Source organism: Arvicanthis niloticus, chromosome 14 (genome assembly GCF_011762505.2).
Source record: "Arvicanthis niloticus isolate mArvNil1 chromosome 14, mArvNil1.pat.X, whole genome shotgun sequence".
Classification (NCBI taxonomy): domain Eukaryota; kingdom Metazoa; phylum Chordata; class Mammalia; order Rodentia; family Muridae; genus Arvicanthis; species Arvicanthis niloticus.
Window position 1 is genome coordinate 26,999,369 of NC_047671.1, and position 260,381 is coordinate 27,259,749.

General features: G+C 46.2%; 5 protein-coding genes across 13 annotated transcripts; 4 read left to right on the plus strand and 1 right to left on the minus strand.

The window, feature by feature from the left end:
- Positions 1–16,651: 16,651 nt before the first annotated feature.
- Positions 16,652–135,904, plus strand: Ablim3 (actin binding LIM protein family member 3). Of its 5 annotated transcripts, none has more exons than XR_013103662.1 (23): positions 16,652–16,815; positions 17,160–17,259; positions 59,369–59,506; positions 74,374–74,557; positions 76,237–76,349; positions 82,279–82,405; positions 86,680–86,773; positions 93,155–93,242; positions 108,346–108,404; positions 110,695–110,766; positions 112,805–112,960; positions 114,494–114,523; positions 115,024–115,153; positions 115,860–115,958; positions 117,998–118,045; positions 120,602–120,736; positions 121,314–121,378; positions 123,515–123,662; positions 126,142–126,171; positions 126,672–126,730; positions 128,700–128,760; positions 129,528–130,113; positions 133,961–135,904. XR_013103662.1 is itself a non-coding variant. In XM_034518077.2 (23 exons), exons 1-23 carry the CDS (start codon positions 17,247–17,249, stop codon positions 134,072–134,074), a joined length of 2,052 nt encoding a protein of 683 aa, XP_034373968.1. In that variant the 5' UTR covers positions 16,833–17,246; the 3' UTR covers positions 134,075–135,904. The 5 variants fall into 5 exon arrangements, 1 of the variants encoding a protein (XP_034373968.1); XM_034518077.2 differs by lacking the exon at positions 16,652–16,815 and having other exon boundaries at positions 16,833–17,259; positions 129,528–129,535; positions 130,033–130,113; XR_013103663.1 differs by lacking the exons at positions 16,652–16,815; positions 117,998–118,045 and having other exon boundaries at positions 16,834–17,259.
- An 11,447-nt stretch (positions 135,905–147,351) lies between these two features.
- On the plus strand, positions 147,352–207,286 carry Afap1l1 (actin filament associated protein 1 like 1). Its single transcript, XM_034518693.2, has 19 exons — positions 147,352–147,496; positions 176,350–176,478; positions 177,371–177,454; positions 178,203–178,297; positions 179,437–179,545; positions 182,453–182,551; positions 183,158–183,369; positions 185,858–186,037; positions 188,043–188,135; positions 190,822–190,915; positions 191,152–191,304; positions 192,721–192,932; positions 195,281–195,426; positions 195,824–195,896; positions 197,441–197,552; positions 200,605–200,769; positions 201,447–201,625; positions 203,360–203,488; positions 206,223–207,286. The coding sequence occupies exons 1-19, from the start codon at positions 147,481–147,483 to the stop codon at positions 206,244–206,246; spliced, it is 2,304 nt and encodes a 767-aa protein (XP_034374584.1). The 5' UTR covers positions 147,352–147,480; the 3' UTR covers positions 206,247–207,286.
- A 3,747-nt stretch (positions 207,287–211,033) lies between these two features.
- On the plus strand, positions 211,034–225,474 carry Grpel2 (GrpE like 2, mitochondrial). 3 transcript variants are annotated; one of them, XM_076912568.1, is made up of 5 exons: positions 211,061–211,181; positions 211,467–211,658; positions 217,735–217,888; positions 218,769–218,850; positions 221,547–221,931. In XM_076912568.1, exons 1-5 carry the CDS (start codon positions 211,108–211,110, stop codon positions 221,909–221,911), a joined length of 867 nt encoding a protein of 288 aa, XP_076768683.1. In that variant the 5' UTR covers positions 211,061–211,107; the 3' UTR covers positions 221,912–221,931. The 3 variants fall into 3 exon arrangements, with proteins under 3 accessions (XP_034374106.1, XP_076768683.1, XP_034374108.1); XM_034518217.2 differs by lacking the exon at positions 211,467–211,658 and adding an exon at positions 214,563–214,687 and having other exon boundaries at positions 211,071–211,181; positions 221,547–225,474; XM_034518215.2 differs by lacking the exon at positions 211,467–211,658 and having other exon boundaries at positions 211,034–211,181; positions 221,547–225,474.
- Positions 225,475–229,421: 3,947 nt separating this feature from the next.
- Positions 229,422–239,378, plus strand: Pcyox1l (prenylcysteine oxidase 1 like). 3 transcript variants are annotated; one of them, XM_034518389.2, is made up of 6 exons: positions 229,422–229,633; positions 233,569–233,775; positions 234,898–235,072; positions 237,457–237,668; positions 237,913–238,053; positions 238,478–239,378. In XM_034518389.2, exons 1-6 carry the CDS (start codon positions 229,546–229,548, stop codon positions 239,137–239,139), a joined length of 1,485 nt encoding a protein of 494 aa, XP_034374280.1. In that variant the 5' UTR covers positions 229,422–229,545; the 3' UTR covers positions 239,140–239,378. The 3 variants fall into 3 exon arrangements, with proteins under 3 accessions (XP_034374280.1, XP_076768684.1, XP_076768685.1); XM_076912569.1 differs by lacking the exon at positions 229,422–229,633 and adding an exon at positions 233,874–233,956 and having other exon boundaries at positions 233,637–233,775; XM_076912570.1 differs by lacking the exon at positions 229,422–229,633 and adding an exon at positions 233,874–233,915 and having other exon boundaries at positions 233,637–233,775.
- A 5,724-nt stretch (positions 239,379–245,102) lies between these two features.
- On the minus strand, positions 245,103–251,245 carry Il17b (interleukin 17B). The gene is made up of 3 exons (XM_076913051.1): positions 251,168–251,245; positions 247,780–248,069; positions 245,103–245,582 (listed from the first exon to the last, which is right to left on the minus strand). The coding sequence occupies exons 1-3, from the start codon at positions 251,243–251,245 to the stop codon at positions 245,351–245,353; spliced, it is 600 nt and encodes a 199-aa protein (XP_076769166.1). The 3' UTR covers positions 245,103–245,350.
- Between the last annotated feature and the right edge of the window lie 9,136 nt (positions 251,246–260,381).

A 260,381-nucleotide genomic window follows, 5' to 3' on the forward strand; every position in this document is an offset into this window, starting at 1 on the left:
CTTCTTGTCAGGTATTTTGTCTCATGATGAGACAAAGTAGCCAATACAGACAGGGTTAGGGAAAGAAACATTGTCTTTTTTTTAAGCACTCTGTATCATCTGAAGCTTTTGTAAAATGATTTATTCATGACTGTGTCACTACAGACATGTATGTAAGAGAATGAGAGGGAGGGGTATCACTGGCTAAGGGCCAAGGGTCACAGGAGCTCTTAAAAGGAAGACCAGTATCTCCTAGGCCATTGCAAGTCAGCAAGCAAACACTATCCCTCATCCTAGGCACAATATCCAGTGTCTGAGAAAGAAGAAGTAAATGATATTGTGTCTTCCATAGCAAATTGGCTCCAGGAACTGAAGAGTCTATGTTCTTCCTATACTTCTTATTGCTATGATAAATGCCATGGCCAAAAGCAATTTATAGAAGAGTTGGGGGGGGGGGGTTATGATTCCATAATGGAAGAGTCCATAATGGAAGGAGAGGCATGGCCCCGGGCAGCTGGAGCAGGCGGCTGAGAGAGTACATCTCCACCCACAGGCAAGAAGAAGAAAGCAAACTGGAAATGGAGAGAGGTCATAAGGGTAGTGGTGGTACACGCCTTTAATCCCAGCACTTGGAAGGCAGAGACAGGCAGATTTCTGAGTTTGAGGCCAGCCTGGTCTACAGAGTGAGTTCCAGGAGAGCCAGGACTACACAGAGAAACCCTGTCTCGAAAAACCAAAAAGAGAGAGAGAGAGAGAGAGAAGTCATAAACTCAAAGCCCACTCCCAGTGATGTACTTCCTCCAGCAAGGCTCCACCCCCTAAATGTTCCATAACCATCCCAAACAGTGCCACCAACTTGGGACCAAGTATTCCAATACCTGAGCCTGGGGTGGGAAACATTCTTCATTCACATCCTTGCACACCCTGTAGTCTCCTGCAGGCTGACGTAGACTCCAACCTCAGGGAAATACCTCCATCTTCCTCTGTGAATGTCGATCGATGAGGTCATACTATCATCTCTCAGACCACAGACCTCCTTTCAGCCTTATTCTCTGCATGGCAGGGCTTTTTACAGCATCTTGCTCCATTCTTCTCCAAGGTACACTTCCCCAAGACAGACTACCCAAGAGCAGATGAGAAAAAAGTAACAAAGTTATACAGAGGAACACATCCTTCCAACCTAACCCCCACCCTGAGCTTTTCTGTGCAGTCTTCTGGCCTGCAGAGAAAAAAAAAACAACAACAAGATCAGTCACTGGCCAATAGAATAGTGAACATTTTATCCCTCATTCCATATGCTCTAAATACTAGGATACACTGATCATTAAATCTGAGGTCAAAGGTCCCCATCCTAACCCTGGCTCTGTCAGTTTTAAGCTATATTCCTCTTCAGGGAAATATAACCATATAAAATATGCGTTATTATTATTATTATTATTATTATTATTATTATTATTATTATTATTATTATATGGGATAATTAAAAGGTTTGTCTTACAGAATAGTTGTGAGGAATTAAAAAGGTTCACAGTGTTTGAGTTTTGTTACTCAAAGTTTGTACCCACGTGTGTTATGGGAAGGTGGCACATTCTGCAGGTTTCAGGTATTGCCCATGCATTTAGAATGTGCAGGGGGTGAGGAGGAAGAGGTCCCCAGGTATGCAGAATGTGCCTGCAGCTAGGATGGAGATAAAATCTCTTTCAACAGGAAAGGTTACTTGAAAGTGCAACCACTTCAAACCGGGTCTGCCTGTCCTTGGAGAAGCAGAAAGATTCCTTCCCCTTGTTTCAAACTTGGGTCTACTTACCTGCTTCTCTCCGTGTGCTCTTGAATTGCTTGTTATTTTCCACAGATGGATTTTACAAGTTATTTACCTCATAAGCAGAAGACGGGGAAGGGAAAGGGGAAGATGAAGAAGAGGAGGAAGAAGAGGAGGAAGAAGAGGAGGAAGAAGAGGAAGAGAAGGAATTGGTAGAGGAGGAGAAGGTAAAAGAGGAAGAAGGAGGAGGAGGAGAAGGTGGAGGAGGAGAAGAGGAAGGCTTTTGGCCAACCCCTTTTGGAAGCTGTGTGCCCACATTCTCACCCAGGAGTTCAGGTGTCTGATACACAGCTTAAAGGCCCAGTGCTTCCACTGTCTCCTGCACTGACCTTCTGGTGTAGCATCTATCAGCCATGGTCCCAACAACAGGCTTTAAGCAGCACTCAGGGACTGGACTCAGGTCATTTGGACAGATTTAACAACACTTGGATCCCCAGAACTGACTCTATGTGAAGAATTAGAACCCCTAAACACAAAGTCCTTGGGAATTTTAGACGCTTCTTAGGGAATTCTGATTAGTGTATATTTTGGGAAGTATTGTCACGGTGGTTCTTTTTACAAATGTGAGAGGGCAAGGTACTTGGATTTGTTTCTGGCTCTCCTAATCCACACTGGTTAATTAAAGAGTTCCCCAACAGGGGGCAGCACAGACAGAGCAATTGGGCTTCAGGGAATTCATTGTGAGCTTTTTTAATTTCTGCTAGCAATGGTTATCACAAGAATTACCCTACCATAGATTGCACAGAGCTGCCTGTCTATGAAGCTTCTCCAAAGTCACAATTCATGACGTCCTTGACCAAGCCCTCAAAGCAGGCAGTCCACCTTGGTGTCTGCAAGGCAATCTGTGGTCCGAGAGATGTCTGCTGTCTTCTCTAAGGCTTTATGGCTCATAAATGGCAGAGACCGACTTCACAAAGACTCACAAAGAAATAGGAGCCATACCTCATCATGTAAAACTTAGAAGACAGAAGACTGGAGAGCTAGCTCCAGCTGGTAAAGCATTTATTTGCCTTAGAAATAGGAGAATTTGACTTTGCTTCCCAGAACCCACAGGAGATAAAAACAGGCACAATGGCCGTGCACTTGTAACCCCTAACGTGGAGGTTATGTATGTGGTATCTGGAGCTCACTGACCAGCCAACCTCAACTACTGGGATAGTTCAGGCCAGTGAGAGAACTTATCTCAATCAATCAATCAATCATCAATCAATCAATCAATCAATCAAGAAGGCAAAATGAAAACACAGCCCCCACCCACTTTAGGAGTTTGGCTCACTGAGAAAGCACAGCTAGGCACATTTAGCCTGCACAGAGCCACATTCCCATGGAGATCAGGCAAACAAGTGACACTGGACAGTGGACATGTAAGAGAGCTGGTGAGAGGGAACCAGTTCAGAACCACAGACGGCCTCTCTGTTCTTAAAGGACATTTGTATAGTTTTGACTACTTTGTCCCAAGCCTTAAAGTGAAAACAAAGTACCTAGAATCTTATCAAAATGCAGACTGCATCTGCAGGGACGAGGCAGGGTCCTCTGCACTTTCTAGCTAGCCCCTCTATGATAATCTAGCAGTGGGACCACAACCTATACGGGCTTCCAGCCTCTGTTATCTTCTTCATGAGTGGAGGCCCTCAGTCAGCACGGTATGAACAGAGGAGCTGTGGACCCCAGGGTTCTATCCACCTCTCCCCGCTGAGGGTAGCTCTAACACTTAGCGACATACTGCTCTTTTTGTCGCTTTATAATCATCTGAAGAACCTGTGATAATGCCGGAAGTTGCAGGCTCCTAAATTCAGAGTCATTAATCCCTAATGTGGTGGAAATGTAAATTAAGCAGCCTTTGCTAGGCGCAAAGGAGAGGTTCTATGTTTGTTTGGGTTTTCTGCAGGTTTTATCGCGGGAGATTTTTGTCTCCCTGAGGACACCTTTGCCGGAGTCTTTTTGGTTGTCACGACCCGCTGCTAGCTTCCCATTTGTCCATGAGACAGGAATACATGAACTGCCAAACACGGCCAACAAACAGCACAGCACCCACAGAGAATGCCCAGCCCACACTGGCAGTGGTGCAGCTGTAGAGAAAGCCTGCAGCATTCTGTGTGACTCACGCTCGGCAACATTTTTGGCAACTCACTGAGTGATATCTTAAAATATTGCCCCAGATCCCAGACAAGAGAAAGATCACAGGCTAGCGAGCCGAAACAGGAACCATAGAGGCCGCACGCTTTCCACAAGGCAGGAGAGTTGAGTGCCTGAGAGGGCGAAGTAACTAAACGTGAGTGAGTGCCACTTGAGCCGCCAATGACCTGGATGGAGCCAAATGTGTTCCGCACCAACCTCTTGGCCTTTATTTTCCTCAGACATCAAACACTGAGTCTCTGAGCAAGAGCTCTTTCAGGAAGCCAAACTCACAGATTTGGCTGGTTTGTCTTGTAAGGGCTGCTCGCTCACCGCTCACCGGGGAAAAGAGAGGTGCCTGCGCACAGCATAATTTTTGTAATGTTTTAGAATCTACTCGTTGACAATTGTGTACGTGTACGTGATGTATTTTGATCATACCCCACACACGTACACAATGAACCCTTCCCACTCTACTCCTGCTGAACTTCCAAAGTTTTATAATTCCTTTTAAAATCTGATGCAGACTCTGGGGGGTTTTTTGTTTGTTTGTCTTTTTTGTTGTTGTTTTTTCGAGACAGGGTTTCTCTGTATAGCTGGCTGTCCTGGATCTCACTCTATAGACCAGGCTGGTCTCGAACTCAGAACTCCACCTGCCTCTGTCTCCCAAGTGCTGGGATTAAAGGCATGTGCCACCACTGCCTGGCATGCAAACTCTGGGTTTTAAATGTTGGTTGTTGACGAGGAAGATGACTCAGTAGAGTGCTGTGAAATCTGAGTTTGGATCCTCAAATGCAAGTAAAAGCTGGTCCTCATCCTGGCGCTGGGAAGATGGGGATAAATGGGTTTATTACAGGTGCTCTTTGGCCAGCCAGTCATGGCTGTAGCAAATACATGAGTTCCAGGTTTCTATAACTATGGCGCAAAACAATCAAGGAAGATACCTATGTTAACCCCTGCCCTCCGTACGGCTGTGTACACACATAAATAGATACAAACACACAAGTGTTGATTCAGGGATCAATGCTACTAGGTGCATCTTGTGGCATAACCAGACTTGCATGGATCTAGTTTATTTTGCATCATTTTTGGAGAGGGCGCCGTGATGTTGAGCTAAGACATTTGATTTTCCATCTCCAAGGGTTGGTTCCTTCACACGAAGAATGACAGTAATAATTTCTATCTCACAAGCCTCCCGGGAAAATTAAAATTAAATGAGACAATGAGTGAAAACTCTTCAGTTGATGCCTGGCTCTGTGTAAAAGGCCGCTTTTATGCTCCCAGCCTCCAGCTCCAGATCAACACCTGATCAGTTACCTCTCTAAAGAAGAGATGTACTGAAATCGGAACCTGTTGGTACTGAAATCAGAACCTCATCCAGCTTCTTTCTGCTGGAAGGGAATTCAGGGCTTCAGCCGTCTCCGTCTCTGCTCCACGTGCAGGAACAAGGGGGTTGGAAATGAATATTGCACGTTCTTCAGCACACCAGCACACCCCAGTGACTGGGTACCCAGTGGTTTTGTGCCACTACCAGACCAAAGGCACTAATAAAGATGTCAAAGCTGAAGTTTTTCTGAAGAGCAAATAATGACAGGGCTAAAGAAAACCACAGCCTTCGACCAAATAAATTTTGCAAAGAGGACTCCGTGTTACTGTGCCAGAGACGCATGCTACCATGGGCTTCACATCCTAGTTTTTTATAAGAAAGGGGAAAAAAAAAAAAGAAACAGAAAACATCCAAATGATTATCTGGGCGGTATTGGAGAAGGTAAGTTCAAGCATATAACCATTTATACTTTATGGCACGGGGAAAGCCTGGGGCAGAGGAGAGGCATCTCGTCCCATTCCTTTATCTTCCAGATGAGCAAACTGGGGTATCTGGGGACTAAGTAACAGATCGCATCCTTCTTCAGCCTGCAGTGACCAACCTGGGAATCTAGACTTAGATTGCTCATTCCTGCCTGACTCAGAGGTTACACTCTCAGCCTTGGCTAGACAGAAACTCAGAGTCCTATTCTAAGCTGTGACAGCTGGCCCTTGCTGTGAGCTAGGCATTATCCTTAGCACTTGGGTTGAAGGGAGGTGTGGCAGGTGCTTACTCCTTTTATGTTTGAGTGTATAACCCAGTCCATAAACAGATACAAATAAATCGTACAAGATGGCTTCCCAGAGCTAAGGCTGAGAGGGAAAGACAAGTTAGAGAAGGTCTCCAGGCGGCAATATTTCCTAGCCGTGAGACTTGATGGATAAGAAGGCCCTGGTCTTGGAGCTTTCACATGGAGAATGATCTGGGCTGGGAAGGGGTGGCAACTACAAAGGCCACATAGGCAGGCGATGGATGCAGCATTAGCAGAAGAGCGGGTGAGGTAAGGATTGAGGAAGGGTAGGTCAGACAGGTGGGCAGAGACAGGATGCAGGGGATGCAGAGACTTGCCCCAGGTCCTCCTGGATTATCAGGTAGTAGCAGGGCTGAGACAGGAACAGGAACCTCTGAGCTTGCTGGTTTGATGATGATGTCCACACAGGCCTTTGCATCATTGTGGGGACCGTACGATAACTCACCAAATCAACTCAATGGGTGACACTGACCCTCAGTCATATGATGCTCACATTTAGGGCCTAGCAAGGGATGAGGCTGCAGAGGTCCAAGAAGCCCCAGGAGCAGAGTGACCAGGCTGGAGAATGCCGCCCCGCCTCCCCACTTCTCTTTAGTCACCGTGAGTCACAATCACAGATCAACCCCACAGGTCTAGGGAAAGGGCGTCACTATCATCACAAATCTTTGGGATTTTGTTTTTGCTTGGTTTGATTTGCTCTTTTTGTTTAAACGGGGCCTCTCAGGGCTGGAGAGATGGCTCAGGGGTTAAGAGCACTGACTACTCTGCCAAAGGTCATGTGTTCAATTCCCAGCAACCACATGGTGGCTCACAACCATCCGTATGTAACTGGATCCAATGCCCAATTTATCTTCACATAAAATAAATAAATAAATCTTTTAAAAAAATCTTTAAACAGGGCCTCTCTTTGTAGTTCTGGTTTCCCTAAAACTCTCTCTATATAAAGTAGGGGAACCTTGAAATCACAGGGACCAGCCTGTCTCTGTTTCCCCAGTGCTGCGATCAAAGGGATGAACCACCGTACAGCAGAATTAATTCTTAATCACATGAGAACTCACAGATACATGTTCCTTGTTTTAAAGGGGGGACTTAAAATAAAATATGACCTTGCAGCTAGTGTCCCCTGAGACTCTTCCCCTCTGAACTTGGTCCCTTGTCAGTCTCTGCCTCTTTCACACCAAGAACTAAGCATTTCCTCAGCTCAGCAAATGCCGTTCTAGATCCTATCTTATGTCTTAAAATGTACATGCTGTATCATGTGATATTTTGTAAGTTTGTTTTAGTGCATTCAAACAAATTATACATAAATCCTTACTATTTGATTTTGCCCCGTCTGTACACTAGGTGTTAACTAGCTTATTCAGGTTGTTGAGTCTGTATCCACCTCATTTTTCTAGTTGCTGTGTAATAGTTCTTGATGTGGGATGTATGAATTATAGTTTAGAATGCTTCCATTTTTTTATGTGTAGAGGTATTTTGCCTGAATGGATGTCTGTGCACCATTTTTATACCTGCAAAAGCCAAAAGAAAGAATTAGATCACCTGAAACTGGAATAACAGGCAGTTGTCAGCCACCAAGAAGATTCTGAGAACCTGGGTTCTCTGGGACAGCCAGTGCTCTTAAGCACCCATCCACCTGTGCTAGCTAATTTTATGTCAACTTCATACAAGCTAGAGTCATTTTGGAGGAGGAACATCAATTGAGAAGACTTCCCTACTACATTTGGCCTTTGGGAAAGCTTGTGGTACGTTTTCTTAATGACTGATGTGGCAAGGCCCAGCTTATGGTGCATGGTGCCTCCCCTGAGCTGGTCTAGGTCCTGGGCTTTCTAAGAAATTGGGCTGAACAAGCCTCAAAAAGCAAGCCAGTAAGCAGCCCTCCTCCATGGGCTCTGCAGATTCCTGTCTGACTTGAGTTCCTGTCTTAACTTCCTTCAGTAACTGATTGCTACCTGAAAGTGTAAGATACAGTAGACTCTTCCTTTACATGTGATAGTGTTTTATGACAGTGTTGTAAAGACTCTTCCTTTACATGTGATAGTGTTTTATGACAGACAGATATCTGATCACACTGTAAACCCAGAGATTGTACTGTTTACTGGAAAAAAGAGCTATTTCTAGTTGTGGTTTGGCCCAGCCTTAGCACACACCTTTGATCCCTCTGGCTGGAATACAGACACACCTTTAGTACACACCTTTAATTCAAAACAATGAAGGTAAGGTTCATGGAAGGAAGCAGCCATGTTTGAAAGTGATGTCTAATTCAGGGACAGACAAAATGATGAATCAGAAGAAGATTTGACAGTATAGGTTATGCCCAACTCTCATGAGAGCACAGAGAAAAGAGAGGCTACTTTAGAGATGAGAGAGAGAGAGAGAGAGAGAGAGAGAGAGAGAGAGAGAGAGAGAGAAGTTTTTACTGGGACAGTTGTACAGAGACAGGAGAGACAGGGTGCAGAGAAAGAACAAGCTAGAAAGCTAGACACAGGTGAAGACAGAAGGAGCCAGGAGATCAGATTGCTAGAGTTAGTTTGAGGCCAAACAGGACAAAAAGTCAGAGGCCAAGAGAGAAGCCAGATTGAATCAGTCAGCTTGGAGAAGAGTTTGAGTCAGAACTGCTGAGTTGATCAACCAGCCAAAGTCCAGAAAGAACTATGAAGGGGTGAGCTTATTCAACAGTAAGTCTCAGAGGCTAAAAAAACACTCTAAGCCTAGAGGTTAGAAACTTCCAGGACTCAGCCTACATTAGCAGACGAAGGTAGTAAGCCTTGGAAATGACATACAACAGGTGAATAAAAGATACGTTTACATGGCAGCAATAGAAACCTGCGACATCATCCCTTCAGCCCCTTCCAATTCTTTTTATATTGCAACAAATGCTGCAGTGAAATTTCTCTGTACTTTTTGTGAGGGTTCCGTGCCAAGGACCAGCCTCGGCATGGAGAAGGGTTCTGAGAGAAGAGGTGTCTGGGGGCGGTGAAAAGAACGTCTCGAAGTCAAATTGTGGATCCAAGTCTGCTTCTCTCTATGTTCTGCTTTCTCTCTGGAGATTTCTCTGTCTATATTCTGCTTGCTTGCTATTCTAATAGGACTCTCTGTCCATGTCCTGCTTCCGTGTGTGTGTGTGTGTGTGTGTGTGTGTGTGTGTGTGTGTGTGTGTGTGTGTGTGTGTGTGTGTCACAGTTCTCCATCCTAAAAAAATTCTTTGGATAGCTCAACTCCTGCAGAACACAGGTCTAGTTGGTTTTTTTTTTTGTTGTTTTTTGTTTTTTTTTTACACATAATCCGGTCATTTGCTCCAGGCTTCCTTTTGATTATCTTATGAATCAGCATCCCATGACCCCATCCCTTTGATTCTGAACAGACAGCAAGCAGAAATTTTTTCTTAACATTGTAAAAGAATTCAGAGATCTGTCTGCTTTTGTTAAGTACAAAGGATGAGCTAGTTGGGTGGGATCCTGCCCTGAAATTACCAATTCTACCACACCTGGGCCTAACCTGTCTCTGTCCTAGGCTGACCTCGAACTCAGGAATCTGCCTGCCTTTGTTTCTTTCTGACAAGCTGGTTCATAGTGTAGCTGCCTTTGTTCCTTTAGATTTATGAACCCCCTCATAATTCACATTGCACCCTTATATTTTTCATAGTTGAGAAATTATATATATTGAGCTCATGTATTTGGTGCTCTTTCCAATAGCCTTAAGGGCTGTCCCAAAGGTCCCAGAGTTCACCATTTTGCTGAGACATTAGCCACAACTTTGACTCCTGGACTTTTGCTGTCTCAGAGAATCATGGAGTCATTAACATTAACAGAGAGAACATTCCTCAGAGGATGTGAAAATATGTACATTATTACACAAACAAGCCTTCCGCCCACAGCAGCCATTGACACTCATGGAGGCTCACACAGGAGCCCTGTCCCAAGGGCAGGGAGCATGTCATTCTGTCCCCACCAGGGCCACACTGGGCTCAGCAGTTCCTCTCAGAAAGATGAAAGATGCAACTCTCGTTGCAGTTATCCACAGAGAGCTGAGTCAGGTGCAGACATCTCTCAGCACCTAGTGGTGACCTCGCCTTGGAAGATCCATCCTTCTCACTGATTCCATCAAGGCCCCAGTGCAATACAAGCCCTCCTCCCTTTGAGACCCTATATGAGGAGTGCTCACTGGATGACCTCCTGAGCTTCTACAGCTCCTACATCCTGAATCCCTGGGGAGAAGTAAACCTGTGCTGTGCTCTCACAGACAAGGGTTCGATCTCCTTGCAGAGATTATAGGGCACGCCACCATGTGTCACTGCACACCAAGATCACAAGGAGCCGCTCCACTCAGAGGAATGCATGTTCAAGGTCTTCCTAGGAATAAAACTAGTATGTGAATAGCACTGACTTCTGTGTTCCTTTTTTCCATGCCTGGGATCTTATCATTTATAATTCTGTGTTGATTCCAAGCTGGAAACATTAGTCTACACTGATATAAGGGAAAAGGGACTACAACCAACTTTGCATATACTTTAACTTGCGAGACAGGGTTTTCACTTTACCCCTGTATCAACTCTGAGACATACGCAGAAAAGAGACAACTCCACCACCATGAAATAAGTTCTGTTATTCATTATACTTGAATGGACCAAGACAAAGAGAATCCTCTGGTTTCCCAGGGTTAAATAGCTAGGAAACAAAGGGAAACCCACAACTCATATGTTCTTCATCCTAATTTCTTTGTCTTATACAGGACAATATTATGCTGCCCTTCGGGGTAGGTGTGGAGACCCATTTGGGTTTGTTTTTTTTGTTGTTGTTGTTGTTTTGTTTTTTGTTTGTTTGTTTGTTTTGTTTTGTTTGTTTGTTTGTTTGGGGTTTTTTGTTTTGTTTTTGTTTTGGTTTTTTGGTTTTTTTTTTTTTTTTTTTTTTTCGAGACAGGGTTTCTCTGTGTAGTTCTTGCTGTCCTGGAACTCACTCTGTAGACCAGGCTGGCCTCGAACTCAGAAATCCACCTGCCTCTGCCTCCCAAGTGCTGGGATTAAAGGCATGCGCCACCACTGCCCAGCGTGGAGACCCATTTGTAACCCTAAAGTGACAAGGGCAGATGTGCATCCCCAGCAGACTAAAGGTTTCAGTGGAAGCCCTTATCTTCCACTTCCAGAGACAGGACTTAGATGCTAAAGATCACCTGAGTGCGTGAAGAAGAATACGGTAAACTCGGGGTAGAGGGTATAAGAACTAACTTACACTGAACTCTAAGGAGCAACGGACAAGTCTTCGTAGTGTGGAAAATGTTGATCTCTTTAACAGAAGACACTTCAGGCTGCCTACTTCAATCCCTTGAACCAGGGCAAAGAGAATGAGGAGGCGCTAGCTTTGTTGACACAGAAGGCGAACAAACCAGAACGAGAGGAGTGGGCACGAAGCTCCCAAGATGGAGACACCCACTGGAAGCCCTGGGTGGTCAATGCTAAAGGTGTTGCAAGGTGGGGTTCAAGAAAAACATGGGACTTGAGAAGATCCTGAGGACATGACCGCCACTATCCAAGCTAAGCACAGTGGCAGTGGGCTCTGCCAGCAGCAGAGCTAGAGGCAGGAGAGATGCTGAGTGAAAAGTAAGACTACTCAATCTGTAACCTGGAAGGGTGGGGCAGGATGTTCCCTGATGTCCCCTCAGAGTCTACTATGGGGAAGCTGAGCCACAGGCAGACAAGGGAGCAACAGGTCTGTGTTCCATGTTCGGTTCTCCCTAGTGTTTATCCCCCAGTTGGCTGTACCCCAGCTCCTTCCTTCTGCTAGAAGACTGAGCATCAGGAAGGAGCCCTGGGCCATGGATGGACATACCCACAAGACTTTAGCAGAATCCTGCAGTGGGGTTTCTGACTGAAGGCCATGTGGTCGCCCTTAATTCTCCGAGGAAGCCCTTTGTTCCGCCTAGCAGCCTTGCAGACATCTTGGAAACTACTTTGATTTTGTTTTGTTTTGTTTTGTTTTGTTTTGTTTTGTTTTTTTCCTACAAAGCTCCACAAAACAATGTGAGGAACCAGAGGAAAGGCATAGCTGTTCCAGCCAGAACAACAGAGCCAAGTCCTGCCAATTCCACAGAGGTTTAGGGATCTGCTGGGGTGGGAAAGAGGACAGGACTGGGGGAGGAGAGAACTGACTTGGGGCTAGAGAGCAGTAGGCAAAGTGTTGTCTCCTGAAGAACTTGATATGCCCAGGGCCTGGGTCTCAGCACAGACCATGTGGGAGATTAAAGATCCCCACATGGCCATGGAAAACAGTCACATCTGTCCGACTCCAAGTAAGGACTCTCCACTAAGTACCCACTAACAGCTCAGAGCCAAGATCAGGCCTCAGGAAGTCTCTGGTACAATCCTCCTGTTATAAAAAAGATTGAAGATTTGGGCCAATGTAACAAGTCAACGAGGTTGCTTCAAGGCTATTAACAGTTGAAAGTAGTGGGCAGACAATTGTGAGTAGCTCTGGACCAAACTGTCTCTGTTACTGCTGTGGTTGCTCCAGTGAGGTGAGTCTTGATGAATCTTCATTTTACGTGTGAGGAACCTATGGGTTTGAGAGGTTTGGCCTAAAGCCACACAGCTGGAGTAGCAGCCAGAACATCTTATCCCACCGTCTCTGCCTTTTTACCGCCTTCACCATGAAGACTGAACATCCGTGATCTTTGCCCTCCCACACCAACAGAACAACTTGGACCTCAGGCCCCTTAGTTCTGAGAGTGTGGCTTGTCATGACCATCTGTATCCTTGTCAGCTCTTCCATATGAAGCCATTAGGCCCATCAGTGATGTCCAGCTATGCCTTCCCTCTGGTCTGTGGCCTTTGGCTCTGCAGTAGTTTGAATGAGAATGGCTCCCATAAGTCCATAGGGAGTGGCACTATTAGGAGGTGTGGCCTTGTTGGAGAAGTGTCTCACTGTGGAGGCGGGCTTTGAGGTCTTATATGTTCAAGTTACTCCCAGCATAGCACATAGTCTCCTTCTGCTGTCTGCAGATCAAGATGTAGAACTCTCAGTTTCTTCTCCAGCATCATGTCTGCCTGCACACTGCCATGTTTCCCCGCCGTGGTGATAATGGACTGAACCTCTGGAACTGTAAGCCAGCCCCAATTAAATGTTTTTCTTCATGAGAGTTGCCTTGGTCATGATGTCTCTTCAGAGCTATAAAACCCAAACTAAGACATAATTTGATCCCTTCATGTGATATATTATGTGTATTCTATATCTCATTACATGGCACAGACAACATGTATATCCACATGTATGCATTGCTGCAAAGAACATTCCAGATACATTGTTCTGTAACTTTCATTTCTCATTTAATCACATACTTCCAAGCCAAGGCCACTTTGCTCCATATGTTACTACACATTATATTTCAAAAGTAAGAATAGAATTCCTCCCTCTTAGCAAGGTGCTCTGGTATGTAGAAGTGGCAGCCACTAAATTATGAACATTTCTTCCTTGTTTCTATACTTGTGTCAAGGTGAAGGTGAATGAGCACATTCACCATAAACAAGAATGGTAAGGAATGGGCAGATATGGCGGAGAGGAGTCTAGAATGCAATAGGATGGTGTGCTTGTGTGTGTGGGGGGGTAGGTACAAAGGAAAGGTAGGAGTTTGGGACTGTGTTGTCTAAATAATAATAACACATGGGGAGAGGGTGTGGGCAGAAGGTGAAGAGGAGAGACAGACATGGCTCTGATTAGAACCCAAGAGGTCGATAAGGATGAGCACCCGTGAGGAGGAGACACATCATGGGCAGGCCCACAACAGTCTCAGAGATCAAGGCAACGGCATGGGTGAAGCTTGCCCCAACTGGCATCCTCCTCCCTGTAATGATTTTGTCGCCCGGCTTTTCAACAGGCGGAAACCTGTTTCCAAGTGGGACTTGTTTGTGTCCATCTGGAGCTTCAAAGTTCAAAACAAACTTCCAAACAAAGGGCTGCCTGCTCTACAGCTGTCAACCCTGGGCTCTGGACCAGAGGGAGCCACGACTCTGCTCCTCTGATGACTTCCACAGACACAGCCACAGATCGCCACACCCACTTCCTCCTGTCTGTCCTGCTACCTTAGATTGCTGTCGACATCCTCTTAGGGACAGCTTTGGGGGTCTTTTTAAAAAAAAAAAAAAAAAAAAAAAAAAAAAACCCTTTCTTCCTACCTTTAAAACCATGAAGATAAAATAATATTGTTTCTCACACGGAAGCTTCTTGGATCTTTTATAGGAGTTAACTGCCCAATAGTCTCTCCTAAGGACAGAATTCTTTAGCCACCTTTTGGTTCTGTTGTTGAAAGAATCCTAGAGTAGAAGAACCAGTTAGCTAAGCTCACTGAGTGTCACTGAACAGTTCTAAGGCATGAAGAGGTTCGACAGGGGCTGTCTAGGAGATAACAAGATTGTCACCGAGCACAGGTGAGGGTGAAGAGTGTCACGAAGGATCAGTCTACACCGCACCAAGCACAGGTGAGGGTGAGGAGTGTCACGAAGGATCAGTCTACACCGCACTTTCATGCATCCCATTATTTGATAGATAGCTACAGTCACTGTACCCATTTTACAGACGAAGAAGTTGACATTCACAGAGACTATCTCGTCTGAGGTCACACAGCTAGGAAATGTGCATCTGGGAGAGCCAATCATCTGGGCTAAAAAAACAGTTCCTGAATTCCTAGCCAGGCCACCAGCAATCAGGTTTACCTGATTTATGCTTTACATCATTAACTGTCATCTTCCTTCTTGTCCCCAAGCTGGGCTGATGCTCTGTGAGTGTAGAGGACCTGTCTGTCCTCCTGACTACTGTGTTCCTCCAAGACTGGCTAGAAGGCTGGCACAGTGATAAACAGTCCATATTATGAGTGACTGGAGAAAAGGATGTAGACCATTCTTTTATTTGAGTTTGCTCTATAGTATGATATTTTTTTTAATTCAAGTTTTGAGTGATGATAAATGGAAGTAGTTTGGTAATTTTTTATACATCTTGTTTATCAGAACTTTCTCCTGGGGGTGTAGGGGAATATAACTTTTCTCTAAGAATTAAAACCTGATAAAAAAAATAATTTGAGATTAAATAAAGAATCCTGGTCTAAATCTGGTAGTGGTCTCCAGAGAAATCTATCTTAGAGAAGAACTTAATAGTTTTTATTAATCACTTACTATGATTTCAAAGCTATTCCAGGCCTCTGCCCTTTTCAACACAATGATATATCTTAAATGCTTCTGGTATACCTTTTGAAGTGCTTAATAAGGGAACCAACCCAGATCAGAGACATCCATACTTCTGCCCGTATTTGAAAATCTGTTACACACATAAATGATTCTATGAGCCACTGTGAGAAGGCTGGAACTATCTTCACCCCACCTCAGAAGAAAAGACAATCATGACACACCATCAAAGTGAGTTTGGGATCCATTGATACTTCAGTCTATCTAAAGAGCCTTCAGCCACTATCATGCCTCACATTTAGGGCATATCAACAGTATCGGCTGTATCAGGTACAGACATTATATTTATCTATAAGGTGTCTTCTCTCCAGTGTTAAGAAGGCAGTCTCTTCACCTTAACCAGAAACCCCAGACTCAAGTGCATTCGGTTATTCTCACACAAGACTTCTAGTTAACCTAGAGGGGTCAGGTCTGCCAACAAAATGCTGTGCCCTAGAACTAAGAACTCTGAGCATGTGAATACTCAGTTTTCTGAGTCCATACATGCCCCCTTCCAGAGTCACTGTATGGACTGGAATGGTATATATGGTCTTCTAATCTGGTTATTCATTACATTTTGATAAGCATAATAAATTCGGCTGAGAAGGTGCCAGAGTTAGCAGTCATAGGAATGTGAAGGAATTGGCCTTATTTTGGCCAATTGTCACAAAAAAAAAAATCCAGAAAATAGCCACAACAACTAGTTGCTATGGCAATAATAATAATAATAACAATAATAAATCACCTGAGGTAAGTTGGCTGTACAAAAGCTGAAGTGACCCAGCATCATAAGGCTCAGGTGAGAGAGAACAACAGGGAGAAGATACTTAGACCTTCCATAATTAGGATTGTGGCATATTAGGGTCACATAACACAAGGGTCATTTTTGTCAGCAACACTTACTGACACCTACTGTGCCAGGCCCTGATGGAGTAGGCCTGAGAAGACCCATTTTTTTTTTTTCAGTGAACATTTCTAGTGAGACAGGGGAGGTAGGCTATTAGAGCAAATCAATCTAGCGATCCCAGGAATCAAAAGAGTAAGTAGGGGAATGGGGACCCGAGTGGAAAGGATAAAGGCATCCTAAGCATCTCATTCACTGACTCAGCTGCCACAGGCTCCAGTTCAGTAGGGACCTGCCCAAAGCTAGTCTGCACCCAGCTTGTCAACCCTGGGCTGAGGTGGGAGCTCATCTCCCACAAACCAGTCGCTCCTTCTAAGTCCTCCCAGAGATAACTTTCCTTATATCGGCTCACCCCCTAGGACTCAGGTCCACCTTCCCCCATACCCTCTCCCCCCCCCTCCCCCCTTCCTTATTTTTTTGCCTACCACCCCCCAGCACCCAGGCAGAAAGCCCTGCAGGGCGGAGCCTCAGACACGCGCCGGCGCGTCCAGCAGGTGGCAGCAGTGAGCAGCCGCGCCCCCCGCGCTGCCAAGCTGCGAGCCCACATCATGGATGGCGAGCTCTCAGGTTTCGCCTGGCTCGCCCTGGCATCCCAGACCCCAGACGATCAGCGGGATTCATGAGCCGCTTGCAGGGGCCGGGGCAGGGGCCTCTGGCTCCCAAAACTGGCCAAGAGGTGGGTCCTGGGGCGGGTCGCTGCTCCCGAGGCCGGGCGGGGACGCGCTGCCTCCGCCCTGCCTCCCTGTGGTCCACACCCCCTTCGGGCTCCGCAGCCTGCCGGCTGGGATAACGCGGGGTGCGCAGGAGCCGGCGCTGCCAGCCTCGCTATTGCCTGGGGTTCGGGTCCCAGGTGCTGAGGACGAGGCACCTGAGTCCTCCTCGCCTGCTCCTCCTTGTTCACCTGCCCTGTTCGTCCACTCGCCTTAAAGGCCAGCGGCTTCAGCCCAGACGGAGGGGCCAGCAGGGGGAGAGCGCACCTGAGGATACACAGCTGGCCCTGCTCTGCCTTTTCACCTCTAGGTGATGAGTGAGGCCAGGAAAACACAAGATTTAAAAAGCAACCGGGGCCTCCGTATTGAATGAACGACCCAGAGCAAAGGCATCACCATGAACACGAGCAGTAAGTGGATCCTCCTCTCCTTTGCCATGGGAACAGGGGTGGGGGCGGGAGGTTCAGGAGCCTGCGCCCCGGCTGCCTGGAAAGAGGAAGGAAGGTATCTGCGGGGACACCTGACCCCGGACTCCCTCCTTCGGGTGCTTTCGGAGCTCCCTGGCACAGGGAGAGCTTTGAGGTCTGCCTTTTCCTGATGATTTTGCTAATGTTTAATCAGCGGCGCCAGTTGCCTCTGTCGGGAAAACTGCTGTCTCCTTGCTAAGCCTGGAAAGGCCTAAGAAGCAGTAATGTGGCCATTGTCTGACTGTGGGGGGCTCCCAGGAGACCTCCATGCCCACATCTGGAAATCCATAGAGGCCCTGCTTGTCCCGGGAAGGCCGTGGGCGGGCCTGGGTTAGCAAAGAGCAATTTGATAAACAAATCCTCATGAAGCTTCCTTTGGGTCCGGGAGAAAGATCCAGCTTCTGTTCCCTCAGTGGTCCAGGCTGATTCCCCACCTACCTGGAGGCTGCTTAGCCTACAGGAGAATGAGAGGAAGTGGCAAACCCGTTGGCAACAGCTCTGGAACGGCAGAGGCAATAACTGCCCTGCAGAGCTTGGGCCAGACATTTAGGGCCCTGGCTACCATGAAATGCACCCAAGAAACCCAGGAAGGTCCTGGTTGGGTTGATGTGACCCAGGCAATACCCTAGGAGGGCATAATTGAGTTCAAACGTCACTGTCTGGCTCTGTTTTCAACTTGCTTGCTGGGGTCATCTCAGCACCAAATATGACTGTTGAATCAGAGGAGTCTTGCAAGCATTCCCAGTTGGGGGTTCAGACTTTTGGGCTTAGTCCCAACTTTGCATCTCAGATTGCTCAGCTATAAGATTTGGAGGGATAAACCAGAGACCTTTCTGATCAAGAATTGACAAGGTCTTTCTACAAAAGCTAAAGCTTGGCAGTAAGGGCGGGGTGAAGGGGGGTGGTCAGCACCTGAGTTAGTCTACATCCAGGCTAGCCCCGCTACTTCCTGACCCTCCCTTCATTTCAAGGCCTTGGCACAGAAACTGCAGATCCGCTGGGATGGAAACGAAATGTATTTATTTACTACGTATTTGTGTGACTCACGTCTCTGCCGTCTTCCTTTGTGTATCACAGAGCTATGTTAAGCAAACGAGTGAGACTGAACTCCTTTTCCCTCTTAAAGCCAAAGAATTTTTCCTCTTAGCTGACAGTCTGAAATGATGTTCTGGCTTCATACCAGACTTGGGGAGGGCGTTTGGGGCAAGCCTTGTCAACCCTGTCACTGGAAGGCTGTATGTTTGCATCTGTGTGCTTCAGAAAAATTAAGGTGTGGATTGCCTGCCATTCCGTACTATATCTAGGGGAAATTTTTGTTTATGGGAGTCTTTCCCAGTAACTGTTAGACGAGAAGGAACTAAGAAAGGCAGCAAGCAACTGACTGCCTTTTCGCTGTTCTAGAATCTTAAGAAATGTTTGTTCTATTAGCAACACTAAGTATTTCAGACTGAAAAAAAAAAAACCCCAAAAATACAAAACCAGGTTTTCCTTCGTTCTGTCTTTTCTTTCTTCCTTTGAAATAATGACCAATGTAATAATGTAATTCAATGTTGTAGATGATACAGACTGAAAAAAAAATCCACTTTTCTAATTAGAGGATGTTAAGTTTGCAGTACTGCTGGGAAATGATCAATATAATGACCAGGACAACCTTGGGAGTCCCCAAGCACCCTGTAGAGACTAACACCCAGTAGCTGGAGCACCCTATGGGGAGTTTCAGGGCCTAAAAACTGGGCTTTATCTTTGAGGTTCATCTGAACAAGGAGACTTGCCAATGGAGAGAGTCTAAGCCAGACCTCATAGGAGTAACAAGGCCATAGGGCCACAGAGCAGAATATTGGCAGGAGGCCCTTAGCTAGTCTGATGTGATCAAAACTGTTTCTCTTTTAGATGTGAAATGACCCAATTCACATGACTCTTGGTGTTTATTCCACTACCAGTTAAGGGGCCCTCATGTCAGTTACCAAGCTGGGCACTGCTAGCCCCACACAGAAACTCCCTCTGAAGCTGTGAGATGGCTCCAGGTTTGTGGATGAGACATTACTGTTGGTATTTGGTCATTTCAAACCATTTATTTAATTGTTGGATTGCGAAAGGTTCTGGAATGTGAACTGTATTTGACAGTAGGCACTGTTCCTAATCAGTGATTCAGGCACCAGCATCAAAGTTTGGGCAAACCATAACTTATTGCTCAGTTCCTAATCGGGTCATCTGGAGAGCACAGGGCTGTGGTTTCGAGGTAACTGTAAGAGCAGCTACAGCCAGGTGTTGTGGCACATGGCCTGTTATCCCAGATATGTGGTGGCTGAGGCAGGAGGACTTCCCTGAGTTCAAAGTCAGTCTGGGCTACCTGGTAACTTCTAGGCCAGCATGAATTACAAAGTGAGAGTCTGCTGAGGAAGATAGAAAGAAAGAAAGAAAGAAAGAAAGAAAGAAAGACAGAAAGAGAAAGAGAGAGAGAAAGAGAAGAAAGGAAGGAAGGAAGAGAAAGGAAGAGAAGAAAGGAGAGCAGGAAGAAGGGAGAGAGGGAGGGAGGAAGAAAGAGAGAGAGAGAGAGAGAGAGAGCGAGAGAGAGAGAGAAGCTTACTCTGCATCTCCCCAGTTCAGTAACTCTCTTAGTAACCGTGTGGTCTTCAGCATGTCGCTTCATCTGCAGAAAAACAGAATTGAATGGAATCTGGAATCTACATGTTACACTTCTGTGTAAAATACTTAGTGAAGTTCTTGTCTGTGGGCACAGCTGCTGTGTCAGCGACAGGTGATCATCGGCCATCTTTAGTCTGGCCCTCATGGGCCACCACTAAATTAACTTTGTGACCTCTCGGGTGCCACACCTTCACCACGAATTGAGCAGCATACCTGGAGGAGGATTAGATGGAATGACAAGGGCAGGCTTCATAAACATTTATAAATTATGTTTATTAACAAGAAAGTTGCTTCCCACATGACCAAACAGGACGGCGCTCGGCCAGTCATCGCTCCACGTGGATTTTAGCATCATCTGGATCTTTGCTTCTCATGTCCTGATGAGCTTTGGCAAGGCATTTGGAAGAAGTGATTCTGAGGCTGGGGAGTGGACCAAAGGGGTGCACCAGGTGGGCTTGCCCCTCAGAACTGATGAGTAAAGTGGGAGGGATCACCCTAGCTCAGGATTTCCTAAAACTTTACACTTGCCCTCCCTTTTTGCCCAGTAAATATTTACTCAGCTCCAGGTGTGTAGCTTTATAAAAAGGTGCAGAAATCAAACATTTGGGGCTGAAGAAATGGCTCAGCACCCACATAGCAGCTCACAGCTGTCTGTAATTCCAGTTCCAGAGAGTCTGATCTCCTCTTCAAGCCTCTGTGGCACGAGTCATGTATGTGGTGCACACACACACACATGCAGGCAAAACACTCATACACATAATAAATAAACCAGAAAATAATGTCCCAGAGAAATGAAATATTTGCTGATAATAAATTATAAAGAAATTTATTTTGAAACAATTCCTTGATATATCAAGTACTGTAAATTGACTACATATTGATAACTGAAGCAAATTTGCATATTGCCATGATATGATCATTTATTTTTACGTAATTAATTAAGATCTTGGTTGACTGATACAGCAAGACATAGGATATCTTTGGCATTTTCAGAGTCTAACCAGTGTTTTGGTTTTAATAATCATCAATTCTGAAAACACTATCTCGGGTAAATACACAGTACAAAATGGCAGAAATACGTTTAGGGCCGCCTGAGAAATTGTTGGAAATCTTGTCCTAATCCCAACCCAAAAATTCATTGAACAGTTTTCTATGAAAGTAAAGCCAACAACGCCAAGAGCAGTTCTTAAAAGCAAATGTTCTAACAGAATACAATCCCCCAAAATATACTAATTTAGCATTTACCTGCTGAAGAATGACAGTTAAACAGCAGAAAAGCTTTGTTCTCCATGATTAAACTATTACTCTGTAAGAGCAAGAACACTATTAGTAAGTACGGTGAAAACACTACTATTCCTAACATGTGGTAGCTTTGAGTCTGTGCCCATGTGTTTGGGACAGTGTTTGCTGGCACCACGTGGTGCACTGGCACTCTCAGCCCAGAGACAGGGCACAGTGAGGTCATGTGACACAGCCTAGCGGAGACCTGCCAGAAACACCAAGTTCATTACCTTTTTCACTTTGAATTAATCTTTGTCCATGAGCTCTCAGAAACCTTTCACCATTGCCCAATCGTTCATAACCCCTGCGCTGCTACACAGCCCCATAGAAGTTGTAACCCAGTGTTTAAAAGGAGAGGAGAGACTGGGCTTCAAGGCTCTGGCTATACCTGGGTGGTCTAATTCCAGGGATCATTTGTGTCCTGCCCCACTGAAGCGTCTCCTAACTGGTCTGTCCCACCCCTCAGTTGTTCCCCCATAGTCACTTTCTGTGTCGCCCTCTGCAGCATTTCATGTGACCCAGCCCCATCCCTTCTCTGTATCCTTACGTTTGCCTCTTTCATCCCACTGAGAGCTTGCTCCTATTACCTTTGCTGTCCAGTAAGTCCTCTCCATATGACACCAGCCCCTCTCCCCACTCCCATGCTTCACCTGGTGGCCTCTCCTCCCTCCAAAGCTGCTAGGCACTCCGAAGATCCCTACTCCAGCTTATATCTCCACGGTGGATGTTCACAGGCTCAGAGACTGTTCTCTGTCATTCTATACTCAGGCATGTGGTCCCTGCATGGGGCCCATCTCTGCAAATATCCAATTCCCCGTGGGCTGTGGCAACGACACACTCTGGGATTTTCACGAATCCGGAGCAGTTGCTGTCACAGTCTAGAGTCATGGATACCACCCATCAACTGTACACACTCAAGCAGCAATAACATTTTCTTGTTTGTTGGAGTTCTTGTGTTGATACCAGGAGTTCCAACAATGGAAGAGACAGAGTTGACCCCAGTGTGCTTGAGGACCTGAACACTAGAGTCAGTTCCATGTCCTATAAAGTACCATATTGCTTACTAGATCAGAACTTCCACAGCTCCTAAATGCTATGCTTTCTTATGTGGAAAACTTAGGGATGGGTGGGATGAGCACCCGCCACGCTACAGACCACGCCCCCCACAGACCACGCCCCCACAGACCACGCCCTCCACAGACCACGCCCTCCACAGACCACGCCCTCCACAGACCACGCCCTCCACAGACCACACCCTCTTGCTCTTTCTCGTGGCCTGGCATGCTAACAAAATTACTTTTTCTTTTGATGGAAAGGGTATTCAGAAATTATTTAACCCCACAAGAGTGTTACTGGCAGGAAGAAACTGCACTTTGAAGTATGGATTTCTAGGTTCCAATTCAGGATCTTGATGCTCTCAGACATAACAGATTATATCTAAAATGTAGGATGCAGAAGGTCAGAGTTCTTGAGAGAACCGAGTGAAATGCTCGTGGGTGTTAGCCATCAGTGAACAGGGGTGAATCTGAAGTTGACCATTGAGTAAAGCAAGGCCCTCAACTGACGGTGTCATAGAAGCCACACTCTCAGATTGATGGTCATCTCAGAATGATGGTTTCATCATTACAATAGCCAATATGTGGTTTTGTATATAAATTAAGGCATATTATTCAGGAAAATTTTTAACCCAGCGTTGTATTTGGCTAAAGCTATAAAGGGCAGATAGAAAGTAAGAATCCTATGTGGTTGACACACATTGTCTTGGTTCAGAAAAGGCACATGGCCAGGGTTTGTTGAGGTTATAAGACAGAAATAAGGGGAAAGATCCTTTAGAAAATAGACCATGTGACATGCCACCTACCTGTGGTGTGGAGCTAAAACAGAGGAAGATTCTCACAGCTGGGCTTCTGGCAGGGGCTAGAAGGGCACTGTATAGGGAGATGAGAGAAAGCTTTTTTCCAGATGTGTGGGAAACATACAGAAAAATAAGAATCAGCCCAGGAGTGGGAGGCTAGTTATAGCACCCACTCCCCAGCCTGGTCATGATGGCCCCTGGCCTGAAGGACAGAAGGAAGGAACTAGAAGGTGCTAGGTAGGAACTAGAAGGAACTAGGTGCTGGGTAGGCACTACCTATCACAGCCTGCCATTCTTGACTCCTAGAGAACAACCAACCCAACCTACTTCTAGGGAAGTAGCCAGGGGAAGGAACATCGTTATCTCCTCTCAGGTTCACCACAGTGGCCAACTCCTGCCAGAAGCCATAGGATAGAAGAAAGGCAGTTGACAGGCTATGACAGCCGTTCTCCTACAGCCCACACAGGGCTTACAGCAGGATAGGAAGAGAAGTGGAAGACAAAGGAAGTCAGTGTGGATACCAGCACAGGTAGCAATGTCTCTGCTAATGCCATTGCCTGCATCCAGTGTCCTCAGCCTTCCTTAAGAGGAGTCATTTACAACACAGACAGCCGAACAACCAACCAACAACCAACAGTTGCTTCCCATACAATGAAACAGTTGTTGATGATGATTACGTGAGAGGACCCAGAGGAATAATGTAAGTAGCCATTTTTTTAAATCATCCAAAATTAACAGCACACATATCTGAGAAATCACAGTGTGATTTCAAGAGCACTTGGATTGTAGAAAGGAAGTGATATCAGTTCTGAATTTTGACTTCCCTGTCTGGCAAATGCTTCATCTGGCTGAGATAGCGTCTGTTGTAGTGAATGGTCAGCCCCTGGCTCGCACCCAACATGCACCAGATTCCATTGTAAATGAACAGAAAACAACCAGAAGTGTGTGAGCACCTCCAACTCTGGGTAGTTGGCTGATTAAATGGTCATCCTGTAGTTCTTAAGGGGGCACTGGACTGAAATTACTGAATTTAAATCCATCCCTGTCCCCTGCTTACTGTATACCTTAAATAAAATGCCTGCTTTCTGCACCAGCCTCCCTTCTTTGATGATAATCAGGCAGGCATGGAGTATTAATAGAGTCTCATAGAGTCGTTGTGAATAAATAAGTCTGGGTGCTAGAGAGATGGCTCAGTGATTAAGAGCATTTGTTGCTCTCACCGAGGGTCTTGGTTCCATTCCTAGCATCCACATGGTAGTTTACAACCATCCATAACTCCAGTTCCAGAGGATCTATGGTTTCTTCTGACCTCTGAGGGCACCAGGCACTCACACTGTGCATATACATGTACACAGGCAAAATACGCATATCAATGAAATAAATATTTTTTTAAAGTAATAAATAAGTCTGTAGTTGCCTAAAGGGATATCCAGCACATACCAAGTGATTATAAAATGGGTAAATTATTTCAGTAGGGTTTCCATATAGCCAAGTACTACGTGCTGAGTGTTTTGAACAACAGAGATGTATTGTTTTATAGCTCTCGAGGCTACAAGTCCAAAGTCAAGGATTTACCTCAATGAGTTCCCTTTGATGGTCTGAGGTTCCAGACAGCTCCTGGCCTATACCTAGACATCTTGTTTCTCTTCAGATCTTCCAATTCTCTGTGTGTGTCCAGATCGCTCCTCTGGTAAAGACATCAATCACACTGGGTGAGGACCACACTCTTGATCTCATTTTAACTTGATATCTACACAAAGGCCATCTGCAAACAAGGTCATGTTCTGATAAACCAGGTCTTGAAATCTCTGGGTATGAATCAGGAGAGAAGACACAAGTCAACCCCCAGGACCATGTCTGCTAGGGGAAAGCCCTCCAAAGGAAGCACTCCCTGTAGGCAGGTTTCTCCAAATATCAGCCAGCCCCCAGAGCACAGGTGATATGAAAGACTAGTGTCACCTACGTTCTCTCTCCAGGGTTGATGTTTAAACACTTCCTTTGCCACTTGTAACCAGAAACAGCCTCTGGGCTGGAGGTAGAGCTCAGTCAGCAGAGTGCTTGGCTATATCCAGCCCAAGAGGCTCTGGGTTGGATAAATTGGGGTGGAGGCAGCACCTGTAATCACAGCACTCATGAGGTAGAGGAAGGGGGATCAATTGTTCAAGGTCATCCTCAACTACATAGCCAAGAAGGCCAGCCTAGGCTACTTGTGATTTTGTCTGGGAAAGAAAAGAAGGAAGAGAGGAAAAAATAGGGGTGGGGGAGAAAAGGAGGGAAAGAAAGGGAAGGGGGGGGCTAGGGAACCTCACACAGGGGAAGACCACTGGTGTCTTAGCATATTCACGCTTAGTTTGCTGAACACGCAACACATACCCACTCAGAGCATCATGCAACTTTGGTATTCAGTAATGTAAAGGAATTTACAGGCATTGTCTTCTTGGTTTCTAGTTTTCCTAGTTCCTGGTCATGTCCAAAGGGGTAATCAAAACTGAATGATGTACTCACTCAAGACTTATTTGCCAAAAACTAGGCTGGCACCAAGCATGAGTCTGGTAACAGACAATAGACGTAACCAGTATGGTCCACTTTCATGGACCATACAAGTAAGTACAATGAGCCCCTGGTGGCCAGCATGCTGGGTTTGCCCTATTCTGAATTTTTAATAAATTTGAATTATTACTCAACTCAAAATTGGGGTTTTTAGATTATCTTACAAACAAAACTGGTGCCATTGAGTGGTAGCTGCACACGCCTTTAATCCCAACACCCAGGAGGCAGAGGCAGGTAGATCTCTGAGTTTGAGGCCAGTTTGGTGAATTACCAAACAGCCAGGGTTGTACAGAGAAACCCTGTCTGAAAAAAAAAAAAAAAAAAAAAAAAAAAAAAAAAAAAACAAGAAAAGAAAGCAAAACAGCCTTGAAGATTTCAAAGCACTGCCCACCTCCACTCCCCAACATATTTAGGGATCTCTCTAAGTTCCTAGATTCTGCCTAGAGTTAGTAGGTGAATACCCTACCTCACACCAGGTATTAAAGTCCCCTTGAAGGGAGCAGGCCCCACTGTGAGCCCTACTTTCTTAGCTGACCTACACCCAGAGGTGGATATCTTATCCTGTTACATGCATTTGTGCAAAGGCAGGGTGCACTGTGCCTCCTGGAGGTCAGCTTTTGCTTCCAGGGAAAGTAGGGCCAAGAGCAAAAAAGACTATTTTGGATCAATGGTTCCTAGAGCCTGGAAAGCATCCTTGGGGTCTTCTTTGATGGTTGTTCCATTTTTGTCATGACATAGAAAACATACCTAGTCCAGCTGAGGACTTCCAGTCACCGTGTGAGCTCTGTGTCAGTTCAGGAAGATACCTGCCAGGAGTAAGTCCTGCGAGGCCACAACAGGGATCTCACAGAGCTACCTGAGGCCTTTCTAGAATTAAAATTTTTTCCCACTCCCCTGGGGAAGTTTGAAGAAGGCAAAGCATAGTGCTGGTTACACAGCGACTGCTCAGAAGACATCTGATGAATGAATTGGTTAATGAAAAGCCCACGCGCTCTGCTAAGCTTTTTGATAAAGACAGATGATTATGCCCCGGCCTTGATCATAATTCCCCTATCAAGGAAAGAGAGGCCGCTGAGGTGGGCTCATCTCAGACTCAGGAGGGGACACAGCATTGTGAGCCGCTGGCCTACGTGATTCAGGCTATGTGGACTTCAGGGGATCAGAGCACTGCTCTGCAGAACCTGCTTAGGGCTCTGTCTGCAGAAGCATCATGTGCTGAAAGGACAGCAGTCTCTTGTGTGCTCAGGAAGAAGTGGCCAGAACAGTGGAGGAGGTGAGACCTTCTAGGGAGCAGGAAGACACCAGACTCAACAGCACACATTGGTCCATGTCTGCCTGAGAGCACAATTAACCCCTCAGAAATTGCAGGGGTGCACAAGCCAGACAAGGGGTGCATAGAGGCAGGCTCCCCACTGCTCCTGCACTGGTGGCCAGCCCCACCCCTCAGGGCCAACTCCCCCTTCACCCTGGCAGAATCTTCTAGAGCTGCTTCCCTGCATCTGCTTAATTTTGTGCAAAGCAAAGGTCTTTCTCCACAGGCTGCCGTCACTTGCCCTCACCAGCCGAGCCAATGAGATGACTGCTTTGAGTAGTCTAATGACACAGTTGATCTATTTTAAGCACCTGAAGCGTACTCCACCAAGTGCCAATCTTCCTGCTGAGAGCCACTCGCAGCACTCAGGAGCAGGGGCTGCCTGAGGTCTGCTCCTGCATTTTAAGATCCAGGAAACCTCCCAGGAATCCTGGTCCTGCTGTCCAAAGGTAGACTAAAGCATCCATTGAATTATGTTATTTTCACAGTCAGCATGGATGCACTGCCTCTGATGTTAGGATTATGTGACCTCAGGTAACCATAAATCCCCCTTTCAAAGGGCACACACAGAGCTGAGACTGTCACACACATAAAAAGAGGAGACCTGGGAGGCAGCATTTATGGAACAATGAGAAGCCCAACCTCCATCAAAGATTCCTCCTCCCTCTCCTCCCCCTCCTCCCCTTCTTCCCCTCTCTCTCCCACCTCCTTCCCATCTTCCTCCTCTTCCTGCTGTCTTCCTCTCCCTCTTCTTTCCCCTTTTCTTCCCCCTCCTCCCTTTCCTCCTCCCCTTCCTCTTTCCCCTTTTCTTCCCCCTCCTCCCTTTCTTTTTCCCCTCCTCCCTTTCCTCCCCCTCCTCCCTTTCCTCCTCTTCCTCCTACTCCACCTTCCTCCCCCTCCTCCCACCATTCTTCCTCTCCCCCTTCCTCTCCCCCTCCCCCTCCTCCCAATGAAGAAACATTCTTTTCTAACTGTAGCCTGAGTGTTTTCTATGTGTTACTTTACAGACTCCTTACAACACTCCCCCGAGTTCCATATCTAACAAAGCCCCCACACACACACATGATGCTGAGTTCTCACCACTCATCACAGGCAGACCTAGCACAGTCCATAACGATTACATTCGTTAGCTCATTGACTTCCTTTCTCTCTTGTCCCCTTTGAAAGCTCCCATGTTGGCAATGTGGCGGCAGACTGTTTTGTGTGGCTCTATCCCATGCTCCTAAATCAGTGTTAGATGCATCCTCCTTGTGCCTGCATAGATAGAACAGAGGTTCAAAGCTTCCCATGCACTAACCCACTGAGCCCTCGCAAGACTCCTGCATGGCACACACTGTATATTCTACTTAATTCAGAGAAAAAGGAAGTGGCCCAGAGAAGGCACAGCTGGCTCCAAACCACGGATCTGAAATAGGTGACGGAGCCTTGAGTCAATAAATATATGAACAGATACATCTAATGTCATTCTTCTGCATAAAAAGAAGCTGACATTCACAAGCAAATCACCTGGACAAGGTCCCACAGCTGGGAAGCAGCTGCGCAGGTGTCAAACCGTGTCTTCAGCTGAGGCCACCCTTCCTGCCTTCCTGCTCCTCTTTTGTGTGCTTTCCCCTGTTTTCTGTGAGGGGAGCCCCAGGGAACACATGGACTGGATGTTAGTCTTGCAGTTGGATATCCCCGTATGATTTGCTCATTCACTCAGGCAATAAACAAATCTCCGGTCTATATGGCAATGATGTTCCAGAGATGCACAGGACAGAGACCTCAAGCTAAGACCATGTCTATCCAGAGTCACCAAAGGACAGGCACTGGGAACTTACTGTGAGGAAAGCCTTCAGGTGTGGAGAGAGAAGGCAAGATTTGATGAAGGCAAGCCAAAGTCCTTTGAAAGGCCCAGGAATGTACCACTCAATCTAGACCTCAAGAAGATGAACAAATCTGTGTTAGGTCAAGTAGAAGGGACAGCATAACTTATTTAGTTATTCTGATTGGCAAGCATCTTACAGCCCCTTATTGTACAGCTCCAAGGCCTGGGCCTTTGCCTGGGAACTGGGATGTAGAACATCACAGAAGGACATGAGCATGCGGTGAAGGGTCAGGAACACCAGCTGTTGTGCACATGCACTGTGAAATGTGGGTTGATACACGGTGTGACGTAAGCTGGAGGAGGGCTGGGGAGGTTCAGGTCTTTGAGAGTTTCAGGTACCAGCTAAGGAGTGTGTGTTACGGTCTGTAGTTGATGAGGAGACACGGGAGGTTTTGAGCGGAGTGACCTGACAAGGTTTGTGCATTATTTAAGAAGAGCACATGGTAACACCCAGCTGATACACTGCAGAGCCTGGGGAGAGGGGGGGAGGTTGGCAACAGGTAGCTGTACATGTGACTTATGAGAGAGGGAGACCCTGGGGCTACAAAGAGGTTGTGGCGTTGTTGTTCACCAGACATAATGGCCTACATCACTACTCTTAGGCCCACTGGTGGGTCTGCTATCTGATTCAGCTTTTTGACACGATGCAAACTGAAAAACTTGAAAAACTAGGTCGTGCTAAGTGCTTGAGCTACAGAATCAAACAGGTAGGCTGGGTTCAGATTCCAGCCAGGAACTCTGCTTGCTGGCCGCATCACCTGCAGGGACTTATCTCTCCCCACCCACTCCTCTCTAGATACGAGTGAGAGGGGGTGAAAGGCTGGCTGGGAAATGCTTAGCCCAGTACCCAACACACAGAAAACACCCACAAAGGCAGTGAGAGAGGGATGGATACAGTCGAATGTGTTGGGAGAGGTCCCTTAAATATGTGAATAATCCTTGAACTGTGCTGTCTGACACTGGCACGCCTTCATCATCCATTCCCATGTGTATTGATGACATAGGACTTAATTGTTAGCTAATAAACTTTATTACATGTTACACCCCATTCTGAACACTCCCCATAAAATAGTCCCTCCCCCATTTTTTTTTTTTTTACTTCAGCCATGAGTCAGAGGTAACATTGATTTTTAAGGTAAATTGTTCACTTCATTGAGGTTACCGAATTGAGATGGTCATAGAGGGGTGCCAGTGGCCGGCCATGTTATCTAACAAACGTGGGAAAAATAAAACCGTAGCCGTGACCATGTAGGAAACTCCCATGAGTCCATTCATACCTGAAGCAAAGCTGCCTCCTACCCCAGACCTCCCTGTTGTTAGAACCAACAAATTCTATTTTTGCGTCAAGTACTTTCAGCTGGGTTTCTGTAAACCACACCTGAGCAGGTTCCCAACAAGGAAAAGGTATGCGCCATGTGTTGCACTCATAACTATTCCCATTCTACCATCTTTAGCATAACATTCTCTTCCATAAAAGTCCTGTTCATTCCCCTCTGCAGTGACTTTATCCCCTCTGCTAAAGTCCATTTCATTTGAATATTTTGATTCCAACATTTTTCTGGCTACAACTCATTGTCTGTAGGTTGGTGTGGTTTGCTAGTGCATTCCTTAGTTCCCGTCTTACACCCCAAGCTCTTGGAGGACAGGAGTCCTGAGTCAGTCAGCTGTGCATATGCCTGCTCTTTGTCTGCAGTCCCAGACTGTGGGACCTGTGCATAGCACAGGCTTTCAAAACCTCAAAGTCCACACCTATTACAACAAGGCCATACCTCCTAATCCTTCTATTCCTATGAAAAAGTTCCACTCTGTGATGACTAAGCATTCAAAGATATGAGCCTATGAGGTGTGTGTGGTGGGGGAGGGGGAGCATTCTTATTCATACTATCACACCCATTTATCTCAAGATAAATGTTAAAAATAAAATTAACACATATGAACAAGACCCAAGTCAGATCTATATCTGCTTCCTGATCTCTGTGAGCCCACTTGAGTTCAGGTCAGTTGAATCTGTTTGGGTCATGTTCTTGTGTTCTTGTGGTGTCCTTGATCCCTCTGGCTCCTCCAATTCCTCTTCCTCCTCTTCCTCCTCTTCCTCCTCTTCCTCCTCTTCCTCCTCTTCCTCCTCTTCCTCCTCTTCCTCCTCTTCCTCCTCCTCTTCCTCCTCTTCCTCGTCCTCATCCTCTTCCTCTTCTTCCTCCTCTTCTTCCTCCTCCTCTTCTTCCTCCTCCTCTTCTTCCTCTTTCTCTTCTTCCTCCTCCTCTTCTTCCTCCTCCTCCTCCTCCTCCTCTTCCTCCTCCTCCATTTGCTCCTTCCCCTGCTCCTTCACCTAATATTAGCTTGATCTTCTGGAATCCCTAACAGTGGGTGTGGGGACAATCTCTGACTCTTTGGGACTTTGCTTTGGGACTCTTCCTCCTACTGCCTTGCTTCATCCAGCCTTTATGTTAGAACATATGCCTGTCCTTATTGTAACTTGCTGTACCATATTTTATTGATGTCCCTCAAAGACTGCTTTTTTCTGAGGGGAGTCAAAGGGGAGGTTGGATCTGGAGGGAGGGAAGGTGTGGAAAGAGACTGGAAGGAGGGAAAGGAGGGGAAATTGCAATCAGGATGTAGTATGTGAGGGAAGAATGAGTGTAAAATAAATTAAGAGGTGTCCTTATAGTTGACAATCCGATCCATCCCTGCTCTTATTGCAAGACCTCTGTTCAACCATATGTAAAAACTGATTCAAAATATATCACAGACCTAAAGAAAACAAAAGTGAAGAATCATGAGATTTTTTTTACAAGAAAATATTGGTAAGTATGCTATGACCCTGAGGTAGGCCATGACTTCCTTGATCACTAAAATAAATTGAAAAAAAACAAGTAATAACCCAAACCAACACATCCCCAAAAAATGAAGATAGGTGGCCAACAGACGTCTAAAAAGGAACTCACCATCTTTAGTTGTTGGTGAAACACAGTTCAAAACACTTGCATATGCCCACCTGGGTAGCTAGCATTTCTCGTATATTGCTGGTAGAAACCCAAAGGGCACAGCTTTGGGAAACTACATGAGAGTGTCATAAAAACTCAGAACACACCTACCTATGATCCAGCAACACCTCTCTTAGCTGTGAACGCATGAAAGATGAAAACATATATCTACAGGAAGATTTATGCAAGAATGTTCCTGGCATCTCCATTCATAATAGCCCAGAGCTAAAAGCAACCCAAATGTTTTTCTGCACACAGCTAGATAAGCAGATTGGGATCCATTTATACAATGGATTATTACTTGCTAAGAAAAAGTCACAACCTGGTAATACAAGCCACAACATGAATTAGTGATAGAAGCTTGTGAATAGGGAATTTAGACGTAAAAGTATAAACTGTCTGATTCCATTTATATTAAGTTCAAGAGCAGAAAAACCTGATCATGGTAGGTGGAAATTATAACAGAGACCAGGCAAGATTAATCAACATAGGCAGAAGTCATAACAGAGATGTCACAATCAGTAACATGCTTGCCACGCAAGCCTAAGACTTGAATTTAAATATCAGCGCTTGTGTTTTGTTTTTTAAAAGAAGATTGAATAAAGCCAGGCACAACTTCACACATCTGCAACCCCCACCTTGACGAGGCAGAGACAGGAGGATCCCTGGGGCTCAGTGAACAGCTAGTCTAACAAAATTAGTTCTGTGAGAGAAGACTGTCTAACACTAAGGTGAACAGCAGCAGAGAAAGACACCAGCGTTGGCCTCCACACTCACGTGTACACACATGCACATATTTACCTAGGTGCCTGTGCATCAGAAAACACAGGCACACATAACGACACACACATAAAGATGTCATAACAGAGTTTGCTCTTGACCAGGAGAAAAAATGACTGCAAAAAGTCACAGCCGATTATCCAGAGACATGGAAATGTCCCTTATGTTGGTTAGGACCTTGTTCGTGTACTTACCAAAACTCTTTGTGAGATCTCTGTGTTAGTGATAATAAATTGTGCACAGTTCCAGCATGGCCCATGACTATCCCTTTAGAATCTGATCTTTAAAACAGAACTGACTTCCAGTATCAGCTGCCCTTAAGTCTGTAGTCGCTGAGGCTGGTTTTTCATCAGACCCATCCTGTTTCGTCAAGCCGTCCTGTCTTAAAGGGCTAGTTCAACACAACACCTGTAAACATATTATTTGTTGATAAGCAAGCCTTTAAGAATTATGTATTTTAAGAGCCACCTCTCCAACATATTTGTACTGCTCCCCGTGGCTCTGATATCCTAACCACACTGGCCTCCTGGAAGTGACCATGTCACCTCGTCCCTAGCCTTGGATCCCTTGCATGTGCCTTTCCTCCAGCAGGCTTGTTTCATCCCCGGTCCACAGCTGATTCCTTCCCAACTTTATAGGATTGCTGGAATACTTCCCCTCCCCCATCCTTCAATTCCTTCATTCTGCCCACCCCATTTTGTAAATGTCTCTTTAATTACTTATTGTAGCTCTCTCCCATGTAATTATCAACTCCCATTGCCCAGGAAACACAACTGTTTCCCCAGTCCCCAGCACATAGAAATTACCCAGGAAATATTGGTAAATAATGACTTTTGTCAGTGTGTTTGAGTTATAGACTTCGCAATCTAGTTGTGCTCAGAACTTCCTGCTTGAGGCCAGGTCCTCATTGGGGTTTGGTAGGTGCCAGAAAAGTGACACCAAAATAATTCCCACTTGAGAAAAGCCCTATGTATCACGGGACTCAGAGAAGTCATTAGGACACCTTGATCTTAGGAAGACTGAGACACTTTCCAAGTATGACTGTGCTGTATGACTCCACCATTGGCCTATGGCCTGGGAGTCCTATATACGTGCACAGGTGGGAAAGAATCTGAAGCACAAAAAGACTAACAATGTGTGACCTAGGAGCTGTCCCCACCTCCAGTCCCTTCTCATCCTGAACCTGGCAATGGGCCACGAGTAAATGGAAGGAGTCCATGACCCTCCTCCTCTTTTTACCGAGAATCACCCCTCTGCTTAATCTCTCCACTCTCTGTAGCTATTAACCAGACCGCCTTTTTTTTCTTGTGTTGTCTGGATCCGATGCCACTGCCTTCCCTGAAACCATTTCTCCCCTTGAGCTAAATCCAGGCCAGAGATTACCTTCAGACCCAGAGCAGCTCCCAACTCACCCACCCAGGAAGCCCTCAGATGCCTTCAGTCCTGCTACTAGAATGAGTGTTTTTGTTTGTTTGTTTGTTTGTTTTTTGTTTTTTGGATTACCTCAGCATCTGTGACGTCAGCACTCTGGGGAAAATACTCCTTAGCTGGTAGCAAAGTCCACTGCTGGGTGTAAACATGGAGGATGCTTTGGAGAGCCTCTGAGGGCTTTGAACTTGAGGAGAAACCTGCTGTCGTGCTACCCTGTAACCACAGTTACCCTTGCTGTCTCTCTTGAAATGTGTATTCTTTTCAACACGTATTGTCAGCACATCCTTTATGTGAGTGCAATTTAGAGCTCTGTTACTCGTCTGAGAATCTGTCCAGTGCCAGGGCCTCTGGCCTACATGTTAATTATTGTACCAGAATTCCTTGAGTTGACTGGAGACAGGATGAGTCTTGAGCTAGAAGGAGAGCATCTCGGGAATGGGGCTTGTTTTGCCCATTAATCTAGCTTAGAGAGGCTGAGCAAGTGAACATATTTGTGTGCTTTAATGACATTTTTCCTTTCTTCTCTAAACAACTCACATACCTGGGGCTTGAGAACCAAGTGGCAATGAATTTCTTGGTTTTTTTTTTTTTTTTTTTTTACCTTAATATTGCCAGTAATCAGCTTTGCTACCAATAGTGCCAGGAGAACTCTCAGCTTTGCTACCAATAGTGCCAGGAGAACTAACTCTCTCTCTCTCTCTCTCTCTCTCTCTCTCTCTCTCTCTCTCTCTCTCTCTTTTAACAAGGCAGAATGACAGGAAGAAGTCTACCTAAATGTACATTTTATGTAGGAAGGTAGCTGGCTAAATGCACAAGGACCGAGCTGGCATCAGGCACATGGCTTCAGTACCCCACATCTCAATCTGCTCAGCCACGGAGCAAGTGGAGTGATCCTCTCCTTACCCGCTTCATTGGGCCAGCGATGATCACATGGCACAAACCATAAAGCCTTGTATTGACTTCCGTCTGCTAGATATTTAGCAGGTATCTTCTTCTCTTGGCTACTTAAGAGAAAGAGAAGCCAGCAAAGATCTGATCTGACTTGATTTCTTTTCTTTTTCTTTTTTTTTTTTTTTTTTTTTTTTTTTTTTTTTTTTTTTTGTTATTATTTCTGGTTATTGGTAGTGTTTCTCTTACCCATTAAAGCCTCAAACGAGTCTGCCCCAAAACTGAGCACAAAGCAAACCCGACTTGATTTGGGTTACAGGTGAATGGACCAAGTGGAGAAGAGTCAGTTCACTGTGGGTCTAATGTAATTACATACCACTGCCCTCGTTTCAAGTATTTTGTAGGATTGCTGGGCCATGTCCCCGCTCACACATCCCCATGCCTCGATCAGAAAGCATTAGTGTCTCTAGCCAAATGATACTAAAACGGATGGTATCCATGGGGTAGCATCTTAGCTGCCTCTCTGTGTCTGGAAGGGCAGTGAGCAAGCCAGACCAGAAAGAAAGAGCCCTTTCATCATGTCTGACAGAGCAGGTGACTTGTCTTGGCTGACAGGCTCAGACTGTCACCCTTCAGCTCCTTTTACAGCTCCCAGGTGAATGATGCTGTCACCAGCATTTGCATTGGGAAGAACGTGCTGTGACCCTCTTGGGAGGACTCAGGAGTTTTAGCTTCCCCTCTCCTCTTGCTTATGCTCTTGATTCTTGGCAGCTGTTCTGAGACCATTGTCTGCTGATGGCTCACCCGACACAGTCAGTAGAGAGGGTTAGAGATGACCTCTCCCTGCTGAAAGCCACTGGTGCTGTGTGTTTTCCTAAGGGTAGAGCCAGGTAACCAGGAGTGCCTCAGACACTCCTCTTTGGGAGAGAGGATCTGCCAGTGTGCAGAAGAAGCCCAATGCAGTAGAAAGAAAGAAGTCCAGGGTGGATACCATGAAAGCAGGTCTGAGATGAGGCTAAGGAGGCCAGCAAGAGCCAGGAGATGGAGCAACATGGCCTTTAGGCTATGGCAAGGCATCTGGATGTATCTCAGGCAGAGCGAAGCTACTGGGTACTATTCAATGCCTCTGGAGGTGATGGGAGTCAGAGTTGAGTATCATTGGATTTGTATTTTAAAAGCATTACTTTGTCTGCTGGGCAGAGGATTAGTTGGGAGAGGCCAGTTGGGATTCAGATTCCTCCAGGCTGGGACTGGGGCTGAAGGTAGATGGGGTAAGTGCCTCCTATCCCAGGGCCATTGTATGGCCTTGATTCCCTAGTGGACATTTTTAAAGATTTTACTTACTTTTATTTTATGTGTGTGAGTGTTTTGCCAGTGTATGTATGCTATGTGTCTGTGTGTGTATATGTGTGTGTATGTCTTTGTGTGTGTGTGTGTGTGTGTGTGTGTGTGTAGTGTAGTGTATGATGTATATGTAGAGTGTATGGTGTGTGTGTGTGTGTGTGTCTCTGTGGTATGTGTGTGTGTGTGTTTGTGTGTATATGGTGTGTGTGTGTGTGTGTGTGTAGTTTCTGTTGCTCACAGAAGTCAGAAGGGAGTATCAGATTCCCTAAAACTGGAGTTACATATGATTATGAGCTGCCATGCGGGTGCTGGGAACTGAACCCAGGTCCTTTGTAGTAGCCATCTCTCCAGCCCATCTTAGTAGCTTTTGTACCATCCGTGCCACTTTAAGTAATGATGTAGATGCTATTAAATAGTTCATTAGAGCTGCCATACTGAACTACTATGCATTGCACAAACAACAGAAGTTATTTTATCACAAATATGGATACAAGTGCAAGGTCATGGTTCAGGCAGGGATGGTTGCTACTGAGATTCTCTGCATGGCTTATAGATGACACTTCTCACACACATGTTCCCGCCATCTACCCTGTGTCTTCATCTCTTCTTGTTGGATTAGAGTCTACCTCATGACTTCATTTTAACTTAATCTTTTTAAAATTCAGAGGTGCTAGTGGTTATGATTTCAGTCAGTGAATGAGGGAGGAGAGTTCATGATCCATCCCATTGGCAGTCACTCCTATTGCACACTACCTTCAGTTTCTGTTCTCTCCCTCCTCCCTTCCTGCCCTGTCTGTGTAACCACACTATGTGCAGTGAAGGTTGTATAATCTGTAACCACACTATGTGCAGTGAAGGTTGTATAATCTGTAACCACACTATGTGCAGTGAAGGTTGTATAATCTGTAACCACACTGTGCAGTTGTAGCGGGAAATTTTCCCACAAGTTGGGAGGAGCTAAAGTGGGAGGAGTAAGGAGAGGAAGAGGAGAAGGAAGAGGAGGAGGGAGCTTGAGGCAGAGATGTAGGAAGATGGACAGCCACATTTGTATGGAGAGCAGTCCTGGGTAACAACTTATATCTAGGCTAGTTAATTGGGAAACACCTCCAATTGTGTGGGCATCTTGTTATTGAGCATTACCAAATATATAAAGCCTTTGATTAATCTTTAAGCATTAGAGTCTCATTCATACCAGGTACCTCATGTATGGCGGGATGGTCTGGGCTCAGCCCAGCCTTGTGGAAACTGTGAAAGATTGGCAGAGCCATCTCCCGCGCTGGCGTCTCATGGGTGCCAAGGCCGGTGTCTCTGGCTGTGTCTCTGGCTGCCTGAGCCAGCGGTCTGAGCTGGTGGCGGCCTGAGCTGAGTGGCAGTGATAATTCGCCATTGTTGCTCGAGGTCACAGGCCTTGTCTAGTCAGGAAGATAGCGGCTGATTAGGAACAAGCAAGATTTGGGTGCTGCCATTTTGGGTGCTGCCATTTTAAATAATTACTGCACAAACCTGGTGCATTTTTACTTTCTCTGTGGCCTCAGGAAACACCTGCTGTATGCAACAGCTGTCAGGTTCATCCTGAGGGAAAAAAACTCTTAGTTCCTTGTCCCATCTGTGGGTGTTTCAAATATTTATCATATGCCCACAAGGACACTCCAGGTATCCACGCATTCCCTCATCAAATGACTTACAATCTGATAGTAAATCAGAACAAGTGCCCAAGTCACCATACTGCGTGCAAACAGTGCTGGAGGACAGAGGCTTTCAGAGTGTGATCTTCAGTCACATGATTAACATCATGTAGGAGAGTTGGCTAGAGAAAAGAAGGTTCTCAGCCCTCATCCGAGAGCAGCTAAACCAGAAACCACAGGGGTGGAGTCTGGCCATCTGAGTTTTGACAAGACATCCAAGAATTTACATGCTCGCTCAAGTCTGACAGCATAGTTTATCCCTAAGAAACTCATACCATGAGATTTCGAGGAAAAATAGCTCATATGTGGAGTGGGGACGAGAGGAGAACCAGAGACTATTTCTAGAAATGTGGTACATCTGAGAAAGGCCTTGAAGAGTGGGTAGGATTTTTATATTTATATGTGGAAGATCATATTTACTACGGTTGCCATCTGCATGTTTATGTATTTCTTTTTACAAAAGTAATTAGCAGCCTGGACTCTTAACTAGAAAGATCTGCTAGCTGTCCCTCCCTTGCCTTCGAACTGGCTCACTCTGAATTGAAGCTCCCACCAACATATGTTCAGTTACAGAACTGGCGACTGCAGCTGGGTGGGGGGCATGTCGCTAGAGGTTTGCCCCCATTCCAAACACAGCTTGAATTGGAGGTAGGAGTCCTAGCCCTAGAGCTGAGACAAAGGCATCTTTGCATCTCACAGTGGGAAGGAGGTCTCCATGTTATCTAGTCATTTAACCCAGCTAAACAGCCTCTCACCTGGCCTTGAAGGACAGGTAGTATCAGGACACAGTATAGACACACACCTATTTTGCCAGACCATTGAATATCTCTTTAGAACAATGGACAAGCTATGGCCTGAGGGCCAGCTCTGATCCACCTTCTGTCTTCGCTGGCAGTTACTTTTTGCTTGGAATACAGCCATGCCAGCTCACTGACGTGGTGGATATAGCTGTTTGACCCGATAACAGCATAAGTTCTTAATCTTTTCCCAGTGACCAAAACCTAGTTCAGACTACTTCAAGTGTCCATTGGTCCCTGGCACTGAAGTCCAGAGAAGGCCTGTATAGAATAGGTGCTACAGAGATGCTCTGTGTCTTTGTTAGGGTTTTACTGCTGTGAACAGACACCATGACCAAGGCAACTCTTATAAGGACAACATTTAATTGGGGCTGGTTTACAGGTTCAGAGGTTCAGTCCATTATCATCAAGGTGGGAGCATGGCAGTATCCATGGCAGGCATGGTACAGGAGGAGCTGGGAGTTCAACATCTTCATCTGAAGGCTGCTACCAGAATCCTGGCTTCCAGGCAGCTCTAATGAGGGTCTTATAGCCCATACCCATAGTGCCATACCTACTCCAAAAAGGCCACACCTTCTACTAGTGTCACTCCCTGGGCTGAGCATATACAAACCATCACACTCTGTGTGATAACTGCTGGGCCATGGCTATGCTTCGCACTGTGAGTGTTTTCCTTAGTCACTCACGCAGATAGCTCTCCAGGCCTCACCACCCGCTGTCCATTCTGCTCCACCCAGTCCCCTCTACCATGTGCGGTGTCTCTTCAGCTGTCACATGAGCACTACACTTGGAGTCAAAAGTCCTGACTCTGCTACTCAAGAGCAAAAAGATGAGATGTCAGGACTCTATGAAAATCAAAACAAAGCAAAAACTCTTAATGAATATAAAGGGTTGCTTTTACCCTTTTAGAAACAAAGCATATTTAAGCTGGCAAAAAAAACTAAAGTTTATCTTATCCCCATAGTCTGGGTGAAAAAAAGAAATCCACAAATGTGTTTTAGTTGGCTCATAGGATATTCTTTTTTTTAAATTTTTTTGTTTGCTTTGATATTTGAGCCAAAATATAAAAACCTGGGAGTTTTACTTTAAAATTCAAGTTTCCAGTTTCACTGAACCTGTGTCCCTACAGGGCAGGAATCAGTTGAAACCAAGTAAGGGCAAGCCTTTGGGACAACCTGCTGGTCCCTTTATCTTGTCCCAACCACATCACTTATGTGTCCCTTTTAGCACTGAGTTTATGTGTATTTACCTGATGTAATCATGCATCTGATACCCAAAGATGTGGTTTCCCACCCTGTAAACTTTATAACCTCACAACCTCAACCGCATCTCGATGCACACTCCTGTGGGAGGCCATCCATGTGGGTATCTCTGAGTTAGGGACAGTTTTCTCTCTATGACCAACCTACTTAGTATGCCAAAATGGGTAAGTGGCTTACCATAGCTCTTTTAAATATTGGAGAGTTAGGGCCAAAGTCCTCAAAATGGTGATCATTTTATCCCCACCTGATGGAAGTACGTTTGTTCCCACCTTCCTTCCTTAGTCATGAACCCCCAACTTGATTTAAGATGAGAGTACATTTTAAAAGTTTTTGACATCAAGTTTAGTGTTAGCTGAAATCTCAACTGTCACAGTTTATTTTATTTTATTTTATTTTATTTTATTTTATTGAGACATGGCCTCACTGTGTAGCTTTGGTTATCCTGGAACTCACTACATAGACCAGGCTGGTCTTAAAACTCATGGAGATCTGTCTGTCTCTGTCTTTCAAGAGCTGGCACTTAAAGATGTACACCACTACACCCTTCTAACTCTCACATTCCAAAGAACAAGAGTTAGCACACTTGTTCTACAGTGAACTGTATGATAAATACCTTGGGCTTTGCATACACACACAGGTCGCATGGTCTCTGCTGCTACTGTAATGTGAGACCCACCCTAAAGGATGTGTCAGTGAGTAGAGATGGTTCTTGTGGTGCTTAATCTTGAGGTCAGCTTTATTGGACTTACAAAAGACCACATTAATAAAACACACCTCCGAATATGTCTGCAAGAAGATTTCTAGAGAAGTTATTTAGGTAAGAGTGAATGTGGGCCACACCATCCAATAGATGGGATCGGGGAGCCCGATACCTGTTACGTCTGGGCTAGCATGAGGCAATCAATCTCCTCTACCATAAGTTTCTGCCACCATCATGTCTGCCTCACTACAAGCCCACATAGCAATGGACTGAGTGATCCATGGACCCAAACAATGAAATCATAAGCCCCAACCAAGCCCTTCCTTCCTTAAAGTGTTTTAGGCAGTGTTTGCCATAAGCAGTAAATGATCTGACTAAAATAATCAAGTCCCACAACACTGTTCACAAAGACAGGCAAGTGTTGGCTGCATGCTATAGAATTATGTAGTAAGCCCATAAAATATGGGTTTGGGATAGTATCCCAATGCAATCCAGCTTTTATGGATTAGGTTAGATAGATCGTTTTTAAATGGCTTGCCGTGATTTCTCTGTGGGATTTCATCCCTCTAACATCAAGGAGACTCATATAGTACAACACTTTCAAAGATGTTCCAGGATCCCCGAGAGTCCCTGAGACCCTCTGAGGAATCCAGGAAATCAGCATAGATTGCATACAGACTTTAGGTTATTCTCCCCCTCATTGGCTCATGACTAAACAGCGGAGGTTTCCAGAGGCGATGTGTGGTCAGATCACGGCTCTGACAGCTAATGGAATCTGTGCACTTGTGTTTTTTTTTTTTTTTTTAATTCCTCAGGTATGATTGCTCATAGGGTAAGTATTTTATAGATGTAACTGATATGGACAAAACGTCTTTAGTTTCCATAAGAATATGTAAGAGTACAGAGGAGTCCAGGGACCCAAACTTTCCTGAACTATTGGCTTTGTAGGATTCTGACTACACTTTCCCTGGTCTGCAGAATTCTGCTGCTCAGTAAATGTATGGCGTGGTCTTCCAGGTGCCCTCAACAAGAATCTCACTTTCTCCTAGACAGACCTGTGCTGATCATTGTGTTTCACGTTTGCACATGGTTGTGCATTAAGTAGGCTTGTTCTAATTTTTTTAATCTTTATTGTCTGTTACCATATGCCAGCTATCATGCTTAGCATTAAAACTATAGAGCTAAGCTCAAAAATAGCCTCTGCCTTTATCAAGCTTGGAGTCTTTAGGGGAGACAGAGTTCAAACAAATAATTATATGAGTACCTGCTGAGGATACCATCAAGAGAGAGTGCCTAGGACCCTGAGAACCAATGATGCAGAATTTACACTGTTGAAGGGGTTTGCCCTGATAATTCTGGGATGAAGGAGTTTTATCCAAAACAGTATTTCTTAATGTTGATATATATCTTAGACCAGATAATTCTATGTTGAGAGGTGAAGGAAGAATTGCCCTACACATTATTGGATAATTACTAGTACTAGGTGTCAATAACATATCTGCACATACCACAGTCTCTGTGCATTGCCAAATGACCCTGGCTGGGAGCTGTTTCTAGTTGAGAACTGGTGATCTGGAAGAGAGTTATGGTAGGGAGGACACTATGGTAAGTGGTGCTCACAGTGATATGGAGCTGGCAGCCATGGACAAAGGCTGACCTGGAAAGACCCGGAGATCCATCTGTCTGTATGCAGCTTGATAGTGGATAGACAATGCAGTGGACTAGAAAGTGGCAAAGGATGGCTTTTGCTTGCATAAATGACACCAGCACAAGCTGGCTATGAGACCTCAAGGTCCAGGGCTTATAATGCATGACAGTGAGGGGAGACACCTTTGCCCTTCTCCCTCCCAGCATAGCCTCCTGGGCTGTTCATCTTGGCCTGGTAAGAGATGGCTATAACTGGGCATACTCCTCCTAGAAGAAATGACAGTAAGTATAAGGATAAGTCATCAGGAGTCAAAGCAATAGTCATAGGTTCTCCCTTTGGACCTATAACCTGTCTGAACGCAGGTTCTTAGTGTATCTCTCAAGCCTCCTCAGAGAAGTTTCCTTTAGCAGTAGATGGAGATTAACAGAGAGACCCACAATTGGTCAAAATGCAAAAAAATAAAAAATAAAAAATAAAATAAGAAACTGTGGCATTTCAGCCCTAAATAGAGCATCTGTATCTACATCTTTCTCTTCATCTGCATCATACCTCCCTTCTTCCAAGGCTCAAGGATCATGGAAGGAGAGGCAAAGGAAAGAGTGTAAGAGCTGGAGGCAGCAGATGGATGTAGGGAAACACTGTTTGTATCAGACACAATAGGACAGTTACACACGCAAACTTACAGCACTTGTGTCAACAGACACAAGACATGCAAAAGCTTAAACCAGAGATGAGAGAGGAGGCAGGCATGAAGTTTCCCCCATAGCTGAGGATGTATAGGTAATTTCTAGCTTCTGGGAGAGGGGGAGTTAGTTTCCTTTAAGGATGGATGTCAACCATAATTCAGTGGAAGGAAGGCCACACATCCAAGAGTGTATGGGCAGCCCAAACTGGACTCAATAGATTTTGTTTTAAGGAGGATATATATAAAGTTAGGTAGGTATAGAATAAAGAGATGGATCTTGGAGGCATTGGAGGAAGGTAATTATGCTCAAAATACAATGTATTCAATGAATTAATGAAAATAATCTAAAGCAAAAAAAGAAAGAAAGAAATGATAACTTCCGAGAAGAAAACCATCTGCCATGGCTGAGAGAATGGAGTGTGTTTAATCTAGCAGTAGCGGGACAGCATTTCAATGCCAGTTGATTTTTTTCAAACATTCATGAAAGTTGGCAAACACACTGCAGAAATATACTTTGTAATACCCAGGAGGAGGCTGGCACACTATCTGATAATGCTATTTGTGTTCTCGCCTTAGCAATGAGGAGTGCTTAGCGTTTCTTTCCAGTTACTAACCCAAGGGTTCTCATCTTTGAGTGAGCAAAGAGATGTCCGGAGGAGCTTGTTCAGAATCTGATGTCTGAGGTAAAACCCCATCACCTCAATCCTTAGCCCAGGAAATTCTATAGCAGGTAGTCAACTGACCGCTTTGAGAAACATCTTACAGTGAAAAGTGCCTTGGGGGAAAGTGTTATGATTTCTATCCATCATTGCCTATGCTCTGGGACCACTTTTCTCTCTCCCAGATCTCCTGTTTCTATCTGGAACTGTTCCAACAAACTTTCCCCAACTGTTTAGATGCTCCCAGATCACAGTCTCCTGGGTGCATCAACAGATGCCGGGCCCATAACAATAGCTAGACTGGCCTTAATAATCTAGACATGTTTGTTGTATATTACAGAAAGGAAAAAGGCCAGGGTGGATTCATTGTAGTGTCTGTCTATGCCATCAAGCCCCCAGATGGTTTTCTGTCTGAAGTGGCTTGGAGGTCAACATGAGCACACAGCTCCACCACTGCATATGGGTAACAATATCCATTAGAGAAAATGTTCCTAGGACCCAGTTCTATCCACCCAACCTCTAGAAGATTTCTCTGGTGTCTCACTGGCCAATATCACATCACATGTCTTTGCAAAGGAAGGAAATGACTAGGATTATATACACCAGTCAGGTGTCCCTCACCCAAGTTGGGAAAGGTTACTACCTTCTCTGAAAGCCATGGCTGTTCTGAGGAGGGTCCACTAAGAAAGAAGCTCTGGAAATAAAAGGGATCGATGGCTGCTGAGAAGGCAACCACTGTATCTCCTTCCTCTCCATCCTCCCTCACACTAGAGCCAGCGTCATGACAGCAGGACTCAGGTCTACTCAGACCACCCCCATATCCTCAGTTAAGCTATGAGTCTTGTTACATACATGTCCCCCAGCATGAAGTAGCCCTAAAATAGCCTGTTCAGTTTAAATTGTGGCAAGTTATAGTTTGGATGGAAAACTAAGTGTTAGTTTAGCTGTCTCCAAGTAACAAAACTTCAACTCAAACTCCCATCTTTCTCTAAAGGGAGAGGAGGGTAGTGTCTAAGTCAGGGTTTCCATTGCTGTGACAAAACACCATGACCAAAAAGTGGGTTTGGGAGGAAAGGGTTTGTTAAGTTTACATTTCCACATTGCTGTTCATCTCCAAAGGAAGGTAGAACAAGAGTTCAAGGCAAAGCAAGAACCTGGAGACAGGAGCTGGTGTGAAGGCTCTATAAGGGTGCTGTCTCCTGGCTTATTTCTCTTGGCTTGCTCAGCCTGCTTTCTTAAAGGACCCAGGACTACCAATCCAGTGATAGCTCTACCTATAATGGGCTGGGCTCTCCCACATTGATCACTAATTGAGAAAATGCCTTACAGTTGGATCTCATGGAGGCATTTGCTCAACTGAGGCTCCTTCTCTGATGACTCTAGCTTGTGTCAAGATGACACATAAAACCACCCAGCTCAGGTAAAAGTGCCACATTGGTACTTAGAACATCCAGAGGATCTACATACTCAAACAGGGAACTCAGAAATATGTTCACACTCAATTCTAAATCCCTCTCCAAGTGGAGACCATCCCCAGATGGCATCGAATTCCTAAAAACTGTCCGCTACTGGCTCAATAAGACAGGTGCCTTCCCCAAGAGCTCCTACAGAATAAAACTTCAAGAAGGTTAGGCCCCATGCCTGCCATCACCCTAGAAAGGAATTAGCATCCTCTGGATGGGCCAGGTCCAGACTACTTGGTGACTATGTCCTAGGACAATGTCAATCCTACCCAAATTTCATAAAATGGCTTCTCACAGGAAAGAGATCCCATTGCCAGAAGAAGCTGAGAACAGATGCTGAGCAGGGAAAACAACAGATGTCCACTACATTTATGGATGAAAAATAAAAGCTGTTTGCAGGGCATTATACACAGGCTAAGCCGCCATCGAGAGCCTCTTGCTCGTCATACACACAGAGATAAAACATTTCCTCATGCCCCTCCATACTGTACAAATTAAATTTGAAATTTGAGATGATCATTTGTTTCCCAGATTCAAATGTGAATTTGGGGCCTGGTGCAGGGGTAGCAGCAGTGGTACACACCATTAATCCCAGGACTCAGGAGGCAGAGACTGGTGGATCTCTGAGTTCGTGGCCAGCCTGGTTTACAAAGTGACTTCCAGAAAAGCCAAGGCTACACAGAGAAACCCTTTCTCAAAACAAACCAACAAACAAACAAAAACAAAAAAAAGAGAATTTTTGTCCATTGGTATGTTAAAAATCCTCCATTTTTTCCCTCATAAATAATATCTAAAGGTTTTCTCTTTCTTTTATTGTCTTTTGGCTTTTTTTTTCTTTTTCTTTGTTGCTTATTATGTCTTAACTTCTAGGACCCACAAAACAAGGACCAGCAACTTATTAATAACTATAAAAAATGTCATCTCTTTCTGAGGGGCCACCAAGATGGCTAAGCAGTTAAAGGAGCTTGCCCCACAAGCCTGATTACCTGAGTTCAATCCTCAGCACCCATGTAAAGTGCAAGGAGAGTAACAGCTCCACAGGGCTGTCTTCTGGCCTTCCTATGCTTTCTATGATGCCTTGGTACACACACACACACACACACATACACACACAGACACACACACACACACACACACACACACACACACACACACTCGCTAATTAGTTAAATATTTTAATGCCATTTCTCCACAACACTCTCCCCAGTTTTTCTCTTTCTCTTTACTTCCCTTCACAGTTAGAAATAATCAGTAATCCTATCATCCCACATAGGTACAATGTTCGACCTTAGAGGGTAGCTACTTAGAGGTGTGTTTTATTCGATCATTCAAACAAATATAGTTATTCAGACAAATACAAAGTGAGTACCTACCAATACTAGGTGCTAGATGAAACATTAGAGACACAATCATTACCACCACCATAATCAACACCATCATAATCACCATCATCACCACCACCATCATGACCACATCACCACCACTGTCACCATATATTTTACTGTAGCCTGGAATATCCATTGGGATAAAAAGTTTGCTCATCCTTACTTTTATTTGATGTTTAACTTTTAGTAGTGATATCATCATTATCATTATTATGATAAGCTTTTGTCATCATGGCATACTGCTTTCTGATCCTTTCAAAAATCCTCAAGAGTAAGTTCTGTGATTCCATCTCACTGAAGGAGAAACTGAGACTGCGTGGCATGAAGCCTGTTGCTCACACTCACAGCCTGTGAGAGACAAAGTCTAGAGATGAATGAAGCCTGGTCCGACAGGATCTGTATCTCTCTCTCTCTCTCTCTCTCTCTCTCTCTCTCTCTCTCTCTCTCTCTCTCTCTCTTTTTCCATGCTTGCCCAGTAGGAAATGGAAGCTGACTTCTGTTTGCCTGTAAAGGTTAAGGTTTGGGTCCACTACATTGCATGTAAAACATAGGCTACAGACTTAGAGCCATGGCTGTTTTAGTGAGGATAAATCTTTAAGACCCGCTCCTCCTGTCAATTGCTCCTAGCTACTGACAGATGTCCTTGAGCTTCAATTAGTTCTGATTCCATATGCGTCCATCTTACAACCCTCTTTGAAGGACCTTGGATTTCAGATTCTTTACTGGCAAAATGATGAAGCGAGATCTACACCAGATGTCGAATAGGACAATCTAGAATGAGGAAAATACTCCACTTCTGTCTTATCCAGGATAGCAGCTTAGTATTCTGTGTAGCTATTGAGCATGTGAATCATGTATTAGACAACTCAGAACTGATCATTGAGTTTTAATAAATTTTAACTTAAATAGCCATATGACCAACAGCTACCACAGTAGACAGTGTGTAGTTAGAACTATCTTTGTCTCTCTTTCCACCTCTGGCAGCCTTCCTACAACCCATTAGCAGATCTTGAACATCAATTCACTTGGTAGCAGAAAGCGTTTTTACAGAAAATGGAATAAAGTAATGTATGTGGACTGCAAGCATACGTGAGGGTGTACTGAGCATGGTAGGTCTTCATTGTGACACCTTGTTTCACTGACTCATATCCTGGGTCCTTGTGCAAAAGAAAATGTTTCCAGTGGGTCATGGCCCAAAACCATGTTTGGAAACCACTGCCTGTCCCCAAGTAAATAACGAAATCTGGAGAGCAAACAAGCTTCTGCGGTGCTTCCTTTTCCAGCCTGGAGCTCTGTAAGACCTCACTGTAGGAATATGTTGTCCCTCTGGGTCCTTCAGGCATGTGGACAGCATGTGGCTTGTCTCAGATAGTAATTGAAAGTGACTTTGTGGTCATCTGCCTATACAGATGCAAAGACCCAAAACGATGATCCGCAGACAGAGAATCTGGTTCACATAGACAGGTCCCCTTTGGGACTGGCATATGGTTTCTTATGACCGTAGTTCCTGGGGAGCAGTAAGGTTGCCCACCCCCATCCCCCAGGTAGCTAGTCTCTTCAGTTTGGGTTTCTTGGTTCTGTTTTTCTATGTCATCACCAGCCCCTGAAGGCACTGTGTGTCGCAACCTGTATTTGCTTTACACTCAGTTATACAAATTCTGAAGGGAAGCTGGGAGGTCCAGAATGTAGCTATTAACTTTACAGGCGGAAACAAGAGCCCAGAAAGGGAAAGGGAAATACTAAGACTTCCTGAAAAGTTGACTGCAGCAAAGGTCAGACAGAAGAATGATGGAGGGAAGGAGATGGGAGGGGAAGGAGGGAATAACAAAGGAGAGGCTCAAAGATTAGTTGGAAAGATGGTTGGTACCCTCATAACCTGGGGAGAGGGAGGCCTATGGCTAGATCAGGCTCTGTGGAGTAGGGAGATGAGCTTCTACTAAATACTGTGAAGGTCTTGAGGCAAGTTCTGTAGGACTCTGAGCAATTGGGCCCGAACCTTACACATGGAAGACAGCCTCAAGAAACCTGACTACCTCAGAGCTGAGATTGCTTAGTTTCAGTAATTCCATAACTTGTACCTTCCCCCCAGATGAAATATCCTTGTCCTACAACCCAGTGTTCCCCTCAGTTCTGATATAGCCACCATGATGAGGACCATGGGCGACTTCTTCCCTTCTCTGAGCCTCAAGGTTGTATCTGTAAAGACAGAGATGGGCAGGATGTGGCAGGGGTTCCCTTGGAAATCAGATTGGGGATGAACAGAGATCTACTTTGCCTGCCATGGCTCTCAGCACCTACCTAGGTCCTCTAGGATCTCAACCCAGAGCTGTTGAGGGCCTACAGTTTCAGAGAGAGGTTGGTCACGACTAAGAAAAAGGGAAGAAGGGGGAATCATAGTGATCTATGAGACCTTAAACACAAATATTAGGCCACCCCAATAAAGCATGTGTGGGAGACATGTCCAAGCCACACAACAGCTGGGTCCAAGGAAAGTCCCTTAATAACAACCAGGACAGGATATATTAGCATTCCAGAGGGAGGGGGTGAGAAGGGAGCTTAGAAACTGCTGGGTATTTCTAGAAAATTAGACGTTTTCCAGAGTCCTTCTACTCTAATGAGAAAACCGTTGAATCCCAGGGCTCGGAGTGCTAGCAGATATTCCCAGGACTTCTCTGCAGTATATGGGAGCTTGATGGCCTGCCAGGGTCTCAGGAAGCAAACATTGTATATCTACTGAAGCCTCTGGCTCAGGGACCAGGGGACTGAGTCACTCAGACCACAAGGACAATTGCCAATTTCCTGAGGGCCTCCATTTTTCAACATGGTTCCCAAGGCCCCAGATAAAACCCAGTTTCTCAGATAAGCTGTGACACAATCCTGGAAAGGGGCTGCCATGGTGGACTAAGACAGCCATCCTCTCCTATTGGCAATGCACAGGCAGGCCCAAAGTCCTGGAGACTCAGCAGGGAAAAGAGCAGTTGTCGTTCTTTTGGGGATGCTCTGGACAGGAGATACTCCTGAGAACACCCCACCAGAGAGAGAGGATGGAAGAGAAGAGTGGCCCTCTCCTAGATGGACTGATGCCTAGCACACTCAGCTCCAGCCTTTAGCTGGATGGTGACTTCAGTCACAACAGTCATCCCTTCTGGGCCTTAGAATCCCTGTAGAGTCTGTGTCATGGGATTATTTTGAGAATTAAATGGCCTAAGGACCACAAAACACTTAGCGCAGGTTTGATACATGGTAATTTCACAATTAATGTTAGCCACCTTTATCCACTTTTCCAGCCTTCTGCGAGCTACTGAATGGGGTGTCTGAAGGTAGTGAGGGATACGAGAATTAGTGTTGATCGATGGGAGCCCAGTCCATCCCAAGACTGGCAGAGACCTAGTAGAGTCTCCCTTCTCCATCCGCCACCCTTGTCTGTTCTCAGCTATTCGTATATAGCTTTGGACGGCGGGTTAGTAGAATCCCCTAAGCAAGATGGCCAAACAACATTTTTGGAGCATCGAGTAGACTTTTCCACTGGGGTGAATTACCTCCATTCAATGAACAGGGCCTCAGGGTCAGGAAGGGCAAGGCAGAAAGGCCTACAGAGCAGTTTCCTGACTTTAGAATTTCCAAGGCCTGTGCCTTCAGAAGAACTGCAAATTTGGATGTTCAGCACAAAGCATAAATTAGGGAGGACAGAAAGGGCTCCTTTCCCACAGCTAACAGGATTATTCCTCTGCCTAGGGACAGGGAGGAGGCTCTCTGGGCAAGAAAGAAAAAGGCACATTTAAACTGGGTCCTAAGGAAGAGGTCCAGTGCCAGACGTCTGGATAAAGCCCATGGACACCAGCACAGCCAACAGCAGACAGGGTGGGAGGGGAGGCGGGGTGGGGGTAGAGTGACTCAAACAGGGCTTCCACTTATCACAAAAGAGAAACAGATAGATAGATAGATAGATAGATAGATAGATAGATAGATAGATAGATAGATAGACAGACAGACAGACAAAGATAGGCCTAATTCAAGTAGAGCCAAGGGGAACTATTAGAAATTGTCGTGTCTCTGGCACGCCACTTTTGTCCCCTCCTTGTTCATGATGCTCACTGTCATGAAGCCCATTTCAAGTCAAACCCATGTCCTCCTGCAGTAGCTGTCTTGTGGCAGTGGCTGCCAGACAGGGGCAGCGTGTCTGGCCAAGAGCTTGCCGCTCTGACATATGTACCGACAACACTCTCTTGAAGAAGACAGCCATGATGGTGAAGTGTGCTGCTGAGCCTGGCAGGGCTGCAGAGGATGTTCTGTTGCCTTTAAAGTGGCCTCATGTGTGTTGGCCTACTGACATGAGAAACTATGGCCAGGCCAGGTCCCTCTGTGGAGAGACCAGGGGAACCGAGGAGACTCAGACCTCCACTCTGCCACAGCTGCCAGCACCTACAGAGTTGGCCTCTCTTGAGGACCATAATGCACACCTGCCAAGTTCTCTCCGCCTGTGCCAGGGAAACTGCTCAGGGCTGAGATGCCCTGGCCTCAGAACAACCGTCATGGTCTCTTCATCCTCTGTTAAGAATGCTGAATTATACAAATCCTGTTCTGTACCCCAGGATTCTCCAATCACCGTTTCTGGATCTTTTCTAAATGACTTTTGGGACCAGAAATGGCAGCGGTTAGAGGAAGGTAGATGCTCCTTTAGCTGTCCAGCACCAGCGCTCCTCTAGAAAAGCGTCTGGCAGCAGACCAATGCTGTGGTCAGAGCATGATGGGTCTTGGAGTCAGACTGGCTTCAAGCTCTGACTCTGCCCCTTATTAATTGTGTGACTTTGCACAGGGAGCCTCCATTCTCTGGGCTTCAGTTTCCTCATCCATAAAGAGAGAGGCGTTCTCCCTTGAGTGAAGGAATCTCATCGGGAAGGCACACACAGCTTGTTGGGCCCACTTCCAGACAGAGAGTATGTCTGAATTTTACCTATTGCCCTTGCAAACTTTACCTCTGTGCTCCCTCCTCTTGCTTCACCCCAGCTTCTAAATCTTGTAAACTAACCCTGGCCACCAGTGTAACACTAGAGCTCAGCAGGTCCACCAGGTTTAGCTTAACTTCACTTTTGTAAGCTCTCTGACCACCTATGACCTGGGCTCTGTGTTAGCCAGCTGACCTCTGGTTTGCCTACTCTGGTCCAGTTGTTCTATGACAGACAAGTTTGTGCTCCAAGGCAAGTCTCTGTGGTTTGTGCAAGTTTGACAAACCCCTCTCCCCTATAAGCCTCGGCTTATTCATTTGTTCAGTGGTTTTCTGATTCGGTTCTGAGAAGAAAACAGTAGCATGGTGAGACGAACACGTACTGTGTGCTTGGTGCTGAAAGCAAATTGCTAGACAAGAGCATGGTCGTTGCCCACATGGGGCTCCCAGGCTAGTGCATATAAATGACCTTTCTGCTCCAAAGGTCTGATGTCAATGAACATTATTGACGTGACACAGACTTGACCCTTCCAGGTTGCCAAAAGCACCCAATGGCTCACTTATCCTAGATAAGCACTCAAACTCTCCCCCCTAAAAACAGCAGATGTGCTCAGATACGTAGGGACATTACAGACAGATCCAGTCTCATTTGCACAGCTGGAAGGGCCCAATTCCTACATTCCTCTGCAGCTCACAGTAAACCTTAAACAAAGGGGTCCTGAGAAGGAAGAGTTTGTTCAAGATGGCGAGTGGTCTGGAACCAACAGCTTTTCTTTGAGAGCCACCAAGAAGGGAAAGGAAGGAACCCTTGCTGGATTTGTCCAGCAGTGGGTTTGAGAACTGTCTGAGCTAGGTTGTGGCTAGCTGGTAGGGGTAATTTTGGAAAAATTTTTACAATAGGTTCAAAGTAAAGATTCAAGACTTCTGAAGGCCTTTAAAATTAATCATTGCTTTTTGAGTGTCAAAGAGTACCCTGAGCACCATTTAAGTAAACTGTGCCGAGGTTACCCCCACTCTAAAGATAGGCAAATTGAAGGCTCAGTTTTGCAACTTGCTCAGTCAGACACCCATCAAGTTATAAAGCTATAACCCAAAGCCTACCCCACCCACAATGCCAGAAGCCAGATGTACCGTGTGCTTTTCCTCTTCCAGTGTAGAGACTAGCATCTCTATGGTCTCACCTTAGGAAGCTAGATCATGCCAACAGGAATGGTTCAACTCTGAAGTCAAACCCAGCATCCCATTGTGAGTTGGCGGATCCATTTCTATGCAAACCCCTTGACCTTTCACACAGCCACTTCATTACCTACAGAGTGCCAGGATCCACACTTGGGTCTCCTTGGTACCTAGCTAACACTTGAGAACACACTCGGGGTGCTTTGGGTTCTAATAGAGTCAGCAAGCTGTAAAGCGGCAGCTGCTACATCCTGCACCCCGCCTAAGTGTGCATTTCTCTGGGCCCCCAGGGCATTGGCAGCTCATTGCTGAAGCAGTAGGTCCTCTGCTTGATGTTTCGCCTTGCAACAGGAAACTCTGCTGTTTTTATTACACTTCTAGCCAATTATTCAAGCTGTTAGACTATCTCCAAGTCAGCTTTGTTGCTCTCTTAATTAGACTCCAGCATAACATAGGTGCCTCTACTCTTTAAAGACACTCTATTAAAACTTGGGAACATTTTTATCTCCAAGGTCAAGTGACCCATGGGGAGAAGGAAGAGAAGATTGCACAGGTGGCCCATGGGTAGGAAGAAGATAACTTCTTGGTTATAATGCTTATGGGGGGGAAACTGTGCCATTATCTGCTTTTAAAGAGGCTAATAAATCTGGTAACATAAAACAGAGTTTAGTTTAAATGTAGGACTGTTTAGTAGAGATGATAGAGTATGGGAGAAGAGAAACCCAGATTCAGAGCACAAAGCCAAAACCATTTGTTAAGAGCCTTATAAATCATATTGTCTATGATGCCTGGTGGCCAAGAACAGAGCTGAGGCTTGAGAAATTATAGGATTTATCCAAAATCAGAAAACTAGGCATCAGCAGAGAGGGAAACAAAACCTAGGTTGCCACCAGCCCTCTCAGAGAAAGGTACATGAAGGCATAGACATATAGCCAGGGAGGAAACACAGGTGCAGAATCAGGCGCTGAATCAGACTTACGAATAGCAAACAAATGTTGGTGTGGCTGGAGCGGGGACCCTCACACACAGTTGGCAGGGACAGAAATGAGTGCAGCCACCATACAAATCCGCATGCAGGGTCCTCAAGAGCTAAAATAAAGAGCTGTCATGTGATCCAGACATACCTCTCATCAGTATGGACTTGAAGGGATCTACGTAGGCATACAACAGACATATGTGCACACCATTGTTCATGAAATAACTGTTCACTAGAGCCAAGTTAAAGAATCAGCTTAGGTCCCCATCAACAGATTAATGTATAACATAAATGTAATCTATTTATATATGTATGTATATGCATGTGTGTGTATATACACATATTATGTATGTATCCATGAATATATATATTACAAATGTCTTTTAGCCATAAGAAAATTATGTTATTTGCATATATACATATGTATATGATTTTTAAGTGTGTATGTGTGTTCCTCAGCACATGTCTATGTACCACATGCACATGTATGGAGTGCCCATGGAAACCAGAGGAGGGCTTTGGATCTTGTGGTCTTGGAGTTAGCGATGGTTGTGAGCCACCTGTAGTTGCTAGAAATGGAATCCTGGTCCTCTGGAAGAGCAGCAGTGTTAACTACTGAGCTATCTCTCAAGCCCAGGAAACTCGGTGGTTTTTTTTTTTTTTTTTTCTTTTTTTTTACAAGCTTAAAAGCTTTTGCTTTGAAATCAAATTCAGGATGTGTAAGTATGTGTACATTTGGTACTGATTACAAATTGGATTTTTAATATAACTTTAAAATTTTGGGAGGGGAGGATAAAAACTTTGGGACAGGTGGTGATACAGACTTAGAGGTGGAACATACTTCTAATCCAGCATTCAGGAAACAGAGGCAAGAGGATTTCTGAGTTCTAAGCTAACTTCAGGATTACATTAGAGAGACCCTATCTCAAAGAGACAATTTATATAAAAGCTGGTATCTGAGATAATTTACACATGCTGTTTTTGTATTAACAGAACTCAGCCAGACTTAATCTCTTTTCCTCTGCCTGATGTTGTCTGTTTGAAACTTGCTTTACTTGCACTGTCCATTATGGTAGCCATTAGCCACATACGGCTACTTCTAGGTAAGCTTATGCCAATCAAAAGTAACTCAAAATTTACTTCCTCAGTCATGCTAGCCACATTTCAAATGTCCCACAGCTACATACGGCTGATGACTAGTAAACTGGACAATGCAGATACCTGTTCTTTCTGCCAGCCAGCATGCACCGCTAGATAGCACTTTCTAAGGGCTGATACCAGTCATGACTCTCACCCAAATAATTCTAAAAGGAGCCAGAGGTTCCCTGAAAGCATGTTGAGACTATATGACACAGTCTATATACTTACACTCGCCAATGCCAAGTGGTATCACAAACAGAGCTACTGTCCCATGAGGCTTGTCACCACTCTTAATTGGTGCTCTCAGGGACAGGGTCCTTACAGGTAAAGTAGTTTAGAAATCTGTGTGCAAATCAACTTGGAATCTAAAAGACCTTTACTCATAAGATAAATGTGACAAACCACAAGACTGAACCTCACTACTCTATAGGTTTAAAAAGAGTATGCGTGTTGGGGCGGGGGATAGCCAGGAGAAGGTCAACTGTCAATCTCAGCATTTGGGATGTAGGGTAGTTCAGTGACAGAGATTGCTGGGTATGTGTAAAGCCCCAAGTTCTGTCTGCTGCCATCACAACTAAAATCAAATTCCAAATAAATCAACATTTCGCAGGAGCTACAGATTGATGGAGAGAGGACACGTACTCTCTACTCGTCCCCCACACACAAAAATAAGGTTAGGTTAATTTCCTAATCTAATTAGCCAAACACACAAAATCTCACTGGAAACAAGATAGCTACCAGGGCAGGGGCATATGTAGCAGATTTCAGCCCAACGTCCAGACCCCAGAGGTCTTGTTGACACTGTCTGGTTTTAAAAAAGGTCTTGGAGCTTTTTAAGCCCAGCACTTGGGAGGCAGGGACAGCTGAATCTCTGAAAGTTCCAGGACAGCCTGGTCTACAAAGCAAGTTCCAGGACAGCCAAGGCTGTTAACACAGAGAAACCCTGTCTTGAAAAACCAAATTAAAAACAAAAACAAAATAAAAAACAAAACCCCACCCTTTTATAATAAGCCTTCATCAGCAACCTGGAAGAAGTCTTACAGGGGTGCGTGTAAGTTTCTGCTAATGATCTACTTAGCACCACACACTCCTAGAGCCCTGACCATGCACAGCGTCCTCCTGGTAACATCCTCATCCTGGGGGCGGGGGAGGACAGAGTTAATGTATCATCCACAGAGGCCCATTTTCCTCATCTGCCCCCTCTAATTTTGTCTCTTTCTATCAGGCTCCAAGACTGAATTCTGATGAAGGATCATGCCCACAATTCCACTCCCCTAAATTAGAAACAAGTAAATTGACCTTGAATGGTGCTTCTTGAACTATAGGACAGATTGAATAAAAGTCGTAGATGAGCACTGTGCTTTGGTTCTGGTGGGAGTCTGGGAGCCTTCCAAGCTCTCCTCACTGATGGGGATGGCGGTACTATTTGTTCTGATTTCATTTCCAGGCTCACAGCTTTGCTTCCCTTGGCAGTGGTATATCACCATGCTGCTCATATGAGTGGGATTTATATTTTCTCACAAACCAGAGAAGAGAAGGGAGCGTAATATTTTCCAGGGGGCTCGGGGCAGAAACTCGAAAAAGAAGAAAAATGGATTAGACTAAAGTAAGAACGTTTCATGAAACATTCTAGGTGAAGAGAATTGTTTTTGAGCTATGGAGGCATGGTGGTCATGATTCCAGGACACACACATGCATACGCACACACCTGGGTGCATGCATGGGTTCATAGATGATGTCAGACCCTCTGCAGCTGGAGTTATAGGAGAACACACACACACCTGGATATATGTGTGGGTGCACATAGAGGCACAAGAAGATATCAGATTGTCTGCTGCTGGAGTTACAGGAGGACACACACACACACACACACACATACACACACACACACACGTACCCCTGGGTGCATGCATGGGTACACACAGAGGCCAGAAGAAGATATCGGATCCTCTGCTTCTAGAGTTACAGAAAGATGTGAGCTGCCTGAGATGGGTGAAGCAAGAGTTCCTTACCACTGAGTCATTTCTCAGCCTCTTGCAGGGCAGTTAATGGACTTTTCCATGTTAACTCGTTCAAGTGAGTTTATGATTTCTTTATCTGGCTAATAAATGCATTTCTTTGATTTACCCTTTCTGTCTTTAACTTAAGATAGAAAAGAAGAAGATGAGTAATGGAGAGAGAGATTATGAAATCAAGACAGGCATCTTGGTGATATCCATAATCTTAGTAGTTGAGAGACAGAGTCAAAAGAATATGAGTTCAAGGCCTGCCTCTCTCTCTCTCTCTCTCTCTCTCTCTCTCTCTCTCTCTCTCTCTCTCTCTCTCTCTCTCTCTCTCTCTCTCTGTGTGTGTGTGTGTGTGTGTGTGTGTGTGTGTGTGTGTGTGTGTGTGTAATCTTTTTATCTCCCACCTTCACTATCAAATTCTAGAGTCCAGCCAGTTTCAGGGCTGAACAGCCAGGTCTTTGCTCTCCAGCACACTTGTGGTTTGGGACACTTGTAAGGAGGAAAGGATCAGAAGCTCTATTCTCTTGTCTGTAAAGAAAGAAGAGTGATGAGGTGAGCTGTAGAAATCAGAGTCCTCCTGACCATGAAGCTGGCTGAAGGATGATATTGATAATGCCAAATTTAGCTGGGGAAAACATCAGGTTCCAGATGGATCAAAGTGGACAGTCATGGTTGTGCTGCATTAACTAATGGTTTCAGGTGCCATGGCAACAAAGATTGGTCCTTGCTCATGTTGGATGCTTAAGCATGGATCCAGGCTCCGGCATCCTGACACTATCAGGACATCCTTCACTCACAGCTAGGTGAAGAGAAAGACAAGATACAGATAGAATACTGGCTCCTTGAGGGAAGGCACACGCAATTGCCATTCACACTCCATTGCCAAATAAGTCACCATTCAAATGCCAGTGAACAGACTTCAGCTACAGTACTTAAGAACGTCTAAAGGATGTGATCTCTGGATCCCTCTGTAGTTCAAGGTTACTGAGAATCCACTCATCCATGAAGACTGCATATGTAAGTGGTATTTTCAGGACAAGAGTGGACCTTCTAACGGAGCATGAACAGATGGTGTTTAACTGTGTCTCCAACTTCAAGTGGAAATAAAGGAACTGAATAATATCTCACCCAAGGCAACTGAAGCTACCTCCAAGAGTGATTGGATTCCTCAAAGGCAAAGTTACTTATATCAGGTCATAATCAGGCTCTTAATATAATTTCAACCCTGAGGTCTTATGGTCTAAGCAGGTAGCTCTTATTCAATTCCAAGTGACCAGATTTAGGGTGGTTAAACCACACCACGTCTCTACATAAGCAACTGATGACACCTCAGGGAAAGTAGATCTCTAAAGTAACCATGAGCAGATCAGTAGTGAATAGACCACTCCATACTGCCCGATGCTGGCAGCGGCACTTTGCGTGAATATGTTACATAAAACTTGTAAAGTATTGTTACAGTCATTTCAGAAATTACTGGAAATTCTGCCTCAATCCAAAGTCAAAACTGATTTAACAACTTTGTGGAACTCAAGTCAACAACTCAAGCAGCAGTTTTTAAAATCAGACATCCTAACACAATACAACCCAATGATTCACTTTTTAGCTACTTGCATGCTGAGGCCTGACAGTCGGAAAGTAGCAGAAGTCTATGTTTTCCTATTATGTTTCTATGAGAGGAGAAGACCTGGAACATCAATAAAACCACTGTAGTTCAGAACACACCATGGTCTCAGATCTGAGCCAACTTTCTTTAGCACTGCATGGTACAATGGCATGAGCAGTGACCAGTGCCCATAGTGTCTTCAAAGACAAGGCTGAGGTAAAATCTCACAGTGCAGCATGGCTGAGCACTGCCAGGAACACCTAGATTCATAATACATTAGATGATTTTATTAGTAGTATTAGTATTATTATTTTGCTACATATTCAGAAATCTTTAACTGTTGCTAGATTTTTTTTTTTTTTTTTTTTTTTTTTTTTTTTTTTTTTGCAACTCAGTTACATGACCTCATAAGGAGACTTTGACCCGTGGTTTAAGAAACTGTACAGTAACAATGAAAAGTATCATATAGGAAACACAAAAGGAGTAACAATCATCTGTTACCATGATCAAGCATTCTGTACTATGTATGACAGTCTGTGCTTTCTATGACTGTCAGTGCAGGGGGTTTGTATACAGGCTATGAAACATTGTCACTTCAGCCAGGGAAGCATCAGGCAATAGGGCCTTCCCAGCTGATGCCAAGGGTCCCTGTCATGTATCTGACCTTGGCCCAGACCTTATACAGCACATGTCTGTATACTGTTTCCTCTTTCATTTCTCTTTGTTCAGCAACTTGCTTCTATGGTTGCAAGGGAAGGCTGTATGCACACCTGAGTTTTTGCCTGTTGGAGGAGGCTAATAGACTCTTCTCAGAGCCACCCAGTGCCAAGCTTGCCATATATAACGTGCTGAGGACTTATGTTTGGTGGAGGGATAATTTCTACCCTTCCTAACTCTTATTTTTCTAGTTGAGATTACGATGACTTACAACTGACTTTTCAAAGAATTAGAGCCTCCTAGACACTGATCTCTTGTTTCTATTTACAGTTCCTTACCAGCAGAGTCCGTACAGTCCCCGGGGCAGCTCCAATGTCATCCAGTGCTACCGCTGCGGAGATACCTGCAAAGGGGAGGTGGTCCGTGTCCACAACAACCACTTCCACATCAGATGCTTCACTTGTCAAGGTAGGAGGCCATTTCTCAGCTCATTTCTCAGATGCTTGGCTGTCCCCTACCAGCATGTGTCTTGGGACTGGAAGAACAAATTGTCGAGACAGTATAAAGTCCAGAACTCTCTTTGGAGAATTCTCCTCGAGGCAGTGTGGAGCCCAGGGGAGGTTCTAGTGAGATTAGAGATGGATGGATGAATGGATGAATGATATATGGATGGATGGGTAGATGGGTAGATGGATGGTGGATAGATGGATGGTGAATGGATGGATGGGTGGATAGATGGGTAGATGGTGGATGGATAGAGGGGTAGATGGGTAGATAGATGATGGATGGGTAGATGGATGATGGATGAATGATGGGTAGATGAGTAGATGGATGTGGGGGTTAAAAGGGGACTTGGCCACCTCAGAGAAACAGGAGCTGGCCAAGAGAAAAGGAAAATCTTTAAGGCTAACTTCTACATCTTTAAAGACTACAGCTTGTGACTATCGATCAACTGGAGAGTGAATGATCATGTAAACTATCATTGGTAAATCCAGTCTGGCTTTGAAATCTGCAGCCATTCTGTGGCCCATATGCAAGTCCTCAAAGGCTTAAGACTAACGAATGAAAACATCTGCCTTGACCTTCCTAGGGTTTGTCGTTTGCAAACAGATGTTCTGGTTGCTACAGCTTTTACCCACATAGAGCTGACTCACAGTGTCCTACAACCTACGACCAGCCTCGCTCATAGTTCCCAAACAGAAAGGATCACAGTATCAGGAAGGGAGAGGGGTTTGGCTAAAAGAGAGTCCTGTCGCCCACTTCGCTCCAGGGTCCTGACAAACACTTCTCCCCCTGTACCTCCCATCTCTGCCTCCAGGCTGCCAAACTCACAAAGCAGACATTCTGGTGAAGGACTGCTTGTGGATTTGACCTAAAACCCGTGGCTTGCACCTGTTGAGCCTATGTTTGTGTGCTCAAAGTTTGATGTGTGCTTTCTGCTCACTCTTCCCTAGGACTGAGCTGCGGTCCTAGGGAATTTGTAACCAGGGCTTCCCATGACAAATTATATCACAGGTCCTCCAATTGAACTTCGTCTGAAATGACTCCCACCTGTGCCATTATCTTGACGCTTCCTCTTTGATCCATTCTAGCTCGTCAATATTATTCTTAAATCATGATTCCCAGAATGCATCACTGTTCTCCAGGGCAGACCAGCATAGCAATACTATGTTTCTGTCAATGGGGCTCATACTGACTTGATTTCTTAAGTATCCAGTTCTTACCACTAACTTATGTTGAAAACTTCCAGATCTTCTTATCAATAATTACTTCAGTCTCATGTATCAGATTAGCTTCCCTTGCCATGAAGAAAAATCCTAAATTCTTTCCTTTATGCTCCAACTGGGAGCATATGCATTGAGCAACATGTATGTTGGGTTCTCTAATTCGTTTTATAGAAGCACATACAGGATATATCTTATTTGTATGGTTTAAATTGTATATTTATATTCAGAATTGGCAAACCTTTTAGTACAATTGAGCTACACAAATGTTTTGGTGAATGACTATTTTTACATCTCAAAAACTGGGACAGGACAGGAAATAAAAACAATAAGGATGCGTCGTGTGTCTCTGCAATTAATTTTCTAAGGAAAATGTGAGCACTTACTTTTTTGCCTGCACCATGGCTTCTCACTTCCTGGCCTGCCTGGCCTGGCCTCATTCATGTGATAGTGTCAGATCTCCAAGCACAGCAGGAAGATACTCTCCAGTGATTAAGTCCTTTAACACCCCAGCTTGGGACATACTTAATGTCCTGCTATTGACAAAACAAGCCAATAGCCAACCTAAATTCTAGCTCTTGGAGAAACTTTGCCTCTTGTGGAGAAATCTGAAGCCTCAGATATCAAGGATGTGAACGCAGAGAAGGGAATAATTTGGCCATGGCAACAATCACCACAAGGAGGTTATAGAGTCTCCTTTGATGGAGATTTTAAGGAGAAAAATAGACCATTATTTTTTTCTGAATATTTCTAGGTCAGATGCTTAGAAGTAAAACAAATGACAGGCTTTGGGTTTCCATCACTAACAAGGAAGCAGATTCGTTGCCTTCAATAGACACCTCATTTAAAATTCTGAAACGTCTGCGCATGCCAGTTAACAATTCTTTCAACACACTGCACTGTGCCGGGATGAAAGGAATGAATCTGCAGAGGTCAGAAACAATCCCGAGAGCTGGTGGTGGAACAGCCAGTGCCAGGTTTCATCCTGATGGTTAGTGCAAAGCCTCAGAGATAAAAGCTTTCACCTTCGTGTCTAAGTGGATCATGGAGGAAAGCAGACCATGCTAGACTCACCAAAGCTGAGACGCAATAGGAGACGCACATAGTGAGGCTCAGCCGCAAAGTGCCTACTCGCAGTGCATGATGGGGGAAGGAAACACCTCTGGAACCAAAGAGACTAGCAAGGAAATTTGCCGATGGGTACAAGGCACTAGAACTTCTATGCAACTGTGGAGAATCCATCATTTAAGTACTCATGGATGACCCTGATACTATGTATTTGCTATGTATTTTATAGGAGTTGAAGTATGTTTTGTTTCTATGAATAATTTATTATCAATATGCCATTGGTAGAAACAAAACCACAACAGGTCTCTACAGAGCAAGTTGAGAAGCATTAATAAACATACACAAACTCACACCAAAAAAACTAACTCTAGGGCAAGGAGGAACATAAAAGTGCACGGGGGAGGGGTGGACCAAAAATAAAATAAATGTTAAATGAAAAAATATCTAAAAATCTCGCAGACAGTTGTTAAACAGCCCATCATCTTGGGGGAGGGAGTGGAAACTTCAAATTCCAGGTCCAAAACAAAACAACTACAAACTAAAACAAAATTCTAAAATCGGAAGCTGGAGGCAGGAGGACTAGGAGTTGGAGGTCCTCCTCAGCTACACTGACTTTGGGGCTAGCCTTGGGTATGTGAGCTCTCTCAGAACAGAATAATAAAAGCTACAACCAAGCACATGCAGATTAGGGGCTCAGATGTGGTACTGCTAGGCCTATAGGATAGCTTCCCTATAGATTCAGGTATCCTTGGAGATCGGTTCATTGTGTGACGTACCATTTCTGCCTTTGTATCTGGATGCTGAGCCTCCTTAAGGCTTCCAGAACTATGGAAAGCCAGGGGGTACAGCTGTCTCAGGAAGACTCCCACCTGGCCTACCCTCCAGCCCCAATAGAAGCACCTGTGCCCACTGACCAGAGAGGAGTTCTCCTCAGGTGGATGGAGAGCTTCCTGGTTCTCCATCCTTGTTGCAGGCATTGGTGGTGAAACAATTAGTAATGGTAAAGCGAGAGGCTGAGCCAGGTAGGGTAGGACGAGGGCTCAAGGGTACATGTTGTACTAGTGCAAGGCTGGGCAGGATTAGATGGGGCGCATGCTCAGTGGTGTCCTTCTGCTTGTGCCTGCACCATTAGAACCAGGCCTCAACTTGCTCCCCGAGGTTGAGTCTGGTGGCTAGGATCTTGCCAGCCTCCTGGTCCGGGTAGGGGTCGACTTTGAAGTGTTTCCTCGGTCCCTGGTGCTGCTCCCTGATAGTATTGATGACTCGGTAAATTGGAGGGAGGGAATGCCAAGTCGCTTCCATCTTGACTATAGCTCGGGTCAGATCAGTTCAAGTGTTTTCCAGAGTCAGAGACTGAAAACAAAGTTTCACACTTGACAAATAGTAAAAGCCAATCATAATCCTGTTGGAAGGAACTCAACTCTATTCCAGACCTCAAAGAATTAACATAGAAAAATGAGTGCCTCAGAGACAAACACACAAACCATGGAGGACAGAGGAGACAGAAACAGTGGAGAACAGAGTACATAATAGAATACACATTGTCTAATAGTAATTAGAATCTATGCTATCTAATAACTGTATAATAAAACCCTTCAAGAAAATATAAAAGAAGCTACATGCGTCAGAGTGAAACCTCAGATCATCAACGATAAAGAGATAATCTCAAAAGTTACCAGAAATAAAAGACAGATCATCTGCATATGAATGGTAAATAGGCTGACAGATGACACTTTAATAGTAACAAACAAGCCAAAAAAAAAACAAAAAAAAACAAAAAACAGTAGGATGCTCTTTCATGTACTAGTAAAGGGAAAAAAACTTGTCAAAGTAGGATTACGTAATCAACAAAACCACTTTTCTAGAACAAAGGCAACCCCACATACAACACCATACTTACTGGTGAAAGACTGAATATTTCCCTGTAGAGAAATAACAATCTGGGAATGCCTGATCTCACCACTTCTGTTCAGTGATATATTGGGTTAGGCAAGAAAATTAAATGAAAAGTATACAAGCTGATAAGATAATCGCCTGTATAGCCAAACCTATGTAAGGCATGAAAAAACTATTAGAACTGAGAAAATACAATGTTTCAGATCACAAGATCAACATTCCAAAACCATTTGTGTGTTTATGCACTGGTAATGAGCACTCTGAAAATAAATTCGAGAGAACTAGAGAGGTAGTAGTAGCTCAGTGGCAGAACACTTGCCTAGTACACACAAGGTTCTGGGTTCAATTCCCAACAACACTAAAAATAAAATAAAACTGAGGAAACAATTCCAGGAGTTGCTGGGATGGCTCAGTGAGTAAAGGCACTTGCAGACAAATCTGTCAGTCTTTGAGTTCAGTCCTAGGAACCTACGTGGTGGGAAGAGAGAATTGATTCCTACTAGCTATCCCCTGACCTCCACACATGAACTACATCACACACACACACACACACACTAAATAAATAAAGTTTTTTAAAACTACTTAAAATAGTAAATATCTATAAATAAATATAACAAAACATAAGAATTATAATGATACCTGGTGTATAATGATACCACACAGTATCCATAGTGTTTATTACATGACAGAGAGAAAAGGGGGACGCACAGGGAGAGAGACCTCCTTATAAGGGAATTAATAATGCCACTGCATACAGGGCTCTACCCACAAGACCTGATCCAAACCTAAACCTCATTATGTTATGACAGCCATCCCCAAATACCATCAGCATGGAGGGCAAGGCTTTAACATATGCTTTTTGAGATGGCATAAATCAGTTCATAAAATCCATATCAAATTACAAAGAGCAAGCCATGAAAAATAGCACTGAGGATCCAACACTTCTCACTTTAAAGACTTACTACAAAGCTAAGCTGCTAGCACATGGATTGACATGCCAATCAATAGATTAGAATCAAGTGTCCAGAAATAAACCCTTATATTGATGGCTAGTTGATTTTCAACAAGGGTGCCAAGATAATTCAATAGAGAAAGAGAAAAAAAAGAACAGTCTTTTCTTTTTTTTTTTTGAAGTTTTTTTTTATTAGATATTTTATTTACACTTCAGATGCCATCCCCTTTCCCCATTCCCCCCCCCTTAGAAAACCCCTATCCCATGCCCCCTTTTCCTTTTTGCATTTATACATTTTTTTTAAATAATGTTAATCATAAGCGTTATAAGTTTGGAATTGTTCAATCAGAGGTGTAACCCACTGACCAACCTAGATATAACAACTATCTTTGACTGGTGGAGATACATGAATATCTGCCTCCCTGTCTCCCCCCTCTTTCTCTCTTTCATCACCTACCTTCTCCTATTCTTCTTCTCCTCCTCTTCTTACTCCTTTTCTTCCTCTCAGTACTCCTCCTATCTTAGCTCCTCCTACACATCACCCTTCCTGTTAAAATGAAACTTTTCTCTCAAAATACAATTAGAGCATAATTATGCCAATTTGTACCAGTGAGGTACAAGATAGTCCTAATACCCAGTCCATCATTTTGTTGACTAACCAGCACCTCTGTCATCTATCCTAACTAAAACATTTAGTTCTGAACCTGGCTTTAGGATGAATGTCAGCTGACGACCATCCACTCAAATCTTTTCTCTTACGGTAAATAGCTATAAGTTTTCAACCCCGTCAGAAATCCAGAATGACTGAGTTAACTATAATTGTGGGAAGCACAAAGCATAACTTCTAAAACTTAGCCAATTTATAGAGACCTCTGAACACCTGAAAAGCCCCTATACTACCGAACGTTGGAGCATCAAATCTTCAGCCTTCTGGCCCAGAATCATCTGACAGACCTTGGTGATGCAGAATTATTAAGGACTGATTACTCTGTCTAAGGAACAGTCTTTTCTATAAGTAGTTCCAGGAAACTGAATATTCACAGGCAAAAGAAAAAAGACAGAAAACAGATTGTTTCTTACAAACACATAGAAATTACTAACTCAAAGTGGTTCAAAGACAAACATATAAGCTAAACTGTACAATTTTAAAGAGAAAATAGATGAATAGATGTATGTGTCCTTGAACATGGCCCAGACTTCTCAGATAATATAAAAGGACACTCAGCAAAGGAAAAGTGGGCAAATGAAACATCATCAAAGTTTGATCATTCTATGCTATAAAAATACACTTGAATGTGTTTTGAGACCAGTTCTTACTATGTAGTTCTGGCTAGCCTATAACTCACTGTCTAGACCAGGCTGACCTCAGACTCACAGAGATCCACCTGCCTCTGCCTCCCAAGTGCTGGGAATAAAGGAGTGAGCCACCATGCCTGGCCTAAATACAACCTTAAGAATGTGAACAGGTAACACCCCAAAGAGAAGAAAACATTTACTCATCAGATATTAACCAAACACTGGGTCCAAGCTGTGTAAGGAATCCTTACAATGTAATAAATTTCAATACCCCAATTTCAAAATGGACAAAGGATCTGCAATGACATTTCTCCAAAGAGTTATGCAGATGTACCATAAATACATTAAAAAAAATGCTCAATATCATTAGAATGCAAACACATCAAATCAAACCACAGTGCGTACAAGTTCCCATACCTGAGGATGGCTAAAGTCAGAAAAGCTTAATACAGGTGTTGAGGAGGAAGTGGAGACATTTGGGACCCTTGTCTGTTGGTGAGAATATAAACAACCATGCGCTTTCAGAGACTGTCTGGCACTTTCTCAGAAGGCTATAGAACTCTAACTGCTGTTCCTAGGTGGTTTTCATTTCAAAAAATAATAATAATAAAAATGAAAGCAGTCTGAGGAAAGGGTTGACAAGAGTAAAAGACTGGATCCCCAAAACCCATGTAAAATGCAGAGCTAATCCAAGTGGTCATGAGACGGGAAATGGAGACAGGCAGATCCCTAGGAGCTGAGGAACCACTAGCCTGGCTGTGTGGGAAAGCCACAGGCCAAACCAAAGTTAGAAGGCACCTAAGGACCAAACGGCAAGGATGTCCTTTGACCTCCACACCTGTGCCATGCATGCAGGTACCTACATCTTCCACACACACAAGTGCATACACATGTACATGTGTACACAAAAAAGTAATGAAAATAATTACACACAAAATATTATACATGAATGTTCACAGCAGTACTGCTTACAGTGGTTGAAAAGGGGAATATCAAATATCCATCCACTGATGAGCAGATAAATAAAACACATTTGGTCTATACAATAGAATATCATTCACCAATGAGAGGAATTAAGTACATTCTCTAATGGAGAAGAACCTTGAAACACGTGGGAAACACATCATGAGTATGTGTTTGGGTCCATGTATATAAACGTCTCAGAAGAAGCAAAATTAGTGGTTCCCCGCAGCTGGAAGAGGTTGAAGAAATGTAAGGACTGATTTTAATGGGTTTGTTGTGTATTTTGGATGCGATGAAAATACCAAATACACTAAACTATACTAAACATGGATGAGTTATACGTGTTTAAGTAGTTGAATTTTATATTGTGTGAATCGTATGTGGTTGAAACGGCTCAAAGAACATTTTTAGAGAAAAGACTGAATTTTCTTTCAACAGACCCTCATTAGATGAAATTTCGGAATATGTTCTGTAGGCAGAGGGAAAGTATCCCCAAGATGGAAGAGATGAGATGTAAGAGGAAATCACTAGAAAAAAGTCTTAATGGAAAATAGAAGATGCTTAACAATGATGCGAGATAAGAATATGACATATAAAATACATCAGAGAATGTTAAGTGATTCTCAGAAGTCATATAGCCTTAAAATGACAACAGAGAAGAAGTTTGAACATTAGTGAACCAAATACTCACCCAGTTCGAGAAGTTTAAAAAGCAAATGAATCTGAGGAAAACAGGGGGATACCATTAAAAAAAAAAAAAAACCCACAGCAGAGAGACAAACAAAGCAAAAGGCGATTCTTTTACAATATAAGTTTAATAGGCAGTGATTTAAAAAATAATTTAAGAGAAGAGAAATGCAAATGGACAATGTAAAAGTTAAAATAGAAAGATATTACAGGTGACAACTTAGCATTATAGTTATGTACTTATAGCTATACATAACATACATAAGTATACACACACACATATATATATACATACATACATGTATAGTTATAACATATTAATGAAAACATTATCAACAGTGTCAGAGTAATAGATTTATACTTGGGTAAAACAAAAATTGATCCTGTCAAAGTGAAACTGACCAAAACAAATTCAAAAAAAATGTGAAAAGCTGAGTGGTCCTGTAGCTCCCCAAGATATTGAACCACTGGATCTTCAGTTAAAACTCTTCTGCAAAGGAAAGGAGGTTCAGCAGCAAAGAACTAGAAAGTAGACTATCTTAAATTCTCAACCCCCCAGTGAAGTGATGTAGCCAGACTGTGCTCATCAATGGCCAGTTCTACCCACCCAGACTGTGCTCATCGATGGCCAATTCTACCCCCATCTCCGCCCCAAACCATATAAGTACAATGACCCAAACATCCATTGGTGCTTCTAGACTTAATTGTCAAGCCACAGAAGTGTAAGAAGAAGGGCAGGTTAGTCAGTGCCACAAGGTACAACCAGAAAAACCCAAACTCTAAAGAACTTTAGAGGGCAGGTGACCCGGTTTCTTCAGGAAATATAGTGCAAATAGAAGGATGGGGAAAAAGAGGACCTTGAAGATAACAAGATCCATTGTGCTGTGTGGACCTTGAAAGACCTTGAATCGAACAGCCAATCACCAAAATGGAGAAAGATGAAGAGGTAATTGGGGGAAGTTGATAACCCAGATGCTGCCTTAGTAGTTATTACTTTTAATGACTAGGTTATTGTGGTTATTCTTCTAGAGAGTCCTAATATTTTTAGAGATGCCTTTTGAGATATGAATACCAAGAAGTAAATCATGAGCCATGCCTTTTCTACTGCCTGGACTTGGGAGGTGGAAGCAGAAAGAGCAGGCATTTAAGGCCTGCCTTATCTAACAAGCAAGTTTAAGGCAAGCCTGGGCAACCTAATGAAACTCTGTCCAAAAAAAAAAAAAAAAAAAAGGAGGGCCAGGACTATAGCTCAGAGGTAGGGCACTCTCTACTCTGCACAAGGTCTTTGAGACAGAGTGACAATGGGGAGAAAATATCAATCTTATAAACTTGCATAAGATTTTGTCAAAAATTACAAAATTCAAAGTTTATAAAACATCATAGGAAATATATCTTCACCTAAGTTAAAGAGCTAGGCATTAAAAAGATGACACTGTGGGGCTGGGGAGATGGCTTAGTCACTACAAGCACTTGTTGCTCTTGCAGAGGACCAGGATTTGGTTCTTAGCTCACAACTATCTGTAACTCCAGTTCCAGGGGGTCTCATGTCCTGTGAGAGCACCAGGCATGCTCATAGTGCCCAGACATACCTACAGACAAAGACACCCATACACAGAAAATAAAATACATACATCTGAAAATAAATTTAAGATGGCAGTGCTATACTGGATGAACTATGAATGCAAAGAAATTCTAGGACATAAATTTCCCATGGAAATTTAGGAATCTGTTAAAGTTGAATTCTTAGCAAAGATTCTGTGACTGTCCATGACCCTGAAGAACAAGGGCAAAGCCAGGGCCCATCTTAGCAGCTATCTCTGCCTGTTGTTAGTGTGTACGTTATTAAGTTATTGGAATAAGGATGGGTAAACAGGCCGATAAAACTGCATATAGAGCCAGAAGAAAGGCACATAAGAAAACTGGTCTGTTGCTGACCAATGGGGAACAAGCTGCTTCATAAACAACATAGACATGATTAACTATCCATGTGGGGGAAAATTACATCCCAACTGTATATCCCTCACTAATGATGACTCCAGATGGGTGGGACGGCAACCATATGAGAAGCCATACAACTAAACCTCTAGAAAACAACCACAAGACATCCTTCTAGGATGTCGGAGTAGAGGATCATTTCTTAAATGTAACACAGATTATTCAAGTCACAAAAAAAACTATGATAAACTAACATCATAAAAACTGACGGTGTGAGTTCATCAGAAAGTGTAAAGGGGGGAAGACTGGAGCTCCAGGTGTTAACAGGAACCGGTGAGAGAAAAAAAAAAGCCACTAAAGGTTTCAATGGGTAAAAGATTAGCCTTTTTTCATGCAGGAAATACAAATAGCCCATAAACATATGAAAATATTCCCAAATTCACTAATCACCAGGAAATGAAATTTAAAGTCATACTCTGATGTTGTCTCACATGGGTCATGTTGACAAGACAGGTCTCCAGTCAAATGGGATCTTCTGGTGGGAACATTAAATATAAACAGCAGCAGCAGCAGCAACAACAACAAAAACCTAGAAGGTCATAGTGATGTTCTCAGCAGCGTATTTGTAAGAGTAGTGCTTGTTGAAGCTTAAGTTCTCCAGCAATCTTAAACACACAGTTGCCCAGAAACTGAGCAAGCACAGAAGGGTCCCGCAATGTCAAGCTCAGACACAGCCTATGCTAAATAATCTACTGTGCGTGGATATATCATAAATGGTAAAACTATAAAGAAAAGCAAAATAATAATAAACATCCAACCAGGGCCCGTGTGGGAAGGGGGCGCTATCAGAGAGCCACCGACAAGCTCCTCAGGTGCTGAGAACAGCCTAGTTCAGAAACTTGGTACAGACATGCGGGCATATATTTTGTTATTCTTTAAACTATACAGATTTATTTTCCTGTGTGCTGTATAGTTCACAATTGGAATATTTTACATATCGAATTAGACTGCGCTTCAGGCCTTTCTAACAATAATCTTGAAATTTTATAACATCTAGTCTTGAACGTCTCGATTGCTCTGGCAGAACCCTAGACTCGCACACCTGATCTCTCCTTAGTAACAAGCTAGCCCCCTCATCTTACAAAGGAGCTTCAGAGAACGAGGGAACTTTTAAAAATCATGCGACACCTGAGACAAGGGCCGCAGACAAAAGCCCAGCAACCTGCAAAATGGTGCATTTCTCCTTGGCACATGCTATGGCAGTGTGTGAGACCTACTTCTAGTCAGGGTGTTCACAGATAACATCCATCTGAGTTCTCAACAAGAGGTTCTAAGTTTGTGTAATTTATCCAACTTACTGCCCAGACATATGATCTGCTTTGGTTTTGTTTTTAATCTTTGAGTATGTATGTGTGCATGCGTGTCTGAGGGACTCTGAAAGTAGTGCAAGTGTATGTATATGCATGCATGTGTGTGTATGAGGGAGTCCACAAGCAGTGCAAGTGTGTGTGCATGCATGTGTGTATGCATGTACATACGTGCGTGTGTGTGTGTGTGTATGAGAGAGTCCACAAGTAGTGCAAGTGTGTGTGCATGCATGTGTGTATGCATGTACATGCATGTGTGTGTGTATGAGGGAGTCCACAAGTAGTGCAAGTCTGTGTGCATACTCTGTGTGTGTATGCATGTGCACTTGTGCATGTGTATGAGGAAGTCCACAAGTAGTGCAAGTGTGCGTGCATGCATGCTTGCATGCATGTGTGTGTGTGTCTGTTTATGTATGCATGTACTGTGTGTGTGTCTGTGTATGTGTGTGTATATGCATGTATGTGCATGTGCATATGCACATGTGTGTGTATGTATGTATGAGGGAGTCCACAAGTAGTGCAAGTGTGTGTGCATGCTGTGTACAGGGGGAGGGGGTATATACATGTGCACTCATGCATGTGTATGAGGGACTCCACATGTCGAGGTCAGAGAATGACCTCACTTTCCACCATGTTCATGATGGGATCTCTTGTTCATTGCCACATATTCATATTCCAGGCCTGCTGTCCACACTTCCCACTTTGCTGTAGGAATACTGGGATATAAGTGTGCATCACTGGTCTGACTTTACATGAGCTCTGAGTATTAGCTCCTTAGGTAGCAGTCACTCTACCCACTGAGTCATCCATCTTCCAAGTTAGTGTTTCTTAGTCATTAGACTTTTACATATATGTGTATGTATGTATGTGTGTATGTATGTATGTATGTATGCATGCATGCATCATGGCTATCCAGACGCGCTCACTCTTACCAGTCCCTCACGTAGCACATGCCTTGTGTATGAGGCTTTGCTTGGCCTCTTAGGCATCTGTTCTACTGCTCCTGTTCGGCTGTCGCTTGTCTCCCATCCCCGGCTCCCTACTGTATTTCCAGGACTCCCTGAGATTCTCATCAACTTTTACATCCTTCCCACCAGCAACTTCCTCCTCTAGCTCCTTGGAGGAAATGAAGGAACTGATTGTTCCAAGTTTTCTCATGGCTGCCTGGTTTTCTCCACTGGGAGAGATGACTCTGGAGGTGGAGTTGGCAGAGAAAACAAAGGAAGAAAATAAAAAGGGAAAAAACAAGAGCTGTTTCCAATGAGGTAGTAGGCCATGACCCAACTAATTCCATGAAGCAATTGATCCACCACCTGCATGCCCAGAACAGCCTGTGCTCTGCCTCTGCCTGCTCCCAAGGCCAGGTATTGTTTAAGAGGATGAATTTCCATGGTGCCTGAAAACTGAGACCTTCCTGGCCTCATGTCACCACTGTCCCCACCATCCGTCCTCTCTTCCCCTAACCCAGCAAAACTTCATTCTGAATTCAAAATGCTCAGACACATAGCAAGCCCCAAGTTCTTCTCCTGGGCCCACAGGAGGTTAGTTCTAAAATTCCAGCCTCTTTAGTATAAACTGAGGCCCTAGGAAGGAGAGAGCCGAGTTCACGGTCATCCAGAGACTTAGTGGTAAGGATGAGACTAGAGCCCAGGGATCTGATTCCAAGATCCACCCCCTACTGTCTGTTAAACTTGCAGCCAGCCTACAAAAGTGAGCAAACACTTGCGAGATATGTTTGCCCAAATCTGGAAAGCTCTCCTGCTTCCAGCCTGGCTTCTTTTGCAGAACTCTCTGTAATGAAGTCGTATTTACTCAGGTGATGTCACCCATTACAAGCTGGTTCTGCAAACTGACAGGTTTAGAAACTGTTGGTTCCCCAACCATTGCCCAGACTTGAGAGAGCCACCTTTTATATCTACCAAAATCCTCAGAGAACCCATGTCAAAGATCAGAGTACCTGCTGAGTACTGAACGACTCTTTAGTCTTCCAGCTCTTTCCACCCAAAGACACACTGTGTGGAAAGCCAAACTATCAGACAGTCTCCAGATAGGTGTGGACAAGCAGGGCTAGACACAAGACCCAAAGGGCCTTTCCAGTTACCTTCCTTGGATTGCATTTTCACCCATTCTACTTTTGGCTGAACTGGTATGCTCACCTGTTTACTGGGGTTTCATTATCACCAGGACTCTTTTGTTAAGAAACAGCCTCTTCCTATAGCTTAATGTTTTTGTTTCATAAATTCACTTCCTATTGGACGATCTTATTCCCAGATTCCCTCTGTGGGGCTTGTTTGCCCCCCAAAAATTCAATTGTTCAGATACCTACAAACCTACCTGATTTTTCTCTTACCCAACCTCTATTTATTTCTATAAAATACCACACTGGAGAAAGCTTCCCAATCAATATTAGCTTGTCTTCTCTGAGTCCTGGAATCAAAGCGTGTGTTGTTTTCTGCAATAGGGTGTTACCATCAAGTTCTGGTGGCTAGCCAAGAGTAATGGTAAAAGCCTGCATTGTTTTATGGCCTCCTGGATCTCTCACCTCACCCTCAGAACCAACCAATGGCTTGGGAGCTATCCCCACATGGGGAAAACCTGAACTTCTTAAGCTGGACTGTTGCCTTGCTCCTGATGGGCTGGAACTATTTTGTCCTGTGTGACTTCCCTTCACTCCCTGCAGACTCCACTGTGCCCCAGTCGTAACCCATACAATATGGCTGGCAACTCCCTGTACTTGTACTCTGTTACATTCTGCATTATCAACGCTTCTATCCCTCCCTCTGTACTGACAGGATGTCCTTTCTCCCACAGTCTGTACGTACCCTGTGGTCTGTCACGCATAATGCATGGCATCATCTCTCTGCAGACACATTTAGCTTTTTGCAATTCAGGAATTGTGTATTTGGCATCACATGCCTGGAAACAGAGCAACCCTCTGGCTGCAGCAAGAACCAATCAGAAGCCTCACATTTTCCATCCCATTGCCAACCTACTCTTTTTTGTTAGGGACTTAGAGCCTACAGTCTCCACACTGCACTTGACCTGAGGGAGAGTCAAGCACATAGCAAGTTCCCGGGAGATCTTTTTTAGTGAATGCTTCGTTCTCGATTTCGTGATATGCCATGAGCTGTGTGGCATGCCATGATCCCCAAGGCCTTGAAATTCAGTGTATTGAGTGGACTGTATAATGTCCATGATCCCCTGGGAATATACATCAGAATCATCTGGGCAATGTGAAAGCACAGCCCTGGATTCTGAGAGTCTAAACCAAGCTTAGGCATCTAATTCTAAAGAAGCCCCATATGACTCTAACGCAGGGGACTCAAAAGCCCCTGAGCTGTAACATGCCACCATCCCATGGCTACTCACGACAAAGTCAGACAGCAGCCTTTCTTGCAAACTCTCCCTGGTCTCAACATTCACTGCTTCCTTCCTTGTTTCTCCAAGTATGTGGATGTGGCCTGGCCCAATCGGGCTTCTTCTTCAAGAACCAGGAGTACATCTGCACCCAGGACTACCAGCAGCTCTATGGCACCCGCTGTGATAGCTGCCGGGACTTCATCACGGGTGAGGTCATCTCCGCCCTGGGACGCACTTACCACCCTAAGTGCTTCGTGTGCAGCTTATGCAGGTGAGTATCCAAGGAGACCAGGCCCTCTTGGGTAAGGCCTAGGGAAGAGGATAGCATGGCCTTTCCCAGGCAGCTCAGGAGCATACAGGCTTTTCACTGAACCCTGGGTTTCTGGAAACTTGAGAGTGGATGGACTAGTCTGATAGGCTAGTGGTTTTCAAACCATATAGCAGCCAGATCCTGTCTTGTCACATCCAGTGGGATGTAAAGCATTAGTTAGTTCTGTGATGGTAGCAGGATAAGGATCCAAGCCACATGTTGTGTTCCATTTCCTCTCAAAAGGCCTCCAAGAAAACTACTGAGTACCTTTGTCTCTCAGAAGTCAGTCTGGGAGCCAAGTATCATCCTGGCCCGGGCTTCCACATTCTCATTCTTAGGGTAGCATAAGAATGGCTACCGATGGATAACCTTCCTCCATCATCCCAACACTGCCTCTTGCTGGAAGAATGACCCAGCAAGCAGCTTCATCTGTATAAGCCTGGGTAGTAGAGGTCAAACCATTGAAACCTCACTCGATTTCAGTAAAGATGCATGATAAGGTGCACACAGAGACTCGCATCCAGTGGCTGGCCTGCAGTGTGCCTGCTCTCTCCACTGTGGTAGGCATCCAACCACGCTCAGGACAGTTCCTCTCTGCCTGGCTCCCTGCCAGACAGCTCAGTCACGTGTTTATTAATTTAGCAATGTGCACTACGAGTCTGCTGCATGCCAAGCAGCACATTAAAGAGATGGAAACAAGCTGAAGAAAACCTCAGCCCTGCCCACCAGTGTGTTAAAGTTTAATGGCCATCTCTGATTAAGTCATAAGCAAAATATGATTTGAGTACATGTGCATTTTTATTTTGGAAAAGAAAGTATTGATTAATTATTCTCCCTGTAAAATAACCACTGGTTGGTTAGTTGCCAAATCGAGTAACCAGTTAGAATTTCTGACTAATGGCTGGGTAAAATAATAATAACAAATTGGGATAATGAGAATATAGCCATCCAGATTCCCACCCCAGATTTCCCTCCACTGTCCCATGTTGCTGATACAAAGACAGTGGGGCCACTTGTTATGTGCTAAGCTTTGAGTGCACATGTCAGGCACCCCACAACGCATGAACAAAAGCAGCCACTCAGCAGCACTGGAAGTACTTGGGATATGTATGTAGTTTATCATTCTGTTGGACAGGCAGCAGATGTATTAGCTGGAGACCCCTTGGCTGAGAAACAGAACAAACACAGAGGATGAGGGGGAAATGTTGTTTGGTGACTGACAATCTTCTCATTGGGAGGAGGGTTTTAAGAGATGTCTAGATAGTGAAAGGGAAAAATTGACAACTCTGGGGCCTGAGTGGTCCCTTGATACATGGGGATAGGACAAACTGCAATGGCAGAACATCTCTACAAGGAGTGGATTGCCTCTCCATTACAGCTGGGGAGCATAAGCTCACAGTGACAGTATGACTTGCCACTGTCATATGATACAACTAACCCAACAAGTCTTCCGGTTCTGGCCCCGGGGATTCTGAATGCTTTATCCAGTCTGCTATTCTGAATATCACTTGGCTTGTTTGATGCTCTAGAAAACAAGCTATATGTCTTATAGAATACCCAAGCACATGCCCTGTCAGTCATCAGTAGCCACAGAATCTTCACAACAGGAGACACTGACTCCCTTTCTCGTTCCCTTGCAGGAAGCCTTTCCCTATTGGAGATAAGGTGACCTTCAGTGGTAAAGAGTGTGTATGTCAGACGTGCTCCCAGTCAATGACCAGCAGCAAGCCAATCAAGATCCGTGGACCAAGCCGTGAGTCCTCCCCATAGGCATCTCTCTGTCCATGAACACTGTTCTCCCAAGTACCCTGTCCTGGTGGGAAGCAGGGGAGGTTGCCACCCTGGATGAATCCTGAAGCATTACCCAGTTGGCCTACAGCCCAGACACAATCTCCACAGAACAATGCAGGGAAGACAGGCTACCTAGCTATAAGGAATGATACCCAGAGCCAGTTTGGTAGGTCCTTTCTAGGACAAGGGGTAGACGGGTTCCTGATTCTATGTACCAAAAGCACTGCATCAGAGTTGACCAAGTGTTTGTCACCAGTAGTTCTCCATTTCTAGAAGCTCATGCAAGAAGTCAGGAGTGGTCCCAGGAATAAACCCAGGGACTGTGCTGGTGCCTCACAGAGCATGTTTCTGGGACCACTATGTCAGTCATGTGAATCATCACATTGTGAAAAGACACATTTCTGGGCTCATCTTGAACCTTTGAGAATGGAATCCAGGTGTCATCATTCTTTTTGTGAGCCTCTTTGGTGATTCATTAGCTGTTCTTAGGGCAAGAATAGCATCTAGTCATGAGAAAGACGTCAGCCATGCCATAATAACAGTACGTTTTATCAAGCCACAGATTTGAGGGGGACATACAGGGTGAGAGTGTGCCTTCTGGTGGTCCTAACCTGCAGAAGTCAGTCCACTCAGTGTGAGTACTGACAAGATGTTTAAATTGCTGTTCCTAGATGTCTGTGTAGAGCTGAGAATGGCATGCACCCACAAGCACGCGCAGATCCAGCGCTCTGAGTCTCCTGAGCCACATTGAGCGCCAATGATCTTTCATGTTATATGATACCCTGGCTGGCCCCATCAAGAGAATCAATGAAAACGCATTAGCATCCCGTGCTGCATTACTGTGTGGGTACAGAGGCAGCCAGGCATGGCACCAGCACAGTCAGCATGCTGGAGCTGCATCACACCAAGGAAGTGAGCCAAGAAGACTCTACGTCAGCTGCCCTCTCCCAGGGGCTCCATTACAGTCCACCTAGCTGTGCTGAGCTGATGCAAGAGGCAACGAATGGACTTGCCTTGCCTGCCCTTCCTTTCAGTGGAGTCAGATCTCTTCCTGGGATGTGATGTGATGTTTAGGGTTCTTCCTTTAGTGTCCTTGACAATACTCAGGAACAATCTATTGCTCTGGCCAGATTTCATCTCCAGATAGCTGAGTGTGCACACGGCTATCGTATATAACTCCTTGAAATCAGATCCTCGTGACAAAAACACTAGATAAGGGTTCTCGCCCTGTGGCTTATGCTTCCTGGAAGCGCAGAGACCAGTGGTCGCATATGTGAAGAACAGACGGAAGCTAGCTTGAGCTGGGAGGCTGCCAACCATCTGCATGAGACAAAGTGGTCTTATAGCCTCCCTGAGCCATGATTTATACAGCTATGAAAAAACTAACGGGAAGCCTTATCATCTTCGCAGGGGTGTTGTAAACAGCAACAGCATTCCTGTACAGGGATCAGGTTAGCATGTTTGGTTTAGGCACACTTTAGGATGAATACAAATCAGAGGATTACCTAAGGGGAAGATTTGTCCCAAATGTAGATACCATTGCCCTTAGGCTGAAGAGGCAAATGGCTCACCATAAAGGGCTGAAACATTCAAAACCATGAGCCAGAATGAATCCTTTTTTTCCCCTTAAATTGTTTCTCTCAACCAAAAAGGCTGGCTGACTCTGAGGTTTACTGAAGAAAACACACCAAAGGAACATGGAGAATGAGATTCCTGAGTCCACTGTGAATTCTCTGGGGTGTACTATATGTGTCTGTGTGCACTGGAGTCTCAGAAACAGGCAGGCTTTCCCTACTGAGTGAAAGCCTAATGCAGGAACATGCTCTAGAAGACATGTAAGTGAAAGCCTGATGTAGGAACAAGCTCTAGAAGAGATGTCTAGAAGAGAGATTCTAACTTGTCTCCACCGTAGTTTTGCAGATTGGGATATCCAGACGGACGAGGGAAAGTTGTTAAAGAAGAGCAAGTGGGCATGTGAGCGGTTTCCAGGGGAACAAAGGCCTTTGGCTTAGCTCAGAAATAAAAGCATACACCCATGCTCCCACAGAGCATATCTCCTTGAAGTATTCTCTCCAGAGATGATCACAGACTGTGCTGCAATTGCAAGGAAGCCCTGACTAGAGGACATAGTGGATTGCTTCTTGAGTTCCCAAGAAGCAGAGAGAACCAAAGCCAGATCTGAAAGATGGAGAAAAACATACCAGAGGAAGGAAAAGGGACAAATAACCCTAGGTTTTTTTTCTTAAGCTATAAGAGTATGAAGCTTCATCCCTATAGAGTGGAAATATTCTGGGAAAGCTAGAATAATATTTACTCAAAGGAAAATGGTCGTGAACTGTCAAGAGGAAAAAAAATCATGTTATCATATGTAAAAGAAATGACTTCCAGATCATAGATTTCATAAAGAAGAATCAATAGCAGGGGAACCATCCACATCTACATTAGCACCACCACAATCATTACTGTCACCAGTACAACCATCGCCAACACCAGCACAATCATCACTGGCACTACAACAGCCACCATCACCACCACAGTCATCACCTTCACCACCACAGTCATCACCATCACTGACACCACAGTCATCACCATCACTAACATAGGTACCATCATTAACAACCCCTCTGTCACTACTAATCCACCATCACATATGTTACCATCACCACTGCCAGCATTTATTCTATTGTTAGGCATTGCAATAAATGAACAGATATCTCATTCAATCGTTACAAATCTATGAAGGCAATAAGAATAACTGTTTTATAAGTGAGAAAAAAAAAACGAGACTCAAAAACTATAAATGACCTTCCCAAAGTAACACAGATGTTAAGGTCCGGGACTATTCCCCTAGCACCCTCTATCAGGCATATGTCTTTCTAATTGGAAAAGGTCCTGTCTTCCTAAGCTACTTGCCTAAAGCAAGGTGAATAACTTGCTGGGCTTCACAAAGCTCACTTACTTTTGCTGACCTAAATAGAATGGATGATGTAGCCAACGAAACTAAAAATGGCTACATGGGATCTCTCGGGGCTTTGATAGTAAAGTGAGAGATTTGAGAGGAACAGGTGGGAGCATCATGCTTCCTGCCAGCTGAAGGCTGTAATTTTGGAATGGAGAGGCATACGAGAAGAGTGGACAGCTGGCTCCCAAAACTCCCAAGGATACTCTCCCAACCCTGTTTATGGCACCAGACCCATGGGCTCCCAGAGAGGTGTGTTTATTAGTGGACAGGAGCAAAAGGAGAAGGAAGAGGGAGGAGAAAGTCCCAGGAAACAGGAAGCCAGGACAATGGAGGACCAGCAGAGTAACATGGACAGAAAAACCACAAGTGAGGGCATCCCAGAAGTCTTAAAAGGAATAAGCAGGGCTTCTCTTCAGATCAGAGACTTGGCAACCACACAGGATGTGTGTGAAAACACAAGAATGTCAAAGAGCACAACCACTCATGTGAGTGTCAGTTATACTGACCTGGTTGTAGACGAAGAACTTGCCGGAGCAGCGCACTCCATTCTCTGCCCAGCCTCCAACCACTGCACCCCACTGGCTCCTAACTGTATGTAGCTCAGGGTGCTAAATTCATCTCAAGTGTGTCCCTCTAGCTTGTAGAAATGGCATTTTTTTTATTGGAATGTGGCCATTTCTGCAAACAGCCAGCTACCAAGGAAACCTCATTGAAGAGTCAGAGAGTTTTTCATACTTAGCTGATCTGATGACTGCCATGGAGTTCCCTTGGGAATGTGGACGGCCACATCACAAGGCATGATGGCTAAGGAAGAAACAAACCACAGTTGCCTTTAGTTATTTGAAGGGACTGTCATGGAAGAAGCAAGAAGATTGTTCTTTGATACATAAGAATAGGGGAAGTGACAGGGTCAGGCCTTAGCTCCACGGAAGGAAGACATCCTTGACAGTCATGCCTAGCCAAGTACAGCACAAACTGACTCAGGAAAGGCTGAGCCTTCACATGTAATAAAGTATGAAACAGGCACCACCTGTCAAAAATATGGTAAATTCCTGCCCTGGCTGGGACACTTGACCAAGTACTCTAAGAACTTGAAGCCCCTCTGCGATGGTTACGTCCTCATAAGGAGCCATATAGAAAGTGTGACCAGAAACTGTCTGTTTATAAAGAAAGGAGACGCCTGACCTACCAAAGCCATTGAATTTTAAAACCTACAATTTTATTTCTTTTGGGGGGTGGGGTTTACAGGGAGACATACTGATTCCAGAAAAATGAAAGGAAAAAAAGATAAAGTTGCATATTCTTTGTTGTCTAGCCTATCCGAAGGCTTAAAGCACATTGCAGTTGGAGACTTTCCTGCCCTAGCTTATGCTAAGGGATGTTAGAAAGTGTTCAGTATGCAGGGACTGACCCTACAAATAGGTCATCAGGTCCCAGATGCTCCCCCACAGCCTTCTAAATGTGCCACCCTTCCTAGACACACCACCTCTTCTTCCAAAACCAGATTAAGGATGGTCTAGCCAGGTCTCCCAAGTCTAGATGCAGCTTTTCCTCACATGCTCCAAAGTGTGTGTGTGTGTGTGTGTGTGTGTGTGTGTGTGTGTGTGTGTGTGTGTGTGTGTTATGGCGCCAATAAGGAGGTTTGACCTCTGATAAACTTTGCCCAGTGACCGTGTTCCTCCTCCAGAATAGTCCATCTGATCAGCAAGATCTAAATCCCCAGGATTCCCCAAGTACCTTGGATGCTGGCTCCATTTCCTGCCCCACCCACCCTGCTCTACACTCATTGAACAATAGGCAAACCAGACCACTAGGCTCCAAGCTACTTTCCGTCTCCACTCTGGCAGGAGAGTAACAGTGACAGGGAGCAAAGGCACATTTCTGGTTTGAAACAGTCCCTTTAGACTCTTACCATTGCGTGCCAGATAAACATGGTAAATTCACTCCTTTGCCTGAGCACTGAGATACAGTCATTAATACTTTCTTCAGCAAATATTCGCTGAGTGTTCACTCTGTGCCTAGCACCAGGCTAGGCAAAAATAGATAGATAGAGGGTGGATAGATAGATAGATAGATAGATAGATAGGATAAGATTTAGCACAAAACACAAGTATGGCCTTTCACTAGTTATTTGTCTCCTTATTGCAGACAAATACTAAGTAGGGAAGGTTTCTTTTTGGCTCATGGCTCAGAGACTATAGTCCATCATGGCAAGGGGGGCATGGCAGCAGGAGTCAGTCACAGCTGTGACAGGAGTATATGCTCACATCTCAGCAGACCCAAAAGAACACAGGCACTCCACCAGCTGCCTTGTTCCTTGTCTCCTTTTGATTCAGTCCAGGGTCCCAGCCCATAGGGTGGTGCCAGTCACACTCAGGGAAGGCAGCATCTCCCTGCCCTCCATCAATTCAAACCATATAAAAATACCCTCACATCTAAATGTGTGCCTTCTGTAGGACTTCAAATCAGGTCAAATTGACCAAGTGCATTAACCATCACATGGCCCTTGCCTAAAAAAGAAACAGAAAGATGCAGCCTGTCTCTAAAAACAGGGCTTCTCATGGTCATGGTAGAGTTCCATTCTCTAGATGGGGGCTGCAATGGTGCATATTCAAGCTCCTAGGTGATGCAAATATGACAGGTTCTGGGGTGATTTAAAAAAAAAAAAAAAAAACAGCATGAGCTTGCGGGAATGGCGGTCATGGTGAACAGCGGGACCGCTCTTTCCTTCTCTTCACTCCATGGTCCTTTGTCCATAGGCCAGACCTCTGCCAGCCTTTCTTTCTGTCTGGCAGGGTCTCTGGGTACAGGCAGCATCAGGGTGGCCACCAATGGGGAATAAAATGGCATCCAGGGATGGGCTCCCTTGGCAGGTGATGACGGTGGGTGGTCAAAAGGACCCAAGATGTTCTTACTTTTGTCTTCTCAGACTGTGCTGGGTGCAAAGAAGAGATTAAACATGGCCAGTCACTCCTGGCACTGGACAAGCAATGGCACGTCAGCTGTTTCAAATGCCAGACCTGTAGCGTCATCCTCACTGGGGAGTACATTAGCAAGTGAGTGTTTCTTCCTCTCCTCATCAGGGCTCCCAGGGCTTCTGCATCCAACAAAGCCTGTCCCACTGTCCTCTCCTGAATCCCCAGAATCATCATTCATCACATCCATTTGAAGCCACAGAAGCCACAATGGCCACCATCCCAGCCTCTACCGACCTTCAGGCCTTCCCAGGTTGTTCCATCTCCCATGATTCACTGGTGGTCTTCACCTGTGGCTCCTTCCTTTCTTTCCATATGCCTCCAACTCAGAGGTAGCCAGCTCCATGACATCATTCCCACCTCCATTCCCCCATCACTACCATCAGACTGCTTTGTTTCTTACACAGGCTCCCACCATTTATAATTATATATGGTAATGTGTATGTTTTAAGTTTTAATAATGACATTGCTTCCTACCATTTACTGTGCTTTCACTATGCACAAAGAACTAACAGACATCTTTGGATAGACTATGACATTAAACCTCCCCTGGCCAGGCATGGCACATGCCTTTGACCCCAGCACTCAGAGGCAGAGGCAGAGACAGAGGCAGAGGGATCTCTGTGAGTTTAAGACCAGCCTGGTCTATATAGTGTGTTCCAGGGCAGCCAGAAATATACAGAGAGACACTATCTCAAAACCAAAACCAATACAAAACAACAACAACGACAGCAACAACAAAAAACGACCTCTCATGGGACAGAGACTCAAATCAGCAAGCAACTTGCACAGTGATAGTTTTGCTCTCTGTCCTTCTCAGGGTGGTGGCTTTGATTTAATTGCTGCTGTATTTCCAGCCTTTAGCACAATGCCTGACCAAACGTCAGTACAGTTATCACATGGGTTTAATTGAGATAGAAGGAGATGGTAGATAAATAAAACTGTCAGGTAAGAGGACTCGATCTCAGGGACTTACACAGCTTTGGACACATCCTCTTCAGGCCTGGGCACTAGTAACCACACATAGATGTTCAAATACCCAAAGGCAGCTAGAAGCAAGGCCCTTGGCACTTTGACACTTTCTGATCCCAGACACTTCCTCTGCCCCTGTCTGGCCCAATGTCAAGGGGTGCTGAAGCTGTAGAGCTACAGTGCACATGGTGTCTGCTGTGGAGACACATTCAATATGGGAGACGAGCTATGGACAGGAAGAATTAGGACACCAGCAGGGGCGGGGGAGGGAGTGGAACAAGCCTGTGAGCTATGAGTATCAGTCATGAGTGACCAAAAGCCAAATGCAACGCGCCTAAAAGCAACAATTGGAGTTATTAGATTCAGACACAGAAAGGTCAAAGGTATACTAGTTTTTCTTCCTCTTCTTCTTCTCCTCCTTTTCTTCTTCTTCTTCCTCTTCCTCCTCCTCTTCTTCTTCTCCCTCCTCCTCCTCCTCCTTCCTCCTCCTCCTCCTCCTCCTCCTCCTCTTCCTCCTCCTCCTCCTTCTTCTTCTTCTCCTTCTTCTCCTTCTTCTTCTCCTTCTTCTTCTCCTTCTTCTTCTTCTTCTTCTTCTTCTTCTTCTTCTTCTTCTTTCTCTCTCTCTCTCTCTCTCTCTCTCTCTCTCTCTCTCTCTCTTTTCCTTTTGTTTTTTGAGATGAGTCTTCTCTGTGTAGCCTGGGCTGTCCTAGAACCCACTCTGCAGACCAGGCTGGCCTCAAACTCACAAAGATCCTCCTGCATCTGCCTCCTAATTAAAGGATTAAAGGTATGCACTACCACTGTCCAGCTTGGCATACTAGCTTCTTAAAGATGTCTTCAGCACTACGGTCTCTCTCCTCCTCTACTCCTTTTTTCTCTCTTATCCTTCCCTCCCTCCCCTGCTCCCTTCTCTATTAGATTTATCCCCAGGCAGATTAAATAGCAAAGAATCTCAGCAGTGGTGCCTGGCTTTAGATCATCAGTTTAGCAAGGCTGGTGAAAGATGAGGCCTTTCTCTAGAAATGTCAGCAGAAGCCCTGTGACTACCTCTGACTTAGTTACCTCGCTTTACCTGCCCATTCCTGCTCAAACACTAACCAGGAAGGTTCAACTTGAAAGCAGCCCTTGTGACCTTAAAAAGCTGAAGTAGGAAAGAGTGGCCTCTGAAGGAAAGCCCACATACTGCTGCACGAGGAAGAAGAAATAGCTGCTGGCCAAACACACCAGCCTGTGTCCACAAAGTGAGGCTGTAAAGCTTCAGAGCAAGGGAGGGTCCCTTTCTAACAAGCTACAGGTGCCATCTGGAGTCTGTGAGAGGTTTGTGGAAGGTTTGAGCTGGGCCTTGGAAGACTGGGTAAGATTCAAAATACAATGACAAGCTTGGAGGCAGAATCCTAGCCCATCAGGGGAAGTAGGGTGGACATAGGTTGATCACTTCCATCCTGTTTGGGAGCAAAGTATGTACAGAGATGAAGCATAATGTCAGGCTGCCAGACCTGCCAGAGGTGAGGTCGAGTCACTGAAAACCCTAGGTGCCATGTCAGTAGGTTTTGGGCATTCCTCTCTCAGCATGCCAAGTAAGGAGTCTGTGGGAAGTCACTGGCCAGGTGTCCAGCAAACAGCTCTGGAGCCCCTGCCTGGATTACCCAGCCCCCTGGGTCTCTGCAGTCTGTCCTTAGGCCCTCACCTGCTGCAGCAAAGTGGCAGGAGTCTTGAAGCTATTACAGATGCTCAAGGCAGAAATCCTCCTGCCTGTGTGACCTTGGCCAAGGACTCAACCGCTCTAAGTCTTAGTTTGCTCATTTGTTAATAAGATGACTCCGAAGGTCTGTGTTCCATATCTAATAAGGACACAGTAAATGAGACCTTTCCCATCTGCCTGTGTTTATAATTATGTATATCTCTAATTCCCTAAGGTGTCCTCAACCCAGGAATCCAAGTGAAGTTGTATTGGCTTTTTTTTTTTTTTTTTTTTACCCAGATGACAGGTTTTTTTGCACCATTACCCATACTTATACCTGCAGAATGAGAACCTACATTACCTGAGCGGTTAGTGATGGGTTGGTTGAAAGAGGTAAAGAGGTTTCGTGGGCTCACAGTCTAGAGCAACTTTTACTTCAGGTAATGTTAATCACCTTGCTCCCAGGTAGAGCTCCAGCTGGAGACAGAAAGAGCATGCCTGCTCTCTAGGCCTATCTATGTCTGATCCTGTACCCAAAAGTGGGAGAACAGTCCCCTTGAGGACTCTCAGAGCCACCATGGTGCTCGATGCCTTTCCTGAATAGGCAGTGAGCCAGACATAGATGAAACCTTAGCATATCCTGAGCCCATCTCCTTCAATCCTCATGAAGATGTGGAGAGAAACCAGATCAACTGGGCTTGATCTTCAATGTAAGCAGTCCTGAATGACCTGGAGAAGATACTTACCTGTTCCATGCTTGGGCTTCCTTATTCACACACTGGGAGATTAATAGTACTGACCTCCCTGGGCTTCCATAACTATTAAATGAAATGATCCATGAGAATCACTATCAAAGCAAGAAATGCCAGCTATCCGCTGTAGAGAACAGTATAATAAGCCATAGCAGGGCTGGCGAGATGATTCAGTGGGTAAAGACACTTGCCACACAAGACTGACACCTGATTTAAATCCCAAGTTTGATCTCTAGAACCCATGGAAAAGTGGAAAGAGAGAACAAACTCTACAGTTATCCTCTGACCTCCACATGACTGCTGTGGGTCAACACACACACACACACACACACACACACACACACACACACACAATGATAATGGGAGACACAGTATATAAACGGTGGGAGACGTCTTATGTACTGGTCCATCAGCTCAGCCAAGTGGTTCTTTCAGCTGTGGATAAAAATTTTGGCTAAAGGAGGAACTCTTGAGGGTCTATAAGAAACTGATTATATTGTTACATCCCAGAAGGGAAACCAGGAAGGCATGGAAGGAAAGGGGAAACATTTCCCTTATACCTTTCTGTACCATGTATAAGCATTACATTTCCTACAGCAAACAAAGTGTGTCTTAAATTGTGTCTTAAATAACTTTCCAAAAGAGTCCTTTGAGACAGAGAGAAGCAGATGTATCTGGATAGCTAATGGGTATGGGGGAGGGAAAAAAGAAAAGACACCCAAAATGGCAGCTCAGAGTAGTGTTCCCATCAGGGCTTAGGGGCCTGACCAAATGCGGATTCCCTTGGATTTTCTTTAGGTCTATATCTGAGGGGCAGTTTGAGCTTGAAAAGCACTCCCAATCTCCCAGTCTTGGCCAGTCCTGAACAAGACCTGGACAGATCAGGTTCTGGACAAGGACACCCTCCCCACTCTACTAACTTCCCTTCCTGTGTGAACTTCCTCTTGCAGGGACGGTGTTCCTTACTGCGAGTCTGACTACCACTCCCAGTTTGGCATCAAATGTGAGACTTGTGACCGGTACATCAGTGGCAGGGTCTTGGAGGTAAGTGAGGCTTAGTAACCAGAATAACTATGGAGATGTGTGAGCAGGGTGGCCTGGGACTCCAAAAAGTCATCACCTAAGAGGAGAAAGTCCCCCCCTCTCCGTGTCCCTTTTTTTCCATTGCTTCAGCCTCCCAGGGTTTGCTTACTGCATGGCCCTGACCAGATAACCTTGCCAAGAGCTGAGCACCCCCAAAATAGAATGTGGACAAAATAATTCATGGTTCAAAAACCGCTGTGCTGGAAAAATCAGTTGCTTCTTTGGATTCAGACTCAGACAGATTTCTAAGGAGTAACAATTAGGATTTTCCTCCAGGCTCTGCCTCAGGATGGAAGCCCTTTTTATGTTTTAACTGTTTGGTAATGTGCTGATTTAAGAAGCAGCTTGTCTAGCAGCTTGCTCTCTAAACCCTTCTTTGGCTGGCCCATCGCCATGGCAACCAAAGCTCTCCCAAGCCTCTGATGCAGCAGCTCTCTCTGCCAGTGACAGACAACCTATGGCCCCTTTGCTGAGTCTTCGGCCTTCCCAGTCTTTCTTTCTACACCTTTTGGGGTTAGATGCTACCTTCCCATACTTTGTGGTCACCTACCTTGAAGAGCTCAGTGCAGAGGAAAAATAATAGCCTAAGAGCAGGGACAATTATGCTGTGGCTTGTCTCTACTGCTAGCTCATACTTCTGTTTGGGTAAGGATCTTTGTATCTATAGGCCTCTGTTTTACATCTGATAGTGGCTAAGGAATTGCAGGCTGGTTCAGCTACTGTAGGCATAATTATTAGCGCTGCCATTTGTTTGTGCCATTTGTTACCATGAGGACAAAGTTGAGAAAGATTCTACAGCCACATGTGAGCTCAGCAAGAGAACATAGCGATCAGGAAAGGTCTGTGTGAGGAAGTGCATGGAAGCAGCCTTGAGGATGATGAGGTCATCATGTATGATGATAAAAAGGTAAGGAATCTGGGCAGTGGTGGCCCAGGCCTTTAATCCCTACACTCCAGAGGCAGAGGCAGAGGCAGAGGCAGAGGCAGGTGGATCTCTGAGTTTGAGATCTTTAGCTTGGTCTACAGAGCAAGTTCCAGGAAAGCCAAAGCCACACGAAGAAACCCTGTCTCAAAAACCAAGAAACAAAATAAAAACAAAATCTTGAAGGTGGGACTTTGCCCGTCATGTTTAAGAGGTTGGGTTTTCTACTAAGTATAGGGGAAAGCCTTCGGAGAACTTTAAAATGGAGCAGTGTGATAAAATTTCATGTTTTTAAGAACTGCACTTGATGTGATACGGAAAACTCATTGTAGGGAGGAAGTCGAGGGAAAATCAAATAAACAAATGCAGTGAGTTCCTAAATGATGAAGCATCTCCAAGGACCAGCAAAGAGTACCAAGCAAAGCAAAAGGCACGCACACAGGAAAGATTGCTGGGCCCAGGTTTCCATGGCTGTGGGTACAGGAATAAGAAGTCTAGGTATGATTCACTGGGCACTGGGGAGTTGGGAGAGACTGAGTAGGAACAACCTGTCATCTGGAGGAAACTAGAAGAGGCCATCAGGGAGCCATAGCATACCTTTGTCTACAGCTCCCAGAAAGTAAAAATTCAATAATTCAGCCAATGTGGGGCAACTTGAGAATTTGGAGACTGAGGAGGAAGAAGAAACCAAAGTTGTGGCAAAGTGTTGAGTCTGGGTGACAAGAAGCTTAGTAGGGAATCTGCGGCACCGGAAACGGAAGAGAAACCACGTGATCCAGGTAGAATGGTGGAGAGCGCTGGAGATGGGTTGTGACTGAAATCCCAGGAAGGCTGCAAGAAGATAGACAAGAGCGTAGGTCAAAGCCCAGACCTGAAGAGACCAACGTCAAAGCACTTAGAAGTGAACCATAGCAGAGGAGGCAGCCAGCATTTCCAAGGTGGAGGAGACTGAAAAAGGACTAGCACAGGCCTTGCAGAGTGGTTGCCTACAGGTGGCACAGAGAGTGCGAGTTACTATAAGAAGAGAGATAATTGAGGCTATAAGTGGAAGGTTGGGGAGATGGCTCAGTTGCTAAAGGGTTGGCCTTGGAAGCACAAGGACCTGAATTTGGTTCCTGGAACATGTGTTGAGAAGCCAAGCACAGGGCTGGAGAGATGACTCAGCAGTTAGGAGCACTGACTGCTCTTCTAGAGGTCCTGAGTTCAATTCCCAGCAACCACAGGGTGGCTCACAACCATCTGTAATTCCATCTGATGCCCTCCTCTGGTGAGCATGAAGATAGTATACTCATACACATAAAATAAACAAATAGAAGAAGGAGAGGGAGAGAGGGAGAGAGGGGGAGAGGGGGAAAGAGGGAGAGAGGGGGAGAGGGGGAGAGAGGGAGAGGGGGAAAAAGGGAGAGAGGGGGAGAGAGAGAGAGAGAGAGAGAGAGAGAAGAAGAGGAGGAGGAGGAGGAGGAGGAGGAGGAGGAGGAGGAGGAGGAGGAGGAGGAGGAGGAGGAGGAGGAGGCCAGGTACAATGATGCATATGTGCTGCTCCAGTGCTGCAGAAGCAAGGACAGGCAGAGCTTAGGGGTTCACGGGTCAGCCAGCCAAGCCTACTTGGTGAGTGTCAAGCAGTGAGAGTCCGTATCTCCAAAGACATGGTGAAGAGAATGGAGAGATGGCTCAGGTTAAGAGCACTGGCTGCTCTTCCAGAGGATCCAGGTTTGATTCCCAGCACCCATATGGCAGCTCACAACCATGTGGAACTTCTGGCCTCTGTGGGCATCAGGCATAAAAAGGATGTGCAGACAGACATGAAGACAAAGCAGTCACATCATAAAATAAAACTCATTTTAAAAGTAGACAGTTCCTGAGGAACTCTGGCTTTCACAAGCATGTGCACACACACACACACACACACATGCTGTACATGTATGTGGACCTATAGAAGCATGCATGTACAAGCTATCGGAGGAAAATTGATAACTCTGTGAAAGGATGGAGCTTCAAGAAACCTGGCAGGTCAATTGGAGTGTTGGTCAAAGGCTGGTGCGGACAATGGAAGTTTGCCTTAAATGGGAATTTCTGGCTGCTTCTGCATGACTGTGAGGAAGAAGCATCCAGAAAGTTGCAGAGGCAGTGGGATAGAGGCCACAAAAGCTGAATTTTCTTTCAAGAGAAAAATCTTGAGACACACTGCAGCTGGAAACATTTTCTAGTGGCTGCTTTTTCTTAAGCCAGTGTGGTAGTCTCTCCCTTCAAGGCAGCCGTGACTGACTGGGTTCCAGTTGACCCTGTCCTTCAGCAGGTTGGACTTACTGACTTCTTTTTTCTTTGAGCTGGGAAAGACATTTAGCAATCAGCTATCCCATCCTCCTTGTTTCACAGATGAGGAAAAGGAATACCCAAGACAAGTGGTACCTTTGCAAGGTCAGAGACAGAGATAAAGTATGGGACTCTAGCCTTCTGGATCCTACACTGGAGCTCTCAGCCACTCAGAGACCAGGAGAAAAAAAAATCATGGGTTTGAATTCTAATTTTGCCACATCTAGACAAGACACCTTAAGCCAGTTGAGTCAGCCTTTGTCAATAGTGAAGACTGCCACTTCATCTCAATGGATATGTTAAACAGGGTTTATTTAGTTGCAAGGCAGAAGCTACCCTCAAATGATAGGGGCTCAAAAGGAAATGTGTCCATTCTCATAATAAGAGTGTAGGCATTGCTCTGGCTTTAGCCACTGCTGGAGAATGTGGCAGATCAAAATCAATTGAACCTTTGACCATCTTGGCTCCATGGTCTTCTGTGCTGCCTTTATTCTGAAAAGGGCTCTGTTCTGTGGTTGGGGCATTGGACACCGGTTGCTCATGCTCACATCCTACCAACCACATCCACAGTGGAGAGCAAAGTGCTCTTTCCTCATAGTTCAGCAAACATCTGGGGACTCTCTGGATAGCTTCCGGTCCATCTCTGGACCCGCTGTGCCCATAGAGTTGGAATCAGCGTATCGGTGGGTTTAACACAGTATAACCATATGGCCTGATGGCAGGAGGTCCTACTGAGCAAAGCTTAGTGCTATTTCTGGAAGATGGGAAAGGATGCTGGCTAGGCAGTTGCCCAGTATAGGGCTAACACATTTCCAGTATACTGCTGGCACTTAAGACTTTCTCGTCCTCTCACCTCAACCTTCCCGTTCCCTTCTGCAGCTATTTTATGACTCCTCCTCTGGGGACAGACAGACCTCAGTATGCTGAGTGTCAGACCCACCTTTCCTTCCTATGTCCTCAGCAAAAGGAGTCACAGCCTGCTTTTGTTCCACTTCAGACCTTGGCTGCCATTCTCACTACTTTCTGATATGGCATCATTTGGTGGTACCAACCCTCCACTACTCTTCTTCCCTGCTTGTGTGACTTCCGTTTGTTAGTGGGTGAAATGGTTCATTGCATCACTCTGCCTTTGTTCTCTTATGCTGGGTGCAGGCCTGGCAGCCTCGCTTCTCTCCCATTGTTTTCTAAGCCATCCAGGACCAAGGTTGCTGAGACTAGCATGAAGTCTCTTTCATCTAGGGCAGGGTGGTAGAGTGTGACATTTAAGAAGATGTGTGCTTCAGTATTGCTGGGGCACTGTTGCCACCACGATGGGGGAAAATCAGGGCCAAAAAAGGCCTGTAATTGAAAGGATAAGGAGACACAGGAGGAAGAGGCTACTAATTAAGCTGATTGTCCTTGTCATGGCACTACAGAATCAGTCCCACGACTTCCTTACTTGGGAAAATAGCAGGCTCCTTCTAAAGTTTGAACACAGCTTGCTTGGTTTACGACAAGGACATTTTCTCATTGGTGGGAACCAAGTAAACAACCAAGAATGGAGAAAGGGGACATTGAAGATTATTCTTCTTTTGTAAGAATCTGCCCTTATCACATTCTCGATGAAGTAAGAGTTTCTCCAAAAACAGACAAGCTGATCCCAAGAACCCCACCCCTAAGACTGTTTGGAAATAAGGTTTCTTTCTACAATTGTAATTTTGGAACTAACATCAGACCAACTAATGACCTTAAAGAGGGTTTCACAATACCTAATAGTCATTCATTTACCTCATCCCTCCTCAAAAATACCTGTCCTGATATGAAAAATATCCATTAAAGCACACTGCACCTCCCTTCCCAGCCTCTGAGCTGCTCCTCCCATATGCAAATCGGAGACCTGTCACCAAAGGTCCCTTGCACATCAGGTCTTCTGGGATATAATTCCAGCATCTAATGCAGAAGTAAGGCAGGGCCTGACACTGTTAGAGGTTTCCAGGAGGACCTTCAAACAAAACCATCTCAAAAGCCACCCCTTCCCCTCTGCCCCCAAAGAGATTTGGCAATTTACTCAATTCCATTATTAAATGAAATGTAGGGAAGAAAGGGGAGAAAAAGGAGTGGATTTACCAAAGCCAGGTTAAAATAGGCCAGGATCAGTCTGAGAGATCCACCTGGAGGAGTCTCGGAGCTCCCAGGGGTCTTGCTTCTCATATAATATAACTTATACACTGAGCACATTTTTTTAAATCGGTCCTTCATGGGCTTCTCTCGTATTTTTTGGCATGTTTGTAAACGTCACACACTTAGCCTTACCTAATACTTTAATCCACCTTTAATTTGACTCACTTAACAGACAACTGGTAAAACATAACAGGAAAAACCAAGTCATTTGCCAAACTGAAGACAACCCAAAATTAATATAGTTCTGGCCAAGTTTTCTTGTTTGTGAAGACTTCAAGCCTTGTACTTGTTCTCATTCTTAGAAAAATAGATCAGTGTGCTTTAGATGATTCTAATGATTCATGGACTCTAAACTGGTACATTTCCCTTGGTGAAATCAGAATTCAAACAGGGTTAAAAGGATCTATCTATCTATCTATCTATCTATCATCTATCTATCATCTATCTATCAATCAATCATCTATCTATCAATCTATTATCTATCTCTGTCTGTCTCTCTCTTTATCATAGTACTTACAGTCATTTTTGTTATCATTAGTATTAGGGGCCCCTTAGGGAGACTTGGGGATATGCTGGCAGTCCCCAAAATGACATTTTCTTGTGGGAAATGAGGATGTGAGAATAGAAGCCTCTGATTACCCTGCACATGTCCAGGGAAATTCCCTGAGTTTTCATCAGGACCCATGAAGGAATCACCAAGCTCTCTGGGTAGATTCTCATGTGGTTCTGAATGTTCCTGGGAAGCCTCTCAACCAACCACAGGACAATGGAGAGAGACAGCAATGCCACCAATATACCCAGGACAGGTTCACCCACCAGCCCCCAGCCACAGGGCAATGAAAAGAAACACCAGTACCATCAGTATACCCAGGACAGGTTCACCCACCAGCTGTACCATACAGTAAACCCAATTCGGATGCTTCTACTTCATGTTCTGATTTCCACAGGCAGGAGGGAAACACTACCACCCTACCTGTGCCAGATGTGTACGCTGCCACCAGATGTTCACTGAAGGGGAGGAGATGTATCTCACAGGTAAGCAAATCTGACCCTCTCTAAGGCATTCTGATAGGCTCACGGCTGGAAAAGAAATACGACCGCCTTCCAATTCAGTGTTATCTCTGCTGTTGACTTTTCCTCAAGGTTGCAATTAATTCTCTCCTCTCTGGGTAAATGAGGAAAGTTGCCGGCGTGGCTAATATGAAGTGACATGTAATCTGCCTTCCATCCCTGTGTGCCTCCACCGGCTGCTCCCCTGGCCTGCTTCCCTGGCAATACCAGGAGCAAATTCCTCTTGCTCCACCTGGGGGTGGGAGTTTGAGGTGTACATGGCCAAGGAGTTAGAGAACCTCTGGGGAATGCCCCGGGTTCTGAGTCTACACAGCTTCTACCTGCCCTGTTCCATCCCATTGCAACTCCCCACACCCCAGGACATCATAGCAGGCTGTTGCTTGGGGATCTTCAGGGTGAAAGACACAATGGCTTCCCTACTTCAGCCCTGTCCCTCCTGTCTTAGGATTCCTGTGCCTCCATCACTCAGTTGATCTCTAGAGTCCTCTTATTCCTCCGTCCTCTGTCCAGCCCTTGGTCCCAGTATGTCACAATGCTCTTGGCTTTGCTCTTCCTTCCAGGCCCCTCCCACTTCACTGTTGTGATTTCTAATCACTTCAGCTTCTCATCTGAGGCCTTCTCGACAAGGCATCAAACCTTGTTTCTAGACTTGAACAAACCCACCACCTAAGCTACCCGACCAACTTGACTTTAGCAATTACTTCTGGGGGCCTCTCATATATGAAAGGTCTGTCTCACCGCAACCCCACAGCCCAAGGCAGCAACAAGGTGTTTCTCAGCCATGCCAAATGATGTCAAGGAGAGGGCCCAGTGAGAGGTGTACCAAGGAAAAGTCCCTTACAGAAGGACCAAGAGCAGAGCACTCCTGGTAAACAGTTGATAACTGGTATGTTCTCTTTATAACACTGTCACCAAAGTACCCGGTAAGAACAACTTAAAGAGAAAAAAAAAAGATTTCTTTTTGCTCAGTTCAGTCCATCACAGTAAAGAAGAGTTCATGGCAGTTGACCTTGTGATATAGGCTTTTTTTTTTACCATAGCGGACAAGAAAGTAGGGTTTGGGCTATAACTTTCAAAGACCCACTTGTAGTGACCCACTTCTGCCAACTAAACCCCACTTCCTAAAGGTGTCACAGCCTCCCACAGCACCCAGCTGAGAAACAAGTAGACATTCCCAGTATGAGCCTATGATGGACATCTGAATTTCAAAAATGTAACAACTGATGCCTCCGTCTGATCAGGCTGCAAAGCAAACCAAGATAGACTGGTAGCTTGTAAATGATAGAAATATATTGTTCATAACTCTGGAGACCAGCAGGTCCATGATCAAGGTGACTGCAGATTTAGTGTCTGGTGATGGCCCACTTTTACACCAGTGCCACCCACTTGCTGTATCCTGACACGGTAGAAGGGGCAAGGTGGTCCCCTGAGGCCTATTTCATAAAGGTATTGATCTCAATCATGGAAAATCTGCTTCCATGGCCCAATCACTTCCCCAAAGTCCCACCTCCTAATATTGTTACGTGGAAGGAGTATAGTGGGGCCAATGACAGGGCTAAGAGACAGAAAGAAGCCCAACAACTCATAGACAAACCAGAGGGAACTAAGTACAAGCAAAGTACAAGAGACTATGGGGACTCAGAAAAGAGGTGGTTAAGGTATGAATGGTATTGAGAACATCAGGGTGTTGGCTGAGTCACTGTGATTAGCCTTGCTAAGAATGTTCTAGTAGCCTCTTAGAGAGGAGTAAGAGTCCTTCAATATTTCCCCAGAAGGTAGCCCTGAGTCTGTGGACCAGTTACAGGGAATGGGTCTTCTTAGGAATATTGTCCTCACCCCAGATTCCCACAGGCACAAAGTCCTTCAAGCTATACTTTGCCTTCTGTGTCTACAGCAGCTTCTGAACCTCTACACTGTTGATATCTGATGCTAGACAATTCTTTGGTTAAGGATTGTCTGGTACACTGCAGAATATTTAGTAGCATCCCTGGTCTACACCCACAAGGTGCCAGTAATATACCTTTTCTAAAACTGTCTCAGATTTTGCCTAATATCCTAGGGTACAGGAAACAGGACAAAGTCATTTTCAGCTGAGACCTGTTGCCCAGAGCTATTCAACAGACACCTGTGCCATCCACAGGATATGCTGGGCATGGGTTCCTGGGTGGAACTAAATGAAGAAACCATTCCAAACATTTTGAGACTCTGTAACTGATCCCTTAAGTGTAGTCATCATTCGGGTGTTGGAGGGAGAAGGGTGTATGTAAAGCCATAGCCCTCATTGTATAGATGAGGCAGGGGATACACCTAGAGAAATGCTTTGTGAACCGAAGGGTGTAGGGCAAAGAAGAACCTGGACTGGGATTCCCTCCAGGATCCCTCCACCTTCTGCCACAGGACTCAGACTATGGCTGATATTCAAGTGTGGTCCTTGTGGCTCCCCGTGGACACCAATGCCCTCCATTGATCCCGAGTGGTTCCTGCCTCAGGACCCTGTGTTACAAGTCTCAGCAAAGCAACCACCACTGGGGTGTGAAGTTGGCACTTGGTAACAAATCTACTGTGCAGTGTTCACCTTCTCAGCCTCCTGGTGTTGAGCTTGCCCTGACAACCACATTCTAGCTCCTGTACCACTGCAATCAATATCTTTACCATCCTGCTTAAATTTCAAATCCTGTCCTCCTGTGGCAGTTGGGCCTAGACTGCTTCAATTTCAGTCCTGGCACTATTACTTACTAAGGTGTGTGTGTGTGTGTGTGTGTGTGTGTGTGTGTGTGTGTGTGTGTGTGTGTGTGTTTTACTTTAGACAAACCTCTTAACTCTCTGGACCTTGATTATCTAACCTATATGACAAACTTTAAGCAGCCCCTGTAAGATTATACTGTAAGCCAAGTATAATTTACTACACTTGCAAGTATAGTAAATTCCTAACACAAGAAACCTGTCTTTGTTCATTTACCATCTATATCTATTGAGACTTAGCATGTGTCCAATAGTGTTCTAACAGCTGGAGAGGCAGACAGGAGAAGCGGAGGCAAAAAGCCCCTGCCCTCAGGGAGTTCCCAGCTGTGAGTTAGAAACTTTGCTCACCCAGCTTCACACAGATGCTGAAGGAGTTAAGTGATGGAGTTGAGCCAAGAGCTCTGTGACCGTGAGATAGACTGCACCATAGAACTTAAAGCAGAAATGCCTCTAGGAGGTGGTAGATATTCTTGGAGTGAAGAAGACCTGTCACCCTCTCATTAATTATCCCTGTTCCTACCCTCTGGCTCCTGGGAGAGTGGGAGTAATTGCAGAGTGTGAGAGGACCTGCCTCAGGGGGTTCTGAGTGATCTGGAATGAGGGGGCTTGGACCATGGGTGCGAGAGTCATAATGATTCTGGTTATGGGTGTCATGTGTGGGTGGCAGCCACCAGGAGTTTCAGTTACCACTGGGAGATGAGCCTAGAATACACTCAAAGAGTAGCAACAGCACCAAGACTCAAGAAATGGCAGTTCAGAAGTAAAATGAGCCAGCTAAGAGCTAGGAGTCCTGAGTTCAAGAGTCAGCACTTCCACTAATGGGGTGGGATCTTGAGCAGTGACTTTCTCCTCTGGGTCTCTTCCTTCCCTTGTCAAGTGAGGCTGGAATCAATCTCTCATCGAGCCACTCCAGTGACAGCCACAGTGCATCCAGGCTCTCTATTGCATGCCAAGTACTCTGTTTGGAGATGAGCAAGGTGGGCATGGTAGTTTGCCCTGGTAGAGTTTATTGTCAGAAAGGAGAGACTGGCATTAATCAAATAGAGGCAACAATATCAACAACACAGTGGGGGAAGTCCTCTGGGGACAATGGGGATGTGTCAGAAGCCCAAGAGATCAGGGGAGGCTCCTCTGAAGAAGGGACACTTGGAGCCAGGACCTCGGAGCCAGGACTCTGACCATGGTAGTGAGGTGGGGGAAGGGACAATGAGGAGTGGAGAAAAGGAAAGTTATGGAAGCAGGAGGATAGCAAGTGCAAAGTTCTCAGCTGGATGGAAGCATCACATTGCATGGTGGGGACACCGAGCCAATCCATACACAGTGCAGAGAGAGCAGGCATACCTCAGAAACAGTGGAGGACAGAGTGAATGTGAAAGTGCTGAGAGCCCTTAGGGCAGATGAGAGAGAGACACAGAGAGAGACACAGAGAGACAGAGAGATAGAGAGAGTCAGAGAGACAGAGAGTACTTATAGACCAAGTCCAGGGGAAGGGGTCTATAGCAGGACAGGCTGGTTCTGGCAGATGATCCCCAGAGAATCTTTGGCTCATTAGTTTGTGTTATAATTGCTGTGTGATGGTATTCTGATGGGCCCCACTTGGGAGATGTCTGATGTCTGTCTGGGGGATGTCTGGGGCCCCATGAGACTACAGCAAGTTTCCTTTTCTTTGCTTTAAGTTCTGTTGCACATCCCGTCTTTCATGTGCTTCTGTAAAGAGGCCAGACTTCTAATCTGCTTGTTATCCAAACCCTTCATTTGGGCTTCCCCAGGAAATTAGGTCACCGGTTTTAGTACAGTAGAATGAAGCTGAAATACCTCAGGTTCAGGGCAGAATTTACACTGAAACCATGAGGCCACAGTCACTGCAGAAGTGGGCATTTGTGCTGGGCTCTAAACGTGGTGTGTGTGTGTGTGTGTGTGTGTGTATGTGTGTGTATGTGTGTGTGTTCTCCTAAATATGCCTCCGTCAATGAAGGAGGGGGTGCTAGCTTCATCTTCTAGCTGCATCGGGTGGCCCCTCCCCTCCCCATTGCAAGGATCTGAGACAGTTAGCCCTGGAATGCATGAGGTCAGCTCTTAGCATTTGCATACTCAATGAATCCATTTTGAAATACAGGGACAGACCCTACACTGTTAATGGAAAGTACTGTATAACAAAGTATGAGGCCAGCCAGTGTTAAATCTGAGAAACACAGAGATCATCCTAAGTCTGCTCTCTGTTCCAACATCTGCCGCTCTTAAGGGTGGTACTGAGTCTTCAGTGCTCCGCCCCACAGACCTCTAGTTGATTCTCCTGTCTCCAACTATACTTAGGAGTGTTGAGATTGCAGGTGTGTGTCTACTGAGTGCATTCGACTTTTTTTTTTTTTTTTTTTTTTTAATGTGGATTCCAAGTAAGGAAGTCAGGCTGTTGAGTTTTTAAGCACTTTTACCTGCTACGCCATCTCACTGATTTTTGAGTCAGGGTCTCTCACAGGCCTGGGACTGGCCATGTATGGGAAAGTGACAGTCCACCAAGCTCCAGAGATCTGCCCTTTTCTGACTCTCCAGCACTGGAATTGCAAGTGTAAGCCACCATGCCTGGCTCTTTCACACAGGTTCTAGGGATCAAAGTCAGGTCTTCCTGTTTACACAGCAAGCACATTACCAACTAAGCCATCTCTCCAGACCCTCTATTATCAAACTCTTTATCAGGGGTTCATAATTGGCCTTGTGAATAGTGTGACTCTCCTGAAACCGCTTGCCAAATTCCACATATAGATGTTCCTCTAGAGAGAAGATCTGTGGCTTTCATCTGATCGTGAGCAGTGTGCGTGACCCAAAAAATAAAATGAAGAGCCTCAGTTTCTGCATTAATGCAAACCCCACAGATCCCGGGGGTTGCCTTTGAGAGTTATGCCAAGCCTTCTCTGTAGAGCTGAGGCTATTTCTGACCACATGCTTTTCAGTTCAGATGATACGGGGACCTGGTAGTGGGAGGCATGTCCTGGCACAGCTGGAGGTGCGACTGACATTTAGCAAAGACCTCCTTTTCCTAACAGGTCGCTCCGACAGGTGCATCAAGCCAGTAGAGGCCCCACTGAAGTCACGCAGTTGTCTCAGACTGTGGCATACCAACCCACATTCTTGCTCTTCAGATCTCCTCCAACCATACGTGCTGAGGCACTGTTGCCAAATGCATTGCTATCATTCCATATTTCAGGCTTACTACATTCAGTTGGGTCTCCCCAGTGACAGTTTAGGTTGTAGGAGTTCTGCTTCAAAACTTTAAAACTCCTGTTTCCCCAATCCTGCTATATAATTTTAGATTCTTCAAACATTATCTTATTCTTTGACTAAACTGCTGTCTCAAGTCTGCCTGTGCTAAGCACATTTCGTTTTAAATAGAGTACGTTTTAACTTTTGATGAGCTGCCTTCTTTTTTCTTTTCTTCAAGATTTTACGGGTTACCTAACATCTTGAATCACAGAAAGTATGACAGTGTTGGAGATCTAAAATCTGTTTCCAGCTTGTTCGGATCAGGTCACCACAAACTCAAAGTGATGTGGCCATTTTCTCATGGGTTACATGTCACGTCTATACTTCACAGCCAATTTGTTCATGTTGGTCAAAATTAGGTCCAGAGCAGCAATTTTCCTGGTTGCTTCCTGTATTTTCTCAGAAACAAAATTGCCTTCAGGCAAGTCAGGGACGTGTCAGGCTCTCGAGTCTGAGTTTCAGGAAAGGTTTTATTGCTCTGGACTTTTCAGGTGGCAGAAACTCAACGTCTGCCACTAGAGCAGAAGGGGAATGACTGATGGGATTGAGAAGCATCCAGAAGCAGCTTCGCTGAGTGGTCCTTGAGGATCCTCAGGCTGGTCTTTTCTCTGCTTCTCTTTGGGTGGCCTCATGTTCTTCTGCTCTGGGAGTCATGTGGTGGGAAAGAGAATATGGCCCTCCCTCAGTCAGCAGCTGTGTAGAGAGGTGTTCCCCTCTGAGCTCAGCAGAGGAGTCCCAGGGAGAGTCTGATGATCTCACTTGGGCAAATGCTGGGCCCAGGCACAGGTGGAAAGATAAAGGTGAACAAACAGCTAAGACATCCAAGCTCCCAGGACCTCAGCTTCAGCACCTCACAGGTTAGCTCTGATGATCAACGACAGGCTCAGTGCACAGCCAAGTACCACCAGCTCAGAGCTCCTGACAAAACCCTAGGGGTGCTTGTGCTCTAGGGTGCAACATAATCATCAGTGCTGGATTGTGTTGCTATTGCCACCACAACACTAAGAACACATTAAGGCCCCAAGGACATGACTGAGTCACCACACTTACTATCCGAGCATGAGTTTGAATCCCCAGCACCCATGTAAAAAGCCAGGCATGGATACATGTGCCTATAGTCCCAGCATAAGGGAGTGAAGACAGGCAGGTCCCTGGAGCTCACTGCCAACCTAGCTAAAATGGTAAGCATTTGGTTCACTTAGAGATGCTATCTGTCTCAAGAGAACAAGGCAGAGAAGATAGAGAAAAATATCCAATATCCTATTCTGTACTCTACATGCGCATACATAGGTATGCATGCCCACACACTTATATGCAGAAACACACACACACACTACATACAGACCTACCTCCCCCCCCCCCAAAAAAAAAAGGAAAAAAGAAGAGAGGAGAAGGCAGTAAGAACACTTAGGAGGCCGAGACAGGGGAATTATGGGTTCAAGTCCACCCTGGGCTACATAGCGAGATCTTGTCAGAGAAAGAGAGAGAGAGAGAGAGAGAGAGAGAGAGAGAGAGAGGAAGAAATTAAACAGGGCTTTGCATATTTGCTCAGTAAGTGTTAGCTGCCTTTATATTGTGATTATTAATTTTTACTTAGCTACTGCTATTGTCAAGGGACCCTTGAGTATGTAGCATGAGGTCAGGCCCAGGCACTCTCTAAATGTATGATAATAATACAGGGAGGGAAAGAAGGGCAGTAGTTCCCTGGGTAAGAGCTCACTGTGTGCAAGCATCTGAGTTTGAATCCCCAGCGTCCACATTAAAAGCTGGACATGGTTGGGGAACGGAACCCAAAAGCTTGCTGGCCAGCCAGCCCAGCTTACACAGGATGTTTCTCATTCAGTGAGAGACCTTGCCTTAAAGGAATAAGACAGAGTGATAAAGGAAGATACCTGACATCCTTGTCTGGACTCTGCATGTACCCAAGCATCCACCCACACTCACATGCGTGCCCTAGAGAGATGGCTTAATGGTTAAGAGCACTTGTTGCCCTTACAGAGAGAGGTTTTGATGCCCAGCTCCCACATGGAGGCTCACTACCACTGTAATTTCATTTTCAAGAGATCGTAGGCCCTCTTTTGGCCTTCACATAGACCATGCATACACACGGTACACATCCATACACGCAAGCAAGACACTCATACACATAAAAAAAATTTTAAAATAATAATGAATAATTTTTTTGCCCTGTCTCTACTTTGAACCCACATAATCCTCAAGGTCTCTTCTTCCTTCTCATGGCCTCTTCATAGCATCAATAAAGTAAGTCTCAGGAGAAATAAATAAATAATAATAATAATGGGAAATATGGATACCTATTGTTGGTATAGCCTAAGCTTTCAGATCATTTCCATCTCTGTCTACATCCCCTGGATTACTGGACCCTCAGTCCTGCTGTGTTCCTTGCCCCTTCCTGCTTGATGCTGTCCACAGTAACCGGGATTATGGTTACCAGATATTTCTCTCCCTCTACCTAACACCACTTCCTCATGCCAAGAGGGTGCAGTGGCAGCCACACCAGGCTTCTGGTCAGCAACTGCACCTGTAAAGCCAGCCATGTGTCTTTATGTCCCCTTTCACTTGCTGTGGGGAGACATGAATAAACATCTACTCACCCTAGATAAGAGAACTGGTAACAAACCAAAGTATGGATACCACAAAAGTATAACTTGGCGAACCAATGAGTTTTCTCTGGGTTACTCACAGTATCAGAGGCAACTCAAAGACAGCTCAAAGGCCACCCCAGCGTGGGTGACAACAGCTCACAAAAGCCCGCCCCAGCATGAGTAATGGCTCACAAGATTAAACCGCACAACCTACGGGCAGCTTATTGGGTTGAAGAGCGTCTTCCTGGTGACTCTGTTGGCCTGAGCCTTTTTCAGGCAGCTTGGCCTGTCTATGAGTCTTTCCACAGGCCTTACTGCTTCTATAAGCTTGAGGATGGAGAAACCTGTTAAATTTGACCAGTTTTAGGGACTTCCTGGTGCTGTTGAGGTGTTTACTTCCTGTTATTAAAGAGCTCCCCTCCAAAATGGAATGTTTTCATTATGCCCTGCAGCCCCTCAGCTGCTATGCCTGGCTCACTCAGGCCCTGCTCCTGGGAGTCAAAGAATAAGTCTCCTTCTCTAATCACATTATGAGTCTCTTCAGCTTACCCAAACTAGTTAGCCCCCAGCAGATTGAATTTTTGGATGGGAGCAAGGAGATAATATTAACAACAATAAAAATGTATACATAATGCCTACTATAACCAAATATCACTCCAATGTTCACTCAAGTGCTCCTCACGTGTGTGTGTATATGTGTGTGTGTGTGTGTGTGTGTGTGTGTGTGTGTGTGTTCATTAATCCTTACAACAAATCTACAAGGCAGGTATATCAATCCCTACTTTGCAGATGGGAATAGGGGCCACAAGAGGACTAAGTTGCTCTGGACAGTGCAGTCAGTGATGCAGTAAGCAGCAGCCTAGGATTCAAGTCTCATAGGATATCACATTAAATAATACATCAAGTGCCCGACACCAGGGGAAGACCCATGATACCCAAGTTGATGGCAGTGGTGATATTGTTATACACAGCAAAGTCACGGGAAGAGCTTGCTCAACCCTCTCAATGACAAGGGAGAGTGATGTGCCCTGTAGTCTGCAGAAGCAGTCCACTTCCTCTGGGGTTATGGGGTAGGGCATTCTTTTTTTTTCCTTGAGATTAAAAATTCACATTACATCAAATTAGCTTTCAGTCAGTCCATTCACAACGTTGTTCAACCATCATTTATGTGTATCTCTATCTCACCCCAAAAACATGTCATCCCCTTTAAGTAATTGTTGTCTGCTCTCTTGTACCTGCTATAAGCTTCTGGTATACACTAATGTGCTTTGTGTCCATAGACTTTGCTTTCTATGGTGTATGTCTGTCTTACTTAGGGTCTCTATTGCTGTGACAAAACACCATGACCAAAAAGCAAGTTGGGGAGGAAAGGGTTTATTCAGCTTATACTTCCACATTGCTGTTCATCACCAAAGGAAGTTAGGACTGGAACTCAGGACAGAAACTCAGTGAGGCAAGAGCTGATGTCAAGGCCACCAAGAGGTGCTGCTTACCGGCTTACTCCTCATGACTTGCTCAGCCTGCTTTCTTATAGAACCCAGGACCACCAGCACAGGAATAGAACCAACCACAATGGACTGAACCCTCACTCACTGAACACTAATTGAGAAAATGCCTTACAGCTGGATCACACAGAGGCATTTCCTCAAGTGATGACTAGCTTATATCAAGTTGACACAAACCCAGCCCCAACCACAACAAGGTCTGAATGTGGGTATGTGCCCACGTCTAAGAAGGCCAGAACATCTGATCCTCTGAAGCTGGAGTTACAGCTATGAGCTGCCTGGTGTGGGTTCTAGAAACCAAACTCAGGTCCTCTGAGAGAGCAGCAAATGCTCTTAACCACAGAGCCATCTCTCTGGTCCTGGATAGAGTTCTTAATGAAGCCACTCTAAGGTCATTGTTGGGTCATGTCACAGAGGCAATGCTGCTGCCACAGAGGCAGAATGCAGAGCAACCTCGCCCTGCTTATGGTCATGAGCCATCTGAAGAAGGAACCTGTTGAGGCAGAATCAGAAACTTGAAACTCAACCACCTTCACCACCAAGTGACAAGGGCTGTGTGTTAGGTACTGGGAGGATCGTGGCAACCCACGGTGTCTAAAAACATTCAGACTCAACAGTGTTTACACAGTGCTGACCCAGAACTTCCAGTCACCTTTGTATTTATAACCCTTCCCTGGACATTCTGTAAAACAACCACAGCAGATCCAGCTCTGGCATTTTAAAAGAGGCACTGGCAAATTGAATGGCAAGGCCCAACAGAGAGGTGGGTGGGATCCTTTAATCCTGTCAGCTCCAGACAATGCAGGTCTGGGCCATACTGTAACTAGTCTTGCTGGTTCTGGTGAACATCAAAGCCAACCTGAGGACTATGTTAGATTTAGGTCTGTGTCTCTAGTTAGCCGAGGACCCTCTAACCTTCACAATAGATTTCAACCACAGAGTATGGAGTCCTGGGTGACAGTCTCAGGAATAAAAGAGAATGACTTGTGGAACCAGGAGCTCAAACAAAACATGTCCCATTCTTGAATGATGTTAGATTCTGTCTTGGGCTGTTGGTTTCTCTCTCCCATAACATTCATTAACATTTTACTTGGAGTGCTGTATTGGTATTTAACCATCTGGTCCTCGTCTTTAAAACCAGTAAGTCACCTGGAGAGTTGCTGATTCTCACCCCTACCTTCAAGAAATTAGTGTCGGGCTCAGCACAGGGCCCTCAGAAGTCTGCCCAGCTTATCAGATATATGTTCCACATAGGTCACAGCTTGACCAACACCAGTCTACCAAATGCTCTCACATACACTCAGTCTACAATGGGAGCTGTCAAATGAGAGGTTAACTTGTTCTATTTGCCCAAATTCCCAAGATCAGCTTAGAAAATCCAACTGACCTAACATCAAATTTCTTGTTTCTTTTTTTTTTAAGCTTTATTATGACTGTCGTTGTTGTATTAATTTGTGAATATGTGTGTAGATGAGCCACAGTGCATTTGTAGTCAGAGGACAACTTGTGGGAGTTGGTTCTCTCCTACCATATAGGTCCTGGGGATCAGACTCAGGTCAGCAGGCTTGGTGGCAATTGCCTTTACAGGCTAAACCATCTTATTGGCCCATTGTTCTCTATTCATTCTCTCTGAATATTTATTGAGACTCTTTGGTCTCAATAGACACATAGATAAGGGATCTCTCTTCAGAGAATTTCCATTTCCTTTGGGAGTACTGGGCAGGTCAAATGTTTGTTATGTGTATATGGAAAGACCTATTAATTTTAAAACAAGATCTCCAAGGACTGGGATGGTTGTCCAAAATCCATCGGTGTTTGATTGACATGTGATGAGTCCCCTCCACAATACCGAGGCTGAGCTTTTTCCCGTCCTGTGTATATTTGAAAACGTGTAGAGGAAGGGGAATCTCATTATCAACTGAGCAAGAGCATTCAAGAAGTGAAAGTTAGTTTTCCTTCCCTGGAATGTTTGCCCTCAGTTCTCATTGCAAATCCTATAAAAGCACCTTCTCAGCATAGAAATGTACACAGCCTGTCTCAGCCTTCTATTCTACCTTTAGGGACCAATTTGGGTGTCCTCCTGTTCTGGTTACCATCTTCCTCTGGGCATCCTTCACATTATACTTGTAAAAAAAAAAAAAAAAAAAAAGAATAAGACGAACAAAGAAAGGAAGGGAGGAAGGACGGAAGGAAGGAAGGACGGACGGAAGGAAGGACGAACTAAAGGATCCACCCAGTCATTTACATGGGCCAGGATCTGTGTTGGGAATTTAAATGGGAGGAAAAAAATGGTTACCTTCTTCCCTGGGTTTCTTAGTTAGGGTTACTATTGCTATGGTGAAACACCATGACCAAAACCAACTTGGAGAGCAAAGGGTTTATTTCACTCACAGTTCCATATGACAGGTCATCATTGAAAGCAGTGAAGGCGGGAACTCAAGCAGAAGGAACCTGGAGGCAGGAACCAAAAGCTGATACAGAGGCAATGGAGGGATGCTGCTTACTGACTTATTTCACGTTCCTTGCTCAGCCTGCTCCCTAGGACCACCAACCCAAGGATAGAGCCACCCACAATGGGCTGAGCCCTTCCACGCCAATCACCAATCAAGAAAATGCCCTACAGGCTTGCCCATCATCTGATCCCATGGGAAGCATTCTCTTAATTAAAATTCTCTCTTCCCAGATGACTCCAGCCTGTGTCAAATTGACACAAAACTAGCCAGCATACTAGCTGTTTTCTTTTTGTTAGGGATCATGCTATTGATCTGGTGACCAAGGGCGTAAATGCTCAGGAGACCATAATTTCCTACAAGTCTTCATGGGAAAAAAAAACAAACAAAAACACTTTTTCTTGCCTTTATCTGAGTTTATCGATATATATATATATATATATATATATATATATATATATGTGTGTGTGTGTGTGTGTGTGTGTACATATATATATATGTGTGTGTGTGTGTGTGTGTGTGTGTGTGTGTGTGTGTGTGTATGTATTTATTTTTTTTCCTGGCAACTCCTGAATGACCTCTCCTTTTTCATTTCTAATTACATCTTCCTCCTGTGATTCTTCCTCTTATGATTCTTCCTCTCCTCTCTCAATTCCTTTATAGGCATGCTTTCTTGTATGCAGAGTATATGCAGAGTGAAGCGAATAGCCATTTGTGACTCGGTTTTAGTTCAGATCAGATATGTCGTGTCACAGGGTCAAAGCAAGAGAGACAGTTCCATCTGAACCCACACATGCTGCTCTCATTTCCCCCAGCCTGGACTTCTGCCCGCCTCACCTTTCCTTTTTGTCTTTCACTTCATTCCATGACGTCATCAGACCCCCATGTCCACCTCAAGCATTTCCTACAGTGACCTGGAACATATGTTTCCTGCCATAGCCAAAGCGGTAAACAACTCCTGGTGGACTCAGGAGCAACCCAGAGAGGAACCGGAAATGCTCCCTGTAATTTAAACTCCCCAAAGGGAAGATCACGACCCACAGCTTGCTTGATAGCAGACACACCCTGTGATCCCTGGCTCAAGCCTCAGACCCAGAGTCCCTCTACTGGGCTCTGATAACCACTGCATTTTTCCTGTTAGGCAGAAGCAAACTCCTCTTGAATAATTAAAAACATCCAAGAATACTAGCAGTTGAGTGGGGATTCTTATCCCATAAAAGACAAAGCCAGCCCTGAAATAAGAATTTTGGAAATGAAAATAACCTAAGACTATCCAGGTGTTGCCTTGATATCTACTCAGATGAAGAAATAAAGATGGGGCGGGGATCTACTAGGGGCTCCATATTTGGGGCTGATCCTCTTTCCTCTCCTTCGGGTCTTTGATCTCAACACCAAACCCCTGTGCCTTAACCAATATCGGGGTCCTAGGAGCTCCAGGCAACAACCATCATGGAAAGTATAACCTAGAAACAAAGTCAGACAAGCCAATACCATCTGCTGCTCAGGAATGGAGCCATTTGCTGGCCCCTATCCTTTTAGAGCTGGTTACCCAAGGGATGGCTCCAGAGGGATAACGCGTTCCTATTTTTTTCCCTTCTAATCCAGGACACCTGTCCCTTCTTTGGGGAATGTGTAATAGTGGAGGCTTCACAAGCATGTGACCAACCACCTGTTGTTCATGCCTTTCCAAATTGGCCTCCTGGGTTTGGAGCCAGCCAACTGGACCCCCACCCATTATAAAATGTGGGTATTAGCAACACTGGTGTACTAAATTTGAAGGGTCTGGAGTCTCTGGGGAATTATCGGGTCAAGACAATGCTCCTATACAGATTATACGCCATGACACCTTCGCCCCTTAAATGCAAATTCGTCCTAATTCTATCTGAAGTCTTAAGAGAAAAGAAAGCTGAGATAACCATGGTTTGTTTTTTCCTTTCACCCCCCACTGCCATTCATCCATTCAACAAATATTTATTGGCCACCTGCTGTGTGTCAGTCAGGGATAGTCCTCTGTTCATCTATTCGCCCTGCAAACCCATGGACTTGCACTAAAGGCAAACTCTGTGCAGATGCTGTGGGAGACAGATCCATGGGTAAAGCTCAATCCCTGCTTAGAAGGTGCTGTTAATGTACTTAGGGCGGCAAATTCGCAAGCTAATATGACTTAAGACTGTGTTGTGGAGAAACTTCAGAGAACTATGGAGCCCCAAGGAGGAAAAAGTCACCTCCAGCTGACAGGTAAGAGAGTTCACGAGAGGATGCCGTGTGAACTGTGAAGACGGAGTTAGGATTCAGACACCCTGAAAAGGAATAACAGATTGGCTTACCAGTGGTTTTCAGAGACAATGGGGAGCTAAGAAAACCAGGAGACAGAAGGGATTCTTCCCAACTGACGTGTGTGTAGGGCACACATGCTTGTCAAAGGAGAAAACTGAGGTAAGGTGGGGACTCTGGTCATTGGTAGCTTTGAGAGGTCTCAGTCTTTGTTATTTTCCTGGCTCCTTAGGTTCTGAGGTTTGGCACCCAATCTGCAAGCAGGCAGCCAGGGCAGAGAAGAAGCTCAAGGTAAGAGGCATGGTCGTCCACACCACGTTTTACCACAGGTTAGGAGAGATGTGTTTTAGTACAGAGCATACCAGCTCCCAGTGTATACATTGCTGTGTACTCTTTAATGGGAAGAGTAACTTCATGGGGGCTTGGGGTGAATTAAGATCCCATGTATGTATGAAAGAACCTTTAAGACAATAAAGGATTTTATCCATGGGAGATTTTTAAGTATGTCTAGGGAGGGTAAAATTATAACTGTACCAATGCCGGCCAAGATGGCAGCCAGTCTGAGTTATTATGCCATGGCTTTTCCCTAGCCTAAGGTCATTTGTTAATAATTGTATCGTTGTTATCATCTCAGTAGTTGACAGCTTACAGAGTGTCTTCCTAGCGCCTCTCTGGCTGGCTTCCTTTAACCTCCCGAGGCAGATGAGGCAAGAAATTGTATCTCTACCTTGCCTGTGAGAAAATCAAATCTGAAGAGAGTGATTTGACAGCAGCGATGCAGCCAGGCTGAAGCAGAGTGCTGTGTGGTCCCCAGGCACACAGCAGACCAGCTGAGGCCCTGGTACCTCGGAATTGCTGTGCTCTGACAGATGCCAGGAAGGCCTGTGAATCTGAAACCCTGGTACTAAAGGGAGGGGTTGGTCTCATCCAGGCTTATGCAGGGAGAGGTTGGTTGCAATGCCTCTTCAGGCTGCAGAGAGGCTCCTGAGATGTCCATTGGGGGGGGGAGAGAGACACGTGAGCTCACATGCCTTTGTTTGTTTATTTTTTCATTTTTTATTGGGCATTTTATATATTGACATTTCAAATGTTATCCCCTTTCCCAGTTTCCCCTCCACAAACCCTCATCCCCTCCCTCTTTCCCCTATAACATGCCTTTATATTCATCCCCCTGCTGTCGATTTGACCCCTTAAGGGTCTCTTATGTCACTTGCTAGAATCTTCTCAACTAAACATACCCATGCACAATTTCTGATTAGCTAATTAACCCTTCTCCCTAGCCACTTCATCCTTCCAATGTGAATTTGGTGAAAGAATCGGCCCTGTTGCTGTGTAATTTCCTTCTGTCCATGTGTGAATCCCCCACCCTGTTCTTCCTAAGGTCTGTAAAGCTTAAGAAGACCTAGCTGTCATTTTTCTCAGTCTCTTCTCTGGAGAATTTCCCAAATTTGAGTTCTCCTTTAAACCCCTGATGCTTCTCACAGTATCTGTGTGCCTCCTCTTCATGAGTTCCCATTCCCTTTTGTTTTTTCCTTGAAAGCAACCCCACTACTTTTCATTTAACTGAATTCATTTTAAAATAAAACTTGAGGTTCACATGTAGAACGGAGTAATGCTGGCTATAAACAAAATCAACCCAACGGTAATGGAGTAGTTATTAAAAATAAATCTTAAGAAATGCTAGCTAGTGCTGCTGACACACTCGTTAATTCAAAGAGGGAATTAAGTGCTGTTGGAACAGCTGTTGGAATGTGTTAGCACCAAATCAAAGTCCTCCTCCAGCTAATCAGGAGGCTTGAAATAAAGCACCCAACTCATCACTGTATGACGCAGTGCCATCGGATGTTCACTTTCCGAGATCCACCTCTAGTTCTCATTCATGGTTTGGTGAAAGCCATCCTTCAGTGCCACTCAGGGTGCTTTGAGATGGATGTGAGAGGACTGAGCAGTCCTGAGGCACGACCACCATTCCCTTTTGCACATCAGGAATCTGAGATCTCTAAACCCGCACGTCCTTCCTAGTGGTCCTTGAGCCAATCTTGACTGTCTCATCATCACACGCTGCCACACTCTGGGATGCACACTATTGGGGTGGGGGGTGGAGTGCTGGTAATCCATCATGGCCGACATACGGAGACAGGTGATTTAAGGTTTTCACTTAAGTTGATGTCAGTCTTCCAAGGGCTCACTGCAAAGAATCAGCCTATTGTGCAAGTAAGTGAGCTGTTTACCAAGCTACCAAGAAATGAATACTAAGCAGTTTTATTCATTTAAACTAAATATGTTATTGGCTGAGATAGCCCAAGTTGAAGTTTTAGGAACAATTTTCTATTTAAAATGCTGGCCACAGATAACTAGAAAATAAATTCATATTTTACCCAGCAGCCTGAAGTTCTGGACCTGCTGGATCTCATTCACACAGAGATATTGACTAAGGAGGCCTAGAATAGACAGGAGAGCAGTAGCCAGAATACTTTAACAATACTGCTAAAGTGCCTTCAAAGCTGCATCATGGACCTGCCTTCTCCCCACTGAGCCTGAACTTCCGATTCTAACCCCTCTGTCTTCATCTTTCCCACAGCATAGACGGACATCTGAAACTTCCATCTCACCCCCTGGATCCAGCATTGGGTCACCCAACCGAGTCATCTGTGTATGTATTGCTTCTTAACACTGGCGGGGCTTTGCTCAGCCCTGACCAAGCACCTGAAATGTGTTTAAGGTCATTTGACCCATGCCCACCTTATTCTGGCTGGCATACCAGATCTTGAGGATACAGAAGGGCATGGGGGAGGGCCTGGACCTTGTTCTTTAGTAAACCAAGAGCCACAGGGACAGTTTAGAGTTCAAGGAGCATGAGAAAGTGTAGTGATGAACGAAACCTTCCTGCATTCTAAAATCAACTCCAGCCGCCTCCTTTCCAATTCCTTAACTGAGACAAGACAACAGCTCCAGGGTCTGAACTGAGACCAGCTGAGACAACAGTGAGGGGGTCAGAGTGGCTGGGAGAGGTGGGATAGTGTTGGTATATAAGGAGTGGTAAGGGATAAAGAGGCAGGAAGGAGAAGATGCAACTAAAAACGAGTTACAAAGCTAAAGGAGACCTTTCTAAACATGCAGGAAGGCTAGAAACAAAGCAGACCCTTACATCTGTCTAGGCTTCCAACTTCAGAGCCATCCACGCACAGGCAGAAGAGATGAGAGTTAAGCTAGATGCCCTCAGGGGTCCCAGGTTACATAATGTATGCATTCATTCAGTGTATACTGAGATTCCTCTCTGGGGTAAATACTGTATTCTGTGTTGGGGAGACGGTGGCAGACAGATCTAGTACCCTCATAACACTGGACATCTCATGGTTAATCAGCTGTTAACTATGGCAAGTAGCAGAAGGAAAAGTCACCACACACCTTTACAATACTACCAAGGAAGGAAGAAGCTTGACCATCCAGAGCCAGCTGAGAAAGGGCATCCCAGAGGAAGAACTCCTGAATAACAGAAGGGATGGAAGCCAAGGGAGGCGGGTGGCAGATCTAGGGAGCAATGAGAGAAGCAGCATGTCTGACCACAGGCAAAGGAGCCAAGTCCAAGAATGTGGGGGTGTCGGACAACGAAGAACCCAGCCCCGAGGAGAAGACTCCGTGCATAGTCCTCAAATCTGCCAGGCCCAGGCGGGCTTTGACACCATGGCGAGATCATTCAGACTCACATCCAGTTTCTTCTTTGACCCTGGGTAGCACCCATCAATGGCACTATTTCCTGTCCTCTCTTCCCCTGGACAAGTGAAATAGGAGTAATTGCTGGAACTTCAATATCGGTCAATACTGCCATGGAGCTGTATCAGAAAACAAGTTACTTTTTCTTTTTTTTTTTTTTTTTTTTTTTTTTTTTTTGGTTTTTCGAGACAGGGTTTCTCTGTATAGCCCTGGCTGTCTTGGAACTCACTCTGTAGACCAGGCTGGCCTCAAACTCAGAAATCTGCCTGCCTCTGCCTCCCAAGTGCTGGGATTAAAGGCATGTGCCACCACTGCCTGGCTACTTTTTTTTTTTTTAATGGGCCTGAGATTAACTTTGTGCCAGGTGCCTGTTGAGCCAGTAAGCTACTGAGCTACATCCCCAGAACAAGACAAGTTACTGTCATCACAGGCTGTTCTCATTACAGATTCCCATCCAGAACATGAGAGAAAATAGGCCCCTCCCTGGCTTGCAGAACGGCACCAGTTACAGGGAAATCACTGAGCTTCGTCTGGGGACCCATACCATAAGAAAGTTATTGGCAAGCATAAGCTAGTCCCCAGAAGGGAGTTATCAGGGTGGCTGCAACTAGGGATACTGTCCTGTTGTGGGGTTGGCAGCAGTCAGCATCCAGGAATGGAGTTCAGAGTGCCGTCTGGGACACCAGTTAAGGTGTCTGTTTCCACGTCTAGAAGATAATATCAATTCTTCCTTCAGAGAGCTATGGTGGCCTTTGGAGGAGACCATTCTGGTAAAGCCTGGAGCCTCACAATGTTGTTCAATAGATGGCCTCTGGGAGCATGGTTATTCTGACATCTACCGCTCTTCCCTTCGTGGCTAATAGTTGTTCTTAGTAGAAACTGGAGAAGCTTGAGCCCCTTGCTTCTGTTCCTTCTCTCTTTCCCCCTTTTCCCTCTTATCTTTCTTCTTCTCTCCTGTCCATTTCCCTCTTCCCCAGGCTAAAGTGGATAATGAGATCCTTAATTACAAAGACCTGGCAGCTCTCCCCAAGGTTAAGTCCATCTACGAGGTGCAACGCCCCGACCTCATTTCCTACGAACCTCATTCCAGATACACCTCCGACGAGATGCTGGAGAGATGCGGTTATGGAGAGGTATCGAGTCTTGCCCTCTCTGGGACTCTTGAAAGAGACAAGGTCCTACCAGAGTCCCCAGACAACTTCATTATAGACAGCCTGTCCACCACAGTATCGGCCCCTAGTCCTGTCTAACCTGGAATTTATAGCCAAGTTTAAAAAACCAAGAACTTTCATCCAAAAATCTGGCTTTAGCTAAAGCATTAAAAGTGTATGTCCATTTTCTAGAGGTAAGTGGCAGGATGCCCTGTGGACAGGACTAGGCTCTCCATCCTTCCCAGTCCTCACCACACTTACTGAGCCAGCCCACAAGCTGAGAGCCTAGAACTATGCATTACTCAAGCTGCTGCTTTTCTTACAGTAGAGAAATCTTGCTGGTACTCAAGCCCATGTCTCTGATACCATACCAGGTTCAAAAGGCAACCAAATTCCTAACCCCTGGTTAGGCATGTTCTCTCCATATTAAACCTTACTTAAAACCTCCTGCTCAGAACAGGACACACCTTTGTGAAAATACAGCATTGGGTGGACTTAAAAACTATTCAATGGCTACTAGAAAAAGTGAGGGTTCTCTGGAGAAAGCAGGATAGCTATCACAGAATAGTTCCTGACCAGTCATGTTCAAGAGATTTCTCACCCATACTAGGCCCTAGAACTATAACAATGGATCTTGGCCTGGGGAACAGGCCTCCAGATAACTGTTTCAACTCCACCACTCATTGGCTTGTATTCTTGGGCAGCAACAACACTACCAACAGGGGTTCTGTTCCATCTGGTCAAAGAGTCCACTTCTGAGAGTCTCTGAGTTCTAGCTTCTAAAATGGGCCTGGAAAAGAGGATCAAGTATTTGTAGACTCCAATTCTGAATCTCGAGACCAGAGCCCTTGGGTCAGGCCAAGTCCCAGATGGTTTGGGTTCACTCACAGAGAGTCAGTCATTCAGAAATGTAAATTAGCTGTTGGCATGTAAATGTTAGATTTCACGTAAGAATCTACATTTCTTACTTGTCTTAGACATTAAGAGTCTGGTCAGTGTTGGGTGCGTGTTCCAGCAGGACCCTGGTCACAGCTGAAGTCAGCAGCCTGGCTGAGCAGGCCGAGTCCACAGCTTGATCTGCTCCTCACCATGCCAGCCTTCCAATTTACAGCAGTGCTCCTTGCTTAGCCATAAATTTGGATACTGTTCCCCTGGGCTTTGTCTTCATGAACCACAAAGGAGGTGTGAGCCAGGAGAGAGACAGGGGAGGGCTGAGAAAGTAGCTCTGAGCTCACAAGACTAGCTATTTCCTGAGAACCCTAGCCTGGCCCTGAGCCCTCATATTAGAAAGCGGAGTCATGGTCACAGTGTTTCCTACCACTTTCCAAAGGTCCTGATATTCTAGAATTTGAAATGAAATGTTGTCTGGATAGGGTCCCCTCCAGATGAGCAGCTGCAGGCCCTCTCCTGACCATCATTTAACCATCTTACAATGTAACCATGTTCTCTCCCTTCTCTTGCCTCTCTCTCCCTTTGCTCCCTCCATGGCTGCCTTCAAATTCTTCACTTCTAAAGTCACTGGGAACATTATCTCCTTACTCCCAGGTAATTAATCTGATATGTATCTGAATATATATATATATATATATATATATATATATATGCATACACATACATATATACACATATACATATATACACACACACACACACACATATATATATATATATATACATACACACACACACAGTGGTGTTCAGGCTCCCTGGTCACAACTCCCCTGCACCACAGGACCTGATCCCAACCCAAAATGTTTTTCCCAACCAAGCAATGGCATGAAGGATGGAAATGGATGGAAAGAACCCCAGACTCGTGTGTGCCTCTCGAATCCCTAATCGGAATCAAGGAACTGCCTGTGTGGGTTCTAGCCAGGGCCTGTGAGTGGCGAATGAGGCCTAAGAATTCGCTCCCATCCTCCTCAGGTTGTGTGTGTGTGACTCAAGCCCAAATCCCTAGAATTTCAGACTCCACAGCACCTGACTGCAAACACACAAACAAAATCTTATACCATGGGTCTTGTTCATAGTCCTGCCTCCTCCCCCAGGACATCTATGAGAACCTGGATCTCCGGCAAAGACGGGCCTCCAGCCCTGGATACATCGATTCTCCCACCTACAGTCGGCAAGGCATGTCTCCCACCTTCTCCCGCTCACCTCATCATTACTACCGCTCAGGTAAGGCAAGGGAAGCCCCAAAGAGAGGAGCCAGGATAATGTGGTCACTTAGTATCCGTGGGCTACAAGGACAATAGACACTTTCCAAAGCCTATGGCCACTCAGGTGACTAGTGGGCCTGACTGAATCCCTATGATGGGTATGTGACACTAAGAAGAACAAGAATGTGGGTTGAGAACTTCCAGGAGAGGACGTGTCAGGCAGCCCAGGGACCCTGGTTAGAGGAAGAGTCCTCTCTCGTCCTTCAGCCTGTGCATACACAGGAAGAAACATATAGCATCATGGCTGGAGTCGGGTCTTTACCTGAGGGCACCAGCCCCACTCAGCCAGTTAAAGTATGTATAAGTCACCCTGCAGTAAGGGGAGGAGCAAGTGTTTAACTAGAGAAAGGGGAAACAGAGGGAGGAACCTAAGCAGGGTGGGGTGGGAGGATAAGCAAGTAGATATCGTCTTGGCAGAATCAGACTTGGGGGGGGGGGGTGTCAAATGAGGTGAAAGGTCAAGCTTGTTTCAGCTGACATGGTGCATGAAAACACAAGCTGCTTCCACTCTGGAGCTGAGCACACTGGGGCACCCAGCCCAGCCCGGCCCACCCCTGCTGCCAACGCCACCACCACCTTGCTGCTTCCTCCAGTGCTCCCAGTGTCTAATGCCTGTTTTCTCTATGCTTCTGTTCTCTCTGGGGATCACTGCCTGCATGCTCCAGGGCCTGAGAGCGGCCGGAGCTCTCCATTCCATAGCCAGTTAGATGTGAGGTCCTCCACTCCAACCTCTTACCAGGCTCCCAAGCATTTTCACATCCCAGGTAGGCGCTGCCAGCCCACCATTCCCGGCATGAGTGCATGCTCCATGGGGGGTGACAGATGCCTGAGCCACTTGCTTGATGCTACACAGGCATTGAAGAGAAGTCTGCTCCTGGGGGAACCTTCCTAACCAATCACCCACACCTTCCAGCCCCAACATATCTATGGGCTTTGGTCTACTTTCTCCATACAACCAATCTTGATCATGACCATCAGGAAGGGCTACGGAAGAAAGGGCTCAAGGACTCACATGAAATGCCCAAGTATTGGCCCTTTATATCACTGATGGACAGAGTAAAGGCAAGCTGGTGAAGGGTGCTTGCCTTGGATATTTTGGCTTGAACCCTGACCTCACTGTTTGTAAGCTGATGATCTGGGGCCTATCTCTTGTCTTCTCTGGGTAGGCAGGTAGTATCCTGGACCCTGAGACTGCAGTTGGGCTTGCACCAGCCCAGATCTCACCTTTATAATGAGCATAGTTAAATGTGTGCAGAGCGCCATCCACCCAGTTAGTTCAGCTGTTAGTGTGATACTCGAGATGGATGTGTAGATAGCGGTGATGAATGAATAATAATAAAAAAAAAACTGTAGAAATGAAAGGGTAGTAGAAGGTGATAATAGCTACTATAAACAGAAAAGGCAAAAAGCCAGAGCGCTGTGGAGGAATGGCTAAAGGGAGGTTGTGTTGGTGAGGTGGACAGGAAAAGACTCTTGGAGGAGGGGGGCACCAAAGTTAGTGCTGTGATGGCCCCACAGCCAAGCGCTGGGAGCAGCAGAAAGAAAGTCAGCGGACCTAGCAGAGGTGAGAGGAAGGCAGAGGATGCAATGGCCCGGTAGGAAATCCCACCATGGTTGTTCACGTTTGCTTTCTATTGCTGTCATAATAAATAAATAAATAAATAAATAAATAAATAAATAAATAAAAGACCAAAAGCAAGTAGCAAGAGAAAAGGCTTTGCTTCACTTACAGGTTATATAGTCAGTCATTGGGGAAAACCAAGACAGGAATGCAAGGCAGAAACCTAGAGGCAGGAACTGAAGCAGAGACTGTGGAGGAGTGCTGCTTACTAGCCTGCTCTCATTGCTTACCTAGCTTACTTTATTTATATATGCATGCATACATGCATACATACATACATGCATACATACATACATGCATACATACATGCATGCATGCATTCATACATACATACATTCATACATGCATACATACATGCATGCATGCATTCATACATACATACATTCATACATGCATTCATACATACATACATGCATACATGCATTCATACATACATACATGCATGCATGCATTCATACATACATACGTACATACCACAGTACCACTTGCCCAGTAATTGCACTGCCTACAATGGACTAGGTCCTCCAACATCAATCATTAATCAAGAAAAGGCCCCCACATGGAGTCAGTGTCTCAACTGAGGATTCCTCTTCCCAGAGAATGCTGTCTTCCATCAAGTTGACAAAAAAAAAAAAAACAAACCAAAAAAAAACAAACCACCAGTAACCAACATTATGGGGTCTTCTCAGACCCAGGTCTAGACCGTTTTCCAGCTGTGCAACCCCCACTCACTTGCCCCCTTGATTGTTGATCCTATTCTTTCCATTCCCTGCACTGGTCCCAAAGGCCCCTTGAGGGGCCCAGCATGTCTCTGAGGGAGGCTAATGTAGGCAAGGCTGAAACCCTGCAGCTTCCAGAGGACTTTTGCATGGAGTGAGTCAAGGCAGAAGCGGTGAAACACTTTTGGCACCAGGCCTGCTTAGCATGCCCTCGCATGCCCACCATTTAGTCCACCTCCCCTTCCCTGGTACCATTTGTATGCATCTGGCCTCTTCCCTGCTTTACCTGGAACCTGTCAGGGTGCGAGCAAAGGAAGAGACTAGGAAGCCTGGCAGGGGGAAGATGGTAGCCCCTTGGAAAAAGTTGCTGACTGGCTCTCTCTTCTCAGATCAACTGACCAAGTGCTGTCTCCTCCCCTGTTTCTCTCTCTCCTCCCCACTGTCCCTTCCTGGTCTCTGGCAGCTGGAGAAAGTAACATCTACCGAAAACCCCCGATCTACAAACGGCATGGTATGGTCAGAGGCAGAGAGAGCTTGGCCAAACAAGGAGGGGGGGTGATACTAACAATACAGATGGTTTCCAGGAACGAGACGGTGCAAGGCCACACCATCGTCTTTCTTGCTACCCTTTCCCCCAAGCACTCAGGGTGACTTTGGGTGTTGATGTCATTTCAAAAGAGAAAAAAAAAAATTATTCACGTCCCCGAAATCCTTTTCTACCACCTCCCCAACCTTGGCTGCTCTTGGCTGCTCTAGATACCATGATCAGAGCAATCCTGGGAAATGCCTGAACTCCTATGAGAACTGCACTCAGAATGTTGGTTATTCAGGCTGCTCGATAGGATTGTGTGAGATGCATAGATCCCTGTACTGCATCCGTGGCCTCTGCTTTAAGGTTTTTCTCCTGCTTTTCTGAGTGCAGATGGAAGCTCATAGATGAGAAAAAAAAGCAGGAAACTATTTTCTCCTTTTGCATTGAGTTTCCCTGGTGCTGGAGATCAAACCTGGGGGCCTTGTGCATGCTAGATAAACACCTTCCTTTTCTGGCCCCTCATTAATTCATTTATTTGGGTTTTTTTTTTTTTAATGGTCTATGGAATGTCAGTTCCTTAGAAACTAATTTTAAAAGGGCAGATTCACTGGCTTCCTCCATGACCCAGACCCCTTAAAATTAGAAATGCTGAGTTCACAGCTTAGAAATCTCTTGGCTGCTTTACCCATGATTTCTACCTACACTCTAGTACCAAAGTCATCCATGCTGGGACCTCCTGCTCCTTAATACAAAGCGCTTATTAAGCCCCAGGCAAATAAGCATACTTTTCCCTTCCATGAGGCAGACAGCAGCTGCTACCCTGGCTGCCTTCAGTTGCTCACTGTTCTGGTTAGGAAAACACATGCTTGGATTCGAGCTTGGAGATGTTAGAAGTAACCCTGTACTGTGGACCCAGCTAATCAGATAGTGGAGCAGGCGGGACAAGTATAAAAACTGGCTCTGGGCACTGAAGACCTGAATATTTTTTTAGGGTTGGGGGTGCAACAGCTCTTGCTAAGAGAGGCAATCGAATCTCTGTGAGTTCAAGGCTAGCCTGGTCTACAGAACAAGCTCCAGGGCAGCCAAGGCTACACAGAGAAAGAAGAAAGAGAAGATGGGGGGGGGGTGGGAACCTTGCCTTAAACTCACTGTACAGTCCCAGGTTGGCCTTGAACTCCTGGTTGTTCTCTATAAGCCTCTCTCAACTGTTGGGATTACAGATCTGCACCACCATGCCAGCTAAGATCCCGCATTTAAACAGACGTCTTCAGTTTTCAGAGCCGGTGGAGCCGGGGACCTACAGTGAGCTGTAAGCCCGTTGTATTTGTGCAGGTGGCCAGGAAAAAAGCTACTGCCCCTCACAAAGATAGTTTGCCTTTACAAACAGAAAAGATTCTCACGTTTCTTAGGACTCAGTAGGTTTTCTGAGAAGGTTCCAGGAGATAGCACCAAAGCAGGCTCAGGGGGAGCCCAGGATGCAGTCTGGTGGCAGCATCATAGGAAGAGGCAAAATGTCGTCAGCCAAGAGAAATCATGCAGGGCTCAAGTCAAGGGAGCAAGGGAGCGATGCACAGCCCTGGGCTGAATGAAAGCCCGCTGATGCCAGGACCCGCTGTTCTGGTCCTTGGAACAGATCTTGTCCCTAACAGCCTCCCTGTAACTCCCCCTCAGAGGGGTTGACAAGCCATGCTGACTTCTCCCTGCTGTCTGCCCTGTCAGCCTGTCACCTGTCTATGTCCCCTGTAAAGTCACTGTCCTATAAACATGTTTGTCTGCAGCAGTAAGTATTTTGGTCACCTGTGTTGTAGGATTACTTCAGGTGGGGGCACGAAGCCAGGTAGAACCTGAGCTAACACACAATCCTAATACTTAACCATGAGGTAACCGAGGCAGGAAAGGCCAGGATTTGCTCGGGACTGAGCTCAAATCGAGAGGCAGAGCTGAGACCAGAGCTCCCTGTTCCTCACTCCCTGTTCAGGGCCTCTTCCTTCAAGACACCCAGCCTCCTCAAATAGGACATGGAGACAGCTGACCTAACTCAGCAAGCACCTTGGCGCTGTTTAACAATTCCTTCCTCAATGTGGTTCAAAGCCATGACAAAGCAGGCTTCAAAGATGTCAGGAAGGAAAGGGCTAGATTCATTCAGAAACTTCAGGGGGTTTGTTTTGTTTTGTTTTGTTTTGTTTTGTTTTGTTTTGTTTGAGGATATTGTTTTAATATATACCATTACATTCCATAGATTGTGCTGGAAGAAGCCCAAGTCTAGTTAATCCGATTAACAAACCAACTGGGTGGTCTTAATCAAGCCCTTTCCCTTCTCTTCCCTCAAATGTAAAATGGGGGGGTGGGGGGAGGTTCACCCCGGGCTTCTCCAGCTCCTCCGTCACTCCCCAGGCTCTCCCACCAGAGACCTCTAACCTTAAGTAGCCTTGCCTCCCAGAACTGGAACATGACAGAGGCAGACAGTACATGTTCAGCATGTTCCAAGCTGAGACACTCTGTCTTCTTAAAGTGCTGTCCTTGGGTCCTTCGCAGGTGATTTGTCCACAGCAACCAAGAGCAAAACAAGTGAAGACATCAGCCAGGCCTCCAAGTACAGTCCAGCCTACTCGCCAGACCCCTACTATGCTTCAGAGTCCGAGTATTGGACCTACCACGGGTCCCCCAAAGGTAGTATCACCATAGGGCCAAAGGGCAGAGCCCTACCATCCGTATCAGTGACAGTCACCTACTCCTCCACACAATCATTTCATTGAGAATGCTGGGAGAAGATATAACTGAGATTCTTGCTGCTTCCACAGCAGGTGTCAGATGCCAGCCCCAGATCCTAGGGATATAGTGGGGAGCAAAAATGCCAGGTTCCTGCTCTTGGGAAGGAGACCTAGGGTCTAAAGATGGAAGGTATAAATCCTCTAGATACCATGACACCCCAACACACAGCCCAGGCTGTTTCTTTCTTTCATGAAGAGGAGTTTCCACCAATATCTACTTTGATTCAACACTGGACTTCACTAATGGAATCTCCTTTCTAAACAAAGCTTTACAGAAGCTCAGGGGGGACTTCATTACCGTCTAAGAAACTCCAGTTCAGAGAAAGAGTATGACACAGAAGCAACCATAAGCAAATGAGACGCTGCAACAGCAGCAGTGAGGAGCCCACCAGAAACTGGGGGATGGAGGGAGGGAGCCAGAGGGCTGAGCAGAAAGCACAAACTGGCTGGAGTTAATCTCCCCTGTCCTTTGACAGTGCCCCGAGCCAGAAGGTTCTCGTCGGGAGGAGAGGAAGAGGATTTCGACCGCAGTATGCACAAGGTGAGCCAACAACATCATGGAATAAAATACCTGGGTTCTTCTTTTCATCTGTAAGTGACAGAAGCCAAATTCAAACTCACCCTAGAAGAAATGCATAGTTGGTTGTACCTAACTGAAGAATCTGATAGCATGATTTGCTTCAGTTATGACTACACTCCAGCTGCTTAAGAAGAAAGTACTCTTAGACAGATCAAAAATCTCCCTCGATGTGTGGTGTTTGCCTCTGCGTTGGCTTCATGTTCAAAATGGTTGTTTGTGTGTGGGGGAAGCATATGCCAGTATCCTTCACGGCTAGTGGGAATGCAAAGTGGCCTAGCCACTGTAGAAAACAGATTAACAGTTTGTCAAAAAGTTAAACATAAAATCACTATAGGATCCATGCAGCAATCCTACTTAGATAGATAGGTGGATGGATGGATAGATAGGTAGATAGATAGATAGATAGATAGATAGATAGATAGATAGATAGATATGAAAACAAGCATCCAAGCAAATATATGTTCATATCAGTGTTTATCACAATAGCCCAAGGTGGGGAACCCAAATATCCACTAGTTTCCAAACAGATGCACACAGTGTGGTATAGCCATACAGTCTACTATTAATTACCTGTAATTATTAACTGTATTACTATTAATACCGTTTACTATTAATTAAAGGAAAAGGGAGGATGAAAGAAAATTCTCAGCTGCCAAAGTTTATCATGATGACCTGAGTTCAGATCCCCGGCACTCATGTAAAAACCTTGCATAGCAGTGCACATTTATAGCCCCAGTGCTGGTGACAGAGGGGACAGAAACAGTGGGCTCCTGGAGTTCTCTGGCCATCCAGTCGAGCTGAATCAGTACATTTCAGTGAAAGACCCTGTCTCAAGAAATAAAATTAAGTAAGGTAGAAAATGACTGAGGAAGCATATTAGTCAGGGTTTTACTGCTGTGAACAGACACCATGACCAAGGCAACTCTTATAAATACAACATTTAATTGGGCCTGGCTTACAGGTTCAGAGGTTCAGTCCATTATCATTAAGGCAGGAGCACGGCAGCATCCAGGCAGGCATGGTGCAGGAGGAGCTCAGAGTTCTACATCTTCATCTGAAGGCTGCTAGCAAAATACTGGCTTCCAGGCAGCTCAGATGAGGGTCTCATAGCCCACACCCACAGTGACACACCTACCAACAAGGCCACACCTCCAAGTAGTGCCACTCCATGGGCCAAGCATATACAAATCATCATAGGAAGAAACCCAATGTTGGCTTCTGACCTCTACACATGCACGTGTGCATGCACATACACAGGCACTTGTGTGCGCACGTATGTGAACATGTATACACATACACAAATGAAGTGCCAGTAAACCCCTCCAGATGAGTGAGCCTTGAAAGCATAAGAGAAAGCCTAAAAGCCCACATACATTTGTTTGAATGATATGGAGGTGGATTTTACACAGCATTATAGATTTGCTAAATATCATTGATATTGTTCACACTGGGTTCAAACAGCTACAGTCTGAAAAATATGTTGTTAAAAAATTATGTCTGTGCTGCTTCTCTTATCATCACTCCCCCAACAAGAAAGCATAAGAACTGTCGCATGGTGTCTCCCTTGTGCTAGTAAGTTCATGAGAGGTGACCCGAGTTTCAGCATGCAGGAAGAGACGCTTAGGCTATATGCAAATACCACACCACCACTATCTATAAGAGATAGCCTAAGTGTATGAGGATCTTCATAGCCCTGAAGTTGGGGAGAGTTCCTAAAACAGTAGCCCTGTAGCTACTGAGTGATGGCTGGGCTTCAGAATCATTCATTTTCAGATTATATGACTTTTCATTTCAAGTAAAATAGGGAGATGGGTGCCCATCATTGAACTAGTGACTATAGGCAGGACAATATGATCCTGTCACTAGTTAGACCTTTTGGGGAACCCACCTCCAGAGCTTCACCCGACCCTCAGGACTACTTGGGAAACAGAGATGGACTTACAGAGGAAAACATAACCATTGCAGAGAGAGAGAGAGAGAGAGAGAGAGAGAGCGAGCTTGGGAAGGGTCAGCAGAGTCTCCTATCAGGTCCCATGACTCGGTCATGCCTGATCCCGCCCCATTGCCTCCTCCTGACTTCATGCCCCTCACCTACAGCTCCAGAGTGGAATTGGCCGGCTGATTTTGAAGGAAGAGATGAAGGCACGGTCAAGCTCCTATGCAGATCCTTGGACCCCTCCACGGAGCTCCACCAGCAGTCGGGAGGCCCTGCATACCTCCGGCTATGAGATGTCCTTCAATGGATGTAAGCACTGTTCTGTTCTGGGTCTCTTGGCTGCTGGCTTTGTGCCAGACCCCTATGAGGCACAGAAGCCCAAGATCACTGAATTCATAGTAATGGATCTCTCTATTGGGCCTCTTGCTAGAATTGTGTTGGAACACAGCCAACACCCAGATTCGATCCTTTGAGCTAATGAAGGGATCAGAAGAGGCTGGCCCTGAAGGTAGCCCCAGGCGCTCTCACTTTCTTGACTCTCTGGTCATCCTTCTGGGTCTCTCCTGGGTGTGGACCACAGACTGGGACACCAAATGAAACTATGTTCTACTAAGTAGTCACACCACCTCTTGGGAGAAGTCTGAAGCCATGACTTGTAATTGAGTTAATTATATATAAAAAACTGACATATGAATGACTTAAAAATACAGGGCCCCTTTTCTGAGGTGCTGAGTCTCCCATCACTTAGAAGTAAACAAGTAGAGACTTTGTTTCAAGCACCCCAACTTGAAACTCTCACAGAGCTCCTTACTGTTCCTGGAGAGGCACACCTGCTCCATCTCCTTCCTTCTCTCACCTCAATGGAGTCCGGTCCTGCTAGGAAGTTGTATCTCCAGACACTGCTTTCTGGGAGAGAGAAGGCATCGTTGGTTATAGTTCTATGCTCCAGACCTTTGCAGGTATCACTATTGGTCCTTACAATCTACATAGTGCAGAAAAGTTATCATCACTCATTTCACAGATGAGAGAAGTAACATTAAGCCACTTGCCCATGGCCAGAAAGCCAGTAAGTGACTAAGCTAGGGTCAGAACTAAGTTGGAGGGAACCTAAGGCCATGAACTTGCTCCTCTTCACCTTGCTAACCCTTGATTTGGGTGAGACTGAAGATGGAGAGGGGTGGTGATAAGGTCAGTGTTGTGTATGGGTTAAGGACTGTGCTAAATATCTTTCTTTAAGATTTAGCCTGCTCACACATAGGCACACACACAAACACACACACACACAAACACACACACACACACAGAGAGAGAGAGAGAGAGAGAGAGAGAGAGAGAGAGAGAGAGAGAGAGACATGAGGGCAAGTGATCAAGAGCAATGCAAGAGCAGAGGCATTGGATCTCTTGGATCTCAAATTACTTATGAGGACCCCATTGTGGGTGCTGTGAACTGAACTTGGGTCCTCTGCAATAGCAGTACATACTTTTAACCACTGAGCCATCTTTCCCTCCACTGTGCTAAGTATCTTACTGTATTGTGTCATGCTGTCTTAGTTATGGTAACTATTGCTGAAACACCATGACCAAAGGCAAGTTGGGGAGAAAGGTGTTTATTTGGCTTACACTTCTATATCATAATCCATCACTGAAGGAAGTCAGAACAGGCACTCGGGCAGGGGAGGAGCCTGGAGGCAAGAGCTGATGCAAACACCATGGAGAGGTGCTGCTTAATGGCTTTCTGTCCATGGCTTTCTTATAGACCCAGAACCACCAACCCAGGGATGACACCACTCACAGGGAGTTGGACCCTCCCCTATCAATCACTAATAAGAAAATGCCTTAGAGCAGTGGTTCTCAACCTTCCTAATGCTTCAACCCTTTAATACAGTTCCTCGTGTTATGGTGACCCCAACCATCAAATTATTTTTGTTAATACTTTATAACTGTAATTTTGCAACTGTTATGATTTGTGATGTAAATATCTGATGTGTAGGATATCTGATTATGCAACCCCTGTGAAAGGGTTGTTCTACTTCCCCGAAGGGATCTCAACCCACAGGTTGAGAAACACTGCCCGATAGGTTTGCCTATGGCCCATTCTTATGGAGGCATTTTCTCAATTGAGGTTACCCTCCTCTCAGATGACTCTAGCTGGTGTCACACTGACATCAAACTAGCCTTCACACTTGTATTCTTCACAATATCTCTACAACAGAGACACTGTTACTCCTATTTCACAAAAGATAAAACTGCAAGGTGATTAAGCAATTTATCTGACCTTAGACTATACTAGGACAGAGAGGCTGGATGTACTGATGAGTTTCCCTGTCTAACCACTTGGGGCGCTGTTTTCCATCTCTGACCCTGGGTCTCTTCAGGTCACCAAGACTGCCAAATACACCTGTTGACTAGGGATGTAACTAAGCGTAAAGGGATATGCCTAGCGTCCCTAGGATGTGTGAGGCCCTGTCCTCTATCTCCAGCACAATACATAAATACATATATAAAAGTCATACATACATACATAAGTATGCCAGCTATATCTATCTATGCAACAGATATCCCAAAGCATGTGTTCCCTGCCAGGAACTAAGAACAGGGAGGGAGAGGGAAAGCAGTATTTATATTTGACAGTAAGAAACTGACTAATTGGAAATGACACTGATTGAGGCCCCACCTTCCCATCAGCCAGAGTCTTTCAGCTTGAGTCCATGTTTATTTGTAAGCAATAAATGTTTCTACCATGCCAGTTTGTACCCATGAGCATTGATCTGAATTTTCTCTCTTGCAGCCCCTCGTTCACACTACCTGGCTGACAGTGGTATGTTTCTCCTGCCCAACCACAAACCCCTGTGTCTTGTAAGGACAGAGCCAAGGCAGTCGCAGCTCTCCATGGCTTGATTGACAGAGTCCTAGCATAAGCTAGCCGGCCCACCAGACAGTCCACTGTTAGATCGTGGGTCTCCACTTGAGGTTCTCCCAAAGAGAAGGAAAGAGCACACGTCTCTTATACCCACCTGGGAGCCTGGTGGGTATAAGCTCAACTCCAATTCCAAGGCCTGTGGCCAAAACGCGGCCACCTATCCTAAGAGGACAGATACGTATAAGTCAATGCCAGAGTGTATAAGTAGGTACTTCTAGTGGGCCTAGAATTCTGCTGGAACAGAGTTCCCCAAGACAGTCTGGAAAACTTCAGGAGAACTTAGTATCCCCGGGATTTCACCCCACTTTCCACTGGGTTGAGGGTAATATTGGCCAGATGATCCCAGGGAGAGTAACATTGGCTCAGGAATTCTGATAGTTGTTCTGCCTCTTTTTCAGATCCCCTCATCTCCAAATCTGCCTCACTGCCTGCCTACAGGAGAAATGGGCTTCACAGGGTAAGGGCACTGTGCTGGGAGCCCCTCCCCAGATGCTAACTCTCTAACCCTAGTGACGTCCTGGGTAGGACTGAGGACAGGCTCTAGAATGGATGACGTCCTGGGTAGGACTAGGACAGGCCCTAGTGTTGATGAAAGTATTAATAGCTTCCCTGTCCCCTTTGGGTCACCCAGTAGAAAAAAGCCCAGGGAGAGGCTAGGAAAGAACTCTGTGTCATCGCTGACTTTACCAGCACCAACTAACTTCACACCTTAGACAAGGCAATCACTAATGTGAAACCCATTTTGTAGGTGGAGCAATAAAGGCAAAAAGATGGAAGGTACAAACCCAGGTTCTCACACCCAGTGAGTGGCTGAGCCTGTATTCAAATCTTTCCCTTGAACAGCTCTAAGACCTCCATGTAATCAGTGAGATAGTTCAGTAACTGCAGAGGGGAAATGTTGCTACAAACCTGAACGAGTGATGGGGACAGGGACAGTGTGACAAGCATTGAGTTTTAAGCACCTACTAAGTGACAGGCACTGCTCCAGGTTCTGAGGATGCCACAGTGAATGAAGTCACTTGTCCTGTGACATTCACAGTCCTCCTTAGAAGATGGGCAGTAAGTAAGAAAATGGAACAGTCAGGTGACCAGAAGTACCAAGATGGAGAATAGCCAAGGGGGTGGAAAGATGATGAGATGGAAGTAAGTTTAAACGAAGGCCTGAGTGTAGAAGGCTTGTCATCTGAAGACCTGCCGAGAAGCACACATCTAAGTTTCTGTTCCAGAAGAGAGCTATAGTCCCAAGTCACATGACAAGAATGCAAAGAGTGAGGGCATGGAGCCAGATAGGGATGTCATTAGAAGCCATACACCCCAGGAAGGAACTTCAGAGGGTGCTCGTAGATGTGCCCTGTGAACCCAAAATGGGTTTTTAGTGGGATCCCTCTGTCTCTTGGGTAGAGTAGGTCCTGAAAGTGGGCCAGGAGTGGAAGCCGTAGCTCTACGAGGAGACCATTTTAGAATGGGACACACAAAGAGGCAGGGCTCTACTGGAGAGAGTGTTTGGTATTTATGGCCCCGGCCTGTGGAGAAGCCTGTCTTCGGTGCGCTCGAGCACACACTCATCCATTCAGCACGTTTATGAAAAGCCTCTTCTGCTGCCAGGTTCTGCTCTGAGTACTTTATGACCAAATGAGTATAAATGACCTAAACAAAAGATCCCTGTCTAGGGCATGGAAAGATGGCTCAGTGGTTAAGAACACTGGATACTCCTGCAAAAAACCTGAGTTTGATTCCCAGTGCCAACATTGTGACTCACAACTGTCTATAACTGCAGTTCCAGGGAATCCAAGGACCCCAAGGCTAGAAAGCCTCCACATCCACAAGGTATACACACACACACACACACACACACACACACACACACACACACACAGTGCACATACATACATACATACATACATACATACATACATACATACATACGGACCAAACACTTTTTTTTAATATTCTGTCTCTTCAGCGTTTACCCTTTTATTATTTTAGTTGTAAGCCTAGCCTTTAATGGCTGAGATATATCTCCAGCCGCAGACTTTAGATTCTGTGGAAAACAAAGTATTAATATTAATAATGGGAAATAAATCCATACAAAGTTGGAAGACAATAAGAAAAGAAAAGAAGTTGGGCTGGTTAAAGGTTAAGCGTTTGTGGAAGGGGTGACTTGCAGTTGCCAGTAGGGCTCTCTGTCGGAGAAGATCTTGTACAAAAGGGTCATTCCACTGAATAAGTGGATCTGTACTGGTTGTCTACTGCATCCTGGAACTAAATTGCAAGAAGAACACAGTGAGCTACATTTCCCTAAGCTGATACTGATGCTACAGAAAGCGTCCCCCACCTTGGCCCTGCTCTACATTCTAGAAGTAGGCAAGTGCTTCTGGGAAGCAGAGGTGAGCTTCTCAGGCCAGCCTGGCTCTGTTTCCTCACAGACACCCAGCGCAGACCTCTTCCACTACGACAGCATGAACGCAGTCAACTGGGGCATGCGAGGTGAGCACTTTTGGCTGGAGCTTCAGGCACAGGCCCTCCTGAGACTTCCTAGAGACTCCGGATGGAGTGCTTGCAACTGTTGCTTGACCTGCGAGCCACTGCTACCGGTTCTGTGGCAGGGGACGGGGGTGGGCGTGGGATTGGAGATGGGCTCTGTCCAAACCCTGAGTTCCCACTTCCACCCTCTCCTTTCCCTACCCTTCCTACATCCTCTCATCCTGGCCCTTGGGTGTTTTCCAGGCCATCTGTCCAACCCTGGCTCTCAGAGCATCTGAGAGTGCTGATTACCTTGTACTGCAGAGCTAAAGCTTCCAGTCAGACATAGGAGAGGGAGACAGTCAGAGCCAACTGTACGTCGTTCCCAGAAAATTCTCCATGAGATCCATGCTCTCTGCCAGGAAAGATCTCACGCCAGGTTCCATCGGCTGCTTGGAGCAGACCCTGGCTTAGGGGATCATGTCACAGCCTCCAAGGACCCCTAGATGATGGAAATCATTTCCCCAGACTCGGTTGTCTCAGATTCTTTTTCTTTCTATGGTACATAGCTAAAAAGCTACTTCCCTCATAAAGTCATCTCAGGAGCAGCCAGCCCCTAACTCCTGCTCATACCTCCCTCCACAGTGAACTCAGGAAGACAGGGATTCTCATAGCTTAGAGCAATTGCTGTGCAGAAACCAGTCCCCTGAGACCCTGAGATAGAGGCCAATGTAGTGACTTACAGCCCAGACGTGGGTTCTAGTTGGTGCATGTCTCTTTTCTCTTTGCAGAGTACAAGGTAAAGAATACATAGACCCTGGGGTCTCCAGGATTCGGGGAAGCACTGCCTTGGGGAGCAGCAAGAGGATGGCAGCACCATCTATGCAGGGACGAAGCATAGATGAAGGACCTTTCAGGACTAACATGGTCTCTCCTTGGCCCATTGTCCCTGAGTCCTCCCTAGGTCTCCTCTAACCTTTCTCTTGTCCCTAAGGATTCTGGGACACCCATGGGCACCAACTGGACAGCTTAACACTCACCAACTCTTAGACACATTCCAAAGGCCTTGGAGCCACATTAATGTCAAATGTCACCACCAAACTTATCTTTAGCAACAGTGGTGCACGCTGGGGGCCATGCTAACCCAAGGAGGGCAGACCCAGCCCTTCCTCCTGACTAAATATCTGGCCTTAGTGGACAGAAGAAGGAGCCCAGGCACAAACTGCAGCTGGAAATGACAAACTCACATCCCCCCTCCCTGCCAACCTAGCTAGATATGCCCCCCTTTCTCCTTAGATCTACCCATATGAGCTGCTGCTGGTGACCACTAGAGGAAGAAACCGACTGCCAAAGGATGTGGACCGAACTCGCTTAGAGGTATGTACAAACATGGCTAACTTTCTGACATTGCAACATAACATTGGCATCTATAAAGTTCACACTCAAGAACCTCTGGGTTTTTTTTTTTTTTTAATCACAAGAAAATCTCCTGATGTTTTAAGTTTACAGTTTTATATTAGGCTGAATGAACCACAGGTATAGTAGGTTGTATGAATGGCTGCATTCATAGCCATTTCAGGGCACGCATTAAACATGTCTGGCACTGTACCATCCTTAGGAAGACCTTTGGTATCGAAGAGATCCCATAATTACCAGAGCTGACCCAGCTCAGGACAGAATGTGTAAATTAAGTACCTATTAAAGCTCGATGCAAAAGCAGACTTGAACTAAGCTGCCACAGCCTGACTGCTGTGCTATTCTGAGCTGTTCCCTCTTCAGCCTGGTTGGTGTTTGCAGTGCACAGCAGCTGGTGTCTCTCACCTGGAGCTGATGTTCTGTCTGCAGAACATTAACTAGGTTTGTTCCCTCATACTCAGGCTATACTAAAGCAGGGTCATGGGAAGGGAATAAGGAATGAGACAGATAGCTCTGCTTAGAGGGCAAATGCATAAATAAGTCCCAAGTTACAAATCTCCATTCTGCTTCTGCCATCACTGGGTGGGTGCTTCAACCAAGTGATGACCCGCTGAAGCTGGTCCTTGATGAGTATGTCCCGCCAGGACTTCCCTCAAGCAGCCAAAAGAAGTAGATGAGGATATACGTCAAGCCCTGGGCAGTTCAGCAGAGAGCTAGGAGTTAAGTACTAGCTATATGTTAGTATGCTGCTGTTCAAAGAATGTCACTAAGTCCTGCTTGGGTGACACAGACTTGCAGGAAGAGGTAGGCGGGGGTTGGATGGACATGGAGAAAAGCATCCATGAGCAGTTGAAACAGTATAGATGAAAGTGCAGAGGGGCCCTGGGTGTGGCACTGGGTAATTAGCATACAGTGCCCACCCCAGGCTACCTCTGACCCAAAACATGTGTTGCCCTGGCCCATGACGTGTCCTTCCTGCCTTTAACTCTCCTTAAATGTCCTTCCCATCCTGTGGCTGTCTTGCTTCTTTGGACCCTGCTGTAGAGATCACAGTTTCCAAATCCTTCTCAAGTCCTCCCCTAGGATAGATCACATACGTGGTCCTCCAGCCTCCCCTTGCCTGCATTCAAGAGTGGTTCAAGTTCCTCTCACTCCTGTTTATATCATGCCCTCTGCCTGATGCTGAGCTTTTGGGGAAAGACTCTGTCCTGTACCATAAGTCTCGCTTAGGAGAGATGTCAGAACACAGTGTAGTCTTGCATGCTGGAAGGGCATGAGAACCAGCCTTGCTCTGGTGCTGAGGAATTCACCCAGGGGTGGAGGCAGATGGGAGGGTTACAAGTGGGACACAGAGCTCTGTAAATGCCCCCAGCCTAGCGTGCTGGATTAGCAGCCCAAGAACCTTGGGTGACTTTTCCCCATCTTCTTAACAAAAAGTTTCAGGTGTCTGCTGGTGCTGAAGAGGACAGCTCCCAGCCATTCCAAAAGAGCCAGCTTTAAGGCATATAATCTTCTCCAGTCCCCAAAGGTCAGGCCCAGTGAGCTCAAGTTTTCCAAGCATCACAACTACTCAGAGAACTTTATCACACATGGTTCTAGCCCCAGACCAGATAAATCAACGTGGGAAGAAGCTCAGATCAATCCATGTAATCCAGGTCAAATCACCCAGAGAATGTATAAAATGTAGCACTGAATTAGAAACACTAGACCAGCCTCTACCCCGGCTCTCAACCCTGATGTGTCCTCAAGAAGTTCAGAGTACATACATTTATCCAGCAAATATTTATCACAATTCTATTATAGGGCTGCCAAGATAGCTTAGCAGGTAAAACTGCCAGCCACACAAGCCAGGCAACCTAAATTCAGTCCCTAGAAGCCATGGAAATGAAGGAGGAGAGAATGAAGTTCACAAAGTTGTCCTGCCCTCCACATATGCTCTGTAACATACGCAACACACACCATGCACATGCACACAAAATAATAGGCAAGGGAGATTTTTAATTTTAAAAATCCATCATGGGTACCAAGTATTGTTCTGTGTGTTTGTCTGTGTCTATGAAAAAACAGAGACCCCGATCTCTTATAGCTTGTGTTCTTATGTGGGAAGAGACAGATCCTACAGGATATAAATGAAGAACAAATGTTACACTGTGCTAGCAGGTGACAAAGGGGAAGGTAAATGGCCCAAGGAGGGCTGATCCTAAGAGTGGGAGTTAGGAGATGCAAGCTATGCTTGCAAATGAACTGATGGGAGTGGGTCTTGCTCACTACATGGCATCTGAGCAAGTTACCCATGCCTCTGTGAGCACTTTTTGTGAGGGAATGGTCAGTGCTGAGGCTTTACTGTAGAGGTGAGCTTCCTGTGATAGCAGCTGTCAAGAGGTGAGTGTGCCTGGCACTGCGTAATTATAGAAAAAGAGAGAAGGAAGTGACATCACACAAGCACATGTGCGTATACACACACACACACAGTGGTATAAGTACACAAAAATCTGGCATGTTTGTGCTCTCTGTGTTCTAGTTCAATCTTGCCACACCAATGAGGTAGGTACTAGGATGGTCCTTTTTTTTTCCAGAAAGGATAACTGAGGCTTGGAAAGATTGCTCATGTATGGCCCAAAGCCGTACATCCATGCCTACCTAACTAAAGACCATGCCAAAGGATTAGCTCACAGTGGTAATAAGCCAACAAACTGGCTAATTGCTGTGTGGCCGTGTGCATGTTTCTATTGGGTGTCCTTCAGGACCCAATTAGAGATATCAAATGCTCAGAGAGTCCAGGAAGCTTGCAGCCAAAAGATAGGCCATATGTTTCCTTTTGAAATAAACTTTATTATACTAAAAAAAAAAAAAGTCACACAGAAACTGATTAGACCAAGTGTATATATCCCAAAGAGTTTCTGTACGGTTAGAATAGCCACTGAAGCTCCACGCTGGGCTTTGCACTTTGAGTGGATTTATTTCTTTTTTTAAACTTGATTTTTAAATTACACTTTCAAATATTCTCAGACCTCTAGAAATGCCATGTGAATGGTAAAACGAACACCTACCTACCCTTCACTTAAATCTATCAATTCCTAATATTTTGCTATATTTTAAATGTCATATACTTCTAAGTCTGAAGGCTTTTGACATGAACCTTCAAGATTGCCGAGAACAGAGAGGAAGGAAAAATAAAGGAGAACCATTAATATAATGCCATGAAATATAGAACAATGTTTAATCATATGACAAACTTATTTCCATTCAAAAGGGAAAAGAAAGGACACTCCAGTGGGGAGAGAAAGATAACCGCAGTGAGTTCTTTCTCTCTTCTGATGCACAGACTGCTAGGTCATTTGTAAAACTATTAAGATGAGGCAGTATACCCTAAATCCTTGGGTGTACCTCTTTCTTTCCCAAAGGGGTGTTGGGTAGTGTTAACCACATATACACATGTAATATGTTCAGATACATGAAGCACAGATACATAAAGGTGAGATGGGTGTTGGGTAGCATTAACCATGTATACACATACCATGTACAGATACATGGAACACAGATGCATATAGGTGAGGTCAACCAGGGTGCACAACCAGGGTGCACAACACCCACCAGAGATGGAGACAAGGGAAGCTTCTACAGTAAGAGTAGAAGCTTCACCCAGGAGAAGCTTCATCTACACCTCCATCCACACTATACACACCACACAACCTCCTTGGCCTGACCCTGGGCCAGATGCAGGGCACCCAGAGTGAAGGTACAGAGACCATTGTTGTCCCCACACCACGCATCCTCACGCTTTTTATATTCCCTTCCTGTCATTCAGCGCCACCTGTCCCAGGAGGAGTTCTACCAAGTCTTTGGCATGACCATCTCAGAGTTCGAGAGGCTAGCCCTCTGGAAGAGGAATGAACTGAAGAAGCAAGCCCGGCTGTTCTAGGCGGAGGCCCTATACATATAGATGCATTTATATAAAGATGTATGTAAATCTCTATCCTGACATGTGGTATAATCCTCTTGTATAATGGGACACAACATGCTGCCTGCCGTGGGACTTGCTTTTCTGTACTGTCAGGCGAGCTCACATCATCGAGGTATTTTTATGCTCCTCACTTCTCTTTTCTACGTGCTGTGGAATCTGGGAAAGGATCTGAACGGACTCCATCCTTTTACTGGGGATCCTTTTTATACTGAAACATCTGTCCCACCTTGAGTCCCCAAGGTCTAACTCTCCTTTTAAAAGATGCCTGGAGGAGCCTCTACTCCCCATTTCAAGACCTTTCCCCAGTCTCCAGGGCTGACGCTGGCCACGAAGTTTTCATACACTGTGGACACAGATGAGCCCGCCAGTGGAAGGTCCATGGCGATCCACCCAAATCAGTGAGCACCTTTGAGACCTCATAAAGAATTCTCTCCACACATCCAAATAGGAGCTTGGCGCTCCATGGGGTGATGCGGTTAGATGTGTGGTCCTCAAACCCATTGCTTACATCAGTACAGAGTGGATGGGTCCTGGCCTCTCCTCAGCTCGGCACCCCTCCCCCTTCCACTCTTGGTCCTAAGCACTCCCTCGTGCAAATCTAGAATTCATGGTAGGAAATGGAAAAAAGCACTTCCCTTCCGTCTACCACCTGCAACCAGCTCCTCTCCCCACCTCCATGGTTCCAGCACCCCCCAACCCTTCCCCCTTTCTAGGAGAGGCCATTGTTGCAGCCTGTACTCTTCAGCCTTATTACAATCTATGTGCCTGATGACCTACACACCACAGGGCTAATGTTCCCACCATAGCTCCAGCGAGCATCCAGACACACTCACCACCCTGTGCAGGGAGAATAGGCCACACCCCAAAGAAAAATCTTGGCCTAGGCCACTGGTCCCTAGAGGGCAAGACATTCATATCAGACTCCTCACCCATCATCCCCTGGTAATGCTATGGCATTAGCTGGGTCTCACAGGGGAAGCTTTCAGAAGCATGGCTGTTGAGAGGATTCCAGAATGAGGCCTTGACCAACACTGCTCATGTTCTTCCCCGGTGACCTTAGGGACTGACTCTCCTGCTTTCTGGGACAGGTGAGAACAGAACCTTCTCACACCCCGACTTCAATTCTGAGTCATTGATTGGTGGCAGCTCTTCCCTCTTGGAGATGCCTGTGTCACAGTACTTGGGAGTCCCAGAGGAAAGATGGAGACATTTAAAAGGACAATTACAATGCTCAAGAAGGTGGTGATGTGACGTGGCAAGTGTAGAACTGACTTCAGCAAACCCTTCCCGAGCACCTGCTGACGGCTGAGCACTGAGTGGGGGAGGGGGAGGGGCACCGGGATGACCCGTAGAAGGCCCTAGTTTCTGGGGCATGCCTAGTAATAGGAGACCTGGTAAGACGTGTGCCAGACGTAACGGATGCAAGGCAGAAAGTGACGGACGGAGGCCCGAGGAAGTGTATGTGACGTTGCTGAAGGCGTGTGCAGCTGCTGCAGACCAAGGAGGCTTCTGGAAGAGGTTGCGTGCCAGCAGAATCGGGAAGGATGACAGGGTGGAGGGACTGGAAGGGAAGTTTCATGTGCTCTCATTTAAGATGTCACCTCCCTGCAACTTCTCTTTTTGGCCAATGTCTTTCGACTTTCCTGACCCATTAGAAACGTCCCCCGCCAGATGCGATCATTGAAACTGCCTCATTGTCACTGGTTAACAACTTGCGAGATTGAAGGGCTTTTGTTATTGTTGTTGGATATTTTTGTTTCCCATAAAAGCACATCATTTCAACCCAAACCCTTGTCCTCCTCTGATTTTTTTTTAGGGGGGGGGGGAGGGAAGTAGCTGGTATGGGAACAGGCTGACTATGCACAAACGTAGCTAAAGATCAGAACTGGGTTCAGCTCACTCGCTAAAGACGTTAAGGCACCAAGACCTTAATTCAGTGGTTCTTAGTCTCCCTGATGCTGCAACTCTTCAATACGGCTCCTCATGTTGCTCCCCAGCCATAATCATTGCACCCTTATAACTGTAATTTTGCTACTGCTTATTAACATTATAAATTGTAGTATAAATATCTGATATGCAGTATATCTGATAGGGGACCCCTGTGAAAGGGTCATTCAATGTCCTGCCCCCCCCAAAGGGATAATGACACATAGGTTGAGAACCACTGCCTTAATTCAATCCCTAGTCCTTACAGAAAAAAAATCCAGGAGTGGTGGTGCTCTCTTGCAATCTCAGTACTGGGAAGGTAGGGAGACGAGTGGATACCTGTGGCTCCTGTGCTAGCCAGCCTAGCCAAATTGGCAAACCCCAAGTCCTAGTGAGAGACCCTGTTTCAAAAAAACAAGGTAGGCAGCATCTGAGGGACAGCACCCAAGATTGCCCTTTGACCTCCACATATACTTGCATGAGCACGTGTGTCACACACATACACACAAGGTAGACACTATCCATCTTGCTCTCTGCAGAATGCATGGTACTTTGTGATAACAGAGGGTGTTCTGATCACAAATAAGACTCTACAATCAAAAGTAGTATTAAACACCATCAGTGTGCCAAGTTCTAAAGTCCTTCTATTCAGAGGGCTTTAGACATGGCATCTCAATTAGGCTTCTTACAACCCCACAGAAACCCATGATTAACACCCCCATCTCACAGATGGAACAACTTTGAAAAATATATATTACTTCCAGTAGGACCAGGCGTCATCTCAGTTGTCTAACTAGAAAGACCAGCTTCCCATTCTTCACAGGTCAGTCTCTTTCTACCTGCAAGTCCAAACTGCCTTGTTAAAAGAGGCTGGAGCAATAAGAGCAGCCAGGAGCCCATGATGTAAGGTTCTGAGCTCAGCAGCTCAGCGATGCCATGCAGAGTTAGGTTCTTTGAGCCCCTTCAATGCCATCATCCTTTAGATGCTGGCTTTCATCCTCTGCCCGTGTGTTCCCTTATTTACAAGAGGCTGCTGTGATCCTGGGCATCGCCTCACATAACCATATATAAAAGACAGGAAGGAAACTTCCCTTCACACATCTAGTTTAACAAGGAAAACTTTCCCAGAGACCTGAGTCTGCCTCTGTTCAGGCCGGATGAAACTACAAAGCACTTCCTTATTCTTACCACAGGGGATGCAAGAACATTTTGGTTTGGCATTTTTAGCCACCACAGTGAGGGACAGGCCCTAATGTGGGAACGGTGATAGGAAAGGGCAGAGTTGCAAACTGGAGAAAGACTCCAGAGACCAGCATCAAGGTGCAGATCTACTGTACTGCACAGCAGCAAGGGATTTTTTAATACAGCCTTTGGACCAATGGGGAATAGACAAGAGCTCTGGAGTAGCCAACCAGCCTACTGGCACTATGGGAAAGTGCCAGGCTTCCAGAACTGGAGGGGGCATCCATAAAAATGGGGGAAGCAGCCACCGTCCTGTTTCAGGTCATTCTTAAGTTCCACTAGTTTGCTAGGATTCTCTATTTTGTGTCACATGATATGCTAGCAGACATGGGCACACATACTATTAGCGTGGTGAAGCCTCCCACACCAGATGTCCTCAGGACCCACCCAGGGGCTGTACACATTCTTACTGAATAAGAAGGCGAAAGAAGGGATAGAATGACCCATCAGGAGTGTTGTAGTCCTCACTACGCTGTGTGGGGTGGGGTCTCTGGGGCTTGCTGGCTTCCAGCCCGGCTGAGAAAACACAAGCTCTAAATCAGAGAGAGAGCCTGACTTGAAAGAACAGGCGGAGAGTGATAAGAGAGAGACAACTGACATTCTCTTCTGGCTCCCACATGCATATACACAGGTGCACACACGTGTGCATGCACTCACACAGAAGCACATGAATGAATGAATGAATGAATGAATGAATGAGTAATTTTGAAAGTGACACATTACAACTAGCATCTTTCCTGACCTCCTATTCTTTGTTTTGTTTTGTTTTGTTTTGTTTTGTTTTGTTTTGTTTGTTTGTTTGGTTGGTTTTTTTTTTTTTTTTTTTTTTGGTTTTTCAAGACAGGGTTTCTCTGTGTAGCCCGGGCTGTCCTAGAACTCACTCTGTAGACCAGGCTGGCCTCGAACTCAGAAATTCGCCTGCCTCTGCCTCCCAAGTGCTGGGATTAAAGGCGTGCGCCACCACCGCCCGGCCTGACCTCCTATTCTATAGTTCTTTTTTGTTAAAGATTTATTCACTTTATGTATGTGAGTACACTACAGCTGTTTTCAGACACACCAGGTTGTGAGCCACCATGTGGTTGCTGGGAATACAACTCAGGTCCTCTGGAAGAGCAGTCAGTGCTCTTAACCCCCTGAGCCATCTCTCCAACCCATAATTCTTTAGCAAGAATAATTCTGGGCCAGTGAGATAGCTCAGCAGGTGAGGTGCTGATAACTTGAGTTCAGTGCCTGGGACCTATATGATGGAAGGAAATAACTGACTTCCATAAGTTGTCCTCTGACCTACGCACACAAATACAATTTTCTAAACAACCAATTTCTTTTTAAGAACAAAAAAGAGTAGTGAATACTTTTCCTATGTTGCCTCCCCTCCCTGCCTAGACAATGGCTCAATTGTGCAAAGTGAAGGCCATTGCTCCTCCCTGCATATGCACCCAACAAATGTTTACTTCATGAGCATCTGCCGGAAGATAAACAGTATGGAAGATGTGCCTCCGGTAAGATGTGCCTCCGGTGCGCAGGGCTAGAAAAGAAACTAGTCCTAAATAAGTAAACAGAGATAGCACATGGAGACCGCTCCTGCGGAGACAGCAAACAGGATACCACAGGAGAGGAACTCCTTTCAAATACCGATAGAGAGATGAAACAGATCCAGCAGAGAGAGCAGCAGAAGGAGCATTCTAAGCCCAGGGAAACAGCGTGTGGAAAGGCATAGGGTGGGCAAGAGCATGTCTGACTGAGGACCTGGAGGTGAGGATGGAGTGGAACAAGTAAAGAAAAAAAAAAAAAGTGGAATAGAGGTAGCCAGGTAGACAGGGGCCATAGTAGCCATGGAAACATGCAGATGTTCTAGCAGGTGCCCTCCTATTCCTCCGTGCTTTGTACAGAGATTCTGTCTTGTTCTGTACTTATTAACAGTGAGTGTGGGAAAGAATTGCTCTAATTATTCCCACGGAGAGTGTCATCTCCAATCAGGAATGTTGATGAGAAATGCAGAGTCCCAGGCCCTGCTCTGGCCACCTCAGCAACTCTGTTTCAATGAGTTCTCCCAAGAGATGCACAGCAGAAAAGGCGAGACACTAAGCCATCTGCCTTTTATGGACAGGCTCAGACTTTCTGAGGTTCTTAGAGAGGGATATTTTCCCATATGTATAACCTCTTTGAATACCAAAGCATAACGTTAGGAGCCACCAACATCACTGGTCATCATTAGAGCAACTGCAATGGCTGCGCTTTGTAGCTACCAACAGACCAACTGAGTCTGAAGCAGATTCGTTGAGACAGGGATCAGCTGCACCAGAGACCCTTGCCCATGGCAGACTGCAGGCACCAAGGTACAAACACAGACTATGGAGGTGTCAGTGGCTGCAGCTGGCCTCTGAGGAGTTTCACATGAGCTGTAAAGATTAATAGGAAAACGAAGAACTGCTCAAAGTAACAGCAACCAGGAGCTGGAGAGATGGCTCAAGTTAAGAGCGCTTGCTGCTTCTGCAGAGGTTCCCTTCCCAGCATCCCCACAGTAGCTCATAAACAGCTGTAATTCTAGTTCCAGGAGAGTCAGCACTTTCTTCTGTCCTCCCTGGGCACCAGGCACACATGTGGTGTAGAGACATCACACATGCAAAATACCTGTGTATATAAATTTTTAAATTAATTTTATGTTTTTAATTTTAATTATTAGCATATTTTCTTAATTAATAGCAATTGATATCACAGAACTATGCCCACTCCAGTAAGGCCCTGTATAGAATGAGGATCTAAGTACTTCACAACACTAAAATTTTTGATTACACCATAACAAATACCCACTTACATATACTGTTGTGAGCTGCTTCCAACTCACCAAAAAGTCCTGGAGTGGGGCTCTAAATGAGCAAAACCCGCACACTCTGTGAGAATGCATAGCCATTTACTAACCCCTCTATACCTGGGAGACATGGGCAAGAGACACCAAAAGCCAGCAGGGACAAACGTGCACGTAAGTTAAAGAATAATACGTCATCTAAGCCTAGTGACTAATGAATCCCCTAGTTGAAATGAGCTAAACATTACTCTCATAGCTAGCATCTCTGGCAAGTTCAAATCATTGTTTCCTCAGGCTATGAGTGCCCCCTGTGGGCCACTGCCGGAACTGCAGAGAGACCAACATGATTCTCTGGATTCTCCAGCTATCTGGCAAGCTTGTTAGCCACCTTCGTTTGCCACAGAGACAGATCACCTGAAAGTAGAGACTATGAACACAAGGAAGAGCCAGGAGAGGGAGGAGAGAACAGAGACTGCTCTGTTTGTATACCTAGACCTGTGCTTTCTTTAAAGGCAGCTTTTCCCTACATCAGCCTTCGTGTTGAAGTTGCTTTGAGTTCCTCCAAAGGAGTTATGACAACCACACTGTATTAATACTGGCGGTGTAGTCTCATGTGCTGTCCATGTGAGGGGTGACCACAACCCAATGGTGCATGTATCTGTCCCTGTAAAAGTTTGTGGCAGGATGTGTGAATCCCTGGGGAAATGGAAAAGCCCTTGTGAAGGACTAGGAGTTTGTCTCTCAGCCCTGGAAGAGGCCTTCCATAGCTTTATGCACTCTCTGGATCCCAGGACCACACCGGACTGTAACATAAGTGTACCTTCCTCTCAGTCCCTAACACACTGGGCCACCTGGAATCAGAGCAAAGATCAGGAGGCCTACGAAATTTGTCTTTATGATAAAATAACATAGCCATTGATTTTTTTTTTTTTTTCGAGACTGGGTTTCTCTGTGTAGCCCTGGCTGACCTGGAATTCTCTCTGTGGACCAGGCTAGTCTCAAAAGCAGAGACCCTCCTGGCTCTGCCTCCTGAGTGAGGGAATTAAAGACCTGCACCACCTCTGCCAGGATGCCATTTGATTTTTTTTAAACGTCTCTACAAAGTGCAGCTTCTCATCGGCCTCTGCGGCAGCGAGTGCTGGAACCCTGGCAGTCTTCCCATCCAGGAGCCCAGATGTTCTTGCAGAGAAGGAGTTCCCTAGCCAGTGCTTTGACATAAGAAACTCCCTGCAGGGGGCAGCCTGGGCATATGTAGTTAAGATTTCGTAAACTTCTGGCAACGTCTACCAAGGAAAACGGCACTGATGACAAACGACAAGACATCCAACAGCAGGTGAGACGCGAGCTCTGCGCTCTGGTCTCACCCACACGGCTTTCCTCCTCAGTTTGCCAGTGAGCGTCTTGAGCCTTTGGTGAATAATTTATCCAGTTGTTCACAGCTATATGTGGCAAAACCTGGACTTGAACCCACGACTATCTCACTTGACGACCGTGTACTTAACCACTGAGTAACTGCCTCCCTGACTAGAATGTCAAGTGGCATTTAAAGGATGTTTGCCATTTGACACACATGCCACCAGGCGTTTGACGCACACGGTCATACACATGTTTTGAATTGTTTGCTTCTTTGTTTGTTTGTTTGTTTTTTAAACAGGGTTTCTCCTTGTAGTCCTAGATGTCCTAGAACTCGCTTTGTAGACCAGCCTGGCCTTGAACTCAGAGATCTATCTGCCTCTGCCTCCTGAGTGCTGTGCCACCACTGCCTGGTATGTAGTTGTATTTAAACCTTCCTACTCTGCTGGGAAGTCTTACTAGCCTGGTGAGGAAACTGAGGTTCAGAAAGGTTGAAGACCATGCCCTGGACTGCAGGGACAGGTCAAGATATCAGGCTCAGATCTACCTCCTTCCAAAGGTTAGCTCTTCACCACTGTGTTCCACAGACAGAGCTGAGTGACAGGCCATGGGGCTGTGGCAAAGATGGAAGGATGTATAAATCACTGGGGAAATGGAAAAGTCAGCTTGAAGGACTAGGAGTTTGTCTTTTTCAGCCCTGGGAAAGGCCTTCCATAGCTTTCTGTAATCTCTGGATCCCAGGACCACACCTGCTTGTAACATGAGTGTACCTTCCTCTCAGTCCCTAACACACTGGGCCATCTGGATCAGAACAAACTCTACACAACCCAAGATGCTTGCCCTTCTGATGAAATGACATAGCCATTTGACTGTTAGATTCCTACCCCCACTGCTCTCCATTCTGCCGCTAATGCCTTGTGTAGTTTCACTAAAAGTTTCTACCTGCTCTTGTCTTGGCTTCCACTCTCCCATGTGACAAAGGACAGGACCAGATTGGCTGGTGTCTTAGACTCCTCTCAGCTCTGGGATTTTTCTAGCTCCAGGTTAATTCATTCTGGACCTCAAAGCCCAGTGTTTGCCTTGAGCCTCAGAATCAAATGGTGAGCTTCTAAGAAACGGTGCCTTCTGCTGCAGCATTCCAGAAGGGAGCTCCCAGGTGGGCAGGAGCCTCCAGAAGTCTCCATAGGGAAGTCTGATGGTTCACATACAACCCATAGATCTGGCTTAGCTGGTTCTTGATATTCTAAAACAGCAGTTCTCAACCTATGGGTTGTGACTACTTTGGGGGTCTAACAACCCTTTCACAGGGTCACCTAAGACCATCAGAAAACAAAGATGATTACAATACAATGCATAACGGTAGCAAAATTGCAGTTATGAAGTAGCAACAAAAAATAAATCTATGGTTTGAGGTCACCACAACATGAGGAACTGCATTAAGGGGTCGCAGCATTAGGAGAGTTGAGAACCACTGGTCTAAAACAAGAGAAATTAATGATCAGTATTTTTTTTTTTTTAAGATCAGAGTCCCCACGTATCCCAAGCTGATCTCGAACTTTTTATACAGTCAAGAGTGTCCATAGAATACTGACCCTCCCTCCTCCCTCCTCCCTCCTCCCTCCTCCCTCCTCTTCTTTCTCCTCCCCCTTCTTCTTCTCCCTAGTGCTACAATTACAGGCATGGACCTCCACACTCAGTTTATGTAGCACTGGAGTTCACACCCAGGGCTTCCGTGCATGCTAGGCACTCACTGAGCAACACTCCCAGCCTGTGACAGTGTCCTTACATCAGGAGATAAAGGTGCTTGCCACCACCCTGAGTCTGATGAGACCCACAGGGTGGAAGAAGAAAACACGATTCCCTAAGTTGTCCTCTGACTGCCATGCATGCATGTGGTACACATAAACTCACAAGCACACATGCACATTTTTTTATGTTTATGTGAAAATCTGAGTTTCTAAGTTCTTCAAAAAAAAAAAAAAAAAAAAAATAACCCTACCCATCTGTCCACTCCAGGACTGAGCTGACTGGCTATTCCTCCATCTACAGGAAACAGGAGAGCTCTGGTTTACCACAGCCCCCAGCACTCTGAACACCCTTTTCTGCCCCCCAGAGACTTCAGTTTATGTTTGCTCATGAGGATCCTTGGTGCAGCCTTGGGGCAGAACCTAGTATAGGGCCAGGCTCGATGAGGCACTTGGACATGATGACAAAGGCTCCTTCAAACATTTTCTCTGACCTCACAGCTTTTGCCTGTGTGAGCCTAGGCCCTGAGTTCAGCAGAAGCCCCCTAGCCAGGCTGCATACAGACCCCAAACCCTGGAACAGAAATGCCATGGTTCTCAGAAAAAAAAAAAAAAAAAAAGAGTGCTTGCTCACCCTCTCCCCCCTGCAGCTGTCACCAGATCGCTGTCTGTTCGCTGGGGCCTAGGGTGGACCAGCAGCATGTGTCACTTCCCTAGACCAGGGCCATAATGCCAACATTGTGCTGTGTGGAACAAGAGAGGTTTTCATCCAGCAGCTAGCATCGAGCAGACACTCGAGCTTGGGGCTTGGGGCTTACCCTGAACAAAGAACATAGGAGAGAACCCTGGGCCAAGCAGAAGCTGTGGCCCTGGTGCACACACGAGCCTGTAGAATACAGAGTACTTCTACAGGGCACCTTGTTGCCTTCTGAAAATAGATACCAGTAAGACATTTCCAGAGGGATAACAGCCCTGGACACAGCATTAGCAACAGCCAGTAATGGCGTGGACTTTGCAGGTACCATGAGTCCACTGACTGATTCCTGTCATGAATTTTTACTTACTAGATGCAGGCTGCTGAGCTGGGATGTAGGGCTCTTGGAGTAAGGCATCCACTTGCACAGTGATCTGGAGCCAAGAAGGGGTAAGGAGAAAACTGCACATTGGTGACCCCGTGGGAAAATGGAGATTCAGACGGCGGCGGCAGTGTCAACTCGAGACCCCCAGATCTGATCCCAATCTGTGCAGTTGCATTTACTTCCTGGAGATTCCTGAGATGCTCCAAGCTCAACAAAGAAAGCATCTAAATGCCACAATGGGGAAGTTGGATGCAAAGGAGAATGTTGAATAGGTTTGAGGTGGAAGTTACATAGTCTGATTAAGGTCATGAAAAGGTCACGCTGGCAACCATGGGGGAAACTGACCCTGAATGCAAGATGACAGATTGGAAGGTGGAAACGTTTCTCTCCCTGGGACAAGAGCCCTTCAGACTCCAGCTTTTTCTTTCCCAGGATTTCCCGGCTCTACCTGATAAGTTAAGAGAGAGTCTGGGGACTATCATTTGTTTTCACAGGACCAGGAGCTGGATGGAGCTGAAAGTTTTCTTCCTGGTATTGTTCCCTGGGGCCAAACTCGGTATCTTTTTACAGAGCTGAACCTCTGTGTATGGAGTTCTCTAGACAAGCACGGGGCGAACCTGGAAAACTCCCCAGTGAGCAAGAAGATATGGAGCAAATCTTCATTATCTTTGCTAGAGTTACGTATGGAGAAACAGAAAAGGGAATTAAAAACTAGACATCAACAGCCCCCTTCCCATCCTTGTTCTCATACCTAGCACCTGATACCCCATGATCCGGCCAATCCAAACCGTGCTGCCGACAGTCCTGCCGGGCTCTATCTGGGTGTCTCGGCTCTCACTGTTCTTTGCCTGTTATGCTGTCTCCTCATTACACATTCAGATCAACTGGCTCCTGAACAAATGCCTGTCCTCCAGTACTGCTTCGGTGGTCTGTATGAAACCATTGCTTTGTCTTCATGGACTCCAAAGCACTTGATCGCTCTTGTGTATTTTTTGACACAGCAATCTGTGTTAAAATTGCCTCCTCTTCTACACTTCATGGTTCCTTGAAGATGGGGCTCACTCCTACTTAGCATCTGTTCTCTCCACACCAACGTATACAGATCCCAGTCAGTGTTGCCTAAGGTAACTGATGGACAGCAGGAATTGTTGTTTTATGGTTCCTTCTTAAAGGAAAAGTGTAGAAAACCACATAACGATTCTTTCGTGTTGATACACAGATCTCGTTAGATCTCCCTGACAGTAACTAAGCTATAGTCAACACGGCCAACGTTTCTACCTGTTGGAGGTTGTGGGCTAAGCCAGAGCCACCGCATCTTCTACATAATTAATTTTATTAATTCTCAGAGCTGTACATAGATTGTGTTCACTCCCATTTTTATACATTTTCTAGGCCATAGTTCAGTTAATACTATCGCACCACAGAAACTTGTAAATTCTCGTTAGCTATTTGCTCCCATCATCTGAATAAAAACTTTAAGATCCTTTGAAGTCTCTGAAAATTCTATTTAAAACCATCTACGAAAGCCTCCATCTATTTGACAGCAGTAATATCTTATACTGTCATTTGAAAATTATTTCATCAGAGGACATGGTAGACTGTCACTGTCTGGAGCAGAAGGCAAGAGGTGAGTGAGTTGGAGATCAGCCTGAGCTACTTAGGAAGAAGCCTGTCCCAAAAGGAAAAAGAAGGAAAGGAAGTAGGGAGGGAGGAAGGATAGAAGGAAGGAAGAAAACTTGGGGTGATGCTCCATGGTAGAATGCTTGCCTTGCCTGAGGAAGGCCCTGGGTTCAGTGCTCTGTGCTGCAAAGTATTCTGGGTAAAATGGTGATTTAGTAAGCTAGCCGGGGAACTCAGAGTGAGCTGATGACTTCCAAGTTCCAGAGTTCAAGCAGTGAACTTAGGCAGCCGAATCCACTTGCAGTTGTTGGTTGGCTGCTTTAGAATTGAACGTGACCTTTTCAAATCGGAAAAGTGGGCAGGGACAAAGAGGACCTTGGACACTCACAATGGCTCACATCTTCATAGCTATTTATGGTTTGTAAAGTGGGTCTGGACCCACTTTCACTTACCCTGCCAACAGCTCTGTGACGTCAGTGTGAGGTCTCTCCCTCAGCACAGATAAGCAGACAGGCTTCAAAGATGGGACATGATATGCAGCGCCCTTTTTTTTTTTTAGTTTTTTTTTTTTGTTTGCTTTTTGTTTTGTTTTGTTTTTTAGTTTGGTTGGTTTTTTGGTTTGGTTTGGTTTGGGTTTTTTTTGTTGTTTTTTGGGGTTTTTTTGGTTTTTTTTTGTTTGTTTGTTTTGTTTTCCATACCATGTTCTCTCTCCCTCAAAATTGAATACAGGGTAAGGCCCACAGTTGGGTAAGTGTGTCTAAGCATTGGCCTTGAATGGCACTTACAGACTCAAATTCAGGCCTCTCAGGCAGCCCACAGTAATTTAAAAAGTCGACACTCTCATGCACCTTAACACTAAATCTCTCAGCTGGACTGTAGCAAAACATTTTCTGCATCCCATAATAATCTACAGAGGCATGCACTGCATTGTATTTTCTGTGCTAAAGATGTCGCATTCCACGGTGTTTATCATGTTGTTTTGATATCTCTTCACAGTTTAATACATTAGGAACTTGGAAAGTTGAAAGCGGGGCCCCATCCACCACCTGTCTTTTTAGCAACTAAACTTTGTTTAAATTAAACTTTGTTTAATATTTCTCACTCCTTTGTTGTCTTTTTACCAACCTGGCTCAGGGAAGAACTTTGGGAGTGGACACAATAAACTCAGAGCCAAAAAGGTTGGCCAGGCTGAGTCCCTGGGAGGAATACAAGCCAGTCCCCATAGGGGAGTAAAGTGGTTAGCTTCCCTGTAGTTTAGTGGAGGGCAAGGAAAACTGAGTGGTCCAGGCAGATCGGCCACGCGGGCACGGAACCGAAGTGTGTGGGCTGCGAGGCTGTCCCTGTTAGCCCAGCAGGAGGGCGGGGGAAAGGCAGGGCGTGGCGTTGGCCAGTGCGGGACCGGGACACTCGCAGGGGGCGAGGCGTGCTCGGGTCTATTCCGGGAGCGCGCAGGGCGGGGCGGGGGCGTCCTGCGAGCATCCTGTCTGGGGGAGGGGACGAGCTAGCCGCCGGGGCAGCCCCGGAGAGCGCACGCCGCCTGGTGCGGCAGCCGCTGCGCTCTGGGCTGAGTGCTCCAAGATCTACGCCGGAGCCATGGACCGAAGCAGGGGTAAGTGGTTCCTGCGGCCGGGAAGGAAGGCCTGGGAGATCCGAGGCCGGATAGGATTCAGAGGGAGGAGGAGAGGTGGCGGCGGTGGGGCTTGGCGGGCGCTAAACACTTGGACACAGGTGCCTCCTGCAGCGGGAGTAGTCTCTTGTGTGTCAGCGCCCCCTTCTCCGCCTCCGTGGCCTAGGTCTGAGTCCCCTCGTTGGGTGGGAAATTGGCATGTTTGCACACCCTCCTTCCTAACTTTATGAAAGCCTCCCCAGGATTTTTGAGGTCATCGAGCTACCCACTCCTCGCCACATATAGGGAGAGTGTGAAATACAGGGTACAGGATAAACTCCTTGAACAGCCACCCATACCGGCTCCTACTATGCACCCTAGGAGAAGCCCCCGGGAGACCGAAGTTAGTAGCTGCCTGGGACTTTGGAGAAGGCGGGGCTGCGTGAGCACACTTCTGCGGGTCTGCCTCTGTTTGGTGGACATACTAATCCTGAGGACTACTGCAGTTGGGACTGCCCAGGGCAAAGATAAAGGCTTCCTGGGACCCTGGAGTGGGGACAGCACACATCTTAGTAGAGGTTAGGACATTGCAGTGGGCCTTTAGCTTGGGGGTAGTGTCAAAGATTTGGATCCCGCCAGCACCTCTGGAATCCAGAGATGGCAGGTGTGAAGGCACTTGGCAAACTGTGTGTTGTGTCTTTACGAGAAGCAGTTTCTATTGTTGTTGCTGTTAATGGAAAATTCCTCTGCCTTCCTACAATCATCCTAACAACCTGACCCCTGCTTGCTCTGCTGAGGCCCCAGGGGCAAAAGGAAGTGTTTGGGCTAGGACGGGTGCTTGAGCAGGTGTGTAGGGTTATCATCCGCACCCGTGTAAATTCAGAGGACCTTCGAGGACCCTCCACCCCATCCTCCTCATCCACCCCTCTCCAACACAAAATTCAGCACCCATCTTCTCCTTCAGGGTCCTTGGAGAGCAGGTGGACCTTACAGGGAGGGCTTACAGATTGTTCTCCAAGACTGAGGCATGATTTGAAGGCAGCTCTCACCTGTTAACTGACATCAGCGGAAGGGTGCACCCTACCGGGGCAGAAAAGCACAGTGGGCACCTCTCATTCCTTCAGCTGTCTCCCAGTGCCCCAGCCTCACAAGGAAAGCAAGGATCGTCCTCAAATTCATATCCACTCTGTCTTGTTTTCTGAACCAAAATCTGTATGGAGAACTGCAGTTTTTAATGTCCCGTTAGCAGTGTGCCCACTTCAAAAAGCAGCTTCCAGACACTGTAGTTAGGAGGTGGGACCTCCCAGGAACCTCTCAGGTGCCCAGGACATTCAAGGACTCTGACCTTTTCTATTTTCCTTGCCTTCTCCCTCCCAGCTCTTGTCACAGGGTCCTGTAGTGTTAGCTTCCTTAATCCTGCTCCCTTGAACAGGCCTGAGCTTCCAGAAGCCAGGAAGCAGAGCTTATGAGTGTCTGACACATGATGGAAGCTGACCACTGGGGTTTAATGAGTGAAATGAAGCTTGCTTCTTGTGAAACCTCAAGTTAATTGATTGTGTTTGTTTGTTGATTGGTTTGGGGGTTTGAGAGGTTATTTTTGTTGGTGGTGGTGGTTTTTGTTTTTGTTTTGTTTTGTTTTGTTTTGTTTTGTTTTGTTTGAGACAGGATCTCTCTGTATAGCCTTGGCTGTCCTAGAACTCATACCTTAGACCAGGCTGGCCTCGAACTCACAAAGATCTGTTTGCATCTGCCTTTCAAGTGTGGGAATTAAAATCGTGCACCAACACTACCTCCTGGTGATAATTTCTATTTTTAAAAGAATCCTGCAAATTTCTCACAACGGAACTTTTCCGTGAGCAGCAAGAGCCATGTCAACCTTTGAGTAAAGCAGTGTTCGAGTGGAATGCACAAGACCATGTTATCTCAGTTTCCTACATTTCAAATACTGTGGCGAAAGCAAATGTGATTATATTGTGGATTACAACGCAAAAATCTCTCTGTGTCTTATTGGTTCGTTTGTTTTGTTTTTAATAAAAACTAGAATGTGTCAAGTTGATAAAGCCAACCATCACAGTCTGCTAATGTACTTTCTGAAGTCTATTTGGAGGCCGTTCTCACCTGTTAACTGACACATTCTAGAATCACCTGGGAAGAGCCTCAGTGTGGGATTGTCTGGATTAGGTTGGCCTATGAGCTTGCCTTTGAGGGATTCCCTTGATTCTGTTGATGTGGGAAGACTCAGCCTAGCAGTGGGCAGCACTAGTCCCTTGATTTGTGCTGTGGGCTGTATAAACAGGGAGCCCCGTGAGCTGGCTGCAAGAATGCAGGGTGTCTCTCTTGACTGTGGATGTGACTGCTTTAAGTTCCTGCTGCCTTGACTTCTCTGCAGTAATGGGCTGGAACCTGGAGTTATGAGATAAAATAAACACTGCCCCCCCCAGTTGCTTTTGTGAGGGCTTTTTGATACATCAACAGAAAACAAAAGTAAGACATTGCCTTCCTGTGCCCCTGTCCTCAGATAGACAGGCACTCTTCTCCCCCCACTCCCATAGCAAGAAAAGTTTTAAATGCAGGTCTCACTTTAGCCTCTTCCTACGGAGGGTAGGATGATCTTGAGCAGGACAGGCTCTCCCTGGGCAAGAACACACATTGATATTTGCAGCAGTTACAATAGAAATCACCACTCGAAATCACCAGGCAAGAGGCTCTCCCTGTTTCGGTTTTCACGTGGTTTTCTCCCTGAACAACTCATGGGTCAGATGCTATCCCCTCTCAGGCTATGACACAATCCCTCAAACCAGGTTTCTTTAATAACAGAAAGCTCTTTTCTCACAGTTCTCCGTGTTGGTGGCCCAGGCTCGACTTAACTTCAAAGGAGTCCCTTTTCCAAGCCTTCCCTCTTCTCTCTGTATTTTCACACACCTCTTCTCTAAGATCTTCCACCTTTTATACAGAAACCAGCCCATCAAATTTGGACCCCTTCTCACGTCCTCATTTAACCTCCTCTGCTTCCTGAAGGCCCTGGCTCCAGATGCAATCACATGGGAGTTAGGGCTAGAGCACATGAATGGGTAGATGGTCGGGCTAGACAGGAGACATAGGTCAGACAGAGCAGCCCCTGATGTTAACTGCAGTCATTTTCTATGTGATACACAAGACCAAGATTTGAACACAGCCCTGATTTTAAACATACTGCTTAACTGCCTCCATGGTGACAAAGGACTGGCCAAGCCCTAAAAGAGGATCTGTTTCAGTTGCCCTGTGCAAGTTCTCTGTCACAGTGATGCCATCAAACCCCCCACATGGAGAACAGGAACAAGCATGGGAGACAGGATTTCTCTTCTCACTGCACACTGTCTTCCAGTGGGCGGAGGAGGATTCACAGACGCTGGTCACATACATAGAAACTACTTCTCATAGAATCCCTTCCCCAGGATTTCCTGGTGTATGCCTGCGGCACAGAGAGAATTGGCGTGCCTCTAGTGAGGTAATGCACAGATAAGCCTCATGACTCCATCTTCTGCAGGGCAAGCTAGCAAGGTTTCCATCCCCGAATGTGCAGAGCGAGAATACCTTTTCTTGGAGGTGTGTATGCGAAGTGTATGGACCCACAGTGTAGCACGCAAGTGCTTGCTGTTAAGTCACTCAGCTAACCTCCAAGGGCTCAAATTCTGAACTCCCTCATTCCCTGCCATGTCAGATGAGCGTCCCGTGGCTTCTTCTGTTGTGAGCTCAACTACATGAAGGACTTTCAGAGGAAATGGGGGTGTTTATGAACAAGACAAAACTTGAAGGGGCGACATGAAACTGGTTCTCAAACTAACATCTCTATAGGAGAGGTAGTAGAAATATCTTCCCGAAGTTTCTATTAAAGGTGAACCAAAAGGCTGGTGCAGACTCCACTTAGAAGTCTATGAATAAAAGAGACATTCAAAGGTCTCGAAGCTGGGGTGTGGTGGGGAGTGATTGTAATTTCACGACTCAGGAAACCGAGGCAGGAAGAGTTCTACAAACAGACAAAAACAATAAATAAAGAATTGAAAAATGAGATAAAAAAAAAAACAAAAAAAAACAAAAAACCAAGTGCTGCCTGGAGGCATAAGGCAGGGGTTAAATAGTTAAATAGTCCTTAACGAATATGTAGGCTAAATATGGCTGTCACCTATGCCTAAAGTTCCAAAGGATTCCATAAACACCTTTCTGCACAGTGGAGAGAACAGAGCTCCCAGGTATGTGAACTTTGACCTTAAACACTCTGCTTTTGTTTAGCCATGTGCTACAGTGCAGCTTTTAATGGAGTTTATGGATCCGAGTGTGAAAATGGGAATCTGAGGAGATGGGGGTCTGATGCAGTTCAAAGCGGTTGTTTAAAACTAGTGGGCTGGTGAGATGGTTCAGTGGGCAGAGACAGTTGCCCCCAAACCTGACTACCTGAGTTTGATCCTCAAGATTCACATGGTGGAGGGAGAGAATTGACATGTTGTTCTCTGATCTTGGCATGTGGAGTATACGCTCTCTCTCCATCAATAAACGAAATGTACAAAGAGAAAGAAAGAGAGAAAGAAAGAAAGGAAGGAAGGAAGGAAGGAAGGAAGGAAGGAAGGAAGGACGAAAGGAAGAAAGAAAGAAAGAAAGAAAGAAAGAAAGAAAGAAAGAAAGAAAGAAAGAAAGAAAGAAAGGAAGGAAGGGAGAGAATCTGTTGACCTGTGCAGACCTTTGGCTGGTTTCCCTCTCTAAGCTGCAATCCTTTGTTCCCTCCACCAGCTAACTTCCTCTTGCTGGTTTTACTCCTTCTAGCTCTGAATCCTCTGTGCCTGCCCCTGGCTCACTCCACTTGCCCTAGTCATTGTGCAAACATCTCTTCCCCGGGGCAGAATTTCCCAGTCTTCCCAGCTGCCTGTGCTCACTGCCGCTTGCTCATGTGCCACTGGTGGTCATTTTCACGGTCACGGTTAACCGAGGCATGGAATGCCCTGTTGGTCGGAGCTCTTTGAGGACAGTCATGCCTTTCCTAGCTTGTTCATAGCCTCCTCTTCAGCTCCTCCCGCCATGCGTGGCACTGAGTAGTTGCCCAGAAAATGTCTATCAAGAAAGAAAAGAAAGAGGACCCAGTTTTGAGTGGACCCTGGATGCGTCATATTTGGCACCAGGATTTGCCACGTCACTGATGGTGATTTGAGGACCAGAGTTATGGCTTTATCATTCGTTATCCTGTGTTTCCTTGGCCTTCCTCCTTGATATAGACAGGTCCCAGATCCTGTTGACTGTTCCTGGGAAATGGATGGTGGGTGGCCATTTCTCCTATATTCTGCTGCCCACTACAGAGTCCTCCTGTTTCTACCCTTGGCTTCTCTATCAAGCCTTAAGGACCACTCCCAATGTGTCTAAAGTGTTTCCCTCATCTACTTGGGCTCCATATCATGCCATGTAGAGCCCAGAGGAAACACACTCCAGACATCTGATCAGCAGTTCTGAGAATCTGCATTTTTTTTTAAACAGCCCCTGGATAAACCTGTCCTCACTGGCAAATACCACCGTTCTCATACACTGCTTTGCCATGACCTTTGACCCTGCTCACACAACCTTCCTGGATTCCTTGTTGCCTGCTCTAAGTACATGAGGGGTTATAAAGGCCTGTCCCCGATCTCAGCCAAGTGGAACTCTGTGGTCTGTGCCTATTACTCAATGCAGACTCCTTCAGGCTAGAGTTCTCTTTAACTCTTAAATCACCAGGCAGAAAGTGGTGACACACACCTTTAAATTAATCTCAGCATTCGGGAAGCAGAGGCTGGTGGATCTCTGTGAGTTTGATCCAGCCTGATCTACGTAGAAAGGTCTAGGTCAACCATAACCGCATAATGAGGTTCAGTCTCAAAAAACAAACAAACACCAAAAAACTAAAGGTAAATAAATAAATAGCCATGCAAAATGTTTTATTATAGCCCATAATATATCTAATTCTTCCTAACCCTGCCCTACATTTTTTTTTTCTAACTTTGAGGGACATTTGACATCTCCCCATTAGTATTCACTTCAGCCTGGCCTCATGGATGCTGAGCATCTTATAGAAAACTTTGATCAAAGGCTCCCTGTGCCCATGGAGATCATGTATACCGTCACTTAGCAACCGTTTATGGTCTGGAGAGGAGAATGCAGTGGGCAAGAAGAAGCCATGTGGGGGTAAGGGGATGAGCAAGAAAGAGCCATGCGATAGAATCATCAGACTGAGAACTGATGCTGGAGGCCTTTCTCAGACACAGCTTTATCTTTGAGTTTCTCTCCTCCCAACCATGGCTCTAGTTTTAGGAAGTGGATAAGGCAGCCATTCTCCCTTTTGAGCAGGCGAAATGCCTGAGATTCAGCACTCTCCAGAAAGAGACCCGTCAGTGTCACCTACCTATGAGGTATTCTTACCATGTCCCTTTTTTAGGTCCCCTAAGACTTTCAGTTACCAGTCACTCCTCAGAAGTCTGGGCTTTTAGATGGTCCTAGTTGTCATTGACATGTGTCTTCTATGCACGTGTGAATCTCAATGCTTAGGACTGTCGTCTGCATTCTATTCCCAGAGTCTATTATATACCAAATACTAAATATCTGTAGTCATATCCTGCCTCCACTGTGCACTCACCATGACTTCAGTCAGTGTAGATACTGTCGTTACCTGCATCTTACAGATAATGATAGGGAGTCTTAGCAAGTCTGTGTATCCGCTCATCTCTGCCTCCTCCAAATCTAAGTCCCTTTCTCATTAGTATATATGTTTATCATACAGAATAATAAGCTTCATTATGGCATTTTTTTTCTTTAAAGATTTATTTTTATTTATACAAGTACACTGCAGCTGTCTTCAGACACACCAGAAAAAGGCATCGGATCCCATTACAGATGGCTGTGAGCCACCATGTGGTGGCTGGGAATTGAACTCAGGACCTCTGGAAGAGCAGTCAGTGCTCTTAACCTGCTGAGCCATCTCTCCAGTCCATGGAGTTTTCATACATATATATAATGTGCTATGACAATAAATCCCCAGATTACACAAATATTTCTTCTTCTATATCTGGTTTGTTGTTTGTTTGTTTGTTTGTTGAGACAGGGTTTCTCTGTGTAGTTCTGGCTATCCTGGAACTCACTCTGTAGACCAGGCTGGCCTCGAACTCAGGGATCTTCCTGCCTCTGCCTCTCAACTGCTGGGATTACAGGCGTGCGCCACCACTGCCCGGCTCCTGTGTTATTTCTTAAATATAGATTACTCATTTGAGAAAAAAAAGCTTATATTTACCTTCATGAGAATGACTTTCTTCACTCAACATAGTAATGTTCAGTTCCATCTACTTTACTGCAGGTGATTGGTTGGTTGGTTGGTTGGTTGGTTTGGTTTTTTTTTTTTTTTTTTTTTTTTTTTTTTGGTTTGGGGTTTTTTGGTGTTTTTTTTGTTTTGGTTTGGTTTGGTTTGGTTTTGGTTTTGGTTTTTGGTTTTTTGTTTTGTTTTGTTTGTTTTTGTAGCTGAATAAAACTCGATCGTGCATACACACTTTATTTCCCCCTATTTGTTCACTGATGGGCACCTTAGCTGATTTCTTGCTTGTCTATTGTTAAAGTACCACAGTAAATATGAGTGCAGGCATCTCTGTGTCATGACCTAAGAGTCTTTTGGACATGTACCGAGGAATGGTCTCGCCAGATGATGTGGTAGTTTTTGCTTTTGTTTCTTGAAGAATTCCTACCCTGATCCCCATTGTGGCTGCATCTCACACACACACACACACACACACACACACACACACACACACACCACCCCGGAATACCCAGGAGTGTATAAGGGCTCCTTCCTCCCACCTCCTCCCCAGCATTTGCTGTCATTTGTTTCTGAGTTACTGGCCATTTACTGGGGTGAGATGGACTCTCAGTGATGGACTCTCAGTGAAGTTCCTTTGCATTTCCATGGTGGCCAAGGGTATTGGTCATTTTTCATATACGTATTAGCCATTTGTACTTCTTTTGAGAACTATGATTCATTTGTTCATTGCTTGATTGCATATTTGTTCTGTTAATGTTTAATTTGGGGGTTCTGTATAGTTTCTCCAGTATGTAGTAATTCCCTGTCAGATATGTAGCAGCCACAGTGGCCTCTTGGCTCTGTGGAATATTTGCTTCACAATGCAAAAGCTTTTTGGTCTCATGCTGACCCATTTGTCTTTAATGTTGTTCTCTGCTGCTTTGCATGATTGTTGGGGGCTCACCAGGTAAAGACTGCAAGGTAGGGGTGGGACAGGTACTAAGAGGAGAAGGAGATCTGAACCGTTGTTGGGGATACCCTCCATCAATGAAGGGTACAGCCAGGCAGCCCTGTGCTTGGAGTTATTCCATCTTCCCCTTCTTGTCCTTCCCACCATAGCTGTGATTAAAATTAAAGAAGCCACCAAGGAGGCTGGCCCCAGAGAGCCCCAGGCTAGGTTAGTCTTCCTAGTAAAATTCCATTCAGAATGCCAGTGACGCCCGTAGTGGGAGATAGAGGTACAGAACTGGCCAGGCGTGATTCTTCTCCCTGGCACAGCTGTCAGGCCATGGTGGGGGCAGAATGTGGCACCACATTGCAGTCATTCCAGCTAGGGGGAATTCACCAGCAGCTTGCTGCCCAGGAGGCAGGCCAAGGGGCTTTTTATAGCCCTCCAAGAACCTGGAAGAAAACTGATCTGAGAGAGAGAGAGAGAGAGAGAGAGAGAGAGAGAGAGAGAGAGAGAGAGATGCAAAGCACGTGTCTCACCCAGGCACCATCCTCTCAATCTGTAGTTGCCAGAGGCCCTCAGTTCCATTTAGGACAGGAGAGTGAGTGAACAGTGTGAGTTAAGGAAGCCAGTGCAGTGTAGCAGATGGGGACCCGACCCAACCCCTGGCTCGCTGAGTCACGTGATCTTCTTGGGCTCCTCCATCTGACAGAATGTCATGCAGTGAGTGACTCCCTTGTAGTGCAATGGTCAGCAGACCTCAGCCCATGGGCCAAATAACAGACTTAATCGTGTTATAGGTGCAGAGCCATGCCCGTTCCTTATGCATTTTTTGATGAGCTTCCTCAGTACAAGACCATAGTTGAGTAGTTGAGACAGACCATAAGCATCCTTTCAACTCTAAAAAACATGAACGATGGTCACGGCCATCCATTCTCAACCTGTAAGTCATGATGACCCCTTCAGGGGTCAGACGACCCTTTCACAGGGGTTGCATATCAGAGATCCTGCACATCAGATATTTACATTACAAATCTTAACAAGCAGCAAAATTACTGTTTTGAAGTAGCACCAAAATAAGTTTATGGTTGGGGTATCACCACAACATGAGGAGCTAGATTCAAGGGTCGCAGCATTAGGAAGGTTGAGAACCACTGGTCTAGACTTTCCCAGAGGTTTGCCCACTCTGGGTAAGGCTGTAGAGAGAGTGCAGACCCTGCTGGGAGTACTGTGGTAGAGGTATGTACAATACTGACCATGAAGCAGTGTGCCTAAACAATGCAGGGGTTGGGAAAGTTGTTTCCCTCTGGGTTTTTTTTTTTTTTTCCAGATTACTTTTAGCCTCAAAATTATTTTGCAAACAAAATTTAAGCAATAGAGTTACAGCAGGTAAAGTGGGGAACCCCTGTGGAAGCCACACAAACCCCATGAATTTTGACAAAAGAGCAGATGAAAAAGCATGTACCCCCCCCCCCCACCTGAGCCATTTTTACAGTGGGGACTTGAGGTTCAAGTGATGTAGCTTCTCTAATCATGTGACAGAGCCCACAGATGACATTGCGCAGAACCACTAATGTCCCAAGCAGAGAACAGACCCATCTCTTCAGGGGACAGGCCTGTCTGTTAACTGGGCAGAGCCTGCTGTTGGTGTTAGTACACAGGAGCCGTGGCCAGCCCCACTGATCCAGAGCCTCCAGGGGTCAGATCTGGGGCTTTGCTGAACACTTTATCAAAACCTGAATTGCATTACATCACTATGGCTGAGTCGATTTTGAGAATCTCTCTTCTGAGAGACCCAGAACCAAAAAAAAAAAAAAGTAAAATAAAATAAATATTTCATTTTTTTTTAAATTTCGCTGGCACAAAGACGTTTTTAAGAACCTCAGAGTGTATGTTACAATTGACATGTTAATTTATTCATTTTTTCCCTTTTCTAAAAAAAAGCTGTTATTCAGTAGATAAAAACATCTTCAAATCAGTAGCATCTTAAGATGGAGAAATTATGATAATTTATACAAAAGCTTTCCTTTGAAGACGGAATCAGATTCATTCATTTGTAGAATAAATATTTACCCTTCCTGCCCATTCTTGTAGGAGGGTGTGCTGAGGGCAGATCCTGCTGATATGAAACCGAGGAAGATTTTTTTTTTTTTAGTTCCACTTGAACCAAGAAAACTGATCTCCTGGGATCGTGCCAGGAAACCAGAGAGACTAATGGCTTTTCCTCAACTCTAGCTAGCAGCCAGGTGTGGCTCGGAAGAGCTGTAGAGAGCAAGCTTGAGAAAGCGAGACTGTGCCTGTGGCCCAAAATCATATCTGCTTGCTCTGCATCAAAGAGAGTGTGTAAAGGACCAGAGGGCTCAAGGGACACTTTGTAGCCAAGACCCTCGGGAACTCTCCAGATGATATTCCAGGTGGGGGGAGTGAGAGAGAGGAAAGGAACTGCCAGAAGTTGCAAAGCGGCCTCCCTAACACCCAGCGGGGCAGAAAGAAGCAAGCTGAGCCTTGAGTGGCTCCAGAGAGGAGGGCCCCCCCCCCCCCCCCCGATCCCAGGGTCTCTAACAGGGTGTGTCCCTATTCTCTGGGCTTGTACTGCTTGTGATGTGCCTAATTATAGAGACAGATAAGGGCAGAGTCAAGGGCCTTACTTAGCTGCCTGCCTGGTCTGTGTCTGGTTACCTCTTTTGGATCTTGTCTGTACCTGCTTCCACATAATTCAGTTTCTTCCCCTGAAATGGTCAAGAGGCTCCAGGCAGGCACGGGGAAAACGCCCTGCCTACAGGACGCATTCTGGTTTAGTTCGTCAAAGTGTAGCTTAGAGTACAAGTTTGTAAGTGATTGTCTTTCCTAATAAAGCAAGAAGGGAGGAGCCCTAGTTCTCTCTAGCACCTCATCTCCAAGGCTCTTATTCTTATATACCCCTTATTGACCCTGGAGGAAGACAGCCAGATTGGAGATGGCCCTGGAACTGGGTGAGGGGCCATTCTTGTTTAGTCTGGCAAGACTCTGGCTACATTCTGCCTGTATCCTGAGAACTGAGGTCAGGCTAAATTCAAAAGTAGTGGTTAATGTATTTGCTGAAGGCAGTTCCAAGGCAGGAGCATTCAGGCTGGCTCGTGGAGACTCTTCAGTGCTCTTTATTCAAGTCTATATAGAGAGGAGACAAAAACAGACCAGAGGGACATGGGAAAATGTGCAGTTTTGGCAAGAAAAGGAGTTGAGTTTAGAATTGCTGGCAAGACTGAAGAGCCACTGAATTGTTAGAGGTTAGCATTATTCAAGAAAGTCTGTCTCTGTACCAGGACAATTGCCAAGATGCCCAAGGGTAAGACTTCACCCATCCAAGGCTCCAACCTACATAACTGGGAATTCATTTGAAAGGAGAGAACATGAACTCAGTAATGCCACCAAAAAGTTCCCTGCTGGAATACAACTGCTTAGGAAAAGTGTTTCTCTGATTCAGCCACCAAGGCATGGAGAGACCACAATAGTTTGGGCCCAAGGAGGCCAGGTTACCCCCTTGAGCTTGGAAGGGAAATGAGGCAGCATTGCCCTTATGGTACTGATTTTGTAGGCAGACCAAGGTGGCCATCTACTTACTGTTTGTGACTTCATAATGGACTGTCCCCTCAAACTGTGGGCCAGAGTAAGCCCTTTCTCCCTTAAGTTGCTTGTGGTTGGGTATTTGATTACAGCACTAACAAATGCAACTAGTGCATTCTGTTTTTACTATGTCTGACCTACTGTCTGTGAGTGTGCCCGAGCATGTGTGTAGGGGCTCACACCTGTCTGTGCAAGCCAGAGGACAAATATAGCTAGCATTCCTCAAATGCCATCCACCTCATTTTTTAAGAGAGAGTATCTCTCTCTTTTTTTGTAATTGAAAATTGATCATTTTTTCATACAGTATATTCTGACTGTAGTTTTCTTTCCCCAAACTCCTCCCAGCTGCTCCTCACTTCCCCACCCACCCAAATCCACCCCTTCTCTCTGTCATTAGAATGCAAACAGGCATCTAAAATAATGATATCATCCTCTACAACAACAAGAAACAGGAAAAAAAAGTAAAAGAAAAAGCCTAAGAAACCCATACAGATGGTGAGACACACATTTTCACACACACAAAAACCCATAAAAACAAAATAGGAGGCAGGGGGTGGCACACACCTGTAATCCCAGCATTCGGAGACAGAGGCAAGTGGATCTCTGAATTCGAGGCCAGCCTAGTCTGCAGAGTGAGTTCCAGGAAGCCAGAGCTACATAAAGAAACCCTGTCTCAAAAAAGAAGAGGAAGAGGAGAAGGAAGAAGAGGAGGGAAAGGAGGAAGAGGAGGAGGAGGAGGAGGGAAAGGAGGAGGAGGAGGAGGAGGAGGAAGAAGAGGGAAAGGAGGAAGAGGAGGAGGAGGAGGGAAAGGAGGAAGAGGAGGAGGAGGGAAAGGAGGAAGAGGAGGAGGAGGGAAAGGAGGAAGAGGAGGAGGAGGAGGAAGAGGAGGAGGAGGCCTGCCCCTAAATATATATGGTTTGTATACCCAGTGAGACTCCACCAGTGAAAAGTAGTTTTTCCTTTGAGAGCAGTTATCAGCTGCAGGTAGCTTCTGGGTAAGAGACGGAGGCTGGTGTCTCCTTAACCTCTGGTTAACCTGAAGCACTGAGACCCATCTAGCTTAGATGTGTGCAGACTCTATGCATGCTGCCATAGTCTCTGTGAGTTCATCTGTACCTCAGCCCTGTTGTGTCTAGAAAGCCCTGCTTCCTTGGTGTCTTCTATCCCCACTGGCTCTTACACTCTTTCCATCTCTGCTTCTGCAGAGTTTCCTAAGCCCTAAGGGGAAGGATTTGATAGAGACATCTCATTTAGTTCCAAAGTCTCCCACTCTCTGCACAATGTTCGGGTACGGGTCTATATTTTTGTTCCCATCAACCCCAGGAGGGATCTTCTTAGAAAGAGTATCTCATTGGCCCAAGACTTGCCAAGTAGGCTAGGCTGGTGGCCAGTGAATCCCAGGAAGCTGAGATTACAAGTTCCAGCCAACACACCTAGCTTTAGTCTGGTCTCCTTTCTAATTTCTGAGATACCTCTGAGTGTTGTTTGTGTACGACGCATCCTTCTACTGACTTGTGTTCCATTGGTTACTGCCTAGAAGCTGTGTCTCCTCAGGCAAGATTTTTAATGTCTATGTGTTTATTTTCTCAAATGGAAATGAGTATTTGTCTTCAGAATGGAAATGAACATTGCAGGTGACTTCACACACACCTCATCATTCTTCATTACGACTTAACATCATCGCTTTCCTGATAGTTCCTGCCCATCCAAACACTGAATTGAATTCGATCCCTGGAAACTATGGTGGAAGGAGAGAGCTCACACCTGAGAGATGTTTTCTGACCTCAACTTGTGTGTCATGGCACGTCATGTATGTGTACACATGCACACATACACACAATGGAAGGCCCAGGGTGGCCTTGATCTGGAGACTTCTACCTTAGACTCCCTTGAAATTCTGAGATTACAATCCTGCACCACCACACCAGCCTGTGAAAGTTGTTTTACACACTATGCTACCTTCCTAGACAGGTAAAGTCGCCCTGTTCTCGGTTGCAGAACAGAGTTGTCCCGTGTCCCTTTCCACTAAGCTGTAAGCCCATGAGTACAGGAACCAGTGCTTCACTTAGTGTGTGTTGTGTTGCCGTGGTGTCTAGCACAGCAGTGGGTCACAGCAGGTGCACTTGGAGAGGGGCCGGCAGATCCTCTTAAAACAATCTAGCCAAAGATGGAAGGGATCTCAGGAAGGTGGGAAGTCTTGAGCAGAGTGCTTCTTCGGTAGTGGGAGCAGTGCCAGGACCACAATATTGGGTTGACTCTATTGAAGAAATTTTCAGCCTCTGAACTAAAATGAGAAGCAGATGCCCAACATGCCTCCGTGGAAAGGCTAGGGCCAGCGCAGTGAATTGTGACTAGAACTGTGAGCTGAGGTGAGAAGCACCCAGAATCCAATGGACTTTTCTTCCTTTCCCCAGCCATCTGGGCAGCTAACATTCCTCAGCAAGCCTTTGTTTCCTCACCTGTAGAACAAAGACCATTAGTAAGGAAACAGGAACAGTGTCCAGCCCCATCAAGCAGCTGGGATGCCTTGCTGTTATTGACAGCGATGCCTAGTAAGTGAGATAGATGGTCCAGGTGGAATGCCAAGGGGGAGCTCAGATTGACGCTTTGGACTCTAGGCTGGAAATCTTTCCCTGCTTCCAGTCCTCTAGACTATAGAAGCCTTCTGATGTGCCTTGAATTGCTGTGATACTGGCTGTGAGTTAGGCCTCCAAGGCTTCCCCTGAGGAGACCTCAGGGAAGGGATTCTTGTATCAATTGAAAGTACAAACAACAACAAAATAAACACCAATAACAAACAATAACAACATAGCAACTTGATTACAGGTCATGGAAGTAGATGCCTGAATAGGCACTTAGAACCTCATTTCCCCAGCAAACTTAAGTTCTGTCCCTTTAACTCCACTTGAAACTGAGGCTTTTTGACCTCTACTTCTCACAGCAAAGTGACTATTTTAGGCATCTGTCCCCATCTGAAGTGTTTGTTCAGTCCTAATTAGCCACTTCTGTCCAATTGCCTTCCCTGTACTCCTCCATAAGTTCCTCCTTGCTTTAACAACTGACCCACACTGCAGCATATCCTAACTTCTTCCAGCCCTCCAGGGCCCAGAACACCATGTTTCCTTTGAGACACAAAGAATTAAGAGCCCTCATTTCTCTTTGGAATCCCATGAGTTGAATCGGGCTTCTGCTGTCTGCCTTTCTCACCGAGTTTTGTCTTCTAGACTCCCACTAGAATGGCCCATGAATCTCTGTTTATAGCAATCTTGGGTTTCTTCAGCTCCTAGCTCTTCCATGTTTGTCTGGAAAACCAGATGTCAAGAAATGATATAGCCAGGTATATTAATGACCCCACTCCTGGTACCAGTTTTATGAATTACTTTTCTTGTCATTGTGACCAAATATATGACAAGAAGCAGCCTTTTGGCTTGCAATTTGAAGTGGCTTTAAGCCATAATAAGGCTTGGCTTGGTTAGCATGAGGATACTGTGCAGTGCACTGCTGGATACTCACACCAGTTTTATTATTTCCACTCTGCACATGAGGAAACAGAGATGTAGGGGTTAAATATTGTGCCTCGGGCCACAGAGCTTCTAGGAGGTGGCCATTGGAGCACAGGTCAGTAAGAGGACATATTATATGCAGTCAGCACTAGGAAGGAGTCTCAAATACTAGAAGGTCAGACAAAAGCTAGACTGAGTGAGAAGTCATAAATATGAGGTGGTTGGTGACATTGGTCTGCATGTGACAAACAGACTATGAAACCTCAAGGCCTACCTCACCACCACCCCCTTGCTGGAAGAAATACACTTCTTCCAGCAAGCCTTTATAGCCTATGGCTTTCCAAAGCATCAGTTGAGGACAAGTGCTCAAATACCTGAGTCACAATGCAGAACAAAGCTGTATGCATAGTCATTTCCCATCCGTGCAGTCTGAAGCATCTGTTGCTCCTTCTCTGGGTGTTTTCTCACACTGAGATTCCTGGGTACCAGCCTCCACCTCAGCCTGAGCTTGTGTATGGGCTCCTCCTGAATCTTTATGGAGTCCTTCACATGATTAGAACCTTTATTGTCCACCACGTCTTTACCGTTCATTGAAATTGATCAGTCTACAAAACCACAGCTCAGAGTGCTTTCATGTCATGGTGATGTAAGTTTCATGCGGTAGGCAGGCAGTTAAGACCACTTATTCTGAAGTTTTCTCAATACACAAAGCAACTTGGCCAAGGCCATGTAGTCAGTAAGGAGGTAGCCAAGATTTGAATCCTGGATTCTGCCTCCAGTGCTTATGTCTTCTCTACTGTACCAAAACACAACATACCATGGGTGGCCAGAAAAACTTAACTGTGGCACCATAACCTACAGCAAGTTCCATAACCACACTGGACTTCAGTAAAACTGAATTCCTATTGGGCAGTGGTGGCACGTACCTTTAATCTCAGCACTCAGTAGGCAGACGCAGGCAGATATCTATGAGTTCGAGGTCAGCCTGGTGTACAGTGCAAGCTTCAGGACAGCCAGGGCGACACAGAAAAACCCTGTCTCAAAAAGCAAAATGAACAAACAAGAAAACCCAAAACTGAGTTTCTACTATACAACAATGTTACAATTTCTACTATATAGCAGTGCTTCAGTTTCTTCTATCCACCGGTGCTACAGAGAGGGAACAAGCACAGAGTGAAGTACAGAGATGACCCCATGGTGGAAAAGCACACAGCTGTCAGAGTGGGGAATGCAAGGACAATCAGCTACATGAACAAATCCCTCTACAACATAATAATAAAGTATATAGCATCAAGCCCTCTTAATAAAGTTAATCGCTAAAACTTTAAAATGTGGGTTTTCAGTATCTCATCTAGTTACAATAAAACTATGAAGAAAGGCTCTTTTTCTCTCTTTCTCTGTTCTCACGTGTTCCTGGCTGGCCTCTCTTTCCAACCCCTTTCTGTTCTTCTCTGACCCTACTTCTTTGCCCTCATGGCTCTGCTCCTGTCTGCCTGCCTCTACCCCTTCTCTCCCTCCCCTCCCCCTAAATAAACCTCCTTTATAGCAGGAAAAACAAACAAACAAACAAAAACTGTGAAGAAAGGAAGCAAATGCAGGCAGAAGGCAGCTCTGAAGGTGATGTCAGGGATCACAGAGACAGGGCTGTCAAGATCCTGGCTTTCCTGTGGAGTGCTAGACTGATGGATACTCAGGACAGATAGAAAGTAACCAATTACAGAGATAATATAATAATAACTGATGACATAAATAACAACTACATTAAGAATGGCCTGTGTGTGTATGGTCTAGTGTTGAGAGTAACTCCTGAAGCCAGAATTAGAATTAATCCAGTTTTCATCCTCCTGAGGCTTTCTGTCCCTTCTAATAAAAGAAATAAACCTACCTAACATAGATCCTCCCTGCAGGAAGCGCTAAGTAATGAGACAGATTACAGTGTGGATGCGTGAAGCTTAAGCTGACTTGGATATGAGTGTGAATTGTAGTCTGCGCTCTGTGCATTTCTAGATAAATGACTGCAGCCTCTGAGCCTCTCTTGGTCCCATTCACAGAATAGCAGACTATGCCTACTGTACAGGATGAGGAGGAGAAACGAGGCAATGTAGCACAGTGCTTAGTGCAACATCTGGAACATCAGTGAAGTGCTGCAAATGCTAGCTGCTGTTTTACAGGTGCCCCTTGTGCTGCTACTGTTTCTTCACCCCCACCCCCACCCCTGCCTTTGGTGAGGGAGACAGTGCAGATTGTCCAAATGGAAGCAGCTCCCATCTTGTGGGGGAGAAGGAGCTGGTGTCACAGTTTCCCACTTCCTCCTAGAACTGTTTCCGTTGTGAGCTAAACAGGGAGGAATCCACAGACAAAGGAACAATCATGGGAGAGCCCAGTTCCACAATCAGAAGTTATTTCCTCAGAAGTGGGAAGTCATCAGTGAGCCCCCACCTCCTCCCATGCACAAATGGCCTGATGTGAGGAAGCTGGGGCTTCCCTGGGGCCCGGAGCTAGGAATAGGTTCCCCACACAAGAGCCCTCAACAGGAGCAGATTTGCAGTGGATTTCCCTGAGCCTGTCCCCCAGCCTGGCTCAGAGACAGAGCCTTCAGATCCACCCAACTGCCTGCCTGCCCATGAACCTGTGGCCTTCCTGGCTTCTTACCTCCCTATCTTGCTGAAATTATAGCAGATTAGAGAGTGTGCTAGTCTACTGGTAATAACTTCTGCTTTAAAAGCACGGTCATTCCCCATCTCCCTGCACCAACACATCTGTGAGTTCGACATCCTCAAACCTAGAAGGAAGCTGGTGCTGAAAGAGATTAGATTGCTTACCCAAAAATCACACTAAGTGAGGGGTGTTAAACTCAAACCAAGTCCTTTGAAAACAAGTCCCCAACCTACACACACCTTCCTCCTGCCCTTGAGCCTCCTTCCTACAAAGTCAAACCTGTTCTTCTCCCCAGGAGGAAACAACTGCTCTACTTAACATACACAAGCCTTCCAAGGTGTCTTCCATAGGGGCGTTGGGGGTGGGCAAACTAAACTTGAAGATGCTGAGCACCAGGACCTGGCTGGGCATGTGGGGTGTCTCTATTGCCTCTTTTGCATTCCATTTTTACCATGGTCTTCCGGTTTAGCAGGACAACAGGAAATGTTTACTTGGTTGGAAAAACAAGACTGCTAGTCCAACCAATGCTGTCACGTCCAGAATTCTGCCCACTGTGTGGCTGTTTCTCGGTCTTAGAAAGAAGCTCTTATAAAGCCACAGGAAGAAGCAAGATCCCCTGTGGCCTCAGCCAGGAAGATTTGCAGCAAACTGGAAGAGAACTTCCGCAGAGAAGGAGTGCATTCTGAACCTACAGATTGAAAGGGAGGGTTCTGCTAGCCTTGCCTGTAGTCCCAATGGCCTCTGCTAAGCTACCCTTAAATTAGACATGTGTGAGAGCAACATTCTGGAGGAAAAGCACCACAACCAGCCCTTCCCTTTCTGCCATTTTCAAACCAATGAAACATGCCTAGCCCACCTTGTACAAATTAATGCACGTGAATTACATGTAAGTTTCGTAAAGTAGGTAAACCACCCATGTTGGCTGAGTGCCTACAGTGTGCTAGATGCTAAGTAGCTCTCTTGTGTCAAGCCCGTTCCTACAGAGGGGGCATATTTGTGGGTTAACAATGGTACATGTAGAGCAAGGGGGTATTTGTCTCAGTCATGCATGGCTAGGAAGTAGGGGAGTAGGAGTTGAACTTGGGGTGAAGTTCAGTACTTGCCTTGTTGCTGTAGCAAAGGCAACTTGTAGAAGAAAACGTTTATTTTGGCTCCCGGTTTGAGGTTACAGACTGTCATGAGGAGGACATCACGACAATGCAAGTGTGAGGAAGCAGGTCAAGATGTATCCACAGGAAGCAAGACAGGTGGATCCTGGCACTTTCCTTTTTATTCAGTCTAGGTCTGCAGCTTATAGAACTGTACCACCCACATGTAGGGTAGGTTTGCCCACCTCAGCTAATCCACTCTCCACTCTAGAAACTGTATCACAACCATGCCCGGGAATGTGATTGTGTGGTGACTCTGAATCCCAGCAAGTTGACAATCACAGGCCATTTCCTCGGTATCTTCTGATTACCATCTCCAATTTATGTGTTAGAATTCACACCCACCACCACCACACCACACCCCACAATGGGGCGCAGCTATATTCCCATGAGGCTTCCAAGACAGCACAGTCTTTGGGAGCTAAGCCAAAGGAGAACTTGGCTTCTGCTTCCTATTATAACCAGAGGTTTTGGATTTTGCTTTTCTTTTTCCAAGTATCTTTTTACTCTGCCGAGCCCCTATCAGGGTGGACGTGTTGTATTTAAACTACATTAGCAGGCTGTTAGAGTTTATCAACACAAGAAAAAAGTTTGTGCCCACAATTCAGTCCATTCAGGCCCAAATGAGAGAAGCTAACAGAAAGAAAGAAAGAAAGAAAGAAAGAAAGAAAGAAAGAAAGAAAGAAAGGAGGGAGGGAGGGAGGGAGGGAGGGAGGGAGGGAGGGAGGGAGGGAGGGAGGGAGGGAGGGAGGGAGGGAGGGAGGGAGGGAGGGAGGGAGGGAGGGACAGAAAGAAAGGCAGACAGACAGACAAATACAAGAAAGATTCTATTCCAGCACTACGTAAAACAACCAGCATGATGATGCTCCCAGAACTTGTCTGGAGGATCAGAAGTTCAAGGCCACCCCCCTGTCTGAGACTACACAAGGATACACAAGAATCTGTTCCTCTGCCCACAAAAAAAAAAAAAAAAAAAAAATTGGTAAGGAGATTTAAATTTTACTACATGAAGGCTGGAGAGATCACTCAGTAGTAACAAGGAGTTGATGCTCTTCCACATCATCAGTTCCAGAGAAAACAGAGCTTTTCCCAAGGAAACACGGTGGAGTAGAGAGTAGACGGCCTACTAAGTAGGCAGGAGAGGGAAATCCTCAGAGATCAGCAATGCTTGTGCAGAACGCCTGGGCTGAGAGGCCAAGGACCAGCATGGGGTGTCAGAGACAAGGTCTCCCTAGGTCATAGGAGGATCCCTCTTTCCTGTATCTCCAGACACCAACACTCAGACTCACATCTGGTAGGCACTCTGCCTTTCCAGGAGGGTAACTCACCGCCCAAGGTTCTTTTAGGCCATACCCCATTAATGGGCCTGCTTGTTAGAACACAGCACAGAGAGTTGTCTGTCCATCATCCCTCCCTTCTTCCTTTCTTCCTTTCTTCCTTTCTTCCTCCCTCTTTCCTTCTTTCCTTCCTTCCTTCCTTCTTTCCTTCCTTTCTTCCTTCCTTTTAGGTTTTTGAGACAGAATTTCCCTGTGTAGCCCTGGCTGTCTTAAAACTGACTATATAGACCAGGATGGCCTTGAACTCACAGAGATCTGCCTGCCTCTGCCTCCCCAAATACTGGAATGAAAGGTGTTCACCACCACAGTAGATTCAAATATCTTAATGATACAGTTTTAAAGAAATGGCTTGGGGTGGAGGTGGCCTATGTGTTTCATTCCAGTACTTAGGAGGCAGAAGCAGGCAAATCTCTGAGTTCAAGACCAGTCTACAGAATAAGTTCCAGGACAGCCAGAACTACACAGAGAAAACTCATCTTGAAAACCCTGATTGATTGATTAATTAATTAATTTTTAAAAAAAGAAATGGCATGTTCTGTTTAGACGGCTATAAGAAGGAAATTGGGACATTTTGCTACTTAGAACTTGGAGTAAAGTAAACCAAAAGAAAGCTCTGTAGGGCCTTCATAAAACCTCACACTGGCTCTTCTTACTTCTGTTTAAAACTATGCTGTGTCTGCTTTGACAGCAGACAAGGGTGAATTGACCTTGTGATCTGTCTAGAGACCTGTAAGGTAGCAGGTTGGAAGGTGGGCCGGACTAACCTCAAACCTGGAGGAGCCCCCGTCAGCATTTATTTTACCCGTGGTTTTCAGAATGGTTTTGAGGTCAGCTGGTTTTCTCTTTTATAATGGAAATTAGACGTATTACCTTTGAGCCTTTTCTATAAATCCCATATTCCCAGCGTCCTTGCTGGAGTCCTTGCTCCCTACCTGCTAAGAATCCTTCTGGCTAAAACTTTCATTGAGGCTACATCAGGGCTATGAGCAAGTGACAGGCCTCGGGTTTAACCTCTAATACATGACATCCTGTTTTCATTTTGTTTCAGTGGGGAGTGAGGAGAAGCATAGACAGTTGACCCTAGTCCTGGGTAGGTTCTCCCTAGAAACAATATACACCAGAAGTCTAATCTTAGGTATATCTCTAAATTCCAATTTTATTTGAGAAACCTCCTTGCAACAGAAAGAATAACCTCTCCTCATCTTGAGTTTCCAAGTGTCTGAAACCCTTGTCTACTCTCACTTGAAAAAGCAAAGATTTATGGACTGTCAGGCCATTTTCCCTGTTTTGTTTTAACCCTTAGAATTCACTGAACCACTCTAGGATGAAACCAAGAACACTAGAGAAAATTATTCTAAATAAACTTTAGACGTGATGATTATTCTGTTATGATTTGCTGAGTCCTGGCACACCTCTCTGGATTTGACTGGAATAAAGAAATGACAGACAGACAGACAAACAGACAGTGCAAAGCTGAGATTATGTAGATTGGACCCTTTGGTTGAGGAGTTGCAGAACCCTAGAAGCTTGATGTGTTTGTTTTGTACAGCTAAACAGAGAGGCAGGGTTTGTGGTAAATGGCTGGATCAAGGAGACAGGTGTAAACTCTATAGGGCACAGTCTCCAGATCATAAACATGGGCATATTGTAAAAAAAAAAAAAAAAAAAAAAAAAAAAATGGAAAATGTTTTCTGCACATGTGGTCAATTTCACACTTGGACTGGAGGAAGGTGTTACCATCTCTCTGAGCCTCTCCATTGGGGAGCAAGGAGACTTTTCATTTTCCCATAGGTCTGAGGCTATTGCCCTGTCAACAGCACACATTCCCTCAGGGTCTCTCCATGCTGATACCCTAGTATCTCCCACGAATAGCTCATGTTCCATGGACCAGGAATAAAGGAGAGAGACAGGTCACAAATGTGTGGCTGGGAAGAGTAGAGGCCTGGCTCATGGGTGATGATGCCGGTCCCTCTAACTAAAGAATCTTGTCCCCTCCGTTGGCTTTGAGCACCTGTGTGCAAGAAGAGGCTCTACTGCTTCTGCTGCCACCATTAGCAGCTCAGTCAGGACTGACAGATCACTAGAATTCAACCAGAGAGAGGAAAACGAAGGACTTAAGACAGACAACAGGAAGATGACAGAGTATGGACTGCTGCCCAGGCCGCAGTGGTTTCTACCTTCCAGAGAGAAGCATTTAGTCAGGAGCTTGCTTACAGTTTCAGAGGACTAGCCCATTATCATCACGGCAGGGAGCATGGCAGCAGACAGGCAGGCATGGCGCTGGAGCAGTAACTGAGAGCTCACACCTAGTCTGCAAGCTGTAGACAGAAAGAGAGAGAGGGAGACTGGGCCTAGCATGGGCTTTTGAAACCCCTATGCCCACCCCTAGTGACACACCTTCTCCAACAAGGCCACAGCTTCTAATCTAGCTTCTGATCCATTTAGTGAGCTGTCCATGTGGTAAGACTGAAAGAGTCCTGGCTTTTTTTGTTGTTTGTTTTTTTGGTTTTTTTTTGTTTTTTCCAGACAGGGTTTCTCTGTATAGCCCTGGCTGTCCTGGAACTCACTCTGTAGACCAGGCTGGCCTCGAACTCAGAAATCTGCCTGCCTCTGCCTCCCAAGTGCTGGGATTAAAGGTGTGCGCCACCACCGCCCGGCTGAGTCCTGGCTTTTACATCCACACACATCCACACACCTGGAGCACCTTCCTGGGAGCAGACATGGATGCAGACCGCCTGTCTGATGCAGTCACTACTTTATCGTCACCTTGTCGGGGAGAGACTCCTCATCTATTGTTTGCTAAGAGATTGGAAACTTAGGAAAGTTTAGAAACGTTTCCAGGATCCCACAACTGGAAACCGGAAGTACCGGAGGAGAACTCCGGCAATCAACAGCCTCTGGCCTCTCTGACATGATTCATCTTAAGCATCAGGCTCAGGTAAATTGTGTGTCAGTCTTACCCCGGGATATTTCTTTTCCATCAACTGGTCGTGTGACCACAGCCAAGTCTCACAATCTCTCTGACCCTGACTTTACAGATCTTTAAAATGAGAGGGCTGGGCTAGGTCATCCAAATATCATTTTCATTGAGTACGGTTCATTGGGCATCTGCCGTATGCCTTGGGTTGAAACGTGGATAGCTTATCATCCACAAATATCATCTGGTCAGTGCTTTGGAATCCAAGGTTCTTGAGGATGTTAACAAACAGCCGACTTCTGACCGCAGCACACAATACGGCAGTCGTTCATGAGTATCGGCTACAGGCACAGCAGGACCTGACCTAGTCCCCTGAGCCCCTGAGGTTGAGAGCACTCCAGTTCTCATTTATACAGCAAAACCAGAGCTCAGCACAAGTGCAAAATTAAAGTACAAGAATCCAAGGACTCCTTTTGACAGAGTCAAAAGTCCAGATCCCCAGCCACTGGGCAAGACCCTGCCCTAAAGCTATTTATCATCGTCTGCAGGACTGTCCATCCCTCGCCTCTGTTACCCTGGAGGCGGTAGCCCATGTTTCTTAAGTGATACAAGCCTTTCCTGTAATCAATATAGTTCGTAGATGTTTGCTGGCGTATTTGGCAGACGCTGAAACTTGCATTGCCAGGGCAAAGCACCTGAGTCCTTGCTAAAATGCCAGCTTCTGGGCCCTGGTTCAGGTCTATCAAGTCACTCTCTGGCCAGGGAGACCAGGAGTCCACGTTTCCAACAACCCCAGTGTTACTCTACCTAAAAATCAAGGTGGCCTGCTGGCCTGGTGGCATGTAGTTTGTCATCTACATTCTACACAGAAGCCTTCTCTCTGATTAAATTATCTGATGGTTTAAATCCCTGTGATAGGAAAATCCCTCATAGAAGGAACACATTTCTGATTTCAGTGCCCGTAAGAAAGAGCAAGCTTCCTGGTGTGAGCACTTTTGCTCTGGAAGAGCCTGGTACTACTGGCTAAATGGCTGTGTGTCCTCAGTGTTTGTATAACACCTTCTCTGGGAGGTGATCCCTGCCGGATAACTGCTCTGAGTGCCGTTTTCTCAGACAGTTAAGGCTGTCATGTTTTGGTAGGCTGCCTGAGAAGATGGCCATGCAGAAGAAACTTCAGCCTCTTAGAAAGAATCTCATAGGTAAAGCGGTCACCCAGCAGTGTCAGCGAAGAGGGCTTGGAGAGGAAGCCAAGCATTGTCTCTGCTGCTTCCCTCCCGCCCTGGCCTCCAAGCTGATTGATTGAGTTGAGGTGCTGTAGAAGCTTAAAGCCACCAGAGTTAGCTTTGAAGATAGGTCCAAGGCCTATCCCTGGCACTTGCATCTCTTCCCCTGAGCTTCTATTTCCTCTTTCCTAAGTCAGTGGAGGTTGTCTTAGTTATTGTTCTTTCTCTGAAGAGACACCATGACCAAGACAGCTTATAGAAGGAAGCATTTAATTGGGAGTTTTAGAGGATTGGCCCATTATCATCACGGCAGGGAGCATGGCAGCAGGCTGGCAGGCATGGTGCTGGAGCAGTACCTGAGAGCTCACACCTAGTCTGCAATTTGTAGACAGAGAGAGAGGGAGACTGGGCCTGGCATGGACTTTTGAAACCCCTATGCCCACTCCTCAGTGACACACCTTCTCCAACAAGGCCACAGTTTCTAACCCTTCCCAAACAGTTCCACTAACTTGGATGGGCATTCAAATATATGCGCCTATGGGGGCCATTCTCATTCAAACCACCAGAGGTTTAAACAAAATAATGTGCAGTAAGTAGCCAGCAAAAGGTGACCGACCAACCCCAAGAAAAGGTCTTGTTCATTTACAGCAAGCTAAGCTTTCTCTCTGGGAGGCAGAAACCACTGCAGCCTGGGTCGCAGTCCACACTCTGTCATCTTCCTCCTGTTTGTCTTAACTCCTTTCTGCTCCTCTCTCTGGTCGAATTCTAGTGATCCATCTCTATTTGGTAATCAGTCCTTTAGGTCTTGGCGGGAACCTCAGTGGGTCCCTAGTTTGTCCAGGTGCCCTGAATTTAACCCACAGCAGGAGGGAGAGGAAGTACTTAGAAGTCGAGGTGTCATATGATGGATCCCATCAAAGACCGGAGAGAAACAGAACTCGCCTTGCAGAGTGTGGTACTAAAGTCCATATCTTAACCTCAGAGGATTCACTCAACCTAGTTGCTCCTAATTAGAAACGACGACCAAGCTGTGTTCAGAGCAATAAATACAAGTACCACTTCTGCAGTAGCCAGAATGATGCTGCCCTTGGGCACCTGCATGGGGATTGGAAACACCTGATTATCCCAAGATATTTTTCAAGGGGGTCTACGAGATCATAGCAATAAATATTTCTGTGGCCTTTTTGTTGTTTGTCAGGATCTCACTGTGATTTCAGACAGGTCTCTAGCTTCCTGGGCTCCAGCTATCCCCTTGCTTCAGGCTCCTGAAAGCTGGAACTTCAGAGGTGCACTGCCAAGCCTAGCTCAAAACCATTTCAGGGGCGATGGTGGCGCACGCCTTTAATCCCAGCACTTGGGAGGCAGAGACAGGCGGATTTCTGAGTTCGAGGCCAGCCTGGTCTACAGAGTAAGTTCCAGGATAGCCAGGACTACACAGAGAAACCCTACAATCAAAACCATTTCAGATAATACAAAGACACATGTCCCTTCTCCGTACCTCTTCTGCACAAGTGTGTAGGGGCAAGTGAAGACGGCAGCCTGGAAGGCTGCTGGGAGGAGTGTGTGTCCTTGTGGTGTAAGGATCTCTTGGTGTAGCCTGTCATGGTGGTGCACACCTTTAATCCCAGCAATTGGGAGGTAGAGGCGGGGGATCCCTGAGTTTGAGGTCAGCCTGGTCTACAGAGTGAGTTTCCGGACAGCCAGGGCTATACATACATATAGGTTTAATTGTTATTCAGCATTGATTGGCACAACCCACAGAAACCAGAGCTTCTAGGGAGCCTCAAGAATTTATGAAAGTATAAAAGAATTTTGAGATCAGATAAACCCAGAATGTCTAGTGTAAGGTTGTTCTGCCCAATATCCTCAAGATGTTGTATTTACACCATGACTCTCTCCCTTGTGAGTGGTTAGTTAAGAATATATCAGAGAGAGAGAGAGAGAGAGAGAGAGAGAGAGAGAGAGAGAGAGAGAAAAGAGGGAGAGAGAAGAGAGAGAGGAGAGAGGAGGAGGGGAGAGAAAGGAAGAGAGGGGGAGAGAGAGAGAGAAAGAGAGAGAGAGGGAGAGAGAGAGAGAGAGAGAGAGAGAGAGAGAGAGAGAGAGAGAGAGAGAATATGAACATATGAATAAATTCTACTGGGACAATTCCTCTACTATTTTTGCTAATCCCCAGAGCAACCAGCTTGACACATGTCCAGCAATGTTTTAAGATCATCTCAACTGAAATCTGTGTGTTCCCTCAGGTCCAGCAAGGTCCCTGATTCCTTTGGAAGAGATTTCCTTCCAGGCAGTGGAAGTTTGGGTCTGGGGAAACTTAAAGTGTCCCTGCTCTAATGAGGAGAGCCTACCACTCACTCAGACCCTCACCTCCTGTGGCATTGGGGACTCGGACCCTGAGGGCAACAGCTCTCTTCCTCTGCAGGCTTGGAGATCACAGCTGGGAAGCAGTGGGTTACACCCACTCCTTTGAAGCTGTACAGGTCCCTCAGCTCTGCTGGTCTCTGGACATCCTGGAAAACAGGTCTCCCTGCCAGACCACTCAGAGCAGCCTGGTGGGAATGAGTTAGAAAGTGCTCAGAAAGTGGCTACCACAGTGCCCAGTGACAGGGACATACCTGAGGCAGTGGCCCTGCCTGGATTGTCAACCTTGGTCCATTTGCTCCAACTTTGGGATAATGCTTAATGCCACAGAGAGATGACACTGCTACCTGTCCCCAACAGTGACAGTGTACAAAAGATGTCTGTGTGAAACAAAGTTCAGCCTGAAGCACTCTGCTGAGCCGGCTCCAGCCTAGATCCTCAGAAAGTGAGGCACCTAGTTTAGCCCACACTTAGGAAACCTTTTGAACATCCATGGATTCTAGAAGCAGTAAGAGCAGCTGAGGCGTGGCGTAAGAAACCCTCACAGCTTCTCTACAAGGTGTGATGTGGTTAACCCTTTAGAGAGGAAGAAACCGAGTCACTGGGAAGTTAGACAGCTTAGAAGGCCCCATAACCCCGAAATGAACCTGCCATTCTGGCCTCAGAGTCTCTAGAGCGAAGACCCTCCTAGTATCCCCAGCCTTCATAGGTTCACATCAGCACCTCTTTGCCTCCTTGGGAGGAAAGAAACTAATGCATTCGAGAGTTGGGTCCCAAGCAGAGGTCCCAGCCCTTCTAGTTGCTTCTGTGTGACCTCTCTGTCTTCGTTCCTTTATCTAAAAACTGAAGTGATCCCAACACCCACCTCAAAATTGTTGGTAGGATCAAACAAGACACCAAAAGGCAATATAGTTCCCTGACTAAGAGAGCAGGGTAAGAACTCAATGGAGATGCTCATAGCTATTTGTATTTAGCTTCCCCAGGTCTTCATCTCATTTCTTATATAATGGTAGATAAATGCTTACAAGCACAATTTGTAATAACCATTCAACACAAGTTACTTTGTGCAAGTGTCTGTCATAAAGCGGGCCTATGCTACTGCTTCGATGGAGCTGGCCCTTGGCCCTAACGCAAAAGGAATCCTATATGGGACAGAGAGGTGCCAATGACATAATGCTCTTGGCATGCTCCTGTCATTAACCGACTCTCTGCTCTGAGATCTTGCCATTCGCTTGGGTCTCTGACCTGGGAACTTATCAGAAACACAGAAACTCAGCTCCGGCCGCAGACCTTCTGAGCCAGAATTTGCATTTCAGCAAGAATCCAGGTGATTCCTGTGCACACACACGTAGGATCAAGATGCGCCGGTGTGCAGTGTGCGGGTGGAAGGAGCAGCCATGATAGCTTTGGGCATGGAGTAGGAAGGGTTAATGTTCCCTTTGGCTCTGGCACAGGAAACAGAAGGTTCCAGAGATTGAAGCATGTGGATGATGAAACAGGAAGGCTCCCTTCCTGCCTGTGTTCTAGGCAGCTGGGGACTCTGACTGAGATATGTTCAGAGGCCCTGGGCCTGCAAATCAGGCCGAGGCAAAGGAAAGCCAATCTGCTCTGTTTAGGTGGCCTGAACTCACAAGCAGACATGAAGGCCCTGTCCTCGGGCCAAGGCCGTCTGAGGTCTAAGGCACAGTAGGAAGGCTGGAGGAAAGCCACCTGGTTTTAAGTAGGGCCCTCCCAGAAAGGTTGGTCACCAGCCATGGGACAGCTGTGTGTGGGTCCCCGAGTCTCCCTGGTAAACAGGGCCCTTGCCTTCTGGCCCCTGCTGCCATAGCCTCTAGCGGGCGTGGACGGAATCTAACTCAGAGCCTGCCTGTCTCTCCTCAGTGCTGGAACAGCTAATCCCAGAGCTCACCGGGCTCCTCAGCCTCCTGGACCATGAGTATCTCAGTGACAGCACCCTGGAGAAGAAGATGGCTGTGGCCTCCCTCCTGCAGAGCCTGCAGCCCCTCCCAGGTCAGCCCTAAAGAGTCCCATTTACACAGACAACAATGATAACACTCCCCCCATGGCCTGTATAAGGGAATGTCTAAGCCTCAGGTTAGCCTGGGATAGCACAGCAGGTTCTACGCTGTGATCCGACATGCTCAGCCACCGAGGCCCCGCCCCTCCGCTGAGGTCTTGGCTGTGTTGTATGTCCTCCTCCAAACCAGCCCTCCACAGACTCACACAGAACATGCGCACTCATGTTTGCTACCATGATTGACAGCATAACACTCTCTCATACATAATGCACCCTATCTACCACACAGCAAGCAGTAACATACGCTATATACCCATATAGTACATACACGTATAAACACATGCTTTGACTACACTATAATATATATGTGTGTGTACAGCATGCAGTTGCGAACAGATGTTCACTCCTGCATACTCTCTGTTCATTCATCCTCATAAGTTAAAACAGTACCCACCACTTTCCTCGTGCCCCCTCTAAAACCATGTACATTTGCCTCACTGCCTACCCAGCAACTTGCCTCGGCCTCTCTGAGACACCCCAAGTCAGCAGACAGCATACAGTCTCTTCGTAACTAACAAGCTGTATCCCAGGCTTGCGAGGCTCCTGGGGTGTGAAAGATGAGGTTGAAAGTCAGCACTGGTAACTCTGAGCCACACTCTCCCCAAACAGACTATTCCCTGCTGCCTCACAGGATCATTGTTGGGATGTGAGGGACAAAAGTTCCTCTTTACTGGGACCCTTCTTCCTTGTCATCCCTGCACTGCCCTCTGGCTCCACCTTTGCATGTGGAGTCAGAGCTCACGATCACATTGACAATTCGAGCAAGCGGAAAGAGGTACGTGAGGTAGCCTTCCTTGCTCACGGTAGTCTGTCCTCCTCCCTCAGCAAAGGAAGTCTCCTACCTGTACGTGAATACTGCGGACCTGCACTCGGGGCCCAGCTTTGTGGAGTCTCTCTTTGAAGAATTTGGTAAGTTCCATCTTAGCTGTGAACCTTAGCCATGAACCATCCCTCTACACACGCGTGCACACATGCATGTACACAAAGGTGTTCTGTGCTGTTCTTGGCTTTCACACTGAGCCATTAGCTCTCCCTGGGGACCTGTGCCCTGCCTGTAGGCTGCCTGAATCTGTAGGTAAGGACTCACCCCAATCCGTAGGAATGAACGTGCGAGCCAGACAGCACAGCCCAGGGTGGTTACCTTACAGCCATTGTGGTCCTTCAGTCATGGCCGCCGAGCCTGGCTGAGAGGTCCAGCCACTCAGGAGGAAGTAGGAGCTATGACTGGGGAGGTTGGCTGCCTGGACCTTAGAGCAGCCATGCTGTGAGAGAGAGGGTGCCATGGTGACTATCACAGAGAAGAAAGCACTATTCATCTAAGGAGACTATGGTCTGGGGGGGGTTTGAGACTACAGTCCCTATACAACAGACATGGGAGCCCCTCCCCCCATCCATGGAAACCCCATGCCTCCATTTCATACCATCAAAGACCTCTAAAGCACCTCATGAAGATAGTCTACTGTGGTTTCTCTCTGGAAGCCAGGCAAGAGACATGAGTGCGGCCAACCTCCAGAAGATGTGCAGGGCACTCTTTCAGGGCTTCCTCGGGTTCCTGATGGTGGAGGAAGTCGGGCCTGGTTTCACAGGCAGGCCTCCTGGACCCCCAAACCCAGCCATCTTTCCCCTCTGCCATGTTTGTCCTTGGTTTTCTCCATAGACTGTGACCTGGGTGACCTTCGGGATATGTCAGACGATGGGGAACCCAGCAAAGGAGCCAGCCCTGAGCCAACCAAGAGCCCATCTCTGAGAAGCGTGAGTCCTACCCCATCTAACAAGGGTGAGGGAGGCTCTTCCTGTAACCCCAGGGGCCACTGCTGCTGTGCAGACCATCTTCTCTCCATGGTGATGGTTAAGGGCAGATATAGTACCATGTGGATGCACCACTGGCCCGGGACATGCTTACAGTGACTCATGAAGAATAGGGAGGCCCAAAGGACTTCACCACCCTAGCCTCAGGTTATGCATATAGGCGAGAGGGAAATCTCTGGGCTAGGAGGTGTGGGCTTCTGCCATCCCCGCCACTCTGCTGGGAGGCCGTGAGCAAAACACCTTTCTTAGAGCCTGACTTTTTCATACTTACAAAGTAAAGGATTAGATCTAGTGTTCCCAACCCTGGGACGACGGCTAGGGACAAGCTTCGCTTGTCAACCACAGAACCTTAGCATCATCCCCTCCGTCACGGACAGGTACTAGCTGCTAACTTGCTAGGCATTTCATGTGCCTATAGGAAACAAACGTATGTGGCACACTTGCTATTTTACAGATAAGGCTCGGAGAGGGCAGGCGATACGCCTAGTGACCCACAGCAAGTAAAGGACGGTGCTGAGCTGAAAAGCTGAGGTCTCCTGACCCCAGGTTTCACTGCTCACTCAGTTACATACCTTGCATTTACTTGTTCCCACTGCTCCTCGTGCTGTGGCAGAGCTCACACTGGTGAGCACTGGTGAGCGTGCACACTCACAAAGCACCACGGCCGTTCTGGGCAACTGCAGAACTCTCAGGCTTGACCAAGGAGATCTCACGCTTGCAGAATTTACGGAAGTGGAGGAGCACAAATAGGCCTTCAGGTTGCCAGCTCCGAGTCTATTCGATGTGGTTACAGCCTACACTAGGCATAGCAGCACATGCTGTAATCCCAGCATGCAGGAGGGAGGGATGGGAGCATTGCAGTTCAGGGCCAGCCTGGGCTACGAATGAGACCCCAGAACACAAAAACAGCTCAGAGCTTCACATTCTGGTTGCCTCCTCAGAGTCCTGGCCTCCTGCCCCACCAGCGTCCCTCCCTCCCTCCCTCCCTCCCTCCCTCCCTCCCTCCCTCCCTCATGTCACTTCTTCCCCTCTGCTGTGTTCACAGCCACCTTGTGTCACAAACCCTATTTGTCCCACTGCAGACAGCTGATGTGCCTCCACCCTTGCCCAACAAGCCTCCGCCTGAGGACTATTATGAAGAAGCCCTTCCCCTGGGGCCCGGCAAGTCCCCCGAGTATATCAGCTCTCACAGTAAGTTCTGGTCCCCTCATGGCTCATAGGATTCCCTCTCTGAGCAGCAGTAGGTCAAGAGCCACTGCCCCACCAGCTCCATCACCTTTTCCTGGGTGGGGCTATCCTGAGCTTCTACCCTTGGAACCAATGTTATGGCTTAGCGGCTTGGCTTCTTGTCTCAGGTCTGTGTGGCCTGAGACAGACTCTTCTGAGGATGTCGGTTCCTCCACTCTTGAAACAAGGAGGCACAAGATCCATTCATAAGAGAGCATTAGGACCTAAGTGACAACCATTAGATGAGCCCTGCTTCTCATTCTCTCACCTCTTCAGCTTCATCGTTTGTCTCTGTGTGTGCATATGAATGGGGCTTATTACCAAGTCAGCATATCATAGCATGTGACCCATGGCCCAAACCAAGCTTCGTGGTTCAGCCCCAGGGAGCCATATCATACAGTATGGTCTGGGCAGAAATAATAGAGGCTTTATTTATATAATTCAATCATTTTGTAAAACCATGAATATTTTATATTTATTACAATCTCCTTATAGCATAATGCTTGTAAATAGCATATATATATGAATATGTTCAAAAATATATGTACATATCTTTACCGATGGGACAAACTCTTAAGTTAGCCTTAAAGGAGAGTCCTTGTTCTTCTGCTGACTTTCCCAGTGTATAGCATCCCAGTGTATAGTATAAGGATCAGATGGAGTCCCTTTACCCAACATAAGGACTTGACATTACACGGGGAAACCGTGGGTTTGGATGTCCAAGCATGTACAGCTGAGCTGTAGATGGCAATGTCAGTGGTCCACTTCCCGGCCGCTCTGCAGCACTGCAGAGTGTTCTCCACCCACCGAACTGGAAATCAAGCAGGTCTGTTGCAATGGGAGACAAACTTACATGGTCCATGTAAATGGCACAGTCATGGAAGAAAAGCAAGCACAGAATACTTCACAAACATGATTTCGTTTGTTTCGGTTTTTTTTTTTTTTCTAACAGTGTATATATGTTCATGCATTGGTTTTAGCAATTTTTCTAGGGCACACAAGAACTTAGTAACAGGATTTTTTTTTTTTTTTTACGGGTAATGAATAGAAATCCAGGTGGGACACTGGGCAGATAGCTCAGGGACAGAGCCTTTGTATAAAATACATTAATAATAATAGGTGAGTGTGATATATAATTTGGAAACATGCTATTTGAGCCAGTTTGATGACAGCCACTAGAATCCCAGCCACTAGGAACCTGAGGCAGGAGGATGGCTTGAGCCCAGGAGTTTGAGACCTCTTCTTAAGAGAAGATAGTGAGGAAGAAGGGGAAGAAATAAGTAAATCTGTGCGGAGGGAACGTGTTCTTTCACTCACGCTCTTGTATGCTGGTATTTTCCCACGGGCAAAAGGTTTTCAATATGATAAAATAGAAGATTACTGCCACACTGTTTTTGAAAAATGTCCAGCTGTGCATTTAGCATAACTTGGCCACCATTGCCATCTAGTCCCCAAGCATTTTCATTGTTCCCAAAAGACGGACCATGAAGCACAGACCTTCCTCGATCACTGCTTCTCTTCCCCATACCCCAGCCTCTGCCAGCCATGTAGCAGCTTTCTGGCAATATGGCTTCATCTGTTTTGGACATTTCATGTAAATGTGATCATCTGACACGTGACCTCTCTAGCCTGACACATGACCTTTCTAGCCTGGCTTCTTTCACTTAGCATAGCATTTGCAAGGCCCGTCCATGTTGGAGTGTGCAGCAGAGTGGCTTCCTCTATGACCGAGCCCCCTTGCTAAGGACATGATTGATGCATGCAGCCTATCTTTCCATCAGACATTTATGCTGTTTGCACTTTTTGCCTGTGATGAGGTTGGACCTAGTAATCTGTGACCTTCTTCAGGCCCTGAATCTCCAGTTCCGTGTCACAGAGGTGAAGGACACAACTTTTCTTATCTTGTCCATTAAGGGCAAAGGAATAAGGAAAAGACAAAGTGCTTGCTGGGCCCCAAGTCACATGTCAAGAGCCATGGTGAGAAAAGGCTCCCTAACCTTCCCAGAGAGCTCACTTCCCTAGTACAACCCAGAGAAGCTCCCTTTTGGGAAAGCAGGAAGGGAGGGCCTCAGGAAAGACCACGGACCCAGTAAGGGGCGAGCCTACAACCAAGCCAGCCAGTCACAGTGTTCTTCCTCGCGCACACAGCATCCAGGTATGCCTGGTGTTACAGTTTTGCCCCCACATGTCCCACTTCACCTACCACCGATTCCTCCAGTCAACCTTGCAGGTCATGCTGCCAACACATAGGCCTCAGAGACGCAAAGGCAGGCTCAGAGCCTCACTTGGGAGTGAGCCGAGCATCTCGTAGCTAGGGACTTCAGTATGGCTTTCCTCAGGAAACAGACAGACAGGAGGGACCTAACAACCCAGAGCAGGGCTCTACAGAGCAGTGTTGTGGGAGAGTGATCTAGACTGTGTGAATGAGGGTATCCGGCTCAATCCTGATCTGAGCTCAGCCATTAGCAATCTCTGTGGGGCCTGTTGCCCACTGACTGTGTAAAATGGAACCAAAGCCTACCTTTAACAGCAGGTTGAGAACAGAGCTAGGACAGAGGACATTCTCACACACTGAATGCCAATAGGAGATGAGAGGAGATGTCTTTGAGCTGTGTCTTGAGGGGTGGGGAATACTTCTCTGATAAAAAATGTAAGAAGGCACACGAGAGTAACCTGGAGGTCCGACAGGGCCCAGCAAGGCACTTTGTAGTGATGGGTATGTAAGGTTAAGTGGGAAGCCTAAGCATAGGGCCCTATACCCAGGCCGAGGCTGCCCTGAGTCCCCACTCTCTATCCCTGGGGTTTTTCCAGCCCTGCCCCTGGATGCTGCCCTTATTTCTATAAGCTCAGCTCTTTCTGACAATCCCACAGATGGCTGCAGCCCAGCACAGTCGATTGTGGATGGCTACTACGAGGACGCAGACAGCAGCTATCCCACGACCAGGATGAACGGAGAGCTGAAGAACTCCTGTATGTCATGAGCAGCTGCTCACACGGCTGTCCTCCTGAAGCACTGGCCCTCGGCATGCACACACACACACACACACACACACACACACACACACACACACCCATCAGCCCTTACCAGGCTGAGATCACAAAACAGGCCCCAAAGCACTTGTTCTTTCAGTGGGTTGGGCGGAAAGACCGTTGGAATGGGACTCACTTGAATCTTACCCAAGTTCAGTCTCCTTATCTGTCCTGGGGATTTGCTGCCTCACGAGGATGGCTGGGGGACAGTGTCTGTGGATAGCGATGAGGTCAGAGTAATAACAGGAGTTTACTGAGCAATTACTGGTGTAAGACACTTAAGCAAACATTGTCCATGTCATGTGAAGTAGAATCTGGTATTTATCATGACCACATATCAGTGAGGAACTCCCAAGAAGTGAAACCTCAAAGACCCCATCGCACAGGCCAGTCCAAAGCAAAGCTTTTGAGTAAGGCTTACTCCATCCTTGTCATTCCTCTGTCTTCTCTAGCCTGGGCCCAGAACAGGCTGTCTGCCAGGATTAAGAAGGGGCTTTCCTGGGGATGGCACAGAGACTGAGGGCCCTTTCTTCATGACACCCACAGACAATGACTCTGACGCCATGAGTAGCTCCTATGAGTCCTACGATGAGGAGGAGGAGGAAGAGAAGGGGCGGCAGCCCAAGCACCAGTGGCCCTCAGAAGAGGCCTCCATGCACCTGGTTAGGGACTGCAGGATATGCGCCTTCCTGCTTCGGAAAAAACGCTTCGGGCAGTGGGCCAAGCAGCTGACGGTCATCAAGGAGGAACAGCTACTGGTGAGTGATTCATTGGAGGCCTGTGTGTGTCCTTGCATGTCTGAGGGTGTAACTGGCCTCTGCACAGAACCTCAGGTCGTGTGATACATTAGATCTTTAGCACGCATGCACGCACGCACGCACTCATGCGCACATGCACTCTTGAAAGTCAGATGGAGGCTCACCTAGTTTTTTTCCCAGAATTTTTTTTTTAATTTTCTAAAACATTCATTGTTCGTTATTATGCAAGTTAGTCTACTTACTCATAAACTAGCTCAATAGCCAAGTACTTGCCTAACATGAATGAGACCTGAGACCTAGAATCTAACCCCCAGTACCACATACATACATACATACGTACATACATACATCTCACTAGGAAAAAAAAATAAAATGATTTAAAAAGAAAGATCTCTGCTTATAACCCCAGCTCTTGGGAGGTGGAGGCAGGAGGATTTTCATGAGTTCAAGGCCAGCCAGGGCTACACAGCAAGACCCTGGAGAGAGACAAAGCAAAAGAATGAATGAATCTCTTCGACTAAGAGATAATCAAGATGGCTCAGTGGTTAAGATAATGGGCTGCTCTTACAGAGGACCTGGGATAGATTCCCAGCTCACAGCCATCTGTATCTCCAGTTCCAGGGGGATCTGACGCCCTCTTCTGGTCTCCTGGGGCACTGCATGGATGTGCACAGACAAACATGCAGACTAAACACCCATAAACATAAAACTAAATAAGACACACTCCCTGTTCCCACTATTGCTCTCCCACATCAGTTTATGCAGCAATCCCTTCCTGCATGTACAAGTCTATAACTCGTTCTCTTTAAAGGAAGCTCTTCTTTTAATGCACCATTTCTAATTACTATCACCCCTAAAGAAAATGCAACGCCATTAATCCCATCACTCAGGAGGCAGAGACAGGCAGATCTCTGTGAGTTCCAGGACAGCCAGGGCTACACAGAGAAACCCTGAACACCGGGAATCCCAAAGTAGGATAGCAAACATAATTGTAGAAAAAGATAATAGCTATTTTTCTTTTTTTTTAAAAAAAAAAAAAGTTTTAATATTTGTAAGCCATGACCAATACACATGGCTTTGAACTCTTTTCAAACCCCGGGCAGTGAAGACTGACCACAGGCCAGGGCTAGTCTGAGGGTCACAATGGGGGTGTTTCCAGTTCTTGCTCCTCCCTTTCTCTACTTTGTTTGACTGCCTGCTGCTGCCAGGCCGTCCAGCCTAGAGATAGAGAAGGGAGAAGGCAGCCAGTCTCAGCCCAACTCCCCCCCACACTTTAATACTTCTCCAGTACAGGGGCCTCTTGCTACAGTGTATATAAATGTTCTTTTTATCTCACACACAGTCTCCTCCTCTTTACTCTGTTTCCTTGCTTTAGAGCATATATGGTTCCAAATTTTATCACGTACCTGTCTCTGCCTCTATTGAATCGTGTGATATTTCTCTCGTCTCTCACTATGATGAATTAGGTGGCTATTTCAATGCTAAGCCACCTGTGTTCCTAGAATAAACCAATAATGGCCTCTGTGTTTTATAAGCGGCTAGATTTTCTTTGCAAGATTTTTTAGCTCTGTTAGGAAAGAAATCAGACTTTAAGATTTTTCTCTTTTAAATATCTATCTATCTATCTATCTATTTATTTATTTATTTATTGAGGGGGTGGGGCACATGCACCAAGGCAAATGCATAGCAGCCAGAGGACAGATTGCTGGAGTTGGTTCTCAGTTTCCACGAGGGTTTCAGGGATCAAGCTCCAGTCTCCAGGCTTGGCAACAGATGCTCTTACCTACTGGGCTGTGTTAACCTTTTTTAAAGCTTTTAGTATCATAATCACAGGTTTCACTATATGCATCCATGCATGTATAGATTTTGCTCATAGTCACCTCTGTCACCTCCTCTTCCCACTTGAGCTAATCCTCTTCCTTCCGCTTCCAACTAGCCCCTCCCACTGCTTTGTATGTGTGAACCAATGTGCTTACTTGGGAATGCTTACAGGAGCATAGGCCCCTTACCAGTGTATACACTACTGAAGGAAATGCCTCTCCCTCCCCCTCCCCCCCCCCCCCCCCGCGCCCGGCAACCATTATCCCTTTTTTAGGTCCCATTTTTATCCCATTATAGCTCCCTTTTTGTAGCATTGTGGTTGAGATTAAGGCTGGCCTTATTATAGGAAAGCCTGCCTTTCCAAGGCCAAACACTGCATACCTCCCGGGGATTCTCTCCTCAAGTTCTGCCTGCAGCCCTTTCAGCTGGCATCCTCCCAAGCCACCCTATTTGTTCTCTGGTTCTTCAACCCACATGATCTTCCTAGTATTGTGCTATAGTCTGCCTTTTCCTCATGGACTGAAGTGCTGGATGATTCCCAGAGACCCTCCCCCTCCCCTCGGGCTTCTCGCTGTGAGGTATTGCTCACAGTCGACTGGGTAGGGACTCTTCTCTGTAGGTGAGGGTTTTCTGCAGAAGGTTCTGACCCCCATCTCTCCCTGTGCAGTGTTACAAAAGCTCCAAGGACCGACAGCCACACCTGAGGCTGGCACTAGATGTCTGCACCGTCGTCTATGTGCCCAAGGACAGCAGGCACAAGCGACACGAGCTGCGCTTCTCCCAGGGGGCCACAGAGGTGTTGGTGCTGGCTCTGCAGAGCAGGGAACAGGCCGAGGAGTGGCTGAAGGTACACAGAACACAGAAACACAGAACACAGAAAGCTACTACCCTGACCTCCCTGCCTTCCTTCTTTCCCCAGGCCTGGGGCCCTGTCCTTGGGGGAAGAGGGATCCAGGTGCCGAGTGCATGGCTCATATCAATTGGGACTTGGGTATTCACAACCGACAGACTTCATATAGGTGGTCTATAATCTTCCAGTTATTTAACTTCCCTCTCAGAGCATCCTACTGTTTGCCCAACCTACACTTCCGCAACAGTGAGCTTCATGCCTTTGAAAACTGATGTTATCATTAGGCCTGCCTGTTAGCCCTTTTTATTAAAAAAAAAAAAAAAAAAAAAAAAAAAAATCCCTTTCTAGTTTTTAGATGGAAATGTCCATTGCTGTAATGTCCACTGGAGGCCAATGCCTCTATAGTGTCCCAGACACATGAAGCCTTGTATTAATCACTTTGTACCACGGAATGTGCCAAAGGCCTCGTGTTATTACTTACATTCCAAGGTGAGTAAACTGAGGCCCACGGGACTTAATGTGACTGCCAAGGACCACAGACAACATCAGGTGACTGAGGCCAGGATTTGAAGCTAAGTAGATCTGCTCCAAAGTAGGCATGGTGGCGGCATCGTGATGGCAAGGGACTTTGATGGTGCATGGATTTGAGTTCAGGTTCTAGAACTAAGCATTGGCTGGCTGTGAGGCCTCCTGCAAATGGCATTACTCCCCTCTGCTTCAGTTGCCTCAGCTTAATGGTTCTTTTAAGGAGTCAACACAGCTGTTGGCCGGTGTCTGTCAGGCAGTAAGTGGTGATTGCAGTACTACCCTGCCCCGCCCCCAGCCCGCCTCGACCCACCCTTCCCACACCCCACACCCCTCCCCTACCCCATCCCTGTCCTTTCCAGCAGATCTTCCATCCCTCTACTTACTCCACTGGACTCTCTAGTCTCCTCCCACCTTCCTGTTGGAACAATGAAGCCGAGCCCTCCTTTTAGCCCCTTCTCTTCTCCCTTCCTTCCGGTGATAACCAGCTCTCCCTGGAATGTTTGGTATTCTCATCCCTACCTTTGTGTCCCGAGGGGAAGGAAGGGAGAGAGCTTGCCTTCTGGGAGCCTCGAGCTTCAGGCTCAGGCTCCTTATGAGTTGGAAGCTGGAGCCTGAGGCCCAGGATTCAAAGGGATCTACTTGGCTATTCTGGTTCTCTGTAGTCTAGCCCAAGACTAGACTTCCAATCACATAGCCTACTTTGGGTCTGGCTCTGCGGCCTCCTACCAGAGCCTTTACCTCTCTGAGTCCGTCATCTCACCTGTAACTGGGGAATCACAGACTGCTGTGGGGATAAATGCTGCTGTCTAGTTGAGCATCAGATGGTGCCCTTTTTGTTGCTGTTGGTTTGATTTAGTTTAGTTTTATAGTTTTGTTTTGTTTTGTTTTGTTTTGTTTTGTTTTGTTTTGTTTTGTTTTGTTTTGTTTTGTTTGAGACAGGGTTTCTCTGTGTAGCCTGGCTGTCCTGGAACTCACTCAATAAACCAGGCTGGCCTTGAACTCAGAGATCCACCAGCCTCTGTCTCCTGAGTGCTGAAATTAAAGGCGTACACCACCACCATGCCCAGTTTAGATACCGACTCTTCAGACTGCAGTAGCTGCATGGTTTTTCCTTCAACCTTGAGTAAGGGGCTCAGTTTCCAATGTCACTGAAAGCAAGGTGATGACCCAGCCACCTGGAGGCTATGATAAAAGTCCTAGCTCTCACAGAAGCAGGCCCTGCACCACTGTGAGTCTTTGAGATTCACACTAGTCTCTTCCAGAGTCTCCCTCTCCTCAGACAGCAGAAAGCAGTGTCTTTAGGGAGGCAGAAAGGTCTTTCTGACAGACTCAGACACACCCACAGTTCAGCCCTACTCTGCCTCCTGGTGGCCCTAATCCTCCTTACAAGTCTTGATCCCACAAACACCAGCAGCCAGGCTGGTTCTGTTCCCAGAGTTGTGCACCGGTTCCCAGCTCTGTGTCTTCTTCACAGGTTATCCGAGAGGTCAGCCGACCCATCGGGGGAGCTGAGGGCTTGGAGGTCCCCAGATCCCCAGTCATCCTGTGCAAGCTGGATCAGGACAAGGTATGTCTGTCTCCAGCAGTCTCCTCTGGGTAAGGTAGTCGGTACTAAGCACAGGCCACAGACTCACAGGCCGGTGGTGAACACACACACACACATCTGTGACATCATACAAGCTTAGCAGCAGAGTGGCAGGTGCTTGTTAGCCAAACCTTAGTCTCTGTGACAACATCCCTGCCATAAACAACTAAAGGGAGAGAGTTTTGTTGTGGGTCAGCCCCCAGGCTGCCCACAGGCTCTTGGGCAAGCCTGAGCATCATCGGGCTATTGCAATAGTAGGACTAGGTGGGAAATGTGTAGGCAGGCAGTGCAGCTCTTCTCATAAAAGACCGGAAGCAGACAGGAGGCAGGAAGGGACCAGGTGTATCTTCTCTCAGGACATGCCCTCTAGAGACACCTGGCCTAACAAGTTCGGCTGCCTCCCCTCAGTTTCAGATAGTTTAGCCATGAGTAAATCCACTCAAGGAAGAGTCCTTAGGATCCAGTCCTTTCTCAGAAGCCTCACTTTTGGAGAGCTTATGTTGGAGACAGATTTTCAAAAGAGAAAGCTGTAACACCAAATCTGGTAGTAAAAGGGGAACAAAGTCAGGGGTTAAGCCCACACAGGCTGGCTCTTCAGGACGCTGCTTATGGCAACAGAGCACCTCGAACAACCACTGGGCAAATTCTATAGAGAGACTGCACCCATACCAGGCCCCATGCAGTATGACCCTTGACCCCACTACTACAGCCCGAGTCAGACGGACATGAGCCAAAACAATCACATTGCATTGTAAGTGCTACTCTGGGAACAAGCTAAAAGAGACAGTGCCAGGTTCCTGGTGTGTCAGGGAGACATGCTCCTGTCTCAGAGGTTCAGGACTATTCCTACAGAAGTGATGCTCTAAGCAGCAAGAGCAGAGAGAATGTGGGTCTGAAGGTGGACCGTGTGGCTCAGTATAGAGGTAGAGAACTGGTCCACCTGGTCCTGGACAGGGATGGGAGATGGAACAGGGAGCTTGGGATGCCTGGAGTACGGGGGAACATGGATGCCTATGCCGAGCCCTAAAGAGTAGATGTGGTATAATTCAGCCAAGGTGGGCAGAAGGCGGGTACAGTAGAAGCAAAGTCGTGAGGTCAGAAAAACAGTCTTGGGGTTTGGGTCTCAGGTACCTAGTGAAGGGGAAGTCTAGCCCTGCCCATACTTGGCCTTTGCCAGGAGTAAGGCCCTTGGAAAACAGAAAGTGACACTGGAAAAGGAGCGTGACTGTGCAGATACACACCATGGTGTGCCCTCTGGTGCAGGTCAAGGCTCTATAGAGCAACGGTGGACAAGCCGTGCAGTGGAGTTCTCTGCTGCGGTTGAGGATACAGGGCGAGGTTGGCTGATGCTAATGGTGGTCTTTTGGGTGGGAGAAGAGCCAGATGTTGTGATGGTGGGGGTCTCTTTCCATGGGATCATGAGACTGAGACTGAAATATCATCCCTGAGTTCATTTACAGAGCGCCCCCAGCCTTTCGCTGTATTTGCTTCCCATCTTGAGGGAAAAGCTGCTGTAGAACAAATGGGGCCATAACTTCTATTTCAAACCCTACAGACAAGACTCTTCATGTTTAGACAGCTCATCCTCCTCCTGATAGGCGCCTCCCCTGAGCGCAGCTCTGTAGAGACAGAGGGAAACACCTCTCTTGTCCTCATCTCTCTCTAGTGCTGAGTTTATCCCAAATCATCTAACGGATCTTCCTCAGGACAGGCTAAAGAACTGATGTTGTACCTTTTTGAAGGAGTGGGTATCATTTTAACACTGGCTCAAGTCTGGCCGGGTCAAGTCTAGCTTCTTGAAGTGAGATCACAGCAAATTACGTGGGTGTTGTTAGAACTGACTCGTTGGCCTCATAGGTTCACGGGCTCCAGCCCTCTGGTGCCTCACCGAGGCTTTCTCCAGTGAGTGTGATTGACAGGAGAAAACAGAGCCTTGGGAAGATGGATCTTTTCCCCCCCACAGCTAATAAGTAATGGTAGCACTGTGATTCCTCCCATCATTTGTTACCTCCGTTGTAGCATATGACTGTATCGATGAATCAAGGAAGGTATGATTGCTTCACAGTTGACACAATAAATTAAAAATAATAGACTGGAAGCAGTGTGTGTGTGTGTGTGTGTGTGTGTGCGCGCGCGCGCGCACATGCGTGCATGTTCATTCATCCTCTCACACAAGGTAGGATTGTAATGGACTCTGCTGATCATCGGGGTCTTACCATGACTCCTTTGCAAACATCTTCTAGCTCATCCTTTTTCCTCTAAGCTATCACCTTGGCCCATCCCTTTCTGAAACTTAATCCTGACCAGCTTGCCCAGTGGCTCTTCAGCATCCAAGGTTGCCCCCTCTTGTCCAGCCCTTCGGTGCTACTGGATTATATTCACATCCCACTTAAATGCTTGCCTAGATCCCTGTCACGAGCCAGATACAGTGCATGCACATATCTCAGGACATTGCTGTCAATGCATTATGATAAGTGACCCTACTCTCCCAGTAGAGTGTAACCTGAAGTCATGGCTGTGTCTCAAGTCAGTGCCACCTTCCTGATCATATTTGTGTGGTGTCATATATGTGATAGATGTTGCCTGAGGAATTGAAAGAAGACTGGGAGGATAAGGGACTCCTTCTGAGAGTCCCCCCTCATGTGAGGCTGTCTGTGTCCTTCCCCAGAGATTGTCCCAAGAGAAACAGAACTCAGACTCCGACAGCCTGGGCATGAATGACAGCAGTTCCACTCTCGGTCGCCGAGAAGCCTGTGAACATGGTAGGAGCTTCCAGAAGCTTCCACTAGTCCATGCTGGAGAGTGTCAGAGGTGGGAGGAGCTTTGCTACAGGTCCGAAGTGGCTAAGCAGATCCTAGGGACCAGAGTAAGGCCTCTGGACCTTTTATATCTAGTAATTACAGGCAGGTTGCAAAGGCTTCTGGGAAGGCCAGAGATGGGTAGAAGTGGGATCATGGCCTCCTTCCCCATCCCCTGTGATCCACTCGTGTGCCACCAGGCAAAGGGAAGAAGAACAGCCTGGCTGAGCTTAAGGGCTCCATGAGCAGGGCCGCCGGGCGCAAGATCACACGCATCATCAGTTTCTCCAAGAAGAAGGCGCTGTCTGAGGACCTGCAGACATTATCCAGTGAGGATGAGGTTCCATGCTGTGGTAAGTACTGACTCTGAGAAGAAGGGCAGTTCAGACTCTTGAACCTGGCTTCCGGGACTAATTCCAGGGAATTCCCCATGCCTTAGTCCCTGCCCCTTTCCTCTGGATGGCTAGACTCCACTCAGTCAGCATCCATGGCCTGTGTCTCTTCACTCCTAGGAAAGGAAAAGCAACTGACCATCATATCTGTGACTCCTGTGAACCAAGTCAAACACTGTCCACCTCCAGGCCTCAGTTTCCCAGATAATAAAAGATAGGAGGAAGTTCACAGCACGGAATGTGCAAGGTTTTCTGGATGTTGTAGTACAAATCTGTAATTCCAGAACCTTGGAAGCAGGAGGGTCAGGAGTTCAAGGTCATAGGTTATCTGTGTCTACATAGTAGGTTTGAGGCCAAAGGCCAGCCTGGAGTACATGGAACCCTATCTCAAAAACAAACAGTAACAAAGGTATATAAATTGCGATGTATATGTAGCTAATATCCTGGCCTTTATAAACTAGAGAAAAATAAAAACTACATAAAATGTATGGCTGCTGCTTTTACGGACCTAGAAAAATTTTAGCTCGGTGCTTCCTCGGAGGGTCAAGCACCTTGAATGGCAGAGGCTTCTGGTTTATAGACATGTACATATACATGTAACTGTATGTAGATTACAGCCTAGTCTGGTAAGGAAATTGGGATTTACAATATTAAGTACTTTTAAAGATAAATGCACGTTAATAAAAGGTGTCTGGTAGAGAAAGGGTTATTTGGTCCATACAAGTTCATGTACTGTAACCCAGTAAGATAATCACCTGTTTTAAAGCATATGAGGGTGTGTCCAGTGGCAGAGCACTTGCCTAAGTCATGTGAGGTCCAGGGTTCCATAGCAAAAAATATGATCATTTATTTTGGATATGCAGAAGTACTCTATTAGCTTAAAAAGCTATGGTTATAAAGAAATATTTCATGATCATTGAATGGTAGCATTCTCTAGTAAAGAAAAAAATAAATGCTCAAAGGAGATTTTTTAACTCCATCTGTGTGTGGTCAGCTGTCTGCTCAGGTTTAATAATCCTTACTGTGGCTACATGGTGGCGTTTCTACATTCGGCCACTAGGTGTCAGCATAGTCCATCATTTCCCATCTTTCAGTACCATTTAATTTGGGGGAATGAAGGGGATAGTTGCAGCTTTTGTATGGCTTATCTAGTAGGGTGGGCATTTCCATCACACTTGGTGTGGCCCTGAGGCTGTGAACGGATGCATGAATGACATTAACAACATGCACTCATGGCTAGGCTGCTGAGACACAAAGAAGATAGATACCTAAGGTGCCAGGCCTTCCTGCCAGCTAGATCACCGGTTTGCATAGATACCTCTCAGCGCCTTTGCCCAAGGAGCTATAAAGAGGTCATCACACTGTCTCCTGTCCCAGGCTACCTGAACGTACTGGTAAACCAAGGCTGGAAGGAACGGTGGTGTCGCCTCAGGTGCAACACTCTCTATTTCCACAAAGACCGCACAGACCTGCATACCCACGTGAATGCCATTGCCCTCAGGGGCTGTGAGGTAGCCCCAGGCTTTGGACCCAGGCACCCCTTTGCCTTCAGGATCCTGCGCAATCGACAGGAGGTGGCCATCCTCGAGGTGAGAGGAGAGGGTGTGGGTGGGTGTGCTCTACTACAGGGACTTTGTGGAAGGAACCCACCAGGGTTGTCAGATAACCCCCGGGGACATCAGGTATGCTGGAACTCCAGATAAACAAAAGAATCGTGTTATTCCTATGAAAGTCTCCCAGGCAGTTTGGAGATGAGCCTAGACTGAAAGGTTCTATGTTGTTTGTCTCAAGTTCAAACCCAACATAGCACTCTGTGTTTTTGTGTCCTAGTACTGACCAGCCCTAACTCTAGAGCCCAGATTCGCTTCTTTGCCCTGACCTTAAAGTTCCAGGTCTAACAGGCACCTCCAGTGGATGAATTGGGATCTGATTCTGGAGCTCTTGCTTAAACCTTCCCACTGGAAGTCACTGACCTCAGAAAGGAGCACTGTCCTTCAGGGTGCCGGTCCCTCTCACTGAGCAACTCCAGGCTCTGTGAAGAGTTTGCCCACTCTGAGTTAAAACCCTTCCAGCCTCCTGCAGGCAGGGCTCCGGCCATGCTTTTTACAATGTTTATCTCCCCAACAGGATGTCCAGCACATGCTCAGCAAGCCCCTCTTGAACAATGGATGGGTGGCGTTTGCTCACTGGCCTTCCTACCGCCGGCACTGCTGGTGCTCTCAGATTGTTCAGAGGACACAGATGACCCTCCAAATGGCAGCCCTTTGGCTATTTAGAATTCAAAATGTTGACACAGGAGGAAGGTTAAAATGTCTACCTCCCCTGTATCATAGACAAACAGAGGCCAGAGCAGCCACGTGCTTTTCCAGGCTCCCACAGTACCAGTAGCCTCTCCATCTGCCTCTCTGTGTTTCAGTTTCAAGAACTCTTATCTTCTGCACCGTATTTTGAGTCTCTCGTTTCCCTTAACTTACACAGAGTTTTCTAGGGTTCTTCCCCGTCCCTGAAAAGGGTACCTTGTTTATTTCTTTAATCAAGTTTGCCAAGCTGTCTTAGGGTTTTATTGCTGTGAAAAGACACTGTGATCACTACAACTCTTATAAAAGAGAACATTTCATTGGGGCTGCTTGCAGGCTCGGAGGCTTATTCCTTTATCATCATGGTGGGAGCGTGGCAGCGAGCAGGCAGACCTGGTGCTGGAGAAGGAGCTAGGGGTACCATAACTTGATCTGCAGGCAGCAGGAGGAGACTGTATGCCACACTGGGTGTCACTTGAGCATATAAGACCTCAGAGCCAGCCTCCATGGTGACACATTTCCTCCAGCAAGGCCACACCTATCTAATAAGGCCATACCTCGTAATAGTGCCACTTCCTATGGCCAAGTATTCAAAACACATGAGTCTGTGGGGGCCATACCTATTCAAACCACCACACTAGCTAAGTTGATTTTATGATAATGCTCCTTAAATCAGAATTAAGTAAATGTTTAACTGGCCTTCAGTTTGTTTGGGGGGATTTCTGTATAAATGGTACTATAATGCTTTGTGTAATTCAAGCTAAGGAAAAACAATGAGTTATTGGAGCACTTGCTTAGAGAATTAATTATAAATACAGAGGCCAAAGAAATAGCTCAGCAGTTAAAAACACTTGCTGCTTTGGCAGAGAACCCCGTCCTTATTCCCAGCACCCACAATATGGCTCATAACCATTTGTAACTCCAGTTACAGGGGATGTGATGCCCTCTTCTGGCTACTGCAGACACCAGACATGAATGTAGTACATAAAAATACAAGCAGGCAAAACAGTCAGTCATACACATAACATAAAAAAATAATAATAATTTTAAACCAAGAAGTGGTGGCACACCTTTAATCCCAGCACTTGGGAGGCAGAGGCAGGCGGATTTCTGAGTTTGAGACCAGCCTGATCTACAGAGTGAATTCCAGGACAGCCAGGGCTACACAGAGAAACCCTGTCTCGAAAAAACAAATCATCATCATCATCATCATCATCATCATCATTTTAAAACAATATGCTTCCCGGCTGGGGATGTGGCTCAATAGTAGAGCCAGGCCTTGTATAAATAAGGCCCTGGGTTTGATCCCTAGCATGAAAAAAGAGAGAAGAAAGAAGTTTTGAGAATGCATAATTGTTTTTGTATCAGAAAACGATTGGATCTAAAAACCCAGAGGGTGGAGGTTAGAGGTGTGCCGTATTACAGAAGTAATCAGAGATCCCGCAGAGGAAGGAGCTTTTGAACAGATACTTGGAAAAAAGAGAATTTGTGAGTCTCCGATTTCTGCACGTGTGTCTAGCCTAGTTCTTCCTCCATCCTTAAGTACTGAGTAATTACAAACATTTGCGGGGTTTCTCTGAGCAAGCAGCCAGCCGGCTTCACGGTGGGAATGTGAACCCCACTGTGCTTCCTCTCCCCAGGCAAGCTGCTCAGAGGACATGGGCCGCTGGCTCGGGCTGCTACTGGTGGAAATGGGCTCCAAAGTCACCCCAGAGGCACTGCACTATGACTACGTCGACGTGGAGACCTTAACCAGCATCGTCAGTGCCGGGCGCAACTCCTTCCTGTAAGGGTGGCTCCGTGGTCTGCTCCTGCCAGGGTGTTCGGCCTCAGCTCCATCTCCCAAGGCTCTGCATGTAGCCTTGAGAGCACACGGGCGGAAGGGGCGGGGCAAGCTCCGGAAGTCGGCATCCGCGGGAAGGATGGTTCAGTCGTCACGCGAGGTGGGACGCATATCCTGCTGTTTGCCATCCTGGAGCTTGTCTTCTGACTTACAAAGGATGCTGGGAATGAGCCACCTGTGGTCAGGCTTGTGGTACCCACACATGCCTATGCAGTCCTTATTAGCACGTGACCTTGCGGTCTACATTAAAAACGGCTGCCAGCTTCAAGTGAGAGAAGTCAGGAAGGCAGCGTAAGAGCCACAAACTGTCACCAAGATAATTGAACTTTTCGTATTCTAGGTATGCACAGTCCTGCCAGGATCAGTGGCCTGAGCCTCGCATCTACGATGAGGTGCCTTATGAAAAGGTGCAGGTACGGTCCACAGCTTAGTGAAGTGGCAAAGGCCGTCTTTCCGTTTCTTCTTGCCCCTTCACGGCCCACTTTATCCTTTGCTTCAGAGAAACTGCCTTCACTAAGCCTGCCTGCTCTCAACAGCCTGGCCTGTGCCTTCTCCTGGGGAAGAGCTAGAAGACGGGCGGAGTGCAACCAGACACGAGTGGGTGGGTGACATCTAGAGGGAGAACACAGCACACTGTGAGCCGGGACCCTGGACTAGATGATACTCTGCATTCTCCTCTCCACGATCTCCCGTTTCTAGAAACATTACCAGCCTGCCCTTGTGTTCCTAGGGTCTTTCTTGGATGCAACTTGAAGATTTTTGCTCAGTTGCAGAGAAGCTTGTTGCTGCATGGCTTTAGCGCTTCAGACACAAAGGCTGGAAGCCGGTTAGACTTAAGCTTTTCTTCTCAGACCCTGCTTCCCACTTTCTGGCTCCATCCTTCCCAGGAGTATTTTGAGAACAAAATGAAATGATCTGTATTGAATAGAAGGCAATTAGCACAGCACCCAGACAGCGGAACGTTCTGTACAGAGATAGCAATGCTGTCCAGAATACAATGTTAGATGACAGTAATGTATCACACCAGGCTCCCAGCATGTTGGCTGGACTTGGAGCGTGAGAAATACTCTTAAGGCACAACTGTGCAGCCCGTTCAATAAGTTGTATCACCTATTGGCTCTCTCATCCATGGCATATGGATCAGAGTCCATCTCCTCTTCCTCCCCCTCCTCCTCCTTCTCCTCCCTCTCCTCCTCCTCTTCTTCCCCCCTCCTCCTCCTTCTACTCCTCCTCTTCCTCCCCCTCCTCTTCTTCTTTCCCCCTCCTCCTCCTCTTCCTCCCCCTCCTCCTTCTCCTCTTCCTCTTTCTCCTCTTCCTCCTCCTCCTTTTCCTCCCACTCCTCCTCCCTCTCCTCCTCTTCCTCCTCCTCTTCCTCCTCCCCCTCTTCCTCCTCCTCCTTTTCTGAGAGAGGACTGCATTAGCAATTCAGAAAATAGAAGCACGCTTTCAAATGATGTGGGGACAAAATGCCTATAATAATGGTCACCCACAGTTTCCTGAGCCCTCTAATTTGTCCTCTCGATAAGTCTCCAGCTTAAGGTTGCCTTTTTTTTTTTTTTTTTAACTCTTCTGCTCTGGCTGGTTTTTGTTAGCTGTTTATTCATTTATTTATTTTTAAGATTTATTTATTTATTATGTATACAGCATTCTGCCAGAAGAGGGCACCAGATCTCATTATAGATGGTTGTGAGCCACCATGTGGTTGCTGGGAATTGAACTCAGGACCACCCGAAGAGCAGACTGTGCTCTTAACCTCTGAGCCATCTCTCCAGCCTTTTACCTCCCACAGAAAGGTCTGAGGTTTGAAGGACACTCCTACTGAAGTGTGTAAACTAAAGTGCTGTACAAATCTATATGTCTAAGGTCAGGCTCTCAGAGATGCTGGGCAGAAGCTCCCTGCCTGAATGGGTTGAACCCTACCTGCACTTAACTTTCTTCCTCTGTGCTCCTTGCCCAGGATGAGGAGTCCCAGCGCCCCACAGGGGCTCAGGTGAAGCGCCACGCGTCCTCCTGCAGTGAGAAGTCCCATCGTGGGGACCCACAGGTCAAAGTCAAGCGCCATGCCTCCAGTGAGTTCTGTGGCCGTTTCCTGGTGAAGGGAGGTAGAGTAGAATATTGCAGAGGTCTCAAGACCTGATTTTCCCAGGAGTAAGGGATCAAAATGAGCGAGTAGTGTGGTAAGCGTGCCAGCATGCTCTGCCATAAGGAAAACAATGGGGCTGGGCAATGTGGGATCGCTTGCCAGGTGTGGTATTTCTAAGCAACAGAAACAAAAAGAAAGTAACACAAGCAGTGTGGTAGAAGGCAGGTGAACAGGGGAGGAAGGTTTGCAGAGGTGAAGTGCTTGTGTCCTGACTGCAGAGGTAGACCCTGCGTGGCTTCCCCAGGAGACACTATGTGGCATTTACTAATGATTCAAAAAACCATAAATTAAACTTCATGTAAATTTTGGGGGATTTTGTTTGTTTGTTTGTTTTTGTATTTTTGAGATAGGGTATACCTGTATAGCCCTAGCAGTCCTGGAACTCAGAGAGATCCCCCTGCCTCTGCCTCCCTGAGTGCTGGGATTAAAGTTGTATGCCACTACCACCCAGTGTGTGAATTCTTAATATTAGCTGCTAATTTAAATGGTTTTTTAGACTACATGAGTATTATCTGTCTAACAGTTGAGTGTTTAAATCTGTATATACATATACAAGTATATATATATAAGAGTATGTGTATGTGTGTGTGTGTGTGTGTGGAGAGAGAGAGAGAGAGAGAGAGAGAGAGAGAGAGAGAGAGAGAGAGAGAACACTAAGCCTGTCCTTTCTCCTGTCTAGTTCTCTCAGAATGAAGGATGCACGGTGTTGTTGAGAAGCTTCTTGAAGGCACTAGATGGACGGGGCTTTATAAAAGCCCATTTTAAAGTAGAAAATTGTTTGTGTAATTGGCATGCCACGGTTCCCAGGGCTCAGGAGGCAGACACAGGGGAATCACTGCAAGTTCCAGGCTGGCCTTACCGGTGTGAATACAAAGGCCGGCGAGTGCTGCTGGTGAGACACTGTCAGCACTCAGGAGGCAGAGGCAGACAGACCTGAGTCCAAGGCAGCCTGCTCTACATAGTTAATTCTGGGACAGCCAGAGAAACATCGTGAGACCCTGTCTCACTCAAAGAAACAAACATAAAAATCAGTGGATAAGCAAAACAGAACGGAAGGTTCTGAAGTCAACTTGTGAGAGTAAAGAAATCACTGATCCTGGGCTCAAAAGATTTCTCAGTGGTCAAGAGCACTACCTGGCCGGGCGGTGGTGGCGCACGCCTTTAATCCCAGCACTTGGGAGGCAGAGGCAGGCGGATTTCTGAGTTCGAGGCCAGCCTGGTCTACAGAGTGAGTTCCAGGACAGCCAGGGATACACAGAGGAAACCCTGTCTCGAAAAACCAAAAAAAAAAAAAAAAAGCACTGAGTTCAGTTCCCAGCAACCACATGGTGACTCACAACCATCTGTAATGGGATCTGACACCCTCTTCTGGTGTATGTCTGGAGATAGCTACAGTGTATTCATATACATGAAATAAATAAGTAAATCTTTTTTTTTAAAAAAATCACTTCTCAGAGGAGGGAGTGAGGATTAAAGGAAAACAGAAACAATTAGACAACATTATAGTATGGCCCCAGCAAATGCTGAGGCAGGTTTAATTTTTTTCTAGGCCTGTTTTTTATCATTCTAGGTACATGCAAAGAATATGGCCAGTTCTAAGACATAAAGTAGTCAAGGAACAAACAAGGCTTAAACAAAGGTCCCGTGGTCACTGTTTCTAGGGGTTTATCAAGATGATCAAGATACAAGGAACACATTCCTCAGTTGTATTTTCCCTGAGCTTACTTCCTGGTCCTAGCCCAGTGTCAAATATTCTTGCCAATTTCCTAGAAATGGCACCAAAAGCTCTCCACAAATCACAAAATATCAACAAAAAAAAAAAATGTAAAAAGCATACACCTGTTTTTCAAATCAAATCTCTCCCTGAAGCCCAGACTGTAAGAGCTGTGGAAACGGTGCTGGTCTGCCTGAGGGCCAGTGGTGTCTCTGTCTCCATCCTAGGGGCCTGAAGGCCATCGCTGAAGTCACAGGGTTGGGGGCGGGGACTAGAAACCACATGGAAACCCCTGGTATAGTCCAGTGACATCCTGAAGCACAGGAGGAAAGCTGTCCTGGTCCTCAGTCTGCTGTCACAAAACATCTAACCTAGATGACCTTTTTAAAACCAGCAGTTTGTTTGTCCTAGCTCTGGAAGGCAAGTTGGCAGGCCTAATGTCTGTAAGGGCCACACAGTAGTGCATAAACAGCTATCTTGCTCTCTTATGAGGCCACTGACATCACGGATTCTGTGACTTCATCAGCTAGAGGAAGGTTAAATGGTAAATTCAAGTAGTAAGAGCCTAGTGTGCTGCATACTCGTGGATCAAGCACGTTTCTATGCAGCTGCTTGCTGTCCGCCATTGTGTTCGTCCTACAATACACCCCTGGGACTCTCGCGCTCTCTCTCTTCCTGCACTTCCACAGCAACGCAATGAGCATCCGCTGACACTGGCCTAGGTCTGATCTCTGTTATAATTGGGTATCTCCCTTTATCATAGATACTGACCTACCCAAGTCACACTGTTTACAAAGCGAGATGGGTTACACATCACTAAATCTGCTTTATATGATACTACTATCATTATTTTCTAACATGTACTAAGCACTCCTCATGTGCCGGGTACTATGTTAGGTACTTTTCCTTGATTACCACATTTCAACCTTACTGTATCCTGGAGGCTAAATGTTATCAGTATCTTTATTTGTGCATAAGGACACTGAGATTTTGGGGAAAGGCACAAAAGCACCCCAGTCATTTCTGTCTGACGTCACACACCCAGTGGAGGGAATGCAAACTCGATCTGCCCGGTTCCAAGTCCCTGTGTGTGGTACCTCCCTGTTGCTCCCTGTTTTCCCAAGAGATTCATGCTAAGTACACTTGAATGAATAGACCGAATACCCATATTATATATGAAGTGGAGGTAAGAGGCAAGCTAACACCACATAGGTCACCAAAGGTCAGACCTGAGGACCTCTCTCGCTTTCCTGTATCTCTGTAGGTGCCAATCAATACAAGTACGGCAAGAACCGGGCAGAGGAGGATGCCCGAAGGTACCTGGTAGAAAAAGAGAGGCTGGAGAAAGAGAAGGAGACGATTCGCACAGAACTGACGGCCCTGCGACAGGAGAAGAAAGAGCTGAAGGAAGCCATTCGGAACAACCCAGGTACCTGCCGAGGTGTTGCCTGGAGGGCACGATGGCTCATTCAGCCTGAGCACTTCCCCTGGTACAGTAAGGGGAGGCCTCTTACACAGATTTCCTGGTTTCCGCACAAGGTCCTCCTGGAAAACCTGGTTGTGGAAAGCTCCATACTGTGACTCTAGTACACAAGTAATAGAAACCCAAATCACAGCGGCATGGAGGCAGATGTGCAAACTGAGAGATCAGGTGTAGTGAAGTACAGGGAACCATGGTTCCATTCTTTTCCCCTCTGTGGTGACATAGTGGCTGCACAGTACAAGCCTACAAGCCTTCATCCAGCCCTTTTATCACCAGCAAAGGGGGTGTCTCTTCCCAGTGGCCACCACCAAAACCTCGGGATTCTCTCCATTTGAACCAACTCTTAAACCAATCACTGTGATTATGGACCAGGCCTGAGCTACATGGAACCAACCCACTCAAAGCATAGGGAGGGAGAGGGCAAGGGTGGTTTTGCGGTGGAGTGTTAGGGTACTGTTTCCTGAAGATGGAGGCTGGGCAGATAAAGATCACACCACAGTGTGGTTGGTGATACACCTCAAAGTCCATCTTTTAACTGGACCCTAGTGCTGGAAAAACCCTCCTGGAGAGACAGATGGGGCCTGCAGCCCCGCAGACTTTCTCATCCGTGTCTCTGGACTCAGGAGCAAAGTTGAAGGCCTTGGAAGAGGCTGTGGCCACTCTGGAAGCTCAGTGTCGTGCCAAGGAAGAGCAAAGGATCGACCTGGAGCTCAAGCTGGTGGCTGTGAAGGAGCGCTTGCAGCAGTCCCTGGCCGGGGGACCAGCCCTTGGTCTGTCTGTGAGCAGCAAGAACAAGAGCCAAGTGAGTCCGGAGCCTCCTCATGGGGAGCCACCCTGAGTCCCTCACACAGCACACACAACACACACACACACACATGTATGTTCCCAGTCCCAGTTCTGACACTCAAAAGTATCACCAGAAAATGCCAGATGTCCCAGGGAGGGTAGGATTACCCCACTAGGAAGCATTGCTACAAATTGCCAATGGTCGTATCCATTTTTCATCTTCATAGCCCTGAATGGAGTGCGGATGGGGAATGTGTGTCCACCCTTATCTGTATGCTCTCTGCATCCTCTGGTTTTATTAAGAATTGAGGGATGGGGGTGTGGTGCATAAAGTACATGCACTGCCATGTATGAGACTCTAGGTTAGATCACCAGCACCAGAAGCAACCCACAGGAGTTAGACTGTTTATCACATGAGCCTCTTAGAGTCTGGATGAGAGGAGTACGCCAAGTGTTTGCTGGATGATTAGATGCCCTCCCTGCTCTCAGACAACAACCCTGACTTGTCTGATAAGTTTGAGCTTCCACTGGGAGCTGTGCTCCAAGCAACTCTCTGTGGGCAGACGACACCCCATGATCTGAAGCCACCCAACTCTTCTTCTCTTTGGGGGGCAGTGTTAGCCTCACTTTACAGATGGAGAACCTGATTCTCAGAGGGCTAGGGAAGCATCGAGAGCCCATCCCTTCATCCCAGCTGCTGCTTCTCAGCAGCACACTCGGTGCTCCCTCTCCCCCCCCCCCCCCCCCGCCACCTTTGATCCTTTTGATGCCCTTTGGAAACAGAAAAAAAAAAAAAAGACTGAGTCTTTCCTAAATGTTCTTGCAGGGTTGCCTCAGTTAGGGCACTACTGCTGTGATGAAACACTATGACCAAAAAGCAATTTGGGGAGGAAAGGGTTTATGTGGCTTACTGTTTATCATAGAAGGAAGCCAGGACAAAAACTCAGAAAGGTCCTGGAGGCAGGAGCTGATGCAGAGGCCATGGAGGGGTGCTGCTTACTGGCTTGCTCCCCAAAGCCTGCTTTCTTATAGAATCTAGGGTCCCCAGCCTAGGTGTGGTACCACCCACAATGGCCCTCTCCCATCAATCACTAATTTAAAAAATGCCCTACATGATTGGCTGCAGTCCCATCTTACAGAGGCATTTTCTCAACTGAGGCTCCTCCACTCAGAAGCTTGTGTTAAGTTGACATAAAAGTAGACAGCACACAAACTTACAGAAGAAGAATATTAAGCAATTATCTGGAAGATTTAACAGTGATGACAGTGTAGACAATAAGACAAAACTCCCAGTAGAAGTTAGGTCATATATGTGGAGCTCTGTGTTTAATACATGAAGCTATGTTTTGGCACTAGCAGTACCCCCAAAAGGAAACAGTACAGCTACGGGATTCAAACCCCAGCTCTCATAGTAAGCAATCACATGACCTTGCACAGAACCTTGACCTTCCTGATTTTATCTATAAAATGGGGTGATTAGTAAAGAGTATCTATTTCACAGGCTCATGGGAAACCCCACTCATATAATGCCTTCTTCATGCCTGCCTGATACATAGAGAGGCCTCTGTGATTCTGTTTGTTACTGTCTTTACTCCAGAGTCTCCAGCATCTGCCCCCAGTTCAGTGCTGGCATGTCTGCCTAGTGCTTTCTAATTTAAAGTTTGATTATCCTTCTAAATGTAGGTTGGGTGTAAATAACCACCACTGTCTCTCACCTACTTAGTGGTTTTGTCTTGTTTGCCATTAACAGGAAACTGCAAATAAACCCCAAAGCAATGTCCCAGAGCAGTCTCTCCCTGTCAACTGTGTTTCTGAGCTGAGAAAGAGGAGTCCATCCATTGTAACCTCCAACCAAGGAAGGGTGCTACAGAAGGCCAAGGTAAACCAAGAGCTCAGCTAATGGCAAGACACAGATCTGGATCCTTTTATACAGGACCTGTCCCCAAACCCAGACCCCCATCCCCACCTGGGGAGAAAGGCCGAGAACTTCTGGGATAGCCTCACCCTTCACTAACACAGTTCTACCAAGTTGTCATCTGAGCCGAACAGCATTTTGAGATAGTAAGGGGACAAGAATGGGAGTAGTGGACCTGCCCTAAGGCTAAGCTAGGAGGCAACACATGAACAGAGACTCAGGGCTCACTTTTTGAAGCTGGTCCTCAACCTCTCCTGTGTAATTCTTGGGGATAGACGTTAAGAACATTTGGGGCTTTAGGAAGGGATGTGTATTAGGAAACATTGCAACACATGTCTCAAGATATGAATAACTCTATAGTAGGCTGTAAGAATACACACACCATAGAGTAGAAAACTCCTACATCAGGCCAGATCAGGTTTTGCCACCAAATAAGTTTGTGCCAAAGCACCTAGAAAATATGCCTGTTTCATTGTTTTCTGAATTTCAGAAGACACAGGTTAGATGGTGTGGAACTAAAAAACAAAAAACAAAAATAAGTGTTCAACATTTGGACACCTTGTCATATGCTGCGATTCTAGCACCTGAATGAGCCAGACAGATCATGATTTCTAGACCAGCCTGCACTATAGAGGACAGCAGGCTCAGCCAGTGTGCTCAGTAAGCCTCAGTGGAAGCTAACCAGACATCGTGGGTACTTTGATCTAGAAGTACTCAACCTAAGAGATGTGGAGAATGTGGTGGATAGCCCTAGCCTCTTGTTGTCATGGTAATTCCACTCCTGGGAGGGGCTGCGAAGGAGGAGTGAATCTTGTAAACCTTCTGTCCAATCAAATTTGTTAAATAAAGGCTACAGCCAGTGATTGGGCAGTGGAAGAGGAGTGGGAGGAGCCAGAGGCAGGGAAAGAGGATAAGACCAGGAGAGCCATTGGAGTGAGAGGAGTTGGCAGTTGGTGGAAGGAGAGAAGACGAAGGAGACCTTGACCAAGGAAACCGCAAGTTGTTAAGAGCTCTCATAGCCGGGGAATAGTGTAGTTTAATGGTAAATCTGCCCAATCTAGGCATGCAGCATTCATTTGATACTTATTGACTTGTGTCTTTATTCTATGGACTCCCTATGGGCAGGAGATTTACCGCAACAGAGACCAATGGGGTTTCTCTACTTTAAGATGAAAACCTACAGCTGGGCGTGGTGGCACACACCTTAAATCCCAGCACTTGGGAGGCAGAGGCAGGTGGACCTCCGAGTTGGAGGACAGCCTGATCTACAGAATGAGTTCCAGGAGTAAGAAACCCAAACCCTTGTGGACTCGGGAAGATACTACCTCACATGCACCCATAAATGAAATCTATGACACCTAGTCAGAGTAAGGACTCTGAAGTGAAATAAGGCAGAGAAAGGTGAGAAAAGGTAACAGGTGACTCAAACAGTTATTTTAACCATTGATAGCAATGCTTTTGCAGTGGGTCACACACAAGCAGAGAGCTCAGTCCAGTGCAAGGGGACCAGATGAGATTGGAGGGAAGGGTAATCCACAAAGAGAAAAGTATATGCCAAGTCGCTTGTTTGTGGACAATCAGGCAGAAGGCTAAGCACTAAGAGTGAGACCCAAGAAGGACCGGCCATGCCAGAGGGAGCAGCCAAGCCCAGGAGCCAGCAAACTTCTGAGAGGGACAAAGACAATTACTAACTCAGGAAGAGTAAGGCTGCCTCCCAGTAAAACTTCACTTCCAAGCACTGAGGTTTCAATTCTGTGCCACTTTCACTTGTCACAAAATAGTTATTCTTTTGGTATTGTTTCCAAGTGCTTAGAAATGTGACCAAACATCCTTAGCTGATAGTTTGTTAAATTATGAAAGCAGACAAGCCAGACTGAGTCTGCAGGCTATGGCCAACTCCTCATCTATAAACTTCAGACCATGGAGGAACTGTGGATTGTAACATACTGGGCAGATTGGAACAGACTTTTGGGTTTGTTTATTTGTTTTATTTTCTGTGGTTTTGTTGTTGTTTGGTTGGTTGGTGTTTGTTTGTTTGTTTGTTTCAAGACAGGGCTTCTCTATGTATCCCTGGCTGTCCTGGAACTTGCTCTGTAGACCAGGCTAGCCTCAAACTCAAGATCTACCTGCCTCTGCCTCCCAAGTGCTGGGATTAAAGGTATTTGCCACTACTGCTCAGCTTGAGCAGACTTTTATAAATACCAACTACATTTTTCAAAGGCCATTTTGGGATTTAGTGGGAGGGCTCAGAGGTTAAGAACAATTGATCTTGCAGAGGACCCAGGTTCAATTTCCAGCACCTACATGGATGCTTACAAACCATCTGTACCTACAGTCCCAGGGGATCTGATGCCTCTCTTCTGATCTCCATAGATACCAGGCACACACATGGTTCGCAGACAGACATGCAAGCAAAACACTCATACACATTAAATAAATAAATCAATAAAAAATAAATAAAAAGACCATCCTGGTTAGGTGTGTAATCCCAGCACTTTAGAGGCTGAAGCAGGAGGATCACCAAGAGTTTTAGGCCAGCCTAATCTGTATAATGAAACCTTGTCACCGCCACACAAAAGCTATCCTCACTGCTGAAATGGGGAAAGGGACTGATTTGGCCAAGGGGGCTACTCAGAGTGTTCCAACCTACAATCTCACTAGAACCCTCAACAAACTGATTTTTCTCTCTGTGCTTTAGGAATGGGAAATGAAGAAGACCTAGAAAGGGTGAGAATTCCATCCTGAAGCAGTATCAGCTTGTCCATCTAAGGAGGAAATGCTTTCTTCGCAAAGACATCAGGAAAAGACTGGGGCACCCAAAAGACCAGCTTGACTGTCTGCATGATTTTAGGGATTGTGGGAAGGGCGAAGTAGAAGCATCCTTCTGGCTTTACAAAGGGTGGAGTTGAGAGTGTCGGGGGACAGAAGCATCCACAGTTGTAAAGTTTTTATTAGGTATCTTTGCCTTCTGATGCAATGAAAACACATACGGCATTCCATCCTTTCCTTGGCATCCCAGTCCCACTCCTTAAAGCAAAGGAAGCCCAAGTTGAAGTGCTGCTAGTGGTGTGATTAAAAAGAAAACCACTCCATCACCACTTAGGCAGGCTAATTCCTATTGGGCAGTACAGGTAACCCTGGGCAGGGTTAATGGACTGGAAAATCAATATATCCCTGCCTGCACAACAGTGAACAAAAGCTATTGAGAATGCAAAAATCCCACAGTTATCTGTTTTAGAGTCAGGCAGACTACAGCTGCTAGAACCTTCCAGGTTTGAGCATTTTTTTAAAATCAGATTATCTGAGAATTCAGAGGGTAAAGAGAGCTGATCAGCTGGCACATTTTAAGCACAGTGGCGGAAGTATGGATTTCTAATGCCAGCCATGCCGCAGGCATTGGAGGGCGGAGTCCTTTGCTTTCAGTCAAGTGCTTACCTACTTAATGTGACACCGCAGCTCCTGGGACTGTGGTTGGAAGACTAAGTCTCTGGCCTGAGGAAGTCTTCATCTTGTACTAGGAGGCCCACAAGCCTGTTTACTACTTTATCTGCTACAAAGTGGGACTATTAAGGAAAACCAACAGGATGGTGGCTCATGTCTGCCACAGGGTGCTAAAGCCTTTTCCAAACACTTGAGATTTCTATAGGACCTCAAGTCCTAGGCAACCTCTTCTCTATGCCACTCATGACTGTCTCAACACTGGGCTTTTGGGTCTGTTTTAACATACTCATCTCCAATAAAGATGAACCTGTTCAACTCTGAGAGGTCAGAGGGTAGCTGGCACTTGTTGGGGAGGAGGAAGTTATGTGCCTCAAAATAACCAGTGGATGGGTTTGCTAGTCTTGATATGTTACCCACCTAAGATTTACCATACTTCATCCTCACTGAAATCTTACCAGCCTTTGCTGTGCTGAAGACTACAGCAGGAAAATCACCTCAGCAGTCCCGTCATCCGTAGGGCATACACATTAGGGGTCATGGTCCTGGGTCCAGATTGGGCTGTCTGCTGCTAACTGAGAATAACCCCTCTGGTTTTCATTGTAAGAATGGGCTGTGATTGTACTCATCCCAAGACTCCTGGTGGGTATTTAATGAGATAATTTGGAAGCATCTTCTTTCTAGACTGTTTAAAGTTGGAAATGCTCAAGTCACAAGTGGATTTTAATATCAGCTAGAGGAGAAAGGTGTGACTCAAAAACCTTTGTTCTTTCTGTAAAGGAAAAAAATGATTTAAATCATTTAGACTATTTAGTAACAGCTACCAAAAGACATCCAATCCAAAGGGAGGGTTTTCATTCCAAATCCAACTTCTGTGTCTTCAGTGAAGACTTAGGTTCCAGTGCTTTTTAAAAGATGTATATTCTGCAGTGGTGCCCACCAGTGTGCCTTAAGTATCTGTCACATTCTTTCTTAGGCAGTTACTTTAGGGATAAATGCCTTTCCCAAAAGAAAGAGGGGCCCTGCATCATTAATCATTAACATGAGAACATGCCACCTGCCTGCCGTAAGCCTGTATCACCTGAGGCCCATGTTCAGAGCACACTTAGTGTTTGCCTTCTGGAAAATGTTTCTCCCTAATCATTTTTGGACAGGAGGTTTTGCATTGTACTCTTGTGTTTTAAATAGTTGCAGCCAGAATCCAGCAATATGGCTCAGGATGTAAGGGGGCTTGCTACCAAGCCTGAGAACCTGAGCTTGATCCTCAGAACCCACATAATAAAAGGTTGGAGAGAACAGATTCTCATAAGCTGCCCTCAGACCTGCACACTGGCACTTGTACCCACCTCTACCTATCTTTGTACCTATAGACATACAAAATAAAAAGTAATAAATTTTAAAATAGTAGCCAGCCCTGGTATGAATTACCTAAGCATTATACCTATACTTTAACATTCTGTGAGACCAGTTAAGATAACTTTTTTTTTTGTAGTTCAGTGTGATTCTAGAACCCTTATTACTTAAATCAAAATTTGTATACTTCCATTCAGAAGCATACTTACACATAATAAATATATGAATAAAAGCCAAATTCAAAGTCAGGCTGGTCTACATAGTAAATTTTAGGCCAACCAGGGCTACACAGACCGTCTCAAACCCCACATATGCAAACATATGTATGTACATATACATAAATGGATGCATGTAAGTACTTGCTCTAAGCTGTGCCGCTAAAAGAGCTATAAGCACAGCCACTAAAGCAAACACCAGCTCCTCTACTCGCTTACTAAAGTGCCTTTGTGGTTTTCAGACTACAGGCCACAGGCCTGAAGGGAACATAAGTTTCGGCCTTCCCAAGTCTGAAGTGTCACATTCCTAGGGTCAGTCATCTCACTGGGGAACCTTACACAGGCTCATGAATTGGTCAGTGCCTCAAGTTTCTCATCTGGAAGAGTTCACGATCCCCACCTAACTGCATTTCATATAGAGCACCACAAGAGGCCGATGATAGTGTGTGAGCTGGCACATCTCAGCTGGACCTTAGACTGTGTCTGTCTCCATGGAATCCCAACAGCAGAGGACAAAGTGACCAAGTTGCTATGGTAAAGTAATCTTTATTAGCTTAGACATAGCTCACTAGCTACAGTGAGGATTCAGAATGCTGAAGGAGCATGTCCCATTCCTGTTGAAAAAATTAAACACTAGTTCCTTTTCACATTCAGCAAAATCCCCTAATTTTCTTTTTTCTAAAAGAACGGTCACATTAATCCCAGCACTTGAGAGGCAGAGAGAGATAGGAAGATCTCTGAGTTTGAGGCCAGCCAGGACCGCACAGGGAAACCTTGTTGCAGGAAAAAAATAAAAAGTAGCTCTGGCTGGACTAGAATTTAATGTGTAGACCTGGCTGGCTTCAAACTGACAAGAGATCTAGTGCTGGGATTACAGTCATGCAACACCACACCAAGCAGAACCCTAAAATGTACCTACATCTTGGGCTGGTGAGATGGCTCAGGAGGTAAAAGGTGCTTGCCACCAAGCCTAATGACCTGCATTCAATCCCCAGAACCCACATAGTTTAAAGGTAAAAGTGACTACTGCAAATGGTCCTGTGACTACATGCATTCCTTGGTATAGCCATATATACATATACAAAGGTAGTTTAAACAAATAAAAATTCCAATTTAAAAAAAAAAAAACATGAGTTCAGTTATCCTGAGAAAGTATAAACACTAAGACTGACAAGAGATGATTTAAGCCTTATCTACTTAAAAAGTAGTAATAATAAAATAAAATTGACCTGTATCTTTACTGACATCATCCAACTTCATTCATTCATTTAACAAGTATTTATTGGGCAAGGGAAAAAATTATCAGTGATTAAGATCTACCACAAAGGCCAAATTCTCAATTGCAAAAAAAGAAGAGAAAATACTAAGAAAATTGGATTTGTAAGCATAGCGACTTGCATCAGGTTGTTAGGTTTCTCTGAAACTACACTAAAGATGATAGAGATGAGATGACCTGCACTGCAATCCCAGCACTGCATGAGTTCAGGGCTGCATAGTAAGACCCTCTGCCACGTACCAGAATAAAACATTCTGTCCTCTCTTGCCTGGGCTCTTCCAGCATCTCCCTTGCCTCTTTTTACACCCTTCCATTTTCTCTGAACAGCAAAGTGACTTTTTTCCAGTACTGAGGAAAAGCCTGGCATGTCCTAGGCCAGCCCTGGACCACTGGCTGTGCTGTACCCCCAGCTCTCTTGTATTTTGAGCCGGCCACACTAAGTTACGCTGGGCTAGATCTCTTGCCTTAAAACGAGTGGCTGGTATTACAGGCCTGAGTCACTATACCTGTTGTCAAGTTACTGTAATCATAATTAGACAATATAGTTCTGCTCTGAAAGCGCTTAGAATTTAAGAGGAAACAACATACATCATTAACACAGTTAAGTCGGAAAACAAGAAAACCCGAGGGAGTAACTGGGGAAGATGCAACCAATTCTCCAGTCTTAACGTTACCATATCCCTTCCCCGTATTTGAATTTTTTTTTTCCTTCCAATTCTCCCTCTTCACTGGCTCTTTCTTTACAAAGTATGCCACTCCCAGAACCACCTCCACTTTTCATCGATCAGTTTCCGGCTTGTATTCTAGTCTTTCATTTGCAGTTTTGTATGCGCGTGGTGCGTACATGACTGAGGTCGTAATGAAGTCAGAGGACATGTTGAGGAAGTCGGTTCTCTCCGAGTGGGTCCCGGGATCGAACTCACGGTGTTGAGGCTTGGCGGCCAGCGCCTTAGCCCGGGGAGCCTTCTCATCAGCCCTGAATTCTACTAAACTTTCGCAGCGCTGTGCCCCTGTCGTTTAAACATTGGTCACATTTTACATTTATCACGTGTCCGCTTCTCGAGGATGAGGTTCACTTCGCTCACCGGGAACCTCGCACCTACGACGAGCCTCTTGGGACAAGCCTCCATACGAACTAGGCCAACTACCAGCCACGAGGGTGGCGCCATGCCCGGAAGAGTCGGTTAGCGCACAGGAAACCGGAAGTCCCATGCCTGCTGGGGGGCGTGGTTTTTCCGGAGAGTACGACTCGCCACTCGGTTCGAGTGCGCACGCGCAGTGTCGGCGCTCTAATCTGGATCATGGCGGCGCGTTCGCTGTGGGCGGTGCAGCGGCTGCAGCGCCTCCTGGCCTCGGGGGCTGTGTCAGAGTGCAGGTAATTGGGACGGCGGGGCCGGGCAAGCCGCGGCGTGAGCGCGGCGATGGGCAACCATAGGAGGGAAGACGAGGGCTAGCCGGGAGCCGGCGAGGTCCGGCCTCAGGTCCCATGACCCGGCGTCCACGCCGCGTCTCTTCCAAGGGAGGCTGAGGCCCGTAGGCGCGCTTTTCTCAGCCAAGGAAGATAAGTGAATCCCAGGCGGTGTCCTAGGAGGTAGAACCCCAGACATGACTCAATCAGAGACGAACTGTTTCCTAGCCCCTGCTCGTCTCTTTCTTGCAGTGGTGGATGTATTAGAGTTCTTAGCCGGACTCCATGTGGTCTTAGGTCAAGCAGTCTCTCCACCTTCTCAGGGGCGTTCTTTTACCTGACTGTAAAAGGAAGACACTGGACCTCGGTTCTCCTAATGGCCATCCCATCAGTCTTAGGGGTACTTGAAGTTAACAGTTGCCGTCAGTGGACTGCAGAACTATGGTTAGTTCTTTTTGTTATTTCATGTTTAATAGTTGAGGAAACTGGAATTTAGGAAAATTTTTGCTAACTCCTCCAGGCTTAAATCTTAAGGAAGTTACTCTGTCAAGAAACCAGTTGTGATTCACGAACGGGTGTTTTGTGTTAGTTCATTCGTGAGAATGAATAAAAAAGACTGTCTATGAGTTAGGGAACTTTGACTTGTAAATTAGCTCTGGGGAAATCCAGGAAATTTGCATGGCCATTTGTCACTCTTTTTTTTTTTTTTTTTTTTTTTTTAAATCTTAGTGCACCTGACCTAACACCTGCCATACCATAGCTATGAGGTGTTGTATCTAATGCTTAGGGCAGGGTGGTTTGTTTTCAAACCTTTGGCAGTTTGTTGGGTGAGGTAAGGAAATAATCAGAGAGTAGTTTCTTCTGAAGGAGTAACTATTCTGAGCACTGACCTTTTTTCTCTTTAAATTGGCCTTGCTTTGACTAGCTGTTTATCCCGGATAAATGTAATTTTCTAGGAGGGATGGTCTTTGACCATGTGTAATTTGCTCCAGACATATCTATGATAACTATATTTTCTGAACCAAATATTTGGAACCATGTAGAATTGGATAGCAGACCATAATAAAATTGGAGACCAGCTTGAAAAGTCTGGGAGATGAAAGTTCTCTCACCTGGGACTTCAAGCTAGCTCTGCACTCTGCCTAGAGTGCTCTCCTAAACCTTTGTTTAAGTTTCTGCCATCTCAGTGACCACTGTCCAGTATATCCCCATTCCTATAAGTAATGGACTACTTGCTTTAAAGAGCTCTTGGACCCACAGATTGATTAACCTGGTAGTTGGTTTTGTTTTTCACTTGAAATAATTACCAGGATCCAGGAAGGATGATGGTGAAAACATCCTTAAATTAGAGGTCAGGACTGCCACATTCCCAGATCTGCTCTGAACAAGGTTCTGGGCTACATTTCTATGTAAACTGAACTATTTTAGTAATACCAGGTGCAAAGGCTCATCTCCCTATGCCCATAAAAGCCAAGGATAGGCACACACACATAGTTTTATTGCAAGGTCTACTGTCGAGGAAGTCAGGAGCAGAAAGATTACCTTCTTTCCATGGCCAGTTGATAGGGGAGTTACAGGGAGAGGTGTTTTTCTTTTTCATTTAGGTGGTGAGAATGGGAAAGACCTAGGTTCATTTGTGCCGATGTAAATGTCATCATGTCTCTTCACAAGTCATGTGTTTCTTTTTAGGGGGTGATTGTGTTTTGTGTTTGTGATTCTGAGCTTGTGCCATCAAATGTCATTGGCAAGGCAAATTGGCTCGTGGGAATGTCCTTTCTTTAAAAGCCTGTTCGAAAGTTCCCCCGAAAGGATCCTGGAAGCAATTCCTGAATTTATGTTCCTGTTGTTGGGACCTTAGCCATTTCATTAGCTGTGCCATATTTTAGATGACATAACTAGTTGAACAAAACCTAAGTGACTAAAACTAGATTCTATTTTAGTGACCTATTTCGTCCATAGGCTGTAGCAGTCAGAATTTCTCTTTCACATTACAGATCCTCCTCCCTCCCTGAAAGCCTTACAGCATGTCTTAGCTTAACTGAATTTTTTTAACTCTTCCACTTCTGTAAGATAAGAGTTAAACCAGAACCATGTTACTTTGTGTGAGTTTGTGTGCTAAATATCCTGACTCAACAGAACACCAGCTCTGTGTGTTTCTTTTGTTTTTGGTTGGGGGAGGGTGGTGGGTGTTTCTTTGAGGCAGGCTTTTACTGTGCTATCAGAAAAATCCACCCGCCGGGCTGTGGTGGCGCACGCCTTTAATCCCAGCACTTGGGAGGCAGAGGCAGGCAGATTTCTGAGTTCGAGGCCAGCCTGGTCTACAGAGTGAGTTCCAGAACAGCCAGTGCTATACAGAGAAACCCTGTCTCGAAGAAAAAAAAAAGAAAAAAGAAAAGAAAAATCCACCCATATCAACCTCCCAGTACCTGAGATTGCAGGTAGTCAGTCCCATGCTGCTGTGCCCAGCTTAACTTTGCAGACCATAACAAGTCATTAAACCTCAAGCCTTTCATCTTGAGTTTTTCATCACTAAAGTAAGGTTTATTATGGGAACTGGTGAGTGAGTCCTGAGTCTTGTGTGTGTTGACAGGGACCAGCCATCCCCAAAACTCCAGAGTCTCAGACCTATGGAGGAATGACAAAACCTTCCATTCCTCAGGGGAGTCCTAGTATTAACCACAATGGGACTTCCTCAGACCCACCAGTTATATAAATAAGACATGGAGTCTTTTTACTATTTTAAAGCTTAGGCCTTTTGCTTGGGTAATCTCCCAACTAGCTCATCTTCTTAGCCCGACTAATCCTGGCCTCATGTGGCCAGGTCTGTATCTTTGCTCCGCTATAGCCCATCCCATTCCCTCCATGTCCACTGGCTTCTCCCAGAGACCCTTTCCCCGCATGGAAATTCCACCCTCCATTTCCTGCCTAGCTATTAAAGCCAACCAGCAAGTAAGGAATGTGAGTGTTTACAAAATAGAAAACCCAATGATGGGCCATTCTCTCTGCTAGTACAGAATTTAACGATTGAATTCACCCCAACAGTTAACAGTGGAAGTGTAGAAAAGGTCTACTATAGCTCCCCCCACCCCAACTTGATGTTGACTGCTCCCCTACAGAGATTACTTCTACCAGATTAACTAAACCTACCCCCTTGATCCAGTGCAAACCATAAGATCTGCCTCCTTGTTTATCTGTGTGTAATAACCCCACCTCCTTGTTCAGCTTTATGTAATAACTCTGTTCTATCTATATACTAAACTATATATAATCAAAGCCTCCAGGGTGCTGAGGTTTCTCCCTCCAGGAAACTAACTGATCCCAGCTTTCTGCCTCTTTTCTTCATGCCAGTCATCTGTCCCTGGAGCTATTTGGATGCAGCAATTGGCACCCAACCAGGGATGTTGACAATGACTTTGGGAAACTCTTATTGGTCAGATGAGGGACCACTTCCATGAGAAAGTGTGCTTATGCAGGTAAAAAAAAAGGGGGGGGGGCGAGGGGGGGAAATGAGGTAGAAAAAGATAAAGAAGGAAAAATGAGAAAGACATAAAGCTAAAGGAACAAAGGGTGAGAGAGCATGTAATTCTAAGTGTTGGGTATAAGAAATATGGGACATGTAGATTCTACAGATAGGCTGTTATATTTCAGTTCTTAGAGATTTTGAGAAACCCTAAAATCAGGGTAAAAACATTGCAGCCCCATCAGTGTATGACCGGGAGACAGCTATTCCTTGACAAATTGTTTTCACTAGCAGCCCCCGTCAATGCACCAAGGCACACCCCCAATGGAAATGTTTCTCCTAGACCACTTGACTATCAGAGAAACTGGTCTGTAGATAATTGGCCATTTTGCAGCATCGGGTGGGGTATTCACTGCAACTACTGCTTTGGTGGAAAACAATTACAAGCCAAACACAGAATGGTCCAGTAGCACCTGGAACATCCAGTCTTTGTTACAAAAAAGAAAAAAGAAAAGAAATAGGGTAAATGGAGGTTATTACAGGGTTTAAGAGCCATAAAGTCATGTGTGCGGACAATGGATCCCTACAGCAGGACTGCCGTTGCCTAGTGCTGTGCCATTATATTTCCATTTATTTTTGCCATTCCTCCATGGGCCTGAGGCTCCAGAGTCTTTGACATGGGCAAAGCTTTGACATCAGCTTCTTTTCCCATCAGTGTTTACAGCAACAACACCTATGTAGTCAGAATAATACAAGCCTTTGAAGTAGCTACAAGGCTGGATCATGAGTTATACCATCTTTTTTGTACGACCCAGAACTCTTGCTATGTTTGTCATATTTGGCGACACTGAGGTCTTCCTCCGCCATTGGCTGAAGGTAGTGCGTGAGCCAACGCCTTGGTGTCAGGATGCCTGCTCTGCTTCCCTGCTGCTGTGTAGTCTGGCTTAATACAAGCCCTTTATAGTCATGCTCTGTACCATCAAAACAACGCCTCTTTATGCCATAAATTTGTCTCCCCAGAACTGGCTAGGCAAGGAGTTAAGTAGTGCACCCACTGTGTTCCTTTTGAACCTGTCACTCACGAAGCGTTAACCCCATGGGGTTATGTCACAGTGATCTCTGGCAGATGGATGTTACACATGTCTCTTTCTTTTGGAGATACAGTTTGTGCGTGTTTAATGTTGATACCTATTCTCAGATTGTTCATGCCTCTGTTCACACAGGAGGCTGCAGAGCATACCACACTACTCACTGCACTGCTGCATTTGCCAGTTTGAGCTAGCCACAGCATCTTTAAGTGGAAAATATTCCTACTTACACATCTTCTGCATTAAAGACTTTTGTACCCAACATAGACTAGCTCACAACACAAGCATTCCTTAAACCCCCAGGGGCAGGCTATTGTAGAAAGATCCCACAGATGTCTCAAACAACAGAGAAACTAAACGGGGTGGAGATCTACCCCTACCCAGTTATCTCAACAAGGCCTTGTTTACATTAAAATTTTGAATTGTATAGTAGTCAACCTCACTGCCAGAATGACACTGGTTACCAAAGGACAGAGTAAAACCTAAGGTGCTATGGAAAGATGTCCTGACAGGAGAATAATCTGGCCTATGCTAATGTGGGGTGAGGATTGTTTGTGTTTTCCCTGAAGGTGTAGAACAGCCACTTTGGGTACCTTTGAGGCCGGTAAAGGTCCATGGATCCAAAGAAAAGCCTGTCTCCAGGTTTGAAAAGGCTGAGACAGATTCCACAAAGAGTGACTCTGTAGCACCTGAGGGCAAGAGGGGGGAGGGGGGCACTATAATCAGGTAGCCAAAAGGCAAACACCAGAAGATGGCAGCTTGACTGCCGGCTGTCTGGTGCTGAGTACTGCAACAAACCATTACTAGACTAGGAGTGAAGACTCATCCTGAACATGTGAGAATAAGAAATAGGGAGATGAAGGGAGCAGAGGAAGCCAGCCCTGAGAGAGATGAAGTCCTTAGTGAATGTGTGTGGTGACGTGAGCTGCCCATGTCAAAGACCCCAGAGCCTTGGGCCCATGGAGGAATGACAAAGCCTTTCTCTGGGGAGTGAGTGTGAGTGTTGGCAGTGAATGCAGATGTCCACCATAGCCTCTCCCCTCTGGAGATTTATGACTCAGTGACTGCTCCTCTACAAAGACCGCTCCTACTGAGATTCACTAAACCTGTCCCCTTGATCTACCTGTCTCAGCCTAAATTCCTGTGTGTAACCTCATATTTTCTACTTGTTAGTGAATTCATTCTATTCCTATTCTTTTTAATTTAAAAGCTTGTTAGTATTTATTTCCTTATCACAAATACATGAATGAATCTGAAACATTCTAAATTTAAAAACTGCATCTAAGTGACCATCTATTATGACTCTGTTGACACTAAGCATCCATAAGGCATGTCTGTAGAAAACAAAATACTGTCAGGCTTAGCTGAGGCAAGCAATTTAAGAGGAAATGGTAAGTGATGTAATAAGTACAAGCCTTCTTTTTATGGTGACAAAGATGTTCTGAAATTGTGTTTCAGAATTTGGTTGACTCTGGACATAGTAAAAAAAAGTTTGAATTGTACAACTTAAATGATAAATTGTATGGCATGACAGCTACGTACTGATAAAACTTTAAGTGTGTGAGAGTTTTGCCGACTTTATGTCTGTGCCACCTACATGCCTGCTGCCCACAGAAGCCAGAAGGCATTAGATCCCCTAGACTAACTAGAGTTACAGGTGGTTGTGAGCTGCCATATGGAGTGTTTAGAATTGAATCCAGGTCTTCTGGGAGAGCAGCCAGTGCTCTTAACTGCTGGGCTGTTTTTCTCACCTTAAAGTCATTGCTTTTAAGAGCACTTTAAAATCTAGTCATGTTTCAGGTACTGGGTGATTAAAAACATGACGCAGATGAAACAGAAAAATGCCTAGGAAGAACTTCTTTGTTTGTTGCCAAGACTGATTGAAAACTGTGGAGAGTTTAAGTGTGGGTGCTTTGGGCTCTAACTGTCATGGTTTTGCGTTGTGTGCCACTGCCCCACCCCACCCTCTTAGGGGATGGCGACACCCATTCAGCACTGCCACCCAAAGGACTGCTGGGGAAGACTGCAGTTCTGAGGACCCTCCTGATGGACTTGGTCCCTCCCTTGCTGAACAGGCCTTAAGGCTAAAAGCTGTTAAACTGGAAAAAGAAGTCCAGGATTTAACAGTGAGTAGCAGATTTTATATTATTTGTCGTTTATGTCTCTTTTCTGGTTTAAATGTTCAAGCTAAGTTTTGTGTGTGTGTGTGTGTCTTTTTTAAAAATAAATTTTCCTCTAAAATGGCTCTTTAACCTCTTCCTCCACTGCTCCTTTGGCCTTCTCCCCCCCCCCCAAAAAAAAAAAAAGGTCTGTGGTTTTTAAAAAGCCACGTGGCTAAGGATGTGCCTCCCTTTGGCTCCCTCTTGTATTGCAGCATTTAGATAGCTGATGGCTTGGCAAGGTACAGATGACGTGGTGCCAGTCAGGTGACAGAGTAAATATTTGTTGGGTGTGGTAGGTCTTTATACTCTACTAGTCAGAGGACATCTGGCTTACTAGACACAGTCGTGATTGAGCACTTTGAAAGGAGATCGATAAAGCAGAAAAATTACAAAGCAGAGCAAAGCCACTCGAGACTAAAGGGTGCTGGGCAGCATGTCTTATGAGAGCAATTAAACCAGGAATTAAATGGGAGAAGAGGACTAAACAGGCTGAGAACTGGCTTGAAATGGGTGATAGGTTTTAAAACTTACCTAGTCACATTAGAGTTCAAATTAATGAAAGAAAGCTTGGCAGTGTTACCTAAACTGGAAACTCTTTTCTCTGAATAATGAACTTGAAACTGATGTGTTGAAGCTAGTTGGACTTACTTACAAGCCACTGAAAGTAAATGGGTTACCTCTTTGGCAATTTGGAGAGCAGTCAGCCTCACGCTGTGTTTTTTAACAGCTGGAGCCCTTGCGCATGCTGAGAGAGCCCTGTCACTGTTACAAGCATGAGATTTATAAAGTAAAAGCATTCTTTCTCGACAATTTCTCATCCTTTGATTTTGCGTCTGATATTTAGCTGAGATACCAGAGAGCCGTTGCTGATTGTGAAAACATAAGGAGGCGAACCCAGAGATGTGTGGAAGACGCGAAAATATTTGGTAAGAGATGATTCACAATAAAATAAATCTAGTTGAAGGGCAGGCACCTTTGTAGCACCTTTGTTTTTCTAAGCATGTACAGTTAGTAGATTTCCAACATTCTAGCCTGTACACAACCTTTTCTGCCATTAATGAACCAGTGAATCTTTAAGGCCTTCAAAGGAGAATCCAAAGAACAGTGCATAACCAGGGACACTAAAGTTAGCTCAGTGTGAGCAACATTGGTCTGTATCCACAGGGAACATCTGCACTGCTGTGGGCAAGCATTCTTAGTCACTGTCAGTACTCCACAAGTTGGTGATTTATACAACAGCCTGAAGGAAGCTAAAATTTGGGGGGGGGGGGGGGGGGCGGAGTCCAAGTTTATAGCAAGACTCAGTAAACCATAGCCAGTTAATATATACAGTTTTTCTTAAATACATATAAACTTGTTTTCTCTTTACCTACAGAACATAAAATCCTTGTCTTTTGCCTCTTGTCCCACAAAGCCTAAAATGCTTCCTGTGTGGCCTTTTACAGAAGACAGTTGTTGGCTGCTGAGTTATGGAAATGTCTGTTGCAAATAGCACAGTTTTAACAATGGGAAAACTTCTGATGTTCCACCTGCTTGATGAGCAAGATGGATGGACACCAGAAGTCAAGCTTTGAGTTAGAACTAGTTATTATCAGTTTACTCAAATGGTAAGACATCTGAGAACAGACTCATGTTAGCTAACTGCTAGCCAGTTTATTATCCTAAAATGTATCTAGCCAAAGAGTCATTAGCTCAAGGAATTTCCTCCTGGTGACCAGAAATACTTAGGAAGCCAAAAGGTTTTTGGATGATCATGGAGAGAAAAGGAACATACAGTGAGTTATTGTTTGTTTTGTGTTTTTTTTTTTTTTTTCCTTTTTTCTTTTGAAACAGGGTCTCTCTATGTAGACCAGTTCGAGGCTGGCCTCAAACTTACCGAGATCCCTGCCTCTGCCTCCTAAGTGCTAAAATTAAAGGTGGTGAGCTACAGCACTTGGCAGAAAGTATAGCATTTTTAACAGATACATCATGACAACTGTCTCACCTCCTTGCATGCATAGTTTTAACTTTGTAGTCTATCTTCTTGGTCACAAAGGTTCTTTTTTCCAAGAGATTACTTTCTATTAAAATAATGTAATAGCCGGGCCGTGGTGGCGCATGCCTTTAATCCCAGCACTTGGGAGGCAGAGGCAGGCAGATTTCTGAGTTCGAGGCTAGTCTGGTCTACAGAGTGAGTTCCAGGGCAGCCAGGCTACACAGAGAAACCCTGTCTCGAAAAACAAAACAAACAAATAATAATAATAATGTAATAAATTGGGACTGGTTATTAAAATAATGTAATAAATAGAGGAGATGGTTCAGTGGGTAATTTAGTTGCAAGCATGAAGGCTTGAGTTGGGATACCCAGAACTCACATGAATAAAAAGGTCAGATGTGTAACTAACCCCAGTGCTGGTAGGAAGGAGACAGACAGTTCCCAGAAGCTCACGGAGCACTCAGTTTGGCTGTACATCTGACCACAGAGTCCTTACTCTGCGCCCGTCCTTGCTTGGCATTATGCCCTGGATGTCTAATGGTGACCATTCCTTATCACAGTCGGTGAAAACAGTGGGTTCTCAGCAACTGAGTTTTATTGTCATCTTGTAACAGTTCACATTGTGCTACAAGTTTTCTGTGGACCTTTTCCTGCACCTTCCTAGTAGGCCATAGGAAGGAAACTCACCTCATCTATAGGTATGCCATACCTTCCTATCTAGCCAGCCTCAAGAACAAACGGCTCTTGGCATCTTTAGCATAATGTGTTTTTCTGATTTGGTACTTACAAGCGATACCTCCCTGTGAAATCATCCTATCTTCTTGAGGAGGCCCCTGCATAACTAAGATAAACGTGTTTTTATGTAGACTTACTTAGTCAAGTTGTAACCTCCCAGTTTCCCAGTAGGATTCCTGAAGATAGCTATCTATCTCCAGACAGACACACTTTGCAAAAAGGCACTGACTTGTCAGTTGATCTGGGGTGGTTAAGCTGTTCCCCAAGTGTTGTAATTATTTAAAATGCGGCTGCCAGACAAGCCGACTATCTAAGCTGCAGCAGCTCTGCTGAGCTCAGCTGCCATGTTGTGTGGCCAGAGGCCATGTGCGAGCCACAGCTAGAAATGGTCAGCCAGAAACACCAACCCTGCCACCCACGAGACGCCAGTGTGGGAGATGGCTCTGCCAATCTTCCACGCTGTCTCTGCAAGGCTGGGCATTGCCCAGACCATCCTGCCAACCATGAGGGCCCAGTAGAAAAATGAGACTCTAATGCTTAAATTAGCTAAAAAGCTTTATATATTTGGTAATGATCAATAACAAGATGCCCGTAAGATCAGAAGTGTAACCCAGTACCCAACCTAGATATACCGACTACCTTTGACTGGCAGATACACGTGAACATCTGCCTCCATGTTCGCCTCTCTCCTGCTTCGTCTCTCCCTTAGCTCCTCCTCTTCCTTTTCCTCCTCCTCTCTTTACTCCTCCTCTTTCTCTCCTTCCTCCTTCCACTTTAGCTCCTCCTATACCCAAGTTCTTCCCACTTTGAGAAATACTAAGTATAAAGTGTACTAGCCACTTCCCTGGGCCTTCTCCAGTTCTGCCCCTAAGGTCAGCATTGTTCTCAGGCATGTGTTTGGTTTCTGTATAGGAATCCAGAGCTTCTGTAAGGACCTGGTGGAGGTGGCAGACATTTTGGAGAAGACTGCGGAGTGCTTTTCAGAAGGAGCTGAACCTGAGGACCACAAGCTTACTCTGGAGAAAGTCTTCCAAGGGCTGTCCCTATTAGAAGCAAAGCTGAAAAGCGTGTTTACCAAGCATGGCCTAGAGAAAATGACACCCATCGGTGACAAATATGACCCTCATGAGCATGAACTCATCTGTCACATGCCAGCAGGTGTTGGGGTGCAGCCTGGCACTGTGGCACTAGTTCGGCAAGATGGCTACAAACTTCATGGCCGCACCATAAGACTTGCGCAGGTGGAAGTGGCAGTGGAGTCTCAGAGAAGACTCTGAACAGGTCACTGGAACCAAATCCTCTCCCAGAGTCAGGCACCTTTGTCTCCTTTATTTATTAAGCTGGTTTGTATTATACATGAGGTCTTTCGTGTGCTCCGTTTCGGATTTAGTCACATTGGCTGTTTCTCTACAGTGTCTTATTGGGTTTATGTGACCTGTTTGGTCTCATCGGGAGTCCTGCCACTAGGCATTTGAACAGTATGATAAGTGTCATGTGGCCTTTATCAAAATGTTTACAAAAATCATTTAAATTGGTACTTTGATGACTGAATCCAAAATCTTCTTACCTGTGTTTTCATCTAACTGCTGGAATTAGTGCAGTATCTTGTATTTTGGGGGAAAGGGAAATGGTAGGGATTGGTTTAACATTTAGGTACGTAGATGACGATGCCTTACCCTTGTATAAATTTAGATCATTTGGCCTGGCAGGTAAAGAGATTTCCTAAGGCTCCTTTTTTATTTCTCTTTTTTCAGTCATCTCTCATGGTTGTATTCCCTGCCAGGGTCACACGTACGCTGTTTTATAGCCACGCCTTTCTGGTCCCTTTTGGAAGGGCTAAAGGATCAGGCCAGTCTTCCTTTCTTGTTGGTAAGGTGAATACATTTATCATTAAACTGGTCTCAAGTCTAAGAACAGGCAAGCCCTGGTTGCCTTGACAATACAACCCAATCCCAGGGAGACCAAAAGCCTCCACACATCTTAAGTTGGAGGGAAAGACTTTGGGGACCAGGCATGATGGCTGTCAATTCGAAAATAAAAACAAAATATTGAGGTGGATAGTTTTTTTTTTTTTTTATAGTATATAATTTACACAGAAGTAGTGCTGCTTGCCTTCCTTGCATGGACTTGGAATGAACTGGGCCATCCTTCTTTCTGGATTAGGGTGTGGGGCTGCTTTGGAGAGGACAAAGGACTTCCTATAGCAGCAACAACAAAAATAAATACAAAGTCCTCAGGCACATTGTAAAACAGTTGCTGTCACCTTCACCATTCCAATTTTTAAATCCTGAGTCAAAAGCACCAAGAAAAAGAAAATTTTTGTATATTTATTATTGACAAAAAGAACAAAGTTGTCTTAGTTCTGAATATGTTTTGTTAAGAAAAGCTGTACCACAGCTCCATCATTGTCCACCTAGAATCATTGGCAGTGCACAAAGGAAGGGTCGTATTCTTTGTGGTGTTCTTGGTGAACTGTATGTGTCTCCTGATAAGGCCGAGGTGCAGCTGCCCATCCACACAGAGTACCTGTACTCGGGGAGCAATGATGTTGATTCTCATGGTACTAGAAGCCAGAGGAATGATCTGCAACCTGTAGTAATCAGTGCCTGAGTACATCGTGGTACCACTAGACAGCAATGTGTTGGCATCGAGTCTTTGCTGACATTGACATCACACTTAATGATGGAATAGAAGGTAAGTTCATAGATGCCATCATATTCCACACCCAGAAAGAAAGGCTAGAAGAGCACCTGGGGGCAGCAGAGTTGGTTCTTACCAATATCGACAGCCTGGCCATCAGGCAGCTCATAACTCTTCTCCAGGGAGAAGAAAGATGCAACAGCAGGTATGTCATATGGGAAGTCCTGGGCAACATGGCACAGGTTCCCCTTGATGTTAACAATTGGCATTGGTGATGCTGTAGCCATGCTTACTCAGGAGCTTCATGAGTAGTCTATAAGGTCTTGTCCCACAGGATCATATAAGGAAGAACATAGTCCCTGTAGATGGGCAGTGTCTGTCCAGAGTCCATTGGGATGCAAGTGGTACTATCAAGACAGCACAGCCTTGGTGGCTGTGTCCATGGCTGGGTGTTGATGGTCTTGGTCAGGAAGCCTTGGTAAGCAGTACCGAGTGCTCCTCCAGGGCCATGCATGTCTCACTGTATAAAGTATGATTTTGTCTCTGTCATCCAAGTTGGTGACAAACCCTCCATGGATACCTCAGGATGCTTGTCATCCATGTAGGAAACCTGGTCAGTGCCACCATCACACCCCTGTGCATTGGGCTACCCACCATGAAGCAAGAGACAGGTTTGGAAGCATCCTCGCCTGTGAAGCCAGCTCTGTTAGCACCAGTGCAGCTATATCCGCTTCCATGACAGATGGGTACAGGTGGGGACCCAGCAGTGGAGGGTCTGAGAGAAGCCTGTGTTTGCCAGGTAAATGTGGATACTACAGAGTATCTTCCCTTATACACAAGGAGCTATTTTCACAGCTTCTTGGGTATGAGGTAAATTTAGGCAGCACCAACAGCAAATGACCCAAGTACATTTGCATAGGTAACTACCTACAGTGGCTGACTCCACCAATCCTTCGTCAGATTAGCCATGGGTTCCTACATTAGATTATACGGGAAGAAGACAAAAATCCTTCACTTCTATAATTTCTCATTAAATAAGGGTGATGTGTGCCTTTTTCCTCCTGCCATAGGGACTGACAAATTACTACCTCTCACATCAACAAAACTTGTTTTTAGAGCACTTGGGGACTGAATGCAAGGTCTCATGAATGCTAAAAGCTCTACAATTCCCAGCCCTGACAAGTTTTGTTTCCTAGTTTTTGTATCCACCTTAAGCCTTATTGTGTGAACATCTACCTTGTAAGTTTTATGAACCTGTATAGTTTTTAAGTCTCAATAACTGATGGTGTATAAAAGATTTGCCCAGTAAATACCTTAATGTGTGAATTATACACATGGTAAACTTTATAAAGGTTTTAATTTGAGAGGTCTTAACTGATATAGGAGGAAACGGGAATGAGAAGTTGAAGTTGTAAACTTGCTTAGGAAATACTAAGTAGAATTTAGTAAAAGAATCACTCTGATTCTCTTAGCATAATTCTGCCAGGCAGGCAGGATGGCCTAGGTTAACAGCTGCCTGGGAAAAGCAGTGCTGGTCTGTCTTGATATAACCACGACAGTACTTGACATTGTAAATTTCCCCAATTTGTCCACACAACCAGATCTTGTAATTTCTAACTGTGAAATTTAGTTAATGACTCAAAGTCTAACTCAGAGCCTGGAAACTGTCGGCTGGCAGGGATTTGTGTTCAGGGCTGGTTCCTCTTTCTACATTAGCCAGAAGCAGTCAACTACTAATACTAAAAGAGCTTTCCCTTTATTGATCTCTAAGAGGTGGAGTGAGCTCCCTGGGAAGGCATATGAATTCTATAACATCACCCATTCTGCTGCTTCTAAAGCTTAAAAATGTAGTCTGTTCTAAGATTAGACTCAAGAGACAGCCCTTCTATAGACTTTGACTGGGCTACAAATTAAACTAGCACCAACTGGATTACTAGAAGAACCATATTCTGTTGTATACATAAATATAAAAATCACACAAAATCTGAGTCTGTCAGAAAATTAGTGCTTCAATCCCGTCCTCATCTACAGAACAGGGCTTAGGTCTCCTAAAAGCTGGAAGAGCAGAGCAAACTGTACTGAGTAAAGGTGGTCTTGTAGACATTGTCTGGGAGGTCCTTTGATACATAAAACTGTCAACTGTAAATAGACAAATATACAAATTTAAAACTTGTGTATTAAAAAAAAGGAAAAAGCCTTTCGAGTACTCTCATGATTGCGGTTTCCCAAAATAATATCACCTCCAGTCATTTTCGGGTGGGACCCTCATGAGTAAGATGTGTTTAAATGAAGCCATCTTTCCTTGGTCCCCACCATCTCCACCAGGTAGGAGCAAAGGTAGGAGTTGGGATGGTATAGAGTGTACTGGGCATAGTAAATAACCACTTTAGAAAACAATTATGACTATCTTATATGCATGTTTTGTCTCCGTGTAAGTCTGCCCTATGTACATGCCTGGTGCCTGTGGAGGCCAGAAGACTGTGTCAGATCCCATGGAACCGGAGTTAGAAATGATTTTAAACCACCATGTGGGTACACTTTAAAAGTACTACTTACTGGGAGCTGGGACATGGATCAGTGGTGAAGAACACTCTGGCTGCTCTCCCAGAGAACCAGGGTTTATTTCCAGCACCCTCTGGAGTTAAAAGATTCCCTTGGCATTATTACTCTTCCACTAAGTACACACTGTAAATTTAATGCGAAATTCCACAGTTGGAGTATGCCCTGTTATGCCCTCATTTCGACAAGGTTGACAGATGGAAACTATGAGGAAACAAGCTATTTTGGAGTTAATAGCTGCCCTTGACAGGAAACTAGGACGAACTGTAATTTCAGGAGTTCTGTTGTCTAAAGAGTGTTCTGATCTTCTTTCCATATAGTTTTGCAAATAGATTAGTATTATGTTCTTTTATTGTTCTGTAGTTTTTGCGGACTTAAATCGTGAATTCAGAATGAGATGAAGGTGTATAGCAAAAAAAGTTGAAAGATGAGAGAGCCAAAACAGTGTGGTAGCACTCAGGCTTGATAGAGACTTTGAACCCAGGTCTGATCTCTGTGACTTGTACTAATCTTTCCCTGCTTATAAAATGGTTATAAATTTGTGATCCTGTGAGGAGTGCATGAAACTCCAGTAAGCTCTCCTACTGTATTGCCTATCACATTGTTGTTCATGCATTTTTATGGTTGCCTAAAGACTGGTTGAGTGAGAGCATTAATAATAATGAGTGAGAGTAATAGTTATTAATAATAAGTTGTTAGCTAACCTTCCGTAACCTTTGTGGCTTGAGTCCTGGAACCCTGGCTAGGGAGGGAGGGAGTGAAGAAAGGGCAAGCGTACACATAGACACACACAGTGAGGCTGGGATCAGATGCGGCTCTCTAACGCTGCCACTACAACTGCAACCTGTGGATATTTATTAGAGCGCGAGGGAGGAGTTAACTAGTCTGAAAGGAGATGTCTGGAGGCCAGCAGTCTCGTGGAGGAGGAAGCCACAGTTGCTAGTTTTTGTAAACACTGAGTCTTCCATAGACACGCAGACTCCAGAGAAAAGTTTGGCCAGTATTCCATGAGCCAATTAATTGGTCTTGTAGTCCTCAGCAGGCTGTATCCATATCAAAATACACATTCACTTAGAATTTCACTCACTCAGACCTCCCCATCGCTACACTGACTCTCTTAGGGTTACTATTGCTGTGATGAAACACCATGAACAAAAGTAAGTTGGGGAGGAAAGGGTTTATTCTGCTTACACTTCCCTATCTCTCATCATTGGAAAAGGCAGAGCAGGATCCTGGAGGTAGGAGCTGTTGCAGAGGCCAAGAAGGACTGCTGCTTACTGGTTTACTGACTTAGCCCAGGGTTATCTCTACCCAGAATGGATTGGAGCCTCCCCCATCTATCAGTATTTTTTTAAATGCCCTATATACATGACTGCATTCCATCCTGATCATTAATAGAGAAAGTAAACAACTCAAAATTACTTCAGGAAGTTTCTAAAACTGACCAGATTCACAACTACCTGTAACTCCAATCTGGGAGATCCATTGCTTTCCCCAGGGTTCCAAGGGCACTGCACACACAAACATATTAACAAATCTTTAAAATGACTCCAGTGTTTTTTGACACATTGAGAGTTAGTTCCTGAATTCATTCTTGAGTCTTCTCATTGCTTTGTGATTGACTCATGTGATAATAGTGAAAATGGCACTTGGGGCTTCTGGACCAACCCTTAAAAAAAAAAAAAAATAGCTGAGCCAATACCATCTTGTCCACCAGTGGCTCCATCATGCAAGTGGGGCTACCCTGTACATTTGTGGACAAATTAAAAGATGATTCCTTTTGTTTTGGAGTGGTTCATTACATAGCAGCAGTTAGCTGACATGTTTTCCTCACTGTATTTCCAGTCTCAGCTCATTATTTTGCACCCTGGTACCAGCTAAATGGGTGATTTTGCTTTCTTGCTTTTCCTCTTACCAGCTATCTTGAGCCTGATGGTCTCATGTATTAGCAAGAAGCTGGTGGAGTTACAGGAATTAATGGATACAGCCAAACACTGGATGAAGCCAGGGGAACCCCAAAGAAGAGATGAAGGAAAACTTCTCTAAGCCAGAGAGGTCGAGAACATGGCATACAGAATCAACTAAGTGGGGCTCACAGGGGCTCAAAGGGACTGAAGCGACAATCATGAACTCTGTATGGCCCTGAGCTAGGTCCTCTGCATATACAGTATGGTTTCATAGCTTGGGTTCTTATGGGACCCCAAATAGCAAGATGGAAGGTATTTTGACACTTTTGCCTGCACTTGGAACCCTTCTAGTCTCATCCAGCCTTGATAATGAAGGTTTGTGCCTAGTCTTTATTGTAATTTGTTCCACCATGTTTGGTTGATATTCCTGGGAGGCCTGCTTGGTTTTTTGTTTGTCTGTTTTGTTTGTTTGTTTTCTTTTTTAAGAGAAATGGAGGAGTGGATCTAGGGGAGAGGGAAGGTTGGGGGCTGAGGGGCTGGGAGAAGTGGAGGTAGGAGAAACTAGGATGTAATGTATGTAAAGAATAAAAATTAAAATTAAAAAGAACTAGTGGCAAAAGCATCTGTAGATTCAATGATCACAAGACCCCAGTGTTACAAAGTAGCCAAATGAATTTTAAAGTCAATATGATTTAAAACAAAACAAAACTAAGTGGTCAGTACATAAGAGAGCCTGACACAAAATGATAAGTAAATGCTTGTTTAAAATAAGGAATAAGGGCCAAAGAGCACTCGTTGCTCTTGCGCATCTGGGACCCAGGTTCAGTTCCCAGCATACAACCTGGTGGTTCGCATCCATGTTTAGTAACTCTGGCTTCGTGGGATCCTACCCTCTTCTGATTTTAGAAGAGAGCAGGCTGCACATGGTGCACAAGCAATCACTCGAAACATAAATTTTAAAATAAGCATGGAGGCTCAGGCCTGTAATCCTAGCAGCTGAAAGCCTGAGGGAGAATAGCCAGTCTAGGTTACCAAGTGAGACCCTGTCTCCAAAGAAATGGGAGAGCATGTCCATAATCCCAGCATCTGAGATGTGGAGGCGGGAAGGTCAGGAGATTAAGATCATCATCCACTACATCGTGAGGTTCAGGACAGCCAAAGCTACTTGTATCTAAGTTAAATAGTTAGGGGATAAATGGTAGAAGGCAGGTGTAAAATGTAGAAACTGGAAGAAAACAAACACCAAAAATTCAGGATCTAACGCAGACCCGCTGTTTCAACAAACATGCTAGTCACTCTAGGCACCAGCTTGGTCAGCAATTTACAGCATTAGAAAAACAAGCCCCCAAAGGACTCCCCCCTCCGTTATCTCACGTGATCATCACAACCTAGAAAGATAGAGCGCAGATTATTCTGTCCCCTTGTAACAGACATAGAGAAGGGACTTCACAAAGCTAGTAACTGGTTGGACTCCCTTCTGTGCATCTTCCTGCAGCTGGGCCCTTGGTCCTGATGTTGAGATCCAAAGAAGTGGCACACCTGCGCCTGAGCAGAATGAGCCAACCAATGAAGAACCCGCATCCAAGGAGGAGGGACAGGGAAGCTGCCAATGACTGAGCTCTCCCTGAGACAGATGTAACTAATGAGGACTTCGTGCTGCAGAAGGACGGTTGCTCGACCAATGAAAGACTGAGACCAGCCAGGCTGCTAGGCCGGATTGCCAGTAGGGCGCCAGGGCGGAGCGCACAGTCGAGCGCCAACCGCTAGAGGCCGATCCGCAGCGTGCTGCCCGGTCACCACCCGCCATGGCCCGCGCTGCCCCGCTGCTCGCCGTGCTGGCCACACTCCTCACCGCCGCCGCTGCAGGCGGAGACGCACCGCCTGGGAAAATCGGTGCGGGAAGGATGCGGTGGGGTGCTCACTGAGGACGGGCGGGAAGAGGGTTCGCAGCTGACCTGGGGTAGTGGGGGGCTGCTCCGGAGACGAACTGGGTGTAGGAGAGGCTCAGGGCTGCTGGGCGCGGAAGAAGAGTGCATAGGGGTGGTGGGGATGGGGATGGTGGTTTGAGCACGAAAGAGAGGGCCACCTGGGAAGGAGGAGGCCCTGGCAGTAATAGCCACTGACAGCTTGCTGTCTGCAGAGCACATGGTCTCTGCACATTTGCTCTGGAGAAGCTCGCGGGTGACAAGACAGGAGCTGGGCGGGCGGTGGCGTTCGCAGGGGTCTGCTGAGGTCCTTGTGTGTAGCAGAGGCTATGGCTGTGGTTCCTGCAGGATGAGAGGTCCTTCCTTAGGATGAGAAAGTTCCGTATCTGAAGAGCGCTTGGCAGGTTCTGCGGGCGCTTAAAAAACAAAAACAAAAAAGGCTTTGGAAGAGTAACATTTAACCAGAACTTCCGGTCTGTAGAAGGCAGTTCCTTCCACTGGACGGAACAATAGATCGCTGGGGGTGGATTTGTTGAGTGACAGAGTGAGGAACTTTTTCCCCTCAGGCTCCTCTACTGCTTAGCTCCGCCGCCCAATATGGATAACTCCTAAACAATAATCTTTTTTTTTTTTTTTTTTAATTATTATTTGTGTGGTTTTTCCCAACATTTCATTCCAAAGTTCTTCAGGCATACAGTAAAGTTGAAAGAATTTCTCCCACCACCCACCCTGGCATTTGCTGCTAACACCACTTACATTCTTGTGCATTTCAAAATAAAACTGCAGGCACCGGGACACCTCACTAAATACACCATTGTATAGTCATTGTCACTAGTGCCGCGTTTGTTCACTTCCCCCCCCCCCTTTCTTTTGTTTTCACTCTGCATGACTCAGAGATTCTCAAATATCTTTGTGTATGAATTCCTACAAGCAGAAATGTTCAGCTTCTGGTTGTGGGAGGACAGGCGGGACAATCATAGACTTGCCTGGACCAGTACAGTTCTAAAGGTTAATTGTGTAAGAAAACTCCCCAACAGGCCACAAAGGGTTAAGGCTGACCAAAGCATACTGGAAATCGATTTATGACTGAGAGTCCGTGGAAAAGAATCTTGGGGGTTGGGTATTAAGAGAAGGCCTAGTAGAGGTTGACTTTGGGGCAGACTTGGAAGGATAATGATGAGTTAGGCAGACAGGGACCAGGGATGTGCAGTACTCATTTCCTTAGGAATGGGTAGCAGGGACCCTTCCCAGCAGAACTAAATGGTGATTCCATAGCTTGCATCCTGCCTCCTTCTAGCTTGTCCCCATAAACACCTCACCCAAGTCCTTCCTTATTGATGACAAGCTGCCCTTTAGCTATCCTGAATGCCTTCAGCCCCTTGCTGCTTTGGGCTGGACCTAGAAAGGAAGAAGGACAGGGTGCTTCCTGTTTGAGGGCATAATCCTTGGGCTCCAGCAGGATTTCATCTTGATGCTTCTGGGAGGTCCTAAGGACCCTTTAGAGTCCCCCAGATGGCCTGCTCATGCTGCCCTTTCTGCTCTCACGGGCATGCAGGTTTTTCCCAGGATGCCCTGGAAGCCTGTGGTCCTACTTGGTCATGGATTGTTCTAGCTGACTGTACACGAGTCTCTACCCATTGACTGCTTAGGCTCCCCGGAACCAAAACCCTCTTTTGGTTCATCTTTGAGCCTTGGTACATCTTATAGGACAAAGCAATGTCTGTTATGTATGTCCCATAAGCCAGTTCACAGTGACATGACATCATATAGCCTGGGAGAGTGGGAGTTGAGTGATATCTCCATACCTTGAAATGACCATTTCTTTGGAGAAAATGGGTAATTTAGGACTCTCTAGGGAAAGAGGAAGGGAAGAGAGCAGAGTGATTAAGAAGAAGCTAAGGGTATTCCTGAATGTGACTTTTTGGGTTTTGGTTTTGGTTTTGGTTTTGGTTTTGGTTTTTTGAGACAGGGTTTCTCTGTGTAGCCTTAGCTGTCCTAGAACTAGCTCTGTAGACCAGACTAGCCTCAGAGCTCAGATATCTGCCTGCCAGTGCCTCCCAAGTGCTGAGATTAAAGGTGTGACTCACTCTTAAGTACTGAGGAAAAGGAGTTGGTTATTTCAACATGCAATAGATATATCATGGACTTTGCTACCTGCCAGGGTCTAGAGACAGAAAACCCTGCTTTCTCTCTGTCCTCAAACCTTTTGAATACAGTGTGGCAAAGGCAGAGAGAGAGTGCTGCTGGAAACTGTGAGAGAACCCTGCGTCTCCCTGGAAGGTGGCTCTGACAAGCTGAGCTGAAGGGAGTTTTTATCTTCTTGCCTGGCTGGATGGGAATAATGGGCTGTCAGTGAGAGGAAAGTAACGTTTCAGATATAGGACAGACAGAATCGCAGGGACAGCAATAGCCCAACCCAAGGGTTTCATAACAAGTTCACCCTCCTCCCTCAGGACTACTTGTTGACTACTGTCTGTCTAGACAGTGGTTCCTAGCAGCAGTAGCAGGTGGTAGGTTGGATTTTGACCAAGGGTTGACACACTTTGCTTATAAAGAGCTAAAGAGTAAATATTTGGGAATTTGAAGGCCATCTCATGACAGTACATAAAAGAAAGGGTTTGGGCTTTACTGGCATATGTCAACAGCATCAGGGGGCTGAGAGGGAGACTCTCTTGAGCCTAGGAGTTCAAAGCTCGCCTAAGCAGTGTGGAGAGACCCTATGTCAAAAAAGACAAGACCAGCCAGGCTTGGTGACTCATGCCGTTAACCCCAGCACACCAGCACTTGGAGGTAGAGGCAGGCAGATCTCTGTGACTTGGAGGCCAGCCTGGTCTACATAGGGAGACCTTGTTACCAAAAAAAAAAAAGACCTATGCCTGTAAAACTTCTAAAACAAACCTGTACTTGGATTTTGGCCTACAGGTGTTTTGATCCTGTATTAAAGAATGATTTCCAGCCACCAACAGAAGTGCTTGGCCAGTCACTTCGCCAGTTAATCCTAGAATAGACAAAATGGAGGAGATGGGAAATTTTATACAAATCTAACTGTATTATCTGATTTTTTAAAGCATTGATTGATTGATATATGGAGAGGGGGTACATGCATGCCATGGCACTTGTGTGAAGATCGGGGGACAACTTGCAGAAGTTAGTTCTCTTCTTCCACTACATAGGCCAAGGACCAAATTCAGGGTCAGCAAGCTTGGCAGCAGGCGCCTCTACATAGTCATCCAGTTAGCCCAATTTACATATTCTCTCTCTCTCTCTCTCTCACTGTTTTGTTTGTCTGCTTGTTTTAGACAGGGGTTTCTTCATGTAGCCCTGACTGTCCTGGAACTTGCTTTGTAGAGCAGGCTGGCCTCAAACTCAGAGATCCTTTTTTTTTTTTTTTTTTTTTTTGTTTGTTTGTTTGTTTGTTTGTTTGTTTTTTTCGAGACAGGGTTTCTCTGTGTAGCCCTGGCTGTCCTGGAACTCACTTTGTAGACCAGGCTGGCCTCGAACTCAGAAATCCGCCTGCCTCTGCCTCCCAAGTGCTGGGAAACTCAGAGATCCTTATGCCTCTACCCTCCCATCCCAGGTGCTGAAATTAAAAGCATGCACCACCAGTGCCCGGCTCAGTTTAATGTTTTAGAACATTCTGAATTTTGAGATTCTTCTCTTCTCTCCTGCTAGGGTCTTCCTTTGTCTGATGAGGGTGGTAGTAGGTACCAGAGAGGCAGGCAGCCTTTAACTGTTGGGCTTAGAGCATCTTAAAACTCAGACTGAAATTACCCCCTTTGAAATTTCACAAGCCTGCTAAGTGCAAGTGCCTGAAGCCTGCGCTCTGCACCGGGCAGTGTAAAAGTAACCAGCCTCTCTCTTGTGCCTTCTCTCCTTCCCTGCCTTGTTTGGACTTGCTGACAGCTGTTATTGGAGCTGGGATCGGGGGCTCTGCTGTGGCGCATTTCCTTCAGCAACACTTTGGGCCCCGAGTGCAAATTGTCGTCTATGAGAAAGGGACTGTGGGTGGCCGCCTGGCCACCATCTCTGTCAACAAGCAGAACTACGAGAGCGGGGCTGCCTCCTTTCACTCTCTGAGCCTCCACATGCAGGACTTCGTCAAGCTGCTGGGTGAGTGTTCATCACGGGGGATCCAGTGCCCGGTGCCTCAGGCTCCCCCAGACCCTTAAGGTCAGATAGTCATTTAGCTCAATCTCCTCATTTTACAGATGGAGCAGCTGAGACCAGAGAGGGGAAAGAACTTGCCTGAGGTACACAGTGAGTTAGTTGCAGAGCCGGGATTAGAACTCAGGTTTGACTCCCAGACCAGTCTTTCCCTTTCAGCTTACTGTCTATTAATTATGCAAATATATCAGTGTCCACATCCTGTTGCCCACCAGATACCTGGTACTCTACTAGGTGGTATGTGGACATTACCTCAAACCCTACCAGTCTTCAGGATGAGAGGCGGATCTCACTCTAAAATGGAGCTCAAACCATTAACTTACTTCAGCTGAGACAACAATGCTATATAGGTGATAAAGCTGGGAATCAAAGCCAGCCTCATGTAAACTCCAAATATACACCGTTTGCTCAAGACCGCCAGCCTAGCTCTTAGAAGTGGTCCTGCAGGATCTTGTCTTGTAGATACACAAAGTGGGTACATGCAAACACATTCACTACATCAGGGCCTGGCATAGCAGAAGGCTGGCATGTCCTCTCTGTACTTGGGTCAAACACAATACCACGTAAGCACACAGTAGACCATCCAGGATGCAGGATGTTGTTAAGGAGCAGGGTAATGTATATGTTATGTCAGGGTTGGAGTGGGGGGGGACTAAATCATGGCCATATACATACATACATTTTCATGAGTAGAGTGTATCTTTGGAGTGCTGAGAAGCTAGAAGGAACTCGTGTGAGGTCAGGGCCCCATCTCAAAGCGAGCCCTGTCACAACAGTCTTTAGACATTCTGGAATGGTAGCCTGTCCCTCACTCTTGGCTAAGCAGATCGAAGTTGAGAGAAATACAAAATGGCACATTGTTTTCATCTTCACTTCTGTATTCACTAGGAAGAGCAACCGTTCTCAGTGTATTCATTAGCATGCTGATTACAAAGTAGCTTATAGGATCAAAATAGACAGTTCCAGTCATTTCCATCAGGAAGGTCCCAGTGCAAAGAGCTCAAGGCACTGCTTGGGCCTCCTGGGGTCCTTGAAGGGGAGCTAAAGGGAGCCGCTGGTCTCCCGCAGGGCTGAGACAGCGCCGCGAGGTGGTGGGCAGGAGCGCCATCTTCGGCGGAGAACATTTCGTGCTGGAGGAAACCGACTGGTACCTGCTGAACCTCTTCCGCCTCTGGTGGTACTACGGCATCAGCTTCCTGAGGCTGCAGATGTGGGTGGAGGAAGTCATGGAGAAGTTCATGAGGTAGGGTCAGGCGGAGCTGCAGAAGCTTGTTGGGAGACCAGGGACACTCTTAGGAAGGAACTGACTGGTTGGAAAGTATGAAGGGGGCGGGAGGGGGGAGGTAAATCCAAGGGCCGGGCACAGTTCAATGCAGGCTCAAAGCAAGCAGCCTGATAAGTGTGTGGGACAGCCCCCCACCCCCACTCCCCACCCCCGGCCAAGTCATACTAATCTCCATTCTTTCCTCCCACCAAAGTTCTGAAGCACGGGTTGCAAACTCAGTAACTTTCAAAGGCTAAAGTGTGGCGTACTTGAGGTACTTGAGGTACCCGGGAGGAAGAGGACAGGGAGGCGGGATAGCTTGAGGAGTAAGGCCATCTGAGGGAGGCAGCCAGTTGCAGCAGTACTGTGGTCAGCCATGAGGAATCGCATCATGAAGATTTTCAACTTTTCAGTGTTTATCTCCAGTTGGTTTTGTGAGCCAAGTGAAGCACTTGTGTAGGCTATCTGCAGCCTGGGGTCACCCACTGGCAAGCTTGTGGTCCTCACTCTGTCTCTCTAGAACAGTGGTTCTCAACCTTCCTAATGATGTAACCCTTGATTACAATTCCTCGTGTTGTAGTGAGCCCCAACCATAAGATTTTTTGTTGTTGTTGTTGCTAGTGCAATTTTGCTCCTGTTATGAAATTTAATGCCAATATCCGATATGCAGGGTATCTGATATGTGAGCTCTGTGAAAGGGTAATTCAACCCCCAAAGGGGTCGCAGCGCACAGGTTGAGAACCACTGCTCTAGAACAGACATTCTCTTTTCTTTCCTCTGGAGTGCCAGCCTCTCCCCATTACCTCTAGATACAGAGGACAAGAGATCTGAACCCACTCTTCTCACACGCCAAGCAGCCACACCTCTTCTGTAAGCCCCCTGCTTCCTGGAGCCCTGAGCAGAGGCTGCCCCTCGGGCCCATCACTGACCCTTCTCAGTGTCAGATGCTGAGCTGTGGTCCCATCGCGCCCTCCTCTGCCTTTCTCCACTCCCTTTCCACTCTATGATTAGGTCATCCAAGGTGACATGTTTTCTTGACATTCTCCAGATGTCCCACAGAGATGCTACACTTCCGCTCTGTCTCTTCTTTCTTTTTAAATTAATTTATTCTTTGATAATTTTATATATGTATGTAATGCATTCTGGTCACAATCCTCCCTCCTTCCTCCTCTTCCCTCCTCCCTCCTTCCTCTTCCCTCCTTCCTCTTTCCTCCTCCCTCCTTCTTCTTCCCTCTTCCCTCCTTCCTCTTCCCTCCTCCCTCCTTCCTCTTCCCTCCTCTCCTCCCTTTTCCCTCCTCCCTCCTTCCTCTTCCCTCCTCCCTCCTTCCTCTTCCCTCCTCTCTTCCCTCCTTCCTTTCCTCCTCCCTCCATCTTCTTCCCTCCTCCCTCTACCCTCTTCCCTCTTCTTCCTCCCTCTCCTACTGGTGTCTCTCCCACTCCCACCAAGACCTCATCCCACTTTGATGTCTTCTGCCTTGTTTGCTCTGCTACCCACTGAGCTCCTCCCCACCTGTGACTGAAGGTTTATGGGGCTCTATGTTCTGCAGACTCTATGCAGACAACAACAGTTGCTTTGAGTTTGTGAGTGCCCCGGCCATGGCATGCCCATAAGACTATTTCACAGCCCCTCTCCCTACCACGTGTGTGCGTGTGTGTGTGTGTGTGTGTGTGTGTGTGTGTGTGTGTGTGTAACCATCTTTCTGCCTTTGCTTGACATAGAATTTCACTGTGTTGTCCAGCCTGGCCTCAAATTCACAATCCTCCTGTCTCACCCTCCGAAGCCCTGGGACTGCATTATTTCCATCATGCACACAGTCATGCTCGGCCCCCCTCTTTCCCTCCATATGCTTTTTTCTCTTGTCAGTTTTAAGTCACCCTGCCATGCTGGCTGCTCCCTATTGCGGAAGCAAGTTCTACCTGTCTTCTTTCACTCCCCCATTCCTATCCACCCTCTCGACACTGCAGTCTAGTGGCCCAACTGAAAACCAAGCCCAGAAAAGGCAGCCATTCAAAGGCAAGCTAGACCAGAATTGTATCAGCAGGTGGTTCTCATCTGTGCTAGTTCAGGGGCCGAAAAACAAAATCCACTCATGTTCAGAGACATATCAGCACCAGGAACGGGAAGTGTGATGTAATTGTCATCCAGCCGAGCCACACTAGGAAGCCAGGTCCTGTGGGATCCTAGACTATCTGTCTTTATCTCTGCGCTGTCCCTGGCCACCAGTGACAAGGTACAGACAAGCCCAGTATAAACCACTGAACAGGCCAAAGGGATGGAGTGTCAGGCCTGCAAGAGGACCTCATGATGGGTGGTCATTCCAAAAGCCTGTCTGCACAAGACTCCAGTCCCTCGATTCTCCTAGGATCTACAAGTACCAGGCTCACGGCTATGCCTTCTCGGGCGTAGAAGAGTTGCTCTACTCATTGGGGGAAGCGACCTTTGTCAACATGACCCAGCGTTCCGTGGCTGAGTCCCTGCTCCAGGTGGGCGTCACACAGCGCTTTATTGATGATGTCGTCTCTGCTGTCCTACGGGCCAGCTACGGCCAATCGGCATCAATGCCTGCCTTTGCTGGTGAGTGTGGAGCCCTCAGCCTGCTTGTCCTTCCTGCCCATATATTTAGAACAAGCTGGGTTCCCATGAAAACCTTCTGGCTTATTACCATGGCCCTCATTCTGTTCTTTCTTACTTTCTTTCCTTTTTTCTTTATGTTTTTAATTTTAAGAGCACGTTATATTTAATGTTTGCTATCCACGCTCATGGGTGGGAGGAGTCTTGTCCTGGGATGAAGGCCCAAGATCTTTCCCCTCTCTCCCAGGAGCCATGTCCCTAGCTGGGGCTCAGGGCAACCTGTGGTCCGTGGAAGGGGGCAACAAGCTGGTTTGCTCTGGTTTGCTGAAGCTCGCCAAGGCCACCGTGATCCATGCCACAGTGACCTCTGTGACCCTGCACACTTCAGGTAAGTGAACAGAGCAGGAGTTATGTCCATACCTTTCCTAGCCAGCCCTCCTTTCTCTCCTGTGCCTCAACCTAGTGGTCCTTGTAGGAAGTATTTTTCAGAAAAATCAGTGGAAGGCCTACCAACACTAGAGGGCACTGTCGTGGTTTACAGAAAGAGCTAGGAAGCTTCCTTCCACGTATCTACTATTCCGTTGAGCACTGAGAATTTGAGTGACATCCTTACCTCAGCCAGTCAGCAGCAGAACCAGAGGAAGGGCTTGGGCTTTCTAACAGCCCAGTCAGTGCCTGCCCAACTGCTGCATCAATATGAAAAGGAGACAGTCCAGCTGCCCCTGACACCAGACTCTTCCTGTATCCCCAGTGCTGAGTCCCAAAGGGAAAGTCGATGGGTATAAATGAACGTTTGTGTTCTCTCCCGCCAGAAGGGAAAGCCCTGTACCAAGTGGGATACGAGACTGACAAGGGCAACAGCTCTGACTTCTACGACATCGTGGTCATTGCCACACCCCTGCACCTGGACAACAGCAGCAACAACATCACCTTTGAAGGCTTCACTCCACCCATTGATGACATTCAGGGCTCTTTCCAGCCCACTGTGGTCTCCCTGGTCCATGGCTACCTCAACTCTTCCTACTTTGGTTTCCCCGACCCTAAGCTTTTCCCCTTTGCCAACATACTTACCACAGACTTCCCGGGCTTCTTCTGCACTCTGGACAACATCTGTCCTGTCAACATCTCAGCCAGCTTCCGGCGGAAGCAACCCCAGGAGGCCGCCGTGTGGCGAGTGCAGTCCCCGAAGCCCCTCTTCCGGACGGAGCTGAAGACCCTTTTCCGGTCCTATTACTCAGTCCAGACAGCGGAGTGGCAGGCCCACCCCCTGTACGGCTCCCGCCGCACCCTCCCGAAGTTCGCACTCCATGACCAGCTCTTCTACCTCAATGCCTTGGAGTGGGCGGCCAGCTCCGTGGAGGTGATGGCTGTAGCTGCTAAGAATGTGGCGTTGTTGGCTTACAACCGCTGGTACCAGGACCTGGACAAGATTGACCAAAAGGACTTAATCCATAAGGTCAAGACTGAACTGTGAGGGCTCCAAGGAGAGCCCAGGAACTCTGTCCCACACTGGAGATGGAGCTCACTCCAGCCCTCCAGTAGCACAGGACTGACGAGGCCACATTCATGGGCTGTGCGGCTTTCTCTGCCCTCCTGTATTGAGTAGGGTCCCCCATGTGGGTCCAGGAGATCTACTGTCTGCTTATCTACGGATCCTCTTAGAGGCTGCCTTTTTTTTTTTTTTTTTTTTTTTTTTTTTTTTTTTTTTTTTTTTTTTTTTTTTTTAGAGATTAATAAGAAAAGGGAAGGAAATTCAAGTCAGTGTTTTGGGTTTTTTTTTGTTTTTTCTTTTTTGTTTGTTTGTTTTTGTGGAGTTTGGGTTTTGTTTTTGCTATTTTTTGTTTTGTTTTTGTTGTTTGTTTTGTTTTTGTTTGTTTTTGGGGTTTTGGGTGTTTTTTGTTTTTGTTTTGTTTTGTTTTTTTTGTTACTGTTTTTCAAGAAGAAATAAAAATTCACCCTCTAATCCACTTCTGACTTCGTTTCCTCACTAGACGCCACGGTGACTGAGAAGGGGTATAAAGCAGAAAACTCAGTTTTATTTCATTTCTGTCTTCCATTCCCATCTTCCCAAAATGCACAGCCTTACAGTAAAACATTTACAACCAGCGGCTAAAAGCAGAAGGCAAGGTCAGAAAATAAGCATGTGGGTGGGCTGCTTGGAGTGGGTTCTAGCTCAGAACTTCCTTAGAGAGCATCTCCACACTTTGACCTGATTCAGCCTAATCTGACCTGAGGGAGAGATGGGCTTTTGGGAGAAGGGATGCTTTTGATATCCCTTGGAGGTATTGGCCATCCTTTTTATGCAAGAGTACAGACGATGTGACAGGTTCTGTGATGCACCTGTCTTGCAAAGGAGACAGGTCCTCAGAGAGTGGTCCTGCCTCACCCCCAAAACCTCCTCCTAGCCAGGCAAAAAGACGCATGGGACAGAGCTCTTCAGAGCTTAATCTGGTACTTTCTCTGGCCCTAGCTTAAGAGAGAGAATTATGCTTTGCTTCTTCTATAACCTATAAAGATTAGTGGGTTGGAGCTGAAGACGTACTTCAGTGGGAGAGTGCTGGCCTAGCATTTGGGAGGCCTGGGTGTTGGCTCCCTGGACCATTAAATAAATAGATCAAAATTAATATTGAGTATGGGCATAGCTCAGTGGAGGGCATGTGTTTGGCATGTGTGAAACCCCTGGTTCAAGTCTCAGCACCACTACCCCTCACCCCAAAAAATTACTTTTTAACAATGGAGTGAAACTTGTCTTCATTCCTTTGGATCTGGGCCTTTCTACAGAGGGAACACGGGACTAAGCAGAGCCAGTATGGGCCGTCTACCCACAAAGACACACAGACACAAATAGACAGACATACACACACCACTCAGACTTGTTAAGCTGGGTTTTAGGGGAGATGCTTGGGTGCACACAGGAAACATTGCCACTTGAGGTTTCTAGTACAGAAACTTGCCCAACAGATAGTCCTGAGAGTCATCTGCCTGCTTCTTTCTACAGGGAAGACAAAAGCCCACATAAGCGAGAATATAACTTGTCTGAGGTCTTGACTAAGTTTTAAAGAACAACCCGGATCTGGAGCTTCACCTTAATTGAGGTCAGCATAGAGCAGGAGCCCCTTTGGTGCGGTGAGGTTCACACTGAAGGACAGACCTGTGCTCCACCAGGTAATAGCAATGCCAGGGAAGAGATGGTCTTTAGGGCACACGTGATCTGCATATGGTAGGTATTACTGACGCCGTAAGACTGGCACACCAGTAAGACAAATTTGGTTGAAGTAGAAAAACAAATGAAAACTGTCTGAACAATGAAGACAAAACTGGTTAAAAAGATTTGAGGCCACGTGAAGAACACAGGGCAAACCCCAGATTCTTCTCCCACAACCAAAGACTGCAGTCAACAGCCCTCCCCTTCCCTGGGGGCGGGAGGGTTCTTCCACAGCCACTGAGCCAATTCCTAACATAGACCATATAAACTGGCACTGCACCAACACAGATGCCAGGGGAGGGCCAAATGCTGATTGGTTGGGCTTCAGACACCTCTATTGTAATGGGGAAAACAGAGTAAACTGATTTTCTTAGAATAACAGGTTCTAATAATATAATCTCTGGAGCAGACGTCTTACCCAAATGTCAAGGCTATGGAGGGACCTCCCAGCCCCCAAGATCAATGACATTAGTCAAAGCATGTGATAGCATCCTTCAATTGGTCATATGGCTCAGGCTATCATTGGATGTCAGAAGACCAAAGACAATGCAAAACATATCCTGTTAACCATCCCTCCTTTGGATCCCTAAGGAGGGTATGGCTTAGACCTTAGGGCAAGTCCTGGGCTGGGCTGGGCTGGGCTGGGCTGGGCTGGGACTTCTTGCTAAGGTTGATCTGGCTGCACTCTTCAGAGTCTTTCTTTGCCTGAGTGGCCTAGCCTAAACAGTTCCAATCCACAGCCACTCCCAAAGCTCTCAGGGCTGCTTGCCTAAGCCTTCAACTCATGGTCTCAGTACTTTCAGGACAGATTCCAGAAGGGAGCACACAGGCCAGCTGAGAGCTGGTCCCAGGGCCTATCTTAGCCTTCTCAGGTCAGCAATCCCTCCCCAAGCCCAGAGAGGCTTGTGAATCTGGCCAGTAAAACAGAAAAGGCACCACTCTATGGCCCATAGTTCTCAGTACAGTATAAGGAGCACTTAAAACGCTGCACACAGGCTAGGAATGTAGCTCAGTCAACAGAGTTCTTGCCTAGCATGCATGAGTCACAGTCACCCCTGCTTGTAATCTCAGCCTTCAGGAGGCGAGGCAGGAGGATCAAAGTTCAAAGTCATCCTTGGCTACAGAGTAAGTTTGAAGCCAGCCTGGGGTATATGAAATTCTGTCTCATGAAAAAAAAAAAAAAAAAAAAAAAAAGGAAGAAAGGAAGGAAAAAGAAGGAAGGAAGGAAGGAAGGAACAAAGGAAGGAAGGAACAAAAAAAGGAAGGGAGGGAGGGAGAGAGGGAGGGAGGGAGGGAGGGAGGGAGGGACGGAGGGAGGGAAAGAAACAAGAAGAGAAAAGAAGCCAGCCTGGTCTACAGAGTGAGTTCTAGGACAGCCCGGACTACACAGAGAAACCCTGTCAAAAAAAAAAAAAAAAGAGAGAGAGAGAGAAAAGAAAAAAGAAAACAGAATCATAAAGATGTTCAACCTTCTAGAGCACGTGACCCAAGATGGCCAACCTTTAGGAGTCTAATGTTAAGGAGTGCCTTGCTCCTCACCTAAGCATGAAACAGCACTAAAGAAAGCTAGGGGCTGGAGGGTATGTCCCCTCGAAGCCTGCATTTATTTACATGTGTTTCTAGGAATGTGCTGGGTACGAATGTGCAGGGCTCAAGACTGGTAGTTTCTCACAGGCAAATGGAAATCAGGAAATGCATTTAGCTTTAGACCCAAGTATGTTTCTGGATCCAGGCTAGGTTCACTGGGCTTGGGCTAGGTCCCTGAGCTGTCCTGCTTAGGCCCAGGAAGAAGCCAAGTTTCAGGCCAACAAGATGGCTGGGGGGAGGGCGGGCTGGAGAGATGGCTCAGCAGTTAAGAGCACTGACTATTCTTCCAGAGGTCCTGAGTTCAATTCCCAGCAACCACGTAATGACTCACAGCCATCTGTAAAAAAGGGATCTGATGCCCTCTTCTGGTGTGTCTGAAGAGAGCTGCAGTGTACTCATAAACATAAAATAAATAATTCTTAAAAAGAAATAAATGGCTCAGTGGGTTGAAACACTTGCTGCCAACCCTGAAGACCTCAGTTCAATCCCAGGACCCACAGGGTGGAAGGAAGTTATTCTGTGAATTTCAAAACTGCCTGTGGTATAAATTCATATACACACCCCCACCACCACCTGCTTGCTCTCTCTCAATGTGAAGGAAATTATACTGTTTTTAAGAAGCGACTATAGCTTTAAGTCACAGGATTGTAGAGACTGGAAAAGAGCTTGATAGTGAAATGGATAGTGATGTGCCCATTTCACAGATGAGGACCCAGCAATAGGAAAAGCCACCATCTTCATATAACAAGTGTATACTAAACATCGCCAAGATTCTCACATGCCTTCTGTAAAGATGGCCCCTTTTGCCAAGAAAAGGGGCTGCCTTCTACCTTCTCTACCTGTGCTCCCCCAGGACTTCTGCAGCCCAGCTTCTCCCAAGGTGACTTCCTGTAAAGCCTTGGACCCAGAGAGCACAGGGCTTTGTGGATAGGTAGCTCAGTGGTATAGTTCAAAGTTAGCATGTATAAAGCCTGGGTTTAAGTGCCCTGTATTTAGGGACACACAGAGACCCAGAGAGCATCTGTGGGAGCCTTAGAGACAAGCAGCCCCTGCAGAAGTGGCTGCTAACGGGATCGGCATGAGCTGGCACGTGGAGTGTATTTTCCATGCATCTGGAACCAGGCCAAAACTCCCCAGGGGAATTTTAACCAGTATACACTCTACAACAATACCAAAAAAGGTAAGTTACTTTCCAGCCCAGACGAGCGCATACCTAACCATTGGCTTTTCATGAATTAGACAATTAAAACATCGCACATTGAAGCTGCTGTAGGCACAGGAGCCCAAGCAGCCAAGTAAAATATTCCTGTGGGGGGCTATTGACCCCTTCCTAGAGGGTGACTCCAAAATGTTCATTCACCCATGGAAAATAGCCCAAGCCCCTCAGCTGTCCTGGGGGTGGGGGCAGGGTATTTTTAGAGCCCAGGACAGCTGATTGGGGATTTGCAGTGGTGTTAGAAGGCCCAGGGGGTAAGATTCAATTTCAAGGGTGGAAGAGTTAGCATGGGGGTTGGGGAGGGGGGGACAAAACCCCATAGGGACTTTAAGATAACATTTTCCATACTGCCTGTGCTGGTCAGTAGAATGTCATGCTGTGACCCAGTGGTTCTCAGAATTTGGTCCCATGCAGCAGCATAAGCAACCCCCAAGACCCACAATGTAGTAATTAAAAGAAGTCAATGCAGTCAAGTGCCCACCTAAGTCAGTATCCTGAGTGCTGGGCCAGCGGTCTGGCCAAACGAGCTTCCCAGGTGGCTGACTCACACTGGCGTTTTGAGCATCACAGATACATACATCAGCACTGCAGATAAGTGGCTGGATTTTTTAAAAAAAATCTAATTTGCCTTACATCTCTTGAGTGTTTAAGTAAGCCAGAATTCCAGGCAGGCAGGCAGGCAGGCAGGCAGGCAGGCAGGCAGGCAGGCAGATACACACACACACACACACACACACACACACACACACACACACACGTATACACATATACATACATATATGTATATATATACATGTATATATACGTGTATATATGTGTATATATATACATATATATGTGTGTGTATACACATATACACACACACATATATATACACATACATGCATACGTATACATATATATACATATACACATACATACATACACACACAATACATATATACCTTGGATTCTGCAAAGAATCCTGGGACTGAGGGTAACCTTTCCAGTCTGTGACAAGGGTCAGCTCCACAAAATCCGGGAGAGGCTGAGCCCTAGCTTGTCACTGCAGAGTCTGGAACCAGCCTCTTCTTAAGAATAATTACTAACTTAAAAGTCCTAGTAACTTTCCGTTAGGTGGGTAGCATTCGGTCTTAAGACAACCAGGCTTCCATGATACAGCTGCTACACAGACTTAGGAGCCCAAAGAAAGCCCACCACGATCTTAAATGAGAAATATGAGAGAGCAGTATTTGTTTCCCGAGAGATTCACATGTATTTAAGGCTGTACTCATTGCCAAGGATGGCCTTGAGTTTCCTCACCTACCCATCTTTAGAGCACAGGTGTGCGCTACCTCCATTGGGTTTACATGGGGCTAGAGATGGAACTTGGGGCTTCATTTGTGCTGTGCAGACACTTATCAACTGAGCTACATCCTCAGCCCAGAATTTTCTAATAGCCTTGTTCACTGTTGGAGAGCCGAGCCCTGGAAAACGCTCACTTACGCTGATCTGAAATCTGTGTCCCAGCGATCTCCAACCCCGACACAATTTTAGCTTCCTGGTCACAAGGAGCAAGCCCAATGCCTTCCTTTACAAAGAACAACATTTACTGTTTATCAGCCTTGAGGGTCACAGTGGGTGCAGGGGGCGGGTGGTTATTGCAGCGGCCAGGCCACCGGGTTGGGGGTTGATGGCTCAGAAGATGCAGGTGCAACCCACAGCGATGGTCTCCATGACGACACGCTGGCGGCAGGGCCCAGGGCGAGGAGGCTGCGGACAGAGGCGGCGGCGCACTGGCACCTGGCTGAACACTGGAACGCTCACCATGCTACGGTCCTCCTGCATGGTGAAGGGGTTCACGCAACCCAAACATAGGCACCGCGCCTCGGGCAAGTCCGCAGGGATGCGGCTGGGGTCGTGGTTGATACTGCGGGGAGCGAGTGGGCGGGAGAGAGCAGGGTGAGCACCAGGAGAAACAACAAAGGGCGCAGCCCATGCCAACCCCAAAGGGTCTGCGCAGTTAGGGTTAGAATTAGGGCCAGCGGCCAGAGTGTGTTGTATTGAATTCCTCCTTCTCAAAGAGGAGACTCAAATCTGGAAGCTAGTCGCTAGTCAGGGTCTGTGAAACCAGGTTCCCCCTTTCAGTCAGAAAGATACCATGGGGACTACAGAAAAAAAAACAATAAAAATAAAAATAAATAAATAAATAAATAAAATTAAAAAAAAAAAAAAAAACAAGTGAGCCCTCTTCCTTCTCTATCCTGTTTTTATATTTGGGGAAATTAATCTCCAGAGATTAAATGTGCTACTGAGCCCCAGAGATTCAACAAGCTTTGGAGTGTTGTGGTTTGATTTGGGCCTCTTTTGTTTCTGTCTCTTTTTTTTTTTTTTTTTTTCTTTCCCATTTTTGAGCCAGTCTTGTTTTGCATCTCTGGCTGACCTACTGCTTGCAGTCCTCTAGACTCAGCCTTCCCAGGGCTGAAATTACAGCAGGCTTAGCTCAACAAGTTGTTGTTGGTTTGTTTGAGTCGGGGGAGACCTTGCAAGGAGCTGGAGGACAACTTTTGGCAGTCAGCTCTCCTTCCACGCTGTGAATTCTGGGGATTGTATTTTCATACACATCCCTTGTTGTAAGCATTTCTGTCCTAGACTTTAGGCATTCACAGGGGAGCAAAAGGAACAGAGTGCCTTCTGGGGGTTGTCCTAGATTGGCTTTTATTCTCTGTCTCAACTTCCTCCTCAGTTAAACAGGAGTGAGAGGTAAGAGAATCAGACCTGGGAACATACGGCCTCAGTCACCTCACTTTGCTTGGGAGCTTCTTGGAAATGAATTGGAAACCTCCTGAATGAGCCTACAGTTTTACAATCTCCCTGACTGACACATGGGCACAGCCAAGTAGGAACAAGCTGTAGCCTGAAGAATCTTTACCGACTCTGTTGTCACATTCCAGGGCTACACCCGTGAGACACAGGAGCACCAGCTATGCACGCCAACTTAAATTTCAATCTATACTAGTCCTTCAGTCTCATCAGCCACGTGGTTCACTAGTCACATGGCTACTACAGTGGACTTTATTAAAGGACATTCTGACCAACAGTGCCAGTCTAGAGTCTTAACATGGCCAGGAGAGCTCTGGACTGAGTTTGTGAGTGAACTAGCAATTTCTTTATTCCACTTAATCCATGCATGCTGACCTAAAAGGTGGTGACAGACACACAGACACTGCTTCTGCAGCCCAGAGCAGCAGAGAGATTCCCAAATCAAGGAAGGGACTGTGCACCGTAAGCAGGCGAGACAAGTGAAACACTGTGGTCCTGGCATCGGTCCTAGGGAGTTTGACCGGGTGAGCTCAGGAACGCTGACGTGTTTGTGAGGCAGACATTAAGAAGGCACCCACTGGCATGAAAGATGTGAGCCTCTCGCCAACACGCATGAACCACAGTGCTGGACAAAGTACCTTAGGACACCCCTGGAAGATAAAAAGGCAGTGTGGTGTATGGCTACCTGTTTATAACAGCTCACAAAGTTCGTACTGACATTGCTTCCATTAACAGCTGGGGAAACTGAGGCTCAGCAAAACTAATCCACTGGCCGGGCGGTGGTGGCGCACGCCTTTAATCCCAGCACTTGGGAGGCAGAGGCAGGCGGATTTCTGAGTTCGAGGCCAGCCTGGTCTACAGAGTGAGTTCCAGGATAGCCAGGGCTATACAGAGAAACCCTGTCTCGAAAAAAAAAAAAAAAAAAAAAAAAGTAAAAACTAATCCACTGACCAAAAGCCTTACAGTTGGTAAGGGGCAGACATGGGATTAAAACTCATCCGAGCCAGGCGGTGGTGGCGCAAGCTTTAATCCCAGCACTCGGGAGGCAGAGGCAGGCGAATTTCTGAGTTCGAGGCCAGCCTGGTCTACAGAGTGAGTTCCAGGACAGCCAGGGCTACACAGAGAAACCCTGTTTCGAAAAAACAAAAAACAAAAAACAAACAAACAAACAAACAAACAAAAAACCCACAAAACAAAACAAACAAACAAACAACAACAAAAAAAAAAACCTCGTCCAAATCCAAGGTCTTGAACACAGTGTCTGGGACAGTGGGGAAGGCGGCCCGCTGTGCCAGCCCACTTACCTGTAGCCCCATGGAGACAGGCTCCTCTTGTTGGACAGCCACAGCTGCAGGTTGACTTCACATTTCTTCTTGGCTGGCTCGGAGCTGTTCCTCAGCTGGGCCACCATCTCTCCAAGGTTCCTCTCATACTCCTCCATTCGAGCGTAGGGCTTTCCTCGAGACACCAGGTCCAGTGGCACCTGGTGAGGCCCTGGGGCCAAGGGGCCAGGCCTCCCTTGTCCCTTCCTTTTGCCTTTGGTGTTCCGGGGCTGGCTTGGCACCAGAAAGATGCAGATGGCAAGAAGGAAGAGCTGGGGAAGAAGGCTACTGATCAAAGGCCAGAGCCAAGTCTCTCTGGGCCAAAGTGTAGGGTTAGGTCAGGGAGGAGAGCGGTCTCTACATGGCTACCTTGCATATGGACACCTGCTTTGTGTTGGGCACTGGTACTACCACACCCTTCCATAGCTATCTTGAAGTCTTTAAAATAGGGAATCTCTTGAAAATCTCCCTATGCACTCTAGTCATTCAATCTGTAGAGCATGGTTGCTTCCCAGAACAGCTCCACCGCCTCCTAACTGGCTTTCCCAAACCTGTCTGGCTTCTAGTCAGCTCGCCACACCCAGGCCAGCAGCAGCCATTGAGAAGCACATCTGACAATATCTCTTTCCTCCTAACGTCTTTCCTGAGGCCCCCGGGGGTCTCCGGTGCCCCTCCTCGACTCCCCTGTGCCTGTGTTCGGCACGTCCCTTGCTGCTGCGGGAGGGATTTTGCACAGGCCTGTGCCTGCAGAGTTCCACCTTTTCCGTTGACCTTCTAACACCTTGCCCAGCAGTGGGCTCAAGTTCACTGCCTCAGCAACGCTTCTGGACATCTTGGAGTTGTCATGACCCACATGCCCCTCACACATCTGCCATTGTACTTGGACATGTGATACTTTGATATCCTCCTAGCTACCCCGAGCCCCACCCCCAAGGCACAGACTCCCTGACAGCACTGAGATCCTTTCCACAAAATTTTATCTCTCATGTCGGTATCTGCATGGTGTCAGACGTCCTGGAGCACAAGCGGAGTAAATGGATTCTGCCGCCATGCCTGCCCTGAAACTCAGATAACTGTGGGAGTGGGACAGGAAAGTAGCCGGAATGACAAGCAGAAAGGACAGGGGCTGGAGGCTAGGGCTCACATTTGGCTTAGGTCCTCAAGGTGGCTGGGCCCAGCTTTTCTAGAGACTCAGCCAATGGAATAAGAAGGAGGAATAAGAGCAGGGACTCTTCCAGGGATGTGGAAGAGTGAGAGGAGGTTTGGAGCTGCTTACAGGCTTTGCTGAAAGGAAGTGAAGCTGAAACAGAGTGGGCGAGAAGAAGGAGCACCGCCCGAAGCTGGCGCATGGTTCCTGTGAGACTCTGTTTCCAGATTGTGCACTCTCCTTCTCCTCCTCCTCCTCCTCCTCCTCCTCTTCTTCTTCCTCCTCTTCCTCTTCCTCCTCCTCTCCCTTCTCCTCCCCCTCCTTCACAGACAACCTGCCTTTCCCCCATTCCTGTTTGATTTTCCTCACTACTTTTCTGATTCTTACCAAACTCAATGCCTTCCCTGGACCTCTCAGTCCACAGGCACTGGGCCTGGTTTCTTATCCAGGCTGCCCAGCAAGCCTTGATCCTTGGAAACAAGCTCTAGCATAGCCCCTCTTGGCAGAGCCACTTGCTGGCGTAAACACCGCACCAGTGAATCAGGTTGCTAAATTCTTCCTCTTGGTCCTACATTCTGCTGCAGAAGATACTTCTCTCACTCCAGGCTTTCTCAGTGAAGCTTCTTCCCACACTCTCCTCAACTCACCTTGCAGGGGAAGCAGAGATCAGACTCAATTTCCTCCCTCAATTTCCAGATGGGAACAAAGACAGGAGGGCTTGCTTAAGAACATGCATTCTGCCCCGATCCCAGAAGCCAGGACTGGAAAAACCCTAGTGCCTGAGTCTGTCCGGATCTCCCCAGTTGCTTCTGTCTGAAAAGGGTTCAGTGTGGCCAGGCTGTGTCCAGAACTGGAGCCCCAGCCTTGGGCCATGACTGCAGGCTGAGACCAAGTTCTGTTTCTCTCTGGGCCTAGTGGAGAGGACAGAGCTGGTCCCTGCAGATTCCAAGCCAAACACAGGCAGCCATTAATCAATGGGAAAGAAACATTTACAGAGAAGGTGGAGGTGGGGTAGAGGAGCACCACGTACCAGGCTGTGCGACCAGTCCATCCCATCAAGTCAGGCGGCAGGCCTGCAGCTGCCGCCCGCCAGAAACCCCAGATGCCGTAGAGAGAGAATGGCAGCAACAGGATGGACTGAGGCAATTATAGCCCCACAGGGGGCTGCTGGGGGTGTGGGTGGGTGGGCTCACCGTCAGCTGGGAGCCTTGGGCCCCCAGCTGGCTGTGCCTTAGCACAGTGGCAGGCGGTGAGGGGTGTGGGGACAGGCTAGGAGCCAGGCTGAGGTGCCCAAGGGCTGTTGACCAAAGGACAATGTCCTGTGTGTCTGGTGGGGCCCTGGCTGATGGCACCTCTGCCTGTGGCCTGCGGCTGGCTGACCAGCCAGCACCCACAGCGCCAGTTGAGACAATCGGCTTCGTTTGCTTTGGGGATGGCAAGGGGGTGAGGGTGGAGGAGGGATGGGCTGCTGGCTGGTTGGTCAGCAGAGAAAAATGTACTGAGACTGGGTTGGCCCAGAGCCAGGGAGCACTATCTCCCAGAGAAACAACCCCAGCCACTCCAACCAGCCTCAGGTGAGCTTGGCTGCCCACCCTCTAGATCAGAGGTAGGGAAACTGAGACCTGAACAAGAAGGAGATTTTCCCAGTATTCCACAATGAATTAGCAGTGTCAGGGCTGGGCTTTTGGGCCTGGTTCCTATCCAGAACTCAACACACCATCCCACACTGTTTGTGTTGGGATATTTTCTGCACAGTTCTAGCCCTCTATGAACATGTTTCTGAGTCTGTGCTCCACCCAGGCCAAGGTGCAGATGCCTAAAAACTTCATAGCCAACTGTTAGAGCCTTCATGAAGTAATACTTGCCACCTTTCATGAGAGATCTCCATCCCCTTTGTGACTGACTACTTATGATCTTTCTTCTGTCAGCCTCAGTTATAGTCTCTGTATAATGGGAGTTATACCCTGGGAAGCGTGACCCCGCTGACTCCTATTGAAAGTCTAAGTCTGTTTCCACATCTTTTGATGTGACTTCAGAGAATAAAGAAATAAGTCGTGTCAGAGCTGGCAATGCTTGGCACCGAGTAAGCATTCAACAAACACTTTACTGTTTATTAGAAAACAATGCTGTGATAATTACTGTGTTTTTTATTATAAACAACAGCTGTCTTAGTATTAGGGCTTATATGTCTCAATACCTCTCCCGTGTACCCCTCAAACCCACCCTTCTGGCTGAGGTGCTATACGCAACCTTCTTAAAGCAGGTCACAGCTTCATGAGCCCAGGTGACTCCAGGGTTCATGGTGCCCCAAAAGCTAGACTGATCATCCTCTGTGGCTTTGAGTGAACAGCCAACTGAATGTGAGCAAGCGACAAATAGGCAGAAGGCAGACATGGCGCTGGGGGCAAAGGGAGTTAGTGAGCAGGCAAGTTCCTCAGCCTTGTCTTGCTGAGGGCCAGTCTTGGCCATGTGCAAGAACCGGAGAGAGGAGGAGGGCAGGGTGAGAGGCCTCCTGAATGTCACAAGATTAATCTGTGGGGCAGGTTTCCACAGCATAACTGAGGAGCTGGCTGGGGCACAAACTCCTCGAGAGATACCACCATATTTGGTCAAATACTAGACAGGGCTCCATTTTGTCCTTGGAAACTCCGGAGGGCAGGAGTTTCCTCCTTGGGCAACAAGCCCCCACCCCCAGCCCTGGCTGTCCCAGCCCCTCTTTAAACAATGAAAGAACCTGGCTAAGGAGTGAATGGGGGAAGCTTGGCTAGTTCTTCGCTTTCTTCTGCTGCTACACTGGGGTCCGTAGACAGGGGAAGCGATTGAAAGATACATATTGGAATATAGAGGTGCCTCTGCCTTTCAGGACTTCATAAACATCCATTCCTCTTACTTGCTAGTGCATGCAAATTTTATCCTGATTCTTGAGGATGAAATAGCAGCTACCCAATACCCAGATATGGGGTGTGCTAATGGAGATTCCAAAATAACAGAGCCTGGCATTGCACTGCTTGGGGAATAGAGGCAAAAGGATCAGGAGTTTGAGGACCTTTTCACCTACACATCACATTCAAGGCCAGCCTGGGATGCAGAAGCCCAGTCTCAAGGCACAATGGGAAGAGAAGAGGGGTGTTGGTTGGTTTCTAGCGTTTTAATCCAAACCCAGCCTGGAAACATCAGAGGTTCTTACCATCCAGGGATAAAGCTCAGGGTAGGTGGGCCCTGAGGCCCAGGCTCACAAGGCTTGCCCAGGCTCATACAGCACTTGTGCTGGAACCAGAAGCAGAACTAGCTCCCTGGTTCTATCCACTTCTCTTCCCTCAATGCTTAAACTGACAGACAGGCTTGGGCCAAGCTGAGCCTTCTTGCCAGTCTACAGTGGACCGAGGAGCTAGGTCATTCCCAAGGGCTCTGATTGCTCACAATGGGCCCCAGGGACATCGGAGGAACCATCACTATCTTCCCCATTCCTAGGATATCTTGGACCAGACAGAAGCCTCCTCCTCCTCCAGCCTTGGCTTTGACATACCACAGAAGGGCCATCTTCCCATAGTGATGGTATGTGGAGCTGAGGACACTCTCTGAGGTCGGCTCCAGGCCTAAGAGGAAGGAGAAGAAACTAGGACTTGGAGGCTCCTCTTGCCTCATGTATGAGGATGGGGTCCTTGCGTCTTTATGAATAAAGGTTAGGAGCACATGTGAAGAAAGACATTGCAGATGGTTGGATTGACAGCTGGCAGTAGGTGTGATACAGGAATCCCTGGTCTACTGCAGACCCGTTGAGAGCCTCATCGTACTTACCACTAGATGGCACTAACAGAAAGCCAGACAGCCCTGAAGAGCAGCCATGGCCCATTCGTTTTTCCTGGAGTAGACTCAGGATTTCCAGTAGGTGGGCAAGGCCTATGCTTGCTGCCCGTGGCTTCCCAGTAACACTGCTGCTGAGAATTAATGCTAAGGATGCCTTCCACGTCAGAGTAGGCATAGCCAGCCCAGCCTGTGGAGGACAGTTACTGAGAGTTTCTATCTGGTGACCCTATGTACACCCTTCCCTTTGAGCACCTACAATATACTAGGCCTTTAGTATGTGAAATATGGAAAATAGCAACTATGGAGCTGGAGAGATATCTCAGTTGGTAAATTGCCATATAAACATAGGGGCTTTGGTTCAATCCCCGGATTCCAAGCAGAAAAGCCAGGAGCTCTGGTGTACACTGTACTGGAGCCAGGAAGGCAGAAACAAGCAGATTCCTAGAGCTTGTCAGCCAGCCAGCCTAGCCTACTTGGCAAGCCCTTAACCAATGAGAGACCCTGTCTCAAAACACAAGATGGAAGCCAGGTGTGGTGCTGCATTCCTTTACTCCCAGCACCCGGGAGGCAGAAGCAGGTGGATCTCTGAGTTCGAGGCCAGCCTGGTCTACACAGTGAGTTCCAGGACAGCCAGGGCTACACAAAGTAACTCTGTCTGGGAAAACAAAACCAAGATGGCTGGCAGCTGAGAGATGGCATATGAGGCTGTCCTCTGGTCACCTCCACCTACAGGTACCAGCACACATGTGCACACATACATAAACATACATACATGATTAGGAGAAGGGGGCAGAAGGAAGAAAGTAATGAGGAATAAGAAGTTATTAGTTAGTGCCCACCTCCTGGGAGCCAGGCAGGGGCTAACGCCTTCAAGAATGTTGTTTCGTGCTGGGCGGTGGTGGCGCACGCCTTTAATCCCAGCACTTGGGAGGCAGAGGTAGGTGGATTTCTGAGTTCGAGGCCAGCCTGGTCTACAGAGTGAGTTCCAGGACAGCCAGGGCTACACAGAGAAACCCTGTCTCGAAAAAACCAAAAAAAAAAAAAAAAAAAAAAAAAAAAGAATGTTGTTTCGTGGGACAATCCCAACACACCTAGAGTGCAGCCCTACTTTGCTCCCTATTGATAACTGGGGATGCTGAGACTTGGAAGTCCATTTAACCATTTCCCCAAAGTCACAGAAGACACAAAGCAAGTCTGTTCTACCCCTATGTCTCCTTCTGTGGTGCAGGTGGAAGACACTGCCCCCAAGTGGAGCTCATCAAAGAGAACTTGTAACACTTCACTCAGCCTCACCTTCCAGTCTTAAAGGAGGCAGATGGGGCAAGGTTAGGAGCTCGGGGCAGGAACTCCAGTCTTTGGAGACCTGAGAGCTCCCCAGCTCAGCATCAGTTTAGCTATAACATTTCTGACACACAGAAAGAACAACATGAGACATTTAATCAAGCCAGTTGTAACATGGGATAGAGATACTGGAACTCAGGGTGAGAGGCCAGAGCTGTGGGGATCCAGAGGAGCAGGTCCATCCTCCAGTGTAGTTAGGAGTACACAGGTTGATGGATTTCAGTCTTGGTCCTATCTTCTTCATCACAGCTGTGTGACCTTGGGAAGGAAATTGAGTCTTTGTTTCTTCTGATCAATAGAGGTCACAGCTTGGGGGATGAGAATGTAGCTCGCTTGGTAGATAGAGTGCTTGCCCGGCTTGCCACAAAGCCTGGGACTCCATTTCTGGCACTGCATAAACTAGGTGTGGTGCCTCAGGCCTCTAATGCTGGGATTCAGAAGGCAAAAGCATGAGATTTAGAACTTTAAGGCCATCCTCAGGTATACAGTAAATTTGAGGCCAGACCCTGTCTCAAAAGAGCAATCACTTGATTTTTCAATGGATTACGGTGAGGATCTAATGAGAATGTGCATTAAAGCTACTTTGTGCAAAAGTGAGTGTCCAACTCATGGGGCCAGGCATTGGAATTGCTATCAGGAAAATGAGTTGTAGCTTGGGCTTTCCGGGGTGCTTTTGGGGCGTTCCGAGGTAGGAATTTGGCATTATCAGATGAGTGGCGAAGAAGCTATAACCATCGGGAGAATGCAGACTTTTCTATTCGTCTGGGCCAGGGGGCTCTGCGGGATGTAGGCCCAGACCTTGATCAAGGAATCCAGTTAGGTCAGGGAGGCAGGAAGAGTCTCACAGACACAGAGAGACTCAAGTGCATCCCTCCAGGAGGCCCGGCCTCCTCTGCCATGCTGTTTGCCCCTCCCTCCTGGGTAGGAACCCTTCTCACAAGCCCTTATTTGCACAAATGCCTGCCTCACTGCTCATGCAGAGTCCCAGCCAAGAGGGGCTATTTTAAGCTCCAGAGACAGGAACATTGTTGGTGGGAATAGTCCTAGCCAACAAGCTCCCAGTTCTCAAAAAAGGGAACGGCTGGGTGAATGAGACATGTTAGAGGGACAGCCACGTCAGCAGGATCCTGGGCCTAGGCCAGACACTAGTATCTGCACCCCAAAGGGTAGATGTCAAACAAGTGTGAACCGGACTTGGTTCTCTGGTGACCAACCCTGAGATGCCCGCTGGCGGGCCAGTGTCCAGCCCTGAAAATACCAAGGCCACACTTCTAGGCTGCAGATTGACTGTGCTTGCTTTGTGTCTGGTTAGCATTCACTACCTAGAGACATCCCCACGGGCAGGGACACCTTGCCAGCTCTTCCAGTGCAGGGTCTTTGCTGGTGACCTCCCTGCCTTCCAGGACATTCTTCTCTCGGGATATACATTCCACCTTTGATGTAACAGTCGTATTTGGTCTCTCTGGGCTATTTTCATTGTAAATCTGTTTCTTGTGCACTGTCATGGGTGTGTTCTTGCTCTTTAGTTTTCGAGAAGACCAATGTTTAGACACAGACTTTGAACCAAAGCAACCTGAACCCCAATCAAGGGCACGCAGTCGCTGAGCTCTTTGTGGTTACTTGGGGCAGGCACCCCCAACTTCCATCAAGGGAGAGGGAGTAATGAAAATGAGGTCATATGTGTGACATGTATGTAAGTGTGCCATGAACTGCCTAGCTACTGTTTGCTTGAACAATACTGTTCTTAGCTCTGTCCAACCAGGTAGCATGGCATAATTCTAGCCATTTTGGTTCTAGAATCTTCTAGTTCCCAGAGAGGCCCCAAATAGAAGGAAGAGCTCTAGGGAAGAGTGGGCACCCCATATGTTTCAGCAGAGGCAAGAAGCCTGGCTGGGAACACTGTGTGCAAGACAGGTGGGGAATCAGTCTTCTCAAGCTGTAGACTCTCCCAGCAAGAAGAAGTCCCTGATCTTCTGTACAGCCCTCAGGACCCATAAGCATGGTCCTCCTGCCAGTCCTGGCTAGCCTGGGTCTGGAAGGAGCAGGATATAAACAGCCTGTCTGCATAGCCCAGGCACCAGGCCTCCTGCTCACCCACACATCCGCGCCTCAGACCCGGGGGATGTTTATAATCTGTTAGAGTCTCCAGGACTCTGACACCCATCTCCCAAGCCACCACTCACCACCACCATCCCCATCCTGGGTGGCTCTGTGTCTCTTTGGGGAAGAAGGTTCCACTACCCAGCAAAAAGAAAAGAGGGGAAGGGAGAACAGCTGCAGAGCCCCAGTCCCAGTGAAGGAACTAGCCAAGCTATGTGAACAGGGGATGAGATGGTCCAGCCAGCATCTTCTGCCGTCTTACAAGGAGTGTTGGAGTGAGGTGGGCGAAAGTGGAAGCCGTGCCTTAAGCAGGTTGAATTGAACACTAGGCTCTAGCTGGGGAGACTGGCACTGAGCTGTTTTATTTGGGGTGGCTCTCTGTTGTGGATCTGGGGGTGTATGGCCTTGAGGGCAGTGTCTCGGTGCTTTGCTACAGTTCTGGAGTACCTTCAGGGAGCACCGCTTACAGGCAATGACTGTATCTTATTCACCCTGGAGAGCCTGCGACCGACCGGGATAACCACAAGGATTTCCTCACATTCTCCCCATGGGCAACTCACAACCCATCATTTGGGAAACAAACAACAACTCTGAGCACAGTCACTTACCCTTGGGCAAGGAGCCTTGGTGGCCATAGCCAGGGCCTCTGTCCCTATCCTAGTGACCACTGGGAAGTTCATAGGTGCTTCGGGCTACAGTGACTTACAACTCAGCCTCCCTGGTGAGCTTGTCTGTGTGCTCTGGAGGAAATGGTGATGGTTAAATGTATTCTCTGGTTAGTGAGCAGTGTCCTTATTAAGCAACTGCAAGGCCCCCAACATGGTTCTAGGCACTGGGGGGACAACATGGAACACCTAAACTAGTTCCTAAACTTATGTCCCAGTGGAGAGTGGCAGATGTGGCAATGGTTCAGGAACAGCAATGCATCTTGGAAGAGCTCTTGCTGAACCCTTCTGCTCAGCTGTCTGCATCTCCTGTATCCTTGACAACATCTGCATCTTCTGCAAGAGCCATGCTGCATCTTCTCAGAAGCCTGTGACCCTTGGCTCAGCTTAAATGGAGAAAAGTGCCGTTCCCAGAAGGCAAATGTCTCACTAAATTTCCATGGGAGCTCAGTCCTCTACACATAATGAGGGAAGAAGAGCCAGCCTGGTGATTTTGACCATTTCAAGAGCCTGGCTCCCAGGAAAGAAGCTCCATCATTGTCTCTTGTTGGAAGGATCTTCATGGTCTGGGGCATAAGAGTGACACTTCTCACAGGCATGTGGCACTCCACCATTTAAAAGCAGTCATTCCTGTGACTTCATTTCCTCAGTACAGGAAGTGAAGTCACTATAAACACAAGAAGAAAGAGTCCCAGAGAAGAGAAATAACCTGCCCATAGCCATACAGTGAGAGAAATACAGAGCTTAGGATGAAAATCTGTGTCCATAGCTTCCCTAGTCTTTGCCCTGGTGTAGAGAAAGGTGAGGGCACCAGACCAGCTGAGGCCAGAGTTGGGTGACCCATCTTCAGATGGCTTCCACCAAGGGCCAAAGGTGGAATGATTTCAAACTATTCTCACAACTGCCTGGATTCTGTACATATCTGCAAGAGAGAGGATTTATCTGTCAGAAGGCTTTGTGCCCGAGTGCCAGGACACTGAGTAAGCCCTGTAGAGATGCAGGGGTCAGGCTGACCTGGATCTGTCTTTCCAGTGTGCTCTCCTGGAGACAGCTCGGCTTATCTGTTATACATGGCTATCTTCAGAGGACTTTCTCTTCCATACTAGTATCCCCTTGCTTTCACCCCATTATCTTAGCCCCAAAACTAGGTCTGGCTGGGCATTCCAGAATCACATGTCTTCTTAAGGAAATCACAGAGCTCCTCTTTAGCTCTCAAGCTCCAGGAGACCATCAAAGGGCATTTTTTTTTTTCTGACATGCCTATCAGATGTCTTTTGTTCTTCTATCTGAACCTTTTGTCTGAACCTTCCTTCTGCTGCCCAGACATTGACTGAGAACACACAGAGCAAGCCTGAGGCCTCTGTCCATGCCAAGCAGCGACGGTCAGGATTAGCCTAGTTGTGTTACAACGACTAGCAGCCCCCAAACCTAAAAAGTTGGTGCAGCCAAGGTGTCCTCATCACCTATGCCACACGACCCGTACAGGTCACAGAGCCCCTTCCATCAGAAGCATTCAGAGATGCAGAGATGGAAACTCTCCCATCAGACTCATAGCCATAAGCAAATCACAGCAGGCTTACAGACCGATCTACAGAGGCCAAGGATAGGTTTTGGGATTTCTATTCCAACTGTATCATTTGGGCAAATTTCATATCTCCCTCCCCCCCTCAATGCAAGGCACAGGATCATACCCAGGATCTAACATATGTCGGGTAAATGCTCTACCACTGAGCTGCATGCCCAGTCCTCTTTTTACCTCATTGTTAGGTTCTCACCTGTAAAATGAGAGTGGTCAGGAAGTACCCACCTTGCTACTTTGCTGGGGGTTGAACTGGCAGGATGGGGGTTGTAGTACTGGTTTGTATATGCTCAGCCCAGGGAGTGGCACTATTAGAAGGTGTGACCCTGTTGGAGTAGGCGTGTCACTGCAGGTGTGGGCTTTAAGACCCTCATCCTAGCTGCCTGGAAGTCAGTATTCTAGCAGCCTTCAGATGAAGATGTTGAACTCTCAGCTCCTCCTGCATCATGCCTACCATGCTCCCACCTTGATGATAATAGACTGAACCTCAGAACCTGTAAGCCAGCCCCAATTAAATGTCCTTATAAGAGTTAGCTTGGTCATGGTGTCTGTTCACAGCAGTAAAACCCCAACTAAGACAGAGATTAAGTTATCAGAGTCTGGTCCATAGAGGTTTCAGTCAGCTCTCATGATAGGAGCTGGTGTGATCATCTCTCCACACAAGAGCCCGGCTCTTCCTTGTATTCCCCATGTTGTCCCATTTTGGCCCTGTTAGTTCTTCTCCTAACAGTCCCTGTCTCTTGTTTGTTTGTTTGCTTTTTTATTTCTTCTCACTGGGTGGATACTGGGGACTGAATACTGAGGCAGAGAAAGGTGTGCCTATGTGTGTTTCCAATTCTCTCCCAGAAGTATGCGGCTCAGGTTCATTACCTAGTTCTGTGGCATTGAGAGAAGGAAAAATGGAATTTGGAAATGAATCCTTGCTTGAGATGAAACATAGTGGTAAACAAAGAAAAGAAACAACCTTTGTTGGAGCTGGAAGAGGCTTTGAGAGCAACAAATGAAAGTCCAGAGATGGAAAGAAACGGGTGCCGTGCCACACAGCATTCAGTGTTATCGCTGGGAGAAGATCCCACTTCTTTTACTCTGAAGCTTGGGACTTTCCATGTACTACCTAAAGGGACAACATGCTTCGCCATCAAGATAGCGGGGTAGGGGACCGTCTTGGAATTATGGCATGTCCTCTCTTTGCAGGGCTGTACTCCAGTGGAGTTACAAAGCTAAAAGCCTTATAAACATTACCTTATTAAGGCTTCTTAGAAACCCAAGGTCACAGCTCCTCTGGGTCACGGGACACCAGCTGAGTGTCCAGTGAACAGACAGAGGACAATGTTATATTTTTCACTTGGTCTAGCAAACCTGGTTTCTAATTATAGGATTTGTTTTAACAGTCCTGAGTGGTTTATGAAGGAAGGCTTGGAGTCAGCAGAAGTCTTCAAGGCAGGCTGAAGAGTATCAGATGGAAAGACTGTGTAGGGTATCTGGAGGGAAGAGAGTTCCCACCCACCTCCAGTCCCCCTCCCTGCAGCATGGCAGAGGATGGGCAAGCACAGTCGATGTGCAAACCAGGCAGGAGGGGTGTTACTTTTCTCTAATCCCACTAGCCAGGTTGCTCTCAGTTGGAAACCTCTCCTCCCAACTCCTCTCTGATAGCATAACCCCTGGTGCCTGGGGAGAAATATGGCTCAGTCCTACAGCGAGCTGGTAAAATAATCAAAATAATCAGATAACACCCCACTGTGATACCATCTCATCCATCACCATGGTCCAGCTCTTCATCCACAGAGAAGGGGGGGGGTGCTCATAGAGAGGGAGGAAGGTTATTATGAAAGTGACTACCATTCTGTTCCTCTGCAGCCAAGCTGGGGCATGGAGAACTTGACCGAATACTCCTCCACATGCCAAGACTCTGAGGGCCCAGCCCATCTACCAATCGCCACGATCC

Bases quoted from the DNA above. Each gene is read 5' to 3' on its own strand.
- Ablim3 (XM_034518077.2), top strand. The intron at 74,558-76,236 runs GTGAGTATCCAA...GTTCCCTTGCAG, and splicing joins TTCGTGTGCAGCTTATGCAG to GAAGCCTTTCCCTATTGGAG. The intron at 108,405-110,694 runs GTAAGAGGCATG...TCTTTCCCACAG, and splicing joins GGGCAGAGAAGAAGCTCAAG to CATAGACGGACATCTGAAAC.
- Afap1l1 (XM_034518693.2), top strand. The intron at 195,427-195,823 runs GTAAGGGTGGCT...TTCGTATTCTAG, and splicing joins GCCGGGCGCAACTCCTTCCT to GTATGCACAGTCCTGCCAGG. The intron at 197,553-200,604 runs GTGAGTTCTGTG...GTATCTCTGTAG, and splicing joins AGTCAAGCGCCATGCCTCCA to GTGCCAATCAATACAAGTAC.
- Grpel2 (XM_076912568.1), top strand. From the start codon at position 211,108: ATGGCGGCGCGTTCGCTGTGGGCGGTGCAGCGGCTGCAGCGCCTCCTG. The intron at 211,659-217,734 runs GTTAGTTCTTTT...CCACCCTCTTAG, and splicing joins CAGTGGACTGCAGAACTATG to GGGATGGCGACACCCATTCA. The intron at 218,851-221,546 runs GTAAGAGATGAT...GTTTCTGTATAG, and splicing joins GGAAGACGCGAAAATATTTG to GAATCCAGAGCTTCTGTAAG.
- Pcyox1l (XM_034518389.2), top strand. From the start codon at position 229,546: ATGGCCCGCGCTGCCCCGCTGCTCGCCGTGCTGGCCACACTCCTCACC. The intron at 233,776-234,897 runs GTGAGTGTTCAT...GGTCTCCCGCAG, and splicing joins GGACTTCGTCAAGCTGCTGG to GGCTGAGACAGCGCCGCGAG. The intron at 237,669-237,912 runs GTGAGTGTGGAG...CCTCTCTCCCAG, and splicing joins ATCAATGCCTGCCTTTGCTG to GAGCCATGTCCCTAGCTGGG.
- Il17b (XM_076913051.1), bottom strand. From the start codon at position 251,245: ATGAACCCTGGAGTCACCTGGGCTCATGAAGCTGTGACCTGCTTTAAG. The intron at 248,070-251,167 runs GTGGGTTTGAGG...CTTCTTCCCCAG, and splicing joins ATAGCACCTCAGCCAGAAGG to CTCTTCCTTCTTGCCATCTG. The intron at 245,583-247,779 runs GTAAGTGGGCTG...CGCTCCCCGCAG, and splicing joins CTGTCTCCATGGGGCTACAG to TATCAACCACGACCCCAGCC.